This window comes from Fringilla coelebs (assembly GCF_963513975.1).
Source record: "Fringilla coelebs genome assembly, contig: SCAFFOLD_43, whole genome shotgun sequence".
Lineage (NCBI taxonomy): Eukaryota > Metazoa > Chordata > Aves > Passeriformes > Fringillidae > Fringilla > Fringilla coelebs.
Window position 1 is genome coordinate 197538 of NW_028167212.1, and position 283454 is coordinate 480991.

General features: G+C 52.8%; 4 protein-coding genes across 4 annotated transcripts; 2 read left to right on the forward strand and 2 right to left on the reverse strand.

The window, feature by feature from the left end:
* Positions 1-27824: 27824 nt before the first annotated feature.
* LOC311166146 (uncharacterized protein) lies at positions 27825-190067 on the reverse strand. Its single transcript, XM_084227621.1, has 3 exons — positions 189968-190067; positions 29018-29083; positions 27825-28864 (listed from the first exon to the last, which is right to left on the reverse strand). Exons 2-3 carry the CDS (start codon positions 29037-29039, stop codon positions 27858-27860), a joined length of 1029 nt encoding a protein of 342 aa, XP_084083747.1. The 5' UTR covers positions 29040-29083; positions 189968-190067; the 3' UTR covers positions 27825-27857.
* LOC311166144 (uncharacterized protein) lies at positions 116205-149035 on the reverse strand (the record flags this gene model as incomplete). Its single annotated transcript, XM_084227620.1, is given in 32 exon segments — positions 116205-116227; positions 116762-116901; positions 117398-117523; positions 119648-119739; positions 120607-120771; positions 121222-121357; positions 122596-122696; positions 123495-123727; positions 125356-125423; positions 127332-127555; positions 128681-128799; positions 129666-129790; positions 130441-130640; positions 132075-132209; positions 134012-134131; positions 136150-136269; positions 136699-136761; positions 137333-137448; positions 138763-139081; positions 140866-140912; positions 143688-143813; positions 145191-145236; positions 145238-145313; positions 146392-146548; positions 147085-147205; positions 147327-147456; positions 147552-147612; positions 148035-148113; positions 148117-148166; positions 148618-148707; positions 148710-148745; positions 148918-149035. Coding segments are annotated over 32 exon segments (3762 nt in total).
* LOC311166126 (hydrocephalus-inducing protein homolog) lies at positions 161532-180805 on the forward strand. The gene is made up of 15 exons (XM_084227606.1): positions 161532-161860; positions 163656-163790; positions 165214-165413; positions 166067-166191; positions 167072-167190; positions 168318-168541; positions 170472-170539; positions 172171-172403; positions 173203-173303; positions 174546-174681; positions 175129-175293; positions 176160-176251; positions 176755-176920; positions 178214-178440; positions 180283-180805. The coding sequence occupies exons 1-15, from the start codon at positions 161831-161833 to the stop codon at positions 180680-180682; spliced, it is 2421 nt and encodes an 806-aa protein (XP_084083732.1). The 5' UTR covers positions 161532-161830; the 3' UTR covers positions 180683-180805.
* A 76042-nt stretch (positions 190068-266109) lies between the features above and the next one.
* LOC311166129 (olfactory receptor 14J1-like) lies at positions 266110-267042 on the forward strand (the record flags this gene model as incomplete). The annotated part of the gene is made up of 1 exon (XM_084227608.1): positions 266110-267042. One exon carries the CDS (start codon positions 266110-266112, stop codon positions 267040-267042), a length of 933 nt encoding a protein of 310 aa, XP_084083734.1.
* Positions 267043-283454: the final 16412 nt, after the last annotated feature.

Genomic DNA, 283454 nt, shown 5'->3' on the forward strand with positions numbered 1-283454 from the left:
CAGGTAGAGAAATCAACAGGGAGAACCAAAACCTGGGCACTTTCCTGTGCACCTCCCTCTTGGTACAACTTTGTTTTCTTGCATCTCTTGGACTCAGCCAGCAGCGATATCTCCTTGCTGTGAGTTCTGAGTGTTGTGCAGGGATGGAGTTCAGGCAGTTCTGAGAGCTCCTCCCCATTCTCTGGAAAGGTCACTGCCTCAATCCAAGGGAACGTAAGAGGAAACAAATGCCCAAGGAGCAGAAATCCCCAACCATGTCACATCCAGTCAGGGAGAAGCCAATGGGACAGAGCCATGTGGCTGGAGTATGTGTATTGCACTCTGTATTATTAATTTACTGATGCTAAGGATTTCAGCAGGAACCTTCTAGGGCTCCCAGGACTGTCCTAGTGGCTGTGATCACAAGTTATTCACCAGTGCCACTTGTTCAAGAGAAGCCTTTCTGAACAAGCCCATCTCTGAGATAACAGCTGGTGTATTTTTGCCTTTCAGCTGCTTCCCTCCAAGTTCCAGAGGGAGAAGTTTCCCAGCAGGAAGAAGGAGGCCAGCCCTGGGGGGAGTATTCTGCCCAGAACTGGCCCATTTCTAGACAAGAGTGAGACTCGTCCCAAGGTAGCCTTTTCCTGCTCTTTTCCTTTTTGTTTATCATGAAGTTTGCAGAGGGTGTGTGCTTGTGACAGACTTGCCTCCATCAAAACACCTCAGTGTGCAGGTGCTGTTGTCATTGCAAACTGCTGGGAGTGGTGGACTGGGAGTGCTGATGTGCACTGAGCAACACAAATGAGCTCTGCTGAAGGTGCTGGGCTGTGCTGGAGTGTAGCTGCCATTGCTGACAGGGGGAAGGCTGGGGACACAAAGGCACAACATTGCCATTTGCCATTCTCCTGCTGAAATAGCCACCTCTTGCTTTGGTGTGCTCACCATCAAATGCTTGGGGTCACAGGATTCCCTCCAGAGTGGCAGCGCTGGCCTTTGAAAGCCAAGGATCTGCAGGAATTACTTCAGATTTAACAAAACAAATTGCATTCCTGCTCTGGGCTGGAAGGATGTGTTGGACCCTGACGGGGTGTTAGATTTTGCAGGCTGCCAGATGTCCAGGGGACTGTCCCTGGGCAGAGGGGAATGGATGTGCTTTATCTGGATCAGTGCCTGCTGAGAGGTGTGTTTAAAGCTGCTTTTCTGGCAGGACTAGCTCAGTAGAAAGCACAGTCCAAAGGGGTGGGTGACCGAGGTGGGCTGTTGAGCAGGAAATTGGCAGCAAGAGACATGGAACAAACTGGTTGAGGATTGCACTGGAGAGGGGCATTGGGAACACCTCAGGGAAGGGCACAACTAAGGGACAGTGTGCTGCAGCCACTCCCTTCAGCAGAATGTGTCTGCTGTGAAGTCCCACAGGAGACCTGCTTGTGTCTCTGCAGTGACAGCAGTGTGGCTGGAGAAGACAGACCCAGCAGGGGAGAGTTTTCTCAAAGCAATGTCTCTGCTCCAGTAGCCTTTGCTGTTGTGGTGTCATTTCAGACCTGCCTCTAGAATGTCACTAAATAAGATAGCAATAATGACAAGAAAGCAGCCATTTAAAGCTGATGGAAAAAGGAGATACCAACTCTACCTTTACCCAGGTTGCTGAGAAAATAACTGAACCATATCCTCATTCAGCATTCACCTCACTTGTCTTTTGATTTTCACCTCATTTGTCTTGTTTTTTTTGCCTTTCCCTTTGTGTGAAACACACTAACTTTTAAGTACAATGAAAGGGGAGAAAATCATCCAAGCAAAAGAAAACTGTTTATTAGTAAGGATTCAGCTGAGCCAGGCGTGTCTTCCTCCCCGAGAGCCAAGCACACACACACACACTCCGAGAAAATGGCAATCTTTCTGTGCCCTTTATACCCAGCTGGGGCAGTCCCTGTCCCCTTTCCCATTGATGGGTACTTAGGAGCTTCCATTCTCTACTGACCACCAACTTTTCTGTCCCCACCCCTCTTGTCCTCTTCCTTTTGATCAGATCTTCAAACCCGTCCCTCTCACTACGACACTCAACAAACCAACCTGAACAAATCCAAACCACAAACAACACATAGAACCAACAAATTCCACTCTTTTTCTTCATAACCTTTTGGCTTTAGCTAAATATCACCTCATCTCTCCCACCTCCTCTGGTCCTGTGCTCTTCTTACTGATGTATAAATTCTAGAGCAAAAAAGATATTTGCAGTTATGTGGGCCTAGGTTTCCCTGTCTCAGAATAAAGGATATCCCAAAATTGTTACCCATGGAGTCTCCATTAAATCCATGGGTTTTACTTACTCCATGAGTGCTCAGTCAGTGCCCCAGAGCTCTGTGACCACCTGGGCACAAGGCTGTGCTTAAGGGAAGTGCTGCCTGGCATTGTGAAAAAAGAAAGCTGGAGAAATACATGCCAAAAGAGCAGCTTGGCTTGAGGCTGCTCTGTGTGGCCCAGCAGCTGTGGATCAGCTCAGAGCAGAGGTGGGTGAGCCACTGTTTGCCCAGTGTGGGCTGGGCAGAGGTGCTCCCCCAGAGTCTGTACTTGCCTGGGGATCAGTGGAAGATTCTCCTGCATGAACCTTCCTCCCAGCAGCTGAAGCTCTCCCTGCTCTCTCTCCCCTCTCCAGCTGCCATCAGCTGCCCCGAAACAGAGCTGGTTTGGGGTTTCCCCACCAGAGCTGGTCTTTCAGAACTTCGTTGTTCGGGAGGTCTCTGAAATGGTGCTGTGTCTCATTAATAAGGGCAAGGTAAGTGCTGGCACCCGGGGCTTTAACACTGTGCTGGAAGAGGAGAGTGCTGTCATTTCCCCAGTGTACAGCAAAGCAAGTTATCTGCTGCAGCACATGCAGAAGAAAATGTCTCAGCACCTTGTTGTGCAAGATGCTGGGAATCTTCCTGTGCTGGGAATTGTCCCCTGATTTTGGCCATGCCTTGATGGTGTCTATCCCAAAGGAGTTTCCCCCTCTTGCAAGCTCAGGACTGATAGGAATGCTGAGGGCTGTACAGTTCTTACCTGCTCTCATGCTTTGCCTTGAGTCTATTGCACAGCCTGTGTCTCCTTGGTTAATCTTGGCTCCTGGTAGGAATCTGTGCCTCTCTCAGGCAGTTTGGCTCCCTTTGTGAAGCTCAGAGTCAACGCTCAGGGGCTGAGTCCTTTCCACTTTATGCTGGAATCACTTCTCATGAATGGCACTGGCAGTGCAGCAGCTGTGTTCTGAAAGAGCCCTGCAATCAGCCTGAGGGAGCAGAAGCAGTGAGAGGCCTTTAGGTGCCACTTGAGGCTCCTGCTCAGCTTCATCCAGCTCTGCTCAGCTTTTCCAAAAGCAACACGTTTCTCTGCTTTCCCTTTGGAGAACGACAGCACATCCAAAGCCATGTACTCCTGGAGGTTCCAACCTTCACTTGAAGAAATTTGGATTGTTTTGCAATTTCCCAAGGGAGCTGAGAGGGGAAAAAGTTGAAAAATGTCAGCAGTTGTGTTCCAATGTAAAGAGGAAAACTTGAGACCATTTGAATTTCAGTCAGGGAAACATTTTCTCAAGTGAGGCTTGTGCCAAGAGTGGTCTGGTGGCAGGAGACAGGAGGGAGTCCAAACCATCTGGTTGAGACTTTTGGAGAGCATTTTGGTGCTCAGGGGTTGATGCTGTCAGTGTGCTAGAAAATGCATGTTTGCTGTGTCTGTGAATGGCCGAGGGCAGAACGTGGCCTGCTGGCTGCAGGCAGGAATGCCCAGCAGCCCAGCTTGCCTGCACAGGCAGCAAGAAGGCCTGGAGAGTCAAGACTGGCTTTTCATCCTGGAAGCACAGTGTCAGTCAGTGCTGGTCATGTTTCTGCAGGCAGAAAATGCCTTTGAAGCCCACAGTCAATAGGCACAGCCTGTCTGTGTTTCTGTCACTTTTGGCAAGCTGATTGCTCTCATGGTTTTATGATTCTTCCTTGCTGCTTTACTGCCCATTGAAATTCTCTTTGCCCTCTCCTTGTTTTAGGGATTGTCTTGCTGTGTTCCTTCCTTCTTTTGCTTTTCAGGTTTGCTTTTATTCCCAGTAAGGCCACAGGTTTTGTTCTCCTCTCTTGCTGCTCTGCTTGTCCGACTCTATCCCCATAAGGTCCCTGCCCTAACCAGATCTGCTAGAAGGGAATTTCTTCCTTCCCTCAGGATAATGTGCTGGTTTGCTTTCAGGTAGCCCTTTCCCCTTCTGGAACATGACAACTGCATGGCTGTGTGCAGGCAGAAGCCAGCAGGTTTTTTGGCCTTGTTGAATATGCAGATGACTTGGTTCAGGTGCTTGGTCTCCATCCTGCTGGTGCTGACCTGCTCGGCCCTTCCTTGCCAGCAGGCACTGCCCCAGTGTCCCTGGCCAAAAATGCTGGAGGCAGACAGAAGGGATTCCAGTACAGCCTTGTGAATGATGTGCCTGTGGCTGCACAGCTGAAAGTGCTTTGGACAAGGGGCCAAGGAGGGATGTCAGCAGGGCAGGGACAGGTCTCCTTTGGTGCTGTTTGCACAAGTGTCAGAATGATCATTTGGTGTCTTTGCTGCAGATTCCTCGTCTGGTGCAGGTGTGCATGGAGAGCTGCCCTTATTTCCAGCTGGCGTGCCCCAGGGATGTGTACCATGTGGTGCCAGCAGGCGCCTCTGCCCCTGTGCGCATCCGCTTCAGCCCTGCCGAGAACAAGGTGAGACTGGAGGAGCCAAAGCACAGAGTGATCTGCACAGCCATTGTTTTCCCTGCACTCTGGCTCCAGCCCATTGCATGCTGTGAGCTTGGCTCCAGGCCGTGGGCAGGCAGCCTGCAGGCAGTCACACCTTGGCAGGGGCTGGCAGGCACTGCAGCCAGGCCTGCCAGGCTCTGCTTCCCCTCCCTGCCCATCCCTGAGCATTGCCAAGGGAAGATGCAGAGGGAAGAGGATGGAAATGGCAGAGGGCTGTTGATAGATGTTGGGCCATCTCTAGCAGTGGAAGGGGTTTCATTAGGATGGAAAACACCAGAGGAAGAAAGAGGTCAGAGAGCTTTCCTCCTCCCTGACTGGCAACAGCTTCCCTGCCTGCCCCTGGGCTGGAGCAAAGCCGGTGCTTTTTCAGCCCCTCTGCTCTCCAGCCTTGCAGCTGTGCTGTGCCAGAGCACAAGTGAGCATGGTGCAGCTGCAGGGCCAGGGCAGAGGATGTGCTGTACCCGTGAGCCCAGCCTGGCACAGGCACACTGGGCTCTGGGTGCCCTTGGTCAGCAGGAGGTTGCTGAGCTGCAGGGGACTGGGACAGCTGCCTGAAGGAGCTGGTGCAGGGCAGGTACAAGCTGCAGGCAGAGCTGTGAGCCCAGAGCCCGTGGCAGTGACACTGCTGGGGCTCTGTCTTCATGCCTGTCACTGTGCTTGCTCTGTCAGCTGGCAGCCATCCCGTGCCAAAGGTGCTTTTGTGTGCAGGTTTGAAGAGCAGTGCTGAGGCCCTGGCAAGTCTGATCTCAGTGCTGGGATCTGGAGGGTTCATGTTCTGATCTGGAGGCCTGTTCGTACACCAGGGTTTAGGACATGGCATGGAAGGGAGGAAGCCTTGCAGGGAAACAAAGAGAGGCCCTTTGCAACAGCATCCTGCTGCCTCTTGGCACTGTTCTTCTCCTGACTTGGTTGGAGAGGCAAAGTTTGAGGGGAATTCTGAGCCAGCTGATTTTACTGGACCAGGCCCGAAGTGCAGGATCTTTTTGGGTGCAGCTGTTTTCTCATCTTCTTATGCTGCTTAGAGTCAGTTGAACACTTTGTCCTGTTCTCAGACAGTGAGAATATAGAAACCTAAAGAGGAATGTCCTGTGTTCCCTAGCTCCATGCTCCTTTAGAAGGGACTTAAGAATTCTTTAACATCATTAAAATTTAGAGTCAAAATTATGGTGGCCTAGGGTATGGGTATGACCCAAGTGACACAAGAGCTGAATTCCACAGAGATAGGTTTTGCAAAGTGCACGGGTGCCTTTAAAATGTGACATATTAGTAGAACTGAGTGTTCATTTTAGGGTGCAATAGGTAAATTGATGCCCTTGGAGGGTTATAGAAATGGTTTTTCTTCTGCCATGGGGATGGCACTAAATGCCTTGTGCTGAGCCAGTTTCTTTTCCTGCAGGATTATTGCCACGAGCTCGTCTGCATGACTACCAGGGAAAGGATAGTTGTGCCAATTCGGGCCATTGGTGCCCGAGGTGTCCTGGACTTCCCTTCCCAGCTGGACATCTCCAAGGGTGCAGCCCAGTGCAGCACCCAGCAGGCTCTGCTGGTGCCCAGTGTGGGTACCCGGGCAGCTCGGTACCAGCTGAGCAGCCAGAGGTGAGGCAGCTCATCTGTCCTTGTGCAAAACACCTTTGGGGGATGAGAGCAGAGTTGGGAAAGAGCAGCAAAAGGAACCAGAGCACAACAGCTGCTGCCCTGAAACCTGGCTGTAAGGGAGCAGGATGGATGGCATCTGCTCTTGCTTTCAGTGGCCTTTGAGCTTTCTCTGTCCCAGATTTCCAGGAGGCTGCTGGAACATGTTGGGAGCTGGCTTGCACCCTCCTGAGCACAAGCAGCTTCTGAAAAGCTTCCTCAGCACTGTCAGCCAAATAGATTCATTCTCTGGGAGAAATTCCTGAAGGCTGTCCGTGACAGGTTGTGCATGCAGATAGCTCTGAAACCCTCTCTGTGCTCTCACAAAGCATTCTGTGATGGGATTGCTGGCAGTGGGACCCTTGAGGCTCATGGCAGAGAGCTGGATGCAGAGTATGGGGGAACTGATGTCATTTTCCCCAGAGGATCTGGTGAGGGCTGGATCTCCTCAGCAGTGGCTGCATGGCTGTTTCTGATGCTGTCTGTCCTGGCTGTCTTCTGCTGCCTGTGCTTGGTTTGCTCCCTGCTTGCCCAAGGCAGCTGCAGAGAGCTGCAGGTCAGAAGGAATCTCCTGGCCAGGTGTCCCCCCAGCCCTGCTCCCTGTGTCTGTGTTGCAGTCCTTTCTGCGTGGTGCCGGCCACAGGAGCTCTGGGCGCTGGTGACACCGTGCAGGGGACAGTGGGATGTCACCCGCGGGCCAGCGGTGACCCCTGCGGCTCCCTGGCAGTGTGCTGCAGCACAGGTGAGTGCTGGGCCCTGCAGGGGCACAGGACAGTTCTGCACCATGGCTCCCTGCTGTCCCATGCCCTGCATTCCCTCCAGAGGTACCTCCCTGCTCAGCTCTAGCCCAAAGCAAACTGAGAACTTCTTGGTGTTTAGGGCCTTGAGAAAGTGGATCCCCTCTCACGGGCAAAGAGTTTGGACTCCTGTTTTGCTGGGAGTTGGTGAGGGGAGGAAGGAGGATCCCTGATTCTCCACTACCATGTGGCTGTGCCTGGCTGAAGTTTTTTTTGATTCCTGGGCAGTGCTGTAGGGGAGGTCTCCATCAGCCCATCTCCAATGCAATGGATTTCTTGTACACCTCTGTCCCATCTGCTGCTTCTCCACTGGCTTGCCACAGAGGCTTTTTCTATGTGGCCCTTACACAGAGATGTAGTTTCTGCCTAACAACATTATCAGACCCTCAAGTTCCTTTTTTGTGACAAATCCAAACAAAATTTTCCCTGTCCCCAGTTCCCAGGCCGTTCATGCTGTTTCAAACCTCTCACATCTATCTCCAATTTAATTTCTAGACTGAGGAATCCCATTCAGTCTTCATATGGAACCTGTTCTGGGCTTACTAATCTTTCCTTTGTCCCTTTTTAATTTTATTTGCAATGCTCCAGCTAGGTTTTACAGATCAGAATCTGGATCACCTCCCAGTGAGCCCGAGGAATGGGTTAGAAATTAGAAGTCAGCCCCAAGGGATATCTCTTGAGGGAAGAGAAAGGTGCATATGTTCTCCTACAGCATCAGGAGCTGCTTGCATCCAGCTCAGAGTCAGGGACTAGCACTGAGGCAGCCTGGAAAATGCAGTGTAAGAGAGGGAATGATTGTACTGCAATGGACATCTCTCCCCAGGCCGTGAGAGCAGGCTGCCCCTGCAGCTCAGAGGGGAAGGCCAAGGACCCGTGGTTGAACTCAGCTCTCAGACTCTGGACCTTGGGGACATTTTTGTCAACACCCCCCATGTCTATGAGGTGAGCAGCAGGGCCTGGGATGGATCCTGATGGCTCCTGAGGCAGCAGCAAGCCTGGTGGGGCTGTGGAATTGCTGCCAGCCTGGGCAGTTGTGAGCAGGGAATATTGGATGTCCTGCTCAAATCTGGGGGGTCAGAAAGGTGTGTCTGTTGTTCCTGAAGCCCCAGTCCCTGCTTTTTGGGCACAACAGCCCCTTGGCACATGAAACCAGCACTGGCTCCAAAAGCTGCATGTTCAGAGGCTTTTGTGGCAGTGCCAGACACAAGGCACCTTTGGGCTGGGCTCTGCAGAAGCAGCTGCAACAAACTGGCTGCCTTTGAGCATCAGCCCACTGCAAACAGCCTCCAGCCAAGTGTCTCCTGCTTATTACTGCAAGTGACAGGAAAGCCTTGGGATTCTCTCCCTTGCTGACCAGTCCCTCACCACACTTCAGCCTTGGTGCATCTCTGGCTCTAGAAAGAGAAAAATGTTCCTGGGAATAAAGCAAAGGATTTTCCTACCTATTTGCCTCCCCCACAATAATGTCAAGTTTACAAAAACATCATGAGAGAGCAAGTGAAGAGGTAGAAAATGAGGCCCTGCATCATGGCAGACACTTTCAAAAGCTTGGCTGAGGAAGAGAAAGACACCCTGAGTTTTCTTACCAAAATATGGTGCTGTCTATACATTTTGATACTGATGCCTCATTCCCAGTGTATTGTTTTCATGGTATGGGAAAAGGTGAATGAGCAGATGGTGCTGTTGGAGCTGTGCTAAGTGGGGCAGTAGCAGCTCTGGGGTGATTGACTAGGCAGCTGCAGTCAGCCCACGTTGCTCTCAGGGCCAGCTCTCAGTGAGCTTGGTGATGCTGAGCAGAGGTGCACTGCTCTGTGTGCATGGGCTCACTGCAGTTCTGTGGAGTTCTCTCTGCTCTGCATGAAAACCTAAAGGCAGAACTTGTCCTGTTGTATCTTTTGCCTTCTGCCATTCAGCAGCCCAAAGCATCTTCTGCCTTTTCTGGGTGTTCATGGCATCATGAGACAATGACTCGCAAGAAGGGAATGTTCCACATGTATTTCCACTTGGCTTTCTTGCTGCTGCAGGTGAAACTGATGAACCAAGGAGCTCTGGCTGCTCCCTTCAGCTGTATCCCTTCAGCCACCAGCATGGGCTCCTGCTTCAAGTTTGCACCCTTGGAGGGCATCATTGCAGCAGGTGGGAGCCAGAGTGTGCAGATCTCTTTCAGTGCCACCGTGTTGGGGAGCTTTGAGGAAGAGTTCCAGTTCAGAGTGGCTGGATCTCCTACGCCTGCCATCCTGACCATCAAGTAAGGACCCTGGGAGCTGAGTGGGCACATCTGTAGCTGTGTCTGGGACATCCCCCACCTACCTCATGTTGGGCTGGAGCAGAGAAAAAAGGTGTTTTGTGAGGTCTGAATCTCTGCTCTGATGCTGGCATTGCTTTAGTGTGAGGATGGCTCCTGCCCTGGGTGGTAGCTGGGAGCTGGAATGACTCCTCCCTGCAGGGATCTCCCTGTGCCTTGGGCCATGGCAGGCAGTGAGATGGATCAGCTTTGGGCAGCAGCTGCTCTGGGATGTCCCACCTGAGCAGCCAGCAAGGCCCCAGGGCTCTGGAGATGGTCCAGCCTGGGTGATTGTGCAGCAGCAGCAGTGTTTGTAAAAACTTGTGTTAACAATCCATGGCAGATGGGCAGTAGCAGGCTCAGCTCACCTCTGCCAGCCCTGCTGTGGGGGACAAGCTGTGCTCCCAGCTGCTGTGCACAGAGGTCTCTGGTGCCTCCTTGGCACAGGCAGGAAAGGGCTGATGTGGGAGTCAGGGAAGTGTGCAGCAGGAAGTGTCCCAAGGACTTGGGCATCCTCGCGTGGGCTGGTGCCATAGCAAGGGATAATCCTGGCGCAGCCAAAGGGAGAAGGGCTGATCCCAGGGGAGGCAGAGCTCAGTGCTCAGGAGCACAGCAGCGTGAGGCCTTGTCCCTGCCAGCCTGAGCCATGTGCTGCTAGGATAATGTAGTGGGAGCAAGAGAGCTGATGCTGGCTGCTCTGCAGCTTTGGAGCTGGGCTGCTGCTGTGGGCAGGCGCTGGCTGAAGGCAGTAAAGAAATGAAAGCAATCTGCACTGGATTATACCAATGAGATAAGGGAGTTGGATAAAAAAGAACAAGGAAGTTATTACTTAGCAAGAGAAAAGTGGTGAGTAGGTGTGCCCATAGTGGAGAAAAAAGGATGCTGGCTTTGTTTTTGGAGGAAAAGTGCTGCTTTTGTATTTTGGAAATCAAGAGGGAACCTTTCACCATCAAATCATTGGTTCTCCTCTGTCCCTGCCCCAAAGTGGCCATGGGGTGTTTCTGCATAAGCAGCTTTCTCCTTGGGCAAGGGCAGGTGTCTCTTGTTGAGATGTGCAGAGCAGAGCCAGGGGCAGTGCTGTGAACACAACAGAAGGCCCAGGTCACTGCTCCTTGATTTGGAACCAAAAGGCAGAGTGGGCGTTGATTGGCATCCAGCATGAAATCAACTTGTGAGTGTTGTGCAGCTTCAAGTACTGATTTCAGTGGATGTTGGTGACTTCTGGAGTCTGTCTGCTGAGTTCAAGGAGAGCTGAGGTGCTGTGCTGGATTCAGGACAGCCTGGTTTGGTTGTTGAAGCTGTTGCTCTTGGCTGTGCCAGCTGGTGCACTGCTGACAAGGTGGTCCTTTCCTCTGGGATTCATCCATCCGCTGGCTAGAACTGTTGCTGCTCTTTGCAGAGGATGTTTGGGAATGCCCTGGATTCCTGTCTCAGAACTCTATTTGTAATGATTGTGTGGGTCAAACTCTCCGGAGAAAGCTCCTCCATGGGAACAGTGGTTCCAGCTAAGAAGGAGCAAAGCAGGGAGCCTGTGGCTGCAAGGGCTGCTTACAGAAATTTGTGGGGACACCTTTATGTCCATCCCATTGCAGATGGGGAAAGTGAGGCACAGAACCATGTCTGGGTGTGTGTTGAGGGTCCTTTATGGGAGCACCAGCAACCTGGGGCCTTCTCCTGCCTGCCCTGTGCCCAAAGCCCATCCGTGGCTGTTGGCTGCTGGCCACTTGGCTTTAGCTGCCTCCTGTGCACAGGGCCCTGTGCTGAGCACATGGTGCTGTGTTGGTTGGAAACCCAGGGTGCCCTGAGCCCAGGTTTTGTGCCCCCGAGCCACGACAGCCGGGCCTTTGCAATTCCTTTAACCGAGCCATTTCCTCCTCTGTCCTCGCCCTCCAGAGGCAGCGTCATTGCTCCGAGTTTGCACTTCGACCTCCCTGAGCTGGACTTCGGGGATATCTCCTTTGGTGAGTGTTCCCTGGGCTGGGACACAGCGTCAGGGATCTGTGTCTTCCAACAGAAAAGCATCCCTCACTCCTGGTGTGCCCCAGCAACCTCTCCAGGCTGTGAACTGCAGGGCTGCTGCTGCTGCCTCGGGTGGCATTTTGCCCTTGTGAGATGCAATAGAAGCAAGGAACAGAAAGTCAGTATTTTCTGGTGTCTCTGTGCTGCTTTAAAAGACAGATGTCTGCCAAGGAAGGTGGGAATCTTCCTGCAAAGGAAAGATGAGCCCCTCCCTCTAAATTATTAAACGTTGGAAATGACAGGGCTGCCAGGCAAAACGATGGGAAAAGGAATAACATTCACTGCCAAGCCCAAACCCAGAACAAAGAAGTTTGTGAGCTTTTGAAGGAAACTCATTGCCTTTGCTGAGCTGCTTCTTCCCCAGCCTGCATCAGCATGGGGGCACTTGTCAAGTTGCCTTTTGAGGAAATGAAACAAGAAAGGCAACAGATGGAAATATGGTTCTGTACCAGGAGATTGATCCTGCTCAATCTGATTTCATTCCTAAGGTCTCTTCAGCTGAAGGCAGCTGTTTTATCTTTGCTTCTTTGTAACTTTTGACTGTTGTGTGCATGTGCTGAGCTCAGTCTCATTTGAGGTTTTGACATCTGGGTTTGTCCTTTTGTGCCTCTCTTGCCTCCCTGCTGGAGTCACTGCTGTAGCTGGCAGTGGTCACTTGGATGGGCACAGAGCAGCTCTGGGCTGCAGCTGCAGTTGTTTTTTCTGCCCATCTGTGTTCCAGTGAGTCTTGGTGAGCAGGCCTGGGGAGAAGTCTCCTCCCCACAGAGCTGGCCAGCCCAGCCAGATGTGCACTGCAGAGCAGGTTGTGGCTGCTCTGCGGGCTCTGCAGGACATGCCCACCATCAGTGGCTGTATCTGTGGCTTTGCAGGATGGAAAGCAAATCCCAGAGCTAAAGTGGGCTCAACCCTTGAGGGCAGCAATCCCAGTGAGCAGCATGGGTGTGATGTCCCCATTTGTGGGGTGAGGTGGGACCTGGTTCCTCATTGCTAATCTCAAAGCAAGGCTCGGGTGTGCCCCCAGTTGAGTGGGCTCTGAGCTGTCACGTGCTCAGTCTGTTTGGCCCAAACCAAAAGATGCCTTAAGGATCCTGCAGAGAGAAGCTGCTTTAGGGTGCTTTGCCTCACGTTCTAGTTCCTGATTCCATCCTCACTTTCTTTTGCTGTAGCTTCTTCTCAATGACGACTCACTGTTTATATATCTCTGAAAACAATGGGAGTGCTGGCAGGCTTCCCAGGGAATTTTTCAGCTTGAATTCTCAGAGTAAATGCTGGGTCTGGGTGCACACTCATCACTGAGAGATAAGTGGTGCTGGTTTGGGGCAGGTGGGGGAGCTCCTCCCCATGCCAAAGAGAGAAGCTTGCAGTGTTGAGCAGGGCTAGGAGTGGGCATTTTCAGGGCTGCAGTCTGGAATCTGTGTCAGAGGGAACTAAGTGACAATTAATTCCTCACGCAGCTTCTCAGTGAGCTGTAGCTCTGATAATAAAGAGCTGAACTCCAATCCCACTTTCATCCTGGCAGGATATTCACCCCAGGATCATGCCATAGTGGGTGCCTGACTGGATATTTGTGTCCTTTGCCAGGCTTTCCCTACACCCAGCGCTGTCGCCTCATCAACAGCTCCCCGGTGCCCCTGAGGTTCCAGCTCCGCATGTCGGACGATGGCACACAGCCGGCTGTGGACAGCGTGGATCAGATCCGCAGGGACAGCGACCCAGCCTGGAGGAAGGGAATCCATTTCTATGTGGAGCCCAGGGAGTTCAGCATCAATCCCAGCCAAGGGACCATCATCCCCCAGGGACACCAGGACATCGAGGTACGGCAAGAGTCCAGCCACAGACGCTGTAGCAGCAGGGCTGAAGCTGCACTGGAGTGTGGGAGGGCTTCAGCTCTGGTGCCAGCTTTGAGCATGCTGGGAGTGAGAGATCTGCACTGCTGGGAGGCCTCTGCTAGCTGCCTTACTCGGGATGTTCCTCCAGGAGCACTGTTTGGTTTCCAACATCATCTGCTGAGGTCACATACCTTATGGTCAAGGCCTGAAGGCATTCTTGTGTTTTTGAGAGCAATTGATTTGATTGCAAGTGGGCAGAGCAAGGATGAGGGCAGAAGGTGGCTGTTAGAGAGATGTCATTGTATAAAGCAGTTAGCTTTTCTTCTTCGTGTCATTTCCCTTCTCCTGGGGAGCAGAATGATTTGTGTTCACTGCAGGAATCTCCAGGGGAGACAAAATACTCTGCAGCCATGAAGTGCCCAGCACCTCCTGGGCCACCCTTTGCCCTCAGATTCCTGCTGTGAAGCTAGAATCATTGTTTTCAAGTCAGATTTCCTCTGCATGAATATCATTGTAGTCAGATGAGAAATTGGCCCCTTAATTTGAATGCAGTGGTGCAGAGACCTTTAGTCTGATATTTTAATGTAGCTGACCTGTGTCCTGATAGCAAGGTGTGTTTAACAAGTCTGGTATTGGCAGAAGGCTTTTGTTTCTCTGAGACTGTGCTCTACACATGGAGCAGCAGAAGAATTGTGGCCAAATCCTCCCTCAAGAACTGGAGGATATCACACATGGGTAATGAGCTTTTGTAAGGAAGAATTTCCTGTTCTTCTCTTGCACCAGGTGACCCTGTGTTCCAACACGGTGATGGAGTTCTACCGGAGGATGCTGGTGGATCTGGAGGGTATTGGCAAGGGAGTGGCAAGACTGATCATCACAGCCAGGTACCAGCCCTTGCTGGCCTCCCCAGGCACTGCCTTGCACAGGCTTTGCTGGCTGCAGCTGCCCAGGAAAAGTGCTGCTCAGTGGCCTCATGTTGTGCCAGCTGGACATGAGAACAGCAGGGCTTGGGCAGCAGCCTGTGGTGAAAAGCAGCCCTGCTCACAGCCCAGCACAGCCCTCATCTAAAGGGAGCAGGAATTATATCATTGATGGGCTTGGGTTTTGGTGCTTGAGGTGGGACAAATTTCCCGAGGGCTTCCTCTCCTTCTTGCTGCAAGAGGTGGAGTTGTGCTGGTTGTGAGCAGCGTGCATTGGTTTGGGCCACAGCAAGCAGCCTGCTGAGCGTCAGGGTCTGCTTCTGTTGATGAGGGCACATGGCAGGGGGCAAGTGGCTCCCAGCAAGTGCTGAGGGCAAGGTCTTAGGAGGGGAAAGCAGCCCTGGATGTGGCAGGTCAGCTGCAGTTTTTCTCCTTCCCTCTGCTTCCCATTTGGAGCTTGAATGTTCTCAGAGTTGAGACCAAAAGGGGTTGTTGCTGCAGCAGAATTGCATCCTGCTGTGCTGCTGTGGGTGCCAGCTGAATGGCCAGAGGGCTGCAGCTCCCTGGTGCTGTTCCCTGTGCCAGGCAGAGCCATGCAGTCAGTGCCTGGGCTGCCATTGTGTACAGCAGGTGGAGCTGGGGCCAGTCAGTGCCTGGAGCTGGGCAGTGAAGGAGCGAAGGAGCTGCAGGGCCTGGGAGAGGGTGATCAGCCACTCTGGAGGGCAGCTGGTGTCTGTGCCCTGCAGGGCTGGGGCAAAGAGCTGAGTTCTCAGGCAGGGCAGCAGCACCATGGGAGAGAAGGGAGTCATTTTTACTGAGCCACTGGAGCTGTGTGTTCCTTGAGCCTTAGTGAGCCCTGATCCTTGTTGGGAAGGCTCCCCCAGAGCTCGTGGATCACTGGGACTGTGACAGGAGTCCTTGCAAGCCTCCTTGGGTGAAGGAGGGGCTGGGGCAGTTGTGGCACCAAGTGCTCTGCCTGGGGCACTTGGCAGCCTCTGGGTGCTGCCTCTCAGGGTTTGGCCCTCCTTGACAAGACCCACTGGAGTGGGAAGAGATAGATGGCAATTTATCCCTGTAGGGCTGTTAAATGTCCATTTGACAGTGGCCAATGTATTCTGCTCCATTTCCCAATCTTTGGGGGTAAATGTTCTCTATTCTCTCAGTGTCTCTGATTCCCCTGGGGTCATCTCTTTGCCCAGATGTCTTGTTCCTGAGCTCCAAGTGTCCACCCATGTGCTCCAGTTCGATGAGTGCCAGCTGAAGGTGCCCTATGAGAGGAAGATCCTCATTAAGAATCCCAGCCACCTTCCTGGCTGCTACGGGCTTATTCCCCAGGTTTGGCATCACATCCACCTCCTCCTGTCAAATATTATTGAGTAGATTATTAGGGGAAAAAAGGCTTTGGATAAGACCGTGTCAATTTCTGTTCAGTCTTAAAGATCTGCTGAGAACAGGATCCTACCAGAATGTAAACCTGAGGAGGCAGTTAAAGCTCCTGAGTAAACAGTTGATGTTCTGGTCTTCAGGGTGTTTTCTTGTGGGAGATCTTAGAGGGTTGTGAAAAGCTGCTGCATCCACAGACAGCAATGCCTGTGCTGGCAGCCTCCTCGCAGGATGCCCTGCGAGTGCTGAGCCTCCAATTCTTGCGTCTTGTTTGTGCCTTTTACCTTTGTCCTGGGCAGTTTTAAATGTGTGTGTTGGGGTGGATGTTAAGGAGTCTAAAGTTTCTTAAGAGGTGCCTCTGAAGCTGCATTTCATTCTCTCCCTTCCAGAAACGCCAGGAGGACTCTGCTGTGTTCTACTCCAGCCCCAAGCCCTGTGGGATTGTCCAGCCCCAGAGCACAGCAGAGATCCCCGTTGTGGTGGAAGTGCAGGCGCCGGGCGAGCATCGCACCAACGTTCTCATCGGCGTGTTCGGGGATGAGAGAAACCCACGGGTGAGGGCACGGGGAGCTGTGTGCCTGTGTGCAACTGCTCCTGGCAGGGGGCACCGGGCACAGGGATTCTGCCGGGGAAAACAGGCACAGGCTGCTGTGGGAAGGACAGGAGGGATGGGTGGCACAAACAGCTCATGCCTTAGAGGTGGGAATCTCAGTGTCTGACACAGAATGGAGTTGGGCACAGCTGGAATCCAGGGTCATTTTAGTTCATTATTCTTTAAAATGCTGTTAAATTTGGAGACATCTCTTTTAAAATGTCATCTCTCTGAGCACAAAAGAGGATGTCAGAAGACTTCTGGGAACCTTGAGCTTTCTGTAAAAGAAAGGAAAGCTGGCATTTGAAGAGTGGTTGCAAGGATTGAAACTTATATTAAGACATATGGAAATGATGATGCCAAATTCCCTGGTTGGCACCAAACATCTGAACCAGGGCCATTGTGGCACTGCCTGTAAATTAGTGAACAGGAAGAACAGGCAATGCAGGCTGTGCCAGGGAGCCTGAAGTTTGACAAAACAGTTGCTTTCAACTCTGAGGCTGCTTCTCTTAAAGAGGAGGGTTTCTCTCTACCAGAAGAACCAGTTGTTGAACTGTTAGCCTGGTCTTAACTAGAGATTTCTTGCAAAGCTTTTACCTTTGGGCCAGTAATTTGTAGTTTGAGAGGTTCTCTTACCTTAATCCTTTTCCATTTGGAGGTGAACATGTAATTTTCTTTTTCCCCAAAAGCCCAGCATTTCAGCTGGAGAGGGGTAGGTGTCCCTAAAGAAATGACTTGAGCAGGGTTGAGCTGTTGAAGGTTTTTTAGGTTTCCCTGTTGTGGTTTGTTTTGGTTTTTTTAACATCTTTCTTTCTTGCTTCCTGGCACAGAGAGCACAATTACGGAGCTCAGGATGGCCGGCAGAAACATCCCCAAGGCCAAGGGTGACGGAGCTTGGCAGGATCCCAGCACCACAACCTGAGTATGTGTGGATGGATGGATGGATGGATGGATGGATGGATGGATGGATGGATGGATGGATGGATGGATGGATGGGGAATGTGAGCTGAGTCAGCTGGGAGTTGGAAAATGTCAACCAACCCCCCAGCAGTGTGAGGGGAACATTGCTGATAAATGCCTGGTGGAGCTGCAGAGTTTCTGGCCTTGGGCCCTGACGGGGCTGTGCTGGCTGGGCACTGGCTGGGTCTGCCCCTGGGTGCCTCAGATGTCACCTTTTTGCTGCCTTCTCTGTCTTTTCCTCTCCCACTGTGCTTTTGGCATCCCCACAAGGTGTTCATGCCTGTCTTCTGTAGTTCCTCAGTGCAAGCAGTTGCAGCTGCTGCAGCACCTCAGTGCCATCCCTGGGCTGCCTTTAGAACAGAGCTGCTCCAGGCTGGACTGGGAAGGGCTGGATCAAACCATTTCTCAGTTCAACCTGCCCAGCACCCACCCAGGGGCTGCATCCTGGCCAGGAGCTGCTGGTGCAGGTGTCCCTCCCTCCCACTGCAGGTCCCTGTTCATAGTTATCTTATTTTCCAGAGATGAGCTTTACCAACCTAAATTTAAACCCCAACCACCAAAAGAAAAAAGGAGCAGTGCTTCCTCCTCAGGAACTCAATGGAGGCACTTCAGGATCAGCAAGGAGGAGGAGCCAGCCAGAGCCCTGAAAGAGGTGCAGGATTTTAGCCACTCTTCAGGAGCAGAGGTAGATTTTGTTGTACATCCAGTGCTTGTGTTGCCTGCCCAGCCTGCCAGCACCAAGTCATGCTCGTGCTGACCTCCCTTTTTGCTGCCCTGCTGTCCTGTGCCCTGGCAGTGGGCTGGGCAGCAGGGCCAGTGGCTGGACATGGGGTGAGTGGGAGGGAGAAATAGGAGAGTTTTCCTTGGAGAAGCTGACTCAGATCCTACAGGCCTGTGCTGAGTGTGGGATTTTTTGCCCTTGTTTCCTTCCCAATGTAAGATGAGGCTTTTATCTGCATCATGATGGTCAGACCTGCAGCTTCCTTCCCAGAGCCAGCTGGGATGAGTCCTGATCTCCATGGAGCCTCTTGCCAAGCCAGCCAGACTCCCTGTGTGCAGGGCTCTGCTTTCAGCCCAGAGCTGCCATTGCACTGCTGGCCCTGAAGCTCTCTTACAGACAGAGACTTTGCAGAGTGGCTGTCTCTTCCTCCCAGCACAGAAAATGGCTTGTTTTTCAGGTGCCAGCACAAACTCCTGCAAACCCTCACCTCCCACGAGGCTTGGAGGGGTTCAGGTGCTCCCTGGACGTTGTGCACACTCCCCTGGAAGTGGAGAAGGCAAGAGGGAATATGTCTCACTTGGCCATTGTCAGTGTGGCCAGCAGGGCTGGAGCTCCCAGTGCCACTGGGGGCCCTCAGCATTGGCCACAGAGGGGCCTCCCATCCCTCCAGGCCATCCCAAAGTGCTGCTGAAGCAGCTGCTTGTTGGAGAGGCCATGCAGGACATGTTGTGGGGCTGCCCAAGGACGCTGTGCAGCACCTGTGGAGGGCAGTGCTCCCCCTGGAACTCCTCAGGTGGTCCACAGGAAATTTTTGCAGGAGCTTTTGCTATAGCACCTTGAGAAAGCAGCATTTAAATCATAGTGTTAAGGGAAGAGCCTCAGGAGTCAGATGAGCTGGGCTGGAGTCCTTCCCTCAGCTCCAAGAGCGCTCACTCTGAGTCTCCTCCTTCTCTAAAAGCAGGAAGTTTTTAAACTTTTTAAGGGCAAGTTGTGCATCAGAGAGAATGTCTACTGCCAGGAGACATCCCAGTTCACTTTCATGCAATGTACTAATTAATGCATTGACCCGTGGGTATGGGAGAAGATTTTGGCCATGGTCCCTGCACTGGTCAGTGGCATGGATGCAGGATGAGGTGAGGGTGATTCTGGCAGTGTTTGGGGAATAGGCCCCTCCAGGTGCAGCTGCACTTTGCTCCAAGATGCTCTTCTGCATCCATTTCCATGCTCAACACCTCAATCTCTCCTGTCTTCCGTCCAGGCTTTCAGTATCCTGCCACTCTCAGGTGTGCTGCAGCCAGGACAGAGCCAGCAGGTCTCCTCCACCTTCTCTGGCCACCTCAGCAGCCCCTCCAATGTCAGGGAGCTGTGCCACGTGGAGGGAGGCCCCACCTCCGAGGTGCTGGTGAGCGGGGAGGCCTCAGGTGTCAGCTCCTCCCTGAGCCCCCAGGAGATCAACTGTGGCTCTCAGGCCCCTCTCAGAGAAAGGTGAGTGAGCTTTCCATGGGTTACTGCTCTGCCAGGGGTTATTGTCCCTGCAGGGCTTCCCTGCTCCAAGGACTCTGAGCCCAGAGGTGCTGCATAGCAAAGGCCAGAAGCAGCCCAGGGATGGCCACTCTGAGCTCCCTGGCCCCCAAGAGAGGAAGTACCTTCTTCTGTTGACACAGAACATCTTCTTCTCTATTGGAGTGCTGAGCCTTCCTGGCTTAGCTGCTGCCTGCAGGGAGCTGGGCTCTGGGCTGGCCTTGGCACTGCCTCTAGAGGTGTCTTGAAGTCCATGGTGTTGAGTGGCATCTTCTTCATCATCTCCCTTCTTCACCAAAGCAGTGAGATTGTGGTATGGGCAGGTGTGGGGCACAGACCAAACCTTGCTTTGGGTCCTGCTCCTGCCCCAGATGAAGTCTTTGCAGTGCTGATCTGCCAGGGTTCTCCTTGTGGTGGGACAGCACCCAGAAAAGCTCATGTCCTTTGGGCTCCCCTTCAGCTGCAGCAGTAGGCAAGCCCAGGAGGAGCTCAGCTCCAGCAGGGCAGCCCAGCTCAGGACACACAGGGAAAGTGTGGAGCTGGGAGTGGAGGCTGCTTAAAGCAAGCCTGTGCATCAGGACTTGTCCAGGCCAGGCTGGAGTTGGTTTCACAGGGAGGAGGGGGACGAGGCTGCTTCAAATGGTTTCCATGGCAGCCCTGGTTTGCTTGGTCCCAGCTGGGCTCCAGCAGGAAATCTGGCTGCCAAGAGCCTGTCTGGCAGGAGAGGAGTTGCTGCAGCCTTTGCTTTCTGACTGATAGGATTGTTCTCATTAAGGAGCAGGCTAGGAGTCATTAAACCCGAAGATGATGGGCAGAGACTCTCTAACTAATTAAAGTTAGACAGTGGTGTGTTTATTAACACCGGCGGGCGGCACCAGAGCGTCCCTAACAGGTGTGACCATGCTGCCCAAGGTTCTTTGCCCTCTCTTTATTTCCCAAGATCTTACATACAATACATCTGCACAGCCCCAGCACCTCCCATCCCTGCTCTGTATTCAAATGAGGTCATTGGTCCTTCACACCTGTGCAATTCTTCCCTTGAATTGGGTCAGTGGTCTCGAATTGGGTCCGTGGTCTCAAGGGATGAAGTCAGGAATGTCTTCATCAGGTCTCTGTGACCCTCTGGCAGGATCCAAGGTCCCCTGCTTAGTGACTGATTGACATCAAGCCCAGGTGCTAACCATTGTTCTCCTGGTTTCAATTTGTTCTTATACCAGTTCACTTCCTCCACTTCCTTCTAGAAAGAAGCTCCTAATGGTAAACAATAGAACAATCAGCTCCAGCTTCAGCATCTCATAATCATTAACCTATGGTCTGCCTATCTACCTTACATCCTGATCCATGTGAATTGCTTCTAACCCTCAGCTCAAATCTTAACTCTTTAAAATCATGCTTCAGCCATGCCCAGGGAGAAGGGGGCTGAATGAGCTGAGTAAGAATTGTAGGAGAGATGAGCAGATGTTGGCAATCTGTGCTCTGCTCTCACCTGGGAAGCCAAGAGACAAAGGGCGTTTTCAGCATCAGCACAGAGAGCTGGTGGATCAGCCTTTGGCACTGGGCTGGAGGGCTCTGGCTGTGCCTTGAGAGGGAGCTTGCACAGCCAAGAGCTTATGATGGCAAAGCTCAGGTTTGGCTGGTCCTGGAGGTCCCCTTCCAGCAATGCCCTCACTTGGGATGTTCCCAACCTCTGTGGGCTGAGGAGAATTCACAGGAATGGCCTCAGGGTCAAGGAATGAAGTGCAAGGCCAGCCAGGACTGGTGAGCCCAAGTTTCTGCTGGGGACTCTCAGCCATGTTTTCTATTTTGTCTGTAGAAGGGAGCTGAAGCAGCCAGCTCAAAAGATTCAGGAGGAGGGAAAAGCCTCAGAGGAGGAAGAGAGGCGGAAGAAGGAAAAGAAGGGAGTCTCTGTGGGGAAGAAACCTTCAAAACCAGACAAGGGGAAGAACAAACCACCAGAGAAGAAGGAAGCCAAAATCCCAAAAACGGAAACCAGAGCTCTTGAGAAGAAGGAAAAGAAAGCCACAGAGAAGAAGAACACCAAGGCCCCAGAGAAGAATGAGACCAAAGCATCAGAGAGGAAGGAAACCAAAATCCCAGGGAAGGAAAGGAAAGGACCAGAAAAGAAGAAAGCCAAAACCCCACAGAAGGGAGAAGCAAAAGCCCAAAAGAAGGGGGGGAACTGAAATCCCAGAGGACCCATCTGGGATGGAAAAGAACTCTTTATTCTTTATCCGCACAGTTCATTTAAATCAGTTTGACAGACCTCATATGGAAGTTTAGTTAGTTAAGAAATTTCTTAGCACTCACCCTATTATTGGTTAATGAAATAGATTTTACTAGTGAATCAAATCTCTGTATTGTATTGTTTACCTGTTCTCCTCACTGATTCTCATGGGACAAAATCCCTTGTTGTTGCAGGTGCATTTGTTTTTCACCCTCAGAGTAGATTGTTCACAAAGTCTCACTCTCAAAACAGCTTCACATGGGAACTTGTAACTGCTCAGCTGCACTCAGAGGAGATGACAGGCCAGCTATTAATAGAGCAGAGCAAGGCCTGATTTCATAAGGCCTTTCTTTTATCATTATTCTACCTGTCTATGGCATCTCCCCCTTTTTGTTCATTTAAAAAAGGCTCCTATGTTCTGATGTTGAAACTGCTCACTCTTGTGAGGGTATTATCTCATCAAGGTTCTCACTGGTTATCTATTAGATATGGGATAAGACAGATAAAAGAGCAATTACAATCAACAAAACTTAACAAATTCCATCAAGTCATTGATGCAGGGTTTTGCTGCATGAGAAAACAAAGGAATAATGCCCAATGTCTCTTAGGGAAATGGAAAGAAATGACCATTGTTTCCAATTAGTTGAGAACTGTGAGAAAGTCCATTAGCTGGAAATGTTGATCTTTGCCATCCCTGAATGTCCTCCTGGGAGCTGGAACAGGGAATAACTGAGGAAGGGCAGTAGGAGCACTGTCCCATGCGGATGCCCTGAGGCTTTTGTTGGCAAATTGCCTCTGTCAGTTTCCAGACATAGCCATGTCTTGGCAGTCCTCCTCCTGCTCCTGCTCTGGCCACAGAAGCTGCAAGGTGATGAGGTGATTTCTCTTTCCACTGGGCCTCATTTTTTCAGAGCTGATCAGTGTCTGATGGAATGAACAGGTGACTGCTTTGAACTGCTGATGAGAAAACACAGGGATTCTTTACCTGAAGGTAAAGAATCAACTGGGCTTCACTGTGCTGCACTCAGTTGGGATTTAGAGGTGATGATCTCTTTTCCAAATTTCTCATGTAAATATTTCATCATTCAGAATGATTAGTCATCCAAATTTCTCATGTCCATTTTGCATTATTTGAACGTTCTTAAGACGTTCATTCCTCTTCTTTTTTGTTTTTTAAGAATGAGATGCATGTCTTTTGTTATGAGTATGAGGCAACATCATAGTAAAATAAGACATGCAGTGGACAAGAACCTTACAGCAATTAGAAATAATTTGGATACAACAATCAGGAATATTTCAAATAGCAGACAAAGCTAACAACATAGGTGGAATTAGGTAAATAGCAATCTCTGAAATAATGTGCCATCATCCCAGAGTCTGCACACAGCTGACAAACCTCCATTCAGGGGGGACTTGGATAATTATTTCCAGATATCAATTCCCAAGCTCCCTTTAAAAATAGTCCAACTGTCATGTCTAGAGGGTCAGATTGCCCAGTCAAAGCAACTCAAATCTAGTTTTGGTGCAGAAAACATCTGGGTCTGTTGGCAAATTCCCGTCCAGGCAGAGCTGAGGCCTGGCCACCACCCAAGCTCTAAGTGGGAGAGAATTCCCTAAATGGAATTTAAAACAAGGCTCTTGAGAATGGCACTTAGGAGTGAAGGTCTGGGGGTGACAGACTAATGAACCAGACTAAGGAGCTGTCTCCTCCAAAATTCCCTCAGCACAGAGATGCTTTAAACCCAGCAAACTGTTGGAGTGGTTCTGTAATAATAATTGGGACTGCAGCTGATTCCTTGAGGAGATGGCACAACACCATCAGTTCAGAGGAGGCTTCCCCCAGAGCTGAGATATCATTTCTTGGAACTGTGAAAAATCCTTAGAAATGATGAGACAGCACTGGGCCACAGCATGGAGGATTTTGGTGGGATTTTGGGCAGATGGTTTGGTGTGTATCCAGAGTGACTTTGGGCAGATTTGGGGCCTGCTTGGGGCAGATTTGGGGCAGATCTGTTGCTGATGTTGGGGTTTTTCTCCCGTTTGCCCAGCTGTGGGCAAAGCCCCGAAGCACATCCTGTTCCTGCCCCAGCTCCTGAGGAGCCCCAGGAGCTGATGCTCTCCATGCTCTGCCCCCAGGGAGATCTGGGGCAATCCCGGCATCCCGGGGATTCCGGGCGGCCTTTGGGCATTGGGGGATTGTGGGTCTTGGGGGGTGAGAGCGGTGAGGGGGGCCTGGGGCTGGATTGTTTGGGGAAAGTGTCGGGATTTTGGGGGAAGTGTTGGGATTTTGACAGTGAATGTCTGGAGTTTTGAGGGTGAATTTCCAGGGTTTTAGGGGGAATTTTTGGCTTTTTGGTGGGAAATTTCTGGGTTTTTTAGGAGGTGAATTTCTGAATTGGGATGGAGACTTCTGGATTTTTAGGGGGGAGGTGTGTTCTGGATTTTTTTGAGGGGGAATTTTAAGATTTTTGGAAGAATGTTTCTGGATTTTGGGGTGTGAGGAATTACTGGATTTTTGGGAATGTTTCTGTAGTTTTTGGGAAAATTTCTGGATGGGAATGGGTTTGGTTTTGGATTTTTTGACAAGGAATATTTCTAGATTTTCTGGGGAAACTTCCTCATTTTTTTGGAATATTCCAGGATATTTTGGAGGAACATTTCTGGATTTTTGTAGGAATTTTCAGGATTTCTTTTTGAGAGCATTTCTGGAGGTTTTTTTGGGAACTGTTGCTCAACAGGTTACATTTCTTAATTTGGGGGGGAACATTCCTGGATTTTTGGGGGGGAGCATTCCTGTGAGTCTGGCGAGCATTCCCGGGTTACTGGGGAACATTCCCAGGTGTCTGTTGAACATTCCTGGGTGTCTGGGCATCGTTCCCGGGTGTCTGGGGCTCTCCTAGCCCCGTTCCCATCCCAGGTTCCCGGGGTTCCAGGAGATGCCCTGGTGCCGGGCGCCGCGAGATCGCCTGGGTGCGGTTGGACACCGAGGTGCAGGCGGGCGCCACCCGCGAGGCCCTGCAGGGCTCCAGGATCACCCAGAGCAGTGCCAGGAAGATCTCCTTCGCCAAAAAGGGACCCAGAACACCCCAAACCCCTCCAAAACACCCCCAACGCCCCCCCAAAAATGGCCTGAAATACCCCAAAATCAAAAAAAATCGAACTTTCCCCATCCTGAATCCCCCAATTCCCACACCAATCCCCCTTTTTTTCCCAGCATTGTACCCAGGGTCTCTCTGCATACCTTGCACCTGGAGCTGCCTCAAATAAACCCCAAATATCCCCAAATAACCCCAAACAAACCCTACTGAGGCCCCCAGGCATGGAGTAGGTTTGGGTGGATGGGGGATTGGTGGGCATCTCGATCCCAAACTTTGGGGACTGGTGGGGTTTGATCCTAAGATTTGGGGTTTGGGGGGGTTTCACCCCTCAGGGTTTGGGGGTTTTAGACCCCCAGACTTTAGGATCAGGGCAGCTGGAGACCCCAGATGTTTCAACCCCCAGGATTTGCAATCAGGGGCTTTTGACCCCAAAGTTTGAGATTTAGGGGGATTGATCCCAAGATTTGGGGGGGTGTAATTCAAAAGTAGGGGGATCAGGGGGATTTGACATCTCAGAGTTTGGGATCAGGGGAGCTTTGACCACAAACTTTGGGGATGAGGAGGATTGGGCACCCCACACATTTCAAACCCCAGGAGTTGGGAATTGGGGGTTTGAACCCAAAACTTTGGAGTCTGGGGGTGTTTGACACTTCAGGATTTGGGATTTGGGGGTGTTTGACCCCAGCGTTTAGGAATTGGGGGTGTTGGACACCCCAGATGTTTCAAACTCCAGGATTTGGGGTCAGGGGGATTTAACCCCAACGTTTGGGAATTGGGGAGTGTTTGACACCCCAGGATCTGGGGTTTGGGGGGGTTTGATCCTAAATTTTGAAGTTTAAAGGGTTTGGGGCAGGTGGGAGGGGAGGTGGAGATCCCAGAATTTGGCTTTGGGGGTGTTTCAACCTCCGCCTCCCCCCCGCCCCTGCCAGTGTTTCAACGCCCAGGATTTTGAATCAGGGGGAGTTGACCCCAGGATTTGGGGTCAGGCTTGGGATCAAACCCACTCCCTGGAAACAGCAATGGGATTGGGATTGGAAACAAGAATAGGAACGGGATTGGGATTGGGAAGGGGATCGGGGATGTGATTGAGGATCAACCCTGATGCATTCCCGGACCCAATGGCAGGGAGAGACCCCGCCCCAGTCCCGCAATGGACCCATCCCCACAATCCCAGACCTATCCCCACAATCCTGGACCCATCCCCATAATCCCGGACCCCTCCCCAGTCCCAGCCCCTCCCCAGCCGTTGATCAGACCCTCCCTCAATCCCAGCCCGCCCCAGTCCGGACCAGAGCCATCCCCAGAGCCTCCCCCATTCCCGGCCTGGACCCTTTCAATCCCTTTTTGGGGCAGCTCCTGCCACTTCCCGCCCATTCCTGAGGGTTCCAAAGGGCCCCGGGGACCCTCCCCATTTTGGGGGTGTTGGGGTGGACCCAGGGCCGCCCCAAGGGCCGAGGGGGGATTGAAAGCCCCAAACCTGAGGGGCTTCTGGGGGTGCCCAGATCCTCCTGTCCCCACCCCAAAACAGATCCTGGCCAATCAGAGTGTGCAACACTGATGACGATCCAATTGCCAGGCAGAGAGTCGGCTCTCTGGCCCCGCCCAGTGACCTTCAGAGAATCAGCGCCCGCCTCTGCTCTGACTCCTCAGCTGGCGGAAAGAACCCAGCCCCTCTCACAGCACTAGCCAATCAGAGACTGCAAGGGGCCATTTACAGCCAATCAGAGCGTTTGTCGCTGATGGCTCATCACTGTGCAGGAGCAGAATTTGGGGAGGAGGGAGGTGACCATGGGGATGGGGGTGGGGCGTGCGGGGGCAGCTGGGGCCGTACTGGTGGCACTGGGGGTGCTGGGAACCCCCCCGGCCGCGGGAGGAGCGGGGGGCGCGGTGAGAAGGGGGGTGGGGGCCCCAAATTCAACCAAAGGGGGGTTGGGAGGAGCCTGGAACCCCCAAAACCAAGCACAGGGGAGGGGACTGGGGATTGGGGGAATGATGGGGAAGGGGCGGGAGAGCAGGAAGGAGGGGGATATACTAAACACAAAGCCAAACGCCACTTTAATTTCTCATACATTTTATCCAAACAATTGAACTTTAATATCATCCTTCAGTACTCTAAAAATATTAAAATTATTTTAATTTAACTGTGCGTGAGTGGTCTTATTTGGATATTGGTTTTCGGATTGTTTGGGTTAGATTATTCAAAAAATGGGATTTTTAAGGAATTCGTTCAGATGAGAAGGCAGCACTCTGCAAACAGAACTGACTGAAAATGAACAGGACAGAAATCAGTAACTCTCAAAGTTTTATGTGCTATATAATACATCCCACCCAGCCAGCCCCACACAATCCCCATCCCACTGCTCCAAATTGGGATCCCACTTCTCCCAATCCCCTCCCAACCCCATCTCACCCTGGAAGCTGTGGAATGGAGTGAGTTTGGCCTGGGATTGAGAATTTTTGAGGAGGGAACAAGCAATTTGAGCTGCTATGGCACCTTGATGGGCTAAAATTCAGTTGTTTACAGTGGGATTTGAGTGGTTTTGAGGTGACAGATCCATCCCTCTTGGCTTTTGGAGTGCAAAATGATGGAGTGGATGGCCCAAAATCCTCCCAGAACCCACAAATCCTCCAGAATTGCTGCAGCTGAGTTCATGGTGTCCAGGGAGGCGGCAGCTGCCGGTGCCAAGGACAAACGAGACGGTGCTTGGTGTCAGAAAGCTCCAGAATCCATTTCTGACCCCCAAAAGACAGGGCAAAGGCAGGGCCGTGGGGTTTTTATAGGGTATCCCAGGGGTGGAGTTGGGGTTTGGGTCAGGGGAGGAGTTCTTAGAAACGCAAGAAGGGTGAGATCAAATTCCTGCCTCTTAGCAACAGGGGCACTCCACACAGAATGTGTTCCCAAATACTAAATTCCCCCTCAAACACCTGTGAAATGGTGGGATGTTAGACATTTTTGATCAAATTCCTTCATTTAACCCTGTTTTGGCAGATTTTAAGGGATGAAGATGAGGCACAAGAAAATTAAGGCCAAACCAAAAGGAGAAGCAGGCAGGTGTGTTCCCAACATGGATCACAGGGAATGTGGGGCCTCCAGTAGGGGATGGAGATGGAGCAGCGCATGAAGCTCTTCCCACACTCGGGGCACTCGCAGGGCTTCCCTCACCGGTGCCTCCGTTGGTGTCGGGTCAAGTGAGAGCGTCTGGAGAAGCTCTTCCCACACTCCTCACACTCGTAGGGCCTCTCCCCAGTGTGGATGCGCCGGTGGGTGACGAGGTTGGAGTTGTGCTTGAATCCCTTCCCACAGTCGGGGCAGCAGAAGGGCCTCTCCTCTGTATGAATCTGATAGTGCCTGAGGAGATCTGAGCTGGTCTTAAACCCCTTCCTGCATTTATCACACTCATAGGGCCTCTCCCTAGTGTGGATCCTTTGGTGCTTGATCAGGTTGGAATGCTGCCTGAAGCTCTTCCCACACTCCCCACATTCGTAGGGCCGTTCCCCAGTGTGGATCCTTTGGTGCTGGATCAGGTTGGAACGCTTCCTGAAGCTCTTCCCACACTCCCCACACTCGTAGGGCCGTTCCCCAGTGTGGGTCCTTTGGTGCTGGATCAGGGTGGAGCTGAGGCTGAAGCTCTTCCCACACTCCTCACACTCGTGGGGCCTCTCCCCAGTGTGAATGCGCCGGTGAGTGACAAGATTGGAGTTCTGCCTGAAGCCCTGCCCGCAGTCGGGGCAGCGGAAGGGCCTCTCCTCTGTGTGCGTGCGCTGGTGCTGCAGGAGATTGGAGCTGGTCTTAAACCTCTTCCTGCACTGATCACACTCGTAGGGCCGTTCCCCAGTGTGGGTCCTCTGGTGCTGGATCAGGTGGGAGCTCCATCTGAAGCTCTTCCCACACTCCATGCAAGAGTGGAGCTTCTCCCCATCACGGAGCTGCTCGTGGAGCACCAGCTCCAAATTCCGGCTTGATCTCCGGCCGCCTTCCTGGCCCAGGCTGGGTCTTTCCCCCTCAGATCCCCGTGATCTGCGTTTGCAGCCCCTCCTCGTGCGGGATCTCCGGGGATTTTCCTCCCTGTTGGGTTCCTGCGCTATGGAGCCGCTAAAAATGGCCTCTTCCACCAGGTTCTGCTGTGGGGATTTGTCCTCCCTGCTCTCCATGCTCAGCTCCTGCTCTGGGGGAGGAAGGACAAGGACAGGATGGGATTTGCCTCCGTGCCACAGGCAAGGGGAAGGAGATCCCCCAGGGCTGTCCTGCAGACAGGGGCTTTGCTGGGCTGGGAGATGGAGCAGCACAGGGGGGAAAGGGGCACTGATTTCCTCCTCACCTGTCTCAGTGTCCTGGGGCATCTTCCTCTTCCTCAGAGCCTCCCAGAGGTTGGGAATGGGAAATCCTGGTTTGGGGAAAACAAAGGATGAGTACATTAAGTTTGAAAGTCCCTCTGCCCAAGTCCATCTCTACAAGTCACTGGCCATATGGGCTACAAAAAAAACTCCCAAACACCAAGATTCCGCCCTGAAAAAGCCTCCCAGGAGTTCCCCATCCCTGGTCCCTCCCCTCTGTTGTTTGGGGGTTCCCCCCTGTCCCAGCTGCTGGGGGTCACCCTTGGATTGGGGGTCCCCCTTCTCCTCGGTGCCTGCCCTCCCCAGGCTGCTGGCAGTCCCAACAATCCCAAAAGCTCCCCCCTCTTCGCTCTCCCCATTTTGGCATGCCGGGGCTGTTTGGGCTCCCGAGGTCCCTTCTCCCCTCATTCTCTCCCTGGGCTGCAGGGACTCCAAGGAGTCCCCCCTGCCCCTCTCCAGGCTCTTGAGGGTCCCCCCAATGGCGGCGCTCCCCCCTCTCTGAGCTCCCCACTTTGGGCTCCTGGGGGACACAGGGCTCTGCTCCTCCAGGCTGCCTCTGCCGGCAGCCGCCACCAGCACCCCCAGTGTCCCCCCAAGGGGCCTTTTCCGCTCAGCCTTGGACTGCTCCATTCTGCAAACATCCCCCCAAAAACCCAACTGGGAGTGACTGGGAGGGACTGGGAACATGCTGGGGGTGACTGGAAACAACTGGGCTAATACTGGGATCAACTGGGATCATCCTGGCAGTGAGTGCCACTACACTGAGGCTGACTGGGAGTGTTTGGGAGCAAATGGGATCAGACTGGAAGGAACTGGGAGTGACTGGGAATATGCTGGAGGGAACTGGGCTACACTGGGAGATACTGGGAGGGACTGGAACAAAAGTGAGGGTGAAAGAGAGCAACTGGAACCATGTGGAGCACAACTTGTTCATACTGGCAGGGACTGGGAGCACACTGGGATCATCTTTGGATCATACTGGGAGGGACTGGACTAATACTGGGGGGATCTGAGAGTGACTGGGAACACACCCTGCACATCATCCCCCATACTGGGCCTGACTGGGAGCAACTGGGAGCACACTGGGAGCAAATGGCATCAGACTGGGACTGACTGGGTTGATCTAGGAAGCAACTGGAACCATGCTAGCATCAGTGGGAGAGATTGGAAGCAACTGGGATTATACTGGGACCACACCGGGAGGGCTGGCATGTGACTGGGATCATACTGGGGTTGAAACGGAGCGACTGGGATCCCACTTTGGGCTACTGGGAGCAACTGAGAGAACCTTGGACCATGCTGCAAGCAAACTGGAGGAACTGGGAAGGACTGGATGCACGCTGGAGACAACTGGGATATTCTGGGCATGACTGGGGGATCATACTGGGATAACTAACACCTTATTGGGCCACTGGCAGTGCCTGCAAGTGACTATAGACATGCTGGGGGAAACTGGGATATACTGGGAGTATCTATAACCATACTGGCGGGACTGGAACCACACTGGGGAGAACTGGGACCATGCTGGGGGCAACTGGGAGTGACTGGGACCATACTGGGAGGGACGGGGATCATCTGGGGAGTGACTGGGACTAGAGCAGGGGCAAAAGGGTTCAACTGGGACCATACTGGGAGTCTCTGTAACCTTAGGGAAGTGACTCAAGCACACTGGGAACAGCTGGGCCCATGCTGGGAGCAACTGGTATCACTCTGAGGGCACTGGCATAAGACTGGGAGTGTCTGGGAGCAACTGGGATTGAACTGCAAGTGACTGGGATCATACTGGGAGTGGCTACAATCATACTGGGATGAGAGTGGGTTTGAATGGAACCTGACTGGGCCTATGTTTGGAGGAAAATATGGACACATTGGGAGCAACTGGGATCAGCTGGAAGGTACTGGAACCGTGCTGAGAGGACTGAGACCACAACTGGGACCATACTGACAGTAACTGGGAAAGACTGGGATCATTCCGAGGTAACTAGAACCCTCCTGGGCCCACTGGGATGTACTGGGAGTGTCTCTAACCATCCTGGGGAGACTGGAACCACACTGGGAAAAACTGGGATCATGCAGGGGACAACTCAGACCATGCTTGGGGCAACTGGGCATGACTGGGACCCTGCTGAGAGGGACTGGGAGTATTCGAGTGGCAACTGGGATCATAATGGGAGGAACTAGGAACAACTGGAACTATGCTGGGGGAAGCTGGGATCACACTGGAAACAGCTGAATCCATGCTGGGTTAGAGTGGGATCACACTGACAGTGACTGGAATCATACTGGGATTGACTGCGATCAGCTGTGAGACACTGGATTTGTGCTGAAAGCAACTGGGAGAAAGTGGGAGTTACTGGGAGTACTATGGGTATGACTGGGATCAACTGGGAGAGACAGGGAGACACTGGGATCATACTGGAAGCTACTGGGGTCATGCTGGCATTGACAGGGAGCACCTGGGATCACACTGGGGGCTACTGGCATCAGACTGGGAGTGCCGAGGAAACAGGAAGCACATGGGGGGACCACCTGGGCTCATACTGGGAGCAGCTACTGCAGGCCCCAGGACCCCCCAACAAAACCTCCTGGGGACCCCGATGTCGCCCCGAGGGCCATCTGCAGCTCAGCTTTGGAGCCCTGCCAGCTGCAAACATCCCCCCAAAAAACCCCAAACCCAGGCACCCCCCGGCAGGTTTGGGCCCAGCTCCCCCTCCCCGGGCACCTGCGGGATGGGGGGCGATGCTCCCGGGGCTGCGGCCACTCCAGGGTTCCCTCTCCCCTGCTGCACCTGTTTCCTGCTGCCGCTCGGCCTCTTCCTCCCTCCCTCCTCCTCCTCCCCCATTCCCAAAGGCTGAACCCTGAGGGAAAAGGGGCGGGGCCGAGGGGACGCACGGTCCTAAAAGGGCCTGGTTTGGTTTAAAATAACCCAAAAGGGCCTCAAATGCAGCACAAATCCACCAGGTTTGGCTGAAAATCAGCCTAACAGCATTAAAATTATCCAAAGGGCTCTAAAATCCAACCAAGTGGGCCTAAAATTGCCCAAACTGGTTTACACCTCCTTAAAATTAGCCTAAAAGCATCCTTAAATCCCCAAAATGGGCATTACATCCACCCTGAAAGTACCTGCTTTGGCCTAAAAACTCCCAAAGGAGCCTAAAATCCAACTCGCTTTGCCAAAATCACCTCAATTGACCTAAAATCAGCCAAACATGCCTGAAAGCAACACAGGAGGACCTAAAATCATCCTAAATGACTTGGTTTTACCTAAAATTGCCCAAAGAAGCAAAAAACCTACTCAAATGGTCTCAAAATCACAAAAAAATGGACCTAAATTCATCCACACAGGATTAAGATTCACCCATATGGGCCTCATATCATCCCAAGGGATCCAAAATCCCCCCCCCAAACTCCACCACATTTGGCCCAAAATCAGCCAAAGGGGCCCAAAATCCGCCCGTAAAGCCTGGGAATCCCTGCCAGGGATCTGAGCCCACCCTCACCCTGCCCAGCGTGGCCCAAAATGCCCCTGAGGGGCCGAGCCTGAGGCCCAGCCCGGGATGGGCTCCGGGCTCGCTCCGCGCCCTCCGCGCTCGCTCCGGGGAGTTTTGGCTGCAGCCCCGGACGGGCCTGGGCGGGACCAGGGAGGGCTGGGGCATCTGGGGCTGCTTGGGCTGGGGGAGTCTGGTGGGAGTTTGGGGCAATTATTGGGGTTTCAGAGAGAATGACTGGGGTTGGGGGAGTTGGGGAATTCTGGGGAGTTTGTGGATTTTGGGGGTTTGGGTTTTGGGGTGTTTTATTTGCACTTTGGGGGGGTGTTTTTCTGGGTGTGTTTGGGGGTTTATTAAATTTTTTTGGATTTTCTTATAATTTTGTGGGGTTTACTGGGATTTTGTGGGAGTCTGAAAATTTTGGGGGATTTTATTGGAATTCTGGAACCATTTACTGGGATTCTTTTGATGTCTAAGTATTTTAAGAAAATTTTGGGGGTTGGTTGGGGATTTTTGAGGGTTTTGTGGGGTTTTTGGGTTTTGCCAGGATTTCTTTGTGTCTTGGGGGGGATTTTGTAGGGCTTCCTATGGTTTTGGGGACATTTTTGGGGGATTTGTGGGGCTGAATTGGGATTTTTTGGGGGGGCTTGTTAGGATTCCAAGCGGTTTTGTGGGCTTTTATTGGGATTCTAGGGTTTTCTAATGGGATTTTGTGAGATTCAGTTGGGATGTTGTGAGTTTTATTGGGACTTTTGGGGGTTTTAAGGAGATTTTGGTGCCTCTCAGCACTTCCCCACACCCAGGGACAACCCTAAAATCCCCTCACGCCACCCAAGGCCCCCCAAAATTCCACTAAAACCCCCTAAAATCCCAGGAAAAACTCAAATAAGATCCTCCAAAACCCCAGAAAACCCCAAAGAATCCCAGCGGAACCTCAAAAAATTAAAAAGTACTCCCAAAAATTTAAATAAATCCCTTCCCCCCCAAGAAAACTCCTATAAGACTCCAATAAATTCCCCTAAAATCCAAAACCACCCAAATCCACCACCCCCACCCAGAACTCAATAATTCTCCACAAAACCCTCAAAAATTCCCCCATAACAAATAAATCCCCCAAAGGCCAAAAAAGCCACCACCAAATCCCCAAAAAAGCCCCCAAAATTCCCCCCAAACGCCCCAGACTCACTGGGGCTGTCCTGGACCAGGGGGCACTGGCCGGTGGAACAGGAGCAAATTCAGGGGGCCCTCAGAGCTTTCTGGGGAGGGGGCACCATGGGAGACCCCCAAAAATGGGGGGGAAACCCCTGCTGTGCCTGAAACCCACTGAAACCGCCAGACCCCGGGTCAGGGTGCGCTTGGGACCCCCCGGGACCCCCAAATCTCCCCCAGGACCCCCAGAGACCCTCAAGGGTGGCTCAGGATCACTCCGGACCCCAAAACCCTCCACAACACCCTCAAAACCTCCCCAGGACCCTCACACGACCCCAGTTCTCCCCAAAATTCACCCCAAACCCACCTGGGAGTCCCCACAAATCCATCAGACTGCCCCAAATCCTCCGCAGTTCCCTCAATCCACCCCAAACCCTATGTAATCCCCTCAGACTGCCCCAAATTCCCCCAGATCCACCTCAGAACCCCCCAGATCCTCTCACAATCCCCCAAAATCCCCTCAGACTCGCCCAATTCCCCTCTGATCCCCCTAAACCCACCTGAGAACGCTCCAGACCCTCTCAAACTCCCCCCAAAGTTCCCGAAAGCTCCCTCAGACCCACCAAAGCCCCCTCACACCCTCTCATTCCCCCCCAAACTCACCGCACACCCCCCTATTTCCGGTCAGTGCCCCCCAAAATGCCCCGTTTCTCCTCAAACCCGCCTCAGACCCCCCCCCCCCCCCCCCAATTTCTCTCCGGTCCCACCTCAGCTCCGCTCCTCTGCCGCTCTCCCCTCACATTCTCCCGCGGCCGCCATTTGCGCGGGCTCCCAGCCAATAGCGGCGCGCATCGCCCCCATCAACCAATGATCGCGCTGCATTTTCCCAAACTAACCAGTCACTGCGCGGCTCTCCGCAGCAACGCCCGCCTCCCCGGCGCCGCTCCGGCCAATCAGAGGCGATCCGGAAGCGGCGCCCCCTTCCCCGCCGCCGCCGGGACCCGCCGGGCTCGGGACAGGAGCGGGAGGGGCCCGAGAGGGGATCGGGGGGGCGGGGGAGGGTCCGGGGGGTCTGGGGGGCTTTGGGGAGGGGTCCGGGGGTTTGGGGGGGTCTGGGGGGTCTGGGGAGGGTCCTGGGGCATTGCGAGGGGAGCTGGGGGTGCGGATGGGTCCTAAGAGGGGTCTTGGGGAGGAGGGGGCGTGGGAGGGTCCGGGGGGGTTTTGGGGAGGGGTCGTAGGAAGGTCTGGGGAGGGTCTGGGGGTGTTGGGATGGTCCTGGGGGAGTTTGGGGAGGGCTCTGGGGGGTCCTGAGGGTGTCCTTGGAGGGTTTTGGAGGTTTTGGGGAGGGGCTTTGGGGGTCTGGAAGGGTTTTGGGAGAGGGTCTGGGGGGAGTTTGGGGAGAGGTCCTGGGGGGATCTGGGGGGGGCTGGGGGAGCCTGAGTTGGGTTTGGGGAGGGGTCTGGAGGGTCCTGGCAGAGTCCTGGGTGGGGTCTTGGGAAGGGTCTGGGGGGGTCTCAGGGGACATCCTGGGCTGGACCCGATTGGGGTCTGGGGGTTCTCAAGGGGTCCTGGGCCAACCTTGGGGGGCTCTGGGTGTTTGGGGTTCCTGGGGGAGATCTGGGGGTCCCGGGGGGTCTCAGGCCACCTTGAACCGGGGTCTGGGGGTTTCGGGAGAAGGGGGCAGAGCAGGGGTTCCCCCCCCTCCCCCCCCATTTTTGGGGGTCTCCCATGGTGCCCCCTCCCCAAAAAGCTCCAAGGGCCCCCTGAAGTGGCTCCTGTTCCATCCTGATCCAGGACAGCCCCAGTGAGTCTGGGGTGTTTGGGGGGGGATTTTTGGGGGGATTTTGTGGGGCCTTTTGGGGGGCTTTTTTGGGGATTTGAGGGTGGCTTTTTTTGGCCTTTGGGGGATCTTGTTGTTTACCAGGGAATTATTGGTTTTTTGGAGAAGAATTACTGGGTTTTGTGGGGGTTGTGGATTATGGGGGTTTTCGATTTTGAGGAATTTTACTGGGGTTTTGGTTTTTTGGGGGGATATATTGAAATTTTTGGGTGTTTTTTAAATTTTTGGTGAGTTCTACTGGGATTTTGTGGGATTCTCTGTGGTTTTGGAGGATCTTATTGTAATTTTTAGGGGATTTTGGGGGTTTTTAGTGGAATTATGGGGGCCTTGGGTTGTCTGAGGGGGCTTTGGGGTTATCCCTGTGTGTGGGGAAGGGCTGAAAGGCACCAAAATCTCCTTTAAACCCCCAAAAATCCCAATAAAACTCACAGCATCCCAATTAAATCTCACAAAATCCACTTAGAACACCCTAGAATCCAAATAAAAGCCCACAAAATCTCTTGAAATCCCAACAGCCCCCCTCCAAAATCCCAATTAAGCCCCGCAAATCCCCCCAAAATGTCCCCATAACCATAAAAATTTACATAAAATCCCCCTCAAGACCTAAAGAAATCCTGGCAACACCCAAAAAAACCCACAAAACCCTCCCAAATCCTGCAAAAATCTCCAAGAAAACCCAAGATTCCTTAAAAAAACCCCAAAAAATCCAAAGAATGCCTGTGAATGCCTCCACAATTCCAATGAAACCACCCAAAATCCTGCAGAAATTCCAATAAAACCCCCAAAAATTCAAGAGAATCCTAAAAATCCCAGTAATTCCTCCCAAAATTATAATAAATACAAAAAAAATCCAGTAAACCTCCAAAAGCCTCCAGTAAAATACCTTTCCCCATGTCACAGCCGGTCCTTGCGGGCAGGTTTCGTGATGCTTCGTGGGGGATCTCAGGGTGCAAAAAGAACCGCCAAGGTACAAGGGGGTTTGCAGCAATAATCAAAACAAATGCGCTTTATTGAAATAAACACAGCAAAAATGCGTTGGGTAAGGGTTGTGAAAAGGGAAAGATGAGGAAAAAGGGAGGAAAAAGGAAAGGGTATATAGCTCCCAAACGTGGAACGGCGAAGGTCCTTCGGTGTCCAGCCGATGGAGTTCACCAGTTCACGTCTGGGGAGATCCCAGAGATGCAGTTCATCAGGATTCCAATTATACTCTTTTTTGATGGGGGAAGGGAATGATTTTGGAACGGAATCTATTGTATTTGGAAGAAGGGTACGCACAGTCCATATCTCCGTGGGCGAGAGCCATTGTTGGTTACTCGCACCTGCAACATTGCTTTGGTCAGCTCGCCTCCCCCCACGCACCTCCCCCGGGCCGGGGGCTTCAGTCCTTGGCAAGTGTGGGAGGGGCCTTTTCACATGGGGATTTCATGGATCTCAGTTTATCTGTCATGGTGGGCGTAAATGAACCGAAGGGGTCTTTGAGGGACCACAGTCCAGCCAGGCCAGGAATCGGGAGAGAAGAAATCTCAGAGCTACTGTTGCAAAAAAGGTCAGAATGTTCCTCTCCTGAAGCGCAGTGTAGCACTCAGCAAAATACACACACCTGTGGCCACAGTAGCTTAGCAATGCTCTCAGGTCATCACGCTCTCCTGGCTCACGAAGCCCAAGGCCTGTGGACAGGGGGATCTTCAGTGGTCTCTCAATGATGGTCGTGAGGCAGGTGAAGGATATTTCGGACAGACTCTCACAACACTGTGGACACGCCAGGCACAAGGACACCACGGACACAGCCCATGCTGGTCCAGGTCACCCTCACCAGCTCATGGTCACATCTCCATGATCCCATCCCCATGGCCACATCCTCATGGTTCTTGTCCCCTTCTGTCCCTGCATCCCAGTTCCCTTGTCCCTATTCCCAGAGCTACCTGAGCCCAAAGGTGCCAGTCCCCACATTCCTGCCCCCACATCCCCATCCCCCAATTCCTGCCCCCTGTTCCTGTCCCCAAAGCCACCCTACATCAGTCACAGTCACACCAAGGTCCACTGTGGGTAACATGGAGTGGCTCTGCTGGCACTGGGGACCTCAGGGGACCCTGCAGCCCCCCTGTGCCCCCCTCCCCTCGCCATCCCTGGGCTGTCAGGCCTGTGCCCAGGGCACTCACCCCACAGGAGCAGCGCCACCTTCCCAGACATCTCGGTGTCCCCAGCCATGTGGACTGGCTGTCACTCACTGCTGTGGCCACCGCTCCCCTGGCTGGCAGCTCTTGGGATGAAAGGGAAGGAAGCGAGGTCATGCCTGTCCCCACGTGGAGGTGGCCTTTGGTGGAGGCAAGGTGGCCACAAGCTGGGCACAGGATGGGGACAAGGCTGGGTAGGATAAGGTGGGACACAGAATTCCCAGGAGTGGAGGGCTCAGGGGGTTTGGGGAGCCAGGGATGAGTGTCAGGGGAAATGGGGGGATCCTAGGGATGGGGTGCCAGGCAAATGGGGGTGCTGAGGAGGGGGAGTCACTGAGAATGGGGGATGCCTTGGGAATGGGGGTCCCCAGAGCTGGGGGGGACTCAGGGTTTGGAGTCCCAGGGGAATGTGGGCTCCAGGGATTTGGGGTCAGGAGATGGGAGTCCTCAGGATGAGGGTGCCGGGGGAATGGGGAGTCCTGGGAGAATAAAGGCTCTGGAGAAAGGGAGATTTCTGGGGATGAAATGAACAGGAGAGTGTTCCTTGGGAATGGGGTGCTGAGCCATGGAGATCCTGGGGAATGGCAGTAATGGGATGGGGGTCCCAGGGATGGGGGGATATTAGGAATGGGGCTCCCATGGTTGGGTTCCCAGGGGAAGGGGTTTCCAGGGATGGGCAGTTGCTGGATGGACACAGGCATCTCATCTCCTTCCCTGGGTGCCTCTGATCTTGGGGTGACCCATGGAATAGCATTGCCCCCATGGGGTGCTGGTTTCCTGTGCAGGCATCACATGGGGTCCTCTGCTTCTGTGTCCTCCCCTGCCCTTGATTTCTCCTCTCTTTATTTCTCTTTTTTCCTTATTTTCCTCACTTTTGTGCCAGATCCCCTCACCACCGGTTCCTGGCTCAGAAATCCCAGGAAACACTTGAGCAGGGAAGGGGTTGGGGGGACCGAAGGGCGGGGGAAAATGGGGAGCATAAAGTGCAGGGAAGGGTGGGGAGGCTGTGGGAGATGGAGGTGTTGGGCTGTGCCCCCTCAACACAAGAAGGAAGAGGCTGTTTGTGCTCATTTTCAGATGGGAAAGGGAGGCAGTTCTGTCCTGGGGGCCCACATCCAGGGGGCTCCTGTCCTGGGAGGATCCTGTCCCAGGGGGTGACACATCCTGGCATGGGGGAACCTTTACCAGAGGGTGGCGGTTCCAGAAATGTCCCTACACATTCCTGGGGAATCCCATTACTGAACCCCGGCCCATGGAAACCGAGAGTCCAGCCCTGGTGGCCATGGCAACAGCCTTGGGAGTGGGTCCCTGGCTGGGGCTGTGGGAACCTCTTCACTCTGGTGCCCAGGGACAGGAGTGGAGGGAACGGCTGCAGCTGGGTCGGGGCAGGCTTAGGTTGGATCTCAGGAAAAGGTTTTTCCCCAGAGGCTGCTGGGGCCCTGCCCAGGCTCCCCAGGGAAGGGTCCCAGCTCCAGGGCTCTCTGAGCTCCAGCAGCGTTTGGACAGCGCTGCCAGGCCCAGGCTGGCATTGTTGGGGTGTCCTGTGCAGGGCCAGCAGTTGGACTGGAGGATCCTGATGGGTCCCTCCCAACTCAGCCAATTCTGTGGTTCTGGGATCCCATGAGCCTGGGGATGGGACTGTAAATTGTTGCCATGGCAACAAATTCAGGCTGCAGGCCTGAGCTGGTGTCCATGGCAACCACCCCTGGCATGGGGACCCCATGGAGTGGCTGAGGGACTCAACATAGCAACAGGGGACTGGTGATGGTTGCCATGGAAACTGACGATTGCAACCTGGTGATGGTTGCCATGGAAAATGACCATAGCAACAGGAGGCTGGTGATGGTTGCCATGGAAACTGACCAGTGCAACCAGGGGTTGATGATGATTGCCTGCTAAGGATGAGATTTGTCACAGGGCCTCAGGGGGGTTCCGTGGGGATTTTCCAAGAGGCTCCAGGCTGTTCAAGAGCTGGAATGTCACAGGCACAGTCAGGGCCTCCATGGAGACCTCCCAGGGCTTTCTGGGGATGGTAAAGAGCCGTGTGGTCAGAGGCAGTCACAGCCATTCCATGGTGACATCCCAGGGGACCTTGGGCTGCAAAGGCACCGATCTGTCACAGGCACTCACGGGGACTCCACAGTGACATCCCAGGAGTCCCCAGGCTGCCAAAGAGCTGGAATGTCCCAGACACTCACAGGGGTTTCTGTCATGGGCAGGAAGGAAGGGAGCCTGGGAGCTTCAGGCAAAATCTTTATTTCTTTATTGGAGAAACTGCTGCTGAGACATGAGGTGGTGAAATGACATCCAACAGCCACCATGGATCCTCAAATCCCTGCAGACTTCTAAAATTCCTTCTAAGAGAGGAGACTGGGAGTGGCTGGTTTCAATCCCAGCCCCAGAATTTCTCCAAGGTTTATGTATAAAAGATTGGACAGGTGGAATTGAACCTTAGCTCACAGGGGCTCACCCCTGGCAGGGGCTGTGAGATGTCCCAGAGGGGGCTGTGTCACAGCAGCACCTCTGTGGCTGTGTCAGAGAGGCACAGAGCAGCTGTGATGTCAGCAAGGGGCTGTGTGCCAGCACAGAGTGGGTTGTGTGAGGTCACAGATTAGGCTATGAAATCACAGAGTTTGTTGTGAGATGTCACTGAGCAGCTAGAGCATCACAGAGGAGATTCTGTGACACCACAGAGTAGGCTGTGACATCATGGAATGGTTGTGTAGCCTCATAGAGCAGGCTGTGATGTCAAAGTATGTGCTGTGACATACCAGAGTGGCAGTATGACATCAAAGAGAAGGTCTGGTGACATCACTGTGGGGTTGTGACATCACAGAGCTGTTTGTGACATCATAAAGTAGGGTGTGAGGTGATAAGGCAGATCCTGCCATCATAAAGGGTGGTTCTGTGACATCAGAGAGTGGGTTGTGACATCACTGAGGGGCACCATGGAAACATGGAGACCATTGAGACACTCAGGGGACTCATGGAATCATGAAGGCCATTGTGACACTGTGAGGGTCCATGGAATAAGCAAAGCATTGTGATGCTGTGAGGCCTCATGGAACCAGTGAGACCATTGTGACCCTGGGGGTCCCCACAGAACCAAGAGGATCATTGTGATATTGTGGGGCCTCATGAAACCAAGAGGCCTTTGTGACACTGCAGGGCTGCATGGAACCAAATCTCCAGAGTGACACAGAGTGGCCTCCAGTCATCAGTGGTCCATTGTGGCACTGTGGAGCCAAAGGAGACCATTGTGACACAGCAAACCCCCAGGGTCCAAAGGTCCATTGTGACATTGCAGGGCTCATGGGACAGAGGTGTCACATGACATTGTGGGGCCTGGGGAACCACGGAGACCATTGTGACACTGCAAGGCCCCATGGAAACACTGGGACTTTTGTGACACTGAGGGGCCTTATGACACCTGGGGGCCACTGTGACATTGTGGGACCTCATCAAACCTAGGGGCCAGTGTGACACTGCAGGTCTTCTTGTAATCAGGGGGCCATTGTGACACTGCTGGAACCCATGGAATCAAGTCACCTTTATGACATTGCAGGGCCCCGTGGATCCAAGGCACTATTGTGACACTCTGGAGCCCCATAAAACCAAGGGAACACAGAACAGGTCTGGCTGGTTTGGGTCCCATGGACTGCCTGACTGGTCCAGCTGACCCTGGCATGTTGAGGGTCTCTTCTCATCTGTTGCTGGAAGACTGAGGCTCTGTGCTTTCCTTCAGAATGGAAAAGAACTGTCCTTCTGCTCCAGGGACCCATGGCCAGAATTAGGATTTCACCTCCAAATTTCCTTATATCTAGGGATTGTTCCCATAGGAATATTGCCAGGACAAGTCTGGCTGGCAGTGCTTTCATGAGGGTCACCTCTCATCTGTCCCCAAAACACTGGGGAAGGCTCCATGCTCTCCTTCCTATGGAAAAGAACTGTCCTTCTCCTCCAGATGCCCATGGCCAGAATTGGGATTTCACCTCCAACACTCCCTTACTGTGAGAGACTGGAGAAGACTTAGCTAGAAACATTTTGTGTGTGGGGGGAGAGGAAGGGGCAGGTCCAGCCTTGCCCTGCCCTGGAACCCCAATCCCCCCAGAGCCTCTATCCCAGCCCAGCAGTGCCTGCCAGTCCCTTGTACAGCACAGGCAATGCTCCACAGCCACCTCTGGAGCCCCCAGCCCAGCTCCTGAGGGACCAAATGAGCCCAAGTCCCACCTGAGGCTCATTCATGCTTTGAGACACTCAAGGTGTTTAGGATACTTTAAGGATTTTCCTTTCCACACTGAGTGTCTGAGAGGTTTTTGTGCCATCCTGGCCACCAATTCTCTCCTCCAAGGAGTCCATGAGGAGCCTGTGTTGGAGAGAGACCTCAGTGGGACCCATGAATGCCTTGAGACACTTTGGGTGTTTCCTCTGACTCTGACTCCTGGAAAGGTTTGTGCAATCTCCTCCCAGGCCCTGAGGTTCAAGGGCTCAGCTCCAAATGCACAGTGAGGCTCATCAGGATCAAGCAAGTCCTGACAAACCATGGCTCTGCCTTGATTTCCCTCTGCTCTAGTGCAGTTCATCAGGAGGGTTTCCTTTGACAGTTATGGAGAATTAGTTCAAAGAGCTTCGAGGAAATATGGATTCCTATTTTAAAGAGTGTCTTTAATTGCTGTTCATATTACATAAGAGGTGATTGCAGCATTCAGTGACTGATATTGATGCAGGGACTCTCCTAAGGAGGTCTGGCCTGCTCAGAGCAGCTGTGCCTTGAGGTCTGAGCCAGTGTGGACAACCTTGCTCCACATTCCCCAAGCCCATTGTGTCTCTCCTCACTCACCTGGGACCTGCTTTGCTTGGAGAACTGGCTGCATGTGGAAGGATTTTGTGCAGGACTGGCTTGCAAGTAAGGGACATAGCAGAGAGGACTAGCTGGCAGAGAGCACGTATACAGGCCTGACAGTCATCAGTCAGTGTCCAATGGTAAAGCTAGGTCACAGTGCCCTTGCTGCAACATGAGGATGTAGGAGGATAGCACCTTGCCAGAATAGTGAGATCGGTTTCAATAGTTTACAATAAAAACCTAGAAGAATGTAAAAGTAGGTGTAACTAGATGATAAGTAAACTAACCAATCCTGAGCTCAGCTTTTGCAATATGTATGAAGCTTATTAAGAAATGTATTTAACCTGCTGTATTCGCCTAATAAATCGAGACAAAGATGATCAAATGATGTCCGGTCTCCCTTCGTCCCAACAAATGGTGACCCCGACGTCGCCCTCGTCGCTGAAAAGAAAACGGGGGAGGACGTGCCACGGTGGGGCGAAGTAGAGTTGGGTCCTGAAGCAGCCAGGACGGCACCGAAAGAAAAATGAGAAATGGGAGAGTGCCCCTGAATGCCACATAGGTGGGTCAGGCCATACGCGTCGCCAAAGCCTGGAGTTCTGCAACAGCGCTGACGTCTAATTATGGATAGGCAAGTGGCGTATGATTTATTTACAGCCTTTTTAGAAAAATGTAGTGTTAAAGGCGTTAATTTAAAAAAGGAATTGCTCTAGCAAAACTTCTAAGATTGCTTGCTTATAGGGTGCCGGTGCTAGATGATTGTAAAGCTGTAAAAAAGTTGTTTAAAATGTAGCGGATAGTTGCTAATGTCGTAAAACAACATCAGGCTGAGCAATAGGTTGCTCAGGCACTCTCTGCTGCAGCGGGGGATTGCATCCTCCCCCCGCTCCCTCCGCACCGGTACCTCTCCCCTCGCTCTCTCTGTGTCTCTGCTGCCGCGTCAGATACCTCTCCCGCTCCCGCTCCCTCCGCCCCGGCCAGTACCTCTCACTCTCACCCCGCTCTCTCTGCGTCTCTGCTGCTGCGTCGGATACCTCTCCCGCTCCCGCTCCCTCCGCGACCTTGCTTGCCGCGGGAGATTCCTCTCCCCCCCCTCCCTCCGTGCCACCGCTTGCAGAGGGAGGTAAGCTCTCCCCTTCGGTCGGTTCCTCTCCCCCCTGCTCCCTCCGTGCCGCTTGGCTTGCAGCGAGGGTAGGCACAAGCGTTAATCAGGCCCGAGAAGCTAAGGGAAGCTATGCAGTTAGCCCGGGTGGGGCTCGACAGGGTAAAATCTCCAGGGGGTATTCCCTCATAGGTGTGAATTCAACAAGGTAGAGAAGAGCCATTTAGGTTGTTTATTGACGGAGTGGCGAATGCTATTCAGATAGCAGAAGTCCCTGAATATATGCACCGAGCTCTGTTAAGTAGTTTAAAGAGACAGGTGTAGGCCATGCAGAATCAGGTGTCAGCTGCTCTTGCTACCTTGCAAGTGTCCATAAATCGGCCTCAGAGAAAAGACCATCACGACTCTGCTGTAGAATCGCTGGCTATAAGAACTGGTTGTAGTGCCGGCGCTACCAGTCCAACACACACAGAGTCACCCTGCCGTCGCGTCTCGGGAGACGGGAAGCCGAATGAGAGGGTCGCCCCACGTCGACACAGCTGGCTGCCCAGTACACGAGCGCCTTCCCAGCACAAGTGCCTCCTCCCTCCGCCCGCCAACCCACGGAAGCCTCGGCTTGGACTTGGCAACCTCAGTGGACTGTACCTTAAGAGACTGCAAACCTCAGCGTATTCCCACAGGGATTAAAGGTCCTGTTACAGCAAGTGGACAATCGGTGGAGGCTTTATAGATTAGATGCTCGTCTGCCAGCATGGTAGGATTTACTATTCTTGTTAAACTTATTGATGCTGATTATACAAGAGAAATACAAATAATGGCACAAACGTCATTTCTGCCATTGTTCATTCCGGCTGGATCACGAATTACTCCCTTGCCTCAGCTAACCGGAAGAAGTTTACCACTAGACAAGCAGCAACGTAGTGAGAGTAGTTTTGGCTACAGGAACAATGGCTTTGTTAACAGTGGACTTAAAGCATCGTCCTAGGGGACAATTGATGTTCAGTATTGGGGTCACACCATCACTCTGACTGCACTCTTGGACACCAGCGCAGACGTCAGCATCATAAGGACACAGGAGAGGCCACCTCAGTGGCCCACCCATGCAAGAAATGCTACAGTAGCAAGAGTAAGAAGACTCACTTGCACGGACATCCCCTCTGCTGAAAATTCTTATAGAGGAAAGACTGTCACCTGTGCAGTTTCTGCAACACCACTCCCTGAGGGTGTCCACGCCTTGCTAAGCTGTGACCTGTGAGCACAATTGAGACATCTTTATAAGGACTGCCATTGCATAGACTTTCCTGGTGGAGAACAGAGGACCGGGTGTGGGTTGAGCAATTGCCTTTGAAAGGGGGAACAAAACTATTATAACTTTGTACTGATAAATGATGCTTGTAGTTTCTGGTGATTTCTGGTATTTTAGTAGCTAGTCAAAATATTTGCAAATAGAGGTTTATATAATTTGTACTAACATCTAGTATTTTATAGATGACTATAGAAAACGTCTTTAGTAATTTTCAGATTAAAAAAAAAAAAAGGAGAGAGAAAGTGAAAAGACTACTAGACTACTTTGCATACTTTGCAGATGAATATTATAAGACCTATATGTGATATCTGTATCTGCATATGAGGCAACAGTTGCAGATAACTCAATAACAAGTGGAATTGCAACAAATGACTTTTTTACAAATGTACCTTTCCATCAAGAGTTTAAAAACAAACAAAAAACACTAAAGCAAGAATCACTGTCAGTCTGAGGCTTCTGAGCACACGTTTTTGCTTTACACCAAGTAGTTTGCTAAGTGAAGCCTACCATTAAATGTACTAATTTCATTTAAAAATATTTCTTTCTTTATGAAACAAATACCATAATGCAACTGTCTGGTGCAATTATGCTACAAAGGAAGTGTCAATTTCATCAAATGACCCTATGCAATTGCCAGCAGGTTACTTATTAATATGTAGAGACCGTGCCTGGCCTGGTATCCCATCTATGCTGCCATGGGGGCCATGTATAATTGGACAGCTGTCTCTGCTTACACCCAACACCTCCATGATATTGAATATGAGCCGCCGCCATTATAGAAGTAAAAGAATGGCTCACGCATTTACTGCTGACTGTAAAGATGATGTAAAATTCTGGTCCCCAGAGGCCATAATTGCAGCATCCTTTCTAGCTCCAGAGGTGTCAGCTGCAGGTGCCCATGCCACCTTAAATAGGTTAGGATGCTGGCTTGTGAAACAAACCAATGCTACTTCTATGGCGCTTTCTAGCCTTTTGCTTGATGTTGATCCTATTTGCCATGCAACGCTTCAAAATAGAGCTGCAATTGATTTTCTTTTGGTTGCACAGGGCCATGGTTGTGAAGAATTTGAAGGCATGTGTTGTATGAACCTTTCTGACCATTCTCAGTCCATCCACTCCCAGCTCTCTGAGTTGCGGAGGTTGACTGGAAACTTACAGGAAGAATCAGGCCTTGGTATTAATGGATGGCTCAAATCTTTAGGCCTGGGCTCCTGGCTACGTGCTATTGCTAAGGCTGGTATTATAATAGGCATTATAGCTTTGTTAGTAGTGTTAATTTTGCCTTGTTTTTGTATATGCTTTCAAAATATGGTGCAAAGGATGATATCTGCTGTATTTAATCAAACCTTGCTTGTGCAAAAAGAAAACAGGGGAATTGTAGAGGAATGGTCACAGGGTAGAGATCACTTTGACCTCCTCTCATTAGTGGACCCAAAACTGGGAAAGTACCAAACCCAGCTTATCTGAGTTCTTGCACCTGCAAAAACATTGTGTCCTTGAGCATAGCAGTAGTACGATAACAGTAATGAGGATGAGACGTGAGAAGTAGAAATCAAATTTCTCAAGAATGAGGAAGAGCTGATATTGTAGTATAACCAATAGATTGTTTAGCTTACAGAATATGCATGAGCTTATTACTTGTTGTGTATAAAAGTGTGGTGCTTATCAATAAAGTTGGAGCTTGCTGATTCTTACATTAAGAGTCCCAAAACTTCCCTCACCGCGACACTCTTGCACTTCTTGGGGGGTTAGAGGGACCCCCTGGAATCAGGTGTGGAACCCTGGTCCCAGCCTTTCAGGGCTGTGAGGCCAGGATTTGTGGGGCTGGGCGTGTGCCCTCCCTGTGCTCGAGACTGGAGCCTCCAGCCCCTCAGCCTTAGGCATGGAGCTCCACTGCCTGCTTGCAGAGTCTTGTTCCTGTTGCCATGGTGGAGGCTGAGCTCTGTGGCTTTAGGCAGGATTGAGCCAGAAGAGCAGCAGCTTTGAGCCCGGGGGGTGGGGCACAGAAAGGCCCTCTGGACAAAGGGCATTCCTGGCATTCCCAGGGCAGGGACACATGAGAGTGTGGCGGGCACCTTCAGGGTGCCATGCTGCCTTTGCACTGGCCCACCTCCCTGTGTACAGGGCTGGCTCTTTGCTTTGCTGTCCTCGGCCTTTTGCCATCGTGCTCCTTTGGCTGCCTGCAGAGAGGGGCAGCCCTACAAGGAGGGTGAAAGGCCCTGTCTCCAACATCTCAAGGGGAAATGGAGCTCTCCCGGCCCTCAGCCCACGCTGTAAGCAGAGCAGAGCCTTTTCCCCAGCCCTCATGGCTTTCTGCCTGCTGCTGGCCCCTGGCCACGATGACCCACTGCCCTCACTCTGAGTCACCTACAGGATGGCTGGTGCCTCTTGATTTGCTGAAGGGACGTGAGGGTCACTGAAGGAAAGGTGGGTGTCCTAATGCTGAGGGCACACGTGGGTCACTGAGCAGACTTGAGGCTTCCCCAGCAGGCTGCAGGTGCCTTATGTGTCACTGAAGGAAAGGCAGATGCCCCGTGTGTGGCTGAGGTGTCATGACTGTCTCTGAATGGCACGCAGATGCCCTGCATGCCACTGAGGGCAGGTGAGAGTCCCTGAGGGGAGGCCGGTGTCTGTCTGTCCCTCAGGGTCTGTCGTTGTCACTGAGGGAACGTGAGCGTCACTTGAGGGGGACACGGGCACACCGCGTGTCACTGAGCGCACATGCCGCTGGCTGAAGGGACGCCAGGGCCGCTGAGGGGCCGTGGGCTCGCCCTGAGGGACACGGCAGGGCCGGGCCGGGCCCCGCTGCGCCGCCGCCGCCCGCTCCCCGCCGCAGGGAGCGTTTCCCGCCCAGCGCGGGCGGCCCCGCCCCGCCGGTCCCCTCAGCCGCGGGCGGGAACTCCGACCCGCTGTGGCCGCCCCTCGGGGCCGGGCGCCGGGCGGCCTTCCAGAAGCCGTGGGGGAGCTGCCCTGGGGCTGCCCTGCGCTCATACACACCCAGGAGGATGGGGCAGTGTCGGCTCAGGACTAGGGAGTGTTTCTCTTTGCGAGGGGTAAAGCTGCAGTAGCTTAGAGCGAGAGAACACAGCGGGGGAATGCTGGAATTACCTGGTGTCACCTGTAGGGCACGGAATGAACATTTGGGCTTTAAAGTGCAGGTAATCACTGGAATGTGAGAATAATGACATCGGAGGTCATTTGTCGAGTATATGTAGTGGATATTTGCGCAGGAAGATGTGAGGTGATCTCTAGGGGACAAAATGACTTTTGAGGAAAAGTTTGAGTAATTTCTAGAGGACACATAGAGATCATTTTGTGACAAAACCTGAGGTAAATGTTAGGGTAAAGAAAGAACATTTGGGGGGTAAAATCTCAGGTTCTCTGCCTTCCCACTACCTCATCCCATGCCCCAGCAGGGGAGCTTTGCCCTCCCTGTCCCCAGCCAGCCCAGCCTGGGCACCTCAGGGCTGCCCCCACCCTCCTGCTGAGGCCCGGCCTCGAGGGCTTCTGCCGCAGGCCTGGGAGACGCTCTGGGGAAGCGCCCGAGCAGCCGGGGGCCAGGGACAAGGCGGCTGCCTGGGGGCTGCTTGTGGCCTCTGGCACCCAATTCCTCAGGGCTTCCCACTGCCCCGGCTCCTCAGGAGCCTCCTGTGGTTCTGCCAATTGACAGAGGCAATTTAAAGGACACACCACTGGAAATAATGTTCTTATTTTACTGTCAATAAGAAGGAACCACAGTGTAAGATGATACATTCAATAAAAATGTGCACTTGGTTTTAGTGACAAGCAAAAGCAAGCAAGGTAGTGCACCTAAATCAGTATTATGAGAGAGAAAGGAGAGCGATTTAGAAAGAATCATCACCAATTGCCTAAATTGTTTATCATCTTGCAGATCTGCACTTGCTGGGGAGCCATTTTGCACCAAGGATGTGGAGAACCATTCCCAGTAACTGGGAAAATCCTAGGCCATCCATTCACCATGAGATGAGATCTCCAAATTTGCCCCAAATGTGGATCCAGCTTTTATCGGCCAAAAAGAGCAAGTCAATGTGACTCGATTGTATTTTTAGCCCACAAACCCCTGCAGCTGATGGCACACTTCACAACCAGCAGGGACACAGCTAGGCCAAAGCCCAGACCTCTGCTGGGAGGGTTTCCCCTCAAATACCCTTCAAACAAACCTCTCTTCAAGTCAGCTGGGAAAATTTCTTAAAATGACACATTTCTGGCACCTAACTACACAGGGTTATGTGAAAGTTTCTGAAGCAGGTGGCTTGGAGTCAAAGAGCCAGCATTAAGAGTCCTTGTCATCTATTTGTAGCTAAATCACACTTCAGGGGACTTGAAGGAGTTTGGAATGAGTTAGAGACTGGACCTCTGAGTTTTTTAGATGTTGCCATTTCTTTTTCTTATCTTCTACATAGACAGGAATGGTGAGTTTGGCTCACATCTCCATTGCAAGGCTCAGAAGGTCACAAGACTCCTAGTTACAAGACCTTTTAAGGATTTATTGGCCAATAAAACACTGCCAACAAGGATATTTATCTTTGTCTGGGTTTGAAAAGACAGGTGTCGACTAAGGAAGGCAGGAGTCTCCCCTGAAATGGAAAATGTGAACCCCCTCCCTCCAAATTGTCATAAATTTGAAATTAAGGGGCTCTCAGGCAAACATATGGGAGCAGGAATAACAGTTCTTTGGTAGGGAAAGAAAAAAAAAAAACAAAAAACCAATGCAGTAATACAAAACAACACTGACAGAGTCAGAATATGGTCTGACTCCCTGTGTGTCAGGGTGTTGGTAGCAGTCCCATTAAATGGTGGCTGCAGTCCTCCTGGAGAGACAGGTATGGTTCTGTTGAAGCACTGATCCTATAGAAGGGTGGAGTTTTCCTCTGAAGATCCACTGGTGGTGTAGATTGGTATGGTCTTCCTCTGGGAATCCGTAAGGAAAGGGCAGCTCCTTTAGGAATCCAGTGGGAAAGGTGCCGTGGTCTTCCAACTGCCAGATTATATCCAGGCAGGAATGCTTGGCTTCTCCCCCTGGGCAGAGCTTCTCCCAATGGGATGATGTAATTTTATCAGTCATGCAGTGACACTCAATGGCCCATGAAAAGAAGATATTCCCTGAGCGAGGACTGGTTTGTGGGACAGATAAAGAAAACTGCCCTACTTCTGACAGATAAAATACAGACATGATCTTTCAATGCAGGACATTATCCATCCCTTATTCTATTTCCATCTACATCACAATGAAACCTTACACACACTTCTCAGTTAAAGCTGGCTTTCCCTGTGGTACACAACGGCTTTCTCCATCTTTCTGCATTACCCACCAAGTGTAACCGGGTCCTTGAGCAAAACCAATCCCACATATAGGTTTGTCTTTGCCTGAGGTGGGATTAATCCCTCTCATATGTACCACAGGGACTTTATCTCCATCCACTGTGTGCAGGGGTTCAGACTGGGCAGGACCAGCTCAATTGATGGACCCTTGGGTGTTGACCATCCAGGTTGCTTTTGCTAAGTTAATTTCCCAATTTCTAAAAGTTCCCCTGCCAATTGCCTTCAGGGTAGTCATAAGTAGTCTGTTACACCATTGAACTTTCCCTGCAGCTGGTGCATGATAGGGGATATGGTATATCCATTCAATACCATGTTCCCTGGCCCAGGTGTTGATAAGGCCATTCTTGAAATGAGTCCCGATGTTGGACTCAGTTCTCTCAGGGGTTCCATGTCTCCACAGGATTGGCTTTTCCAGGCCAAGGATGGTGTTCCGGGCAGTGGCGTGAGGCACAGGGTAGGTCTCCAACCATCCCGTGGTGGCCTCCACCATGGTCAGCACGTAGCGCTTGCCTTGGCGTGTCTGGGGCAGTGTGATGTAGTCGATCTGCCAGGCCTCCCCATACTTGTACTTGGACCACCGCCCACCATACCACAGGGGCTTCACTCGCTGGGCCTGTTTGATCTCAGCACACGTCTCACAGTCATGGATAACCTGCAAAACCCTGTCCATTCTTAAATCCACCCCTCGGTCTCGTGCCCACTCATAGGTGGCATCTCTGCCCTGATGACCTGAGGCATCATGGGCCCATTGAGCTGAGAAAAACTGCCCGTTATGTTGCCAATCTAAGTATATCTTTGACACCTCTGTCTTTGCTGCCTGATCTACCTGCTCGTTGTTTCGGTGTTCCTCATTGGCTCTACTCTTGGGGACATGGGCATCTACATGATGGATTTTCACAGACAGATTTTCTACCCAAGAGGCAATGATTTTTCCATTCATCAGCAGCCCAGACTCTTTACGCTGCTGGTTGGCCTTTTTCTACCTTTCCAGCCAACGCCACAGTGCATTGGCTACCATCCACAAATCAGTATAAAGGTAGAGCTTTGGCCACTTCTCTCTTTCAGCAATGTCCAGGGCCAGCTGAACGGCCTTGAGTTCAGCAAGTTGACTTGATCCACCTTTTCCTTCGGTAGCTTGAGCAGCCTGTCATGTGGGGCTCCATATGGCTGCTTTCCACTTCCAATTCATCCCTACAATGCGACAGGAACCATCAGTGAAAAGAGCGTAGCGTGCATCCTCTGCTGGTAATTGGTTTTATGGTGGAGCTTCTTCAGCCCTTGTCGCTTCTTGCTGATCCTCTTTGTCAGTGAGACTACAGTTTCCCCCTTCCGGCCAGTTTGTAATTATTTCCAGAATCCCAAGGCGATTAGGGTTTCCAATACAGGCACACTGTGTGATGAGGGCAATCCATTTGCTCCATGTGGTGTTGGTGGCATGGTGGGTAGAGGGAACCTTTCCTTTAAACATCTACCCTAGCACCCGAAGTCAGGCTGCCAGGAGGAGTGGTGCTTCTGTGCCAATCACCTCCGAGGCCCCTTGAACTCCTTTACAGGCAGCCAAGATTTCCTTCCCTGTGGGAGTGGAGTTGGCTTCGGACCCTCTGTAACTTTAGCTCCAGAATCCCAGTGCTCGGCCTCAGGTCTCCCCAGGCACATTCTGCTAAAGGCTTCAGGACAGACCATGGTTCCTGGCTGCAGATTAGAGCACATTCTTCCCCTCTGGTCCCCTTCTCACTGGGCCAAGGGCTAGTGCATGAGTGATCTCCTGCTTGATCTGGGCAAAGGCTTGTTGCTGCTCAGGGCCCCAGTGGAAATCATTCTTCTTGCGGGTGACCAGGTAAAGAGGGCTCACAATCTGACTGTACTCAGGAATGTGCATTCTCCAAAAATGTATGGAGCCTAGGAAAGCTTGTGTTTCCTTCTTGCTGGTCAGTAGAGACGCCTGTGATCTTACTGATGAGCTCAGTGGGAATCTGAGACCATCCATCTTGCCACTTTTCTCCCAGAAACTGGATCTCTCAGGCAGGTCCGGTGACTTTGCTCTTCTGGATGCCAAAGCCAGCTTCCAGCAGAATCTGGATGATTTTCTCTCCTTTCTCAAATACTTCCATTGTCGTGTTCCCCCACACAAAGATATCATTGATGTACTGCAGATGTTCTGGAGCTTCACCCTTTTCCAGTGCAGCCTGAATCAGTCCATGGCAGATGGTGGGGCTGTGCTTCCACCCCTGAGGCAGTCGGTTCCAGGTGCACTGCATGCCCCTCCAGGTGAAAGAAACCTGAGGCCTGCATTCTGCTGCCAGAGGAATGGAGAAAAATGCATTGGCAATGTCAATAGTGGCAAAGCACTTTGCTGCCTTGGACTCCAGCTCGTACTGGAGTTCCAGCATGCCTGGCACAGCAGATGCTGGTAATCGGCACTTGTTGCTCTTCCACCTTCTGGAATCCTACTGCAGATGGTTTTCTGATAGTCCAGGCAAGGTGTTCAATGGCTTCATGTTCTCAGCCTCTACAGCATCTATGCCAAAAGCTCACCCGAGTCCCATTGGGTCTTTGTAAGGCTGTTCCAGAGGAAGTCTATGCCCAGAATACACGGGGCCTCTGGGCCAGTCACAATAGGATGTTTCTGCTGCTCCTTCCCAGTCAGGCTCACCTGGGCTCCCAACAGGGTCAATTGCTGCCATCCCCCGTCACCCCAGCAATGGAAACAGGTTCTGCCCCGACATGTCCCAATGGCATTAGGGTACACTGCACACCATTATCAACTAAGAAATCGTATTTTTTTGGCTCTGATGTGCCAGGCCGTCGGATCCACACTGTCCAGAAGATCCGGTTTTCCCATGCCTCATCCTGGCTAGATTCAGTGCCCTCCTAGCCCTGGTTATTATTTCTTTCCTGGGCATACGCTGTAGAGGTTCCTTCAAAGGGATCTGACAGATCATACCCAGCAGCTCGGTCATGGGAGGTTGAGGCTACCTTCCCTTTAGGGGAACTCTCTCGGTTAGTGTTTCCCTCCTTGAGTTGACGCACCCATGCTGCCAGGACAGAAGTGGGTTTCCATCCCACCTTCCCATGTCTTCCCCATGGTCATGCAGGAAGAACCACAGGTCAGCCCTTGGGGTGTACCCTCTCTCTCTAGCTGGGGGACGGTGGGCTCTGACTTTGGGGCCTGTGACTGGCACAGGTGCTGCACTGATCTTCCTCTCCTCCTCCTTCATCTCCCTCATCTCTTCTTTGATCAGGTCTTTGATCACAGCAGAGACTTGAGCCTGCATTGGGCTATTGATCATACTCTCACAATTTCTAAGCTTGTTGGTGACAGAACCCACTGTCTCTCCGTAGTTATCAGCATTAATCATTGCAATGAAGGTGGTGTATTGGGATGGCCCCAGATTTGCCAGACTCCACAGCATTTGCCCTGTGAACCTGACCTTGTCAGGGTCACTATCATGCTGTCCATCCTTCCCAAAGTGTACCTCCAATACTGCCACTTCTCTCAGCTGTTGGATCTATTCCTTAAGGGTCTTCAACCACATTCTATGGTGGTGCTCCTGCATTCTCTCCCTGTGGACAAACCTCTCTCTGACACTCATGAAAAGCTGTTCCCAGAGGGAAAGGTACTCTGACTCCCTTACAAAAATCTGATTCATACTTGAGTCCTGGGTTAATGGTCCCAAATTCCTTGCCTCACCACCATCCAGTTGCACTCCTGTACCCATAAGGTCACAGACCCAGAGTAACCAGGTTGAATAAGCCTCACGTCCCCATCGTACAATGTCTTTGTGCAGTTCACCCACAGGGACTTTAATACATCAGGGACTCAGTGATGATCTCAACCACTGGGTCTCCTGTGGGATGTGAGGGCCCTCCATTCTTATCCTTACCTGGATGCTCTGATTTCATCTTAGGTCTCCGTGTTTCCACAGGGTTGACTGCTGCTGGCTGTGACTGCCTTTGCAGTTCAGCTGGAACCTGGATGGTTGTAACATCTGTGAGTTTCACTGCTGCACCATCAGACTCTCCCTCTTTAAGGCAGGGGAAGGGTTTCTCAACACATGGGGAAATGTACTCCTTCAGCATCTGGCCCATCTCCTTCACCAGAACCCCCACCCAATCTGGGTGGTTCATTTCTGAGGTGGACTGTGGGGCAGGGTCAGGCTCTGGGGCAGCAGCATCCCTTGTCTCTGGTAGGTGTCAACGTAGTTATCCAGGTAAATCTTCCTTTATGTCTGAATGCTAAATAGAACAGGCTTACCAGAAACACCAACCACTGTATGATATCATTAGCATTTTGAGTGGATCTGAACCCTTTGAAAACTGGTGGGGCAGACCCAAAGAGCTGGGTGAAGCGTTGGGAGAAAATTTCCCCCAGTGTAATTTCTTCACAGCAAGTATCATTATTAAAGTAACCCCAAAACCACACAGTTAGTGTGTGATAGCTCTGAATCCATGTGCCTGCCTTCCAGAGGAAGTTAAAGATCCCTGAATTCCCCCCTCATTAATCCAAAAGGCACTCTGGATAATAGCCACAGTAGCCTTAATTATGGTTAGCCTGTGTTCCCAGGGATGGCCGGGGTGCTCCTGATGGGGCAGAAGGAAGAGCTCCAGGCCCTCCGTGAGGGTGAGTGAGGGCAGTGGGCTGTCAGCGGGGGCTGGCTGGGGAGCTGCAATGCCTGGGCAGGGAGCTGCAATCCCTGCCCCGGCTGCGGTGGGCTTCACTCCTTGTGGGGATGAGAGGTGGCGTGGGCAGAGCACACAGAGATTTCAGGGATATAGGTGAGGGGATTCATGGCCAGCACCTTGCAGCTGATCCCCTTGGCCCCTCCTCTCTTGTGGGCATGGCAAGAGCTGGGTGGGATGGCCCTGGCAGGAAGGTGTCCTTGGATTCCTGCACATCCAGGTTCTGACTGTGGCTCTGCTCCTCTCTCTTTCAGCCCTTCAAGGCCTGAGTGAAGTCAACAGCCCCTCCCATAGAAGCACATTTCTACAGATGATGTTTGAGGGAAGAGCTGCAGAACTACTTTCATCTACTGGCTCAGAAGAACCAGCATCTCTTGAAGACCTCCAGATCCCTTGCAAGGTGAGACCACATGGAGAGCAGAGGAGACCAGCTGGACTTCCTGGCACAGCTGATGATTGACACAGCTGAGCCTGTGGGAAGCTCCCATAGCTCCTGCCTTCTCCCTCCCCGTTTACAGCTCCCTCCCTCCAGCCCTCAGACCCTGCCCATCCCCTTTCTTCCCTCCCAGCTCATCCCTTTGCTTCACCTTCCATTAATGAACAGTTTGGCTTCTTCGCTTTACCTGCATCTCTGTGGAGCTGGAGCGATGCAAATCCTGAGCCCTGGGACACACAGGCCCCTCCTGCCATTCTCTTCCACGCTGTGTTTTGTGCACAGACACAGAGGAACGAGGGCAGACCAGGCTGGAAAGGTCCCTGTGCTGGAGGTCCAGTTCCACAACACTGTGGAGTTACAGATCTTGCTGTGCACCCTGGAGCCCCTGGGCTTTGGAAGAGCCAACCTGAGGATGCTCTGAACCCAGCTGTGAGAGATTCCATGGCAAGCATCTATGGAGAATAAAGGAGCTTGGAATGCTGGAAGGTTTCAAGAACAGCTTCCTGAAAGCACAACACTGCTCCATCCCTGCAAAGGATCAGGAAGAGTGCAGAACCAGAGACCATCTGCAGTGGGAAAATAGCGGGATGCGGAGGTTCAGGGACATCACACCATAACCAGTATGATCCAGTCAAGCCAAATTTATTATCGCTAAAAAGATTATATTTTTAATTATTCTCTAGTGTCTACGCATCTCTAGCTAATACATGATTGGTTATCCTAACTGTTCATGTGTCTAAGATAGGATGCTGATTGGATCATCTAATTTCCCATGTGTCTGGCTGTGGTTTTCTGTCCCACCCAAGAACTGTCTTTTTCCTTACTTTCCCAAGCTCACTGACAAACTTGCTGAGTCTGGATGACTCTTCTTCTTGTATCTTTTCCAATGATATACCAACCCCATTTTCTGAATATGTCCATCATTGTTTGTGAACGTGTCCATTGTCCATTATCCCAAGCAGGCTGGATTGTGCACCAGCTGAATATGGCCATTGTCCTGCAAAAACTCCTTTATCTGCAAAAAATCCTCAACAACCATCCAGGCTTAACAGAGAGCTTTGGGTGTGCCTAAGAGCAAATGAAACAGCAGAACAGTGCCTGAGACTTGGACACGCCACCGTGCCAGTGCCTGGAGCGCTGTCAGGTAGTGCTGGGATCCTGGGTGTGGTTCTGGACCCACAGGTGAGGAACGGCAGCCCCAGGCTCAGACCCAGTCAGAAAGCCAACCAAGTGAGACCAGAGGGAGGGCAGCCTTCCAGTTTCTCATGGGCATGGCCACAAAACAACCCCTGCTGCTTCTTCCTCCGCCTGTGTTTGGGGTGTGCTGGTGGCAGAGCCAGCCAGGTTGTGCTCTGCGTTCCAGAGCCTGTTAGGAGCTGGCATGAAAAGCACTGTGTGCACAGCAGAGAGTCCTGGAAGGTGCTGGCAAGAGTGTCCTGTGGGGACAGCGCTCTGGGCTCTGGCTGGGAACAGCCTGGTTTTGCTGCGGTGACCACAAGGCAGGAGTTGAGGCAGGTGAAGAGGGAGCAGGCAGCTTGTGTTTGTAGAGGGCCTGGGGCTGCACCTCTGAACCTCCACCTGGTAACACACTTGGGGGAATACGAGCCAGAGCTGGAGTGCCTGTCCTGAAAGGACCTGGAGTCATTCAGCATTGCCAGCTTTTCTTAAGAGTGTGTTGGTGTTCCCCAGGAAAGCTCCACATTTGTGGAAATGCCCTTGGAGGAAAGGGGCTTGCTTCTCAAGGAAAGTGCTTCCCAGGGAGCTTCCAGTGAGGTGGGAAGGGTGATCCAGGAGCCTTAGACCTGGCAGCCTGAGCTTGCCACCAGGGAAGGCCTTGGAGCAGATCCTCCTAAATGCAATCCCATGGCACGTGCAGGGAAGCAGGGCATCTGTTGGAGGGTAGGAAAGCTCTGCGGAGGGACAGGGACAGCTGGGGGTCCTGGTGGGGTGTTGAGGGCTTCTAGGCAGGAGTTTGTGGGGGGGGTTGGTGTTGGTGGGGTGTTGGGGAAGGAGTTGTCTGGAAGGTGAGAGATCTAGGCTGGAATTTGAGTCAGTTTGAAGGCAGCATCTGTGGTTTGGCACAGCTTTGGTTACAGAGGGCAGAAAGAATCTCTGTGACTCTTCCTGTTCAAGGTCCTGATTCTCCTGCAGGGAACAAGAGGGGAGAGCTGTACTTTACTAGCCACTTGGATATCTGTACCAGGGGGAGGATTAGCCATTTTGCCATCTACTTGTTTGTTTGGGCTGCTTTTGTAACTCTGAGTGGACTTTCATTTCTTGAGAGCCTTTATTCTCTAAGAGAATTAAGATAATATCATCCCTGCATGGAAAACCACTTGCAAACCAAAGAATGGCCTTTTTTTTTGCCTCTGTGTAGTGTTATGTTCTGTAAAGTGACGCTCAGTGGATGATGTTAGGGCAGATGAGTTGCTGCTTTGAGATGGGAAGCAAAATTCCAACTCTTCACTTCTCAGGCCATCCCAATGAATTGCAACCTTTTGGAACTACTTGAATTGAGCAATGGGAAGTAAAGCTTTCCTGAAGTGAGGATTCTTAAATGCCAGATTCTTCTGTGCCTTCACCACTAAGGTGTTTTTGTGCTAAAGGAAATTACTTTAATGAGAAAATTTCAGCATGGAGTGAGACCTTCTGATGGAGATGAAGTGTTGTCAGCAGTTGCTCCAGGTGCTCCTGCCCACAGCCCCTGCAGGAAGGAGCACAGCCCCCAATGCATGTGAGCTTTGGCTCCCTCTGGCACAGAAGCCCCCTGGGGCACAGGTCTCTGGGGCAGGAGATGTGCACCAGCACTGCCAGGGCTCGGGGGGTGGCAGGTCTGCTTGGGTGGGGACTCTGCCACACCTGCTGATTTCAGGGCTCCCCGAGCCCCAGGGGTCAGAGCAGCATTCGTGCCCTGGCCCACACATTTCCTCTCTGTCACACCTGCAGGTTTAGGATGGCCACCAGCCAGGACATCTCCCATGGAGGCCGGTCCAGCTGCTGTGGAACGCCCTGTGCCCCTCCCAGCATGGCTGCTTTAGCAGCTCTGGGGCTCCTTCTGCTGCCCTGAGCCCACAGAGCAGGGCAGCATTTGCTGATGGTCTGAGCCATTCCTAAAGACCCTGTCGGGCTGTTAAAGATAGAATCTGAAAATGTTAGGCTTTGTGTTTTCCCAGATCAACTGCACCTGTGTAAGCAGTATGAGAAATGATATAATTGTTAGGTGTGATGATTATTTAGTAATTTAATATAATTATTATATAATCATAAGAAGAATCATGAGAAACTATGTCGGAAATTTAAGGGGGGCTTTGCTCAGCTGAAATCTATGTATACAGTAGAACAATATAAGTTTAATAATTAACATGAAAGTTATATAACGATAGAATATAAAAACATGTTCATCTTGACTGTATGTGCAGAGTCAGATTTGGGTTTCTACCCCTGACACCCAGAGCTCTTCAATAAAAGCACCTGCATATAATCATTCTCGTGATTATGTGTTTCCAAATGCTAACAAGGCTCGCTTAGACACTTGGGATGAGAGATTCCTTCCAGCCTGGGCCACTTTGGGTGGGCTGGGGGCAGCCTCAGGGCAGGAGGCAGTGTGTGCAGGGGCCCTTTGTGACATGGTGCAGCATGGTCACCGTGGCATAGAACGGGTGTCCAAGGGTCCTTTGTGACACGTGGTGACATAGGAGCTGGCAGTGACAAGACCACGCCACAGTGCTCGGAGCACGCAACGGGACAGGACGGGACAGAGCGGTGCCGTGAGGAGCCCCCGCACAGCGCGCTCGTTCGTGTCTGACCCAGAGCCTTTCCGAGGCGTTATTCCTGCAGCTGACCTCAAGGCCAGACCACAGGACTTGCTGACCCGTGCCCTTCCCGAGGCTTCTCTCTTGAAGGTGCCTTCCAGGCACAATTGTAGGACCTACTGACTCGGAGCTTTTCCCAGCCATCTCTCCTGCAAGACATGGAGCAGAGAGCCCCAAGAGTGCCAGAGCTGGCCTGGGGGGAAGAAGAGGATGAAGAGGAAGAAGGTCATGGAGCAGCCCCAGCACAGGATTCTGAAGAGGTGGTGCCATTCAAGCCACCACAGGAGGGTGAGTGGCAGAGCTGGGCCACAGGGTTGGTGCCTGCAGCAGCCAGCTTGGTGCCATCCCATCCCATCCCATCCCATCCCATCCCATCCCATCCCATCCCATCCCATCCCATCCCATCCCATCCCATCCCATCCCATCCCATCCCATCTCATCCCCTGGGCCATGCCCATGGACAGGATGGAAGAGGGGCTGGGCTGACACCCTGCAGTGGCCGTGCTCCATCCCCTGGGGCATCCTGGGGCTGTCTCTGCCTGGGGAGCGCAGGGCTGGGCTGTGTTCTCCGGCCTCTCCCGCAGCCCCTCAGCTTTCCCTGTGCTCGCTCTTTGCCAGGTGCAGCCGTGGAGCCCACACAAGAGCAGGACCCCACCCATGGCCTCTTCCACAGAACAGCACAGGTACCTGCAGCCACCCCCACCTGGGCTGGGCCTGCTGTCACCATGCTTGGAGCATTCTGTGCAACATCCCTGGCTTCCTGCCCTTCTCCTACAGCTGGTTTGCAAATTCATGAAGAGAATTCGGGAAGAAGAGACCAGCCCTGTTGGCACTGGGCTCAGAGCATATTCACACATCTTCAAAACCAAGACCAGTGCTGCCCTCCTGGATATGCTTGTAGAGGAGGGCTTTTCCAATCCAAAGCAAGTAAGCAGCCTGTGGCCAGGGTTTGATCCTCCCAGGAATTGCTTGGCCTCCCAAGCCACGCCTGTTGGTCACTGGAAACCTTTGAGGCCATGGCAGTGTGGTGGGAAGGGCAGCACTTCTCTGGGGAAGCTGGGGACATTCCTCCCTCTGGCAGCTTTCCAAGTCTCCCCATGCCTTCTCCAGGTGCCCGCCCTGGTCAGGTACATCCACCAGTGGCTCCTGGCCAATCAGTTTGCTGAGCACAGGCTGAACAGGACCCTGCTGGATCTCACCGAAGCACAGCCTGCTGATGTAGTCATGGCGCTCCTACGTGTGGCCCCATCCTGTGACAGGTATGGGGCCCACCTGTCCAGAGGGCTCAGGGCTCCCCAGCCCTATCAGCCTGGACAGCCTGGCCCAGCTGTCTGACCAACAGAGAGTTCCAGGGCCCTCTGGCTGCTCTCTTTGCCAGCCCTTGCATTCAGCTCTCAAGCCTGCTGCCATGCTCCCTCACTGCCCCTCAGGGGCCTGTGCCCACAGGGCTGGGCTGCCTGGGTGCTGCTGGCCAGGGCCAGTGGGCAGAGGCAGAGCTGGCAGCCAGCTCAGATCCCCACTGCTGCCCAGGCCACAGTGCTTTGTGTGAGACCCCCCTGAGACAGAGCTCTAACCCCACAGAGCTGCTTTGACCATGTGGAAGACCATCATTTGCTCACCTAGGACTGCAGAGCCGGCGCTGCTGATACTCCTGGATGTGCTGGGGAGCTGGCCAGAGCACAGCACATGCACCTCGGATGGGGACAAAACGGGTGTCTTTGTCCTGGCTGTGAGTTTCTGAAACTGGCCTTTGCTGGCTCCAAGGCCGCCTCTCCAGCAGCTTTCCATCTTCCTTCCCCCACTGCATCTCCCTCCCTCAGGAACTGGGCTGAATCCTGGCCTCGGAGCAGCTTCAGGGACACCCGGCCTGGTGCTCCCTCTGTGTCTCTCTGGGCCTCTCCCTGCTGTGCTTGGCCCTGCCACATGGACACCTCAGCACTGAGCACAGTCTTGGGGGGCTTTGTCCTTTGCAGGCAACTGTGGTGATCTGGAAGATCCTCCAGGCGCCCTGTGTCCCACATATGGTGACCGTGTATTTCCCCCGCCTATTTGTGCAACTGCTCTTCCAAGTGTTCTTCAGCACTCTGGATGTGCCAGAAGAGGTCGATACCTTCTGGAACAGATGCCAGGAAGAGCATGGCCTTGCCACCAGCCCCAAAAGGTGACCCATCCCACTCTTCTTATCCCTGTCACATGGCCTGCGAAGGAGCCAGTGCTCCCAGCGTGACCCGGGTTTTCCTCTGCACGCAGGTTTGCAGTGCAGACCCTCAAGTCCCTGCTCTGCCGAATGCAGCAGGAGGACGTAGTGGTGGCAATGGAACGTAATTGTGGCTGGGACATGCTGCTGTGTGCTTACACCCTCCACTATGCCGTGGGGATGCTAGCCAGGTGAGACCCCCTTCTCCCCACTGCCTCTGACATTTGTGCTCTGTGCCCAGGATGCCCCACACAGATCCTGTGGTCATGAACCAGAGGGCCTTGTCACCAAGGGATGGCCAAGAAGACTGGTAAAAAGGCCTGGAGAGGAGGGTGCCCACAGGGAGCTGCCTCCCAAATTGCCCAGGGTCCCTTGCAGGATGCTGGGGAAACACCAGAGTCAGTCCTGGCAGAGGTTTGTCCCCCTGGCCCACAGTCTTGGTTCCTTTTTCTCTTGCCAGGGAGATGTGCTGTGTCTCCATCCCCTTGTGTTCCCGCATCGCTCGCTACCTGCTCCGGCTGCTCAGCACACAGGAGCCACGCTGGGAGCTGCCTGCCCTGGCCTTCCTTGTGGAGGTGAGCCTGATGGCCAGCGCTGCCTCGCTCAGCTCCCTCCCAGCTCTCTGCACTCTCGGAGCCACAGCTCCCTGGGACGGTGCCCATGCCCTGTGCTGCTGCCTGGGCTCAGCCCTGTGAGGTTCCGGGATCCTGCCAGCCGGGTCTCCTGTCACTGCCCTGTGCCTTTCAGGTCCTCGCGTGCCTGGACTTGAGTGAACGTGGTGCTAACAGAGTCCTGCAAATCTTATCAAGGCAGCTGCAGAGTGAGTGCAGGGAGAGGCATCGCCTGGCACTCAGGGCCCTTCTCGATCTCATTGAGGAGCCCTCCATGGTGAGAAGGAGGCAGTGGCTGAGGCTGAGCTGGGGAATGAAGTCGCTTGGGCTTGGCTAGGCTTTGGGTGCCAGGGCAGCTGCTCCCAGCTCTCCTGCCTCCCAGTTCAGCTGCCCAAGTGCTTTCGGACAGACCTCTAGCCTCCAGGCCCTGCGGCAGCAGGATGGCGTTTCACAAACTTGTGTTCCGCACAGACTGAAAAAATGTGGAGCCTGACTGAAAGTCTTGTGGAGCTCCTGTGGGACGCAGATGGAGAGATAGTTAGCATGACAGTCATGCTACTCAGCTTTATCATCTTGGACAATGACATGCTGATACCCAGCCCCATCACACTGCAGCTGCTTGAGGCGCTCCTGCCACTCTTTGGCCATGTAAGGCTCGCTGCCCCCAACCACGGTCACTGGCTGCTGCCCAGACACTTTGTGTGCTGTGGATTGGCAGGCCTGTGCCAAGCTGAGCCCTGTGCACCCAATGCTGAGGTCTTTTTCTCTTCCTTTCATACAGAACAATAGCCAGGTGCAGCTGCTTTCCATACTGCTCTTCCGAACATTGGTGACTCTTCCACAGCAAAAGAATAAAAAGGCCCTGAAGACACCGTTGTGCCAGAGCCTGCTGCCACTCTTCTTCCACTGCCATGATGAGAATCAGCTTGTGGCACAGGTGAGGACTCGAGGACTGCTGCTGTCCCCCTGGCAGGGGGCTCGGCTGCCTCCTGCCCTGGCACCTGCCGGGCTGCAGCCTCCTCCAGGCCTTGGCACAGGGAGGCGGGTCCTGCGCCCTGGCCTGTGGGGCCATCTCTGCATCTCTGCTGCTCTCCAGGCTTCTCAGGAAACGCTGCTTTGTGTGGTTGAGTTCCTGAAGAGGAGGGATCTTGAAAGACTGGTGAAGAACCAGAAGCTGAGCAAGTTCATCGAGCGCTTGGTAAGGACGGCCCGGAAGCCCCAGCCTCAGCCTGGAGAAGCCCCCAGAGCGCGGTGCTCAGAGTGCGGGGCTGGCAGCTGTGCCCCTGCCCTCTGCTGCACCCAGAGGCCATGGGTACTGTTCTCCAGGCTCCTGTGTGCCCGAGCCGGGGGCCGATGCAGCCCCGGCCCGGTGGGGCTGTGGGGCAGGCCGGCACCGCGGCTCCCCAGACCACAGCCGGCCCTCTGCCCCCTCCAGAGCCCGGCGCCAGCGGCTGCTGGCCGCGCCTCAGGGCTGTGCGGGCAGGGGAGGCCGGGGCTGGGCGCAGGCAGCGCCCGCCCAAGGGGCTGAGCCCGCGCCAACCCTTCCCTCCTGCCGCTCTCTCCAGCTGGCAGAGGACAGCAGCAGAGCGGCCGAGCACCTGCAACGGGCCCTGCCCTATCTGCAGAACCCACAGGAGCCCCTGCGAGCGGCGGCCATCAGGTTCATGGGTGAGCCACGAGCCCGGGCTCCCTCCCCGGCCCGCCACAGCTCGGCCCCAGCCCCGCCTGCTGCCCCGGCAGCGCCAGCCGGGCCCGCCGCCATGGAGCCCCGCCCGGCCTCGGCGCCGCTGCCGCCCTCTGGCAGCCGTGCCCTGGGCCGGCAGCGTGCGGCAAGGGCCGGGCTGAGCGCTGCCGGGCCTGCAGGGCGTGTGGCCACAGCGCCGGCAGCACCGCTGGCAGGGAGCTGTGCCGCTGGCGCCATGACAGGCTCTGTGTTCCCAGGGATGGCCGGGCGGCACCTGAGGGGGAAGAAGGAAGAGCTCCGGTTCATCTGCAACGGTGAGTGAGGGCAGCGGGCTGGCAGCGGAGGCTGGCGGGGGGAGCTGCAAGCCCTTCCCCGGCTGCGGAGGGCTCTGCTCCCTGTGCGGCCGAGGGGCGGCGTGGGCAGAGCACACAGAGATTTCAGGGCCACGTGGGGGATTCATGGCCAGCAGCTTCGTGCTGGTCCCGTTGGCCCCTACTCCCTCCTGGCCATGGCTAGAGCCAGCTGGGATGGCCCTGGCAGGGGGCTCTCCACGGATCCCCTCAGATCCAGGATCTGACTATGGCTCTGCTCCTCTCTTTCAGCCCTTGAACAGCTGACAGAGGACACCAGCAGTGCTGTGTCAGACGTGGCACTTCAAACCTTGAATGTCCTCCAGTCCCTACAGAGTGAGCGATCTTCCGTCTTCCAGAGGCTGCAGGATCAGCTCCTCAGGGCATGGAGGACACGGCCTCATCTGTCAGGGCTCGGCTGGCTGCACTGCTGGAGCTCTGCAGAGAGCTGAGCCCAGAGGCTCTGTCTGCTGTGGCCACTTGAATCAGTGGGAATTTTCTCTTTCTTTGAGATTGTTATTTTCTTCTTTTTGTTTTTTCTTTAGTATATGAATACAGAGTGTGCTATAATACAGAGACTCCCAGGAGCCTTCTTTTGCTTCCCAGGGTCTGTAGGGCATAGGGGAAAAGGGGGAAAAGGATGCTTGGGCTCAGCAAGCTGTCCAGGCATGCAGTCTAGCAGGGAAAATGGCCAGAAGCCCCTTGGCCTTTGGTGGTTCTGCTGAAGCCTTTGTGCTGCCGAAAAGCAGGTGGTCAGGGGCCAGAGCTGTGGGGATCCCTGTGAGAGCAGTTCCTGGAGATGGCTACAAGCCCTGTGCCAGGCAGGAAGCGCCATCTGTGTCCTCCTGCCCATGTGGTGCTGGCTGGATTGCTGAGGGCTCCAAGGTGCCTCTGGATGGGGCTGCTCTGGAGCCGCTGTGGGGCTGCGGCGCTGCTGCCGGGCAGGTTGGCCGGGCTGGGAGAGACCCTTAGGGGACGGGGCCATGAAGGGACGAGGGGCTGAGGGAGCCCTGACAGGACACGGCAGTGGGAAGGCACGAGGGGGATGTGTGAGGGAGTGGGTGGCTGTAATGTGAGCTGGAGGGTGACTGGGTTGGAGACAAAGAGACCACTGACCCCAATGTTCATGTGGTGAATAAAGAGCGTTTATCGTCAAGCCCTTCCTTCTAAAGGGCCTTTGAAAAACCCAGTCTGGACAATTTCATTGCTCTGATCTCTATGCCTTTTCACATTCTGCCCAGTGAAATTCTGCAGCCTTGGGGGAGATGTGACAGGGCGAGGCTCCTGTCAGTCAAACCAGGGGCTGGTGCAGTCACACAGCACTAGCCAGCCTGCACTGTGACACACGGCAACAGAGTGCAAGGCACAGCTCCGGGTGCTCCCCAGGAACCTCAGCTCTGGGAGCACTGTCTGCCCCAAGCTCCAGGGGCTGCAGTGGGAGCCCCGCTGGGCTCTGCCCTGGGGCCATCCTGCAGGGACAGCTGGAAACAGGGAGCATTCCCTTGCCACAAAGAGCCAAGCCAGGGCTGCAGGGCAGCTGCTCCAGCCCAAACTGCACTTGTTGTGTGCTGTGCTCTGGGGCTGGGGCTCCCTGCACAGGGCACTGGACTGGTGTGCCAGAGGAGACAGAGAAGCTTCAGCTTCAGCCTAACTGAGGTGGGTGGGTGGGCTGGGAAGAGTGGGGAGGCTCAAGGGGATTCAGAGAGCTTATCCTGCTGCAAGGACAAGGAAAAGGGAAGTGGGAACTCAGCAGTGAGGAGAGCTGAGGGCAGGAGAGTGGCTCTCAATGACACTAAAATCCCATGGGACCTCTGAGACATTGCTGCTGCACAGCCAGTGACAGGAAGAGTCCCTAAGCCTGGGGCTCAGCCTTCCTCGTGGTGAGAGGCACCAAGGAAGGCAACAGTGTGATGGAAACTGTGATGGGCTGGGAACTCACTGGGGAAAAGAGGGAGCAGCTGGGAAGTAAAAGGAAGGTGGGGGAGAGAACTATTCAGAGAAGGGCTGAGCTACAGCTTGAGCAAGCTGAGAAATGTCAGTTGGGGGCATCCCAGATTGATTTCATTTCAGAAGTTATTGAACAAGTTTATTTTTTGGGGGGTGTGATGTTGTGAGTCGCTGTCCAAAGTTTCCCTCATGTGCCTCACGATTATCATGGAGGGGACAGAGACTTGGGACCACTGAAGAAAAAGACCCTTGTCTGAAATTCTGGCCCTGTTAGACAAACTTACTCTCCAAGGACACCAAGGCCTGAGCACATTGCTAAACTGTTGTTCAGAGGTGTGTATGCTGTAGGCTACGCTGAACCTGATAAAAAGAAGAAAGGGGCACTTTGCCCTTTTGCAACAATAGCTCTGGAAGTTGTCCCACCTCTCGGCTTGGCTGGACTTTTTCTGAGGTTTTAGGTGGTCCCCCACAGAAGACCCCTCCCCGTTTTTACAACCGCCATGACAGACAGACTGAGATGGAAGAAGCCTCTCTATCAAAGACCAGGACATGAAATCCCCATGTGAACAGCCCCCCCCCCACTCTTTCCAAGGACTGGGACTGAAACCCCTAACCAGGGGTCTGAGGGGGAGGCAGGCTAACCAAAGCAAGATGGATGTCGCAGATGCGAGCAGTGGACCAAGAAGACAGCGGTTGTCGCCCACTGCTGAGAACATGGACTGTGTGTATCCTTCTTCAAATGCCCATTTTTTCCCCAGAAAATACTACTTTTGATTTGATTTCAAGATTCACCCCCTTCCCCCATAAAAAAGAGTATAATAAGAGTTTGGATGAACTGCAACTTTTGAGATCCCCCTGGATGTGACCTTGTGAACTCCATTGGCTGCACATCGAAGGACTTCGCCGTTCTATGTTTGGTAGCTATATACCTTCCTTTCTCTTCCTCCCTCTTTTTCCTTATTTCTTCCTTTTCCCCCTAGTTCCTCCCCAAACCATTTTGCTGTGGTTATTCAATAAAAATGCCTATGTTTTGATTATCACTGCAACCTTCTGTGTCGTGTTGGTGTTTTGCACTCTTGAGATCAATCCAGGAACCATCAAGAAACCCGTTCGTAAGGACAGATCGTGACATATATTTTCCCTTGGAGGTGTACACTCTGCAAACTTGAGCTGTGTTGCCAAAATGCTCAAGCACGTCTGTGCTGCAGGTCACACCATTTCTTCTTTGGCAGATTCTGGCCCAGTGCTGAGCTCCAGCAGAGCCCTGGCAGAGCCCAGAGCAGCCTCAGCATCCGCAGAGCCCGGCTGCAAGGAGACAAAGCAGAAACCGCCCGTCAGCTGAAGGCTCCTGTGCCCTTGTCCCAGCCACCCGCGGTGCCCAGGCCATGCTGGCTGTGCTCAGAGCTGTGCCCAGAGCTGCCCATCACTGCTGCCTTTGGCAGCAGAGCAGGAGGGCAGGACATGTGCCCAGCCTGCAGCCAGCCAGGGCACATCAACCTCCTCAGCAGCCGCCCAGAGCAGGATGCTCCTGTGCTCGCTGCCATCTCCCAGAAGCTCTGATGCCACCATGCCAAGCAGACAGGGACCCACCTCACGCCATCCCCCGCTGGAAGAAAAGCTGGTCCCAAATGATGTCCTCAGCCTTCTCCAAGGGCACGGCCCATCCACGCCACAGCTGCTCCCAAGCACTTCCTGATCTACACTGAAGCCCACCTGGAACGCCTCCTCTAGAAAAACAAACAACAAATTATTGAAAATAAATAACAGACAAAAAGAGGAAAACAAGGTAAAAAATCTTCTCTCTGCCAGGGTCTTGAGAATGGCCCAACCCCTGCATGCCAAGGAAAAACGCACCCACAGGTGGGGGAAGCCCAGGCTTTCTCCCTTCCCCCCCTGCACTGTCCCCCACAATAACGGTGATCCCAAAGCAAACAAGGGCAGTGGAGCAGCCCAAGCCCTTCCTTGCCTGCACAGCAAAGCAGCCCCTGCACAGGTTCTGGAGTCCCACCTCTGCTCCTGCCATGGGGTTTGTTTGTGTCGGGCTGGCTGCCCCAGCCCCAGCCCGGGGCACGGTGGGTGCTGGGGGCTGTTGGCAGGGCCAGGAGCCCACTCCCATTTCATACCCAGCCCAGCCCATTTTCCCAGCCCTGCCAAAAGCAGCTGGGCAGCCGACTGAAGGATCAGCTGCATCTGCCCCAGCAAAGGGGGAACCTTTGGTTCCTGGCCAGGCTGTGCAATGCCCAAATCTGGGAGCATCCCCCTCCGTGTGGACTCATCTGCAATTTTGCTGTGGAGCCTGGCTTTGGAAAAGGTGCCAGAATTGAAGTCCATCATCTTCAGCTGGCCAGTGGCCAGGTCCAGGAAGAGGTTGCCATCCTTGATGTCGTCCTCGTTGTGTCCAGCAGCAGCAGCCCCACCTGGTACAGCTTCTGCAGGGCCTCCTTCTTCTTCCCTGGAGTGAGACCAGGCTCTCAGGGTTCTGCCCAGGGCCCCAGCTGTCAGGGAACAACCAGGACAAGCAAATCCAGATCGGATGGCGGCCACCAGTGCTGGGCAGAACAGCTCAGCTCCAGCACAAGGGCTGTGTGCTCCCATCTGATGAGCCCTGGGCAGTGACACAGGCAGGACAAAAAACTCTGGGTTCCTTTGCTTCTCATGGCCAAGGCATGTGTGGAGCTGGAACTTACCAGGGCCCTGCATCACAGTGTGCCTGTGGCTCTCTCCCTTCTTCTAGGGCAGATGAATATCCTGCATCCAAGGGTAACAGAGTCGCTCCTATAAGGAGGGCCTTTCCAAGTCCAGCATGGATAAACACCGCCTGATCAGATCTTGGCACTCTGGGCAGAGAAACCAGAAACCGCTGGTCACTTGGAGAAGGCTCCTGTTGGCTTTGCCCCACTGTTCCCGTGCCCAGGCCATGCTGGATGTGCTCAGAGCTGGGCCTAAACTTTCCCATCCATTCCCTGTTTTGGAGGAGAGCAGGACAGCAGGACATGTGCCACCTCCTCAGCAGCTGCCAGAGCGGGATGCTTACGAGCCTGCTGCTGTCTCCCAGCACTGGTATTCCCCCCATGCCCAGAGATGAGGATCTACCTTGAGAGAGCCTTTGTGGCAGTGAGAGCTGATGGTCCCAGCTGATCTTCTTTCCTGTCCTGAAGGGGGGCTCCACGCAGACCATCTGGTACAGCACGATGCCCAGAGACCAGATGGTAGCTGGCTTGCCATAGTACCAGCCAAAGTGGGTCCATTCTGGGGGGCTGTATGACCGTGTTCCTATGGAATACAGATGGAGTTCAGCAGGGGGATGCTGCTGCTCCCAGAGCCTGGCCCCACCCTCCCTGGGCCTGTGGGGGCTGCCCCAGTGACACACGGGGTGGCCCACGTCCCTCTCGCCACCACCTGGGACTTGTGTACAGACTTGGGGTTGGAAAGGAATCCACTGGTGTTGGAAGAGGGCAGCAGAAGCCTTGGCAAGGTCACCCCATGACAAGGAAAAACCCACTTAGTGCTGGGGAAAAACCATGCCTTCATCCTCCCTGCCTGCATTGCCCCAAGAAACACTATGAACCCCAGACAAACCAGGTGAGTTGAGCAGTCAAAAGCCCTTTCTCACCTGCACACAAAACTGGCTGGGGCACAGGTTCTGGCAACCCCTCTCTGCTATCCCCACCCACAGGTGTTTTTGTTGGGCTGGCTGCCCCAGCCCCAGCCCTAGTCCTGGGCAGAGTGGTGGGCAAAGGCTGCCAACAGGGCTGGAAGCTGGGTCCCCACCCAACCATGCTCAAAAGACACTGAGCTGAAGACTCAGCGCCATGAAGGGCAGCAAAAGGGAGAATCCCCGCTGCCACACCCAGCTTGGGCTGTGAGATGTTGTGCCATGAGTTTCCGGGACTGGGAGCACACCCCTGCATGGGCTCACCTGCAAAGTGAATGTAGGCTGTGTCTTGCAGGTAGGTGCCACAGCCAAAGTCAATCAATTTGGCCTGCCCGGTGGCCAGGTCAACCAGGATGTTCTCTGGTTTTATGTCCCTGTGCAGGACCCCGCAGCTGGTGCAGTGCTGCACGGCCTCCAGCACCTGGCGGAACAGCTCCCACGCCACCTCCTCGGGCAGGACCCCCCGTGCCCGAATGAAATGCTGCAGGTCCTGAGAGCGCTCCGGCCGCTCCATCACCATCAGGATGTCGTTGGGGAGCTCACGCCATTCCAGCAGCTGGACCACACCAGGGAAGCCAGTGGACACCTTGGCCAGCAGCACAATCTCCAGGGGTGTGCTGGTGCCGTCGGGCTGCGGGAGGCGCACGACGCTGTCAGTGGGACTGATGCTGTGCCAGGGCTCAGCAAGCCTCAGCCAGCCCGGGATGCTCTGCACCCTGCGCTGGCCCCACGCCGGCTCTCCCTCGAAGTGTCCTGGCGGCTCCCAGCCTGCCAGGCCTCGGCTCATACCCGGCCGGCACGGCCCGGCTTCTCCCGCTGGCCCTGCTCACTCACCAGCTCGCCCAAGTTCCGGACGCGGTTCCGTGGCACCCTTTTGATGGCCACCTGCAAGCCAAGGGGAGCAGCGGGTTCAGCTCGCCGTCCTCCCTGCCCAGCCCCATCCTCCGCCCTCCTCCTCGTCTCCCCCGTCTCCAGCGCCCGGCGGCCCTGCCGCTCACTGGGGCGCCGTCCGAGAGACGCGTGGCCGCGAAGACGCTGCCGAAACCGCCGCGCCCCAGCAGCGAGCCCACCCGGTACTGCTCCTTCGGGCCCTGCTGCGCCTTCCCTGCCGGCGGGACGCGGCTGGCAGCGCTCGGCCGGGGGCCGGCAACGGCCCCCGAGCGCCCCTCAAGGGCCCCGGGCCGGCCATCCCCGGGCGTTCGCTCCCTGCAACGGGACAGCGGCGGCTCGGGGCCGGCGGCCGCGCTGCCGAGCGGCGGAGCTCGGGCTGGGCAAGCCGCAGCGGAGGAGGCGGGAGCGGCCGCGCCGCCTGTGTCCTCCGCGGGCCCCGGGAGGAGCCGGGGTCGGGGCCGGGGTCGGGGCCGGGGCCGGGGCCGGGGCCGGGGCCGGGGCCGGGGCCGGGCTCGGGCTCGGGCTCGGGCCAGGCGGAGCCAAAGGGAGGCGATGCCGCCCCAGCCCCAGGCACTGATGCCCGCCCAGCAGCGCCACCGCCAGTACGGCCAGAGCCGGCCGGAGGCGAGACCGCGGAGGGACGCCCGGGGCCGGGGGCGGGCCGAGGGCATGGCCCGGCCGGGCATGGGGAGAGAGAGACTGGGAGAGGAGGGGCCCCCGGGGAAGGGAGACCGGGAGAGGAGAGGAGAGGACAAGCAAGAGGGAATCTAAAAATGTCGCTGCTTTCGCTGCTGCTGCTGCTGCTGCCGCCGCCGCCGCCGCCGCTGCTGCAACTGAAGCGCCGGGACCGTTTGTCCCCGTGTCCGTTTGTCCGTCGCGCTCACCCCCGCACCCAGCCCAACGCTCCCCGGGGGCAGCCCCTGAGCCTGTCCAAACTCGGGAACTTTGCCGTGTTCAGCCAAGACCCAGAGTCTGCACTCCTGCACAGCGGCACAGGAATCCCCTCGGTCGCTGCTGTGCATTGTCCCTGCTGAGGGTCAAACACTATCGGAACTCATTCCCTGAATGCAGAATTTGTACCTGACCCCAGACTGCACTTACCTCTCCAGCATTGCTCTCCAAGAAAACCAGGGGAAGGCAAAGTGTGTGTAGCTCATGGTATTTGACAGTGTCTAAAACCTGCCAAGTCATGAATCTTTTAGGTGAGATCCATTTAGAATTAATGGGATGGAGAAGTAGTGCAAGATGGAAAAGGGGAGCATAAAAATAAATAGAGTAAAATGTCTTGGATATTTTCTCTCCATTTTGATTTCATTTCTTAAAAGCTGTTTCAGTTTTCCCATCATCTTCTCCTGAGTCCTGTTTGCTCTTTCCAAGAACCTTTCCTGGAGAACGAGGTGCAGCTTCTGTCACAAGATGTGCCACCAACTGCAGCTTCTCTTGGCTTTCCATACCGTGCGTGCAGCACGACTCTTTCAGCAAAGAAAGACTAAGGTTTGAGAACTTGAAAACTTGTTCTTTCTTTTCCTTGTGGGCTGGGCTGTTGTGCCATTGGTCAGGTTTTCATTGTTATTGTTCTACCCTAAGAAACCATGATGGGCTCCCAGGAATTGTTAGGGAATGCAAGCCTGACTGAATGCTGAGAGAGAATCTCCAGAGCTTGCAGCCAGAAATGGAGAGCTGTGTGATAATCATTCCATCATCCCCATGGACACCTTGAAAGTGATCTAGAAGATGAAAATGGGCTGACAGAGGGAGTTTGTTTCTTCATTCAGTTCCGCTGCTTCTACATCTCATGCACTGATAAAAATCAGTTCATGGAAAGCAGAAGAACAAACTGAACCTCCAACAGGAGATGACTTGAAGAATCTGTAAAGGAGAAATGCAGGGAATGACCTGGTGAACTTTGTCTGTAACAATGGTCATTTTTCCTAAAAATTTCAAATGTGTTCCCTCTGCTATTTTCCTTCTTACAAGGCCATTTTCACCCCAGATTCCCCATGAAATGGGAACCCTGAGCTTGTGGAAGTGCCCAAAAGATGCCCTGTTCCTCTCAGGGAGCCTGAGGCTGAAGCAGGAGCCTGAGCCCTCCCTGGGGCAGCCTCCTCCGAGCTGGAATTTGTGCCCTGCTGGGAGAGGAGGAGGAGGGGGGGGAGAAGGCTGGCGCTGTGTGGCAGGAGCAGGAGGTTTGGGCCGCAGGACATTCCGTCTGCGCCGCTGCCCCGCAATGGGCGGCCGTGCCCGGGGCTCTGGGCCTGGCCCCGCGTGCGCTGAGCTCCCGACACTGCGGGAGCTGCCCGGGCTGGGCTCAGCTTCCCGCTGGGACTGGGCAGCAGGCTGGGCTCCAGCTGGGATCAGCAGCAGCCGGGAATACCTCTGGGCATCTCCATTTGCTTCTGCTGCTGCTGCTCGGAAGAAACAAGGAAGGGAGTCAAGAAGTTCTGCTTTTTCTTCCTCCTGGTGGATTTTTTCATTTGATTTGAGCCTTGAGAGGCAATTTCTGTGATGGCCTCTGTCAGTTGATTCTATTTCTGCAGCAGCAGCAACAGGGCTGTGTTTGTGCACTGCAAATGTGGCCTGTGAGGCTGCTTTTTTCTCCTTGACTTTGTGCTCAGGGATTTGTGAGTATTCAAGATCTGCTCATCATGGTGCCTGCAACAAAAAGCCCAAGTTCCCTGTCATGAAAGCACTCTGGGAAGCACTGATCGAAAAAGGCAGTTGCCCTTTTACAGATAAAATTCAAGTGGCAAGCAGAAGAGGGACAAGAGAAGCCAAGATCTCCAATTCCCAAGGCAAAGGTGCCAGCAGCCTCCTGCTGTCCCCTCAGGGTGAATAAAACAGTGCTGAAAACAGCACTGGAACCCGATCCTGATCCTTTCTTGCTCTGCAGGCTGGGTCAGGGCAGCTCTGGAAGTGTGGTGCAAAGTCTGATCCTGAATCTCCTGGCAAATGACAGAGCTGAGCTGATCTCAGCCTGGAATTTCTGTGGATTGGCAGCAAGGACTCCTACCAGATGTAACTCCTGTGTTTGCAACAAGCACAGCATCCACTGGCAGGGAATGATTTTCTCTTCATCCTTCCCACTCTCCAGGTATTTCTCTAGGAAAATCCCCTCTGTACTGGGGACAGGGCAGTAGAGATGGAAGGTTCTGTGTGCCTCAAAAAGCCATCAGCCTGTTCACCCCACAGCTCTGCCACTCACAGCCACCAGTTCTGCACAGAGCAGCAGCAAACTGGTGACTCCTGGCACTGCCTGTGCTCTGAACTGAGAAGTGTGGATCAAGCTTCAAGTGTTTTCTAGTGGGAAGTATTTGACACAGTTCCCTCCAGATTCTGGTTCTGGGTCAGTGCCACAGCAGCTCTGGGGAGTGTTTCTGTCTACAGGGTCTCCCCAGGCTGCAGCTGGAGCTCGGGGCCTCCTTCCAAACTACAGCACAGTAAAAGATATGTACTAAGGTCCCAATGAAAAATCCTCTGCTGAGCCTTCTTGAGTGTCTCTCAACTCCTAATTCTGATTGCAAAATGCTATTTAGGAAGATCAGACTGATCAAAATCAGGACATTTTTGTGGATTTTTGTAAAAGTGCTTTTTGAGTCTTTAGGATGGAGGGGTTTTCACTGAGGTCATTATTCCTCTTACAAGTTTTTCAGCATGCTGTTGTTTTGACTATCCACTCTTACCTCCTGCCAACTCTTACCTGCCCAGAGCCAATTGCTTAGCTGACAGCTGCCATGCCCAGGTGCCTCTTGCTGAGCATCACCTGCATGAGGCCTCAGGTGCTCACTAAGGAAAACTCCCTTCATCATATTCTTTGCAGAACCAGGCAAGATCTTGCTTGCTCAGTTGGGCAGTGGAAGAGTTTTCTATTCAAACCTACTCTGTTTGGCATCACTGATGTATTTTTGACTCAGACTGTTTATTTTCTGCTTTTAAATGAGGAGTGAGCAGCTCCATGAGCAGCAGCACAGCAGAGGAAACACAAACAGGCTGTTACTCAAACACCATCTCTGAAGGGATTGTGCTCTTCTTTTCAGATGAGATTAAGAGCTCAATTACAGTAGAGAAAGAGGCTTTCATTAAATCACACATAGAAAATAATAAGGACAAATTACAAAGCTCTTCAGAAGCAAATCTGTGTCAGACTGCTGGGTAAGGAGGCCCTTTAGGGGAGGCCTTCAAAAGTTTCTCCTGCCCTTCTGAAGAAATGAGTCCTACACACCTCATCTCACCATGTTTTTCAGGAAAGCACACAACCAGAATCCTATGGGGCATCTCATTCTTTGAATGCCTCTCTTCCAGGGGCAGAGATGAGCAGTATAAGCAGCTACCCCCTGATGTCTGTAATGAGTGGGGTGAAGCCTCAGGGTATGTGAAATACAAAGCTGTGTTTGGTGTCAGGTACAGACAGGCAATGTGTGTATTTGGGATTGCGATGTGTGTGCACACCGACCGTGGGACAGCTGCGACTTCTAATAATAACTGAGGAAAGTCAAGCATGGAAGAAGGCCTTTGAACCTGTCTTTTGTTTGTAATTAACCTTGATTGATTTAGGAGCATTTGAATTAAAGCATTAAGGATGTTGCTTTTTGCTTGTAGTCAGGCCTTAAAGAGTGCTGCAATAATAACCTTTTGAAGTATAATTTTAGAATATTGCTTGTATCCTTGAAACTATACCTTTGGAATATATATAAAGGAAATATGCTTATCTCACTCCTTAACAAAACCGAGAAAAACAGCTTGAGAAAGGAAGATGAACATCATCTCAAGGACTTATAATTGTGACCAAGGGAAGGTGGACATCACTGTTATGAGATTTATAGTCATTGTAATTAAAAAGGTGGGCCCACATCTGGGGAGCTGGACTTCACCAGATGGGATTCATCTTTATTCTTGCAGAAACTGGACCAACATCTCGGAAACTACCACCACCATCTGGGGATCCTCCATTTTCAGATGCATCGTGAAGAAACACTAAATCAAAATAGTGTATAGAATTGTGATGTAAAAATTAGAAATAGAAACTGCTGATGAGCAAAAAAAATTGGAATAGAAACTGCTGAGAAAGCTTCTGAGTACCCCTATAAATACCTGTAAGCCCCAAATATCAGCATGCAGTTGGAGGGAAACCTTCCCCCACTGTACCCAGCTCTGTTTTGCACATACTTTACCATATTAATTAATAAATTGATTGCTGCTTGAATATTGGCCTAGTCAAGCTTCTCATTTATAATGGCTCCGCAGGGCATGGAAGACACGGCATCATCTGCTGGGGCTCAGCTGGCTGCACTGCTGGAGCTCTGCAGAGAGCTGAGCCCACAGGCTCTGTCTGCTGGGGCCACCTGAGCCAGCAGGAATTTTTTATTTCTTTGAGATTGTTCCTTTTTTTTTTTTGTTTTTTCTTTAGTATATGAATATAGTTTTAGTATGAATATAGTTTTTTCTTTAGTATTTGAATATAGAATATGTTATAATACACAGACTCCCAGGAGCTTCTTTTGCTTCCCAGGGTCTGCAGGGCATAGAGGAAGAGAGGGAAAAGGGTGCTTGGGCTCAGCAAGCTGTCCAGGCGTGCAGTGTAGCAGGGAAAATGGCCAGAAGCCCCTTGGCCCTTGGTGGTTTTGCTGAAGCCTTTGTGCTGCCAACAGAGCGGGTGGTCAGGGGCCAGAGCTGTGAGGATCCCTGTGAGAGCAGTTCCTGGAGATGGCCACAAGCCCTGTGCCAGGCAGGAAGCGCCATCCGTGTCCTCCTGCCCATGTGGTGCTGGCTGGATTGCTGAGGGCTCCAAGGTGCCTCTGGATGGGGCTGCTCTGGAGCTGCTGTGGGGCTGTGGCGCTGCTGCCGGGCAGGTTGGCCGGGCTGGGGGAGACCCTGAGGGGACAAGGCCATGAAGGGATGAGGGGCTGTGGGAGCTTTGTGTCATGGTTTGGCCCTGGCACAATGCCAGTGCCCCCATGAAAATACTTTCTCCCTGATGTCTGCTGTGATCAGAAGTAGAGCAAAGCAGGCTTCAGCTTAGGAGCAAAAGGGGAAAAAAACTTTATTAACCTACGACTATATCTAAAGAGAAACACACAGAACTCTGAATTAAAACTTTCCAAAAGCATTCCTCCTCCCCCCACCTGATTTCCAATACATCCACCCCTCAGATCATCAACTCTCAGTCCATCACCAGCCTTTAGATAATCAATTCTCAGTTTATCAAGGAGAGAGGAGTCCCTCTTGTACCATAGGCTTCCCCAGGAAACACAGTTGAAACTTCTTGTGTTTCCATGTCCCACGTGGCACTGCCCAGAGAACATCCGCCATGGTGACATCTTCCTTCCATGCCCAGTGCTCTCACCACTGTGCGTGGACCAGAGCTGCTTCTGGGGTTCCCCCTTTAGGGATGCTCTGCCCAGTTCCAAAAAAGCACAGTCTCTCACTTTCAGGACACCTGTTCCCCCCTCAAGTCATCCCCTGGGGCCGAGGGGTCTTGAGAACAGAGATATTCTTCTTCTTCCCTGAAGACGGACCGCACCACCACCACCCTCCTCACCTGTCGTCTCTGTTCACGAGCCATTGCCTCCCCCCTAAACTCAGTCTCTGTGTCACAGGAAAAATGGTTCTGTCCATGGCTATACAAAAAAATTCCAGCCAAAGGCCACTCCATCACCTCCTCTCATCTAAGATTCTTCTCAACTTCTCTCATAGCTCATTTCCTCTTATCTCATCTCTATCCCTCTTATCACTCAAGTCCAGGATAATCAGCATTTGTAAAGTTTATTTGGGATTTGAGGTTTTTTATCTGTTTGATTGGTTTGCGTGGGTTTGTTTATTTGGGATTTTGTCTGTTTTGGTTTGAGATTTTTATTTGCTTTTTTATAAATGACTGGTTAAGTTGGCATAGCAAAACTCAAGAAAATGTAAACCAGGCTCAACTTTCCAGAAATTACTTTTGGCTGGGTTTAGCTGCATCCCCAGGCTCAGGAGCACCAGTATATTTGCAGGCTTTGCTCTGCATCATCAGCCTGTCCGGACTCTGCTCAGTGTTTCACAAATGGAGAAGACAGTGGACATTGTGCCAAGCTTCCTTTCAAACAGAAAAACCTGGATCAGCATGACAGAAAAGAAGAAAAAGAAAAAAATCCCCAGTTAGAACAGAGCCAGTGTCTCAGCATCATCCCCTCCACTGTTAATAATTTTGTACATTTAGGGGCAAACCTGGGCCTAAAGCTTCCATCTCTCAGTTCCTGATGCTCTTTGCTACCCTTCAGCCTTGACTGCCCCTGATATAACTGACTGCTGTCCAAGTGGGGCTGGGGATGCTCAGCCTGGAAAGAGGAGACACTGCGGGGGCCTCACTGTGGCTGTGCAGGACTGGAAAGGTCCCACAGGGAAGAAGGGGACAGAGTGTTCAACAGGGCCTGTGGGGACAGGACAAGGGGGATGGCTTTCAACTGCAGGAGGTTGATTGAAGCTGGATCTAAGGAAGCTGCTGTTTGACACTGAGGGTGGGGAGGCACTGGTCCAGGCTGTGCACAGAGGCTGTGGATGCCCCATCCTTGGGAACAGAGCTCCCCCAAGGTCTGGGGAAAGATTGCTCAGCCTGGAACAAGATGGTCTTCAGAGTCCCTTCCAAGCCCAATCATTCAGGGATCCCATCATTCTATGATCTCCATTGTCCACTTCAGGTTGGCCCTGGACTCCTGGGAACTGTGATGTCACCTCCCCCGTTCCAAATGGAACTGTCAGCACCCGGCAAAGAGCACAAGACAGCCGTTGGTCGTTGTGTCAGTGCACTCTTCACTCTGCTCCTGCCCACTGCTGTCACCCTCCTTGTCACCTGCCCCTGCCACCCCCATCAGTCCTGAAAGCTCACTAGTGCCTGGATTTTTACATCTATCCCTACAGGATGCTCCCATTTGTCCTGAGGAAGGTATGGTGCCATTGCATGGAGGTGGACATCCCCAACTGCCCGGGTGGGCTGGAGCTCTGTGGGCCTGGTGTGGGACAGGGACTCCACTCTGAGGTTCTGCCACCTCTGCAGGCTGTCACCGACGGAGAGGAGGAGATGAAGGTGGAAATGCAGACTTATACAGTGGAGGACGTTGAAATGGAGGAAGAAGAGACTGGGGAGGAGAAGATGGAAGTTGATGTGGATATGGATTTCGAAGAAGAGATGGAGGTCGATGTGGCTGTGGAAGAAGAGATGGAAGTGGAAATGGAAGACTACATAGAGGACATGGACATTGATGAAAAAGATGAGGAAGAAGCCATGATCTTGGGATAAACACCAATGCCAGCAGCAGGACAGGCATGTGGTCCCCACAGGCAGAGTGGGTCCCCTGCTGCCAGCCTGGGGCTGGGCTGGTCCCTGCTCAGGGATGTGGCACCCTGTGCACTGGATTCTGGAGGCCATCCCCAGCTGGTCCTGTGCTCGCTTTGGGCTGCACAAGCTCCATCCCAGACCCAGCCAGGCTCAGTTCTGGTAGCAGAGTCCTGCTGGGCCAGCGTGTGCCAGCCTGGGGACACATGGAAGAGCCCTCTGTGCCTGACTGCAGTGCCCATGGCACTTGCTTTTCTTCCAGGACCGATGGACATCCCGGATAGAGATGCCACCCATTTGTACATACGTTTTACAATTTTTTGTCGTCTTCAGGATATAGGATTTAGGGCTTTTTTTCAACTTCTGCAAATACATTGCATATATTTTTGCTAGGTATGTTCTTATGTATATAGGTTCTCTGGATTGTTGTTGTTTCGAAATGTATATATGTTCTGGATTGTTGTTGTTACAAATATTCTTACAATGTAAAAGTGTTCTGTATTCTTGTTGCTGTTCTTCTGAAAATAAACAAATTTTCTTTTTCACACCGCAGTTCTCTTTGCATTTTTGAGGAGGGGAAAGCATCCAATCCCTCATCTCCAGGTTCACACTTGTGCAGTCACCTGCAAACCCAGAGGCCAGTGGCTATTTCTGTCTGTGGGATTTGCACACTGGAGCTTTGATTTTGAAAGTTTGGGCAGCCTGGCTGCTCAGGGAGGGATCTCTCTGCCTTGAGGGTCTCTGAGCTCTCTCCTCTGTGTGAGGGGCTCGAATCTGTTCTTTCCTCACCTCCTTAACTGCAGGTTTCTTGGTGGAGGCTTTTGCAGACGGGAGAGCATGGCAGGAGTGCTGGAATGAAACAGTTATGTCTGGAGTCTGGCTTTAGGTACTTGATTCATCCCTTAGCTGCTGGGCCTTAAAATTCTTTAAACTCCACCTGTCATCTCCTCATACCAGTGTGGGACTGAGACAACACTGAGCTTCTGGGCTTTTCCTGTGTTAGCAGAACAAACTATTGCACTTCTAAACTGTGCACATCAGCACTAACTGTTATAAATGAGAAGCTTGACTAGGCCAATATTCAAGCAGCAACCAATTTATTAATTAATATGGTAAAGCATAAGCAAAACAGAGATGGGTACAGTTGGGGAAGTTTTCCCTCCAACTGCACGCTGATATTTGGGGCTTACAGGTATTTATAGGGGTACTCAGAAGCTTTCTCAGCAGTTTCTATTCCAATTTTTTTTGCTCATCAGCAATTTCTATTCCCATTTTTTACATCAAAATTCTATACACTATTGTGATTTAGTGTTTCTTCAGGATGCATCCCAAAAAGGAGGATCCCCAGATGGTGTTGGTAGTTTCTGAGATGTTGGTCCAGTTTCTGCAAGAATAAAGACAAATCCCATCTGGGGATCATGGCTGCTATTGTCCCTCTCCTGCTTGCCACTTGAATTTTATCTGTAAAAGGGCAACTGCCTTTTTCGATCAGTGCTTCCCAGAGTGCTTTCATGACAGGGAACTTGGGCTTTTTGTTGCAGGCACCAGGATTAGCAGATCTTGAATACTCACAAATCCCTGAGCACTAAGTCAAGGAGAATTAAAGCAGCCTCACAGGCCACATTTTGCAGTGCACAAACACAGCCCTGTTGCTGTTGCTGCTGCTGAAATAGAATCGACTGACAGAGGCCATCACAGAAATCGCCTCTCAAGTGTCAAATCAAATGAAAAAATCCACCAGGAGGAAGAAAAATCAGAACTTCTTGACTCCCTTCCTTGTTTCTTCCGAGCAGCAGCAGCAGAAGCAAATGGAGATGCCCAGAGGTATTCCCAGCTGCTGCTGATCCCAGCTGGAGCACAGCCTGCTGCCCAGTCCCAGCGGGAAGCTGAGCCCAGCCCGGGCAGCTCCCGCAGTGTCGGGAGCTCAGTGCACGCGGGGCCAGGCCCAGAGCCCCGGGCACGGCCGCCCATTGCGGGGCAGCGGCGCAGACGGAATGTCCTGCGGCCCAAACCTCCTGCTCCAGCCACACAGCGCCAGCCTTCTCCCCCTCCTCCTCCTCCTCTCCCAGCACGGCACAAATTCCAGCTCGGAGGAGGCTGCCCCAGGGAGGGCTCAGGCTCCTGCTTCAGCCTCAGGCTCCCTGCAGAGGAACAGGGCATCTTTCAGGCACTTCCACAAGCTCAGGGTTCCCATTTCATGGGGAATCTGGGGTGAAAATGGCCTTGTAAGAAGGAAAATAGCAGAGGGAATGGATTGGAAATTATTAGGAATAATGACCCTTCTTACAGACAAAGTTCACAAGGTCATTCCCTGCATTTCTCCTTTACAGATTCTTTCACTCATCTCCTGAGAGGTCCAGTTGTTCTTCTGCTTTCCATGAACTGATTTTTATCAGTGCATGAGATGTAGAAGCAGCGGAACTGAATGAAGAAACAAACTCCCTCTGTCAGCCCATTTTCATCTTCTAGATCACTTTCAAGGTGTCCATGGGGATGATGGAATGATTATCACACAGCTCTCCATTTCTGGCTGCAAGCTCTGGAGATTCTCTCTCGGCATTCAGTCAGGCTTGCATTCCCTAACAATTCCTGGGAGCCCGTCATGGTTTCTTAGGGTAGAACAATAACAATGAAAACCTGACCAATGGCACAACAGCCCAGCCCACAAGGAAAAGAAAGAACAAGTTGTCAAGTTCTCAAACCTTAGTCTTTCTTTGCTGAAAGAGTCGTGCTGCACACACGGTGTGGAAAGCCAAGAGAAGCTGCAGTTGGTGACACATCTTGTGACAGAAGCTGCACCTCGTTCTCCAGGAAAGGTTCTTGGAAAGAGCAAACAGGACTCAGGAGAAGATGATGGGAAAACTGAAACAGCTTGTAAGAAATGAAATTAAAATGGAGAGAACAAATCCAAGACATTTTACTCTATTTATTTTTATGCTCCCCTTTTCCATCTTGCACTACTTCTCCATCCCATTAATTCCAAATGGATCTCACCTAAAAGATCCATGACTTGGCAGGTTTCAGACACTGTCAAATACCATGAGCTACACACACTTTGCCTTCCCCTGGTTTTCTTGGAAAGCAATGCTGGAGAGGTAAGTGCAGTCTGGGGTCAGGTACAAATTCTGCATTCAGGGAATGAGTTCCGATAGTGTTTGACCCTCAGCAGGGACAATGCACAGCAGCAACCGAGGGGATTCCTGTGCCGCTGTGCAGGAGTGCAGACTCTGGGTCTGGGCTGAACACGGCAAAGTTCCCGAGTTTGGACAGGCTCAGGGGCTGCCCCCGGGGAGCGTTGGGCTGGGCGCGGAGGTGAGCGGGCAACGGACAAACGGACACGGGGACAAACGGCCCCGGCGCTTCAGTTGCAGCAGCAGCGGCGGCGGCGGCAGCAGCGGCAGCAGCAGCGAAAGCAGCGACATTTTTAGATTCCCTCTTGCTTGTCCTCTCCTCTCCTCTCCTCTCCTCTCCCGGTCTCCCTTCCCCGGGGGCCCCTCCTCTCCCAGTCTCTCTCTCCCCATGCCCGGCCGGGCCATGCCCCCGGCCCGCCCCCGGCCCCGGGCGTCCCTCCGCGGTCTCGCCTCCGGCCGGCTCTGGCCGTACTGGCGGTGGCGCTGCTGGGCGGGCATCAGTGCCTGGGGATGGGGCGGCATCGCCTCCCTTTGGCTCCGCCTGGCCCGAGCCCGAGCCCGAGCCCGGCCCCGGCCCCTGCCCCGGCCCCGGCCCCGGCCCGGCCCCGGCCCCGGCCCCGGCCCCGGCCCCGGCCCAGGCTCCTGCCGGAGCCCGCGGAGGACACAGGCGTCGCGGCCGCTCCCGCCGCCTCCTCTGCGGCTTGCCCGGCCCGAGCTCCGCCGCTCGGCAGCGCGGCCGCCGGCCCCGAGCCGCCGCTGTCCCGTTGCAGGGAGCGAATGCCCGGGGATGGCCGGCCCGGGGCCCTTGAGGGGCGCTCGGGGGCCGTTGCCGGCCCCGGGCCGAGCGCTGCCAGCCGCGTCCCGCCGGCAGGGAAGGCGCAGCAGGGCCTGAAGGAGCAGTACCGGGTGGGCTCGCTGCTGGGGCGCGGCGGCTTCGGCAGCGTCTTCGCGGCCACGCGTCTCTCGGACGGCGCCCCAGTGAGCAGCAGGGCCGGCGGCGGGCGCAGGAGAAGGGGGGAACGAGGAGGAGGAAGAGGGCGGAGGATGGGGCTGGGCAGGGAGGACGGCGAGCTGAACCCGCTGCTTCCCTTGGCTTGCAGGTGGCCATCAAAAGGGTGCCACGGAACTGGGTCCGGCATTGGGGCGAGCTGGTGAGTGAGCGGGGCCAGCGGGAGAAGCCGGGCCGTGCCGGGCGGGGATGAGGCGAGGCCCGGCAGGGTGGGAGCCGCCAGGACGCCTGGAGGGAGAGCGAGCGTTGGGCCAGCGCAGGGCACAGAGCATCCCGGGCTGGCTGAGGCTTGCTGAGCCCCGGCTCGGCATCAGCCCCACTGATGGCATCGTGCTCCTCCCGCAGCCCGACGGCACCAGCGCACCCCTGGAGATTGTGCTGCTGGCCAAGGTGTCCACTGGCTTCCCTGGTGTGGTCCAGCTGCTGGAATGGCGTGAGCTCCCCAACGACATCCTGATGGTGATGGAGCGGCCGGAGCGCTCTCAGGACCTGAAGAATTTCATTCGGGCACGGGGGGTCCTGCCCGAGGAGGTGGCGCGGGAGCTGTTCCGCCAGGTGCTGGAGGCCGTGCGGCACTGCACCAGCTGCGGGGTCCTGCACAGAGACATCAAACCAGAGAACATCCTGGTTGACCTGGCCACCGGGCAGGCCAAATTGATTGACTTTGGCTGCGGCACCTACCTGCAAGACACAGCCTACATTCACTTTGCAGGTGAGCCCATGCAGGGGTGTGCTCCCAGTCCCGGAAACTCATGGCACAACATCTCACAGCCCAAGCTGGGTGTGGCAGCAGGAATTCTCCCTTTTGCTGCCCTTCATAGCTCTGAGTCTTCGGCTGAGTTGCTCTTGAGCATGGCTGAGTGGGGAGCCAGCTTCCAGCCCTGTGTGCAGCCTTTGCCCACCACTCTGCCAAGGACTGGGCCTGGGGCTGAGGCAGCCGGCCCAACAAAAACACCCGTGGGTGGGGATAGCAGAGAGGGTTTGCCAGAACCTGTGCCCCAGCCAGTTTTGTGTGCAGGTGAGAAAGGGCTTTTGACTGCTCAACTCACCTGGTTTGTCTTGGGTTCATAATGTTTCTTGGGGCAATGCAGGCAGGGAGGATGAAGGCATGGTTTTTCCCCAGCATTAAATGGGTTTTTCTTTGTCATGGGGTGACCTTGCCAAGGCTTCTGCTGCCCTCTAACAACACCAGTGGATTCCTTTCGAACCTCAAGTCCGTACACAAGTCCCAGGTGCTGGCGAGAGGGACGTGGGTCACCCCGTGTGCCACTGGGGCAGCCCCCACAGGCCCAGGGATGCTGGGGCCAGGCTCTGGGAGCAGCAGCATCCCCCTGCTTAACTCCATCTGTATTCCATAGGAACACGGTCATACAGCCCCCCAGAATGGACCCACTTTGGCTGGTACTATGGCAAGCCAGCTACCATCTGGTCTCTGGGCATCCTGCTGCACCAGATGGTCTGCGGGGAGCACCCCTTCAGGACAGGAAAGAAGATCAGCTGGGACCATCAGCTCTCACTGCCACAAAGGCTCTCTCAAGGTAGATCCTCATCTCTGGGCATGGGGGGAATACCAGTGCTGGGAGACAGCAGCAGGCTCGTGAGCATCCCGCTCTGGCAGCTGCTGAGGAGGTGGCACATGTCCTGCTCTCCTGCTCTCCTCCAAAACAGGGAATGGATGGGAAAGTTTAGGCCCAGCTCTGAGCACATCCAGCATGGCCTGGGCACGGGAACAGTGGGGCAAAGCCAACAGGAGCCTTCTCCAAGTGACCAGCGGTTTCTGGTTTCTCTGCCCAGAGTGCCAAGATCTGATCAGGCGGTGTTTATCCATGCTGGACTTGGAAAGGCCCTCCTTAGAAGAGCTGCTCTGTTACCCTTGGATGCAGGATATTCATCTGCCCTAGAAGAAGGGAGAGAGCCACAGGCACACTGTGATGCAGGGCCCTGGTAAGTTCCAGCTCCACACATGCCTTGGCCATGAGAAGCAAAGGAACCCAGAGTTTTTTGTCCTGCCTGTGTCACTGCCCAGGGCTCATCAGATGGGAGCACACAGCCCTTGTGCTGGAGCTGAGCTGTTCTGCCCAGCCCCGGTGGCACAACAACTTGATTTGGTTGTCCTGGTTCCCTGACAGCTGGGGCCCTGGGCAGAACCCTGAGAGCCTGGTCTCACCCCAGGGAAGGAGAAGGAGCCCTTGGAGAAGCTGTACTAGGTGGGGCTGCTGCTGCTGGAGACAGCGAGAACGACATCAGGGATGGCAACCTCTTCCTGGACCTGGCCACTGGCCAGCTGAAGATGATGGACTTCAATTCTGGCACCTTTTCCAAAGCCAGGCTCCACAGCGAAATTGCAGATGAGTCCACACGGAGGGGGATGCTCCCAGATTTGGGCATTGCACAGCCTGGCCAGGAACCAAAGGTTCCCCCTTTGCTGGGGCAGATGCAGCTGATCCTTCAGTCGGCTGCCCAGCTGCTTTTGGCAGGGCTGGGAAAATGGGCTGGGCTGGGTATGAAATGGGAGTGGGCTCCTGGCCCTGCCAACAGCCCCCAGCACCCACCGTGCCCCAGGCTGGGGCTGGGTCAGCCAGCCCAACACAAACAAACCCCATGGCAGGAGCAGAGGTGGGACTCCAGAACCTGTGCAGGGGCTGCTTTGCTGTGCAGGCAAGGAAGGGCTTGGGCTGCTCCACTGCCCTTGTTTGCTTTGGGATCACCGTTATTGTGGGGGCAGTGCAGGGGGAAAGGGAGAAAGCCTGGGCTTCCCTCACCTGTGGGTGCGTTTTTCCTTGGCATGCAGGGGTTGGGCCATTCTCAAGCCCCTGGCAGAGAGAAGATTTTTTACCTTGTTTTCCCCTTTTTGTCTGTAATCTATTTTCAATAATTGGTTGTTTGTTTTTCTAGAGGAAGCGTTCCAGGTGGGCTCCAGTCTGGATCAGGAAGTGCTTGGGACCAGCTGTGGCGTAGATGGGCCGTGCCCTTGGAGAAGGCTGAGGACATCGTTTGGGACCAGCTTTTGTTCCAGCGGGGGATGGCATGAGGTGCGTCCCCATCTGCTTGGCAGGGTGGGATCAGAGCTTTTGGGAGATGGCAGCGAGGACAGGAGCATCCTGCTCTGGGCGGCTGCTGAGGAGGTTGATGTGCCCTGGCTGGCTGCAGGCTGGGCACATGTCCTGCCCTCCTGCTCTGCTGCCAAAGGCAGCAGTGATGGGCAGCTCTGGGCACCGCTCTGAGCACGGCCAGCATGGCCTGGGCACCGCGGGTGGCTGGGACAAGGGCACAGGAGCCTTCAGCTGACGGGCGGTTTCTGCTTTGTCTCCTTGCAGCCGGGCTCTGCGGATGCTGAGGCTGCTCTGGGCTCTGCCAGGGCTCTGCTGGAGCTCAGCACCTGGCCAGAATCTGCCAAAGAAGAAATGGTGTGACCTGCAGCACAGACTCACTTGAGCATTTTGGCAACACAGCTCAAGTTGGCAGTGTGTTCACCTCCAAGTGAAAACATGACACCCCCTGAAAACTAAACTTGTTCAATAACTTTTAGAATGGGATGACCCCAAATGACATTTCTCAGCTTGCTCAAGCTGTAGCTCAGCCCTTCTATGAACAGTTCACTCCCCCAGTAAAAGTTCTCTTTTACTTTCCAAATGCTCCCTCTTTTCCCACAGTGAGTTCCCAGCCCATTGCAGTCTCCATCACACTGTTGCCTTCCTTGATGTCCCTCACAACAGGGAAGAGGGAGCCCCAGGCTTAGGGGATTCTTCCTGTCACTGGCTGAGAAGCAGCAATGTCTCAGATGTCAATGGGATTTTAGTGTAATTCAGAGCCACTCTCCTGCCCTCAGCTCTGCTCACTGCTGAGTTCCCACTTCCCTTTTCCTCGTCCTTGCAGCAGGATAAGCTCTCTGAATCCCCTTGAGCCTCCCTACTCTTCCCAGCCCACGCACACCCCTCAGTGATGCCAAAGCTGAAGCTTCTCTGTCTCCTCTGGCACACCAGTCCAGAGCCCTGTGCAGGGAGCCCCAGCCCCAGAGCACAGCACACAACAGTGCAGTCTGGGCTGGAGCAGCTGCCCTGCAGCCCTGGCTTGGCTCTTTGTGGCAGGGGAATGCTCCCTGTTTCCAGCTGTCCCTGAAGGATGGCCCCAGGGCAGAGCCCAGCGGGGCTCCCACTGCAGCCCCTGGAGCTTGGGGCAGACAGTGCTCCCAGAGCTGAGGTTCCTGGGGAGCACCTGGAGCTGTGCCTTGCACTCTGTTGCCGTGTGTCACAGTGCAGGCTGGCTAGTGCTGTGTGACTGCACCAGCCCCTGGTTTGACTGACAGGGGCCTCGCCCTGTCACATCTCCCCCAAGGCTGCAGAATTTCACTGGCCAGAGTCTGACAAAACATAGAGATCAGAGCAATGAAATTGTCCAGACAGGGCTTTTCAAAGGCCCTTTGGAAGGAAGGGCTTGACGATAAACGCTCTCTGTTTGCCACATGAACATCGGGGTGAGTGGTCTCTGTCTCAAACTCACTCCCCCTCCAGCCAAGGTTACAGCCTCCCACTCCCTCACACATCCCCTTCGTGCCTCCCCACTGCTGTGTCTTGTCAGGGCTCCCTCAACCCCTCATCCCTTCATGGCCCCGTCCCCTCAAGGTCTCCCCCAGCCCGGCCAACCTGCCCGGCAGCAGCGCCGCAGCCCCACAGTGGCTCGAGAGCAGCCCCATCCAGAGGCACCTCAGAGCCCTCAGCAATCCAGCCAGCACCACATGGGCAGGAGGACACGGATGGCGCTTCCTGCCTGGCACAGGGCTTGTGGCCATCTCCAGGAACTGCTCTCACAGGGATCCTCACAGCTCTGGCCCCTGACCACCTGCTTGTTGGCAGCACAAAGGCTTCAGCAGAACCACCCAAGTCCTAGAGGCTTCTGGCCATTTTCCCTGCTACACTGCATGCCTGGACAGCTTGCCGAGCCCAAGCACCCTTTTTCCCCTCTTCCCCTATGCCCTGGAGACCCTGGGAAGCAAAAGAAAGATCCTGGGAGTCTGTGTATTACAACACACTATTTATATACTAAAGAAAAAAACAAAAAGAAGAACAGTCTCAAAGAAAGAGAAAATTCCCACTGATTCAAGTGGTCCCAGCAGACACAACCTCTGGGCTCAGCTCTCTGTAGAGCTCCAGCAGTGCAGCCAGCCGAGCCCTGACAGACGAGGCCGTGTCCTCCATGCCCTGTGGAGCTGATCCTGCAGCCTCTGGAAGACAGAAGATCGCTCACTCTGTAGTGACTGGAGAACATACAATGTTTTAAGTGCCACATCTGACACAGCACTGCTGGTGTCCTCTGTCAGCTGTTCAAGGGCTGAAAGAGAGGAGCAGAGCCATAGTCAGATCCCGGACCTGAGGGGACCCAAGTAGAGCCCCCTGCCAGGGCCATCCCAGCTGGCTCTAGCCATGGCCAGGAGGGAGTAGGGGCCAACGGGACCAGTCCGAAGCTGCTGGCCATGAATCCCCCACGTGGCCCTGAAATCTCTCTGTGCTCTGCCCACGCCGCCCCTCGGCCGCACAGGGAGCAGAGCCCTCCGCAGCCGGGGAAGGGCTTGCAGCTCCCCCCACCAGCCCCCGCTGCCAGCCCGCTGCCCTCACCCACTGTAGCAGATGAACCGGAGCTCTTCCTTCTTCCACCTCACGTGCTGCCCGGCCATCCCTGGGAACACAGAGCCTGTCACGGCCCCAGCGGCACACTCCCTGCCAGCGGCGCTGCCGGCGCTGTGGCCACACGCCCTGCAGGCCCGGCAGCGCTCAGCCCGGCCCTTGCCGCACGCTGCCGGCCCAGGGCACGGCTGCCAGAGGGCGGCAGCGGCGCCGAGGCCGGGCGGGGCTCCACGGCGGCGGGCCCGGCTGGCGCTGCCGGGGCAGCAGGCGGGGCTGGGGCCGAGCTGCGGCGGGCCGGGGAGGGAGCCCGGGCTCGTGGCTCACCCATGAACCTGATGGCCGCCGCTCGCAGGGGCTCCTGTGGGTTCTGCAGATAGGGCAGGGCCCGGCGCAGGTGCTCGGCCGCTCTGCTCCTGTCCTCTGCCAGCTGGAGAGAGCGGCAGGAGGGAAGGGTTGGCGCGGGCTCAGCCCCTCGGGCGGGCGCTGCCTGCGCCCAGCCCCGGCCTCCTCTGCCCGCACAGCCCTGAGGCGCGGCCAGCAGCCGCTGGCGCCGGGCTCTGGAGGGGGCAGAGGGCCGGCTGTGGTCTGGGGAGCCGCGGTGCCGGCCTGCCCCACAGCCCCGCCGGGCCGGGGCTGCATCGGCCCCCGGCTCGGGCCCACAGGAGCCTGGAGAAGAGCCCGCGCCCTCTGGGTGCAGCAGCGGGCAGGGGCACAGCTGTCAGCCCCGCACTCTGAGCACCGCGCTCTGGGGGCTTCTCCAGGCTGAGGCTGGGCCTTACAAGCTGTCCTTACCAGGCACTCAGTGAAATTCCACAGCTCCTGGTTCTTCACCAGTCTTTCAAGATCCCTCCTCTTCAGGAACTTGGCCACACAAAACAGCAGTTCCCGAGAAGTCTGGAGAGCAGCAGAGATGCGGAGATGGCCCCACAGCCCAGGGCACAGGACCCGCCTCCCTGTGCCAAGGCCTGGAGGAGGCTGCAGCCCGGCAGGCGCCAGGGTAGGAGGCAGCCGAGCCCCCTGCCAGGACCTGAGCCCTTGAGTCCTCACCTGTGCCACAAGCCGATTCTCATCATGGCAGTGGAAGAAGAGTGGCAGCAGACTCTGGCGCAATGGTGTCTTCAGGGCCTTTTTTCCTTTACCTGTGGAAGAGTCACCAATTTTTGGAAGAGCAGTATGGAGAGCAGCTGCACCTGGCTATTGTTCTTTATGAAAGGAAGAAAAAAAAAAAACTCAGCATTGGGTGCATGGGGCTCATCTTGGCACAGGCCTGCCAATCCACAGGGCACAAAGTGTCTGGGCAGCAGCCAGTGGCCGTGGCTGGGGGCAGCGAGCCTTATGTGGTCAAAGAGTGGCAGGAGCGCCTCAAGCAGCTGCAGTGTGATGGGGCTGGGTATCAGCATGTCATTGTTCAAGATGATAAAACTGAGTAGCATGACTGTCATGTTAACTATCTCTCCATCTGTGTCCCACAGGAGCTTCACAAGACTTTCAGTCAGGCTCCACATTTTTTCGGTCTGTGCGGAACACAAGTTTGTGAAACGCCATCCTGCTGCCGCAGGGCCTGGAGGCTAGAGGTCTGTCCGAAAGCACTTGGGCAGCTGAACTGGGAGGCAGGAGAGCTGGGAGCAGCTGCCCTGGCACCCAAAGCCCAGCCAAGCCCAAGTGACTGCATTCCCCAGCTCAGCCTCAGCCACTGCCTCCTTCTCACCATGGAGGGCTCCTCAATGAGATCGAGAAGGGCCCTGAGCGCCAGGGGACGCCTGTCCCTGCACTCACTCTGCAGCTGTCTTGACAAGATTTTCAGGAGTCTGTTAGCACCACGTTCACTCAAATCCAGGCACGTGAGGACCTGAAAGGCACAGGGCAGTGACAGGAGACCCGGCTGGCAGGATCCCGGAACCTCACAGGGCTGAGCCCAGGCAGCAGCACAGGGCATGGGCACCGTCCCAGGGAGCTGTGGCTCCGAGAGTGCAGAGAGCTGGGAGGGAGCTGAGCGAGGCAGCGCTGGCCATCAGGCTCACCTCCACAAGGAAGGCCAGGGCAGGCAGCTCCCAGTGTGGCTCCTGTGTGCTGAGCAGCCGGAGCAGGTAGCGAGCGATGCGGGAAGACAAGGGGATGGAGACACAGCACATCTCCCTGGCAGGAGAAGAAGGAACCAAGACTGTGGTCCAGGGGGACAAACGTTGGCCAGGACTGATTCACAGAGGTCTGGTCTTTCCCCAGCATCCTGCAAGGGGCCCTGGGCTATTTGGGAGGCAGCTCCTTGTAGGCACCCTCCTCTCCCAGCCTTTTCCAGTCTGCTTGGCCATCCCATGGTGACAAGGCCCTCTGGCCCATGACCACAGGGACTGTGAGAAGCACCCTGGGCACTGAGCACAAATGTCAGAGGCAGTGGGGAGAAGGGGGTCTCACCTGGCCAGCAGACCCACGGCACAGTGGTGGGTGTCAGCACACAGCAGCATGTCCCAGCCACAATTGCGTTCCATTGCCACCACCACATCCTCCTGCTGCATTTGGCAGAGCAGGGACTTCAGGGTCTGCACTGCAAACCTGTGTGCAGAGCAAAGCCCAGGTCACGCTGGGAGCACTGGCTCCTGCCCACGGACATGGCAGGGACAGGAGTGTGGGAACTCGGCGCACCTCTCCTGAGGGCCAGAGCTACCGAGAGAACCCTTGGGGAGCTCGGGAGCCTTGGGATGTTGCTAAAAGTACCTGGTGGCTCAACTTTGACCCTACAAGAGATGTACCACTTGTATGTGGGGATATAAGAATCACTGGTGTTTAAAGGATATAGAAATAGAACACTTACAGGTCGAAGTACAGATTTTAAGATTTTGGTACAGGGGGGTTGGAAAAACAAGATGGAGGGAGTTGGGGCCTGCCACATGGTTCTTCCTCCTTCTTCTTGTCTTCCATTTTCTGTGTGAGGTAGGTATTTTTGATAGGTTCATAGTAAAGGTACACTTAGTAATAAAAATGATAAGTATTGGGGACAAAAGATAAATATAGTTTACTTAGTCTTTGTTATAAAAAGATGCGACCGCCCTGTGGGCAGTCAGAGTGCCTTTGGCTGCCTTGCTAGTCGGACCCTGGCTGAGTGGAAAGAAAATTTTTGTAGATAAGAAATAATAAACAACCTTGAAGACCGAACCTGAGAGTCCAGCCTTGTCTTTTGGAGCCCGGGAAGTGAACCTGTCTCACCCTTGTCTGGGCAGAGACAAATAACAGCCAGAAGCCCGGACACAGGAGGAGTGGGATGGAGCACCTGCTGGGGCTGGTGGCAAGGCCATGTTGCTCCTGGCATCCCTTCCAGAAGGTACTGACGTCTTCTGGCATATCCAGAGTGCTGAAGAACACTTGAAAGACCAAATGCTCAAATAGGTGGGGGGTATGCATCGTCACCATATGTGGGACACAGGGCACCTGGAGGATCTTCCACATCACCACAGTTGCCTGCAGAGGACAAAGCCCCCCGAGACTGTGCTCAGTGCCGAGGTGTTGTGTGGCGGAGCCCGAGCAGGGGTGGGAGAGGCCCAGAGAGACAAAGGGGGAGCACCAGGCGTGTGCCCCTGAAGCTGCCCCGAGGCCAGGTTTCAGCCCATCACCTGAGGGAAGGAGATGCAGTGGGGGAAGGAAGATGGAGAGCTGCTGGAGAGGTGGCCTTGGGGCCAGGAAAGGCCAGTTTCAGAAACTCACAGCCAGGACAAAGACACCCGTTTTGTCCCCATCCGAGGTGCCCGTGCTGTGCTCTGGCCAGCTCCCCAGCACATCAAGGAGTATCAGCAGCGCCGGCTTCGCAGTCCTGAGCGAGCACATGATGGTCTTCCACATGGTCAAAGCAGCTCTGTGGGGTTAGAGCTCTGTCTCAGGGGGGTCTCACACAAAGCACTGTGGCCTGGGCAGCAGTGGGGATCTGAGCTGGCTGCCAGCTCTGCCTCTGCCCACTGGCCCTCACCAGCAGCACCCAGGCAGCCCAGCCCTGTGGGGACAGGCCCCTGAGGGGCAGCGAGGGAGCATGGCAGCAGGCTTGAGGGCTGAATGCAAGGGCTGGCAAAGAGAGCAGCCAGAGGGCCCTGGAACTCTGTTGGTCAGACACCTGGGCCAGGCTGTCCAGGCTGATGGGCTGGGGAGCCCTGAGCCCTCTGGGCAGGTGGGCCCACCCACCCCAGCACACCTGCAATCCCCCGAGCCCTGGAAGCGCTGGTGCCCATCTCCTGCCCCAGAGACCTGTGCCCCCAGGGCAAACTTCCCAAATTCATTGGGATGACCTGAGAAAGTGAAGAGTTGGAATTTTGCTTCCTATCTCAAAGCAGCAACTCATTTGCCCTAACATCTTCCACTGAGAGTCACTTTACACAGAGGCAAGAAAAAGGCCATTCTTTGGTTTACAAACGGTTTTCTATGAAGGGATGATAATATCCTAGTTCCCTTAAAGATTAAAAGCTCTCAAGAAATGAAGGTCCACTCAGAGTTACAAAAGTAGCCCAAACAAGCGAGGAAAAAGCAAAATGGCTAATCCTCCCCCTGGTACAGTTATCTAAGTGGCTAGTAAAGTACAGCTCTCCCCTCTTGTTCCCTTTAGGAAAATCAGGACCTTGAACAGGAAGAGTCACAGATATTCTCTCTGCCCTCTGTAACCAAAGCTGTGCCAAATCACAGATGCTGCCTTCAAACTGACTCAAATTCCAGCCTAGAACTCTCACTTTCCAGACCACTCCTTCCCCAACACCCCACCGACACCAACCCCCCCCCCAAACTCCTGCCCAGAGGCCCTCAACACCCCACCAGGACCCCCAGCTTTCCCTGTCGCTCCGCAGAGCTTTCCCAGCCTCCAGCAGACGCCCTGGTTCCCTGCACATGCTGTGGGATGGCACTCAGGAGGATCTGCTCCAAGGCCTTCCCTGGTGGCAAGCTCAGGCTGCCAGGCCTAGGGCTCCTGGATCACCCTTCCCACCTCACTGGAAGCTCCCTGGGAAGCACTTTCCCTGAGAAGCAAGCTCCTTTTCTCCAAGGGCATTTCCCCAAATGTGGAGCTTTCCTGGGGAACACCAACACACTCTTAAGAAAAGCTAGCAAGGCTGAATGACTCCAGGTCCTTTCAGGACATGCACTCCAGCTCTAGCTCGTATGTCCCCAGGTGTGTTTCCAGGTGGAGGTTCAGTGGTGCAGCCCCAGGCCCTCTACAAACACAAGCTGCCTGCTCCCTCTTCACCTGCCTCAACTCCTGCCTGCGGTCACAGCAGCAAAACCAGGCTGTTCCCAGCCAGAGCCCAGAGCGCTGTCCCCACAGGACACTCTTGCCAGCACCTTCCAGGACTCTCTGCTGTGCACACAGTGCTTTTCATGCCCGCTCCCAACAGGCTTTGGAACGCAGAGCACAACCTGGCTGGCTCTGCCACCAGCACACCCCAAACACAGGCGGAGGAAGAAGCAGCAGGGGTTGTTTTGTGGCCATGCCCAAGAGAAACTGGAAGGCTGCCCTCCCTCTGGTCTCACTTGGTTGGCTTTCTGACTGGGTCTGAGCCTGGGGCTGCCATTCCTTGGTTGTGGGGACCAGAACCACACCCGGGATCCCAGCACTGCCTGACAGCGCTCCGGGCACTGGCAAGGTGGCGCGTCTGAGTCTTGGGCACTGTGCTGCTGCTTCATTTGCTCTTAGGCACACCCAAAGCTCTCTGTTAAGCCTGGATGGTTGTTGAAGATTTTTTGCAGATTGAGGAGTTTTTGCAGGACCAAGGCCATATTCAGCTGATGCACAATCCAGCCTGCTTGGGATAATGGACAATGGACATGTTCACAAACAATGATGGACATATTCAGAAAATGGGGTTGGTATATCATTGAAAATGATACAAGAATAAGAGTCATCCGGACTCAGCAAGTTTGTCAGTGAGCTTGGGAAAGTAAGGAAAAAGACAGTTCTTGGATGGGACAGAAAACCACAACCAGACACATGGAAAATTAGATGATCCAATCAGCATCCTATCTTAGATGCATGAACAGTTAGGATAACCAATCCTGTTTAGCTAGAGACATGTGGACAGTAGAGAATTATTATAGTCTTTTTAGGGGTAACAAATTTGGCTTGACTGGATCATATTGGTTATGGTGTGATGTCCCTGAAGCTCTGCATCCCGCTATTTTCCCACTGCAGATGGTCGCTGGTTCTGCTGGTTCTGCCCTCTTCCTGATCCTGTGTAGGGATGGAGCACTGCTGTGCTTTCCGGAAGCTGTTCTTAAAACCTGCCAGCATTCCAAGCTCCTTTGCCCTCCGTGGATGCTTGCCATGGAATCCCTCACAGCATCCTTCAGAGCATAGTTCAGAGCATCCTCAGCTTAGCTCTTGCAAAGTCCAGGGGCTCCAGGGTGCTCAGCAAGATCTGTAACTCCGCAGTGTTGTGGAACTGGACCTCCAGAACAGGAACCTTTCCAGCCTGATCTGCCCTCGTTCCTCTGTGTCTGTGCACAAAACATGGTGTGGAAGAGAATGGCAGGAGGGGCCTGTGCATCCCAGGGCTCCGGATTTGCATCGCTCCAGCTCCACAGAGATGCAGGTACAGCAAAGAAGCCAAACTGTTTATTAATGGAAGGCAAAGCAAAGGGATGAGGTGGGAGGGAAGAAAGGGGATGGGCAGGGTCTGAGGGCTGGAGGCAGGAAGTTGTCAACAGGGAGGGAGAAGGCAGGAGCTATGGGAGCTTCCCACAGTCTCAGCTGTGCCAATCATCAGCTGTGCCTGGAGCTCCAGCTGGTCTCCTCTGGTCTCCCTGTGGTCTCACCTTCCAAGGGATCTGGAGGTCTTCAAGAGATACTAGTTCTTCTGAGCCAGTAGATGAAAATAGTTCTGCAGCTCTTCCTTCAAAAATCATATGTATAAATGTGCTTCTATGGGAGGGGCTGTTGTCTTCACTCAGGCCTTGAAGGGCTGCAAGAGAGAGGAGCAGAGCCACAGTCAGAACCTGGATGTGCAGGAATCCAAGGAGACCTTCCTGCCAGGGCCATCCCACCCAGCTCTTGCCATGGCCACAAGAGAGGAGTGGCCAAGGGGATCAGCTGCAAGGTGCTGGCCATGAATCCCCTCACCTATGTCCCTTATATCTCTGTGTGCTCTGCCCACGCCACTCCTCATCCCCACAAGGAGTGAAGCCCACCGCAGCCGGGGCAGGGATTGCAGCTCCCTGCCCGGGCATTGCAGCTCCCCAGCCAGCCCCTGCTGACAGCCCGCTGCCCTCACTCACCCTCACGGAGGGCCTGGAGCTCTTCCTTCTGCCTCATCAGGAGCACCCTGGCCATCCCTGGGAACACAGGCTAACCATAACTAGGGCTGCTGTGGCTATTATCCAGTTTGCCTTATGGCTTAAGAAGGTGAGGAATTCATGGATCTTTAACTTTTGCTGGAAGGCAGGCACATGGATTCAGAGCTATCACACACTAACTGTGTGGTTTTGGGGTTACTTTAATAATGGTACTTACTGTGAGGAAATGACACTGGGGGAAATTTTCTCCCAACGCTTCACCCAGCTCGTTGGGTCTGCTCCACCAGTTTTCAAAGGGTTCAGATCCACTCAAAATGCTAATGATATCATTCAGTGGTTGGTGTTGCTGATAGACCTGTTCTATTTAGCATTCAGAGATAAAGGAAGATTAACCTGGATAACCACACTGACACCTACCCCAGAGACAAGGGATGCTTCTGCCCCAGAGCCTGACGCTGCCCCACAGCCCACCTCAGAAATGAACCATCCAGATTGGGTGTAACTGGATGGTGGTGAGGCAAGGAATTTGGGACCCCTGACCCAGGACTCAGGTGTGATTCAGATTTATGTATCAGATCCAGTGTCCCTTTCCCTCTGAGTGAAGCTTTTCATGAGTGTCAGAGAGAGGCTTGTCCACAGGGAGAGAATGCAGGAGCACCACCATAAGAATGTGTTGCATGACCCTTAAGGAATGGATCCAACAGCTGAGAGAAGTGGCAGTATTGGAGGTATACTTTGGGAGGGATGGACAGCATGATAATGACCCCGACAAGGTCAGGTTCACAGGGCAAATGCTGTGGAGTCTGGCAAATCTGGGGCCATCCCAATACACCACCTTCATTGCAATGATTAATGCTGATAACTACAGAGAGACAGTGGGTTCTGTCACCAACAAGCTTAGAAATTGTGAGAGTATGATCAATGGCCCAATGCAGGCTCATGTCTCTGCTGTGATCAAGGACCTGATCAAAGAGGAGATGAGGGAGATGAAGGAGGAGGTGAGGAAGATCAGTGCAGCAACTGTGCCAGTCACAGGCCCCAAAGTCAGAGCCCAACGTCCCCCAGCTAGAGAGAGAGGGTACACCCCAAGGGCTGACCTGTGGTTCTTCCTGCGTGACCATGGGGAAGACATGGGAAGGTAGGATGGAAACCCACTTCTGTCCTGGCAGCACGGGTGCATCAACTCAAGGAGGGAAACACTAACCAAGGGAGTTCCACTAAAGGGAAGGCAGCCTCAACCTCCCATGACCGAGCTGCCGGGTATGATCTGTCAGATCCCCTTGAAGGAACCTCTACTGTGTATGCCCAGGAAAGAAATAATAACCAGGGCTAGGAGGCCACTGACTCTTGCCAGGAAGAGGCATGGGAAAACCGGATCTTCTGGACGGTGTGGATCTGATGGCCTGGCACATCAGAGCTACAAAAATACGATGCCTTAGTTGATACTGATGTGCTGTGTACCCTAATGCCATTGGGACATGTGGGGGCAGAACCTGTTACCATTGCTGGGGTGATGGGGGGATGGCAGCAATTTACCATGTTGGGAGCCCAGGTGAGCCTGACTGGGAAGGAGCAGCAGAAACATCCTATTGTGACTGGCCCAGAGGCCCCGTGTATTCTGGGCATAGACTTCCTGTGGAACAGCCTTACAAAGACCCAAAGGGACTTGGGTGGGCTTTTGGCATAGCTGCTGCAGAGGCTGAGAACATGAAGCCATTGAACACCTTGCCTGGACTATCAGAAAACCATCTGCAGTAGGACTCCTGAAGGTGGAAGAGCAACAAGTGCCAATTACCAGCATCTGATGTGCCAGACATGCTGGAACTCCAGTACGAGCGGGAGTCCAAGGCAGCAAAGTGCTTTGCCACTATTGACATTGCCAATGCATTTTTCTCCATTCCTCTGGCAGCAGAATGCAGGCCTCAGTTTGCTTTCACCTGGAGGGGCATGCAGTACACCTGGAACCGACTGCCCCAGGGGTGGAAGCACAGCCCCACCGTCTGCCATGGACTGATTCAGGCTGCACTGGAAAAGGGTGAAGCTCCAGAACATCTGCAGTACATTGATAATATCATTGTGTGGGGGAACACTACAATGGAAGTATTTGAGAAAGGAGAGAAAAACATCCAGAGTCTGCTGGAAGCTGGCTTTGGCATCCAGAAGAGCAAAGTCACCGGACCTGCCTGAGAGATCCAGTTTCTGGGAGAAAAGTGGCAAGATGGATGGTCTCAGATTCCCACTGAGCTCATCAGTAAGATCACAGGTGTCTCTACTGACCAGCAAGAAGGAAACACAAGCTTTCCTAGGCACCATAGGTTTTTGGAGAATGCACATTCCTGAGTACAGTCAGATTGTGAGCCCTCTTAACCTGGTCACCCGCAAGAAGAACGATTTCCACTGGGGCCCTGAGCAGCAACAAGCCTTTGCCCAGATCAAGCAGGAGATCACTCATGCACTAGCCCTTGGCCCAGTGAGAAGGGGACCAGAGGGGAAGAATGTGCTCTACTCTGCAGCCAGGAACCATGGTCTGTCCTGGAGCCTTTGGCAGAATGTGCCTGCCAGAATGAGACTCGAGGCCGAGCACTGGGATTCCGGAGCCGAAGTTACAGAGGGTCCAAAGCCAACTTCACTCCCACAGAGAAGGAAATCTTGGCTGCCCGTGAAGGAGTTCAAGGGGCCTCGGAGGTGATTGGCACGGAAGCAAAACTCCTCCTGGCAACCTGACTACTGGTGCTAGGGTAGATGTTTAAAGGAAAGTTTCCCTCTACCCACCACGCCACCAACACCTCATGGAGCAAATGGATTGCTCTCATCACACAGCGTGCCTTTATTGCAAACCTGAATCACCTTGGGATTCTGGAAATAATTACAAACTGGCCAGAAGGTGAGAACTGTAGTCTCACTGACAAAGAGGATCAGCAAGAAGCGACAAGGGCTGAAGAAGCTCCACCATAAAACCAATTACCAGCAGAGGATGCACGCTACACTCTTTTCACTGATGGTTCCTGTCGCATTGTAGGGATGAACTGGAAGTGGAAAGCAGCCGTATGGAGCCCCACACGACAGGCTGCTCAAGCTTCCGAAGGAAAAGGTGGATCAAGTCAACTTGCTGAACTCAAGGCCGTTCAGCTGGCCCTGGACATTGCTGAAAGAGAGAAGTGGCCAAAGCTCTACCTTTATACTGATTTGTGGATGGTTCCCAATGCACTGTGGCGTTGGCTGGAAAGGTAGAAAAAGGCCAACCAGCAGTGTAGAGGAAAGAGTCTGGGCTGCTGATGAATGGAAAAACATTTCCTCTTGGGTAGAAAATCTGTCTGTGAAAATCCATCATGTAGATGCCCATGTCCCCAAGAGTAGAGCCAATGAGGAACACCTAAACATTGAGCAGGTAGATCAGGCAGCAAAAATAGAGATTTCAAATATAGACTTAGATTGGCACACATACCAGGGAATTGTTCCCAGCTCGATGGGCCCATGATGCCTCAGGTCATCAGGGCAGAGATGCCACCTATGAGTGGGCACGAGACCAAGGGGTGGATTTAAGAATGGACAGGGTTTTGCAGGTTATCCATGACTGTGAGACGCGTGCTGAGATCAAACAGGCCCAGCGAGTGAAGCCCCTGTGGTACGGTGGGCAATGGTCCAAGTACAGATATGGGGAGGCCTGGCAGATTGACTACATCACACTGCCCCAGACACGCCAAGGCAAGCGCTACGTGCTGACCATGGTGGAAACCACCACGGAATGGTTGGAGACCTACCCTGTGCTTCCCACTACTGCCCGGAACACCATCCTGGGCCTGGAAAAGCCAATCCTGTGGAGACATGGAACCCCTGAGAGAACTAAATCAGACAATGGGACCCATTTCAAGAATAGCCTTACCAAGACCTGGGCCAGGGAACATGGTAATGAATGGATATACCATATCCCCTATCATGCACAGGCTGCCGGGAAAGTTTAACAGACTACTTATGTTTAACAGACTACTTATGACTACCCTGAAGACACTTGTCAGGGGAACTTTTAGAAATTGGGAAATTAACTTAGCAAAAGCAACCTGGATGGTCAACACCAGAGGGTCCATCAATTGAGCTGGTCCTGCCCAGTCTGAACCCCTGCACACAGTGGATGGAGATAAAGTCCCTGTGGTACATATGAAAGGTATTTTAGGAAAGACTGGATAAATCCCACCTCAGGCAAAGACAAACCTATATGTGGGATTGGTTTTGTTCAAGGACCCGGTTACACTTGATGGGTATTGCAGAGAGATGGAGAAAGCTGCTGTGCACCACAGGGAAACCCAGCCTTAAGTGAGAAGTGTGTGTAAGGTTTCATTGTGATGCAGATGGAAATAGAATAATGGGTGGATAATGTCCTGGATTGAAAGATAATGTGTGTATTCTATTTGCCATCTGTCAGAAGTGGGGCAGTTTTCGTTATCTGTTCCACAAAGCAGTCCTGCCTCAGGGAATATCTTCTGTTCATGGGCCACTGAGTATCACTGCATGACTGATAAAATTACATCATCCCATTGGGAGAAGCTTCGCCCAGGGGGAGGAGCCAAGCATTCCTTCCTGGATATAATCTGACAGTTGGAACACCACAGCACCTTTCCCACTGGATTCCTAAAGGAGCAGTCCTTTCCCACTGGATTCCCAGAGGAAGACCAGACCAATCCACACCACCACTGGATCTTCAGAGGAAAACTCCACCCTTCTACAGGATCAGTGCTTCAACAGAAGTATACCTGTCTCTCCAGGAGGACTGCAGCCATCATTTAATGGGACTGCTACCAACACCCTGATACAGAGGGCGTCAGGCCATATTCTGACTCTGTCAGTGCTGTTTTGTATTACTGCATTGTTTTCTTGGTTTTTTTTTTCTTTCCCTACTAAAGAACTGTTATTCCTGCTCCCATATCTTTGCCTGAGAGCCCCTTAATTTCAAACTTATAACAATTTGGAGGGAGGGGGTTCACATTTTCCATTTCAGGGGAGGCTCCTGCCTTCCTTAGCAGACACCTGTCTTTTCAAACCCAGACAAACATAAATATCCTTGTTGGCAGTGTTTTATTGGCCAATAAATCCTTAAAGGGTCTTGTAACTAGGAGTCTTGTGATCTTCTGGGTCTCGCGGTGGAGATGTGAGCCAAACTCACCCTTCCTGTCTATGTAGAAGATAAGAAAAAGAAATGTCAACATCTAAAAAACTCAGAGGTCTGGTCTCTTACTCGTTCCAAACTCCTTCAAGTCCCCTGAAGTGTGATTTAGCTACAAATAGATGACAAGGACTCATATTGCTTGCTCTTTGACTCCAAGCCAGCTGCTTCAGAAACTTTCACATAACCCTGTGTAGTTAGGTGCCAGAAATGTATCATTTTAAAAAACTTTCCCAACTGACTTGAATAGAGGTTTGTTTGAAGGGTATTTGAGGGGAAACCCTCCCAGCAGAGGTCTGGGCTTTGGCCTAGCTGTGTCCCTGCTGGTTGTGAAGTGTGCCATCAGCTGCAGGGGTTTCTGGGCTAAAAATACAATTGAGTCACATTGACTTGTTCTTTTTGGCCTATAAAAGCTGGATCCACTTTCGGGGCAAATTTGGAGATCTCATCTCATGGTGAATGGATGACCTAGGATTTTCCCAGTTACTGGGAATGGTTCTCCAGTCCTTGGTGCAAAATGCAGCTTCCCAGCAAGTGCAGATCTGCAAGATGATAAACAATTTAGGCAATTGGTGAGGATTCTTTCTAAATCGCTCTCCTTTCTCTCTCATAGTACTGATTTAGGTGCACTACCTTGCTTGTTTTTGCTTGTCACTAAAACCAAGTGCACATTTTTATTGAATGTATCATCTTACACTGTGGTTCCTTCTTATTGACAGTAAAATAAGAACATTATTTCCAGTAGTGTGTCCTTTAAATTGCCTCTCTCATTTGGCAGAACCACAGGAGGCTCCTGAGGAGCCGGGGCAGTGGGAAGCCCTGAGCAATTGGGTGCCAGAGGCCACAAGCAGCCCCCAGGCAGCCGCCTTGTCCCTGGCCCCCGGCTGCTCGGGCGCTTCCCCAGAGCGTCTCCCAGGCCTGCGGCAGAAGCCCTCGAGGCTGGGCCTCAGCAGGAGGGTGGGGGCAGCCCTGAGGTGCCCAGGCTGGGCTGGCTGGGGACAGGGAGGGCAAAGCTCCCCTGCTGGGGCATGGGATGAGGTAGTGGGAAGGCAGAGAACCTGAGATTTTACCCCCCGAATGTTCTTTCTTTGCCCTAACATTTACCTCAGGTTTTGTCACAAAATTATCTCTATGTGCCCTCTAGAAATTGCAGAGACTTTCCCTCAAAAGTAATTTTGTCCCCTAGAAATCACCTCAAATCTTCCTGCGCAAATATCCACTACATGTACTCGATCACCTCAGATTTCATTATTCTCACAGTCCAGTGATTATCTGCACTTTAAAGCCCAAATGTCCATTCTGTGCCCTACAGGTGACACCAGGTAATTCCAGCATTCCTGTGCTATGAAGTTCTCTTGCTCTAAGCTACTGCAGCTTTACCCCTCGCAAAGTGAAACACTCCCTGGTCCTGAGCCGACACTGCCCCATCCTCCTCGGTGTGTATGAGCGCAGGGCAGCCCCAGGGCAGCTCCCCCACGCCTTCTGGAAGGCCGCCCGGCGCCCGGCCCCGAGGGGCGGCCACAGCGGGTCGGAGTTCCCGCCCGCGGCTGAGGGGACCGGCGGGGCGGGGCCGCCCGCGCTGGGCGGGAAACGCTCCCTGCGGCGGGGAGCGGGCGGCGGCGGCGCAGCGGGGCCCGGCCCGGCCCTGCCGTGTCCCTCAGGGCGAGCCCACGGCCCCTCAGCGGCCCTGGCGTCCCTTCAGCGAGCGGCATGTGCGCTCGGCGACACGCGGCGTGCCCGTGTCCCCATCAAGTGACGCTCATGTTCCCTCAGTGACAACGACGGACCCTGAGGCACAGACAGACACCGGCCTACCCTCAGGGACTCTCACGTGCCCTCAGTGGCATGCAGGGCATCTGCGTGCCATTCAGAGACAGTCATGACACCTCAGCCACACACGGGGCATCTGCCTTCCCTTCAGTGACACATAAGGCACCTGCAACCTGCTGGGGAAGCCTCAAGTCTGCTCAGTGACCCATGTGTGCCCTCAGCATTGGGACACCCACCTTTCATTCAGTGATCTCCATGTCCCTTCAGCAAATCAAGAGGCACCAGCCATCCTGTAGGTGACTCAGAGCAAGTGCAGTGGGTCATGGTGGCCAGGGGCCAGCAGCAGGCAGAAAGCCATGAGGGCTGGGGAAAAGGCTCTGCTCTGCTTACAGCATGGGCTGAGGGCCGGGAGAGCTCCATTTCCCCCTTGAGATGTTGGAGACAGGGCCTTTCACCCTCCTTGTAGGGCTGCCCCTCTCTGCAGGCAGCAAAAGGAGCACGATGGCAAAAGGCTAAGGACAGCAAAGCAAAGAACCAGCCCTGCAGCTAGGGAGGTGGGCCAGTGCAAAGCCATCATAGCACCCTGAACGTGCCCACCACATTCTCATGTGTCCCTGCCCTGGGAATTCCAGGAATGCCCTTTGTCCAGAGGGCCTTTCTGTGCCCCCCCCCCCCCCCCCCCCCCCCCCCGAGCTCAAAGCTGCTGCTCTTCTGGCTCAATCCTGCCTAAAGCCACAGAGCTCAGCCTCCACCATGGCAACAGTAACAAGACTCAGCAAGCAGGCAGTGGAGCTCCATGCCTAAGGCTGAGGGGCTGGGGGCTCCAGTCTTGAGCACAGGGAGGGCACATGCCCAGCCCCACAACTCCTGGCCTCACAGCCCTGAAAGGCTGGGACCAGGGTTCCACACCTGATTCCAGGGGGTCCCTCTAACACCCCCCAGAAGTGCAAGAGTGTCGTGGTGAGGGAAGTCTTGGGACTCTTAATGTAAGAATCAGCAAGCTCCAACTTTATTGATAAGCACCAGACTTTTATACACAACAAGTAATAAGCTCATGCATATTCTGTAAACTAAACAATCTATTGGTTATACTACAATATCAGCTCTTCCTCATTCTTGAGAAATTTGATTTCTACTTCTCACGTCTCATCCTCATTACTGTTATCGTACTACTGCTATGCTCAAGGACACAATGTTTTTGCAGGTGCAAGAACTCAGATAAGCTGGGTTTGGTACTTTCCCAGTTTTGGGTCCGCTAATGAGAGGAGGTCAAAGTGATTTCTACCCTGTGACCATTCCTCTACAATTCCCGTTTTCTTTTTGCACAAGCAAGGTTTGATTAAATGCAGCAGATATCATCCTTTGCACCATATTTTGCAAGCATATACAAAAACAAGGCAAAATAACACTACTAACAAAGCTATAATGCCTATTATAATACCAGCCTTAGCAATAGCACGTAGCCAGGAGCCCAGGCCTAAAGATTTGAGCCATCCATTAATACCAAGGCCTGATTCTTCCTGTAAGTTTCCAGTCAACCTCCGCAACTCAGAGAGCTGGGAGTGGATGGACTGAGAATGGTCAGAAAGGTTCATACAACACATGCCTTCAAATTCTTCACAACCATGGCCTTGTGCAAGCAAAAGAAAATCAATTGCAGCTCTATTTTGAAGCGTTGCATGGCGAATGGAATCAACATCAAGCAAAAGGCTAGAAAGTGCCATAGAAGTAGCATTGGTTTGTTTCGCAAGCCAGCATCCCAACCTATTTAAGGTGGCATGGGCACCTGCAGCTGACACTCTTGGAGCTAGAAAGGATGCTGCAGTTATGGCCCCTGAGGACCAAAACTTTACATCATCTTTACAGTCAGCAGTAAATGCGTGGGCCATTCTTTTACTTCTATGATGGTGGCGGCTCATATTCAATATCATGGAAGTGTTTGGTGTAAGCAGAGACAGTTGTCTAATTGTACATGGCTCCTCTGGCAGCATAGATGGGATGCCAGGCTAGACACGGTCTCCACATATTAAGAAGTAACCTGCTGGCAATTGTGTCGGGTCATTTGATGAAATTGACACCTTCCTTGTAATATAACTGCACCAGACAGTTGCATTATGGTATTTGTTTCATAAAGAAAGAAATATTTTTAAATGAAATTAGTATATTTAATGGTAGGCTTCACTTAGCAAACTACTTGGTGTAAAGCAAAAATGTGTGCTCAGAAGCCTCAGACTGACAGTGATTCTTGCTTTAGTGTTTTTTGTTTGTTTTTAAACTCTTGATGGAAAGGTACATTTGTAAAAAAGTCATTTGTTGCAATTCCACTTGTTATTGAGTTATCTGCGACTGTTGCCTCATATGCAGATACAGATATCACATATAGGTCTTATAATATTCATCTGCAAAGTAGTCTAGTAGTCTTTTCACTTTCTCTCCCCCCCCCCCTTTTTTTTTTTTTTTAATCATCTGAAAATTACTAAAGATGTTTTCTATAGTCACTTATAAAATACTAGATGTTAGTACAAATTATATAAACTTCTATTTGCAAATATTTTGACTAGCTACTAAAACATCAGAAATCACTAGAAATCACAAGCATCATTTATTAGTACAAAGCTATAATAGTTTTGTTCCCCCTTTCAAAGGCAATTGCTCAACTCACACTTGGTCCTCTGTTCTCTACCAGGAAAGTCTATGCAATGGCAGTCCTTATAAAGATGTCTCAATTGTGCTCACAGGTCACAGCTTAGCAAGGCGTGGACACTCTCAGGGAGTGGTATTGCAGAAACTGCGCAGGTGACAATCTTTCTTCTATACGAATTTTCAGCAGAGGGGATGTCCGTGCAAGTGAGTCTTCTTACTCTTGCTACTGTAGCATTTCTTGCATGGGTGGGCTACTAAGGTGGCCACTCCTGTGTCCTTATGATGCTGACGTCTACGCTGGTGTCTAAGAGCGCAGTCAGAGTGATGGTGTGACCCCGATACTGAACGTCAATTGTCCTCTAGGACGATGCTTTAAGTCTACTGTTAACAAAGTCACTGTTCTTGTAGCTAAAACTACTCTCACCACGTTGCTGCTTGCCAAGTGGTAAACTTCTTCCGGTTAACTGAGGCAAGGGAGTAATTCGTGATCCAGCTGGAATGAACAACGGCAGAAATGACGTTTGTGCTATTATTTGTATTTCTCTTGTATAATCAGCATCAATAAGTCTAACAAGAATAGTAAGTCTCACCATGCTGGCAGACGAGCATCTAATCTATAAAGCCCCCACTGATTGTCCACTTGCTGTAACAGGACTTTTAATCTCTGTGGGAATACGTTGAGGTTTGCAGTCTCTTAAGGTACAGTCTACCGAGGTTGTCAAGTCTAAGCTGAGGCTTCTGCTGGTTGCAGGGCGGAGGGAGGAGGCACTTGTGCTGGGAAGGCGCTCGGGTTCTGGGCAGCCAGCTGTGTCGACGTGGGGTGACCCCTCTCACTCGGCTTCCCGTCTCCCGAGACGCGACGGCAGGGTGACTCTGTGTGTGTCGGACTGGCATGTGCCGGCACCAGACAGTTCGTATAGCCAGCGATTCTAAAGCAGACTCGTGATGGTCCCTCTCTCTGAGGTCGATTTACAGACACTTGCAAGGTAGCAAGAGCAGCTGACACCTGATTCTGCGTGGCCTACGTCCATCCCTTTAACTATTTAACAGCGCCCATGAACAGGCAGTGCCACTTGTGCCCTGAGGTGCCCAGCTGGGATTGGATCTCTCCGAGAGCACCTGAGGGAGAGCAGAGCACCTTGCAAGCTGCAGGTCCCTGACAGCCTGTCACGAGCCGTCCTCGTGGATGGGTTTAGTGATGGTTCGTGGGGGATCTCAGGGTGCAAAAAACTGACACGGTACAAGGGGGTTTGCCATAATAATCAAAACAAATGCACATTTATTAAAATAACCACAGCAAAAATGCATTGGGTAAGGATTGGGGAAAAGGGAAAGATAAGGAAAAAAAAAAAAGGGAGGAAAAGGAAAAGGGTATATAGCTACCAAACGTGGGAATGGCGAAGGTCCTTCGGTGTCCAGCCAGTGAGGTTCACCAGTTCACGTCCGGAGAGATCTCAAAGGTGCAGCTCATCAGGATTCCAATTATACACTTTTTTGAGGTGGGAAGGGAATGATTTTGAAACTGAATCTATTGTATTGGGAAAAAAATGATATTTGGAAGAAGGGTACACACAGTCCATATCTCAGTGGGTGAGAGCCATTGTTTTCGTGGTTGGGTGCTCGCACCTGCAACATCCATCTCACTTTGGTTGGCTCGTCTGCCCCCGCGCACCTCCCCTGGGCTGGGGGCTTCAGTCCCAGCCCTTGGAAAGTGTGGGAGGGGCCTTTTCATATGGGGATTTCATGTCTCAGCTTTTTCCCTGGTGAAGTGGCTTCCTACATCTCAGTTTGTCTGTCCCAGTGGGTGCAAACAGACAAGAGGGGTCTTCTTCGAGGGACCACTCCTAAAACTCAGGAAAAGTCCAGCCAGGCCAAGAATTGGGAGAGGAAAAATCCCAGAGCTATTGCTGCAAAAAGGTCAGAATGTCCTTTTTCCTTCTCCTGGAGCACAGTGTAGCATGCAGTAAAATACACACACCTGTGGCAATAGTAGCTTAGCTGTGCTCTCAGGTCATCAAGCTCTCCTGGCTTACAAAGCCAGGGGCCTGTGGACAGGGGGATCTTCAGTGGTCCCTCAATGACAGCTGTGAGGCAGATAAGGGATATTTCAGACAGACTCTCACGGGGTGGGGGGACAATGGGAAAGGGGTGGGAGAGGGAGCACAGGGGAGCTGGGACCCACTGAGGGTCCCCAGGTCACCCCAGGACCCCCAAGCCCCGTCCCAGCCCCCCCAGTTCCCTCCGCAGCCCCGGCTGAGGGGGGGCTCAGCCCAGGACCCGCTGACCTTCGGGGCTCCCCCGAGGGCAGCGAACGGGAGAGTTCCCAGCTCGGAGAGGCCCCAGCAGAGGAGGGGATCTTGTCCCTCCTCAAGGGACTTTAGGGGTCTTCAGGCCCCTTTGAACAGTTTTTTCCTTTTTAGGGTTTTCTGGGAATCCCACCACTCCAAGGGTGTTTTTCCCTCCCCATTTTGGGGTGTTTGTGGGCCCGCAGCCCCACAAGCCCCTTTTAAGGGGGAATCATGACGGCTTTTAGTGACATTTCCAGGGTTCCCCACTCCAAGCTCCTGTAGGAGATGTTTTGCTCCCCAGGATGGATTTTTGGGATTCTCTCTACCATCGGCGCTTTAAGGGCTCCCAGCATCGTTGGGTCCCACTGTAACTCCCGTTAAAAGGGCAACACCACTCCCGCTGATTCCGGCAGCGGAGCCCGGGGTGGGGCTGGGGGTCCCGGGAGGGTTTGGGGGTATCTGGGAGGGTTTGAGCGTCCCGGGAGGGTTTGGGGTACCTGGGAGGGTTTGAGCGTCCCGGGAGGGTTTGGGGTACCTCGGAGGGTCTGGGGGAATGTGGGTGAGGCTGATGATGGTGATGCAGACCCCGTGCTGGGTTTGAACATTCACGAGGGGTTCTCGGGAAGGTTTTGTGGATCCCGGGAGTATTTTGGGGTCACAGAGGCTTTTTGGGAGTTCCTGAGTGAAGTTTTCAAGGGTCCTGATGGGGGAACTTGGATGATCCCGGGGGTGAAAATGGGGGTCCCAAGGCTGTTTTGGGGTACCTGCCGGTGATAGAGCAGAGACCCTGTGCTGGATATGAACCTTCTCACTGTGCACGGGCAGCGTCAGCGTGTTCAGGGAGATCCTGGGGGGCCCGGGGGGGTCACCTCAAATCCCATGGGACACCAAATGCTACGGGACCCCCCAATCTCCCCTCAGCGCTGGATTTTCTGCAGGCAGGGGGACACCAGCACTCGGCCCCCACCCCCCACTCACAGGGGAGCTCTGGATGAAATCTGGGGGTGCACGGACAGGTCGGGGGGGGGACCCTCAAAGTCCTGGGAATGGGGGAATAAAGGGGAACTCCCAGGAGTCCCCAGTGGGGACTTAGGGGGGACCCAGGAGGAATTTGGTGGGGGGGGGGTTAACTGTGTCACTATAGTCAGGAAAGGGGACTCCAAGAGTCCCCGGTGTCCCCATTCCAAGGAAAATCTGGGAAAACCTGGGATGGCTGGGAATAGGGGTCCGAGGTCCTCGGTGTTGAGGAAAGAAGGGGCTAGGGACTGGGAAATGCAGGAAAAGAGGTCCAGGGGGGTCTCTGGGTGAAGGAGAAGGGGCTCTGGGGGCTGGGAGGGGCGGGATGGCCGGGAAGGGGGTGCGGGGGTTGTTTGTGCAGGATGAGGGGATGCAGGGTGGATCCCCTGCCCGGGAATGGGGGTGCGGGGGGATGGTGGCGCACAGGAATGGGGGTTCAGGGGCCCCCGGTGCTCCGGGATGGGCGATCAAAGAGTCCTGGTGCCGGGGGTACCCCCTCACCTCTCCCCGCCCCCCCCGGGGTCCCAGGAGCGCCCCCAGCCCCAGCACTGGAGCCATCGCGCTGCTCCTCCTCGCTCCCAGTGCGATCCCAGTATGATCCCAGTAGGACTCAGTGAGCCAGGAGCTGCTCCCAGTATGATCCCAGTACAGCCCAGTCACTCCCACTCCTGGCATCCCCCCCAGCCCTCTCTACCTTCCGACCTGTCCCGGCTCCATCCCCGCCCCTCCCGCGGGCTGCGAGGGCTCCGGCAGCAGGGGAGGAGGAGGAGGAGGGAGGGAGGAAGAGGCGGAGCGGCAGCAGGAAGCAGCGGGAGGAGAGGACGGGGAGCCATGTGGCTCCGGCGCTGCCTGAACTCGCAGCACCCCGGGAGCATCGCCCCCCATCCCGCAGGTGCCGGGGAGGGGGAGCTCGCCCCAAATATCCCGGGGGTGCCTGGGCTTGGGGTTTTTTGGGGGGGGATGTTTGGCGCTGGCAGGGCTGCAAAGCCAAGCCGCAGATGGCCCTCGGGGGGACATCGGGGGGTCCCCAGGAGGTGTTTTTGGGGGGTCCCGGTGTGGGTAGCGGCAGAGCCCCGTCGGGGGGCGGGGGGATGCAGGTCCCTCCGCGGTGGGGGTTGGGCTTCCCGGCCGGGCCCTCCGAGCTCTGCCGGAGCCCCGTGGGGACCGGGCAGGAGCGGCGGCACCGGCGGGGAGACACCGGGTTTGGGGAGCCCCGGGAGAGCCGCAGCTTCCCTGAGCAGGAGCCCAGAGAGAGGAGAGCCGCAGAAGGGCAAAGTGGGGACCCCGAGAGGGGGGGACCCTGGCAGTGGGGGGTGCTGGGGGCTGGAGGGGCGGGATGGCTGGGAAAGGGGCTTGGGGGTGCCAGTAGTGGCTGCTCCCAGTATGATGAGCCCAGGCAATCCCACTATGAGCCTGGTCACTTCCACTCAGTCCCTTCAGGATCCCTGTCACTCCCAGTCTCTCCCAGCAGGTCCCCAGTCATGTCCACAGCATGTTCCCAGTTCCCTGAACACATTCCCTGTTGCTCCCATTTTGGTCCCACTCACCACCTGTATCTTCTCAGACACTTCCAGAATATCCCAGTTCCCCTGATCATTCTGGCAGTCATTGCCAGGCACTCCCAGTTACCTCAGTATGGTTCACTTGCCCCCAGTTTTCTTCCAGTTGCTCCCAGTTCCTCTAATTATGACCCCAGTTGGTTCCCAGCCTGGGCCTGCTAGCTCCCAGTCGCCCACAGTCAGGGTCCAATCACACCCACTCTGATCCCAGTCTGATTGTAACCATTCCTGTCTAATCCCAGTAACTCCCAGTCTGATGCCAGGAGCCCCCAGTGTGATCCCAGTCGCTCCCTTTCAATCCCAGTATGATCCCAGTAAGCTCCAGTTTGATCCCAGTCACATGCCAGCCTCTCCCAGTGTGGTCCCAGTATAATCCCAGTTGCTTCCAGTCTCTCCCAGTATGGTCCCAGGTGCCTTCAGCATGGTTCCAATTGCTTCCTAGATCAACCCAGTCACTCCCAGTATGATGCAATTTGCTCCCAGCGTGCTCCCAGTTGCTCCCAGTCATGCCCAGTATGGGGGATGATGTGCAGGGTGTGTTCCCAGTCGCTCTCAGATTCCCCCAGTATTAGTCCAGTCCCTCCCAGTATGATCCAAAGATGAGCCCAGTGTGCTCCCAGTCCCTGCCAATATGAACCAGTTGTGCTCCACATGGTTCCAGTTGCTCTCTTTCACCTTCCCTTTTGTTCCATTCCATCCCAGTATCTCTGAGTGTAGCCCAGTTCCCTCCAGCATGTTCCCAGTCCCTCCCAGTTCCTTCCAGTCTGATCCCATTTGCTCCCAAGCACTCCCAGTCAGCCTCAGTGTAGTGGCACTCAGTGCCAGGCTAATCCCAGTCATTCCAGTATGATCCCAGTATTAGCCCAGTTGTTTCCAGTCACCCCCAGCATGTTCCCAGTCCCTCCCAGTCACTCCCAGTTGGGTTTTTTGGGGGGATGTTTGCAGAATGAAGCAGTCCAAGGCTGAGCGGAAAAGGCCCCTTGGGGGCACACTGGGGGTGCCGGTGGCGGCTGCTGGCAGAGGCAGCCTGGAGGAGCAGAGCCCTGTGTCCCCCAGGAGCCCAAAGTGGGGAGCCCAGAGAGGGGGGAGCGCCGCCATTGGCGGGACCCTCAAGAGCCTGGAGAGGGGCAGGGGGGACTCCTTGGAGCCCCAGCAGCCCAGGGCAGGGAATGAGGGGAGAAGGGACCCAGGAGACCAAACAGCCCCGGCATCCCAAAATGGGGAGAGCAAAGAGGGGGGAGCTTTTGGGATTGCTGGGACTGCCAGCAGCCTGGGGAAGGCAGGCACCGAGGAGAAGGGGGACCCCCAATCCAAGGGTGACCCCCAGCAGCTGGGACAGGGGAGAACCCCCAAACACCAGAGGGGAGGGACCAGGGATGGGGAACTACTAGGAGGCTTTCTCAGGGCGGAATCTTGGTGTTTGGGAGGTTTTTCTGGAGCTCAGATGGCCAGAGACTTGTAGAGATGGACTTTGGCAGAGGGACCTTCCAACTCAACATGCCCATCCCTTGTTTTCCCTAAACCAGGATTTCCCATTGCCAAATCCTGGGAGGCTGCGAGGAAGAGGAAGATGCCCTAGGACACTCAGGCAGGTGAGGAGGAAGTCAGTGCCCCTTTCCCCTCTGTGCTGCTCCATCCCCCAGCCCAGCACAGCCCCCATCTGCAGGACAGCCCTGGGGGGATCTCCTTCCCCTTGCCTGTGGCACGGAGGCAAATCCCATCCTGTCCTTGTCCTTCCTCCCCCAGAGCAGGAGCTGAGCATGGACAGCAGGGAGGACAAATCCCTGAGGCAGAACCTGGTGGAAGAGGCCGTTTTGAGCGGCTCCACAGCGCAGGAACCCAACGGGGAGGAAAAGCCCCGGAGATCCCGCACGAGGAGGGGCTGCAAACGCAGATTACGGGGATCTGAGGGGGAAAGACCCAGCCTGGGCCGGGAAGGCGGCCGGAGATCGAGCCAGAGCTCGGAGCTGGTGCTCCATGAGCAGCTCCGTGATGGGGAGAAGCCCCACACGTGCGTGGAGTGTGGGAAGAGCTTCAGGTGGAGCTCCCACCTGATCAGGCACCAGAGGACCCACACTGGGGAACGGCCCTACGAGTGTGATCAGTGCAGGAAGAAGTTTAAGACCAGCTCTGATCTCGTCAAGCACCAGCGCACGCACACAGAGGAGAGGCCCTTCCGCTGCCCCGACTGCAGGCAGGGCTTCAGGCAGAACTGCAGTCTTGTCATGCACCGGCATATTCACACTGGGAAGAGGCCCCACGAGTGTGGGGAGTGTGGGAAGAGCTTCAGCTGCAGCTCCCACCTGATCAGGCACCAAAGGACCCACACTGGGGAACGGCCCCACGAATGTGGGGAGTGTGAGAAGAGCTTCAGACATAGCTCCACCCTGATCGAGCACCAGAGGACCCACACTGGGGAAAGGCCCCACGAGTGTGGGCAGTGTGGGAAGACCTTCAGGCAGCGTTCTGCCCTGACCAAGCACCAAAAGATCCACACAGAGGAGAGGCCCTACGAGTGTGATAAATGCAGGAAGGGGTTTAAGACCCGCTCAGATCTCCTCCTGCACTATCGCATTCACACAGACGAGAGGCCCTTCCAATGCCCCGACTGTGGGAAGGGATTCAGGGACAACTCCACCCTCATCACCCACCGGCGCATCCACACTGGGGAGAGGCCCTACGAGTGTTCTGAGTGTGGGAAGAGCTTCTCCAGACGCTCTACCTTGACCCAACACCAACAGAGTCACCAGTAAGAGAAGCCCTGCGAGTGCCCCGAGTGCGGGAAGAGCTTCGTGCACTGCTCCAGCTCCATCCCCCACTGGAGGAGCCACTTTGGGCACAGCCCTGGTGCCCCACATTCCCTGTGATCCATGTTGGGAACACACCTGGCTGCTTCTCCTTTTGGTTTGGCTTTAATTTTCTTGTGCCTCATTTTCATCCCTTAAAATCTGCCAAAACAGGGTTAAATGAAGGAATTTGATCCAAAATGTCTAACGTCCTACCATTTCACAGGTGTTTGAGAGGAAATTTAGGGACACATTCTGTGTGGAGTGCTGTTACTAAGAGGCAGGAATTTGATCTCACCCTTCTTGCATTGCTAAGATTTCCTCCCCTGACCCAAACCCCAACTCCACCCCTGGGATACCCTATAAAAACCTCACAGCCCTGCCTTTGCCCTGTCTTTTGGGGATCAGAAATGGACTCTGGAGCTTTCTGACACCAAGCACCATCTCGTTTGTCCCAGGCACCGGCAGCTGCCACCTCCCTGGACACCATGAACTCAGCTGCAGCAATTCTGGAGGATTTGTGGGTTCTGGGAGGATTTTGGGCCATCCACTCATCTCTTTGCACTCTAAAAGCCAAGAGGGATAGATCTGTCACCTCAAAACCACTCAAATCCCACTGTAAAGAACTGAATTTTAGCCCATCAAGGTGCCATAGCAGCTCAAATTGCTTGTTCCGTCCTCAAAAATACTCAATCCCAGGCCAGACTCAGTCCATTCCACAGCTGCCAGGGTGAGATGGGGTTGGGAGGGGATTGGGAGAAGTGGGATCCCAATTTGGAGCAGTGGGATGGGGATTGTGTGGGGCTGGCTGGGTGGGATGTATTTGATAGCACATAAAACTTTGTTACTGATTTCTGTCCTGTTCATTTTCAGTCAGTTCTGTTTGCAGAGTGCTGTTTTCTCATCTGAATGAATTCCTTAAAAATCCCATTTTTTAAATAATCTAACCCAAACAATCCAAAAACCAATATCCAAATAAGACAACTCACGCACAGTTAAATTAAAATAATTTTAATATTTTTAGAGTACTTAAGGATATTTATTTAAGTGTAATTGTTTGGATAAAATGTATGAGAAATTAAAGTGGTGTTTGGCTTTGTGTTTAGTATATCCCCCTCCTTTGTGCTCTCCCGCCCCTTCCCCATCATTCCCCCATTCCCCAATCCCCTCCCCCGTGCTTGGTTTTGGGGGTTCCAGGCCCCTCCTGCTCCCTTTGGGGGTCCCGACCCCACTTTGGTTGAATTCGGGGCCCCCGCCCCTCTTCTCACTGCATCCTCCGCGGCCGGGGGGGGGCTCCCAGCACCCGCAGTGCCACCAGTGTGGCTCCAGCTGCCCCTGCACGGCCCATCCCCATCCCCAGGGTCACCTCCCCGCTCCCCAAATTCCGCTCCTGCACACTGATGAGTCATCAGCAACAAATGCTCTGATTGGCTGGAACCAGCCCCGTGCAGTCTCTGATTGGCTAGCTCTGTGAGAGGGGCTGGGTTCTCCCTGCCAGCTGAGGAGTCAGAGCAGAGCCGGGCGCTGATTTGCGGAAGGTCGCTGGGCAGGGTCAGAGAGCGCCGCACGCTCTGATTGGCCAGGATCTGTTTTGGGGTGGGGACGGGAGTGAGCAGTTTCAACATCAGAACATAGGAGCCTTTTTTAAATGAACAAAAAGGGGGAGATGCCATAGACAGGTAGAATAATGATAAAAGAAAGGCCTTATGAAATCAGGCCTTGCTCTGCTCTATTAATAGCTGGCCTGCCATCTCTTCTGAGAGCAGCTGAGCAGTTACAAGTTCCCATCTGAAGCTGTTTTGAGAGTGAGACTTTGTGAACAATCTGTTCTGAGGGTGAGAAACAAATGCACCTGCAACAACAAGGGATTTGTCCCATGAGAATCAGTGAAGAAAACAGGTAAATGATATATTAGAGATTTGATGCACAACTAAAATCTATTTCATTAACCAATAATAGAGTAAGTGCTAAGGAATTTCTTAACAAACTAAAGTTGCACATGAGGTCTGTCAAAGTGATTAAAATTAGCTGTGTGGATAAAGAATAATGAGCTCTTCTCCATCCCAGGTGGGTCCTCTGGGATTCAGTTCCTCCCCTTCTTTTGGGCTTTTCCTTCCCCCTTGTTTGGGGCTTTGGCTTCCTTCTTTTCTGGTGCTTTGGTTTTCTTCCCTGGGATTTTGGTTTCCTTCCTCTCTGATGCTTTGGTCTCAGTCTTCTCTGGGGCCTTGGTGTTCTTCTCTGTGGCTTTTTCCTTCTCAGGAGATCTGGCTTCCTTTTTTGGGATTTTGGTTTCATTCTTCTTTGGTGTTTTGTTCTTCCCCTTCTCTGGTTTTGAAGGTTTCTTCCCCTCAGAGACTCCCTTCTTTTCCTTTTTCCACCTCTCTTGCTCCTTCCGCCTCTCTTCCTCCTCTGAGGCTTTTGCCTCCTCCTGAATCTTTTGAGCTGGCTGCTTCAGCTCCCTTCTGCAGACAAAATAGAAAACATGGCTGAGAGTCCCCACCAGAAACTTGGGCTCACCAGTCCTGGCTGGCTCTGCACTTCATTCCTTGACCCTGAGGCCATTTCTGTGAATTCTCCTCAGCCCACAGAGGTTGGGAACATCCCAAGTGAGGGCATTGCTGGAAGGGGATCTCCAGGACCAGCCAAACCTGAGCTTTGCCATCATAAGCTCTTGGCTGTGCAAGCTCCCTCTCAAGGCACAGCCAGAGCCCTCCAGCCCAGTGCCAAAGGCTGATCCACCAGCTCTCTGTGCTGATGCTGAAAACGCCCTTTGTCTCTTGGCTTCCCAGGTGAGAGCAGAGCACAGATTGCCAACATCTGCTCATCTCTCCTACAATTCTTACTCAGCTCAATCAGCCCCCTTCTCCCTGGGCATGGCTGAAGCATGATTTTAAAGAGCTAAGATTTCAGTTGAGGGTTAGAAGCAATTCACATGGATCAGGATGTAAGGTAGATAGGCCGACCATAGGTTAATGATTATGAGATGCTGAAGCTGGAGCTGATTGTTCTATTGTTTACCATTAGGAGCGTCTTTCTAGAAGGAAGTGGAGGAAGTGAACTGTTATAAGAACAAATTGAAACCTGGAGAACAATGGTTAGCACCTAGATTTGATGTCAATCAATCACTGAGCAGGGTCCTTGGATCCTGCCAGAAGGTGACAGAGACCTGATGAAGACATTCCTGACTTCATCCCTTAAGACCACGGACCCAATTCGAGACCACGGACCCAATTTAAGGGAAGAACTGCACAGGTGTGAAGGACCAATGACCTCATTTGAATACAGAGCAGGGATGGGAGGTGCTGGGGCTGTGCAGATGTATTGTATGTAAGATCTTGGGAAATAAAGAGAGGGCAAAGAACCTTGGGCAGCGCGGTCACACCTGTTAGGGACGGCTCTGGTGCCGCCCGCCGGTGTTAATAAACACACCACTGTCTAACTTTAATTAGTTAGAGAGTCTCTGCCCGTCATCTTCGGGTTTAACGACTCACAGCCTGCTCCTTAATGAGAACAATCCTGTCAGTCAGAAAGCAAAGGCTGCAGGAACTCCTCTCCTGCCAGACAGGCTCTTGGCAGCCAGATTTCCTGCTGGAGCCCAGCTGGGACCAAGCAAACCAGGGCTGGCTGCCATGGAAACCATTTGAAGCAGCCTCGTCCCTCTCCTCCCTGTGAAACCAACTCCAGCCTGGCCTGGACAAGTCCTGATGCACAGGCTTGCTTTGAGCAGCCTCCACTCCCAGCTCCACACTTTGCCTGTGTGTCCTGAGCTGGGCTGCCCTGCTGGAGCTGAGCTTCTTCTGGGCTTGCCTACTGCTGCAGCTGAAGGGGAGTCCAAAGGACATGAGCTTTTCTGGGTGCTGTCCCAGCACAAGGAGAACCCTGGCAGATCAGCACTGCAAGGACTTCATCTGGGGCAAGAGCAGGACCCAAAGCAAGGTTTGGTCTGTGCCCCACGCCTGCCCACACCACAATCCCACTGCTTTGGTGAAGAAGGGAGATGATGAAGAAGATGCCACTCAACACCATGGACTTCAAGACACCTCTAGAGGCAGTGCCAAGGCCAGACCAGAGCCCAGCTCCCTGCAGGCAGCAGCTAAGCCAGGAGGGCTCAGCACTCCAATAGAGAAGAAGATGTTCTGTCTCAACAGAAGAAGGTCCTTCCTCTCTTGGGAGCCAGGGAGCTCAGAGTGGCCATCCCTGGGCTGCTTCTGGCCTTTGCTATGCAGCACCTCTGAGCTCAGAGTCCTTGGAGCAGGGCAGCCCTGCAGGGACAATAACCCCTGGCAGAGCAGTAACCCATGGAAGGCTCACTCACCTTTCTCTGAGAGGGGCCTGAGAGCCACAGTTGATCTCCTGGGGGCTCAGGGAGGAGCTGACACCTGAGGCCTCCCCGCTCACCAGCACCTCGGAGGTGGGGCCTCCCTCCACGTGGCACAGCTCCCTGACATTGGAGGTGCTGCTGAGGTGGCCAGAGAAGGTGGAGGAGACCTGCTGGCTCTGTCCTGGCTGCAGCACACCTGACAGTGGCAGGATACTGAAAGCCTGGATGGAAGACAGGAGAGATTGAGGTGTTGAGCATGGAAATGGATGCAGAAGAGCATCTTGGAGCAAAGTGCAGCTGTATCTGGAGGGGCCTATTCCCCAAACACTGCCAGAATCACCCTCACCTCATCCTGCATCCGTGCCACTGAGCAGTGCAGGGACCATAGCAAAAATCTTCCCCCATACTCACGGGTCAATGCATTAATTAGTACATTACATGAAAGGGAACTGGGATGTCTCCTGGCAGTAGACATTCTCTCTGATGCACAACTTGCCTTTAAAAAGTTAAAAAACTTCCTGCTTTTAGAGAAGGAGGAGACTCAGAGTGAGAGCTCTTGGAGCTGAGGGAAGGACTCCAGCCCAGCTCATCTGACTCCTGAGGCTGTTCCCCTCTCTCTCTGATTTAAAGGCTGCTTTCTCGAAGTGCTACAGCAAAAGCTCCTGCAAAAATTTCCTGTGGACCACCTGAGGAGTTCCAGGGGGACCAGTGCCCTCCACAGTGCCTGTCCTTGGGCAGCCCCACAACGTGTCCTGCACAGCCTCTCCAACAAGGAGCTGCTTCAGCAGCACTTTGGGATGGCCTGGAGGGATGGGAGGCCCCTCTGTGGCCAATGCTGAGGGCCCCCAGTGGCACTGGGAGCTCCAGCCCTGCTGGCCACACTGACAATGGACAAGTGATACAGATTCCCTCTGGCCTTCTCCGCTTCCAGGGGAGTGTGCACTACGTCCAGGGAGCACCTGAACCCCTCCAAGCCTCGTGGGAGGTGAGGGTTTTCAGCAGTTTGTGCTGCCACCTGAAAAACAAGCCATTTTCTGTGCTGGCAGGAAGAGACAGCCACTCTGCAAACTCTCTGTCTGTAAGAGAGCTTCAGGGCCAGCAGTGCAATGGCAGCTCTGGGCTGAAAGCAGAGCCCTGCACACAGGGAGTCTGGCTGGCTTGGCAAGAGGCTCCATGGAGATCAGGACTCATCCCAGCTGGCTCTGGGAAGGAAGCTGCCGGTCTGACCATGATGATGCAGATAAAAGCCTCATCTTACATTGGGAAGGAAAGAAGGCAAAAAAATCCCACACTCAGCACAGGCCTGTAGGATCTGAGTCAGCTTCTCCAAGGAAAACTCTCCTATTTCTCCCTCCCACTCACCCCATGTCCAGCCACTGGCCCTGCTGCCCAGCCCACTGCCCGGGCACAGGACAGCAGGGCAGCAAAAAGGGAGGTCAGCACGAGCATGACTTGGTGCTGGCAGGCTGGGCAGGCAACACAAGCACTGGACGTACAACAAAATCTACCTCTGCTCCTGAAGAGTTGCTAAAATCCTGCGCCTCTTTCAGGGCTCTGGCTGGCTCCTCCTCCTTTCTGATCTTGAAGTGCCTCCATTGAGTTGCCGGGGAAGCCAAATTGCTCCTCTTCTCCTTTGGTGGTTGGGGTTTGAATTTCAGAGGGTAAAGCTCATCTCTGAAAAATAAGATAACTATGAACAGGGACCTGCAGTGGGAGGGAGGGACACCTGCACCAGCAGCTCCTGGCCAGGATGCAGCCCCTGGCTGGGTGCTGGGCAGGTTGAACTGAGAAATGGTTTGATCCAGCCCTTCCCAATCCAGCCTGGAGCAGCTCTGTTCTAAAGGTAGCCCGGGGATGGCACTGAGGTGCTGCAGCAGCTGCAACTGCTTGCACTGAGCAACTACAGAGGACAGGCATGAACACCTTGTGGGGATGCCAAAAGCACAGTGGGAGAGGAAAAGACAGAGAAGGCAGCAAAAAGGTGAGATCTGAGGCACCCAGGGGCAGACCCAGCCAGTGCCCAGCCAGCACAGCCCCCCAGGGCCCAAGGCCAGAAACTCTGCAGCTCCACCAGGGATTTATCAGCAATGTTCCCCTCACACTGCTGGGGGGTTGGTTGACATTTTCCAACACTCCCAGCTGACTCAGCTAGCATTCCCCATCCATCCATCCATCCATCCATCCATCCATCCATCCATCCATCCATCCATCCATCCATCCATCCATCCATCCATCCACACATACTCAGTCTGTGGTGCTGGGATCCTGCCAAGCTCTGTCACCCTTGGGCTTGGGGAGGTTTCTGCCGGCCGTCCTGAGCTCCGTAATTGTGCTCTCTGTGCCAGGAAGCAAGCAAGAAAGATTTAAAAAAACCAAAACAAACCACAACAGGGAAACCTAAAATATCTTCAACAGCTCAACCCTGCTCAAGTTATTTCTTTAGGGACACCTACCACTCTCCAGCTGAAATGCTGGGCTTTTGGGGAAAAAGAAAATGACATGTTCACCTCCAAATCGAAAAGGATTAAGGTAAGAGAACCTTCCAAACTACAAATTATTGGCCCAAAGGTAAAAGCTTTGCAAGAAATCTCTAGTTAAGACCAGGCTGACAGTTCAACAACTGGTTCTTCTGGTGGGGAGAAACCCTCCTCGTTAAGGGAAGCAGCCTCAGAGTTGAAAGCAACTCTTTTGTCAGACTTCAGGCTGCCTGGCACAGCCTGCACTGCCTGTTCTTCCTGTTCACTGATTTATAGGCAGTGACACAATAGCCCTGGTTCAGATGTTTGGTGCCATCCAGGGAATTTGGCATTGCTATTTCCATATGTCTTAATATAAGTTTCAATCCTTGCAACCACTCTTCAAATCACAGCTTTCCTTTCTTTTACAGAAAGCTCAAGGCTCCCAGAAGTCTTCTGACATCCTCTTTTGTGCTCACAGAGATGACATTTTAATCCGGATGTCTCCAAAGTTAACAGCATTTTAAAGAATAATGAACTAAAATTACCCTGGATTCCAGCTGTGCCCAACTCCATTCTGTGTCAGACACTGAGATTCCCACCTCTAAGGCACGAGCTGTTTGTGCCACCCATCCCTCCTGTCCTTCCCACAGCAGCCTGTGCCTGTTTTCTCCGGCAGAATCCCCGTGCCCTGTGCCCCCTGCCAGGAGCAGTTGCACTCAGGCACACAGCTCCCCGTGCCCTCACCCGTGGGTTTCTCTCATCCCCGAACACGCCGATGAGAACATTGGTGCGATGCTCGCCCGGCGCCTGCACTTCCACCACAACGGGGATCTCTGCTGTGCTCTGGGGCTGGACAATGCCACAGGGCTTGGGGCTGGAGTAGAACACAGCAGAGTCCTCCTTGCGTTTCTGGAAGGGACAGAATGAAATGCAGCTTCAGTTTCTTCAGACCTCTGAAGAAACTTTAGACTCCTTAACATCCACCACAACAGCAACTTAAACACACGTTTAAAACTGCCCAGGACAAAGGTAAAAGGCACAAACAAGATGCAAGAATTGGAGGCTCAGCACTCCCAGGGGATCCTGCAAGGAGGCTGCCAGCACAGGCATTGCTGTCTGTGGATGCAGCAGCTTTTGACAACCCTCTAAGATCTCCCACAAGAAAACACCCTGAAGACTAGAACATCAACTGTTTCCTCAGGAGCTTCAACTGCCTCCTCAAGTTTACATTTGGGTAGGATCCTTTCTCAGCAGATCTTTAAGACTGAATAGAAATTAACAACGTCTTATCCAAAGCCTTTTTTCCCTAATAATCTCCTCAATAATATTTGACAGGAGGAGGTGGATGTGATGCCAAACCTGGGGAATAAGCCCGTAGCAGCCAGGAAGGTGGCTGGGATTCCTAATGAGGATCTTCCTCTCATAGGGCACCTTCAGCTGGCACTCATCGTACTGGAGCACATGGGTGGACCCTTGGAGCTCAGGAACGAGACATCTGGATAAAGAGATGACCCCAGGGCAATCAGAGGTACTGAGAGAATAGAGAACATTTAGCCCCAAAATTCGGAAATGGAGCAGAACACATTGGTCACTGTCAAATGGACATTTAGCAGCCCTACAGAGATAAATTGACTTCTACCTCTTCCCACTCCAACGGGTCTTGTCAAGGAGGGCCAAACCCTGAGGCGCAGCACCCAGAGGCTGCCAAGTGCCCCAGGCAGAGCACTTTGTGCCACAGCTGCCTCAGTCCCTCCTTCACCCAAGGAGGCTTGCAAGGACTCCTGTCACAGTCCCAGTGATCCACGAGCTCTGGGGGAGGCTTCCCAACAAGATCAGGGCTCACTCAGGCTCAAGGAACACACAGCTCCAGTGTCTCAGTAAAAATGACTCCCTTCTCTCCCATGGTGCTGTTGCCCTGCCTGAGAACTCAGCTCTTTGCCCCAGCCCTGCAGGGCACAGACACCAGCTGCCCTCCAGAGTGGCTGATCACCCCCTCCCAGGCCCTGCAGCTCCCTCGCTCCTTCACTGCCCAGCTCCAGGCACTGACTGGCCCCAGCTCCACCTGCTGTACACAATGGCAGCCCAGGCACTGACTGCATGGCTCTGCCTGGGACAGGCAACAGCACCAGGGAGCTGCAGCCCTCTGGCCATTCAGCTGGCACCCACAGCAGCACAGCAGGATGCAATTCTGCTGCAGCAACAACCCCTTTTGGTCTCAACTCTGAGAACATTCAAGCTCCAAATGGGAAGCAGAGGGAAGGAGAAAAACTGCAGCTGACCTGCCACATCCAGGGCTGCTTTCCCCTCCTAAGACCTTGCCCTCAGCACTTGCTGGGATCCACTTGGCCCTGCCATGTGCCCTCATGAACAGAAGCAGACCCTGACTCTCAGCAGGCTGCTTGCTGTGGCCCAAACCAATGCACGCTGCTCACAACCAGCACAACTCCACCTCTTGCAGCAAGAAGGAGAGGAGGCCCTCGGGAAATTTGTCCCACCTCAAGCACCAAAACCCAGGCCCATAAATGAGATCATTCCTGCTCCCTTTAGATAAGGGCCAGGGCCATGCTGGGCTGTGAGCAGGGCTGCTTTTCACCACAGGCTGCTGTCCAAGCCCTGCTGTTCTCATGTCCAGCTGGCACAACATGAGGCCATTAAGCAGCACTTCTCCTGGGCAGCTGCAGCCAGCAAAGCCTGTGCAAGGCAGTGCCTGGGGAGGCCAGCAAGGGCTGGTACCTGGCTGTGATGATCAGTCTTGCCACTCCCTTGCCAATACCCTCCAGATCCACCAGCATCCTCCTGTAGAACTCCATCACCGTGTTGGAGCACAGGGTCACCTGGTGCAAGAGCAGAACAGGAAATTCTCCCTTACAAAAGCTCATTACCCATCTGTGATATCCTCCAGTTTTTGAGGGAGGATTTGGCCATAATTCTTCTGCTGCTCCATGTGTAGAGCACAGTCTCAGAGGAACAAAAGCCTTCTGCCAATACCAGACTTGTTAAACACACCTTGCTATCAGAACACATGTCAGCTACATTAAAACATCAGACTAAAGCTCTCTGCACCACTGAATTCAAATTAAGGGGCCAGTTTCTCATCTGACCACAATGACATCCATGCAGAGGAAATCTGACTTGAACACAATGAGTTCAGCTTCACAGCAGGAAGCTGAGGGAAAAGGATGGACCAGCAAGTGCTGGGCAGTTCATGGCTGCAGAGTATTTTGTCCCCCCTGGAGATTCCTGCAGTGAACACAAATCATTCTGCTCCCCAGAAGAGGGGAAATGACACCAAGAAGAAAAGCTGACTGCTTTATACAATGACATCTCTCTAACAGCCACCTTCTGCCCTCATCCTTGCTCTGCCCACTTGCAATCAAATCATTTGCTCTCAAAAACACAAGAATGGCTTCAGGCCTTGACCATAAGGTATGGGACCTCAGCAGATGATTTTGGAAACCAAACAGTGCTCCTGGAGGAACATCCCGAGTAAGGCAGCTAGCAGAGGCCTCCCAGCACTGCAGATCTCTCACTCCCAGCATGCTCAAAGCTGGCACCAGAGCTGAAGCCCTCCCACACTCCAGTGCAGCTTCAGCCCTGCTGCTGCAGCGTCTGTGGCTGCACTGTTGCCGTACCTCGATGTCCTGGTGTCCCTGGGGGAGGATGGTCCCTTGGCTGGGATTGATGCTGAACTCCCTGGGCTCCACATAGAAATGGATTCCCTTCCTCCAGGCTGGGTCGCTGTCCCTGCGGATCTGATCCACGCTGTCCACAGCCGGCTGCGTGCCATCGTCCGACATGCGGAGCTGGAACGTCAGGGGCACCGGGGAGCTGTTGGTCAGGCGACAGCGCTGGGTGTAGGGAAAGCCTGGCAAAGGACACAAATATCCAGTCAGGCACACACTATGGCATGATCCTGGGGTGAATATCCTGCCAGGATGAAAGTGGGATTGGAGTTCAGCTCTGTATTATCTGAACTAAAGCTTCCCGAGAAGCTGCATGAGGAATTAATCGTCACTTAGTTCCCTCTGACACAGATTCCAGACTGCAGCCCTGAAAATGCCCACTCCTAGCCCTGCTCAACACTGCAAGCTTCTCTCTTTGGGATGGGGAGCAGCTCCCTCACCTGCCCCAAACCAGCACCACTTATCTCTCAGTGATGAGTGTGCACCCAGACCCAGCATTTACTCTCAGAATTCAAGCTGGAAAATTCCCTGCGAAGCCTGCCAACACTCCCACTGTTTGCAGAGATATATAAACAGTGAGTCGTCATTGAGAAGTAGCTACAGCAAAAGAAAGTGAGGATGGAATCAGGAACTAGAACGTGAGGCAAAGCACCCTAAAGCAGCTTCTCTCTGCAGGATCTTTAAGGCATCTCTTGGTTTGGGCCAAACAGACTGAGCACGTGACAGCTCAGAGCCCACTCAACTGGGGGCACACCCGAGCCTTGCTTTGAGATTAGCAATGAGGAACCAGGTCCCACCTCACCCAACAAACGGGGACATCACACCCATGCTGCTCACTGGGATTGCTGACTGCAAGGGTTGACCCCACTTTAGCTCTGGATTTGCTTTCCATCCTGCAAAGCCACAGATACAGCCACTGATGGTGGGCATGTCCTGCAGAGCCCACAGAGCAGCCACAACCTGCTCTGCAGTGCACATCTGGCTGGGCTGGCCAGCTCTGTGGGGAGGAGACTTCTCCCCAGGCCTGCTCACCAAGACTCACTGGAACACAGATGGGCAGAAAAAACAACTGCAGCTGCAGCCCAGAGCTGCTCTGTGCCCATCCAAGTGACCACTGCCAGCTCCAGCAGCGACTCCAGCAGGGAGGCAAGAGAGGCACAAAAGGACAAACCCAGGTGTCAAAACCTCAAATCAGACTGAGCTCAGCACACAACAGTCAACAGTCACAAAGAAGCAAAGATACAACAGCTGCCTTCAGCTGGAGAAACCTTAGGAATGAAATGAGATTCAGCAGGATCAATCTCCTGGTTCAGAACCATATTTCCATCTGTTGCCTTTCTTGTTTCATTTCCTTAGAAGGCAACTTGACAAGTGCCCCCGTGCTGATGCAGGCTGGGGAAGAAGCAGCTAAGCAAAAGCAATGAGTTTCCTTCAAAAGCTCATGAACTGCTTTGTTCTTGGTTTGGGCTTGGCAGTGAATGTTATTCCTTTTCCCATTGTTTTGCCTGGCAGCCCTGTCATTTCAAAGGTATAAGAATTTGCAGGGAGGGGCTCATCTTTCCATTGCAGGAAGATTCCCACCTTCCTTGGCAGACATCTGTCTTTTAAAGCAGCACAGACACACCAGAAAATACTGACTTTCTATTCCTTGCTTCTATTGGATCTCACAAGGGCAAAATGCCACCCGAGGCAGCAGCAGCCCTGCAGTTCACAGCCTGGAGATGCTGCTGGGCAGACTGTGAGTGAGGGATGCTTTTCTGTGGGAAGACACAGATCCCTGACACTGTGTCCCAGCCCAGGGAACACTCACCAAAGGAGATGTCCCCGAAGTCGAGCTCAGGGAGGTCAAAGTGCAAACTCGGAGCAATGACGCTGCCTCTGGAGGGCAAGGACAGAGGAGGAAATGGCTCGGTTAAAGGCCCGGCTGTTGTGGTTCGGGGGCACAAAACCTGGGCTCAGGGCACCCTGGGTTTCCAACCAACACAGCACCATGTGCTCAGCACAGGGCCCTGTGCACAGGAGGCAGCTAAAGACAAGTGGCCAGCAGCCAACAGCCACAGATGGGCTTTGGGCACAGGGCAGGCAGGAGAAGGCCCTGGGCTGCTGGTGCTCCCATGAAGGACCCTGAACACACACCCAGACATGGCTCCGTGCCTCACTTTCCCCATCTGCAATGGGAGGGACATAAAGGTGTCCCCACAAACTTCTGTCAGCAGCCCTTGCAGCCACAGGTTCCCTGCTTTGCTCCTTCTTAGCTGGGACTGCTGTTCCCATGGAGGAGCTTTCTCAGGAGAGTTTGACCCACACAATCATTACAGACAGAGTTCTGAGACAGGAATCCAGGGCATTCCCAAACATCCTCTGCAAAGAGCAGCAACAGGGGACAGATGAATCCTAGAGGAAAGGACCAGCTTGTCAGCAGTGCACCAGCTGGCACAGCCAAGAGCAACAGCTTCAACAACCAAACCAGGCTGTCCTGAATCCAGCACAGCACCTCAGCTCTCCTTCAACTCAGCAGACAGACTCCAAAAGTCACCAACATCCACTGAAATCAGCACTTGAAGCTGCACAACACTCACAAGTTGATTTCATACTTGATGCCAATCAATGCCCACTCTGCCTTTTGGTTCCAAATCAAGGAGCAGTGACCTGGGCCTTCTCTTGTGTTCACAGCACTGCCCCTGGCTCTGCTCTGCACATCTCAACCAGAGACACCTGCCCTTGCCCAAGGAGAAAGCTGTTTATGCAGAAACACCCCATGGCCACTTTGGGGCAGGGACAGAGGAGAATCAATCATTTGATGGTGAAAGGTTCCCTCTTGATTTCCAAAATACAAAAGCAGTACTTTTCCTCCAAAAACAAAACCAGCATCATTATTTCTCCACTATGGGCATACCTACTCACCACTTTTCTCTTGCTAAGTAATAACTTCCTTGTTCTTTTTTATCCAACTCCCTTATCTCATTGGTATACTCCAGTGCAGATTGCTTTCATTTCTTTACTGCCTTAAGCCAGTGCCTGCCCACAGCAGCAGCCCAGCTCCAAAGCTGCAGAGCAGCCAGCATCAGCTCTCCTGCTCCCACTACATTATCCTAGCAGCACATGGCTCAGGCTGGCAGGGACAAGGCCTCACGCTGCTCTGCTCCTGAGCAATGAGCTCTGCCTCCCCTGGGATCAGCCCTTCTCCCTTTGCCTGGGCCAGGATTATCTCTTGCCATGGCACCAGCCCACGCGAGGATGCCCAAGTCCTTGCGACACTTCCTGCTGCACATTTCCCTGACTCCCACATCAGCCCTTTCCTGCCTGTGCCAAGGAGGAACCAGAGCACTCTGTGCACAGCAGCTGGGAGCACAGCTTGTCCCCCACAGCAGGGCTGCCAGAGGTGAGCTGAGCCTGCTGCTGCCCATCTGCCATGGATTGTTAACACAAGTTTTTACAAACACTGCTGCTGCTGCACAATCACCCAAGCTGGACCATCTCCAGAGCCCTGGGGCCTTGCTGGCTGCTCAGGTGGGACATCCCAGAGCAGCTGCTGCCCAAAGCTGATCCATCCCACTGCCTGCCATGGCCCAAGGCACAGGGAGATCCCTGCAGGGAGGAGTCATTCCAGCTCCCAGCTACCACCCAGGGCAGGAGCCATCCTCACACTAAAGCAATGCCAGCATCACAGCAGAGATTCAGACCTCAGGAAACACCTTTTTTCTCTGCTCCAGCCCAACATGAGGTAGGTGGGGGATGTCCCAGACACAGCTACAGATGTGCCCACTCAGCTCCCAGGGTCCTTACTTGATGGTCAGGATGGCAGGCGTAGGAGATCCAGCCACTCGGAACTGGAACTCTTCCTCAAAGCTCCCCAACACGGTGGCACTGAAGGACATCTGCACACTCTGGCTCCCACCTGCTACAATGATGCCCTCCAAGGGTGCAAACTTGAAGCAGGAGCCCATGCTGGTGGCTGAAGGGATACAGCTGAAGGGAGCATCCACAGCTCCTTGGTTCATCAGTTTCACCTGCAGCAGCAAGAAAGCCAAGTGGAAATACACGTGGAACCTTCCCTACTTATGAGTTTATTTCTCATGATGCCATGAACACCCAGAAAAGGCAGAAGATGCTTTGTGCTGCTGAGTGGCAGAAGGCAAAAGATACAACAGGACAAGTTCTGCCTTTGGGTTTTCATGCAGAGCAGAGAGAACTCCACAGAACTGCAGTCACCCTGGGCTGAGCCCATGCACACAGAGCAGTGCACCTCTGCTCAGCATCATCAAGCTCACTGAGAGCTGGCCCTGAGAGCAACGTGGGCTGATTGCAGCTGTGTAGTCAATCACCCCAGAGCTGCTGCTGCCCCACTTAGCACAGCTCCAACAGCACCATCTGCTCATTCACCTTTTCCCATACCATGAAAACAATACACTGGGAATGAGGCATCAGCATCAAAATGTATAGACAGCACCATCTTTTGGTAAGAAAACTCAGGGTGTCTTTCTCTTCCCCAGCCAAGCTTTTGAAAGTGTCTGCCATGATGCAGGGCCTCATTTTCTACCTCTTCACTTGCTCTCTCATGATCTTTTTGTAAACTTGACACTATTGTGGGGGAAGCAAATAGGTAGGAAATTCCTTTACTTTATTCCCAGGAACATTTTCTCTTTCTAGAGCCAGAGATGCACCAAGGCTGAAGTGTGGTGAGGGACTGGTCAGCAAGGGAGAGAATCCCAAAGCTTTCCTGTCACTTGCAGCAATAAGCAGGAGACACTTGGCTGGAGGCTCCTTGCAGTGGGCTGAAGCTCAAAGGCAGCCAGTTTGTTGCAGCTGCTTCTGCAGAGCCCAGCCCAAAGGTGCCTTGTGTCTGGCACTGCCACAAAAGCCTCTGAAAATGCAGCTTTTGGAGCCAGTGCTGGTTTCATGTGCCAAGGGGTTGTTGTGCAGGGAGCCTCCCAGCTGAGCCCTAAGGAAGGCTGCCCAAAAGCAGGGACTGGGGCTTCAGGAAAAACAGACACACCTTTCTGAACCCCCAGATTTGAGCAGGACATCAAATATTCACTGCTCACAACTGCCCAGGCTGGCAGCAATCCACAGCTCCACCAGGCTTGCTGCTGCCTCAGGAGCCATCAGGATCCATCCCAAGCCCTGCTGCTCACCTCATAGACATGGGGGGTGTTGACAAAAATGTTCCCAAGGTCCAGAGTCTGAGAGCTGAGTTCAACCAAGGGTCCTTGGCCTTCCCCTCTGAGCTGCAGGGGCAGCCTGCTCTCACGGCCTGGGGAGAGATGTCCATTGCACTACAATCATTCTCTCTCTTACACTGGATTTTCCAGGCTGCCTCAGTGCCACTCCCTGACTCTGAGCTGGATGCAACCAGCTCTTGATGCTGCAGGAGAACATATGGACCCTTCTCTTCCCTCAAGAGATATCCCTTGGGGCTGACTTCTAATTTCTAACCCATTCCTTGGGCTCACTGGGAGGTGATCCAGGTTCTGCTCTGAAAAACCTAGCTGGAGCATTGCAAATCCAATTAAAAAGGGACAAAGGAAAGATTAGTAAGTACAGAGCAGCTTCTATATGAAGACTGAATGGGATTCCTCAGTCTAGAAATGAAAGTGGAGAGGTTTGAAACAGCATGAATGGCCTGGGAACTGGGGACAGGGAAAATTTTGTTTGGATTTGTCACAAAAAAGGAACTTGAGGGTCTGAAAATGTTGTTAGGCAGAAACTGCATCTCTGTGTAAGGGCCACATAGAAAAAGGGTCTGTGGCAAGCCAGTGGAGAAGCAGCAGATGGGACAGAGGTGTGCAAGAAATCCATTGCATTGGAGAGAGGCTGATGGAGACCTCCCCACAGCACTGCCCAGGAATCAAAGAAAACTTCAGCCAGGCACAGCCACATGGTAGTGGAGAATCAGGGATCCTCCTTCCTGCCCTCACCAACTCCCAGCAAAATAGGAGTCCAAACTCTTTGCCTGGGAGAGGGGATCCACTTTCTCAAGGCCCTAAACACCAAGGAGTTCTCAGTTTGCTTTGGGGTAGAGCTGAGCAGGGAGGTACCTCTGGAGGGAATGCAGGGCAGGGGACAGCAGGGAGCCATGGTGCAGAACTGTCCTGTGCCCCTGCAGGGCCCAGCACTCACCTGTGCTGCAGCACACTGCCAGGGAGCCGCAGGGGTCACCGCTGGCCCAAGGGTGACATCCCACTGTCCCCTGCACGGTGTCACCAGTGCCCAGAGCTCCTGTGGCCGGCACCACCGAGAAAGGACTGCAACACAGACAGAGGGAGCAGGGCTGGGGGCACACCTGGCCAGGAGATTCCTTCTGCACTGCAGCTCCGTGCAGCTGCCTTTGGCAAGCAGGGAGCAAACCAAGCACAGGCAGCAGAAGACAGCCAGGACAGACAGCATCAGAAACAGCCACGCAGCCACTGCTGAGGAGATCCAGCCCTCACCAGATCCTCTTGGGAAAATGACCTCAGCTCCCCCATACTCTGCATCCAGCTCTCTGCCATGAGCCTCAAGGGTCCCACTGCCAGCAATCCCATCACAGAATGCTTTGTGAAGAGCACAGAGAGGGTTCAGAGCTATCTGCATGCACAACCTGACACTGACTGCCTCAGGAATTTCTCCCAGAGAATGGCTCTATTTGGCTGACAGTGCTGAGGAAGCTTTTCAGAAACTGCTTGTGCTCAGGAGGGTGCAAGCCAGCTCCAAACATGTTCCAGCAGCCTCCAGGAAATGTGGGACAGACAAAGCTCAAAGGCCACTGAAAGCAAGAGCAGATGCCATCCATCCTGCTCCCTTCCAGCCAGGCTGCAGGGCAGCAGCTGCTGTGCTCTGGTTCCTTTTGCTGCTCTCCCAACTCTGCTATCATCCCCCAAAGCTGTTTTGCACAAGGACAGATGAACTGCCTCACCTCTGGCTGCTCAGCTGGTACCGAGCTGCCCGGGTACCCACACTGGGCACCAGCAGAGCCTGCTGGGTGCTGCACTGGGCTGCACCCTTGGAGATGTCCAGCTGGGCAGGGGAGTCCAGGACAGCTCGTGCACCAATGGCTCGAATTGGCACAACTATCCTTTCCCTGGTAGTCATGCAGACGAGCTCGTGGCAATAATCCTGCAGGAAAAGAAACTGGCTCAGCACAGGGCATTTAGTGCCATCCCCATGGCAGAAGAAAAACCATTTCTATAACCCTCCAAGGGCATCAATTTACCTATTGCACCCTAAAATGAACACTAAGTTCTACTAATATGTCACATTTTAAAGGCACCCATGCACTTTGCAAAACCTTCCTCTGTGGCATTCACCTCTTGTGTCACTTGGGTCATACCCATACCCGACGCCACCATAATTTTGACTCTAAATTTTAATGATGTTAAAGAATTCCTAAGTCCCTTCTAAAGGAGCATGGAGCTAGGGAACACGGACATTCCTCTTTAGCTTTCTATATTCTCACTGTCTGACAATAGGACAAAGTGTTCAACTGACTCTAAGCAGCAAAAGAAAATGAGAAAACAGCTGCACCCAAAGAGATCCTGCACCTCTGGCCTGGTGTAGAAACATCAGTTGGCTCAGAACTCCCCACAAACATTGCCTCTCCAACCAAGACAGGAGAAGAACAATGCCAAGAGGCAGCAGAATGCTGTTGGAAAGGGCCTCTGTTTGTTTCCCTGCAAGGCTTCCTCCCTTCCATGCCATAACCTAAACCCTTGCATATGAACACGCCTCTAAATCAGAACATGAACCCTCCAGATCCCAGCACTGAGATCAGACTTGCCAGGGCCTCAGCACTGCTCTTCAAACCTGCACACAAAAGCACCTTTGGCACGGGATGGGTGCCAGCTGACAGAGCAAGCACAGTGACAGGCATGAACACAGAGCCCCAGCAGTGTCACTGCCACGGGCTCTGGGCTCACAGCTCTGCCTGCAGCTTGTACCTGCCCTGCACCAGCTCCTTCAGGCAGCTGTCCCAGTCCCCTGCAGCTCAGCAACCTCCTGCTGACCAAGGGCACCCAGAGCCCAGTCTGCCTGTGCCAAGCCGGGCTCACGGGCACAGCACATCCTCTGCCCTGGCCCTGCAGCTGCACCATGCTCACTTGTGCTCTGGGACAGCACAGCTGCAAGGCTGGAGAGCAGAGGGGCTGAAAAAGCACCGTCTTTGCTCCAGCCCAGGGGCAGGCAGGGAAGCTGTTGCCAGTCAGGGAGGAGGAAAGCTCTCTGACCTCTTTCTTCCTCTGGTGTTTTCCATCATAATGAAACCCCTTCCACTGGACCTAGAGATGGCCCAACATCTATCAACAGCCCTCTGTCATTTCCATCCTCTTCCCTCTGCATCTTCCCTTGGCAATGCTCAGGGATAGGCAGGGAGGGGAAGCAGAGCCTGGCAGGCCTGGCTGCAGTGCCTGCCAGCCCGTGCCAAGGTGTGACTGCCTGCAGGCTGCCTGCCCACGGCCTGCAGCCAAGCTCACAGCATGCAATGGGCTGGAGCCAGAGTGCAGGGAAAACAATGGCTGTGCAGATCACTCTGTGCTTTGGCTCCTCCAGTCTCACCTTGTTCTCGGCGGGGCTGAAGCGGATGCGCACAGGGGCAGAGGCGCCTGCTGGCACCACATGGTACACATCCCTGGGGCATGCCAGCTGGAAATAAGGGCAGCTCTCCATGCACACCTTCACCAGACGAGGAATCTGCAGCAAACACACCAAATGATCATTCTGACACTTGTGCAAACAGCACCAGAGGAGACCTGTCCCTGCCCTGCTGACATCCCTCCTTGGCCCCTTCTCCAAAGCACTTTCAGCTGGGCAGGCACAGGCACATCATTCACAAGGCTGAACTGGAATCCCTTCTGTCTGCCTCCAGCATTTTGGCCAGGGACAGTGGGGCAGTGCCTGCTGGCAAGGAAGGGCCAAGCAGGTCAGCACCAGCAGGATGGAGACAGAGCACCTGAACCAAGTCATCTGCATATTCAACAAGGCCAAAAAACCTGCTGGCTTCTGCCTGCACACAGCCATGCAGTTGTCATGTTCCAGAGGGGGAAAGTGCTGCCTGAAAGCGAACCAGCACATTATCCTGGGGGAAAGAAGAAATTCCCTTCTAGCAGAGCAGGTTTGGGCAGGGACCTTGTGGGGATAAGAGTCAGGCAAGCAGAACAGCAAGAGAGGAAAGCAAACTCTGTGGCCTTACTGGGAATAAAAGCAAACATGAAAAGCAAAAGAAGGAAGGAACACAGCAAGACAATCCCTAAAACAAGGAGAGGGCAAAGAGAATTTCAATGGGCAGTAAAGCAGCAAGGGAGAATCATAAAACCATGAGAGCAATCAGCTTGCCAAAAGTGACAGAAACACAGACAGGCTGTGCCTATTGACTGTGGGCTTCAAAGGCATTTTCTGCCTGGAGAAACATGACCAGCACTGACTGACACTGTGCTTCCAGGATCAAAAGCCAGTCTTGGCTCTCCAGGCCTTCTTGCTGCCTCTGCAGGCAAGCTGGGCTGCTGGGCTTTCCTGCCTGCAGCCAGCAGGCCACGTTCTGCCCTCTGCCATTCACAGACACAGCAAACATGCATTTTCTAGCACACTGACAGCATCAACCCCTGAGCACCAAAATGCTCTCCAAAAGTCTCAACCAGATGCTTTGGACTCCCTCCTGTCTCCTCCCACCAGCCTAATGCTGGCACAAGCCTCACTTGAGAAAATGTTTCCCTGACTGAAATTCTAATGGTCTCAAGTTTTCCTCTTTACACTGGAACACAACTGCTGACATTTTTTAAACTTTTTCCCCTCTCAGCTCCCTTGGGAAACTGCAAAACAATCCCAATTTTTTTCAAGTGAAGGTGGGAACCTCCAGGAGCACGTGGCTTTGCATGTGCTGTGGCTCTCTAAAGGGAAAGCAGAGCACCGTGTTTCTTTTGGAAAAGCTGAGCAGAGCTGGATGAAGCTGAGCAGGAGCCTGAAGTGGCACCTAAAGGCCTCTTACTGCTTCTGCTCCATCAGGCTGATTGCAGGGCTCTTTCAGAACACAGCTCCTGCACTGCCCATTAATGCCATTCATGAGAAGTGATTCCAGCATAAAGTGGAAAGGACTCAGCCCCCTGAGCTTTGACTGTGAGCTGCACAAAGGGAGCCAAACTGACTGGGAGAGGCAGAGATTCCTACCAGGAGCCAAGATTAACCAAGGAGACACAGGCTGTGCAATAGACTCAAGGCAAAGCACGAGAGCAGGTAAGAACTGTACAGCCCTCAGCATTCCTATCAGTCCTGAGCTTGCAAGAGAGGCAAACTCCTTTGGGATAGACACCATCAATGCATGGCCAAAATCAGGGGATGATTCCCAGCACAGGAACATTTCCAGCATCTTGCAGACCAAAATGCTGAGACATTTTCTTCTGCATGTGCTGCAGTAGATAACTTGCTTTGCTGCACACTGGGGCAATGACAGCACTCTCCTCTTCCAGCACAGTGTTAAAGCCCTGGCTGCCAGCACTTACCTTGCCCTTATTAATGAGACACAGCACCATTTCAGAGACCTCCCGAGCAACGAAGTTCTGAAAGACCACTTCTGGTGGGGAAACCCCAAACCAGCTCTGTTTCGGGGCAGCTGATGGCAGCTGGAGAGGAGAGAGAGAGCAGGGAGAGCTTCAGCTGCTGGGAGGAAGGTTCATGCAGGAGAATCTTCCACTGATCCCCAGGGAAGTACAGACTCTGGGGGAGCACGTCTGCCCAGCCCACACTGGGCAAACAGTGGCTCACCCACCTCTGCTCTGAGCTGATCCACAGCTGCTGGGCCACACAGAGCAGCCTCAAGCCAAGCTGCTCTTTTGGCATGTATTTCTCCAGGTTGCTTTCTCCACAATGCCAGGCAGCACTTCCCTTAAGCTCAGCCTGGTGCCAGGTGGTCACAGAGCTCTGGGGCACTGACTGAGCACTCATGGAGTAAGTAAAATCCATGGATTTACAGGAGACACCATGGGAAACAATTTTGGGATGTCCTTTACTCTGAGACAGGGAAACTCAGGCCCACACAACTGCAAATATCTTTTTTGCTCTAGAAATTACACATCAGTTAGAAGAGCACGGGACCAGAGCATGTGTGAGAGATGAGGTGATATTTGGCTGAAGCCAAAAGGTTATGAAGAAAAAGAATGGAATTTGTTGGTTGTATGTGTTGTTTGTGGTTTGGATTTGTTCAGGTTGGTTTGTTGAGTGTGGCAGTGAGAGGGATGGGGTTGAAGATCTGACCAAAAGGAAGGAGGACAAGAGGGGAGGGGACAGAAAAGTTGGTGGTCAGTAGAGCATGGAAGCTCCTGAGTACCCATCAATGGGAAAGGGGACAGGGACTGCCCCAGACGGGTATAAAGGGCACAGAAAGATTGCCATTTTCTTGGAGAGTGTGTGTGTGCTTGGCTCTCGGGGAGGGAGACACGCCTGGCTCAGCTGAATCCTTACTAATAAACAGTTTTCTTTTGCTTGGATGATTTTGTCCCCTTTCATTCTACTTAAAAGTTAGTGTGTTTCACACAAAGGGAAAGGCAAAAATAACAAGACAAATGAGGTGAAAATCAAAAGACAAGTGAGGTGAATGCTGAATGAGGATATGGTTCAGTTATTTTCTCAGCAACTTGGGTAAAAGTAGAGTTGGTATCTCCTTTTTCCATCAGCTTTAAATGGCTGCTTTCTTGTCATTATTGCTGTCTTATTTAGTGACATTCTAGAGGCACATATGGAATGACACCAGAACAGCAAATGCTTCTGGAGCAGAGACATTGTTTTGAGAAAACTCTCCCCTGCTGTGTCTGCCTTCTCCAGCCACACTGCTGTCACTGCAGAGACACAAGCAGGTCTCCTCTGGGACTTCACAGCAGACACATTCTGCTGAAGGGAGTGGCTGCAGCACATTGTCCCTTAGTTGTGCCCTTCCCTGAGGTGTTCCCAACGCCCCTCTCCAGGGCAATCCTCAACCTGTTTGTTCCATGTCTCTTGCTGCAAATTTCCTGCTCAACAGCCCACCTCGGTCACCTACCCCTTTGGACTGTGCTTTCTACTGAGCCAGTCCTGCCAGAAAAGCAGCTTTAAACACACCTCTCAGTAGGCACTGATCCAGATAAAGCACATCCATTCCCCTCTGCCCAGGGACAGTCCCCTGGACATCTGGCAGCCTGCAAAATCTAACAGCCCGTCAGGGTCCAACACATTGTTCCAGCCCAAAGCAGGAATGCAATTTGTTTTGTTAAATCTCAAGTAATTCCTGCAGATCCTTGGCCTTCAAAGGCCAATGCTGCCACTCTGGAGGGAATCCTGTGACCCCAAGCATTTGATGGTGAGCAGACCAAAGCAAGAGGTGGCTATTTCAGCAGGAGAATGGCAAATGGCAATGTTGTGCCTTTGTGTCCCCAGCCTTCCCCCTGTCAGCAATGGCAGCTACACTCCAGCACAGCCCAGCACCTTCAGCAGAGCTCATTTGTGTTGCTTAGTGCACATCAGCACTCCCAGTCCACCACTCCCAGCAGTTTGCAATGACAGCAGACCCTGCACACTGAGGTGTTTTGCTGGAGGCAAGCCTGTCACAAGCACACACCCTCTGCAAACTTCATGATAAATAGAAAGGAAAAGAGCAGGAAAAGGCTACCTTGGGATGAGTCTCATTCTTGTCTAGAAATGGGCCAGTTCTGGGCAGAATACTCCCCCCAGTGCTGGCCTCCTTCTTCCTGCTGGGAAACTTCTCCCTCTGGAACTTAGAGGGAAGCAGCTGAAAGGCAAAATACACCAGCTAAAGCCTCAGAGATGGGCTTGTTCAGAAAGGCTTCTCTTGAACAAGTGGCACTGGTGAATAACTTGTGATCACAGCCACTGGGACAGTCCTGGGAGCACTGGAAGTTTCCTGCTGAAATCCTTAGCATCAGTAAATTAATAATACAGAGTGCAATACACATACTCCAGCCACATGGCTCTGTCCCATTGGCTTCTCCCCGACTGGATGGGACATGGTTGGGGATTTCTGCTCTTTGGGCATTTGTTTCCTCTTACGTTTCCTTGGATTTAGGCAGTGATCTTTCCAGAGAATGGGGAGGAGCTCTCAGAACTGCCTGAACTCCATCCCTGCACAACACTCAGAACTCACAGCAAGGAGATATCGCTGCTGGCTGAGTCCAAGAGATTCAAGAAAACAAAGCTGTACCAAGAGGGAGGTGCACAGGAATGTGTCCAGGTTTTGGTGCTCCCTCTTAATTGTTTTCTCTACCTGAAGAAAACAGAGGGATCTCCTTGACAGAGCCTCAGCACTGGGGCACCTTCAGCCAAGGGAGCTCCAGACAGCAAGGGACCTTTGTGGCCCTGGCTCCAGTGCTGCCTGCAGGGCTGGCTCTGTGCCCACACAGGAGCTGGGAGAGAACAGCTGCTCTGGAAGCTCTTCCAGATGGGATACCCCGTGGCTCTCAAGGCTTTGGGCAGAGTTTGAGCTTTCCCCTCCCACATGCCCGGGTCCCCAAGGGCAGGATGGTCAGAGCAGCACAGGTGAGTGCCCAGCCTGACAGAAGGAATTCCTGGAGCAAAGGGAAAGGGACAGAACACATGCTCAGGCCTTCAGCTGTACATTGGTTTCACTTGGCTTTGCTGGCACAGCAAGGCAAGGCACAACTGTAGCATCCCACAGTGTTCCCTACTGCACCAGGACAGCCCCCAGCAAGAGGAGCACGGCACAAAGGGCTGGGGAGGGGCTCTGCAGCTTCACAGCGCTGCTGGACAGCAGGGCCAGGGAGAGCAGGGACACCAGGGCACTTGCCAGCCTTAGAACAGCCCCAGGGGCTACTCACAGTATTTGGCTTCAGCCTTTCCCTCAGCAAAAGACGAGGTGTTGGTGTCTTCTTCTGGAATCCAGACGCCATTTCCAGGGATGATGTCACAGATGGGCGACAATTCCTCAACACAACTGGAAGGAGCAACAATGGAACTCTGAAAATCCACAACTCAATTCATGGCACATTCGAGGCATACGCTGGGGCTAAAATATTTGATAATGATTTGAAAGTAGCTAAGTGCTTGTTTTGGCATAAGTAGGTGGTATTGTCAGGCCTCCAGTTGGACTTTATTTAAACTCTATGGCTGCCTTGTGCAATTCAAAGATGGATCGTACTGAAACCTGGAGCTCAAAAGCTGAACATTAATAAGAGTTGGAACAGACAAAGCTGTAGCTTCAATATTACTTAAAAATAGCTGGAGTGGTCCTCCTCTTCTTTAGGCTAAACCACCCCTGCTCTCTCAGCTGCTCCTCACAGGACTTAGGAGAGTGACAAGAATGTTATGGCTAATGGCTTAAATCTTGTTAGGAAGGAATTTTTGCCCATTCTGACAAAACTGAATAAAGAAGCTGCGACCACTGAAGCCCTGCCCTGCCTGAAAATGCCTCCTGACTGGGAATTGGGACTGGGCGTTAAGCTACCTAAGGGAACTTGAGACAAGATCAAGGTGACACCATTGTCCTTTTAGCTCAGGTCTGGGGAGAAGTGAACAAGGCTCATTGAGAAAAATGTATCCACAACAAAGCCAAACCCAGCAGCTCTCCTGAAAATCAGCTCTGTCTGCCTTCAGGCTGGGCAAGGCATAGCCACAGACTCATCTGCTGAGGCCAGGTTTGCACACAAACCTCCCATCAATAGAGGGGGAAGGAGGAAATTTTGTGGATGTGGCACAACCTCTGGTAAGGGGCAGTGGACACCCATCCTCCCTCAGACAAACGGGCTCAGCTCTAAAACCCCCCAGCCCCAGAAGGCCACAGCCAGGGCACATTCCCATGAGGGCCAGCTGAGGGGGTGTCATAACCCATCCAAGACATCCAAAGTGCCCCCAGACCCATTCCTGAGGCCTTGCACCAGACAACTGCATGGCATGCAAAGGAACACAACACATCTGAAAATCCACAACCCAATTCATGGCAGGCTCAAAAGGGTATACTGGTGCTAAAGATTTCATATTATTTGAAAGTAGCAAGAGACAGAGTCCAACTTGCCCCACCCCAAGGAGGTGCCTGTACATGCAACTGAACTGCTGCATGAGAAGAGTGGCATGATCACATCCTTTCTTTCCCTTTGGAATTCCCATTCAGAGCACAGATGTGACAAAACCAAAAAGTACAACTTGAGTCCATCTTTACCTTCAAACGCAGTTCAGGACTCCTCGCTGGCAGAGACCAATGCCCTGCGAGTTCAGGGCTGGCTGGCAGAGACAATCTCTGTGCACAAGTCACCTGGGGAATCGCTGGCTGCGGCCGTGGCAGAGCCCAGGCTGCCAACACCCAGCCCGGAGCGCTCTGCGCCAACGGAGGCGGCGGCGCCGTCACAGCCGCTGTGGCCGCGCTGGCGGTTCCCCGGCAACCGCGGCACCCGATTGTCGGGGCCGGGCCGGGCCGGGCACGCCGGGCGGGCCTCGGTCCCCGTTCCTTCCAGCCCTGCTGCCCCCTCGGGCCCCGGGCGCAGGGCGAGGAATCCGCTCCGGGGCCCGCACCGTGACGGCCACAGCGGCAGCGCTCGATATCGCCGGGGCTCGGCCCCAGCCCCGGGCTGCTCCTGCACAAGGAAGGCGGCGCCGGGGGAACCCAGGCTCGGACACTTTGTGTTCAGCGCACACAACAAGTGGGAATCAGCCACTGCAGGCAGGAACAGGCACCTTCTCCTTCTTCCTAGGGACACACAAGGAGCAGAAGGCATTTCCTGCTGCAATGGTTTATCACCTCATCAGCAGCCAGTAATTAGTGCTCCAGAAGACTGATCACATCCTGGTTTTCTTTTTGGCATTCTCTTTCAGAAAACAGATGTGCTAAAAGGAAAAAAACACAACAATATTGATCAACCTCTATCTTCAAATGAAATGCAAATCTGATTTTCAGTTGTATTCCCAGCATTGTAATAAAAACACATACTAGAATCAGAATTGTTGCAAGTTTCCTGCTGGCAGTAAACTCCAGATTTTAATATTCTTGCAGTAAACTTGAGATTTTAATACTTTTTCTGAGTTGATCTGGAATATACAGGTTTATATATTCTAAAGAACTTAGAGGTTTTTAATTACTGCATACAGCTTCATGCTGCTGATCAATAGCACAGATTGATTGTGTCTTCAGCAGAACTGGTTTCTCTTAGTAGAAATACTTAGAAATTAAAACTTTCCAAGTTAACCAGTATTAAGAAAGTACTTTTGAAAAGGAGGGAAAAAAAGACCAACCCCATTAGTTTATCATGTTTCTAAGTCTACTGCTCTGTGCAGCCTAAGGAAGCTGTCATGGAATAGAGATCTCACAGCCATGTTATCCAAAAGTGTGTGGAAAACCTTCACACAGAGTGCCTGCATGGCCGCTTTACAGACTTGGTGACAGAAGAGCAACACAGGATTGAACTAAGACAGACAAACATCCAATTCCAGTCAAATGACAAGTTATTTTCTTGTCAGATGGGGCCGCAGATTGTACACTGCTCACCATCCTGGGGGTTCAGGATGTCCTGCAGCATGGCTGAGCCATGAGACTTGTGGAGTAGAATTATGAAAAGGTGAAGCACAAACATTTCTTATGCACCTTTATTGCGTTACCAACTCAGTTTAAATCTCTGAAGTAGTCATTAGTGTCAAGAGCATATTCAACCACAAATTTATCTGGAATTTGAAAGCCTGCATCTGTAAGAAAATGCAGTTCTTTTTATACTTCAGTGGTGTAAGTAGCTCTGAAATGCACAGTTGGTTTTCAACACATACTTGAGCTTCGATAAATAGGCATCACCTCCTTCAGGGTGCTTTCTTAAGAATCTGAGCTGTACATTGATGACAGAGGCTACAATCTAAACCATTCTTTTCAGTCAGTAATATAATTAAGGTGTTAAGAGAATGATTTTTATGAAAAAAAATACTTGTTTCTAACCTAGTTATGAGGTAGTCCTCGGAGAGGAGACAAGAAGTGAGATTTTACTTGAGTGAAAGTAGATGAACTGTTATTCAGTAGGACTTTTCAGTTTGGAAACAAGTCAAGTTTAATAATGAATGTGGAGTCAAAACAAATGCCCTCCAGGGTCAAAGCAAAGCAAACACAGTTAAGGTTTGAGCTGTTTCCGCTATCTAAAGAGTTGAATTTGTATATCAAACAGCTAAACCTGCACTCAGGCCAACCAGGGGAAAAAAACAATGTGGTCATGAAGTCTCAGGATAGCCTAGCTGGTCACTGGCTTTTTGTGTAGCTTCTCCTCATTGCTCTCTGCCTTCATGAAACTTATGTGCCAGCTGTCAGATGTGCTGCTTGAAGAGAAACTGCAGGACTGTTTTAGAAAGGACAGAAAAAAAAAGGCCAGAAAAAGACGATACTTACAGTCTGCTCTGTTTCCTGGACTCTGATGTGTCCTTGTAAGGAGCAGGCTGTAAGGCAGAGCAGAGAAGGTTGGTTTTTAAAATGCCTTGGCCTAAGCTCTAGACTTCCATACTGCCACACCTTCCCATAAGTGTCAGAGGGGAAGGGATGGGAAGGGATGGGAAGGGATGGGAAGGGATGGGAAGGGATGGGAAGGGATGGGAAGGGATGGGAAGGGATGGGAAGGGATGGGAAGGGATGGGAAGGGATGGGAAGGGATGGGAAGGGATGGGAAGGGATGGGAAGGGATGGGAAGGGATGGGAAGGGATGGGAAGGGATGGGAAGGGATGGGAAGGGATGGGAAGGGATGGGAAGGGATGGGAAGGGATGGGAAGGGATGGGAAGGGAAGGGAAGGGAAGGGAAGGGAAGGGAAGGGAAGGGAAGGGAAGGGAAGGGAAGGGAAGGGAAGGGAAGGGAAGGGAAGGGAAGGGAAGGGAAGGGAAGGGAAGGGAAGGGAAGGGAAGGGAAGGGAAGGGAAGGGAAGGGAAGGGAAGGGAAGGGAAGGGAAGGGAAGGGAAGGGAAGGGAAGGGAAGGGAGAAGCAAATTGCAGCAAATTAGGCAAGAAAAACACACTAAAACCCTCAGTTAAAGGAATTTGCACTGATTTTCAAAGGAGATTGTTGCTTGAACTGCTGACTTGACTTTAGTGGTTTCTGAAGAGTCTTTCTGTAAGTATTTATGAAAGCTTAAAAGATGGTGATAAAGGCACCTATGTCAGGTCTATCCATTGCTCTATGTATGGCACCAGTATTCTAGAGCCACACTGAACGAGTCAGTTTAGTATGGTTCATTTCTGGGCACTCTGGGATAAAATGGGGAATAGGATCTTTGGCAGCAGTCATCACTGATCACTCCAAATTTCCACTAAGCTGGGTGGGAATTATTCACTGTTTCAAAGCCCAGCAATTTAAATCAGTGTTAAGTGGCTGGAAGTATGCAGCATCAAAATCTTAATAAAGAGGGATTTCCTGGAAAATACACAAGAACAGTTGCTTCCCTTTAACAGCTGAGGATGCTAATTCATACCTTCCCATTTAGTGCAGACAGTTCCTCTCCAAAAAAAATTTTTTTTTTTTTTTTGCAGGAGTATCATTCTAGAAGGAGAAAAGAGAGATGGAAGTCATATAAAGCATGCCCCAAAGGGTTATCCTGTATTTATTTGAAAGGTGTGCTGCTCTTGCTTTTTGCAAGAGGAGGGAGTTGGAGCTCTGCCCCTGGCTTTGGCATGTTGAGTGTTCTGCTGGATGTTTATTCCAGTGAATGTATAATTTCCACCCTTTGGGGTAGATCAGTAAATCAGCTCCTACAGCTGTACAACCCTGAGCATTTCATGCATCCAAATATTAAAATTACAGGTTTGAATGTCCAGCAATTAAAAATTTATTCAACTTCTTTTTCTACCTCATAGAAAATCTGGGTTTACAACAAACTAGAATACTTCCTACAATACAGATGCCTCCATTCTCTGCACATCTGTAACTCTGGCTGATCTACAATACTGATAAAAATTGCAGGTTGTAGTTTCACACAAATTCAACGTTTTTTCCTGGGTTTTCTGCTCACATTGAACTTATCTTAAGGATTTACTTTTGCTTTCTCCATAAGCTCTGGAAAGATGTGATTAGTTTTATCCTATTTTGGTAAGTAGGCCAACCTCATCGTGCTGTTTTTCAATTGAGTTTATTCTGTATAAAATTACTTTTGCTTTCTTCTAGACGTCTTTTTGTGACTTGCACATCCAATTCTTCTGCATTGTTCACATTTAATGAGTTATCATATAATTTCACAGACAACTGTTCAGATTTATAAAATATAAAACAACATTAATATTTAAAATTTTATCAACTAAATACAACATTTAAAAGGTATTTACTATATTTTAGTATGCTGAGGGACAGCCCCAATAATTTAATACAAAATAACAATTTTTATAAAACTTAGATTTATATATAAATGCAAACACACTTGAAATATAAGCTGCAGTTACAAGAGGTGAACTTGCAATTATAGTTCCTAGAAACAGTTTTCACAATGATGATGTGGAAAAAGAAAAGCTTTTTCATTGAATTAACTCTGGGCTCTTCACCAGTACCAGTCTCTGCTTTTTTAAAAAAACAATTCCATATTAATGGACACTACAAATCTCCACACCTCCTCAGCCTTACACAAACATCTCAGTTGTGCTTGCAGCACAGAAATGGAGGTACACGTTTGTTTTTTCCTAATTAGCAACTGCACACCCTCCACGCTCTTGGGATTAGAGGACAAGGTCTCTCTGTTTCATGGGAGGGATTTTACAGATAATTAATAAAAAAACTGAAATGGGGCCTAAAAATACATCTTACTTCAGAAAAAACAAGATCAAGATTTCCTAAGATTGGAAATTAATGCAGACACAGTGATTTCAGGCTTGCTGATCTCCTGGTTTATTCTCTCCCTCTAGTGGTACATCCCCAGGACTAAAGTATCCCCTGGGTGTTAAATGACAGTATTGATATTTTTCACACAATTTAGAGATGGGAAAGCTTTTAAGAACTGGCCCTACATGGAGAGGTTTCACAAATGCATTTTTGCAACACGGTTGGAATTTTTACTTCTCGTTTTTAGCCTAAGTCAGTTCTTGATGACAAATAGGCAACTTTCTGTGCAGAAAACAAACATCTTTTGAACTATACAGAATTACAAAAAAAGCTGCCACAGTTAAAATCACTTGGGGAATCAGCAGAACACTGAGATCGAAACAATCCCTCTCCTTTTTAAAGCAGTAACAGCAAGCTTACTCATTTGTTTGCAGTTCTGCAGCACAAAAGGAGCAGCTTTGATGAGTTCCTCGTCCTGAGATTCTGTCAATACCTGAATCATGAGTGCCAGACCATTGCTCTGAAGCAGCTCACACTGGTTCTCTTCTAGAACAGGACGTGGTAAGGAAACTTTGGTTTCAGCCCCACACACCTTCACCTTACAGTCATTTTAGGGGCTGCAAGTTTCTGTAGAAAGAGAGATTTTCATTCCAGACCCAAGCCTGCTGCAGTGACAGCAGGAGAGCTTTACATCCCACAGGATGATTTGACCGGAACTCAGATTGCTGTAAGAAAACTGAAGGATTGAGATCACTTATTCGATGGAGTTCCAAGCTCATTTAATTCTGGCCTGAAACATTTGAATAATGAATCCTGTATTTCTTCTCTTCCATCACCTGCTCTTGGAGTAGATATGCAACATTTCTGTGAGGCCTGGGATGCAGAAATATCAAACTCTCAAGGCTTATAATTAGCAAAATAAAATTAGTAGTTTAAGCCTGGTCTAGCCAATCTGTTCCTCCTCATTTCTTATGTCATTAGCTGAATTTTTATTGTGCTCTCATTCACATATGGAATCATAGAACTGGTAACTTGCTAAACATAGCTCTTTCTTCTTTAAACTTAATTAAAAAAGGAAATAAAAAAATTAACATTTTTATTTTGACAGTGTTGACATTTTAAGAGAAACTTTTTTTCTTTTGAAATAATTTTTCAATAATTTTTAATGTTTTTTCTTTTCAAAAGACATTTTCCATTAAGTCTTGTTTCACTAATTCTTCATGAAAAAATGTCTGTTAAAATAAATTTATGACCTATTGAGCTAATTATTGAACATGTTATTGGCACTCAGAGGATGAAAATCAACCAGGATTTTTGAACATAAGGCCTTTTTCTTGTTTCTCTAAACATACATGAAAAAAACCAGAAGTACAAATAAATTTCCCTTTCTCTTTTCTTGTGCTACCACAAAATACCAACTGAAGTGCTGTATTTGTACCAGATATGCTTGGGCAAGTCCTGAGGAACATGACAAAAACATTTCAGGGCTACCAACTGCTTCTGTGTCTTGAAAGCAATGCTCTTACATGGCTTTTACAAATATTCCTGGCCTTGTAAGCAGTGGATAGAAGCTGTATGTGCCCAGGACCATGAAATGGGTGCTCAAGGCAACCCATCTGCTAGGTCTGGATTGTAGTAGCTTTTAGGTCTGGATTAATTATTCCCTGGGACACCTAAGCCCAGCTCTGAATTCTTGCATATTTAGTCTAGGTTTCAAAGCTCCTAAAGACACTTCCTGCTAACAAGCTTTAAAATTTAAAGATGGAACATACTAGAAAACTTTTTGTCCAAATACTGACATTGTATTATTTAATAGAACTCTCTCTCATGTTCCAGTCTAGATGAAATGACACCACGGGAGGAGTCAGTGGATGAGAATTTAGGAGAAGCTGACAGACAGCAAAGAGAAAAAGTAAATCTTACCACAAACTTCAGTACAGTGTGCAATTGTTAGAATAATACTGATTTTTTTCTCCTGTGCTCAGTGTCTCATTGGACAGCAGCTTCAGCAGCTCTGACACAGGGGGATACTCTGCCAAGACAACACTCATGGCAGCAGTTTGTTAAAATAATTGGAAGGAAAAGAAAGTCAATCATGAGTGTACAGGAATTATCCAAGGATCAAATGCTGGGTTTGGAGGGAACTGTACAGAGCCCTCAGAGCCTTGGGCCAGCTCAGCTCTGCCCTGCTCCACCTTGAACAGTTCAGATTACCCCACCCCTCCTGTGCTGCTCCCAAATCCAGCCCTGCCCATCCTCCCAGCCTGTGCTCCATGGAGAGGAGGCAGAAGATCTGATAAATGAGGAGGCCTTTGCACTATGCCACTTCTGGAGATCCCTGCTGAGTTTCTCCATGTCCTTGATCAGCTCCAGCATGGAGCCAGAGACAGCTGAATAAGCTCTGACACGCAGAGTATCTGCCATGAAAAGAGCAGGGGGCAAGCCCTTCCTGGCACTGGCAACACCACTGCTGGACCATCCACGCTGAGGCCCAGTCCTGTCACACCCAGCTGATCTGAACTACCCTCACAACTAGTGCAGGCTGATGCTTTTCAACCTTTGGGAACTTCCATTTGAAGCTCTTATGGCAGAAGTGTGAGATACAGCAACCATGGCCACAGCACAGGCTCGTCAGGATCACAGGCTTCTGCAAACCTTCTGTGGAAAACACAAAACCTCACCAGGAGAGCAGTGCCCAGCCAGCAAACCACAGCAGAGTGTGCTGTGCAGAAACAACACATTCGTTCAGCTCCACCTCTATATGACTAAAGGTTCCTAAAGCTACACAATTTATTATTCAGCCACAGGATCCAAACTGACTGGTCAAATGCAGGCCCAGAGCTCAGCTTTACTTACCCAGCAGGGGCTGGAGCATCTCACTTCTAATGTTCAGTGGGGTTTAAATTTCACTGCATTTATTTGAGCAACAATGGGACAGTAATCCACCTCAGATGAACTGAATCACTCCCCACTTACACCTCTGAATTTTAAAAAGCACTGCTACATCCACTGGGATGTGTAGAACTTGACTGCCTTTAAGCATTCATTTCTGCAACTTTTCCACCAGCACAAGACTTTAAAAATTGCATTTTAAAATTACCACAGATCAAAAATGTCTTTCCACTCGCAGTTAGTAGCAATACAGGCATCCGGAGTCTTTGTTACTACCACTTCAAGTTTCATGCTGGAGTGACACAAACAAGAATCATGCATAAACTCATGGAGAACTTTGGCTAATGTATCCAATCCTCCAATAGAAAAAAAATATTCCTGCACATCTGCTTAGTGGAAAAAAAAAAGAAAAAATGTTATTTAAGAGACAGAGTTTGCAAATTATTTTAGCATTTCACTAAGTAAGTCCATCAGAGTTTTTCTGTGCATGTGTTAGTCATTACATTTCTTATACAACACAAGCTGGATATACATTGATCTCAAGAAATGCAGTAACTGCATATAAAATAGTTACAGGAAAACATGACCCTGATATGTGCACACAAATGGTAAACATCATGCCTGAGTTCTACCTAAGTCATTGTTTTCAGTCACATCATGAGGACTTTAATTTAGACACACTTTTAATCAGAACAGCTCTGAACAGTTTTACTGACCCTATGAAATGTAAGCAGACTGTGGCTATTTGTGGACTTGAGCACAGCGTAGTGTAAGTAAAGATGGTGGAATACAGTGGTCACAGTAAAAGTGGGAAGAACAGCAAATGACTTTGTAGGGATGGACAAGAAAGAAAAACCCATTGAGCTCTTGGATTAAGCTTCCTTTTATCAAATGCAAAGCTGTGTAAAGCTTGAGCTGCACTTACAGTTGTTTGCAATAGTGAGACCAAGAAATGAACAGATGGGACGAACTATCTCAGGCTCTGAGCAACTCTTGAGCCACTCTTTGGCATAGGGAAAACCACAACTGCAAATGTTTTGATTCTCTTCTGGAAAAGGAAAAACAAATTACCCCAAATCAAAATGCAATGAAATCAACTTCAGCTGAACGGTAAAAATGAAACCAAAGTGTTACCGATTTGGAGAATATCTTTGAACTTCTTCCACAATTTTCAGAGCAACACGTCCTGTTCTGGAGGTTGTTGTCACAGGCACAGAGAGTGCTGCACACTGAGGACCAGAGCTGATAGCAGGGATCAGTGTTTACAGCTGACAGATTCTTCTCAGAGAGAGTTGTTCTGTTAGGGAAAATGCAAACAAGTCCCAAATAGTCAAGGAAACATAGCTGCTAACCAGCCTATTATTTGTCTGTTTGAACTGCAACCCTGTTCACCTGAACAACTGCAGCAGCAGGCTGATGCAGCCTGTGTCTCTGACATAGCTTTGCCCAGTTCCTAAAAGAGAACACACACAAGACTCCAGAGACAAATGCAACTGCAGACAAAACCTTAACAGCAAGCTGAATTTACATACATACATTCCCTTTCCTAAGCACATATCCTCCCCAGAAGGAAATACAAAATCACATCAACATATTGGTAAATAACCTTTCTATGTCTCTCTCTTTCTAGACACTCAGAAACGATGGGTTTGCATTTGCAAACTATCTTTTTAGAACTAAAGCCCGTTCTGCTGTTTAAGGAAATCCCAGTGAGCAATGACCTACCTTGACAATTCAGGTTCAGTTCCATGCAAACATTCATCTTCATAAATTCACTTCACCAAAACACTGCTTAATGAATGTTCCAAATTTTGGACTGCAAATTGGCAAATAGAAAAGGAGTGTTGTTGTAACACGGAAAAAAACTCAACCTACCATTATTTAACACCAGTACTAAGATGACAGAAACAGACATTCTTTTCAAATTCACACCAGAATTCTTTATAATTAAAAATCAATTGAGGTCTTCAAACAATGCAGAAGTACACAAAGTCTGTTGACAAGACACTGAAAACAAAAAGTGACAACCATTAAGTCCTAAAGTAAGCTACTCATCATCCTAAATTATTAATTCTCACTTGTGGCCAGTATGTGGGGAGCAGAGACAGGACAGGACTATGAAGTGCCTGAGGCCTTCCCCTGCAGTGAGTTCTACACCAAGCAGGACCCTGGCAAGCTTTGGAACAACCCAGGAGTCATTGAACACTTGCTGCTGAGGGAGAGGGGGAGTGCAGGTGTCTGGTAACTTAAAGACACGCTGTGTGCACAAGTCAGCAAGGCACTGATCAAATCTGGGCATGGACAGGGCAACTGGGGCACCCTCACTGCCCTTGCTCCAACTGACAATCTTGTCATCTCATTTTGGGAGACCAAAAGCAAATGGAGACAAAGCAGAAGCACAAGTAATGGCAGGAGGCCATAGCGCACTCAGAAATACAAACAATGTTATTTTTATTACCATTACTCTCTAGAATAATCCCCAATGTAAATAAAGCTGCTTCCTTTACCATGCAATGAGCACTCGACTTGGCAAGGTCATTTATAAACACAAACCACCAATTTCTCCAAAGTATTCGCTCGCTTCACCTACAAGAGGAAAAAAGAACAGAAACTTTTGCTTCTGTTTCTCTGCAAAATGAAAGGCTTCTAAGATTTCCACCATCTCAAGCCTTATGTCCTTTAGACATTTTTACAGTGCCCACCAGTGTCTTGGCATATATGGTGAACAGAAATGACTGCATTGTTTCTAAGGAAAAGCCTTTCTTTCTGTTTTGTTGGCAAATGGAATGGATAGTGACCAAAGCCTCCTGCTCAGACCGAGCGCAGTCCATCTGAGATTTAAGGCATTCAAGCAGTAAGTTCAGATCTCTTTTCATATCTAGGAGCAAACACAAAAATCTTCATTAAAATTGTTATCTTTTCAATCTATTCATCTGGTCAGTAGTAGAATAAACCTGTCAAAATGTAGTATGTATGTGTATTTTTAAAAAGGAGGGGAAGTGAGCCAAAATGGAGCAACATCACTTCTATTCAGCCACAAACAACAAACCTAGAAATATTTCTGTCCAGAGTTTGTTCTTTGAGCATGATTTCATTTACAGACTAACAGCTTCCTTTTAAAATTTCTGGCCTTTAATTACTAGCAATTCTTAGGAAGTCTGATGTAAACTACTAAATAAATTCACAGTTGCAAGGTGCATTAAGTATAAATAATACACAGCCACTAAAGTATTCAGAGTGCAAATAAAATTTGGAGTGCAGCTGAAAATCTGTGGAGAAGTAAGGAAAGAGTCCAAGAGCACAAGGCTGCTCCGTGGTACTGAGGTACAGGAGACATAAACCATGCAGCACAGCAGCAGAGCCCTCAGTCAGGTGGTTGGAGATGTAACACAGAATATTCTCTGGGCACCTACAAACAACCCTAGGTGGTAAACAGACTTGGAAAATCTGCTTCTTAGTCTTTGGGCTATCATTAAAATACTTAGTTGATAATTATTTCTAACAGAAATAATTATCAACTGACAGAAGGTATTGTTTACTGCAAACCCTTACAAGCTTTGAGGGGTCTTAAAGAAGTTAAATACAATAAAAATGTGGATAAATATTAGCAATTTAAAAAATAAAACAGTGACTTTGTGGTGGTGTGTTTTAGTATGTATGCAGGTTTGGCATTGGATTTACCCTTTGTATATCCAAGACAGTATCCAAAATTTGGCAACTAGGAAAAAGCATGTTTTCCCAACTGCTCATGGCCCCACAACAGGCCTATCACAGTGGTCTACTAAAACTTTGTAAAATTGATGCAGATTATAATGACAAATTATATTAGATATTTTACCACACTGATTTATCTGCACCTTTTGAGTCTTCATTTTTGTTTTATCTCTGTTCTTGTTCTACAACAGCAAGGAAAAAGTTCTTTCAGTTCTGTTCAGATTAGCGGTGTTTATAATATATGCAGTATAAATGACATCATTTTTCTAAAATGCACTTTTCCCAGTTTTCTGCTTTTACTTTGTCACCTCACACACATAGTTTAATGTATTCTTGTATGGCAAAGTTTTCCTTTGAAAATACAGCTTTTTTTAATAGCCCTGCATTTGTAACTACCAGGTGATCATCTTTTGAGAGTGGACATTCTGCAGAAATCAGGTTGTTCCGTGTTACCCCTGTGGGGCACTATCAGTAAAGAATACCCCCTGCTCCGTGTCACTGATCACAACAAAGCTGATCCAACTTTCCCTACAAGAGTGGCCAACTTTGCCATCAGGCAACAACTGGCACTAAGACCAAGTCATGTTACTTAGGGGGTGAACACTCTAAAACACTCGGCCTCCTGCTGCTCAAGGAGCCACTAAAGCATCAGCATTGTTCTGGCAGCACTGATCAAACCAAGGGCAGTGAGCACAGAGACATGTTCCTTACAGTGAGAACTCACTGAAATTCACCAAAGACATTGCCACATTCCAGGGACCATGGAACCCACAAAACCCCACAGCACTGCTTCTTCACAAACCCCACGGGGCAGCCTCTGAGAGCAGAGCAGCAGAGTGACATTCAGCTTTGGAGAAGAAAGATGCTCCCTCAAACATGCCTCAAGTCCCAAACAGAGAAGGTTGATGCAAGCATCACAGCAACCTCTTACAATCTCTCCAAAAATTACTTTGCTCCAGGTAGAAACTTTAAATCAGTGGCAAATGCAGCTAAAGAATGGATTCCTTCTCCTTCTCCAAGTGGAGCAAAGGCTCAAAGCAGAATCATTGTCATCTTAATGAAGACAGCCAGCCCTGCTTTCTCTAGGGAGTTACTGATTTCTCCCATTCCTTTGCTGCTTCTCTTAGAGAGCGAGAATTGAGAGTTCATCTCCCTGCAGCCTTTCAGAAGTGATAACAAACATGCATTTCATTTTCCTGCAAATCCAACCCTGCCACAACAAGGAAAAGCTTGCCAGCCTTCCTCACCTCTTTTTGTCCTACTGCCACCACCCCACCGGACTAAGAAAAAACACAACTCATCCAAACAAAAGGAAGGCTGTAAAAATGACTTTGCTCTAAAGCTAATTGCTTTTCAGAAGAGTTTCATTTCATACATGTTTATACAATTATGCAACATAGGAAGCACAAGGGGTTTAAAACTGGATGTATACAAGGACACATCTTGACCTTTACCTGCATCTTTTTGACTTTCACAACCTACAGGAAGTACACAAAATAGTATTTATAAGCCAGCCTACATTAATTAGATGCAAATAGCTCACCTCGGTTGTTGCATCACAGAGCAAGGTGGAAAGGCAAACAACTAGATTTGCTTCAACAAACAGCTGGCAAATGTTGCATATCAAACTCTTCTCCATCAGTTATGGAAAATAACCCAGTAACATTGCTTCAAACCATTCCTGGAGAAGTGCTGATCTGCCAACGTGTGTGCTCAGCAGCACTAGAGCACATGGCTGGCACGGTCAGTAGACCAGCCAGCCTGGGCAGGATTTACCCTTCAAAACCCAGGGAGCAAAGCCCAGAGGGAGAAGTGTGGGTTGTTGGCGTCCTGTGCAAACCAAACCCCACAGCAGCAGCTGAGGCCGTGAGGACGCTGAGCTGTGGAACAGGACTCGGGGCTGTCCTGGCCTATTCCAGCTGCCTCGCACCCTCCTCCCTCAGATGGGCCGTGTGTGATTTACAGCTCATTATCAGAGCTCCACTCTGAAGTCTTAGCAAGCACCCCAGATCAGCCCAAATAGAAAAGGGAAAGAACATATCAAAATTTAAAACAAAGGAGGGGGAGGGGGGGCTTGGAAGGCAACAGTCTAAAGATGAAACAGCAGCTGCATTCTTCTGTGGGAAGGCTGGGGAGTCCTGAGGGGGAAATGGGGCACGGCTCGGGTACCTGTGATCCAGCGGCGCGGGTGGCTCCGGGCAGACCCCGAGGCGAGGCGGGTGCCCGCTGCCGAGCGCTGTCGGCTGAGAGACGGGATCTGCGGGCTGAGGGGTGGGATCTGCGGGCTGAGGGATGGGATCTGCGGGCTGAGGGATGGGAACTGCGGGCTGAGGGGTGGGATCTGCTGGCTGAGAGATGGGATCTGAGGGATGAGGGGTGGGATCTGCGGGCTGAGGGGTGGGGTCTGCGGGCTGAGGGGTGGGGTCTGCGGGCTGAGGGGTGGGGTCTGCGGGCTGAAGGACAGAGGAAGCCCCGCCGGACTGAGGGCTGGGATCTCCCGGAGCTGAGGGCAGAGCCCGGCCCGGCCCCTCAGGAGACGCCGCAGCCGCAGCGCCGCCCGAGCGCCTCAGGGCGCGGCCGCCCTCGGAGTCGGGACAGCGCTGAGCCTTCCCCTCGGCCAGGCGGGAAGCATTTGGAATTGCAGAACGGCCAGGGGTGAAAGAGATCTTGAAGACCATCAGTTTAATATCAACCCAGCACTGACACTGCAAACCCTAAACCACGAAACCATTTTCCAGTGTCAGATCCAGAGGCCTCTTTAACACCTCCAGGGATGGCAACTGCACCGCCTCTCTGGCCAACCTATTCCCAGGCCTGAACTCCTGAACAGTGAAATTTTTTTTCTAAAGTCTAACCTGAATTTCCTCTCAACGTGAGGCCACTTCCTCTGGCTCTCAGTGCAGGCCCAGCAAAGAGAGCAGCCCCCCCTCAGTGCTCGCTCCTGTCAGGGAGTTGGAGAGAGCGGTGAGGTCCCTGAGCTACTCCTCATGGGTCATGTTTTCTAGAGCCTTTGTGAGCCTTGCTGCCCTTCTCTGGACACACTCAGCCCCTCAATGTCCTCTTTCTGAGGGGCCCAGAGCTGACACAACACTCGAGCTGTGGCCTCAGCAGTGCCCAGCGCAGAGGGGCAGGCGCTGCCCTGGTCCCGCTGCCCACACTGCTGCTGATCCAGGCCAGGTGCCATTGGCCTCTTGCCCCCTTGGGCTCACCTGGGCTCACACTGGGGCGGCTGGTGACCTGCAGCATGTGGCACTTGGCCTTGTGGAGCCTCACGCCCTTGTCCTTGGCCCATTGATTGAGTCTGTCCAAGTCTCACTGCAGAGCCTTCCCGTCCTCCAGCAGATCCACACTCCCACCCAACTGGACATCTGCAAATTTACTGAGGGTGCTCTCAATCCCCACCTCCAGATCATCAATAAAGATGTTAAACCAGGACCAGCCCCAAAACTGGGCCCTGGAGAACACATTTCAGTGCAGCTCAGTTTGCATATTCTGCAGTTGGAGGCTGTACTGTCCCCACAACAGAAAGAGTTGCCATCCCTTGGCACTGGCCACACACACAGGTGCAGGAAAAAAAACCTTTTACTCGGTGAATCTGGCTGACAGAACTGAGCTTTCAGGCACACACTCCCTTTCCCTAATGACCCTGAACTCGAGAAAAGGCATTTCACCGTCCAGCTCTTTGCACTATTGGATCCTCAGGCCATCAGAGCTCCACCGGCCTCTCTCATCCTTTTGCGCCTTCTCCCCACTCAAGCTGAGGAGCAGCTTTGATAAGAAAAAATGCAGTTCTGCTGCCAACGAGGTGAGACAATTTGCAAATACAACTTACCCTGCCAAAAACAGCTACTGCCTTTTTCTTTCAGAGGTGAATCATCAGAAGTAATGAAAATGTGCTGCATTTTAAACCAAAGAGGAAAAGAAACAAAAGCACTCAGAGAGGATTTGGCAAAGCCAAGAGATGCCAATGTGGCTTATCCTGTTGGCCTGCTCAGTTATTGCAGCCCTTTGCTACTTTACCATTTGTCTTGTTTAGAGATTGTGCTCAGATAATTCAGTGATGGGTACAAGAGAAATTTTAAAAATCATAGTTGATCGCAAAATAATACAGCTTAGGAAAATTTAAATAGATTGTGACGTATTTACATCAGGATGATGACAGTTACCACATAGAGAGCAAAATAAGCCCTTTTAACCAAACTTCATTGATATCCTTGTTCCTCAAGCCCTACTATCCATTTGTTTGGCTGATGTAGTATAATGTAAAAATACTGTTCAATAGCTTGTATTGTTTATACTTTCCAACACTTCTGTTGTGTTTTCTAAAAGCTCTAAGTATTTTTAGTTTGAAAAAATATCTATTATTTTGGTAGTAACATTGCAGTTCTGTGTTTCCTTTTGGTACTCAGCTGAAGAAATGAAGGGAAAAAAAGAGCAGAAGAAATAGCAGAGGTGGATAGTAGATCACAAGGAGCAGAGTTACAGGAGATGAGTACATTACTACTGCCACTGCTTAAGAGCATCTCTCACAAAAAGCAGACTGGCTACACTGTCCCAACTCCATCATTTCAACTCTCCATGACTTGTTTCTTGCTTTGCAAAGCTGAGCTGAGCCATTTTTACCTAATATGAATAACAACTAGTAATACACACTTACAGTTCTCTTGTATCACTGCAACAGCACGAGGTACCCTTAGAATTTTTTAGGGCAATTACAATGCCGTCCCTGAATTTAAACAGGTTCAAGGTATTACTTGTAGTTTATTCTTGTAGGTAATTTGTAGCAAAAAGTCAAAAAATGATTGCAGAAGGTCAGTAACTGGACTGTTATGTATATGGGATGCACAGGATGATTTAAGTACTGCTCCATTCTGTGTGACTCCAGGCTTTGAGAAAGAGTAATCCCACCTGGCATTTGGACTCCATTTGGTCTCAGTAATTATGGATCCAGAGTAACTTGTTAGAAGCTTGTGAAAAAATGTCTCTGAAGTTTACAGCAGAGCTGAAGTGTACAGAAGGATGAGAATTCAATGAATAATTCAATGAATTACCAAGCTGTTTTGCCTTTTTGAGGCTCTTGGGGTTTTTTGTGTTAAGTATTTACATGTATAATACAGGTGGCTCCTGTGTCTTGGTTTGGAAAGACAGGTGTTTGCTAAGGAAGGCAGGAGCCTTTCTTGAAATGGAAAAATGTAAACCTCTTCCTTCTGAATTGTTAAAAATTTGAAATTAAAGGGGGCTCTCAGTAAAAATATGGGAGCAGGAATAAAAGTTCTTTATTAGGGAAGTGTCAGCGATGGAGAGAGACGGGGAGACTGACTCGGTGACCAGAATCTGCTTTTATTGTGGGATACAAGGACCTATGTACTATTTTATGGAGACTAGTAATGTGCACTACAATGATTAGGTTAAAATCACATATGCAAACATGCATATAAAAACATCCCTTGCTTGCAGATTTTAATGGGATTATATTTTTCCAGTAAACCTGTCTGATTTAATATTCTTGCAATCTAGGTCTAATTTTCAAAGTTCCGTTTGTTTTTGCCAAAGGATCCTGTTATCAAATGTCTTATGTTAACAAGGTCCAAAGTCCATCATCTGTCTTCTGTCCTCCAATATTCCAACATCCTAACACCTGAATTATATTCCTGACATATGGGAATGGTTTAGATTGTAGCCTCTGTCATCAATGTACAGCTCAGATTCTTAAGAAAGCACCCTGAAGGAGATGATGCCTATTTATCAAAGCTCAAATATGTGTTGAAAACCAACTGTGCCTTTCAGAGCTATTTACACCACTGAAGTATAAAAAGAACTGCATTTTTTTACAGATACAGGCTGTGACATTCAGATAAACTTGTGGTTGGAAATGCTCTTGAAACTAACCACTACTTCAGAGATTTAAACTTAGTTGGTAACGCAATAAAGGTGCAAAAGAAATGTTTGTGCTTCACCTTTTCATAATTCTACTCCACAAGTCTCATGGCTCAGCCATGCTGCAGGACATCCTGAACCCCCAGGATGGTGAGCAGTGTACAGTCTGCGGCCCCATCTGACAAGAAAATAACTTGTCATTTGGCTTGAATTGGATATTTGTCTGTCTTAGTTCAATCCTGTGTTGCTCTTCTGTCTCCAAGTCTGTAAAGCGGCCGTGCAGGCACTCTGTGTGAAGGTTTTCCACACCCTTATGGATAACATGGCTGTAAGATCTCTCTTCCCTTATTCCATGACAGCTTCCTTAGGCTGCACAGAGCAGTAGACTTAGAAACATCATAAACTAATGGGGTTGGTCTTTTTTTCCCTTCTTTTCAAAAGTACTTTCTTAATTCTGGTTAATTCAAAAAATTTTTCATTTCTAAGTCTTTCCACTAAGAAAAACCAGTTCTGCTGAAGACACACTCAATCTGTGCTATTGCTCAGCAGCATGAAGCTGTATGCAGTAATTAAAAATCCCTAAGTTCTTTACAATATATAAACCTATATATTCCAGATCAGTTCAGAAAAAGTATTAAAATCTCGAGTTTACTGCAAGCAGGAAATTGCAACAATTCTGATTCTAGTGTGTGTTTTTATTACAATGCTGGGACTACAACTGAAAATCAGTCTTGCATTTCATTTGAAGATAGAGGTTGATCAATATTGTTGTTTTTTTTCCTTTTAGCACATCTGTGTTCTGAAAGAGAATGCCAAAGAGAAATCCAGGATGTGATCATGTCAGTCTTCTGGAGCCCTAATTGCTGGCTGCTGATGAGGTGATAAACCATTGCAGCAGGAAATGCCTTCTGCTCCTTGTGTGTCCCTAGGAAGAAGGAGAAGGTGCCTGTTCCTGCCTGCAGTGGCTGATTCCCACTTGTTGTGTGCGCTGAACACAAAGTGTCCGAGCCTGGGTTCCCCCGGCGCCGCCTTCCTTGTGCAGGAGCAGCCCGGGGCTGGGGCCGAGCCCCGGCGATATCGAGCGCTGCCGCTGTGGCCGTCACGGTGCGGGCCCCGGAGCGGATTCCTCGCCCTGCGCCCGGGGCCCGAGGGGGCAGCAGGGCTGGAAGGAGCGGGGACCGAGGCCCGCCCGGCGTGCCCGGCCCGGCCCGGCCCCGACAATCGGGTGCCGCGGTTGCCGGGGAACCGCGAGCGCGGCCACAGCGGCTGTGACGGCGCCGCCGCCTCCGTTGGCGCAGAGCGCTCCGGGCTGGGTGTTGGCAGCCTGGGCTCTGCCACGGCCGCACCCAGCGATTCCCCAGGTGACTTGTGCACAGAGATTGTCTCTGCCAGCCAGCCCTGAACTCGCAGGGCATTGGTCTCTGCCAGCGAGGAGTCCTGAATTTCATTTGGAGGTAAAGATGGGCTCCAGTTGTACTTTCTGGTTTTGTCACATCTATGCTCTGAAAGAGAATTCCAAAGGGAAAGAGAGGATGTGATCATGCCACTCTCCTCATGCAGCAGTTCAGTTGCATGTACAGGCACCTCCTTGGGGTGGGGCAAGTTGGACTCTGTCTCTTGCTACTTTCAAATAATATAAAATCTTTAGCACCAGTTTATCCTTTTGAGCCTGCCATGAATTGGGTTGTGGATTTTCAGATCTGTTGTGTTCCTTTGCATGCCATGCAGTTGTCTGGTGCAAGGCCTCAGGAATGGGTCTGGGGGCACTTTGGATGTCTTGGATGGGTTATGACACCCCCTCAGCTGGCCCTCATGGGAATGTGCCCTGGCTGTGGCCTTCTGGGGCTGGGGGGTTTTAGAGCTGAGCCCGTTTGTCTGAGGGAGGATGGGTGTCCACTGCCCCTTACCAGAGGTTGTGCTAAACCCCCAAAATTTCCCCCTCCCCCCTCGGTTGATGGGAGGTTTGTGTGCAAACCTGGCCTCAGCAGACGAGTCTGTGGCTATGCCTTGCCCAGCTTGAAGGCAGACAGAGCTGATTTTCAGGAGAGCTGCTGGGTTTGGCTTTGTTGTGGATACATTTTTCTCAATGAGCCTTGTTCACTTCTCCCCAGACCTGAATTAAAAGGACAATGGTGTCACCTTGATCTTGTCTCAAGTTCCCTTAGGTGGCTTAACTCCCAGTCCCAAGTTCCAGTCAGGAGGCATTTTCAGAGAGGGCTGGGCTTCAGTGGTCACAGCTTCTTTATTCCGTTTTGTCAGAGTAGGCAAAAATTCCTTCATAATGAGATTTCAGCCATTAGCCATAACATTCCAGTCTCGCTCCCGAGTCCTGTGAGGAGCAGCTGAGAGAGCAGGGGTGGTTTAGCCTAAAGAAGAGGAGGCCCACTCTAGCTATTTTTAAGTAATATTGAAGCTACAGCTTTGTCTGTGTCAACTCTTATTAATGTTCAGCTTTTGAGCTTCAGGTTTCAGTACGATCCATCTTTGAATTGCACAAGGCAACCATAGAGTTCAAATAAAGTCCAACTAGAGGCCTAACAATACCAGCTACTTATGCCAAACAAGCACTTGGCTACTTTCAAATCATATCAAATTTTTTAGCCCCAGTATATGCCTTGCATGTGCCATGAATTGGGTTGTGGATTTTCAGAGTTCCATTGTTGCTCCTTCCAGTTGTGTTGAGGAATTGTCGCCCATCTGTGACATCATCCCTTGGAAATGGCATCTGGATTCCAGAAGAAGACACCAACACCTCGTCTTTTGCTGAGGGAAAGGCTGAAGCCAAATACTGTGAGTAGCCCCTGGGGCTGTGCTAAGGCTGGCAAGTGCCCTGGTGTCCCTGCTCTCCCTGGCCCTGCTGTCCAGCAGCGCTGTGAAGCTGCAGAGCCCCTCCCCAGCCCTTTGTGCCGTGCTCCTGTTGCTGGGGGCTGTCCTGGTGCAGTAGGGAACACTGTGGGATGCTTCAGTTGTGCCTTGCCTGGCTGTGCCAGCGGAGCCAAGTGAAACCAATGTACAGCTGAAGCCCTGAGCATGTGTTCTGTCTCTTTCCCTTTGCCCCAGGAATTCCTTCTGTCAGGCTGGGCACTCACCTGTGCTGCTCTGACCATCCTGCCCTTGGGGACCCGGGCATGTGGGAGGGGAAAGCTCAAACTCTGCCCAAAGCCTTGAGAGCCACGGGGTGTCCCAGCTGGAAGAGCTTCCAGAGCAGCTGTTCTCTCCCAGCTCCTGTGTGGGCACAGAGCCAGCCCTGCGGGCAGGACTGGAGCCAGGGCCACAAAGGTCCCTTGCTGTCTGGAGCTCCCTTGGCTGAAGGTGCCCCAGTGCTGAGGCTCTGTCAAGGAGATCCCTCTGTTTTCTTCAGGTAGAGAAATCAACAGGGAGAACCAAAACCTGGACACTTTCCTGTGCACCTCCCTCTTGGTACAACTTTGTTTTCTTGCATCTCTTGGACTCAGCCAGCAGCGATATCTCCTTGCTGTGAGTTCTGAGTGTTGTGCAGGGATGGAGTTCAGGCAGTTCTGAGAGCTCCTCCCCATTCTCTGGAAAGGTCACTGCCTCAATCCAAGGGAACGTAAGAGGAAACAAATGCCCAAGGAGCAGAAATCCCCAACCATGTCACATCCAGTCAGGGAGAAGCCAATGGGACAGAGCCATGTGGCTGGAGTATGTGTATTGCACTCTGTATTATTAATTTACTGATGCTAAGGATTTCAGCAGGAACCTTCTAGGGCTCCCAGGACTGTCCTAGTGGCTGTGATCACAAGTTATTCACCAGTGCCACTTGTTCAAGAGAAGCCTTTCTGAACAAGCCCATCTCTGAGATAACAGCTGGTGTATTTTTGCCTTTCAGCTGCTTCCCTCCAAGTTCCAGAGGGAGAAGTTTCCCAGCAGGAAGAAGGAGGCCAGCCCTGGGGGGAGTATTCTGCCCAGAACTGGCCCATTTCTAGACAAGAGTGAGACTCGTCCCAAGGTAGCCTTTTCCTGCTCTTTTCCTTTTTGTTTATCATGAAGTTTGCAGAGGGTGTGTGCTTGTGACAGACTTGCCTCCATCAAAACACCTCAGTGTGCAGGTGCTGTTGTCATTGCAAACTGCTGGGAGTGGTGGACTGGGAGTGCTGATGTGCACTGAGCAACACAAATGAGCTCTGCTGAAGGTGCTGGGCTGTGCTGGAGTGTAGCTGCCATTGCTGACAGGGGGAAGGCTGGGGACACAAAGGCACAACATTGCCATTTGCCATTCTCCTGCTGAAATAGCCACCTCTTGCTTTGGTGTGCTCACCATCAAATGCTTGGGGTCACAGGATTCCCTCCAGAGTGGCAGCGCTGGCCTTTGAAAGCCAAGGATCTGCAGGAATTACTTCAGATTTAACAAAACAAATTGCATTCCTGCTCTGGGCTGGAAGGATGTGTTGGACCCTGACGGGGTGTTAGATTTTGCAGGCTGCCAGATGTCCAGGGGACTGTCCCTGGGCAGAGGGGAATGGATGTGCTTTATCTGGATCAGTGCCTGCTGAGAGGTGTGTTTAAAGCTGCTTTTCTGGCAGGACTAGCTCAGTAGAAAGCACAGTCCAAAGGGGTGGGTGACCGAGGTGGGCTGTTGAGCAGGAAATTGGCAGCAAGAGACATGGAACAAACTGGTTGAGGATTGCACTGGAGAGGGGCATTGGGAACACCTCAGGGAAGGGCACAACTAAGGGACAGTGTGCTGCAGCCACTCCCTTCAGCAGAATGTGTCTGCTGTGAAGTCCCACAGGAGACCTGCTTGTGTCTCTGCAGTGACAGCAGTGTGGCTGGAGAAGACAGACCCAGCAGGGGAGAGTTTTCTCAAAGCAATGTCTCTGCTCCAGTAGCCTTTGCTGTTGTGGTGTCATTTCAGACCTGCCTCTAGAATGTCACTAAATAAGATAGCAATAATGACAAGAAAGCAGCCATTTAAAGCTGATGGAAAAAGGAGATACCAACTCTACCTTTACCCAGGTTGCTGAGAAAATAACTGAACCATATCCTCATTCAGCATTCACCTCACTTGTCTTTTGATTTTCACCTCATTTGTCTTGTTTTTTTTGCCTTTCCCTTTGTGTGAAACACACTAACTTTTAAGTAGAATGAAAGGGGAGAAAATCATCCAAGCAAAAGAAAACTGTTTATTAGTAAGGATTCAGCTGAGCCAGGCGTGTCTTCCTCCCCGAGAGCCAAGCACACACACACACACTCCGAGAAAATGGCAATCTTTCTGTGCCCTTTATACCCAGCTGGGGCAGTCCCTGTCCCCTTTCCCATTGATGGGTACTTAGGAGCTTCCATTCTCTACTGACCACCAACTTTTCTGTCCCCACCCCTCTTGTCCTCTTCCTTTTGATCAGATCTTCAAACCCGTCCCTCTCACTACGACACTCAACAAACCAACCTGAACAAATCCAAACCACAAACAACACATAGAACCAACAAATTCCACTCTTTTTCTTCATAACCTTTTGGCTTTAGCTAAATATCACCTCATCTCTCCCACCTCCTCTGGTCCTGTGCTCTTCTTACTGATGTATAAATTCTAGAGCAAAAAAGATATTTGCAGTTATGTGGGCCTAGGTTTCCCTGTCTCAGAATAAAGGATATCCCAAAATTGTTACCCATGGAGTCTCCATTAAATCCATGGGTTTTACTTACTCCATGAGTGCTCAGTCAGTGCCCCAGAGCTCTGTGACCACCTGGGCACAAGGCTGTGCTTAAGGGAAGTGCTGCCTGGCATTGTGAAAAAAGAAAGCTGGAGAAATACATGCCAAAAGAGCAGCTTGGCTTGAGGCTGCTCTGTGTGGCCCAGCAGCTGTGGATCAGCTCAGAGCAGAGGTGGGTGAGCCACTGTTTGCCCAGTGTGGGCTGGGCAGAGGTGCTCCCCCAGAGTCTGTACTTGCCTGGGGATCAGTGGAAGATTCTCCTGCATGAACCTTCCTCCCAGCAGCTGAAGCTCTCCCTGCTCTCTCTCCCCTCTCCAGCTGCCATCAGCTGCCCCGAAACAGAGCTGGTTTGGGGTTTCCCCACCAGAGCTGGTCTTTCAGAACTTCGTTGTTCGGGAGGTCTCTGAAATGGTGCTGTGTCTCATTAATAAGGGCAAGGTAAGTGCTGGCACCCGGGGCTTTAACACTGTGCTGGAAGAGGAGAGTGCTGTCATTTCCCCAGTGTACAGCAAAGCAAGTTATCTGCTGCAGCACATGCAGAAGAAAATGTCTCAGCACCTTGTTGTGCAAGATGCTGGGAATCTTCCTGTGCTGGGAATTGTCCCCTGATTTTGGCCATGCCTTGATGGTGTCTATCCCAAAGGAGTTTCCCCCTCTTGCAAGCTCAGGACTGATAGGAATGCTGAGGGCTGTACAGTTCTTACCTGCTCTCATGCTTTGCCTTGAGTCTATTGCACAGCCTGTGTCTCCTTGGTTAATCTTGGCTCCTGGTAGGAATCTGTGCCTCTCTCAGGCAGTTTGGCTCCCTTTGTGAAGCTCAGAGTCAACGCTCAGGGGCTGAGTCCTTTCCACTTTATGCTGGAATCCCTTCTCATGAATGGCATAGGCAGTGCAGGAGCTGTGTTCTGAAAGAGCCCTGCAATCAGCCTGAGGGAGCAGAAGCAGTGAGAGGCCTTTAGGTGCCACTTCAGGCTCCTGCTCAGCTTCATCCAGCTCTGCTCAGCTTTTCCAAAAGCAACACGTTTCTCTGCTTTCCCTTTGGAGAACGACAGCACATCCAAAGCCATGTACTCCTGGAGGTTCCAACCTTCACTTGAAGAAATTTGGATTGTTTTGCTGTTTCCCAAGGGAGCTGAGAGGGGAAAAAGTTGAAAAATGTCAGCAGTTGTGTTCCAATGTAAAGAGGAAAACTTGAGACCATTTGAATTTCAGTCAGGGAAACATTTTCTCAAGTGAGGCTTGTGCCAAGAGTGGTCTGGTGGCAGGAGACAGGAGGGAGTCCAAACCATCTGGTTGAGACTTTTGGAGAGCATTTTGGTGCTCAGGGGTTGATGCTGTCAGTGTGCTAGAAAATGCATGTTTGCTGTGTCTGTGAATGGCCGAGGGCAGAACGTGGCCTGCTGGCTGCAGGCAGGAATGCCCAGCAGCCCAGCTTGCCTGCACAGGCAGCAAGAAGGCCTGGAGAGTCAAGACTGGCTTTTCATCCTGGAAGCACAGTGTCAGTCAGTGCTGGTCATGTTTCTGCAGGCAGAAAATGCCTTTGAAGCCCACAGTCAATAGGCACAGCCTGTCTGTGTTTCTGTCACTTTTGGCAAGCTGATTGCTCTCATGGTTTTATGATTCTTCCTTGCTGCTTTACTGCCCATTGAAATTCTCTTTGCCCTCTCCTTGTTTTAGGGATTGTCTTGCTGTGTTCCTTCCTTCTTTTGCTTTTCAGGTTTGCTTTTATTCCCAGTAAGGCCACAGGTTTTGTTCTCCTCTCTTGCTGCTCTGCTTGTCCGACTCTATCCCCACAAGGTCCCTGCCCTAACCTGATCTGCTAGAAGGGAATTTCTTCCTTCCCTCAGGATAATGTGCTGGTTTGCTTTCAGGTAGCCCTTTCCCCTTCTGGAACATGACAACTGCATGGCTGTGTGCAGGCAGAAGCCAGCAGGTTTTTTGGCCTTGTTGAATATGCAGATGACTTGGTTCAGGTGCTTGGTCTCCATCCTGCTGATGCTGACCTGCTCGGCCCTTCCTTGCCAGCAGGCACTGCCCCACTGTCCCTGGCCAAAAATGCTGGAGGCAGACAGAAGGGATTCCAGTACAGCCTTGTGAATGATGTGCCTGTGGCTGCAGAGCTGAAAGTGCTTTGGAGAAGGGGCCAAGGAGGGATGTCAGCAGGGCAGGGACAGGTCTCCTTTGGTGCTGTTTGCACAAGTGTCAGAATGATCATTTGGTGTGTTTGCTGCAGATTCCTCGTCTGGTGCAGGTGTGCATGGAGAGCTGCCCTTATTTCCAGCTGGCGTGCCCCAGGGATGTGTACCATGTGGTGCCAGCAGGCGCCTCTGCCCCTGTGCGCATCCGCTTCAGCCCCGCCGAGAACAAGGTGAGACTGGAGGAGCCAAAGCACAGAGTGATCTGCACAGCCATTGTTTTCCCTGCACTCTGGCTCCAGCCCATTGCATGCTGTGAGCTTGGCTCCAGGCCGTGGGCAGGCAGCCTGCAGGCAGTCACACCTTGGCAGGGGCTGGCAGGCACTGCAGCCAGGCATGCAAGGCTCTGCTTCCCCTCCCTGCCCATCCCTGAGCATTGCCAAGGGAAGATGCAGAGGGAAGAGGATGGAAATGGCAGAGGGCTGTTGATAGATGTTGGGCCATCTCTAGCAGTGGAAGGGGTTTCATTAGGATGGAAAACACCAGAGGAAGAAAGAGGTCAGAGAGCTTTCCTCCTCCCTGACTGGCAACAGCTTCCCTGCCTGCCCCTGGGCTGGAGCAAAGACGGTGCTTTTTCAGCCCCTCTGCTCTCCAGCCTTGCAGCTGTGCTGTGCCAGAGCACAAGTGAGCATGGTGCAGCTGCAGGGCCAGGGCAGAGGATGTGCTGTACCCGTGAGCCCAGCCTGGCACAGGCACACTGGGCTCTGGGTGCCCTTGGTCAGCAGGAGGTTGCTGAGCTGCAGGGGACTGGGACAGCTGCCTGAAGGAGCTGGTGCAGGGCAGGTACAAGCTGCAGGCAGAGCTGTGAGCCCAGAGCCCGTGGCAGTGACACTGCTGGGGCTCTGTCTTCATGCCTGTCACTGTGCTTGCTCTGTCAGCTGGCACCCATCCCGTGCCAAAGGTGCTTTTGTGTGCAGGTTTGAAGAGCAGTGCTGAGGCCCTGGCAAGTCTGATCTCATCTGGAGGGTTCATGTTCTGATCTGGAGGCCTGTTCATACTCCAGGGTTTAGGACATGGCATGGAAGGGAGGAAGCCTTGCAGGGAAACAAAGAGAGGCCCTTTGCAACAGCATCCTGCTGCCTCTTGGCACTGTTCTTCTCCTGACTTGGTTGGAGAGGCAAAGTTTGAGGGGAATTCTGAGCCAGCTGATTTTACTGGACCAGGCCCGAAGTGCAGGATCTTTTTGGGTGCAGCTGTTTTCTCATCTTCTTATGCTGCTTAGAGTCAGTTGAACACTTTGTCCTGTTCTCAGACAGTGAGAATATAGAAACCTAAAGAGGAATGTCCTGTGTTCCCTAGCTCCATGCTCCTTTAGAAGGGACTTAAGAATTCTTTAACATCATTAAAATTTAGAGTCAAAATTATGGTGGCCTAGGGTATGGGTATGACCCAAGTGACACAAGAGCTGAATTCCACAGAGATAGGTTTTGCAAAGTACACGGGTGCCTTTAAAATGTGACATATTAGTAGAACTGAGTGTTCATTTTAGGGTGCAATAGGTAAATTGATGCCCTTGGAGGGTTATAGAAATGGTTTTTCTTCTGCCATGGGGATGGCACTAAATGCCTTGTGCTGAGCCAGTTTCTTTTCCTGCAGGATTATTGCCACGAGCTCGTCTGCATGACTACCAGGGAAAGGATAGTTGTGCCAATTCGGGCCATTGGTGCCCGAGGTGTCCTGGACTTCCCTTCCCAGCTGGACATCTCCAAGGGTGCAGCCCAGTGCAGCACCCAGCAGGCTCTGCTGGTGCCCAGTGTGGGTACCCGGGCAGCTCGGTACCAGCTGAGCAGCCAGAGGTGAGGCAGCTCATCTGTCCTTGTGCAAAACACCTTTGGGGGATGAGAGCAGAGTTGGGAAAGAGCAGCAAAAGGAACCAGAGCACAACAGCTGCTGCCCTGAAACCTGGCTGTAAGGGAGCAGAATGGATGGCATCTGCTCTTGCTTTCAGTGGCCTTTGAGCTTTCTCTGTCCCAGATTTCCAGGAGGCTGCTGGAACATGTTGGGAGCTGGCTTGCACCCTCCTGAGCACAAGCAGCTTCTGAAAAGCTTCCTCAGCACTGTCAGCCAAATAGATTCATTCTCTGGGAGAAATTCCTGAAGGCTGTCCGTGACAGGTTGTGCATGCAGATAGCTCTGAAACCCTCTCTGTGCTCTCACAAAGCATTCTGTGATGGGATTGCTGGCAGTGGGACCCTTGAGGCTCATGGCAGAGAGCTGGATGCAGAGTATGGGGGAACTGATGTCATTTTCCCCAGAGGATCTGGTGAGGGCTGGATCTCCTCAGCAGTGGCTGCATGGCTGTTTCTGATGCTGTCTGTCCTGGCTGTCTTCTGCTGCCTGTGCTTGGTTTGCTCCCTGCTTGCCCAAGGCAGCTGCAGAGAGCTGCAGGTCAGAAGGAATCTCCTGGCCAGGTGTCCCCCCAGCCCTGCTCCCTGTGTCTGTGTTGCAGTCCTTTCTGCGTGGTGCCGGCCACAGGAGCTCTGGGCGCTGGTGACACCGTGCAGGGGACAGTGGGATGTCACCCGCGGGCCAGCGGTGACCCCTGCGGCTCCCTGGCAGTGTGCTGCAGCACAGGTGAGTGCTGGGCCCTGCAGGGGCGCAGGACAGTTCTGCACCAGGGCTCCCTGCTGTCCCCTGCCCTGCATTCCCTCCAGAGGTACCTCCCTGCTCAGCTCTACCCCAGAGCAAACTGAGAACTCCTTGGTGTTTAGGGCCTTGAGAAAGTGGATCCCCTCTCACAGGCAAAGAGTTTGGACTCCTGTTTGTCTGGGAGTTGGTGAGGGGAGGAAGGAGGATCCCTCATTCTCCACTACCATGTGGCTGTGCCTGGCTGAAGTTTTCTTTGATTCTTGGGCAGTGCTGTAGGGGAGGTCTCCATCAGCCTCTCTCCAATGCAATGGATTTCTTGGCCACCTCTGTCCCATCTGCTGCTTCTCCACTGGCTTGCCACAGACCCTTTTTCTAAGTGGCCCTTACACAGAGATGTAGTTTCTGCCTAACAACATTTTCAGACCCTCAAGTTCCTTTTTGGGACAAACGCAAACAAATTTTTCCCTGTCCCCAGTTCCCAGGCCGTTCATGCTATTGCAAAGCTCTCACATCTATCTCCCATTTCATTTCTAGAGTGAGGAGGAATCCCATTCAGTCTTCATATAGAAGCTGCTCTGTACTTACTAATCTTTCCTTTGTCCCTTTTTAATTTGATTGGCAATGCTCCAGCTAGGTTTTTCAGATCAGAACCTGGATCACCTCCCAGTGAGCCCGAGGAATGGGTTAGAAATTAGAAGTCAGCCCCAAGGGATATCTCCTGAGGGAAGAGAAGTGTCCATATGTTCTCCTGCAGCATCAGGAGCTGCTTGCATCCAGCTCAGAGTCAGGGACGGGCACTGAGGCAGCCTGGAAAATCCAGTGTAACAGAGGGAATGATTGTACTGCAATTGACATCTCTCCCCAGGCCGTGAGAGCAGGCTGCCCCTGCAGCTCAGAGGGGAAGGCCAAGGACCCTTGGTTGAACTCAGCTCTCAGACTCTGGACCTTGGGAACATCTTTGTCAACACCCCCCATGTCTCTGAGGTGAGCAGCAGGGCTTGGGAGGGATCCTGATGGCTCCTGAGGCAGCAGCAAGCCTGGTGGAGCTGTGGAATTGCTGCCAGCCTGGGCAGTTGTGAGCAGGGAATATTTGATGTCCTGCTCAAATCTGGGGGGTCAGAAAGGTGTGTCTGTTGTTCCTGAAGCCCCAGTCCCTTCTTTTGGGCAGCCTTCCTTAGGGCTCAGCTGGGAGGCTCCCTGCACAACAACCCCTTGGGATATGAAACCAGCACTGGCTCCAAAAGCTGCATGTTCAGAGGCTTTTGTGGCAGTGCCAGACACAAGGCACCTTTGGGCTGGGCTCTGCAGAAGCAGCTGCAACAAACTGGCTGCCTTTGAGCTTCAGCCCACTGCAAACAGCCTCCAGCCAAGTGTCTCCTGCTTATTGCTGCAAGTGACAGGAAAGCCTTGGGATTCTCTCCCTTGCTGACCAGTCCCTCACCACACTTCAGCCTTGGTGCATCTCTGGCTCTAGAAAGAGAAAAGTGTTCCTGGGAAAAAAGCAAAGGATTTTCCTACCTATTTGCCTCCCCCACAATAGTGTCAAGTTTACAAAATCATCATGAGGGAGCAAGTGAAGAGGTAGAAAATGAGGCCCTGCATCATGGCAGACACTTTCAAAAGCTTGGCTGGGGAAGAGAAAGACACCCTGAGTTTTCTTACCAAAAGATGGTGCTGTCTATACATTTTGATGGTGATGCCTCATTCCCAGTGTATTGTTTTCATGGTATGGGAAAAGGTGAATGAGCAGACGGTGCTGTTGGAGCTGTGCTAAGTGGGGCAGCAGCAGCTCTGGGGTGATTGACTAGGCAGCTGCAATCAGCCCACGTTGCTCTCAGGGCCAGCTCTCAGTGAGCTTGGTGATGCTGAGCAGAGGTGCACTGCTCTGTGTGCATGGGCTCAGCCCAGGGTGACTGCAGTTCTGTGGAGTTCTCTCTGCTCTGCATGAAAACCCAAAGGCAGAACTTGTCCTGTTGTATCTTTTGCCTTCTGCCACTCAGCAGCACAAAGCATCTTCTGCCTTTTCTGGGTGTTCATGGCATCATGAGACAATAACTCCCAAGAAGGGAAGGTTGCACATGTATTTCCACTTGGCTTTCTTGCTGCTGCAGGTGAAACTGATGAACCAAGGAGCTCTGGCTGCTCCCTTCAGCTGTATCCCTTCAGCCACCAGCATGGGCTCCTGCTTCAAGTTTGCACCCTTGGAGGGCATCATTGCAGCAGGTGGGAGCCAGAGTGTGCAGATCTCCTTCAGTGCCACCGTGTTGGGGAGCTTTGAGGAAGAGTTCCAGTTCCAAGTGGCTGGATCTGCTACGCCTGCCATCCTGACCATCAAGTAAGGACCCTGGGAGCTGGGTGGGCACATCTGTAGCTGTATCTGGGACATGCCCCACCTACCTCATGTTGGGCTGGAGCAGAGAAAAAAGGTGTTTCCTGGGGTCTGAATCTCTGCTCTGATGCTGGCATTGCTTTAGTGTGAGGATGGCTCCTGCCCTGGGTGGTACCTGGGAGCTGGAATGACTCCTCCCTGCAGGGATCTCCCTGTGCCTTGGGCCATGGCAGGCAGTGGGATGGATCAGCTTTGGGCAGCAGCTGCTCTGGGATGTCCCACCTGAGCAGCCAGCAAGGCCCCCAGGGCTCTGGAGATGGTCCAGCCTGGGTGATTGTGCAGCAGCAGCAGTGTTTGTAAAAACTTGTGTTAACAATCCATGGCAGATGGGCAGCAGCAGGCTCAGCTCACCTCTGCCAGCCCTGCTGTGGGGGACAAGCTGTGCTCCCAGCTGCTGTGCACAGAGTGCTCTGGTGCCTCCTTGGCCCAGCCAGGAAAGGGCTGATGTGGGAGTCAGGGAAGTGTGCAGCAGGAAGTGTGCCAAGGACTTGGGCATCCTTGCGTGGGCTGGTGCCATGGCAAGAGATAATCCTGGCCCAGGCAAAGGGAGAAGGGCTGATCCCAGGGGAGGCAGAGCTCAGTGCTCAGGAGCACAGCAGCGTGAGGCCTTGTCCCTGCCAGCCTGAGCCATGTGCTGCTAGGATAATGTAGTGGCAGCCGGAGAGCTGATGCTGGCTGCTCTGCAGCTTTGGGGCTGGGCTGCTGCTGTGGGCAGGCACTGGCTCAAGGCAGTAAAGAAATGAAAGCAATCTGCACTGGATTATACCAATGAGATAAGGGAGTTGGATAAAAAAGAACAAGGAAGTTATTAGTTAGCAAGAGAAAAGTGGTGAGTAGGTGTGCCCATAGTGGAGAAACAATGATGCTGGCTTTGTTTTTGGAGGAAAAGTGCTGCTTTTGTATTTTGGAAATCAAGAGGGAGCCTTTCACCATCAAATCATTGATTCTCCTCTGTCCCTGCCCCAAAGTGGCCATGGGGTGTTTCTGCATAAGCAGCTTTCTCCTTGGGCAAGGGCAGGTGTCTCATGTTGAGATGTGCAGAGCAGAACCAGGGGCAGTCCTGTGAACACAACAGGAGGCCCAGGTCACTGCTCCTTGATTTGGAACCAAAAGGCAGAGTGGGCATTGATTGGTATCCAGCATGAAATCAACTTGTGAGTGTTGTGCAGCTTCAGGTGCTGATTTCAGTGGATGTTGGTGACTTTTGGAGTCTGTCTGCTGAGTTCAAGGAGAGCTGAGGTGCTGTGCTGGATTCAGGACACCCTGGTTTGGTTGTTGAAGCTGTTGCTCTTGGCTGTGCCAGCTGGTGCACTGCTGACAAGCTGGTCCTTTCCTCTGGGATTCATCCATCCCCTGGCTAGAACTGTTGCTGCTCTTTGCAGAGGATGTTTGGGAATGCCCTGGATTCCTGTCTCAGAACTCTATTTGTAATGATTGTGTGGGTCAAACGCTGCTGAGAAAGCTCCTCCATGGGAACAGTTGTTCCAGCTAAGAAGGAGCAAAGCAGGGAGCCTGTGGCTGCAAGGGCTGCTTACAGAAATTTGTGGGGACACCTTTATGTCCCTCCAATTGCAGATGGGGAAAGTGAGGCACAGAACCATGTCTGGGTGTGTGTTCAGGGTCCTTCATGGGAGCACCAGCATCCTGGGGCCTTCTCCTGCCTGCCCTGTGCCCAAAGCCCATCAGGGGCTGTTGGCTGCTGGCCACTTGGCTTTAGCTGCCTCCTGTGCACAGGGCCCTGTGCTGAGCACATGGTGCTGTGTTGGTTGGAAACCCAGGGTGCCCTGAGCCCAGGTTTTGTGCCCCCGAGCCACGACAGCCGGGCCTTTGCAATTCCTTTAACCGAGCCATTTCCTCCTCTGTCCTCGCCCTCCAGAGGCAGCGTCATTGCTCCGAGTTTGCACTTCGACCTCCCTGAGCTCGACTTCGGGGACATCTCCTTTGGTGAGTGTTCCCTGGGCTGGGACACAGCGTCAGGGATCTGTGCCTTCCAACAGAATAGCATCCCTCACTCCTGGTCTGTCCCAGCAGCCTCTCCAGGCTGTGAACTGCAGGGCTGCTGCTGCTGCCTCAGGTGGCATTTTGCCCTTGGGAGATGCAATAGAAGCAAGGAATAGAAAGTCAGTATTTTCTGGTGTCTCTGTGCTGCTTTAAAAGGCAGATGTCTGCCAAGGAAGGTGGGAGTCTTCCTGCAATGGAAAGATGAGCCCCTCCCTCTAAATTATTAAACCTTGGAAATGACAGGGCTGCCAGGCAAAACGATGGGAAAAGGAATAACATTCATTGCCAAGCCCAAACCCAGAACAAAGAAGTTCGTGAGCTTTTGAAGGAAACTCATTGCCTTTGCTGAGCTGCTTCTTCCCCAGCCTGCATCAGCACGGGGGCACTTGTCAAGTTGCCTTTTGAGGAAATGAAACAAGAAAGGCAACAGATGGAAATATGGTTCTGAACCAGGAGATTGATCATGTTGAATCTGATTTCATTCTTAAGGTCTCTCCAGCTGAAGGCAGCTGTTGTATCTTTGCTTCTTTGTAACTTTTGACTATTGTGTGCATGCGCTGAGCTCAATCTCGTTTTAGGTTTTGACATCTGGGTTTTTTCTTTTTGTGCCTCTCTTGCCTCCCTGCTGGAGTCGCTGCTGGAGCTGGCAGTGGTCACTTGGATGGGCACAGAGCAGCTCTGGGCTGCAGCTGCAGTTGTTTTTTCTGCCCATCTGTGTTCCAGTGAGTCTTGGTGAGCAGGCCTGGGGAGAAGTCTCCTGCCCACAGAGCTGGCCAGCCCAGCCAGATGTGCACTGCAGAGCAGGTTGTGGCTGCTCTGCAGGCTCTGCAGGACATGCCCACCATCAGTGGCTGTATCTCTGGCTTTGCAGGATGGAAAGCAAATCCCAGAGCTAAAGTGGGCTCTACCCTTGCAGGCAGCAATCCCAGTGAGCAGCATGGGTGTGATGTCCCCATTTGTTGGGTGAGGTGGGACCTGGTTCCTCATTGCTAATCTCAAAGCAAGGCTCGGGTGTGCCCCCAGTTGAGTGGGCTCTGAGCTGTCACGTGCTCAGTCTGTTTGGCCCAAACCAAGAGATGCCTTAAGGATCCTGCAGAGAGAGGCTGCTTTAGGGTGCTTTGCCTCATGTTCTAGTTCCTGATTCCATCCTCACTTTCTTTTGCTCTAGCTTCTTCTCAATGACAACTCACTGTTTATATATCTTGAAAAGTGTTGGCAGGCTTGGCAGGGAATTTTCCAGCTTGAATTCTGAGAGTAAATGCTGTGTCTGGGTGCACACTCATCACTGAGAGATAAGTGGTGCTCGTTTGGGGCAGGGGAGGGAGCTCCTCCCCATGCCAAAGAGAGAAGCTTGCAGTGTTGAGCAGGGCTAGGAGTGGGCATTTTCAGGGCTGCAGTCTGGAATCTGTGTCAGAGGGAACTAAGTGATGATTAATTCCTCATGCAGCTTCTCGGTGATCTGTAGTTCAGATAATAAAGAGCCGAACTCCAATCCCACTTTCATCCTGGCAGGATATTCACCCCAGGATCATGCCATAGTGGGTGCCTGACTGGATATTTGTGTCCTTTGCCAGGCTTTCCCTACACCCAGCGCTGTCGCCTCACCAACAGCTCCCCAGTGCCCCTGAGGTTCCAGCTCCGCATGTCGGACGATGGCACGCAGCCGGCTGTGGACAGCGTGGATCAGATCTGCAGGGACAGCGACCCAGCCTGGAGGAAGGGAATCCATTTCTATGTGGAGCCCAGGGAGTTCAGCATCAATCCCAGCCAAGGGACCATCCTCCCCCAGGGACACCAGGACATCGAGGTACGGCAAGAGTGCAGCCACAGACGCTGCAGCAGCAGGGCTGAAGCTGCACTGGAGTGTGGGAGGGCTTCAGCTCTGGTGCCAGCTTTGAGCATGCTGGGAGTGAGAGATCTGCACTGCTGGGAGGCCTCTGCTAGCTGCCTTACTCGGGATGTTCCTCCAGGAGCACTGTTTGGTTTCCAAAATCATCTGCTGAGGTCACATACCTTATGGTCAAGGCCTGAAGCCATTCTTGTGGTTTTTGAGAGCAATTGATTTGATTGCAAGTGGGCAGAGCAAGGATGAGGGCAGAAGGTGGCTGTTAGAGAGATGTCATTGTATAAAGCAGTCAGCTTTTCTTCTTGGTGTCATTTCCCCTCTCCTGGGGAGCAGAATGATTTGTGTTCACTGCAGGAATCTCCAGGGGGGACAAAATACTCTGCAGCCATGAAGTGCTCAGCACTTGCTGGTCCACCCTTTTCCCTCAGCTTCCTGCTGTGAAGCTGAACTCATTGTGTTCAAGTCAGATTTCCTCTGCATGGATGTCATTGTGGTCAGATGAGAAACTGGCCCCTTAATTTGAATGCAGTGGTGCAGAGAGCTTTAGTCTGATGTTTTAATGTAGCTGACGTGTGTTCTGATAGCAAGTTGTGTTTAACAAGTCTGGTATTGGCAGAAGGCTTTTGTTCCTCTGAGACTGTGCTCTACACATGGAGCAGCAGAAGAATTATGGCCAAATCCTCCCTCAAGAACTTGAGGATATCACACATGGGTAATGAGCTTTTGTAAGGGAGAATTTCCTGTTCTTCTCTTGCACCAGGTGACCCTGTGCTCCAACACGGTGATGGAATTCTATCGGAGGATGCTGGTGGATCTGGAGGGTATTGGCAAGGGAGTGGCAAGACTGATCATCACAGCCAGGTACCAGCCCTTGCTGGCCTCCCCAGGCACTGCCTTGCACAGGCTTTGCTGGCTGCAGCTGCCCAGGAGAAGTGCTGCTCAATGGCCTCATGTTGTGCCAGCTGGACATGAGAACAGCAGGGCTTGGACAGCAGCCTGTGGTGAAAAGCAGCCCTGCTCACAGCCCAGCACGGCCCTGGCCCTTATCTAAAGGGAGCAGGAATGATATCATTGATGGGCCTGGGTTTTGGTGCTTGAGGTGGGACAAATTTCCCGAGGGCTTCCTCTCCTTCTTGCTGCAAGAGGTGGAGTTGTGCTGGTTGTGAGCAGTGTGCATTGGTTTGGGCCACAGCAAGCAGCCTGCTGAGAGTCAGGGTCTGCTTCTGTTGATGAGGGCACATGGCAGGGGGCAAGTGGCTCCCAGCAAGTGCTGAGGGCAAGGTCTTAGGAGGGGAAAGCAGCCCTGGATGTGGCAGGTCAGCTGCAGTTTTTCTCCTTCCCTCTGCTTCCCATTTGGAGCTTGAATGTTCTCAGAGTTGAGACCAAAAGTGGTTGTTGCTGCAGCAGAATTGCATCCTGCTGTGCTGCTGTGGGTGCCAGCTGAATGGCCAGAGGGCTGCAGCTCCCTGGTGCTGTTCCCTGTGCCAGGCAGAGCCATGCAGTCAGTGCCTGGGCTGCCATTGTGTACAGCAGGTGGAGCTGGGGCCAGTCAGTGCCTGGAGCTGGGCAGTGAAGGAGCAAGGGAGCTGCAGGGCCTGGGAGGGGGTGATCAGCCACTCTGGAGGGCAGCTGGTGTCTCGTGGCCTCCAGGGCTGGGGCAAAGAGCTGAGTTCTCAGGCAGGGCAGCAGCACCATGGGAGAGAAGGGAGTCATTTTTACTGAGCCACTGGAGCTGTGTGTTCCTTGAGCCTTAGTGAGCCCTGATCCTTGTTGGGAAGGCTCCCCCAGAGCTCGTGGATCACTGGGACTGTGACAGGAGTCCTTGCAAGCCTCCTTGGGTGAAGGAGGGGCTGGGGCAGTTGTGGCACCAAGTGCTCTGTGTGGGGCACTTGGCAGCCTCTGGGTGCTGCCTGTCAGGGTTTGGCCCTCCTTGACAAGACCCATTGGAGTGGGAATAGGTAGAAGGCAATTTATCCCTGTAGGGCTGTTAAATGTCCATTTGACAGTGACCAATGTTTTCTGCTCCATTTCCCAATCTTTGGGGGTAAATGTTCTCTATTCTCTCAGTGTCTCTGATTCCCCTGGGGTCATCTCTTTGCCCAGATGTCTCGTTCCTGAGCTCCAAGTGTCCACCCATGTGCTGCAGTACGATGAGTGCCAGCTGAAGGTGCCGTATGAGAGGAAGATCCTCATTAGGAATCCCAGCCACCTTCCTGGCTGCTACGGGCTTATTCCCCAGGTTTGGCATCACATCCACCTCCTCCTGTCAAATATTATTGAGGAGATTATTAGGGGAAAAAAGGCTTTGGATAAGAGCTTGTTAATTTCTATCCAGTCTTAAAGATCTGCTGAGAACAGGATCCTACCCAAATGTCAACCTGAGGAGGCAGTTGGAGCTCCTGAGGAAACAGTTGATGTTCTAGTCTTCAGTGTGTTTTCTTACGGGAGATCTTAGAGGGTTGTGAAAAGCTGCTGCATCCACAGACAGCAATGCCTGTGCTGGCAGCCTCCTTGCAAGATCCCCTGGGAATGCTAAGCCTCCAATTCTTGCATCTTGTTTGTGTCTTTTACCTTTGTCCTGGGCAGTTTTAAACATGTGTGTAAGTTGCTGTTGGGGTGGATGTTAAGGAGTCTAAAGTTTCTTCCGAGGTGCCTCTGAAGCTGCATTTCATTCTCTCCCTTCCAGAAACGCAAGGAGGACTCTGCTGTGTTCTACTCCAGCCCCAAGCCCTGTGGGATTGTCCAGCCCCAGAGCACAGCAGAGATCCCCGTTGTGGTGGAAGTGCAGGCGCTGGGCGAGCATCGCACCAGTGTTCTCATCGGCGTGTTCGGGGATGAGAGAAACCCACGGGTGAGGGCACGGGGAGCTGTGTGCCTGTGTGCAACTGCTCCTGGCAGGGGGCACAGGGCACAGGGATTCTGCTGGGGAAAACAGGCACAGGCTGCTGTGGGAAGGACAGGAGGGATGGGTGGCACAAACAGCTCATGCCTTAGAGGTGGGAATCTCAGTGTCTGACACAGAATGGGGTTGGGCACAGCTGGAATCCAGGGTCATTTTAGTTCATTATTCTTTAAAATGCTGTTAAATTTGGAAACATCTGTTTTAAAATGTCATCTCTCTGAGCACAAAAGAGGATGTCAGAAGACTTCTGGGAGCCTTGAGCTTTCCATAAAAGAAAGGAAAGCTGGCATTTGAAGAGTGGTTGCAAGGATTGAAACTTATATCAAGACATATGGAAATGACGATGCCAGATTCCCTGGATGGCACCAAACATCTGAACCTGGGCCATTGTGGCACTGTTGTAAATCAGTGAACAGGAAGAACAGGCAGTACAGGCTGTGCCAGGGAGCCTGAAGTCTGACAAAACAGTTGCTTTCAACTCTGAGGCTGCTTCCCTTAAAGAGGAGGGTTTCTCCCCACCAGAAGAACCAGTTGTTGAACTGTCAGCCTGGTCTAACTAGAGATTTCTTGCAAAGTTTTTACCTTTGCGCCAGTAATTTGTAGTTTGAAAGGTTCTCTTACCTTAATCTTTTTCGATTTGGAGGTGAACATGTAATTTTCCTTTTCCCCAAAAGCCCAGCATTTCAGCTGGAGAGTGGTAGGTGTCCCTAAAGAAATAACTTGAGCAGGGTTGAGCTGTTGAAGGTATTTTAGGTTTCCCTGTTGTGGTTTGTTTTGGTTTTTTTAACATCTTTCTTGCTTGCTTCCTGGCACAGAGAGCACAATTACGGAGCTCAGGACGGCCGGCAGAAACCTCCCCAAGGCCAAGGATGACAGAGCTTGGCAGGATCCCAGCACCACAGCCTGAGTATGTATGGATGGATGGGGAATGTGAGCTGAGTCACCTGGGAGTGTTGGGAAATGTCAACCAACCCCCCAGCAGTGTCAGGGGAACATTGCTGATAAATCCCTGGTGGAGCTGCAGAGTTTCTGGCCTTGGGCCCTGGGGGGGCTGTGCTGGCTGGGCACTGGCTGGGTCTGCCCCTGGGTGCCTCAGATCTCACCTTTTTGCTGCCTTCTCTGTCTTTTCCTCTCCCCCTGTGCTTTTGGCATCCCCACAAGGTGTTCATGCCTGTCCTCTGTAGTTGCTCAGTGCAAGCAGTTGCAGCTGCTGCAGCAGCTCAGTGCCATCCCTGGGCTGCCTTTAGAACAGAGCTGCTCCAGCCTGGATTGGGAAGGGCTGGATCAAACCATTTCTCAGTTCAACCTGCCCAGCACCCAGCCAGGGGCTGCATCCTGGCCAGGAGCTGCTGGTGCAGGTGTCCCTCCCTCCCAGTGCAGGTCCCTGTTCATAGTTATCTTATTTTCCAGAGATGAGCTTTACCAACCTAAATTCAAACCTGAACCACCAAAAGAAAAAAGGAGCAGTGCTTCCTCCTCAGGAACGCGATGGAGGCACTTCAGGGTTAGAAAGGAGGAGGAGCCAGCCAGAGCCCTGAAGGAAGTGCAGGATTTTAGCCACTCTTCAGGAGCAGAGGTAGATTTTGTTGTACATCCAGTGCTTGTGTTGCCTGCCCAGCCTGCCAGCACCAAGTCATGCTCGTGCTGACCTCCCTTTTTGCTGCCCTGCTGTGCTGTGCCCGGGCAGTGGGCTGGGCAGCAGGGCCAGTGGCTGGACATGGGGTGAGTGGGAGGGAGAAATAGGAGAGTTTTCCTTGGAGAAGCTGACTCAGATCCTACAGGCCTGTGCTGAGTGTGGGATTTTTTGCCTTCTTCCCTTCCCAATGTAAGATGAGGCTTTTATCTGCATCATCATGGTCAGACCTGCAGCTTCCTTCCCAGAGCAAGCTGGGATGAGTCCTGATCTCCATGGAGCCTCTTGCCAAGCCAGCCAGACTCGCTGTGTGCAGGGCTCTGCTTTCAGCCCAGAGCTGCCATTGCACTGCTGGCCCTGAAGCTCTCTTACAGACAGAGGCTTTGCAGAGTGGCTGTCTCTTCCTGCCAGCACAGAAAATGGCTTGTTTTTCAGGTGCCAGCACAAACTGCTGAAAACCCTCACCTCCCACGAGGCTTGGAGGGGTTCAGGTGCTCCCTGGACGTAGTGCACACTCCCCTGGAAGCGGAGAAGGAAAGAGGGAATGTGTCTCACTTGCCCATTGTCAGTGTGGCCAGCAGGGCTGGAGCTCCCAGTGCCACTGGGGGCCCTCAGCATTGGCCACAGAGGGGCCTCCCATCCCTGCAGGCCATCCCAAAGTGCTGCTGAAGCAGCTGCTTGTTGGAGAGGCCATGCAGGACACGTTGTGGGGCTGCCCAAGGACGCTGTGCAGCACCTGTGGAGGGCACTGCTCCCCCTGGAACTCCTCAGGTGGTCCACAGGAAATTTTTGCAGGAGCTTTTGCTGTAGCACCTTGGGAAAGCAGCATTTAAATCAGAGAGAGAGGGGAAGAGCCTCAGGAGTCAGATGAGCTGGGCTGGAGTCCTTCCTTCAGCTCCAAGAGCTCTCACTCTGAGTCTTCTCCTTCTCTAAAAGCAGGAAGTTTTTCAACTTTTTAAAGGCAAGTTGTGCATCAGAGAGAATGTCTACTGCCAGGAGACATCCCAGTTCACTTCCATGCAATGTACTAATTAATGCATTGACCCGTGGGTATGGGAGGAGATTTTCGCCATGGTCCCTGCACTGGTCAGTGGCATGGATGCAGGATGAGGTGAGGGTGATTCTGGCAGTGTTTGGGGAATAGGCCCCTCCAGGTACAGCTGCACTTTGCTCCAAGATGCTCTTCTGCATCCATTTCCATGCTCAACACCTCAATCTCTCCTGTCTTCCATCCAGGCTTTCAGTATCCTGCCACTGTCAGGTGTGCTGCAGCCAGGACAGAGCCAGCAGGTCTCCTCCACCTTCTCTGGCCACCTCAGCAGCCCCTCCAATGTCAGGGAGCTGTGCCACGTGGAGGGAGGCCCCACCTCTGAGGTGCTGGTGAGCGGGGAGGCCTCACGTGTCAGCTCCTCCCTGAGCCCCCAGGAGATCAACTGTGGCTCTCAGGCACCTCTCAGAGAAAGGTGAGTGAGCCTTCCATGGGTTACTGCTCTGCCAGGGGTTATTGTCCCTGCAGGGCTGCCCTGCTCCAAGGACTCTGAGCTCAGAGGTGCTGCTGAGCAAAGGCCAGAAGCAGCCCAGGGATGGCCACTCTGAGCTCCCTGGCTCCCAAGAGAGGAAGGACCTTCTTCTGTTGACACAGAACATCTTCTTCTCTATTGGAGTGCTGAGCCCTCCTGGTTTAGCTGCTGCCTGCGGGGAGCTGGGCTCTGGGCTGGCCTTGGCACTGCCTCTAGAGGTGTCTTGAATTCCATGGTGTTGAGTGGCATCTTCTTCATCATCTCCCTTCTTCACCAAAGCAGTGGGATTGTGGTGTGGGCAGGCGTGGGGCACAGATCAAACCTTGCTTTGGGTCCTGCTCCTGCCCCAGATGAAGTCCTTGCAGTGCTGATCTGCCAGGGTACTCCTTGTGCTGGGACAGCACCCAGAAAAGCTCATGTCCTTTGGGCTCCCCTTCAGCTGCAGCAGTAGGCAAGCCCAGGAGAAGCTCAGCTCCAGCAGGGCAGCCCAGCTCAGGACACACAGGCAAAGTGTGGAGCTGGGAGTGGAGGCTGCTTAAAGCAAGCCTGTGCATCAGGACTTGTCCAGGACAGGCTGGAGTTGGTTTCACAGGGAGGAGAGGGACGAGGCTGCTTCAAATGGTTTCCATGGCAGGCAGCCCTGGTTTGCTTGGTCCCAGCTGGGCTCCAGCAGGAAATCTGGCTGCCAAGAGCCTGTCTGGCAGGAGAGGAGTTCCTCCAGCCTTTGCTTTCTGACTGACAGGATTGTTCTCATTAAGGAGCAGGCTGTGAATTGTTAAACCCGAAGATGACGGGCAGAGACTCTCTAACTAATTAAAGTTAGACAGTGGTGTGTTTATTAACACCGGCGGGCGGCACCAGAGCCGTCCCTAACAGGCGTGACCGCGCTGCCCAAGGTTCTGTGCCCTCTCTTTATTTCCCAGGATCTTAGATACAATACATCTGCACAGCCCCAGCACCTCCCATCCCTGCTCTGTATTCACATGAGGTCATTGGTCCTTCACACCTGTGCAATTCTTCCCTTGAATTGGGTCAGTGGTCTCAAATTGGGTCCGTGGTCTTAAGGGATGAAGTCAGGAATGTCTTCATCAGGTCTCTGTGACCCTCTGGCAGGATCCAAGGTCCCCTGCTTAGTGATTGATTGACATCAAGCCCAGGTGCTAACCATTGTTCTCCAGGTTTCAATTTGTTCTTATACCAGTTCACTTACTCCACTTCCTTCTAGAAAGAAGCTCCTAATGGCAAACAACAGAACAATCAGCTCCAGCTTCAGCATCTCATAATCATTAACCTATGGTCTGCCTACCTACCTTACATCCTGATCCATGTGAATTGCTTCTAACCCTCAGCTGAAATCTTAACTCTTTAAAATCATGCTTCAGCCATGCCCACGGAGAAGGGGGCTGAAGGAGCTGAGTAAGAATTGTAGGAGAGATGAGCAGATGTTGGCAATCTGTGCTCTGCTCTCACCTGGGAAGCCAAGAGACAAAGGGCGTTTTCAGCATCAGCACTGAGATCAGCCTTTGGCACTGGGCTGGAGGGCTCTGGCTGTGCCTTGAGAGGGAGCTTGCAGAGCCAAGAGCTTATGATGGCAAAGCTCAGGTTTGGCTGGTCCTGGAGGTCCCCTTCCAGCAATGCCCTCACTTGGGATGTTCTCCTCTGTGGGCTGAGAAGAATTCACAGAAATGGCCTCAGGGTCAAGGAATGAAGTGCAGGGCCAGCCAGGACTGGTGAGCCCAAGTTTCTGCTGGGGACTCTCAGCCATGTTTTCTATTTTGTCTGCAGAAGGGAGCTGAAGCAGCCAGCTCAAAAGGAGGAGGCAAAAGCCTCAGAGGAGGAAGAGAGGCGAAAGGAGGAAGATAGGTGGAAGAAGGAAAAGAAGGGAGTCTCTGTGGGGAAGAAACTTTCAAAACCAGAGAAGGGGAAAAGCAAAGCACCAGAGAAGAACGAAACCAAAATCCCAAAAAAGGAAACCAGATTTCCTGAGAAGGAAAAAAAAGCCACAGAGAAGAAGAACACCAAGGCCCCAAAGAATGAGACCAAAGCATCAGAGAGGAAGGAAACCAAAATCCCAGGGAAGGAAAAGGAAGCCACAGCGAAGAAAGAAACAAAAGCACCAGAAAAGAAGGAAACCAAAACCCCAAAGAAGGGGGAAGCAAAAGCCCAAAAGAAGGGGGGAAACTGAAATCCCAGAAGACCCACCTGGAGAAGACCTGGGATGGAGAAGAACTCTTAATTTTTTATTCACACAGCTCATTTTAGTCAGTTTGATAGACCTCATGTGTAACTTTAGTTAGTTAAGAAATTTCTTAGCACTTACTCTTTTATTGGTTAATGAAATAGATTTTAGTTGTGCATCAAATCTCTCTGTTGTATTGTTTACCTGTTCTCTTCACTGATTCTCATGGGACAAATCCCTTGTTGTTGCAGGTGCATTTGTTTTTCACCCTCAGAACAGATTGTTCACAAAGTCTCACTCTCAAAATAGCTTCACATGGGAACTTGTAACTGCTCAGCTGCACTCAGAGGAGACGACAGGCCAGCTATTAATAGAGCAGAGCAAGGCCTGATTTCATAAGGCCTTTCTTTTATCATTGTTCTACCTGTCTATGGCATCTCCCCCTTTTTGTTCATTTAAAAAAGGCTCCTATGTTCTGATGTTGAAACTGCTCACTCTTGTGAGGGTATTATCTCATCAAGGTTCTCACTGGTTATCTATTAGATATGGGATAAGATAGATAAAAGAGCAATTACAATCAACAAAACTTAACAAATTCCATCAAGTCATTGACACAGGGTTTTGCAGCATGAGAAAACAGAAGAATAATGTCCAATGTCTCTTGGGGAAATGGAAAGAAATGACCATTGTTTCCAATTAGCTGAGAAGTGTGAGAAAGTCTATTAGCTGGAAATGTTGATCTTTGCCATCCCTGAATGTCCTCCTGGGAGCTGGAACAGGGAATAACTGAGGAAGGGCAGTAGGAGCACTGTACCATGAGGATGCCCTGAGGCTTTTGTTGGCAAATTGCCTCGGTCAGTTTCCAGACACAGCCATGTCTTGGCAGTCCTCCTCCTGCTCCTGCTCTGGCCACAGAGGCTGCAAGGTGATGAGGTTATTTCTCTTTCCACTGGACCTCGTTTTTTCAGAGCTGATCAGTGTCTGATGGAATGAAGAGGTGACTGCTTTGAGCTGCTGATGATAAAACACAGGCACATCTTCTCCTGAAGGTAAAGAATCATTTGGGCTTCACTGTGGTACACTCAGTTGGGATTTAGAGGTGATGATCTTTTTTCCAAATTTCTCATGTAAATATTGCATCATTCAGAATGATTAGTCATCCAAATTTCTCATGTACATTTTGCATTTTGTGAACGTTCTTAAGGCATTCATTCCTCTTCTTTTTTGTTTTTTAAGAATGAGATGCATGTCTTTTGTTAGGAGTATGAAGCAACATCATAGTAAAACAATACATGCAGTGGATAAGAACCTTACAGCAATTAGGAATAATTTGGATACAACAATCAGGAATATTTCAAATAGCAGACAAAGCTAACAACATAGGTGGAATTAGGTAAATAGCAATCTCTGAAATAATGTACCATCATCCCAGAGTCTGCACACAGCTGACAAACCTCCATTCAGGGGGGACTTGGATAATTATTTCCAGATCATAATTCTCAAGGTCGCTTTTAAAATAGTCCAACTGTCATGTCTAGAGGGTCAGATTGCCAAGTCAAAGCAACTCAGATCTAGTTTTGATGCAGAAAATATCTGAGTCTGTTGGCAAATTCCAGTCCAGGCAGAGCTGAGGCCTGGCCACCACCCAAGCTCTAAGTGGGATAGAATTCCCTAAATGGAATTTAAAACAAGGCTCTTGAGAATGGCACTTAGGAGTGAAGGTCTGGGGGTGACAGACTAATGAACCATCCAAGAGCTGTCTCCTCCAAAATTCCCTCAGCACAGAGATGCTTTAAACCCAGCAAACTGTTGGAGTGGTTCTGTAATAATAATTGGGACTGCAGCTGATTCCTTGAGGAGATGGCACAACACCATCAGGTTAGAGGAGGCTTCCCCCAGAGCTGAGATATCATTTCTTGGAACTGTGAAAAATCCTTACAAATGATGAGGCAGCACTGGGTCACAGCATGGAGGATTTTGGTGGGATTTTGGGCAGATGGTTTGGTGTGTATCCAGAGTGACTTTGGGCAGATTTGGGGCCTGCTTGGGGCAGATTTGGGGCAGATCTGTTGCTGATGTTGGGGTTTTTCTCCCGTTTGCCCAGCTGTGGGCAAAGCCCCGAAGCACATCCTGTTCCTGCCCCAGCTCCTGAGGAGCCCCAGGAGCTGATGCTCTCCATGCTCTGCCCCCAGGGAGATCTGAGGCAATCCTGGCATCCCGGGGATACTGGGGATTCCGGGCGGCCTTTGGGCATTGGGGGATTGTGGGGCTTGGGGGGTGAGAGGGGTGAGGGGGGCTTGAGGCTGGATTGTTTGGGGAAAGTATCGGGATTTCGGGGGGAATGTCTGGAGTTTTGAGGGTGAATTTTCAGGGTTTGAGAGGGAATTTCTTGATTTTTGGCAGGAAATTTCTGGATTTTTGGGAGGATGAATTTCTGGATTTTCTAGAGGGGAATTTCTGAATTGGGGTGGAGAGTTCTGGATTTTTGGCGAAATTCTGGGGTTTTTTTTGAGGGGGAATGTTGGGATTTTTGGAGCAATGTTTTATGCTTTTTTTGGTGGGGAGGGTAAATATCTTGCTTTTTGGGAACATTTCTATAGTTTTGTGGAATGTTTCTGGATGGGGAACTAGGTTGGTTTTAGATTTTTTGAGAAGGAATATTTCTAGATTTTCTGGGGAAAGTTCCTAATTTTTTGGGAATGTTCCAGAATTTTTTGCAGGAACATTTCTGGATTTTTGGAGGAATGTTTCAGGATTTCTTTTACAGAACATTTCTGGACTTTTTTATGGGAACTGTTACTCAACAAGGAGCATTTTGGAATTTGGGGGGGAACATTCCCAGGTGTCTGGGGAACATTCCCGGGTGTCTGGGGATCGTTCCTGGGTGTCTGGGGCTCTCCTGGCCCCGTTCCCATCCCAGGTTCCCGGGGTTCCAGGAGCTGCCTTGGTGCCGGGCGCTGCGACATCGCCTGGGTGCGGTTGGACACCGAGGTGCAGGCGGGCGCCGCCCGCGAGGCCCTGCAGGGCTCCAGGATCACCCAGAGCAGCACCAGGAAGATCTCCTTCACCAAAAAGGGACCCACAACACCCCAAACCCCTCCAAAACACCCCCAAACCCCACCAAAAAAAGCCTAAAATACCCTAAAATCCAAAAAAATCGAACTTTCCCCATCCTGAATCCCCCAATTCCCACACCAATCCCCCTTTTTTTCCCCAGCACTGTACCCAGGGTCTCTCTGCACCTGGAGCTGCCTCAAATAAACCCCAAATATCCCCAAATAACCCCAAACAAGCCCCACTGTGTCCCCCAGGCCTGGAGTGGGTTTGGGAGGGGTGGGGGATTGGGGGAGTCTCGATCCCAAACTTTAGGGTCTGGGGGTGTTTGACACCTTAGGATTTGGGACTGGGGGGGTGTTTCACCCCAGACTTCAGGAACTGGGGGTGTTAAGCACACCAAATATTTCAAACTCCAGGATTTGGGGTCAGGGGGATTTAATGCACATTTTTTGAAATTGGGGAGTGTTTGACACCCCAGGATCTGGGATTTGTGGGGTTTGATCAAACAATTTGGAGTTTGAGGGTTTGGGGCAGGTGGGAGGGGAGGTGGAGATCCCAGAGTTTGGGTTTGGGGGTGTTTCAACCTCCCACCCCCCACCCCCCTGCCAGTGTTTCAACCCCAAGGATTTGGAATCAGGGGGAGTTGACCCCAGGATTTGGGGTGTTTGACCCCAGGATTTGGGGTTAGGCTTGGGATCGGAGCCGTTCCCTGGAAACAGTGGCGGGATCAGGATTGAAAACAGGAATAGGAATGGGATTGGGATTGGGAACGGGATCGGGAATGGGATCAAGGAGAGACCCTGATGCAGTCCTGGACCCAATCGCAGGGAGAGACCCCGCCCCAGTCCTGCAGTGGACCCATCCCCACAATCCCGGACCCATCCCCATAATCCTGGACCCATCTCCAGTCCCAGCCCCTCCCCAGCCGCTGATCAGACCCTCCCTCAATCCCAGCCCGCACCAGTCCGGACTGGAGCCATCCCCAGAGCCTCCCCCATTCCCAGGCCGGACCCTTCAATCCCTTTTTGGGGTGGCTTCTGCCGCTTCCCGCCCTTTCCTGGGGGTTCCAAAGGGCCCTGAGGACCCTCCCCATTTTGGGGGTGTTCGGGTGGCCCCAGGGCTACCCCGAGGGCCGAGGGGGGATTGAAAGCCCCAAACCTGAGGGGCTCCTGGGGGACCCCAGTTTCTCCCGTCCCCACCCCAAAAAAGATCCTAGCCAATCAGAGCGTGTCGCGCTGATGACGATCCAATTGCCTTGGTGCTCTGGCCCTGCCGGGCAATTTTCAGCGAATCAGCGCCTGGCTCTGCTCTGACTCATCAGTTGGCGGGGAGAACCCAGCCCCTCTCACAGCACTAGCCAATCAGAGACTGCGTAGGGCCATTTCCAGCCAATCAGAGCGTTTGTCGCTGATGACTAATCAGTGTGCAGGAGCGGAATTTGGGGAGGGGGGAGGTGACCCTGGGGAAGGGGATGGGGCGTGCGGGGGCAGCTGGGGCCGCACTGGTGGCACTGGGGGTGCTGGGAGCCCCCCCGGCCGCGGGTGGAGCGGGGGGTGCGGTGAGAAGGGGGCGGGGTCCCCAAATTCAACCAAAGGGGGGTCGGGACCCCCAAAGGGAGCAGGAGGGGCTGGGAACCCCCAAACCAAGCACAGGGGAGGGGATTGGGGATTAGGGGAACGATGGGGAAGGGGCAGGAGAGCAGGAAGGAGGGGGATGTACTAAACACAAAGCCAAACACCACTATAATTTCTCATACATTTTATCCAAACAATTAAACTTTAATAATATCCTTAGGTACTCGAAAAATATTAAAATTATTTTAATTTAACTGTGCGTGAGTGGTCTTATTTGGATATTGGTTTTCGGATTGTTTGGGGTAGATTATTCAAAAAATGGGAGTTTTAAGGAATTCATTCAGATGAGAAGGCAGCACTCTGCAAACAGAACTGACTGAAAATAAAAAGAACAGAAATCAGTAACTCTCAAAGTTTTATGTGCTATCAAATACACCCACCCAGCCCCAAACAATCCCCATCCCACCGCTCCAAATTGGGATCCCACTTCTCCCAATCCCTTCCCAACCCCTTCTCACTGGCAGCTGTGGAATGGAGTGAGTTTGGCCTGGGATTGAGAATTTTTGAGGAGGGAACAAGCAATTTGAGCTGCTATGGCACCTTGATGGGCAAAAATTCAGTTTTCTACAGTGGGATTGGAGTGGTTTTGAGGTGACAGATCCATCCCTCTTGGCTTTTGGAGTGCAAAGAGATCGAATGGATGGCCCAAAATCCTTCCAGAACACACAAATCCTCCAAAATTGCTGCAGCTGAGTTCATGGTGTCCAGGGAGGCGGCAGCTGCTGGTGCCAGGGACAAATGAGACGGTGCTTGGTGTCAGAAAGCTCCAGAATCCATTTCTGACCCCCAAAAGACAGGGCAAAGGCAGGGCCGTGGGGTTTTTATAGGGTATCCCAGGGGTGGGGTTGGGGTTTGGGTCAGGGGAGGAGTTCTTAGAAACGCAAGAAGGGTGAGATCAAATTCCTGCCTCTTAGCAACAGGGACAGTCCACACAGAATGTGTTCCCAAATCCTAAATTCCCCCTCAAACACCGGTGAAATGGTGGGATGTTAGACATTTTGGATCAAATTCCTTCATTTAACCCTGTTTTGGCAGATTTTAAGGGATGAAGAGGAGGCACAAGAAAATTAAGGCCAAACCAAAAGGAGAAGCAGGCAGGTGTGTTCCCAACATGGATCACAGGGAATGTGGGGCACCAGGGCTGTGGCCAAAGTGGCTCCTTCAGTGGGGGATGGAGCTGGAGCAGCGCACGAAGCTCTTCCCACACTCAGGGCACTCGCAGCGCTTCCCTCACCGGTGCCTCCGTTGGTGTCGGGTCAAGTAAGAGCTGCAGGAGAAGCTCTTCCCACACTCGTCACACTCGTAGGGCCTCTCCCCAGTGTGGATGCGCCGGTGCCTGACGAGGCTGGAGTTCTCCCTGAATCCCTTCCCACAGTTGGGGCATTGGAAGGGCCTCTCCTCTGTGTGAATGCGATAGTGCTTGAAGAGATCTGAGCGGGTCTGAAACCTCTTCCTGCATTTATCACACTCATAGGGCCTCTCCCCAGTGTGGATCTTTTGGTGGCAGATCAGGTTGGAACGCTTCCTGAAGCTCTTCCCACATTCTCCACACTTGTGGGGCCGTTCCCCAGTGTGGGTCCTTTGGTGCCTGATCAGGTGGGAGCTCCGGCTGAAGCTCATCCCACACTCCCCACACTCGTGGGGCCTCTCCCGAGTGTGAATGCGCCGGTGCCTGACAAGATGGGACTTCTGCCTGAAGCCCTGCCCGCAGTCGGGGCAGCGGAAGGGCCTCTCCTCTGTGTGCGTGCGCTGGTGCTGCAGGAGACTGGAGCTGCTCGAAAACCTCTTCCTGCACTGATCACACTCATAGGGCCGTTCCCCAGTGTGGGTCCTCTGGTGCACAATCAGCTGGGAGCTCCACCTGAAGCTCTTCCCACACTCCACGCATGTGTGGGGCTTCTCCCCATCACAGAGCTGCTCATGGAGCACCAGCTCCGAGCTCTGGCTCGATCTCCGGCTGCCTTCCCGGCCCAGGTGGGTCTTTCCCCCTCAGATCCCCGTGATCTGCGTTTGCAGCCCCTCCTCGTGCGGGATCTCCGGGGCTTTTCCTCCCTGTTGGGTTCCTGCGCTGTGGAGCCACTCAAAATGGCCCCTTCCACCAGGTTCTGCTGTGGGGATTTGTCCTCCCTGCTCTCCATGCTCAGCTCCTGCTCTGGGGGAGGAAGGACAAGGACAGGATGGGATTTGCCTCAGTGCCACAGGCAAGGGGAAGGAGATCCCCCAGGGCTGTCCTGCAGCCGGGGCTGTGCTGGGCTGGGAGATGGAGCAGCACAGAGGGGAACGGGGCACTGACTTCCTCCTCACCTGTCTCAGTGTCCCGGGGCATCTTCCTCTTCCTCACAGCCTCCCAGAGTTTGGGAATGGGAAATCCTAGTTTGGGGAAAACAAGGGATGAGCACATTAAGTTTGAAAGTCCCTCTACCCAAGTCCATCTCTACAAGTCACTGGCCATATGGGCTACAGAAAAACCTCCCAAACACCAAGATTCCACCCTGAAAAAGTGTCCCAGGAGTTCCCCATCCCTGGTCCCTCCCCTCTGTTGTTTGGGGGATCTCCCCCTGTCCCAGCTGCTGGGGGTCACCCTCGGATTGGGGGTCTCCCTTCTCCTCAGTGCCTGCCCTTCCCAGGCTGCTGGCAGTCCCAGCAATCCCAAAAGCTCCCCCCTCTGCGCTCTCCCCATTTCGGGATGCTGGGGCTGTTTGGTCTCCCGGGTCCCTTCTCCCCTCATTCTCTGCACTGGGCTGCAGGGGCTCCAAGGAGTCCCCCCTGCCCCTCTCCAGGCTCTTGAGGGTCCCGCCCATGGCGGCGCTCCCCCCTCTCTGGGCTCCCCACTTTGGGCTCCTGGGGGACACAGGGCTCTGCTCCTCCAGGCTGCCTCTGCCGGCAGCCACCACCGGCACCCCCAGTGTCCCCCCAAGGGGCCTTTTCAGCTCAGCCTTGGACTGCTTCATTTTGCAAACATCTCCCCAAAAACCCAACTGGGAGTGACTGGGAGGGACTGGGAACATGCTGGGGGTGACTGGAAACAACTGGGCTTATACTGGGATCAACTGGGATCATACTGGAATGACTGGGATCATCCTGGCACTGAGTGCCACTACACTGAGGCTGACTGGGAGTGCTTGGGAGCAAATGGGATCAGACTGGAAGGAACTGGGAGGGACTGGGAACATGCTGGAGGGAACTGGGCTACACTGGGAGATACTGGGAGGGACTGGAACAAAAGGGAGGGTGAAAGGGAGCAACTGGAACCATGTGGAGCACAACTGGTTCATACTGGCAGGGACTGGGAGCTCACTGGGCTCATCTTTGGATCATACTGGGAGGGACTGGACTAATACTGGGGGGATCTGAGAGCGACTGGGAACACACCCTGCACATCATCCCCCATACTGGGCATGACTGGGAGCAACTGGGAGCACGCTGGGAGCAAATTGCATCATACTGGGAGTGACTGGGTTGATCTAGGAAGCAATTGGAACCATGCTGAAGGCAGCTGGGACCATACTGGGAGAGACTGGAAGCAACTGGGATTATACTGGGACCACACTGGGAGAGGCTGACATGTGACTGGGATCAAACTGGAGCTTACTGGGATCATACTGGGATTGAAAGGGAGCGACTGGGATCACACTGGGGGCTACTAGCATCAGACTGGGAGTTACTGGGATTAGACTGGGAGTGGATACAATCAGACTGGGATCAAAGTGGGTGTGATTGCACCCTGACTGGGAATTACTGGGAGCTACCAGGCCCATGCTGGGAACCAACTGGGGTCATAATTAGAGGAACTGGGAGCAACTGGGAGAAAACTGGGGGCAAGTGAACCACCCTGAGGTAACTGGGAGTGCCTGGCAATGACTACCAGAATGATCAGGGGAACTGGGATATCCTGGAAGTGTCTGAGACCATATGGGTGGTGAGTAGGACCAAAATGGGAGCAACAGGGAATGTGTTCAGGAAACTGGGAACAGGCTGGGGACAAGTGGGAGTGACTGGGGACCTGCTGGGAGAGACTGGGAGCGACAGGGATCCTGCAGAGAGTGAGTGGAAGTGACCAGGCTCATACTGGGAGTGACTGGGCTCATACTGGGAGCAGCCACTGCTGGCACTGGCACCCCTGAGCCCCTTTCCCGGCCATCCCACCCCTCCAGCCCCCAGAACCCCCCACTGCCGGGGTCCCAGCAATCCCAGGGGTCCCCCCCTCTCGGGGTCCCCACTTTGCCCTTCTGGGGCTCTCCTCTCTCTGGGCTTCTGCTCAGGGAAGCTGCGGCTCTCCCGGGGCTCCCAAAACCCGGTGTCCCCCTGCCGGTGCCACCGCTCCTGCCCGGTCCCCCCAGGGCCCCGGCAGAGCTCGGAGGGCCCGGCCGGGAAGCCCAACCCCCACCGCGGGGGGACCCGCATCCCCCCGCCCCCTGCTGGGGCTCTGCTGCCACCCACACCGGGACCCCCAAAAACACCTCCCGGGGACCCCCTGATGTCCCCCCGAGGGCCATCTGAGGCTCGGCTTTGCAGCCCTGCCAGCTCCAAACATCCCCCCAAAAAACCCCAAGCCCAGGCACCCCCGGGATATTTGGGGCGAGCTCCCCCTCCCCGGCACCTGCGGGATGGGGGGCGATGCTCCCGGGGTGCTGCGAGTTCAGGCAGCGCCGGAGCCACGTGGTTCCCCGTCCCGTCCTCCCGCTGCTTCCTGCTGCCGCTCCGCCTCTTCCTCCCCCCTCCTCCTCCTCCTCCTCCTCCCCCGCTGCCGGAGCCCTCGCAGCCCGCGGGAGGGGCGGGGATGGAGCCGGGACAGGTCGGAAGGCAGAGAGGGCTAGGGGGGATGCCAGGAGTGGGAGTGACTGGGCTGTACTGGGATCATACTGGGAGCAGCTCCTGGCTGACTGAGTCCTACTGGGATCATACTGGGATCGCACTGGGAGCGAGGAGGAGCAGCGCGATGGCTCCAGTGCTGGGGCTCTGGGCGCTCCTGGGGCCCTGAGGGGGGCGGCGAGAGGTGAGGGGGGAGCCCCGGCACCGGGACTCTTTGATCACCCATCCCGGAGCACCGGGGGGCCCCTGAACCCCCATTCCTGGGCGCCACCATCCCCCCGCACCCCCATTCCCGGGCAGGGGATCCACCCTGCACCCCCTCATCCTGCACAAACAACCCCTGCACCCCCTTCCCGGCCATCCCGCCCCTCCCAGCCCCCAGAGCCCCTTTTCCTTCACCCAGAGACCCCCTGGACCTCTATTCCTGCCTTTCCCAGCCCCTAGCCCCTCCTTTCCTCAACACCGAGGACACCCGGACCCCTATTCCCAGCCATCCCAGGTTTTCCCAGCTTTTCCTGGGAATGGGGACACCGGGGACTCTTGGAGTCCCCTTTCCTGACTATAGTGACACAGTTAAGCCCACCCCCCCCCCCCCCCAAACTCTTTCTGGGTCCCCCCTAAGCCCCCACTGGGGGCTCCTGGGAGTTCCCTTTTGTTCCCACATTCCCAGGACTTTGGGGGCCCCCTCAACCTGTCTGTGCACCCCCAGATTTCCTCCACAGCCCCCCTATGATGGTGAGGGGTGGGGGCTGAGTGCTGGTGCCCCCCTGCCTGCAGCAAATTCAGCACAGAGGGGAGATTGGGGGGGTCCCTTAGCATTTGGGGTCCCATGGGATTTGGGGTGACCCCCCGGGCCCCCCAGAATCTCCCTGAACACACTGACACTGCTCGTGCACAGTGAGAAGGTTCATACCCAGCACAGGGTCCCATCTTGGTCACCGGCAGGTATCCCAAAACAGCCTTGGGACCCCCATTTCCACCCCCGGGATTATCCAAATTCCCCCATCGGGACCCCTGAAAACTTCCCTCAGGAACTCCCAAAAAGCCTCTGTGACCCCAAAAAACTCCCAGGATTCACAAAACCTTCCCGAGAACCCCTCATGAATGTTCATACCCAGCACAGAGTCTCCATCACCATCATCAGCCTCCCCCACTTACCCCCACCCAGGTCCCCCAAACCCTCCCGGGACCCCCAGCCCCCCCCCCGGGCTCCGCTGCTGGAATCGGTGGGAGTGGTGTTGCCCTTTTAAGGAGAGTTAGAGTGGGACCCGACCATGCTGGGAGGCCTTAAAGCGGCAATGGTAGACAGAGCCCCAAAAATCCACCCTGGGGGGGCAAAACATCCCCTACAGGAGCTCGGAGTAGGGGACCCCTAAAAATGTCACTAAAAGCCGTCATGATCCCCCCTTAAAAGGGGCTTGTGGGGCTGAGGGCGCACAAACACCCAAAAATGGGGAGGAAAAAACATCCTTGGAGTGGTGGGATCCCCAAAAAACCCTAAAAAGGGAAAACTGTTCAAAGAGGCCTGAAGACCCCTAAAGTCCCTTGAGGAGGGACAAGATCCTCTCCTCTGCTGGGGCCTCTCCGAACCAGGAACTCTCCCGTTCACTGCCCTTGGGGGAGCCCCGAAGGCCGGCAGGTCCTGGGCTGAGCCCCCCCTCAGCTGGGGCTGTGGAGGGAACTGGGGGGGCTGGGACAGGGCTTGGGGGTCCTGGGGTGACCTGGGGGACCCTCAGTGGGTCCCAGCTCCCCTGTGCTCCCTGTCCCACCCCTTTCCCATTGTCCCCCCACCCCGTGAGAGTCTGTCTGAAATATCCCTCATCTGCCTCACAGCTGTCATTGAGGGACCACTGAAGATCCCCCTGTCCACAGGCCTCTGGCTTTGTAAGCCAAGAGAGCTTGATGACCTGAGAGCCTTGTTAAGCTACTATTGCCACAGGTGTGTGTATTTTACTGCATGCTACACTGTGCTCCAGGAGAAGGAAAAAGGACATTCCGACCTTTTTGCAGCAATAGCTCTGGGATTTTTCCTCTCCCAATTCTTGGCCTGGCTGGAGTTTTCCTGAGTTTTAGGAGTGGTCCCTCGAAGAAGACTCCTCTTGTCCGTTTGCACCCACTGTGACAGACAAACTGAGATGTAGGAAGCCACTTCACCAGAGAAAAAGCCAAGACATGAAATCCCCATGTGAAAAGGCCTCTTCCACACTTTCCAAGGACTGGGACTGAAGCCCCCAGCACGGGAAAGGTGCACGGGGGGAGGTGAGCTGACCAAAGCAAGATGGATGTTGCAGGTGCAAGCAACCAACCACGAAAACAATGGCTCTCACCCACTGAGATATGGACTGTGTGTATCCTTCTTCCAAATATCATTTTTTTCCCAATACAAAAGATTCAGTTTCAAAATCATTCCCTTCCCCCATCAAAAAAGTGTATAATTAGAGTCCAGATAAGCTGCATCTCTAAGATCTCTCTGGATGTGAACTGGTGAACCTCATGGGCTGGACACCAAAGGACCTTTGCCATTCCTGCATTTGGTAGCTATATACCCTTTTCCTTTTCCTCCCTTTTTTTTCCCTTATCTTTCCCTTTTCCCCAATCCTTACCCAACGCATTTTTGCTGTGGATATTTCAATAAAAGTGCATTTGTTTTGATTATTACTGCAAATCCCCTTGTACCCTGTCTGTTCTTTGCACCCTGAGATGCCCCATGAACCATCACAAAATCCGTTCGCAAGGACGGATCGTGACATCAGTTGGCGTCACGGACAGGATTCTGGTAGACGGAGGGATTTGGTGGTGGTGTGCAGTCTGTATCATGAGAGAGGATGTCTCACTCTGCAAGGGGTGTGATTGGAATTTCCTGCAAACTGCACACGCCTAAGAAAAGGGCAATTCCCATACTCAAATTGAGGGTTCTGTCTCCGGAATTTCACAAAAGATCTCTCGGTGCAAAAGGGGGAAAACTGTTTCTGTTGTATTTGTGTGTACCTGGACTGTCTGGGAAGGAAGGGGCAACTTGACGTAACCAAACAGGGCCTCCCAGGCAGAACTGTCCCTTCACCTACCCAGGGAAGTGAGGGAAGCACAGCAAGGGCTGTGTGGTTGTTTCCCTGTCATAGTTCTGGTTTCCCTCACAAAGAAATTGTTCTGTGTGTGTGTGTGTGAGTGTACACTGTCTAGGAAGGAAGAGACACTCCTGAAGTAACCAAATAGGGCCTCCTAGACAGATTTTGTCTCTTCAACTACCCAGGGAAGTGAAGGGGAACGCAGGAAAGGCTGTGTGATTGTATAACTTGACCTTGCAATTAATTCCCTGTTGTAGTCTTGGTCCCTTCACAAAATGACTGGAAATCTCAGTGCAAAAGGTAAAGCTGAATTTTATGCTCTGCTTGCTAAATACAATGCCACACCTTCTCCAGGAGGAGAAGAAGAATGGGCAAACTGCAATTGGTTTAATTTAGAAAATGTTATTGATAGAATATGTTCTCTGCAACATGAATCAAAACTCAAACTGGGCAAAAAGAAGACTATCCTCTGCTCAGTTTTGGGAGCTTGCCTCACAGCAGCCATAGAAACTCGCTTTAAGCGAACAAGTGAGGAAAAGGCTATCATAGACTCCCTCCAAAACCTAGTTGAAATCTTGCAAAAACAATTAGATGAAGAAAGAAATGAAAATAAGTTATTATGGGCTGCCTTGAGAGAGGAACATGTTAAAAAATCACATAATGCTGATTCCTCAAAAGAGGCAGAGGAGAAGGAAACTCCTTACATTAATCAAAATTGCCCTCAAACAGAATTAGCTCTGATGAAAAATTGTGGGAAACACTGTTGTTACAATAGCATAAAACCTCTAATTAAAACAGAATGCAACTATATCAATAATGAAGATCTTGACCCACACATAACCACTAAAGAAATCCCGTACGCTGCTACTGAATTAAAACTTGCAAAGCAGTACAGGCTTCTCCCCCACAAATCCGAAACAGAATACGTATGTCAAGTGTCTCTCACCGGGGGAGATCAGATTCTTTTGTCAGAACAAGAAGCCGGTAGGTGCTGGGGACATGGGGTGTTCTTGACAATGGGAGACAGACGCATCCCATGGTCCCTAAATCAGCACACAGCTTATTGGGTAAAGAGGCTGAACCCCTTGGAAAGGGGAGACCCTTTGGTTGGTACCCCCAGCCAACTCCGGGAAAACATTCACAAAGCTGGCTGCCTGCAAATGATCCATGAAAATAAATTAATTCCTTGTTTTGAGTCACCAATACAGTCACCTGTAAAGCATGAAATTATGACCTCTTTAATTCAAGGGTTTTCAGGAACACTTAAACCTGCAGAAATTTTTCCTCAAAAGACCATAGTAGCTATGTCTCCTATAGAAAGACCAGATAAACTTCTTAGTAACCAGAATGACCCATTTGTTCCCCTTCATGACTTGCTGGGAAAAGAGATAAAATGGGATTGGACTCCTTCCCAGAAGGAAGTATTGCAATTGTTGATTTTTGAAGTAACAGCTCACCAAGCACTGGACCCTATACATGCTACAGATCCCTTTCAGGTGGAGTGGAAGTTTGCCTCCTCACAGCTATCTGTTCATATATGGCAGCGGGGTCCTGAGGGTCTGACAAAGCCTGTTGGTTTTTATTCCCGTGGTTTAAAAGATACTGAGAAAAGGTACACTACCTGGGAAGGGGGGTTCTTTGTGGTTGGCTTGGTTCTCAGGGAGGTGGAGGAAAACCTGGTGATCCAAGAAACTGAGAGCTTGGTGAGCAGCCAAAATAAGCCTGCCTCTGTGATTAAAGCAACCCCTCCTCTCTCCCCCACTTCTGCTAACAGAGAGGGAGAAGACAGTGCTCAGGTTGAGGAACTGTTAACTGTCTGGAGTATTTTCCAACATGAGGAACAGAATTATTTTCTTGTTTGCATTAACACTGAGTCCTATGCTATGTTTATATTTGAGTTGGTCCGGGCTGATGGATTTAAAAGAGCTACCAGAGATAATACTGTTAAAGCAATGCAGGGATGGTTTGAAATTTTCCTAAAACCACAGGAAATTCAATCTGATAATGTTTCTGAATTTACTGTCAAAGGTGTGCAGGATTGGGCAAAAAGTGAAAGGATTAAATGGACTTCTCACACCTCTTACTATAGATGGGAGGTAAATGGGTGTTCCAAAATCACTGCTCTTTGCCCAACAGCTCCAAGCACAATCCCTTCACTACAGGGACCAGATGATTTCAAGAACCCAGCACATTACCCTGGATAACCTGGTTTTGGTGGACTCCCCCCTGCTGTAGGGGAAGTACCACTGGTGTTCAAAACCTCTCTGACAATTCCATCATTCTAACTTTTTATTTGCCTCTTTGTGGCAGAGTCTGTTGTGTTTACTTTTACAGAAGAACTCCGAGGGACATGAAGACCTGATAAACCATGATAACACCAGCTCTGGACAACAAAAATAATGTTTTCCCTTCCCTTTATGGTAACACCAGGTGATGATATTACACGTAACATGTAAATTAATTGAACTTAAATAAATTGGCTGTCACAACTAGAGATTTGACCAAATTACAGCAACCACTGCAGTCGCTTTTATTGGCTTTAGGAATCAGTGGTTGCTATCCAACATTTTGCCAAATTAGGAGAAAGTAAATGTAAACGATCACAAATTGGTAATTGACGCACTAAATGCTACACAGAGCAATATCTCTTTGGCCCTCAGCTGCATCCAAGCTCAATTATGGATGAAGTCAGTTTCTGCCGCAATTATAAGAGAAGGTGAAGAAGGTACTTTTCCCACTGAAACTCGAAAAAATAATCTGGGACAGTGCCACTGACTTTGAAAGAGAATTCCAATCCTGGTGGAACCTGGTGAATTTTAGCTATGACCCCATTTCAAACACAGCCACAGCTCTTGTGTTAGCCATACGCAATGCCTCTGGACATTTGATTTTTCCTGTTATTAAATTAGGGCTGAACCACGGCGGAACTATTCTCTATCCTTCTGAGCATAGAGAATGGACCCGCTGCATTGGGGAAAAATGGCAAACTGTGAATTTGGAATCTTGTATTGTTTGGGAACAACAAAGGTTCATCTGTGAAAGCAATGCAATCATAGCTCAAGACATTTGTTTAGACACAGAGCAAAATATCTGTCACTTTGAAATTCATCCTAATGACGCTTCTGAAACAGTCCTGATATACATAGGCAATAGATATGCATGAATTAGAACTGCTTGTGATTTTGTATTTGTAGAAGATGTAATAGTAAATGCTAAAAATCATTCCAATTTTTGTGCTTGTAACTTTACTAAGATCATAAGATGTGATTTCTCTTATGAAGCTCCAGTTACCTCTCATTACCTATTGCAATCTAACTACACATTGATTCACAAGCTGATGCCTACTCCCATTGGGATGAACCTCACTTTGGTGAGACAACTGCTGCTCCATCAAGACCTGGAGAAGATTAAGAGAAATGGACAAAAATCCCTGGTGACTGTTCATCACAACATGACACAGATACACTGTGTCATGGAAAGATTGAAGAAAGATGCCGAGCACAGCAGTTCTATTTGTAATGAATTGGAGGATGATGAGACGGTTAACTAGGCTGACATCTATAATCAATGCACACAACTTGGCTGATGTCCTTTATAATGTAGACATCCCAAGACTGTTGACACAAAAAAGATATAAATTAGGACATGTGTTTTGGAATAATCATTAGTTTTTCTTGTATGATTTTGTGACAATTATTTTGATTGTTAGTGAATTATCTTGAAAAAATTATTATTTTGAAAGATTATTTTAAAATTGATACTTGTTTATGATTTTGTTTATTGCTTTTGCTTTAATTGTTTATTATTTGTTTTGATTATTTGAGAAATAATATTGTTTGAATCAATACTAATTACATTTGCGACAATGTTGTTTGAATCAATACTAATTATATTTGTGACAATGTTGTTTGAATCAATACTAATTATATTTGTACAATTGTTTTCCTTCTTTTTCTCTCTCTCTCTTTATTTTTTCCTTTTTCGCCTTTTCCTTTCTCTTTCTCCCCCCCTGTTATACTACCTCCATTTTCCAAGGCATGCTACCTATGTGTGAGGCCTGAAAACAAACTACAGAGAATTTCCAGAAACCTGAATGAAGAAAACCATGAGCCACTGGGTCGTGTGATAGTCTGTCCAAAATTTCTCTCATTTGTCTCATGATTTTCATCTTGAAAAAAACCAGAAACTGAGATCACTGAAAGATCCTGTTTGATTTCCGGGTTTGATGAAAGTCTGCCAAGCTTACAAGGCTGAGACATAACTCCCAGCCTGCCCAGTAATTGTGCAAAGGAGCACCTTGACCCGTTTTGCAACAACAAGCCTTGGAATTTCCCTACCTCTCAGCTTGGATGGACTATTTTCTGGAATAACCTTTAGGTGGTCCCCACAGAAGACCCTTCATCTGTTCTGCAACCACTGTGACTGACCGACTGACTGAGATGGGAGAAGCCTCTTCTCCAAGGACTGAGACATGAAACCCTCACATACAGAAAACTCCTTTTCTTCCCAAGGATTGAGACTGAAACCTGGGGGAAAATGGTGGGGGGAGCAGAACAGACTGTGATGTTTGCTTGCGGGTAGTGATTATTGGGACTATTGGACCAAGAAGACAATGGCTTCTGCCCACAGCTGATTTGAAACTATTGCATTATTTCCCCCCCCTCTTTCACAATTCTCCAGAGGATAAAAACCCCCAGGTTAGCTAGCCCAATTCAAAGATGTTCCCTGTGCTTGGAACAACTCCTCGACTGATGGAACTTCGGCTGGACCCCGAAGGACCCCGTCGCTTCCACGGGCGGTAGCTATAGCCTCCTCTTTCTCTTTACCCCCCTACTTTTACATATGCTTTCCCTGCTTTCCCTCTTTTCCCTCACACATATTTTTGCTGTAATCATTCAATAAAATACACTGTTTTGTTAGTTACTGCAAACCCCCTTTTCCATGTTGGTATTTTGTACTGAGAAATCCTATAGAAACGAATCGTCACGAAATCCGTCAATAAGGACGGTTCGTGACAGGGCTGCTGATGGCCTCTGACACCCAATTCCTCAGGGCCTCCCACCAGCCTGTGTTCCTAGCCACTCCTGTCCCCTTGGTGCCTCCTGCCCCCCACTCTCTCCCACAGGGCCCTCGTGCCTTCCCCCTGCCTTGTCCCATCAGGGCCTGCACAGCACCTCATCCCTTCACGGCCTCCCGCCGCCCCTCAGGCTCCCCTCAGGGTCTCCCCCAGCCCGACCAACCTGCCCGGCAGCGGCACAGCCCCGAGGGAGCTCCAGAGGGAGAGGCCTGGGCAGGAGGGCTTGTGGCCATCTCCAGGCACTGCTCTGGCAGGGATCCCCACAGCTCCGGCCCCTGCCCAGCTGCTTTGTTGCCAGCACAAAGGCTTCAGCAGAACCATCAAAGGCCAAGGGCCTTCTGGCCATTTCCCCTTCCCCACTGCATGCCTTGGAGCTTCCTGCCCCCCACTCTCTCCCACAGGGCAGCTTGCTTGGCACAAGGACCCATTTTCCCTTTCTTTCCCGCTGCCCTGCCGACACTGGGCACCAAAGAAAGCTCCTGGGAGTCAGGGTATTAGAACACATTCTATATTTGTTGCCTAAATTACTACTAAAAAGAAGGAAAAAAAAACAATCTGAAAGAAAAGAAAAATCTCCCCTGGCTCAGATGGCCATAGCAGACAGAGAGCCTCTCAAATCAGTGTTCCTCAGAGCTCCAGCAGCACAGCCAGTGGTGGCCCCAGAGACAAGGCCGTTTTTTGCGTGCCCTGAGAAAGCGATCTTGCAGCTTCTGCAGGATGGAGCCTTGAGCTCTCTCCACAGCCCGGAGGACAAAGGCTGTTTCGAGAGCCAGGCTTCTGGTGAAAGGGCTGGTGTCCTCTGCCTTGTCTTCAAGGACTGCAAGAGAGGGGAACAGAGCCACAGTCAGATCGCGGATCTGTGGGAACCCGAGGAGACACCCCCCATGCCAGGGCCATGCCGGCCGGCTCTGGCCATGGCCAGGAGGGAGCAGGGAGCAAGGGGATCAGCCCAAAGCTGCCGGACACTATTGCCCCACGTGGGCCCGAAATCGGCACGTGTGTTCCAGCCACGCCAGCCCTGCTCCACACAGGGACCAGAGCCCTCGGCAGCAGCGGGGCAGGGATTGCAGCTCCCCCCGGCAGCGGGGGCCGGCAGCCCTGTGCCCTCACTCACCCTGACAGATGTGCCGGAGCTCTCGCTTGTGGCCCCTGAGGTGCCGCCCGGCCATCCCTGAGAACACAGAGCCTGTCACGGCGCCAGCGGCACAGCTCCCTGCCAGCGGCGCTGCCAGCCCTGGGGCCACAGACCCTCCTGGCCCCGGCTGGGCTCAGGCCGGGCCCTTGCCGCACGCTGCCGCCCCAGGGCACGGCTGTCAGAGGGCGGCAGCAGCGCCGAGGGCAGGCGGGGCTCCCCAGGGCAGGGCACGGATGGCGCCGCTGGGGCGGCGGCTGGGGCTGGGGCCGAGCTGTAGCAGGCCAAGGCAGGGCAGGGCAGGGCAGGGCAGGGCAGGGCAGGGCAGGGCAGGGCAGGGCAGGGCAGGGCAGGGAAGGGAAGGGAAGGGAAGGGAAGGGAAGGGAAGGGAAGGGAAGGGAAGGGAAGGGAAGGGAAGGGAAGGGAAGGGAAGGGAAGGGAAGGGAAGGGAAGGGAAGGGAAGGGAAGGGAAGGGAAGGGAAGGGAAGGGAAGGGAAGGGAAGGGAAGGGAAGGGAAGGGAAGGGAAGGGAAGGGAAGGGAAGGGAAGGTCAGCCCAGGCTGGTGGCTCACCGATGAACCTGATGGCCGCCTGTCGCAGGGACTCCTGTGGGCTCTCCAGGTACTGCAGGGCGTGGCGCACATGCTCGGCCGCTCTGCTCCTGTCCTCTGCCAGCTGCAGAGAGCGTCAGGAGGGTGCACTTGGTGCAGGCTCAGCCCCTTGGCCGGGCGCTCCGTGCGGCCAGCACTGGTCTCCCCTGCCCACAGAGCTCTGTCCGGCGGCCAACAGCCGCTGGCATCGGGCTCTGGAGGGGGCAGCAGGCTGGCTGCTACCCGGGGAGCCGCCCTGCAGCCCAGCTGGGCCAGGCTCCATCGGTGCTGCAGGAGCCTGGAGCAGAGCCCACACGACCCAGGGAAGGCAGCGGCGTGTGGGGCACTGGGCTGGGGGCCCTGGCTGCAGCCCTGAGCAGGGGCGCAGCTGCCAGCTGCACACACTGAGCAGCGCACTCAGGGGGCTTCTCCAGCCTGAGGCTGGGGCTTGCGGGCCATCCTTACCAGGCCCTCGCCGAACATCCAGGTCTGATCCAACCGCAGCATGTGTTGGAGATCCTTCCTGTGCAGGAATGTGGCTGAACAATGCAGCATTTCCCGGGAGGCCTGGAGAGCAGCAGAGACACGGAGATGGCACCACAGCTCAGGGCACAGCACCCGCACAGGTCCCTGTACCAAGGCCAGGAGGAGGCTGCAGCCCGCCAGGCGCCAGAGCAGGAAGCAGCCCAGCCCCCTGACAGGGGGCCAGCAGCAGCCGCTGAGTCCTCACCTCTGCCACACGCTGGTTCTCGTCGTGGCAGTGGAAGGAGAGAGGGAGCAGGCTCTGGTGCACGTGTGACTTCAGGGCCTTTCTTTCTCCTTCTGGTAAAAGCTGCAGCATCTCTCGGAAGACGAACATGGAGCACAACTGCACCTGGCTATCATCCTGTATGAAGGGAAGGAAGAAAGACCTCAGCATCGGCTGCTTCACGCCCACCTGGGCACAGGCCTGAAAATGCACAGGGCACAAAGTGTGCGGGCAGCAGCAGGTGGCCGTGGCTGGAGGCACAGAGCCTTACGTTGTCAAAGAGCGGCAGGAGCGCCTCAGCCAGCTGCAGGGCCAGGGGGCTCGCTATCAGGGCGCCACTGCACAGGAACAAACCGCTGAGGAGGACCATGGTCATCCTGAGCATGTCGCTGTCATTTTCCTGCAGGAGCTCCACGAGCCTTTCATGCAGGCTCCACATTCTTATGGCCTACGTGGAAGACAAGTGTGTGAAATGCCACCCTGCTGCCACAGGGCCCAGAGGCCAAAGGCCTGTGCCAGAGCACTCGGGCAGCTGGAGCTTGGGGCAAGAATGCTGGGAGCAGCTGCCTCAGCGCCCAAAGGCCAGCCAAGCCCAAGCCACTGCCTTCCCCAGCCCCACGCTGGCAGCATGGCTCCAGCCGCTTCCCTCTTCTCACCGAGACACTGGTGCCGAGCACCAGGAGGCCTCTGAGTGCCAAGCGACGCATCTCCCTGCCCTCGCTCTGCAGGTGCTTGGACATGAGCTCCAGGACGCTGTCACGGCATTCACTCAAGTCCAGGCACGCCAGGATCTGAAAGGCACAAGGCCGGTGACAGGGGACCCGGCCGGCAGGAGCCCGGAAACGCGCAGGGCCGGGCCCAGGCAGCAGCACAGGGCGTGGGCACCGTCCTGGGCAGCTGCAGCCACAAGAGGGCCGAGAGCCGGGAGGCAGCTCAGAGAGGCAGCGCCGGCCTTCAGGCTCACCTCCACAAGGAACGCCATGGCAGCCAAATCTCGGGATGGAGTGTCTTTGCTGAGCAGCCCGAGCAGGTAGAATGCAATCGTGGAACACAAGGCTTCGGATGCACGGTGCATTTCTCTGGCAGGGGCAAATTGCAAGCAAAACCCTGAGCCAACCTCTCCCAGGACTGACTCACAGAGGTCGGGCCTTTCTCTACCACCCGGCAAGGGGGAGCCGGGCCCTCTGGGAAGTGGCTGCTCTTGGGCACGCTCCTCTCCCAGCCTTTTGCAGTCTCCTTGGCCGTCCCTTGGTGACAAAGCCCTCTGGCCCACAACCACGGGGACTGTGTGGGGCACCCCAGGCACAGGGCACAGATGCCGGGGCAGTCGTGGAGCAGGGGGTCTCACCTGGCCAGCATGCCCACAGCACAGTGGTGGGTGTCAGCACAGAGCAGCGTGTCCCAGCCACGCTTGACTTCCATTGCTACCACCACATCCTCATAGTGCAGTCGGCAGAGCAGGGCCTTCAGGGTCTGCTCTGCAAAGCTGTGTGCAGAGGAAAGCCCAGGTCACACTGGGAGCACTGGCTCCTGCCCTGGGCACATGGCAGGGACAAGAGGACTGGCATGGAGCACCTGTTGGGGTCAGTGGCAAGGCCGTGTTGCTGCTGGCATCCCGTCCAGAAGGTATCGACCGCCTCTGGCATATCCAACGCGCTGAAGAGCACTTGGAACAGCAGATGCACAAAGAGGCGGGGGAAATACACGGTCACTACATGTGGGACACAGGGCATCTGGAGGATCTTCCATATCACCACAGTTGCCTGCAAAGGACAGAGCAGCCCAAGCTCAGTGCCGAGGTGTCCGTGTGGCAGGGCCCGAATGTGGGAGGGCGAGGCCAGCAGAGACGCAGGGGGAGCACTGGGCCTGGTGGCTCTGAAGCTGCCCCTAGGCCAGGTTTCAGCCCAGTGCCTGAGGCAGGGAGATGCCACGGGGAAGGGAGGATGGAGACTTGACGGAGAGATGAGCTTGGGGTGAGCAAAGGCCGGTTGCAAAAACTCACAGCCAGGGCAAGGGCAGGCGTGTGGTCCCCATCGGAGGTGCACGTGCTGTGCTCTGGCCAGCTGCTGAGCACATCAAGAAGCACGAGCATGGCTGGCTCTGCAGTCCTGCACGAGCACATGATGTTCTTCCACATGGTGGTAGCAGCTCTATGGGGTCAGAGCTCTGTCTCAGGGGGGTCTGGGACACAGCACCGTGGCCTGGGCGGCAGCAGGGGGCTGAGCTGACTGCCAGCCCTGCCTCTGCCCACTGCCCCTCAGCACACAGGCAGCCCAGCCCAGTGGGGACTGGCCCCTGAGGAGCAGGGAGGGAGCATGGCAGCACTCTGGGGGCTGACATGCCAGGGGTGGCAAAGGAAGAGCCAGAGGGGCCTGGAATTCTCTGTCTGTCAGACACATGAGACAGGCTGTACAGGGTGATGGGCTGCCCTTGTGGGCACGTGGGCCCTGTACCTGTCACATGATGGGGCCACACGCAGGAGAGCCATCACCACATCAGCGGGCTGTGCCTCTGCCAGATCCAGAAGGGGCCTGTACAGGTTGTACTCGGGAAACTCATTGACCGCGAGCCACTGGTGGATGTACCTCACCATGGCGGGCACCTGGGGAAGGCAGGGGAGACTTGGAAAGCTGTCAGAGGGAGTCATGTGCCCAGCTGCCCCAGAAAAGTACTTCCCTTGCCACCACTGCCATGGCCACAAGGCTTACAGTGAGCAGCAGGTGAGGCCTGGGAGGCCAAGCAATTGCTGGGAGGATGGAAGCCAGGCCACAGGCTGCTTACTTGTTTTGGACTGGAGGGACCCTCCTCCACAAGCATATCCAGCAGGGCAGCACTGGTCTTGGTTTTGAAGATGGGAGGGTACGCTCTGACCACCGTGCCCATGACGCTGGTCTCTTCCTCCCGCAGCCTCTTCAGGAATTTGCCAACCATCTGTAACAGAAGGGCAAGAAGCAAGGGATGTTGCATGGAGTGCTCCAAGCACGGTGCTGGGCTGAGCAGTGACAACAGGCCCAGCCCGGCTGGGCATGGCTGCAGGTACCTGCGCTGTTCTGCGGAAGAGGCCGCGGGTGCGTTCCTGCTCTGGCATGCGCTCCACGGCTGGCCCTGGCAAAGAGCGAGCGCAGCCCGAGCTGAGGGGCTGGGGAGAGGCTGGAGAATACAAGGCCAGCCCTGCGCTCCCCAGGCAGGGAGAGCCCCGGGATGCCTCAGGGCATGGAGCACGGCTGCGGGGTGTCTGCCCTGGCCCCTGTTCTGTCCTGTCCATGGGCGTGTCCCCAGGGGATGGGATGGGATGGGATGGGATGGGATGGGATGGGATGGGATGGGATGGGATGGGATGGGATGGGATGGGATGGGATGGGATGGGATGGGGCCAAGCTGGCTGCAGGCACCAGCCCTGCGGCCCAGCTCTGCCACTCACCCTTCTGGAGTAGCTGGAACTGCTCCACCTTTTCAGGCTGCTGTGCTGGAACAGTTCCAGGGCCTTCTTTCTCCTCCTTCCCCCAGGCCAGCTTGGGCACGCTGGCAGGTCTCTGCTCTATGTCACTGCCTGGATTCATGGCTACTTGCAGGAGACGATGTCTTGGAAAAAAGTCTGAATCAGCCAGTGCTGCAGTTGTGCCTTGAAGGCACCTGCAAGAGTGAAGTCTGGGCAATGTTGCAGGACAGCAAGTCCTACACTGTGGTCTTGAGGGCTCCAGCCACAAGCACCAGAGACTCCTCGTCAAGGACCGTGGTCAGTGAATGCCACGCTCTGCCCTCAAGGGCACCTGCAGAAGAGAAGCCTCGGGAAGGCCAGAGGTCACCAAGTCCTGTGGACTGGCCACGAGGTCACCTGCAGGAGTAACGCCTCGGGAAAGCTCCGGGTCAGCAAGGAACAAGTGCGCTGCGCTCTGTCCCGTCCTGTCCCGTCGCCTGCACCGAGCACTGTGGTGTGGCCACGTCACTGCCAACACCTATGTCACTGCATGTCACAAAGGGCCCTTTGACACGTAGTCCCATTCCATGCCACGGTGACCATGCTGCACCGTGTCACAAAGGGCCCTTGGAAACTCTGCAACCTGCCCTGGGGCCACCCCCAGCCCCTCCAAAGTGGCCCAGGTTGGAAGGAATGCCTTGCCCCAAATGTCTCAGACAGCCTGACAGGATCTTTAGGAACAGCTCAAACCATGGGCAAACACTGCCCTGCTGTGCAGGCTCAGTCTCCCCCGTGGCTGCCAACGCAGCCGCAGCGGGAAGGGCACGGGGCCTTCCACAGAGGCTGGCACGGCCTCCTCGGGACATGTCCTGCTCGGTAGCCACATTCAGCGCGGCCGTGTGACAGAGATGGGGAACGTGTGGGCCAGGGCACCAATGCTGCTTTGGGCCCTGGGGCCTGTGGAGCACTGACATCAGCCCGTGTGGCAGAGTCCCTGCAGAAGCAGAGTCTCCCCAAGCCCTTGTGCAGCACAGGTGCCCATCTCCTGCCCCAAAGACCTGTGCCTCCAGAGGGCTTCTCTGCCAGGGGGCTTCTCTGCCAGACGGCAGCCAAAGCCAACCTGCACTGGGGGCTGTGCTGCATCCTACAGGGGCTCTTGCTGGGAGCACCTGGAGCACCTGGAGGCAACATTTGGTATGTGCCAGATGATGTTGCTCCTTCCTGGAATGATTTTTTCAAGGAAAGGATTAGCAGTAGCACAGAAACACCAACAGCTACTGAATTGCACATGACAAAGAGACTCCACCAAAATGCTGTCATGTTTCCTTGTGCTTTTCTGTCCTTCTTGCACTCTGCAAGAAAAAGAATTGGCCCAGGCTCTGCTATTCAACTGTCCATTTACTGTGTGTCTTCCTGTGGCAGCTCACGTGCAAACACAACTGGCTGCCTGCTAAGCACGGCTATGGATGGTCACAAACAGGGAAGTGCCTGGTGAACATAAGGGCAGACACCTGGGGAAGTGCAGAGGATAGGGATAACTCTGGCAGGAGAAGCTGTTGTGTGTCTCTGATGATGGTGCCAGCCCCCTGTAGGAGGAGCTAAGACAAGTGCTGGAAGCAGCCATGTCCTGCTCTTTTCTGCTCCCAGATGCACATAGGACAGACTTGTTACCCACAGGTTCACCAGACTTGATCCAGGAACCACGGAAGCCCATGCATTGGTAGGGAATGGGCTCCAGCAAGAGCAAAACAGATCTTCTAGCGGCAAAGCCTGAGCTTGTGAAGCCAGCCATGTCCTCAGCAGATACCAAAGCGCTTCCCTACAAGCCTGAATGTTGGCCTCAAGTGCCTGCCTTTCTTCAGCGCATGCTGCTGCTTCTTCCTTTGTTCCAAGCCAGTCCATGATTTAGGTTGGAAGCTCATGCATGTGTTTTTAAGGTGCCTGCACGGAGGAGAGGGACAGCAGCTGCAGCACAGGGCTCATGCTGCCTGTCACAATGGCACCAATGCTGTTGCCTGGGGATGCCAACCAGTGGAAGACCAGCCATTGAAGTCAGTCAGGGGCACAGGCTGCAGCTGCAGCTGCCAAGCATTGCTGTGAGGCTGGCAAGCCAAGAGAAAGCCATTGTGGCCAAGTGTGCTGAAACCTTTTGCTAAATCACATGCAACGGTGCCCACAGTATCGCCCCCTTTTGAATGGCGGCTGGTGCAGACGCCTCCTGGAGCAGGGTTCGGGGTGCTGCTGTTCCTGTGCGTGCTCTGGTGCTGTTTCTGTGGTGTCGGGAGCCAATTTGGCAGCAGCGACTCAGCAGCTCTGGTCGAGGAGAAATCGCCGCCCTCGCCACAGAGGCAGAAGCTCTGTGGGCCCAGAGCTCTGTGTCAGCAGGGCCTCATCCTCAGCACCGTGCCCTGGGCAGCTGCAGGGGCCCGGGCTGGCCACCAGCCCTGCTCTGCCCACTGCCCTGGCAGCACCCAGGGACCGTGCCCCAGCGGGGTCCCCTTCCCCTCCTTGTCCCCAGCCAGCCCAGCTTGGCCACCTCGGGGCTGTCCCCACCCTCCTGCTGAGGCCCGGCCTCCAGGGCTTCTGCCCCAGACCTGGGAGCCTCTCTGGGGAAGCGCTAGAGCAGCCGGCAGTCAGGGACAAGGTGGCAGCCTGGGGGCTCCTGATGGCCTCTGACACCCAATTCCTCAGGGCTTCCCACCAGCCTGTGTTCCTAGCCACTCCTGTCCCCTTGGTGCCTCCTGCCCCCCACTCTCTCCCACAGGGCCCTCGTGCCTTCCCACCGCCTTGTCCCGTCAGCGCCTGCGCAGCACCTCATCCCTTCACGGCCTCCCGCTGCCCCTCAGGCTCCCCTCAGGGTCTCCCCCAGCCCGACCAACCTGCCCGGCAGCAGCGCAGCCCCGAGGGAGCTCCAGAGGAGCCGGATCAAGAGGCGGCACCTCAGAGCCCTCAGCAATGCAGCCAGCAACACACAGGCAGGAGGGCACAGATGGCCCTTCCGGCCTGGGCAGGGGGGCTTGTGGCCATCTCCAGGCACCACTCTGGCAGGGATCCCCACAGCTCCGGCCCCTGCCCAGCCGCTCTGTCGCCAGCACAAAGGCTTCAGCAGAACCATCAAAGGCCAAGGGCCTTCTGGCCATTTCCCCTTCCCCACTGCATGTCTGGGCAACTTGCTTGGCACAAGGACCCGTTTTCCCTTTCTTTCCCACTGCCCTGCCGACAGTGGGCACCAAAGAAAGCTCCTGGGAGTCACGGTATTAGAACACATTCTATATTTATAGCCAAAGTACAACTAAAAAGAACAAAAAACCCCAATCTTAAAGCAAAGAAAAATCTCCCCTGGCTCAGATGGCCATAGCAGACAGAGAGCCTCTCAAATCAGTGTTCCTCAGAGCTCCAGCAGCACAGCCAGTGGTGTCCCCAGAGACAAGGCCGTTTTTTGCGTGCCCTGAGAAAGCGATCTTGCAGCTTCTGCAGGATGGAGCCTTGAGCTCTCTCCACAGCCCGGAGGACAAAGGCTGTTTCGAGAGCCAGGCTTCTGGTGAAAGGGCTGGTGTCCTCTGCCTTGTCTTCAAGGACTGCAAGAGAGGGGAACAGAGCCACGGTCAGATACCAGATCTGCGGGGACCCGAGGAGACACCCCCCATGCCAGGGCCATGCCGGCCGGCTCTGGCCATGGCCAGGAGGGAGCAGGGAGCAAGGGGATCAGCCCAAAGCTGCCGGACACTATTGCCCCACGTGGGCCTGAAATCGGCACGTGTGCTCCAGCCCTGCTCCGCACAGGGACCAGAGCCCTCGGCAGCAGCGGGGCAGGGATTGCAGCTCCCCCCGGCAGTGGGGGCCAGCAGCCCTGTGCCCTCACTCACCCTGACACATGTGCCGGAGCTCTCGCTTGTGGCCCCTGAGGTGCCGCCCGGCCATTCCTGAGAACACAGAGCCTGTCACGGCCCCAGCGGCACAGCTCCCTGCCAGCGGCGCTGCCAGCCCTGGGGCCACACGCCCTCCTGGCCCCGGCAGGGCTCGGGCCGGGCCCTTGCCGCACGCTGCCACCCAAGGGCACGGCTGCCAGAGGGCGGCAGCAGCCCCGAGGGCAGGCGGGGCTCGCCGGGGCTGGGCACGGATGGCACCGCCGGGGCAGTGGCCGCGGCTGGAACCGAGCTGCGGCGGGCCAAGGTTGGGAAGGGAAGGTCAGCCCTGGCTGGTGGCTCACCGATGAACCTGATGGCCGCCTGTCGCAGGGACTCCTGTGGGCTCTCCAGGTACTGCAGGGCGTGGTGCACATGCTCGGCCGCTCCGCTCCTGTCCTCTGCCAGCTGCGGAGAGCGCCAGGAGGGTGCACTTGGTGCAGGCTCAGCCCCTTGGCCGGGCGCTCCGTGCGGCCAGCACTGGTCTCCCTTGCCCGCAGAGCTCTGTCCAGCAGCCAGCAGCCGCTGGCGCCGGGCTCTGGAGGGGGCAGCGGGCCGGCTGCTGCCCGAGGAGCCGCCCTGCAGCCCAGCCGGGCCTTGCTCCATCGGCACCCGGCTCAGGGCCGCAGGAGCCTGGAGCAGAGCCCGCGCGGCCCAGGGAAGGCAGCGGCATGTGGGGCGCAGGCTGGCGGCCCTGGCTGCAGCCCTGGGCGGGAGTGCAGCTGCCAGCAGCATGCCCTGAGCAGCATGCTCAGGGAGCTTCTCCAGCCTGAGCCTGGGGGCTTGCAGGCCGTCCTTTCCAGGCCCTTGCTGAACATCCAGGTCTGATCCAGCCACAGCATGTGTTGGAGATCCTTCCTGCGCAGGAATGTGGCTGAACAATGCACCGTTTCCCAGAAGACCTGGAGAGCAGCAGAGACCCAGAGATGGCACCACAGCCCAGGGCACAGGACCCGCACAGGTCCCTGTACCAAGGCTAGGAGGAGGCTGCAGCCTGCCAGGCGCCAGAGCAGGAGGCAGCCCAGCCCCCTGCCAGGGGTGCAGCAATTTTCTGGCAAAGACAGCCAAAACCTGGCAGCTTCCTGGTGCTGCCACCAGCATCACCGAGATCTGGTGTTTGCTGCCACTGCCTGTGCTCAGATACGGACATCTCGTGGTTCCAGCACAGCCCAAGTGCAGGAATTTATTGGAAAAGAGAGACAAAACCCAGCAATTTCCTCGTGCCAGGACTGTCACTGCCCAGATCTGGGGTTTCCTAGAACTGCCAGTGCCCAGATGCAGAAATTTCCTGGTGCTTGCAGAGCCCAAGTGTTGAAATTTGCTGCCACAAAAATCCAAAATCCAGCAAATACCTGGTGCCAGCACCACTCAGATCTGGTGTTTGCCAGCACTGCCAGTGCCCAGATCCGGCAATTTCCTGGTGCTGGCACAGTCCAAGTGCAGCAATTTGCTGGCAAACAAAGCCAAAACCAGGCAAATACCTGGTACCTACAGGAACCCGATGTCGTGTTTGCTGCCACTGCCTCTGCCCAGATCTGGAAGTTTCCCTATTCTGGCACAGCCCAAGTGCAGCAATTTGCTGGCACAGAAATCCCACACTCGGCAGCTTCCTGCTACTGGGTCTGGCACCTCCCACATCTTGTGTTTGCTGCGCCAGTGCCCAGATTTGGAAATTTCCCGATGCCAGCAGAGCCCAAATCTGGTAGATTTCTGTCGCTGGAAACGACACGACCCAGATCTGGTGTTTGCTGGCAGCGCCAGTGCCCAGATCTGAAAACTTCCTGGTACCAGTACAGCCCAAGTCCAGTGATTTGCTGGCACAGAAAGCCAAAACTTGGAAATTTCCAAGTTCTGGCTCCACCAGCACCATCCCAATCTGGTGTTTGCTGGGACTGCAAGTGCCCAGATTTGGAAATTTCCCAGTGCCTCCACAGCCCAGGTCTAGAAAATTCTTTTTTAGCTAGTTTAGGCAGAGAAGTTCCTTGGACTGTGACTTTCCTTTTCCTTGGAACTGTTTAAACCTGCTCTGCACTGGAAACCCAGAAAAACACCAGCAGCTCACACCTGTGGCCCACCGAGGTCTGGGACGCTGCATTGCAGCAACAGAGGGACTTAGAAGAGACCGAGTGAGCCAACTACAGCCCACAAAAAGGATTTTCTGAATTTGCCATCTCTTCAGAGCTGTGAGAGGTTGTATTTAATATTATTCATTTCTCATGCTTGTGAATACTTTACTTGTCAAATAAACTGGTTTTTCCACTTTTCTCCAGGCAAGTCTTTTTCTGAATTAGTAGGGGGAGGGGCCGCTTGAACTTGCTTTCTAGACTGACCCTTTTTGGAAGTTTCCTCCCAAAATTTCCCCTAAACCAGCAAAAACAGTCACAATGAAAACTTCACCAGTGGCACAACTCCCCAGCCAGCCAGGAAAAGAAAGGACATGTGAAGTCCTGCAAACATTTGTCCTGCTTTGCTGCAAAAGTCCTGCTGCACACACAGTGCAGTGTGGAAGGCCAAGAGAAGCTGCAGCTGATGGCAAATCTTGTGACAGAAGCTCGACCGTGCTCTCCACAAGAGGTTCTTGAGAAGAGCAGACAGGAGAAGATTCCTGGAAAACTGAAACAGCTTTCCAGAAGTGAAATGAGAACGAAGAAAGAATCCAAGATGTTTTCCTCTATTTATTTCTATGTTCCCCTTTTCCATGTTGCACTACTTCTCAATCCCATTAATTCAAGATGCACCTCACCTCTAAGATCAGTGACTTAGCGAGTTTTAGACACCCTAAAATACCATGAGCCACACACCGTTTTCCTTCCCCTGTTTTTACTGGAAAGCAACACTGGAGATGTAAGTGCAGTGCTGGGGTCAGGCAGGAATCCTTACACCAAGGGAAGGTGCCCTGACAGTGTTTGACCCTCAGCAGGGACAATGCACGGCAGCAAGCGAGGGGATTGCTCTGCCAGCCTGCAGGAGTCAGGGCTCTGCATCTGGGCTCAACGCTGCAAAGTTCCCGTGTTTGGACAGACTCAGGGGCTGTCCCCGGGGCGCGCGGGGCTCGGCCGTGGGGCTCGTGGGGCGAGCGGGGAACGGACACGGGGACGAACGGCCCCGGTGCTTCAGTTGCAGCAGCGGCAGCGGCGGCGGCAGCAGCAGCAGTAGCAGCAGCGGCAGAGGCGGCGGCAGCAGCGGCGGCAGCGGCAGCAAAAAAGAGCTTATCTTCTTTCTCTTTCTCTTTCTTTCTCTTTCCCTTTCCCTTTCTCTTGCACTCCCTTTCCCACTGTCGGGTGCCCTTCTCTCGGGGTCCGTTCCTGTCCTCCCTCTCTTCTCCCTGCCTCCCTCTCCCCTTGCCGGGCCGGGCCATGCCCCCGGCCCGCCCCCGGCCCCGGGCGGGGCTGCCCCGTGCCCGGCCCCGGGCGTCCCGCCGCGGTCTCGCCTCCGCCCGGCTCTGGCCGTACTGGCGGTGGCGCTGCTGGGCGGGCATCAGTGCCTGGGGCTGGGGCGGCATCGCCTCCCTTTACCTCCGCCTGGCCCGAGCCCGGCCCCGGCCCCGACCCCGACCCCGACCCCGACGACCCCAACCCCGGTCCCGGTCCTGGTCCCGGTCCCGGTCCCGGTCCCGGTCCCGGTCCCGGTCCCGGTCCCGGTCCCGGTCCCGGCCCCGGCCCCGGCCCCGGCCCCGGCTCCTCCCAGGGCCCGCGGAGGACTCAGGCGGCGCGGCCGCTCCCGCCGCCTCCCCTGCGGCTTCCCCGGCCCGAGCTCCGCCGCTCGGCAGCGCGGCCGCCGGCCCCGAGCCTCCCGTGCCGCGTTCCACAGAGCGAACGCCTGGGCATGGCCGGCCCGGGGCGGGTGAGGGGCGCTCGGGGGCCGTTGCTGGCCCCTGGCCGAGCGCTGACAGCCGCGTCCCGCCCGCAGGGAAGGCGCAGGCGGCCCTGAAGGAGCGATACCGGCTGGGTTCGCTGCTGGGGCGCGGCGGCTTCGGCAGCGTCTTCGCGGCCATGCGGCTCTCGGACGGCGTCCCGGTGAGCGGCGGGGCCGGCGGCGGGCGGAGGAGGAGGAGGATGGGGCTGGGGCTGTGCAGGGTGGACGGCGAGCTCATCCCGCTGCTCCCCTTGGCTTGCAGGTGGCCATCAAAAGGGTGCCACGAAACCGCGTCCGGCACTGGGGCGAGCTGGTGAGTGAGCGGGGCCAGCGGCAGAAGCCGGGGCTGCCGGGCGGGGATGAGCCGAGGCCCGGCAGGGTGGAAGCTGGCAGGACGGCTGGAGGGGGAGCGGGCGTGGGGCCAGCGCAGGGCGCAGAGCATCCCGGGTTGGGTGAGGGCTTCCCCAGGCCTGGCACGGCATCGGCCCCCACTGATGGCATCGTGCTCCTCCCGCAGCCCGACGGCACCAGCGCACCGCTGGAGGTGGTGCTGCTGGACAAGGTGTCCACCGGCTTCCCTGGTGTGGTGCAGCTGCTGGAGTGGCTGGAGCTCCCCAGCTATATCGTGATGGTGCTGGAGCGGCCAGAGCGGTGTCAGGACCTTTGGCGTTTCATTCGGGCACGGGGGTTCCTGCCCGAGGAGAAGGTGCGGCAGCTATTCCGCCAGGTGCTGGAGGCCGTGCGGCACTGCACCAGCTGCGGGGTCCTGCACCGCGACATCAAACCAGGGAACATCCTGGTTGACTTGGCCACCGGGCAGGCCAAATTGATCGACTTTGGCTGTGGCACCTACCTGCAAGACACAGTCTACACACACTTTGCAGGTGAGCCTACAGGGGTGTGCTCCCTGTGCTGGCATCTCATGGCCCAATATCTCCCAGCCCAAGCTGGCTGTGGCAGTGGGGATTCTCCCTTTTGCTGCCAGTAAGGGGCCAGAGTCTTCAGCTGAGTTGCTTTAGAGCGGGGCTGGGTGGGGAACCATCTTCCAGCCCTGCTGGCAGCCTTTGCCAGCCCCTCTGCCCAGGACTGGGGCTGGGCTGGGGCAGCCAGTCAAACAAAACCACCGTGGGTGGGGGTAACAGAGAGGGGGGCCGGAACCTGTGCCCCAGCCAGTTTAGTGTGCAGGTGAGATGAAGGGCTTGGAGTGCTTCACTCGCTCTGTTTGCCTTGGCTTCATGGTATTTTTGGGGCAATGCAGGCAGGGAGGATAAGGGCATGTTTTTTCCCCAGCACAGAGTGGGTTTTTCCTTTGCATGTCATGGTCAGGCCTAGCCAGGGCTGCCCTCAGTGGCTTCTTTTCCAAGCCTAAGTTTGTGCGCAAGTCCCAGGTGCTGGCAAGAGGGCAGTGGTCACCCTGTGTGCCAATGAGGCAGCCCCCCGCCCGCCCAGGGATGCTGGGGCCAAGCTGTGGGAGCAGCAGCATCCCCCTGCTGAACTCTATCTCTATTCCATAGGAACACCATCATACAGCCCCCCAGAATGGAACAACTTTGGCTGGTACCACGGCGAGCCAGCAACAATCTGGTCCCTGGGCATCCTGCTGCACCAGATGGTCTGCGGGGAGCACCCTTTCAGGAGGGGCTGGAACATCTGCTGGGGCCAGCTCTCGCTGCCACAGAGGCTCTCTCAAGGTGGATCCTCTTCTCTGGGCATGGGGGAATACCAGTGCTGGGAGCCAGCAGCGGCCTCGTGAGCATCCCACTCTGGCAGCTGCTGAGGAGGTGGCACATGTCCTGCTCTCCTCCAGAACAGGGAATGGATGGGAAAGTTCAGGCCCAGCTCTGAGTGCATCCAGAATGGCCTGGGCATGGGAATAGTGGGGCAAAGCACACAGGAGCCTTCTCTAGCTGACGGCAGTTTCTGCTTTCTCTCCGCAGAGTGCAAAGATCTGATCAGGTGGTGTTTATCCGTGCACTTCTTGGACAGACCCACATTAGAAGACCTGTTCTGTGATCCTTGGGTGCAGGATATTCCTCTGCCATAGCAGAGGGGAGAGAGCCCCAGGCACACTTTGATCCAGGGCCCTGGTAAGTTCCAGCTCCACACATGCCTGGGCAATCAGAAGCAAAGGAACCCAGACCTTTTTGTCCTGCCTGTGTCACTGCCCCAGGCTCATGGGATGGGAACACGCAGCCCTTGTGCTGGAGCTGAGCTGCTCTGCCCAGCACTGGTGGCCGCCATCCAAGCTGGTTTTGCTTGTCCTGGTTCCCTGAAAGCTGGGGCCCTTGGCAGAGCCCTGAGAGCCTGGTCTTACCAGGCTCTGGGGAGATTGGCTGGGGTGGGTAGGAAATGGGAGTGGGCTCCTGGCCCTGCCAACAGCCTTCAGCACCCACTGTGGCCTGGGCTGGGGCTGGGGCTGGGGCAGCCAGCCCGACACAAAGAAAGGCCCATGGTGGGAGCAGAGGTGGGACTCCAGAAGCTGTGCACAGCTGCTTTGCTTTGCAGGCAAGGAAGGGCTTGAGCTGCTCCACTGCCCTTGTTTGCTTTGGGATCACCATGATTTTTGGGGGCAGAGATGGGGGCAAGAGAGAAAGTGTGGGCTTCCCTCCCCCATGGCTGGGTTTTTCCCTAGCGTGTCGGGGTTGGCCCTTCCTCAAGGCCCTGACAGAGATAAGAGTTTTTACCTTGTTTCTTGTTTACCCTTTTTGTCTCTAATCTCTTTTCAATAATGTGTTGTTTGTTTTTCCAGAGGAAGCATTCTAGGTGGTCCAGCATGGATGGGGAAGTGTTGGGAGCAGCTGTGGCGTGGATGGGCCGTGCCCTAGGAGAAGGCTGAGGCCATGGTTTGGGAGCAGCTTTTCTTCCAGCCGTGGATGGCGTGAGGTGGGTCCCTGTGTGCTTGGCAGGGTGGGATCAGAGCTTTTGGGAGATGGCAGCGAGCACAGGAGCATCCGGCTCTGGGCAGCTGCTGAGGGCTGGATGTGCCGTGGCTGGCTGCAGGCTGGGCACATGTCCTGCCCTCCTGCTCTGCTGCCAAAGGCAGCAGGGATGGGCAGCTCTGGGCACAGCTCTGGGCACAGCCAGCACGGCCTGGGCACCGCAGGCCTTGGCACAAGGGGACAGGAGCCCTCAGCTGACGGGCAGTTTCTGCTTTCTCTCCTTGCAGCCGAGCTCTGCGGGTGCTGAGGCTGCTCTGGGCTCTGCCAGGACTCTGCTGGGCTCAGCCCTGGGCCCAGCTGGGCTGGCTCTGCCCTCACATTGCTCTGACAGCTTTGCATCAGACGAGACCCTTCCAAGCACAGCGCCTGAGCTTTCTGCTTTGGCAGGTGAGTGAGACTCTGCTGCAGGCCCAGAGATTGCAGCTGGGGACACACATCCAATTGGCAAGGACCCAGACTCTCCACAGTCCCATCTGAATGCCTGGATCTGCACAGGGTGTTTTGTCTGTCCCATTCTTCTTTCTTTATTGGCTGGAATTGTGCAGTTGCACTTTCTTCCTCCTCCAGAAGTGCCACAAGTGGGCCAAAGCTGGCGAGTGGGCCGTGTTCCTGAGGCAGTGCAGGCTGGAGCTGATGGATGGAGAATTGCCCTTCTGCACTTCCCAACCAGAGCAAAAAGCCGTAAGTGGGACTTGGTGACTTTAAGAAATCCATCACAGTTTCCAAGGGAATGTGCAGCTCATTACCAGGCAGAGAAGGAAGGGACTCTTCTCATGGATTTGGGGTTTGACAGAGTTTCCATTCCAAGTCCTGCTTGGAGCTGGAAGGGCACAAAGCAATTTCCTCTTGCTTCGATCACAATTTCAAATACCAATGTTCGAAACAAAGCCCAAAATTTTTTAAAAAGCTACTGAGGTCAGTAAGATGGATCCATACCATCAGCACATTTACAATGTAAATAACTAAATTGTGTTTTTAAAAAGATCATTTACCTCTTATTGCAAAGTGACAGAAGTTTTTTCACTAACACTTGGGTTTTGTTTTTATCTTTCACATTTTATATAGCTTTTTTTCCTTTTCCCATTTTTTTTCTTTTCAATAGAAATCAGGTCCTAGAAAAGGAATGTCCTTTGCTCCTGGTTCCTGTGTGGAGCAGCTCCCTTCCTGCTGGCTGAGCTGCTCAGGCAGAGCCCGGCAGCTCCTGGCCCTGCAGGGCTGAGGCTTTTCCCTGTTGCTGGGCACAGACTGATGGAGCAGCACTGCTGAACACGGGCACACCCAGAGGGACCAGCAGCAGCTGCCTTTGACCACCTGAGGCTCCAAGGCCCAAACTCTGAGCAGACAGGGCTGGAAGAGACTGGCAGGCTCCCTGTTGGCTGTGCTGCCCCACTTGTGCCCGGCCCAGCTTTGCTTGGGGCAGAGGGAGAACAAGGGGCAGCTCCCTGCCAGCCCCAGCCCAGGGACCCCTCCAGCCCTGGGGCTTGGGGCACTGTCAGCACCTGCTGCTCCAGCCAGGGCTTCTGCTGGCCCTGACAGCAACACCCAAAGTGGGGCTGATCCCGAGGGAGCAGCAGCAGGGCCTGCCTGGATCTGATCCCTGCCTCTGGGCCAGGGCTGCACAAATGACCCCACAGCAGCAGCAGCAGCAGCAGCAGATGGAGCTGACTTTGAGCACAGCCCCTGCCCCTCTTCCCTGCCGTGTGCAGCGGTGTCACAGCAGCCTGAGGCACCTGGGAGCCCCCAGTGCCAGCAGGGACTTGAGATGGCAGCCCTGGGCTCCTGGAGGTTGTGCAGGGAATGGAGCTGGGGACTCCCTGTCCATGTAAAGCTTCCAGATGGAAAAGGCTGCTGTGCCCAGGCAGCTCCAAGGGCACAGAAAGGAGGGTCTGGAGCACTGGATCTGTGCCAGTCCCACAGTTCTGGGCAGCAGGCAGCGAGCCCTGGAGGAACAGAGGGCACAGCAAGAGGGACAGAAGCAGGCAAGGTCAGAGTCTGGGAAGAGCCAGGCCCGGGAGCAGGAACAGCTGCTCCATTGCACTCTTGGAGAAAGCTCTTGGCTGGTTCAAAGCGCTGAAAGGCGTGAGGGGCAGAGAGGAGGCCACAGCAAACAATGCTCCTGTTTGCACAGCCTCCCCTCTCCGTGTCCCAGCAGGAATTGGATGGACTGTATTCGTCTCTGTGAGTCGTCTCGTTCAGCATGAGCAGCTCAGCACCAGGAGCTGAAGGAGCTGAAGCCTCAGGCCACAGGAGCTGGGCAAGAGGGAACTTTGTGAGCAAAGTCATGCTGCTAAAACAGACCCAGCTGAATGCAGTGGATATAATCATGGAATCACAGAATCCTTTCAGTTGGAAAAGACCTCTGAGCTCACCCAGTGCAGCCGGTCAGCCAGCAGTGCCAAGGCCAGCACTAAACCACGTCCCTGAAGTGCCAAGGCCTGGACAAGAGCCCTGAGTGAGGCCTGGACAGCAGCCCTGAGCCAAAGGTGCCTCTGGATGAACCTTCCAGCCAAAGGTTATCTTTGTATCTGCTCCCTAATGGAATGTGCATGGTCATTAGCACTGTGATAGATGTAGGCACTCCTCAGTGAAACATGTATTGACCTTGTGTGTTTAGAAGGCAGACAAGGCCATGGAATCTGACATCTGGCCTTGTTTGGGGCTGAAGGATCAAAGTCAGCTGCCTTGGCTCCTCCTGGAGCCCTGGCCAGGCTTTGGGAGGGAGCCAAGAGGAGGATGAACCCAGATGTTCCCGCCCTGGAAGTGCTGTCAGTTTGTTCATTCAGCACTGTCAGAGCTGGGCCCTCTCCCAGCGGGGTTGGAGCCTCACCTGTGGCTGGAGGCACCTGCAGGAATTCCCAGTGCCCAGGAGTGGCTCTGCAGCCCTGGGCTGTGACAGCTTCCCCCAGCTGCTGGGTGGATCTGGGGGATGGGAAGGGCTGAGGGGAAATGCTGCTGGATCTGTGTTAATCACTGCAGGCAATATTTGGTGGGCATGATTGGGTGCATTGCTGAGCTGCTCCTTTTGTGATTCTTTGCTGCTCTGAGCTGCAGTAAATGACACTGATTCCTTCAGCTGGAGTCTGTGTCTTTGGTGCTGACCCTGCCCACTGGTAAAACAAAACTGGCCCAGTCTGGCCAGATGACAACAAAATGTCACTTGTTCAGTGTAAATGTGAGGAATCAGTCCCATCAGGAATTCCCAGATGGGAAGGCTTTCCCTGGAGTTCCCTGGCTCTGCAGTGGGCTGAGGTTGGAGCACCGTGTCAGCAGTGGGGCAGTCAGTTAAAAGGATCTGAACCCCTGGATGTCTTCAAATGCATCCAAAAATTGCATGTGGAAAAGGGAAAGAACTTGTGGGTTTGGGCAGACAAAGATGAATTTGTTAAGAGTCGATTGGCAACAGCACCTTCAGAAGGAACAATCATTGTTGGAATGCTCCCACATGGAGCAACAGAAGAAGGTCTTAATCTTGAGCTCAGAGGCATTTCTGCAAGTGAAATAATAATATAACAAATAATCATATATGTATTTATACTATAATAGGACCTTAGAATATCCCTTTCTACATGTATATTTCTATTTTATTTATTTATTTATTTATTTATTTATTTATGTATCTATATCTATCTATATCCATTTTTCTATATCACTGTCTACATATAATCAAAATGTGAAATAGTGCTGACATTACTAATTTGAAGGTTTGGCTGATCAGGGATGTAACACTAAATGCCCTACAGAACACGATTGGCCAGGACCCTAATGTCAGTGCTCAACTCTGCGAAATTGTATACAATGAGAAAAGGAGGAAGGGATGAAATTGTTTTTTTTTTACAGGATTTGCTGATACTGTGATGCAGAGTGCTTTGTCTGTTCCTGTGAAAAATACAGTGATTAAGCCTGCAGGGTTTTTCATGTCCCAGACTATCCACAAGCTGCAGGATTGGTTGAACGGGTGAAGGGGTTGTTAAAAGAGCAGTTGAAAGAATGAGGAGATGGGAACCTGTGCCCATGGAGAACCCATCTCCCAGCTGTGCTCCATGCCCTTAACAATGGCCCAGTGGGGAAATGGAAACCCCCTGGCTGTGCACGGCTGCACCCAATTTGCAAATCCAGCCATGGGCAGTGAGACTTGGACTGCCTGGGAAATTGTTGTGGCTGTGATGGCCCCTGGCAGGGCCAGCCCAGAGGCTGCAGGGCTGGCCCTTCATGCACTGGAATGGATTAGGATAAATTCAAAGCAAATGAGAGCTGTCAATACTGAAATCGGAATTCTGATTCCTCCAGGACACTTTGCTTTGGTAACTGCTCATTTGGAGCTTGGCCTTGCAAAGTGTCCATGTCATGGCAGGAGGAATTGATGCAGAATATCAAGGAGAAATGACAGTAATTCTGTTAAACAATAGTGAACAAGATTGGATTACTCAACCCCATGACAGGTTAGCACAATTATTGATATTGCAATTTTAAGAACCATTGTGAAAAAAAGGAGCTCCACCTCCAATCCCCACTGTTTGTGGAGATAAAGGGTTTGGATCCAGCATTCCTAATAATGGAGCCAGAGTGTGGGTCCGGAGGCCAAAAGGCTCTCCCGAGGCAGCTGAAGGAACAGCTCCTAGGAAAGACAACTCTGAGTGCTGAAACCTGGGCAGGAACAATGGGAATGTGTCCCTGCAGCCAAGTGTTCTGTGTGAGAACAAGTAGATCTGACAGGATATTGTTTTACACATCCTGCCAGACCAAATCTCCCTGTTTGCCCCAAGGGCCCCTTTGGAAAATGCTCTGATCCACAGGGCTCCATGTGAAGGCTGCTGTGACCCTGAGGGACTTGCACAGGAATTCCATCCAGGAGCCTGGGTGCCCCTCAGGGACTGGGACCCGGCCCCCTTCCAGCCAGAGGGGAAAGGGCCCCCCAAGCCTTGTAAGGCACAGACAACATGGTAAAGCTGAACAGCAAAGGGCCTGGGGGCATTATTCTGGAATTAAAAAGGCACCAGCTCCATGGACAACAGAATTATTGTTCCTAACTCGAATGAGATTGAGAAAAAAGAATGAAGAACGGTGTCACTAAAGTACTGCTGATGTCTGTAAGTTGTACCTTGCTGGTCAGCCAGAATCTTTGTCTGCCACAAACACCTCTAGTGTTTGACCAAGGGGTTAGTGATCAAAATGGAATGATTAGTCATGAAAATGTAAAGAATACAGTGATCAGTTTGACAGGATTCCCTAAGATTTCCTTTCAGGAGAAACCAAACCTTGTTCTAGTTCTGGAGGCCACAGTGTGAGAGGATTTCTGTGCTTTCCCATCCCTGCCAGTGTCAGTAGAACTTGGGGTGCTGGAGCTGGTCAGTGTCAGTGTCACACCACTCTTGGCTGCAGGGCCACCATTTCGGGTCCTTCAGCCACAGCCACAAGGAAGAGTTGGGGCCCAGAGAACATTTTCCCCCCAAGGAGTGCCTTGGCTTTCAGAAAGCAAAAGATTCTGGTTCCTCCTGTGCCCCATGTGTGCTGCCCCGTCCTGTGGAGTTTCCATGAATCAGCTGAATGGATTATTATCAGAAGCAGCAAATGATGCTGTTAAAATGTGCAATAGCACATCCTGTGAGCTCCAACAAACACAAATGGGGACTCCACAGAACCGCATGGCCTTGGATTATCTGCTTGCTGGTCAGGGAGGAGCCTGGGCTGGCACGGGACAGGAATGTTGCACTGCTCTCAGGAATGGGTTTGAAGGCCAACAGTCAGGAATCACCTTGACACAAAGAGCAGCAGAAGAGTGGCAGAAAGAAGAAAATTCATCTTGGTGGGATTGGCTTCATGGCTGCCAAACTGGAGGCTGCTGTGAAATGCATTTGTGGCAGTGCCTGTCATCATTGCAGCGTGTGCACTTGGTATGCACTCTGACATTCCATGTTAGAGTTGTTGTGATGCTTTGTGCTAGGCAGTGGAGTATTGAGACTTGTCTGAAAAGAGACAGTCTCAAGAAAAGAGAGGCATTTGATAAAGAGCAGAGAATAACAGCAGCTATTTAGGCACATTTTAAAAGGAAGGTGAATAGCTCAGAGTAATCAAATTAAACAGCACTTATTTGAAGCACAAGACGAGATGCCTTTATGCCTAAAATGTAAATCTAAACTGTGTTATTGAAAGAATTATTGTGAAGGTTGTAGTTCATTGTAGGTCTGAGGACCAATCAAAGTACCAAGGCCTGAACAGGCCCTGAGGCAAAGTTCACCTCTATATGAATCTTCCAACCAAATGTTATATTTGTATCCACTCCTTAAGGAAGTATTGTTAACAACGTTATCAGTGTATGTGTTCCTTGATAAAACCTGGATTTATCTTTCTATATTTAGAAACCAGACCAGGCCCCATCTGGCCTTGGTTGGGTCTGAAGGATCAAAGTCACCTCCCTTGGTTCCTCCTTGAGCCCTGGCCAGGCTTTGAGAGAAAGCAATGAGGAGAATGAAACCAGATGTTCCCACAGTAGCAGTGATGTCAGCTTGTTTGTTTAGCAGTGTAAAAGCTGTGTCCTCTCCCAGTGGGCTTGGAGCCTCCTTGCCTGCAAAGGGGGAGGCACCTGCAGGAATTCCCAGTGTCTGGGAGTGGCTCTGCAGTCCTTGGCTTCCCCAGCTGATGTGTGGGTCTGGGTGATGGTGAAGCCTGAGGGGAACTGCTGATGGATCTTTCTTTAATCACTGCAGGCAATCTTTGGTAGTAAAGACTGAATGGATTGCTGCTTCTTTTGTAATTCTTTGCTAAGGATTATGTGCTTTGCTGTGCTTATCCTTCTGTAATTCTTTGCATCTGTGCAATGATATAAATGACACAATTCCTTAAGTTGGTGTCTGTGTCTTTGGTAGTGACCCTGCCCACTGGTGAAACAGGGCCCCCTCTTGCCTAAGTGTTACTGGGGAAGGCAAAATCCCTCCCTCCAAAATTCCCCCTTCCTCCTTGTTCCCCCCCTTCATACAGTGACCATGATGTCCTATGGTCTGGGGAATCCCCGGGCTCAGCTGGGGTCACCTGTCCTGGCTGTGTCCCCTGCCAAGCTGCCCCGCAGCCCCAGCCCCTCCCCAGCGTGGCTGGACGAGGGGCAGGACAGGCCTTGGCTCTGCTGCAGCTCAGCAAGAACAAAACCATCTCTGCGTGCTCAGCCCTGTGCTCAGCACCGGCCCAGCAGTGTCTCAGTGCCAGTGTCTGTGCCCTCAGTGCCTGCCAGGGGTTTCCATGGCAACTGCCAGCACAGGTGACCCAGGTGTCACCCCCAGTGCCGGTTGCCATGGAAACAGTGCCCAGCACTGCCCCTTTCTGTCTGGCTGACCTGGCCTTTGGCCCTGGCGGTGGCGTTGGCTGCTGGTTCCTGGTGCCTGCCCGGCCAGCGCGGCACAGGGCAGGTGGTCATGGCACGAGCCCCCAGCAAGGGATCCCCTCTGGCTCTGGGCACTGACACCAGCCCTGAGCAAGGGGCCCAGGGCAGGTTTCCATGGCCACCAACCACCACAGCGGGTCCGGGCATTGGTTGCCATGGCACCAAACCAAGGAACGGGTCCCCGTGGCCGTTGCCATGGCACCTGGTGGCACCAAGGAGTGTCACTGCAATTGTACCTGGAACAGCCCTGGCACCGCTTTGTCCTGAGGGTTGCCATGGCAGCCCAGGGCAGCAACAGCTCTGCAGGCAAGTGGCCATGGAACCTGGCTGCAGAAATGGCTCCTTGGGCTGGTTTCCAAGGAAACCTGAACTGATGGGGGTTGCCATGGCACCCAAACCCAGCAGTGGGGTCACTGCAGTGTCCATGGCAACAGTCCCTTGCAATGGCCCACTGCAGGTTGGGATGATGATCCACCCTCACAGCTGGTCCAGGGCAGGTCTGGAGTGCTCTTGGTGGCACCTTGGGCTTGACACACACTTGGGGAGGATGTCTGTTTGCAATGGGGAAACTCAGGAGTTTTAGATTGCTGCGAAAATAAAAGAAGGAAAATTCCTGTTTGGCTGTGTGCAGCCAGTTCTCCAAGCAAAGCAGGTCCCAGGTGAGTGAGGAGAGACACGATGGGCTTGGGGAATGTGGAGCAAGGTTGTCCACACTGGCTCAGACCTCAAGGCACAGCTGCTCTGAGCAGGCCAGACCTCCTTAGGAGAGTCCCTGCATCAATATCAGTCACTGAAAGCTGCAATCACCTCTTGTGTAATAGGAGCAGCAATAAAAGACACTCTTTAAAATAGGATTCCATATTTCCTAGAAGCTCTTTGAACTTTTTCTTCAAAACTGTAAAAGGAAAGCCTCCTAATGAACTGCACTAGAGCAAAAGGAAATCAAGGCAGAGCCATGGTTTGTCAGGACTTGCTTGATCCTAATGAGCCTCACTGTGCATTTGGAGCTGAGTCCTTGAACCTCAGGGCCTGGGAGGAGATTGCACAAACCTTTCCAGGAATCAGAGTCAGAGGAAACACCCAAATTGTCTCAAGGCATTCATGGGTCCCACTGAGGTCCCTCTCCAACACAGGCTCCTCATGGACTCCTTGGAGGAGAGAATTGGTGGCCAGGATGGCACAAAAACCTCTCAGACACTCAGTGTGGAAAGGAAAATCCTTAAAATATCCTAAACACCTTGAGTGTCTCAAAGCATTAATGAGCCTCAGGTGGGACTTGGGCTCATTTGGTCCCTCAGGAGCTGGGCTGGGGGCTCCAGAGGTGGCTGTGGAGCATTGCCTGTGCTGTGCCAGGGACTGGCAGGCACTGCTGGGCTGGGATAGAGGCTCTGGGGGGATTGGGGTTCCAGGACAGGGCAGTGCTGGACCTGCCCCTTCCTCTCCCCCACACACAAAATATTTCTAGCTAAGTCTCCTCCAGTCTCTCACAGTAAGGCAGTGTTGGAGGTGAAATCCCAATCCTGGCCATGGGCATCTGGAGGAGAAGGACAGTTCTTTTCCATAGGAAGGAAAGCACAGACCCCAGTGTTTGGAAGGCAGGTGAGTGTCTCACTAGTCCAAGGCCAGCCAGACTTGTCAACAAAGGAAGACTGTGTTTGGGAGCAGCCTTTGGATTTAGGAAATTTCGGAGTTGAACCCAGTTTTGGCCATGGGCACCTGGAGAAGCAGGACAGTTCTTTCCCTAGAAAGGAGAGCATGGAGCCTTCCCCAGGGTTTTGGGGACAGATGAGAGGTGACCCTCATGAAACCATTGCAAGCCAGACTTGTCCTGGCAATATTCCTATGGGAACAATCCCTGGATATAAGGAAATTTGGAGGTGAAATCCCAATTCTGGCCGTGGGTGCCTGGAGCAGTAGGACAGTTCTTTTCCATTAGGAATGAAAGCACAGAGCCCCAGTGATTCAGCAGCAGATGAGAAGTGACCCTCAACATGCCAAGGTCAGCTGGACCAGTCAGGCAGTCCCTGGGAGGACAAACCAGCCAGGCCTGTTCTGTGTTCCCTTGGTTTTATGGGGCTCCAGAGTGTCACAATGGTGGCTTGGATCCACAGGGCCCCTCAGTGTCATAAGGGTGACTTGATTCCATGGGTTCCAGCAGTGTCACAATGGCCCCTTGATTACAGGAAGACCTGCAGTGTCACACTGGCCCCTAGGTTTGATGAGGTCCCACAATGTCACAGAGGCCCCCAGGTGTCATAAGGACCCTCAGTGTCACAATGACCCCCAGGATTCCATGAGGCCTTGCAGTGTCACAATGGTCTCCGTGGTTCCCCAAGCCCCACAATGTCACATGACTCCTCTGTTCCATGCGGTCTGCAATGTCCCAATGGAGCTTTGGACCCTGGGGGTTTGCTGTGTCACAATGGTCTCCTTTGGCTCTACAGTGTCACAATGGACCATTGATGACAGGAGGACACTCTGTGTCACCCCGAAGATTTGGTTCCATGCAGCCCTGCAGTGTCACAATGGCCTCTTGGTTTCACCAGGCCCCACAATATCCCAATGGTCCTCTTGGTTCTGTAGGGACCCCCAGGGTCTCAATGGTCTCACTGGTTCCATGAGGCCTCACAGTGTCACAATGCTTTTCTTATTCCATGGATCCCCTCAGTGTCACAATGGTCTCCACGATTCCACGAGTGCCCTCCATGTCATAATGGTTTTCTTGGTTCCATGAGGCTGTGAAGTGTCCTACTGGTCTCTCCATGGTTCCATGAGGCCTTGCAATGTCACAATGGACCTTTGGTTCCATGGAGTCACACAGTGTCACAATGGCCCCTTCGTTCCATGGCACCCCAAAGTGTCACAATGGTCTCCATGGTTCCATGAGTCCCTGCGGTGTCACAATGGACCCTTGGTTTGATGGGACCTCTCAGTGTCACAATGATCCCTACATTCCATGGAGCCACACAGCGTCAGTACAATCTGATGGCAGAATCTATTCTATGGCCTCACACCCTACTCTATGATGTCACAGACAGCTCTGTGATGTCACAACCCCCTAAGTGATGTCACCAAACCCTCTCTGTGATGTCATACTGCCACTCTGTTATATCACAGCACACACTTTGACATCACAGCCTGCTCTATGATGCCACACAGACATGCCATGATGTCACAGCCTGCTCTGTGATGTCACAGAATCTCCTCTATGATGCTCTAGCTGCTCAGTGACATCTCACAACTAACTCTGTGATGCCTTAGACCAATCTGTGACCTCACACAACCCACTCTGTGCTGTCACACAGCCCCTTGCTGACATCACAGCTGCTCTGTGCCTCTCTGACACAGCCACAGAGATGCTGCTGTGACACAGCCCCCTCTGGGACATCCCACAGCTCCTGCCAGTGCTGAGCCCCTGTGAGCTAAAGTTCAATTCCACCTGTCCAATCTTTTAAATTTAAACCTTTGAGAAATTCTGGGGCTGGGATTGAAATCAGCCACTCCCAGTCTCCTCTCTTAGAAGGAATTTTAGAAGTCAAGGGGCCCTGCAGGGGTTTGAAGATCCATGGTGACTGTTGAATGTCATTTCTCCACTTCATGTCTCAGCAGTATCTTCTCCAATACAGAAATAAAGCCTTTGTCTGAATCTCCCACTGTGACCATGACAGGAACCCCTGTGCGTGTCTGAGACATCCTGGCTCTTTGGCAGCCTGGGGACTCCTGGGATGTCACCGTGGAGCTCCCGTGAGTGCCTGTGACAGATCGGTGCCTTTGCAACCCAAGGTCCTTTGGGATGTCACCATGGAATGGCTGTGACTGCCTCTGACCACAGGGCTCTTTACCATCCCCAGAAAGCCCTGGGAGGTCTCCATGGAGTTCCTGACTCTGCCTGTGACATTCCAGCTCCTGAACAGTCTGGAGACTCTTGGAAAGTCCCCATGGAACCCCTCTGAGGGCCTGTTAGAAATCGGATCCTTAGCAGGAAACCATCAGAAGCCCCCTGTTGTTATGCTCAGTTCCCAGGGCGACCATCACCAGGTTGCCAGGATCCATTTCCATGGCAACCATTACCAGACCCTTGTTGCTATGTTCTGTTTCCATGGCAACCATCACCCCCCCCACCTCCCACCATCCCCCCCACCCCCTGTTGCTATGCTCAGTCCCTTGGCAGCTCCATGGAGACCCCATGCCGGGGTGGTTGCCATGGACACCAACTCAGGCCTGCAGCCAGAGCACGTTGCCATGGCAACCATTGGCAGTTCCCATCCCCAGGGTCACAGGATCCCAGAACCACTGAATTGGCTGAGCTGGGAGGGACCCATCAGGATCCTCAAGTCCAACTGCTGGCCCTGCACAGGACACCCCAACAATGCCAGCCTGGGCCTGGCAGCGCTGTCCAAATGATGCTGGAGCTCAGAGATCCCTGGAGCTGGGACCCTTCCCTGGGGAGCCTGGGCAGGGCCCCAGCAGCCTCTGGGGAAAAACCTTTTCCTGAGATCCAACCTAAGCCTGCCCCAACTCAGCTGCAGCCATTCCCTCCAGTCCTGTCCCTGGGCACCAGAGTGAAGAGGTTCCCACAGCCCCAGACAGGGCCCCGCTCCCAAGGCTGTTGCCATGGCCACCAGGACTGGGACCAGCTGGGATGCTCAGTTTCCACAGGCCGGGGTTCAGTAATGGGATTCCCCAATTTCCTGCTCCCGCTAAAACTGCACTGCCCCTGCTGTCCTCCCGCCTCCCATGGAAAGAACAAAAGGCAAAGATCCTGGGCTGGGATAAGAACAATTTATTTGGAACAGAAATGAAATAAGCAACAAACAGGAACAGAAACAATATTGATAACAGAAGGGTAAGTAAAACTATTTACAGGAAAAAAACAACAGCTGGCTCTTCCTGCCAACGCATTTCCCCTGCCCAGAAAGGGCACCCTTCTCCTCAGGGAGAGAGAGAGGTTGAGTCCCTTTTCTGTCCCTGGAAATGACCTGAGGTGGCAGTGAATGTAATGTCTCAGCCATGGCCAGACCCTCATGTTCTTCAATCCCATACCATGTCATTGGCAGGGGCAACAAAAGGCACAGGTGTTTTCCAAGCATGGATATCAGGCAACATGGATCATCAGGGCTCTTCCCAACGTGGGACCTCCAATGGAGGATGAAGCTGGAGCAGGGCACGAAGCTCTTCCTGCAGTTGGGGCAGTGACAGGGTTTCCCTTACCGGTGCCTCCGTTGGTGTTTGGTCAAGTGAGAGCTCTGGGTGAAGTGCTTCCCACACTGGGGACACTCGTAGGGCCTTTCCCCAGTGTGGATGCGCCGGTGGGTGACGAGGTTGGAGTTGTGGTTGAAGCCCTTCCCACACTCAGGGCAGCGGAAGGGCCTCTCCTCTGTGTGAATCTGCTCATGCAGGAGGAGATTGGAGCTGGTCTGAAACCTCTTCCCACACTGGGGACACTCATAAGGCCTCTCCCCAGTGTGGATGCGCTGGTGCCTGATGAGGTTGGAGTTTTGCTTGAAGCCCTTCCCGCAATCAGGACAGCGGAAGGGCCTCTCCTCTGAGTGAATTTGCTGGTGCTGGAGAAGATGGGAGCTTGTCTGAAACCTCTTCTTACACTCAGTACACTCGTAAGGCCTCTCCCCCGTGTGGATGCGTTGGTGGATCACAAGGGTGGATCTGTAGACAAAGGCCTTCCCACACTCCCCACACTCGTAGGGCCATTCCCCAGTGTGGATCATCTGGTGGCTGAGCAGGTGGTTGCTCTTGCTGAAGCTCTTCCCACACTCCAAACATTTGTAGGGCTTCTCCACACCAGGGAGCTGCTCATGGACCATCAGCTTTGAGCTCCGGCTGAAGCACTGTCCACCTTCCTGGCCCAGGGTGGGTCTTTCCTCCTCAGAGCACCCAGGGCTTGCTTTGGACCCCCTCCTCCTGCAGGATCTCTGGGGATTTTCCTCCCCGTTGGATTCCTGTCCCATGGAGTCACTCAAAACTTCTTCCACGAGGTTCAGCTGTGGGGATTTGTTCTCCCTGATCACCATCCTCAGCTCCTTGTCTGGGGGAGGAAGGACAAGGAGAGGATGGGATTTTCCTCCATGCCAGAGGGAAGGGGAAGGAGATCCCCCTAGTGCATCCCTGACAGGACAACATTGGCACCGGGGTTGTCCTGCAGCCGAGGGCCATGCTGGTCTGGAAGATGGAGCAGGAGAGAAGGGGAGAGGGGAACTGATTTTTTCCTCACTTGCTTGGGTGTCCTGGGGCATCTTCCTCTTCCTTGCAGCCTCCTCCTCCATCTGGCGAAGGTTTGGGTATGGGCTATCCTGCTTTGGGAAGAAAACAAGAGATGAGTACATTGAGTTTTATACTGGATTGAAGGCAAACCAGGGGGAAAACCTAAACCAGAACCACAATTCAATAAGAAAATTAAGATCAAGGCAATGATACAGAAACACTGCCTTAAGCTGACAGAGTTAGGATATAACCTGTCAGGTCCCATGAAATGGTGGCTGCAGTCCTGTTGGAGTGATGAATGTGATTCTGTCAAAGCAGTGATCCTGTAGAAGGGTCTGGTCTTCTTCTGAAGGTCCAGCGGCTGTTATGGAGCTCTTGTCCTCTGAGAATCCAGTCGGGAAGGTGCTCCTGGTGTTGCAGCCTCAGCTTATATCCAGGTAGGAATGCCTGGATCCTCCCCATGGGCGGAGCATCCCACAATGGGAGGATGTAATTTTATCAGTCCTGCAGTGACACTCAATGGCCCATTCACAGAAGATAGCCCCTGGAGGGCGTTATCAGGGGTGAGTCATGGAAGAGATAAAGAAAACTGCCTGGCCTGTTTATAGCAGTTTTTGAAGATGGTGATGGAAAACATGCTTTTGGTTACATATTACATTGCAACCTGAAACAGTGCAGTAATTCCTGCTCAGGGGGGTGAACACCACCCCCCTTTACCCAGACTGGCTCAGGTGTAAAACCCCTACCCCAGGAAGGTCACACACACAGGGGACAATGTCACACTTGCCCTGCCCCAGAGGAGGTCTCTGTCCCTTTCACTGCCTTGCTCTCCCCTCTTTTCTTTTCTTTCCATATCTCTCTCTACCTCAGATTTACTGTTCAATAAAATCCACATTGGATTTGGTCTCATTAATACCTTAATTTGGGCAGAGCAATTTTCTTAACCAGATTGCAACATTATTTTGCCACAGTGAGTTTAGGCACTGTTCTCTGACCCCAAGTGCCTTGGACAACAGCATGGTTCCCTCCTCTGAAGAGGTTGTGGTTCTTTTTGGAGGAACTCTTGGAAACTTGGACACAGCTTCCTCTGAGCAACTTATGGGAGAACTGATGAGGAAAATGACTGTTGTGGGTGGCCAGTGTAAAGAAAATATTTTGTTGTCCTTCCTTAAAAAGTTTGTTAAAATCACTGAAGGTAAGGGAGCAAATGTTAGCAGCAAGACTGACAAGGTTCATTCAGCCCGAGGTGAGAAACACAAGACTGCTAAAAGTCCCATAAGAAGCCCAGCTCAAGTAGCTAAATTCTTGAGTGAGTCCCGAATTCACAGGCTTGAGGGCTTTGCTAAATGTGAGAATAATTATTCTCCTTGTCCCTGACACCTTTGTGACAGCTACACAGAACTTCCCCTTTTAACAATCTGTATTGGGACAAATTTCCAGTTTTCTTTTATTGGAACCCTCCAGCAGCTGAGCTGGAGCTGTGCAAGAACTGACTGAACTTGGAATTGCCACAGAATTTCTTCTATTGTTAGTTTATTCATATTTGGGATTTGTTTGCATCTTCATCACATATGACTTGTAAGAAAATCAAATATTCATCAAAGTATTTTATGTAGGGTTAAGTGTGATTTCTGCCAAGTTTATTTTGTCCAGTGCCCAGGGGATGCTCGAGGGGTCTCTGTGCATCATGGTCTGGCGAATGCCTGGGAGGGGCTTGGAGGGGGTTTCCCTGTCACTGCAGGGCATTTCCCAGCGTGTGTCCCTGCCCCTCTCACTCCAGGCCATTCCCCAGGGGTTCTCCATTGTTATCACCAAAGGGAATGCCTGGGGGGTCTTCCTCCCTCTCACCCCTGTGCCAGGGGGTGCTCAGGGCAGTCTCTGTCCCTCTCAGCCCAGGGGATGCCCGGGGGTCTCTGTCCCCTCACCCTGGGGGATGCTCAGGGGGGTCTCCATCCCTCTGGCCTCAGGGAGTGCCTGTGCAGGGCTGGGGACCAGGGGCTCTGTGTCCCTCTCACTGCTGAGGGTGCTCGGGGCTGGGGGGGCTCTCCGACCTTCTCACACCTGGGGAGGCCGGGTTGGTCTCTGTCCCTCTCAGCCCTGGTGTGACCCCACCCAAAGATCATCGGGGTCAGAGGGACAGAGACACCCCCAAATTCCTGGAAGGGCTGAACCTGGGATTTGGTTAGGGGCTGAGGATCTAGGAAGGGGCTGGAACTGTGGCTGGGGTTGGAGTTGGGGCTGAGATTTGAATTTGAGCTGGGATTGGGGTTAAGGCTTTAGGGCTGGGGTTGGGATTGGGTCTGGAGCTAGACAAGTCTGGCACTGGGATGGGATTAAATACAGAACTATGAGTGTGTCTAAACATGGAGGGAGATTGAGACCAGGATCAGGGTAAGCCTTGGGACTGGGCTCACCCAGAGCAGGACAGAGGGGATGTCACTGCAGGTTGTCCCTGGCATCGTCCCTGCCCTCCTCAGGCACCTCCAAACACGGGGGGCAGCTGGGTGCTCCAAGATCCAGGTGCTCCCACCCTGTCCCTCAGTACCAGGGGAGCATTCCCTGAGGGCAGCCCTGACTGTGACCCTTGGGGCTCTGGGATCAGCCCTCACATCCCTGCAGAGAGGACGAGAAATTCCCCCTCCCTCATTCCTGTGGAAGGATGAAGCCCAGGTGACCTTTTCTTCTCATGCCTTCTCCTCTCCTCAGCTGAGGGTGTCAAACTCCCCAGGAGCAAGAAAATTCCCATTCCCAGTTTCCTTATGGCTGCAGCCTGGAACATCCACTCAGAACAAAAATCTTTCTGACAGTCCTGCTGAATGACACCGGGAGGAGGTTTGTGAGAAAGGGAGGAAATTGTGTTTTGATAGAAAATAAAGTCACAAAATTCTTTCTTTCAGTCAGTTCTAGTTCTATTTTCAGAGTGCCACCTTCTCAGCGGATTGTGTTTGTGTCCTCCTTTCTCTCCTGCATTTCTCTGCCTGCTCTGTTCCTCTTTCAGGGTCTCCCCTGACCCAGGGCAGTACCCACCAATGACCCTGCACTGATTTAATTCCCAATCTAGGAGCTACAACAACGATGGGTGAAGCTATGAAGGCTGGCAGTGAAATGTCACTGTAAGATCTTGCTCCACTTGGCTTTTGGGTCTTTCTTGAGAGCTTTGCCTTCGAGGGCAGGAACATCTTTTCCTGGCTGGGAACTGGAATTCCAGCCCCTGGGAGTGTGTGCCATGGATGCCAGAGGGGCATTCCTGAGGCTCTCAGGGTGCTGCTCCTGCCGTGCCTCCCAAGGAGCTGTGCAGGGCCAGGGGACAAGGTCCAGCAGCTCTGTGGGCTCCCAGAGCACATAGCAAAGGTAACTTTGCTTGACATTTTCCAGCACATTTCTGGCTGAAAACAGAGGGAGGGAGAAAATGGAAGTGAGTCCCCGACAGAATCCTGGAACGATTGGGGTGGGAAGGGACCCTGCCCATGGGTTACAATCTCACGAGGGAGAGATGCCTCTGCTCCAGTGAAAGTGCAAATGAGACCCTGGGATCGCAACCTACGGATCTGCTCGAACTTGGCTTGAACTGAACTAGAAATGGGGAAGATCAAGGGAGAGAAATAAATTGGGAAGAGGTCTCAGAGGGACAAAAAGAAATAGGAAGGAGGTCACGGGGGGGAGAAAGAAATGGGAAAAAGATCTCAGATGGAGGGAAAGAAATCAGAAAAAGTTCTCAGAGGCAGAGAAAGAAATTGTAAAAAGTTCTCAGAGGAAGAGAGAGAAAGAAAGAGGAAAAGTCTCTGGTCTGGACACTGCGGCTCCCAGGGACACCCGCAGGGTGCAGCGCATTTCACAATTCCAGCCAATCAGAGAACCCGCTGAACAATTTCCACCCAACCAGAGCTTTTCTCGACAATGACTCACCCCTTGCCAGGCAGACCCGCGGAGCCCAGTGGCCCCTGGAGCGGAATTTGGGGCTCGGGCCGTGGGGACAGATCCGCACTGGGGGGGTCCCCAAGCCCCCTGCCCACCCCTGGGGCCGATCGGGGGCTCCCCCCAGCCAGCAGCCGGTGCTGCGGCGGCCGTGGGGCAGAGGGGTGGGAAAGGGGGGTCCGGGCTGGGAGTGGAGGAAATGCAGGGGCCAGTGCTGAGCACAGGGCTGAGAATGCAGAGATGGTTTTGTTCTTGCTGAGCTCGCACTGAGCCAAGGCCTGTCCTGCCCCTCGTCCGGCCACACTGTGGAGGGGCTGGGGCTGTCAAGGAGCTTGTGAGGGGACACAGCCAGGACAGGTGACCCCAACTGAGCCCAGGGATACCCCAGACCATAGGACATCGTGATCAGTGTATAATGTGGGAAGAACAAAGAGGAAGGAGGGACATTTGGAGTGAGGGTTTTTGTCTTCCCAGGTAACACTTAGGCAGGAGGGGGCCCTGTTTCGCCAGCGGGAAGGGTCAGCACCAAAGACACAGACACCAACTTAACTTAAGGAACAGTGTAACTTAGGTAATGCAAATTTGTCAAAAATTACAAAAGTATTAGATAGGCAAAGCAAGAAATCATTAGAAAATAATTCCAAAAGAGAATATGTTGAAATTATTATCACTCAATTCCCCATTTCTGGCCGCATGCTCTGGAGATTCCATCTCTGCCTTCAGTCAGGACTGCAATCCCTAACAAGTCCTGGTACCAAATCCTGCTTTCCACAGCTGCAACAGTGTCTCAGGTTTAGCTGGGTGTGTGTACAATTACCATCTGGTAAAGGTGGGACAGTTATCTGTTAATTGAGCAGTTTACTTTATCTCTTCCACAGTGAATCCTCCCTCTGGGGAGATATCTTCTGTGAATGGGCCATTGAGTGTCACTACAGGACTGATAAAAATTCCATCATCCCATTGTGAGGTGCTCCTCCCAGAGGGAGGAGCCGAGCATTCCTAACTGGATATAAGCTGAGAATGTGAACAGCAGAGACAGCCTTCTCCCACACGATTCCCAGAAGAGCAGCTTTCAGCTCCACTGGATCCCAGAGGAAGACCAGGCCCATTGATACCACCACTGGACCTTCAGAGGAAAACTCCACACCTCTACAGCATCACTGCTCCAACAAATCCACATCTGTCACTGCAGGAGGACGGGAGCCACCATTTAACGGGAGTGCTACCAACACCCTGAGCCAAAGCGTGTCAGGTTGTATTCTGACTCTGTAAGTAGTTTTGTAGTATTATTGCATTTCTATTTTTAATTTTCCTACTAAAGAACTGTGATTCCTATTCCCATAGCTTTTGCTTAACAGCCCCTTCTTTTGAAAATTATAATTCCAAGGGAGACGGTTAACGTTTTCCATTTCAGAGGAGGCTCCTGCCGTCTTTAGCAGACACCTGTCTTTTCAAACTGACACAATGCCCCCGGACACCCAGGGAGGTGAGGAAGAAGTAACGGCCCTTTTCCCCATCTCTCCTGCTCCATCTCCCAGACCAGCACGGCCCCCAGCTGCAGGACAGCCATGCTGCCAACACCATCCTGCTGGGGATGCACTGGGGGGATCTCCTTCCCCTTCCCACTGGCATGGAGGCAAATCCCATCCTCTCCTTGTCCTTCCTCCACCAGGGAAAGAGCTGAGGATGGAGACCAGGGAGGACAAATCCCCACAGAAGAACCTCATGGAAGAAAAGCCCTACAAGTGTTTGGAGTGTGGGACGAGCTTCAGGCAGAGCTCTGACCTGATCAGCCACCAGATGATCCACACTGGGGAATGGGCCTATGAGTCTGGGGAGTGTGGGAAGGGCTTCAGCTGCAGCTCAGATCTCATCAAGCACAAACGCATCCACACTGGGGAGAGGCCCTACGAGTGTCCTGAGTTGCAGAAGAGATTTCAGAGCAGATCCAATCTCCTCAAGCACCAGTGGATTCACACGGATGAGAGGCCCTTTTGCTGCCCTGAGTGTGGGAAGGGCTTCAAGCAAAACTCTGACCTCATCAGGCAATAGCGCATCCACACTGGGGAGAGGCCCTATGAGTGCACCCAGTGTGGGAAGAGGTTTCAGACCAGCTCCAATCTCCTCCTGCATGAGCGGATCCACACGGATGAGAGGCCTTTTCGCTGCCCTGACTGCGGGAAGGGCTTCAACCGCGACTCCACCCTTGTCACCCACCGGCGCATCCACACTGGGGAGAGGCCTTATGAGTGTCCCCAGTGTGGGAAGTGCTTCACCAGGAGCTCTCACTTGAGCAGACACCAACAGAGACAACGGTGAGGGAAACCCTGCCTCTGCCCCAACTGCAAGAAGAGCTTCATGCCCTGCTCCAGCTTCATCCCCCATTGGAGGTCCCACGTTGGGAAGAGCCTTGATGATCCACGGTGCCTGTTATCCATGCTGGAAACACACCTGTGCCTTTTGTTGCCCCTGCCAATGACATGGTGTGGGATTGAAGAACACGAGGGTCTGGCCATGGCCGTGACATTACATTCACTCCCACCTGAGGTCATTGCAAGGGACAGGAAAGGGACTCTCTCTCTCTCTCTCTCCCCCTAAGGAGAAGGGTGTCCTTTCCAGGCAGGGGAAATGTGTGGCCAGAAAGAGCCAGTTGTTGATGTTGTAGTTTCTGTTTCTGTTTGTTGCTTATTTCATTTCGGCTCCCAGTAAATTGTTCTTATCCCAGCCCGGGATCTTTGCCTTTTGTGCTTTCCATGGCAGGTGGGAGGGCAGTGAGGGCAGCGCCGTTTTAGCGGGGGCAGGAAATTGGGGAATCCCATTCCTCAACTCTGGCCCAATGAAACCGAGCATCCCAGCTGGGCCCAGCCCTGGTGGCCATGGCAACAGCCTTGGCAGTGGGTCCCTGGCTGGGGCTGTGGGAACCTCTTCCCTCTGGTGCCCAGGGAAAGGAGTGGAGGGAACGGCTGCAGCTGAGTCGGGGCAGACTTAGGTTGGATCTCAAGAAAAGGAATTTCCCCAGAGGCTGCTGGGGCCCTGCCCAGGCTCCCCAGGGAAGGGTCCCAGCTCCAGGGCTCTCTGAGCTCCAGCAGCGTTTGGACAGTGCTGCCAGGCCCAGGTGGGCATTGTTGGGGTGTCCTGTGCAGGGCCAGCAGTTGGACCCGAGGATCCTGATGGGTCCATCCCAGCTTAGCCAATTCTGTGGTTCTGGGATCCCATGATCCTGGGGACAGGCCGGCCAATGGTTGCCATGGCAAAGGGCTCTGGCTGCAGGCCTGAGCTGGTGTCCATGGCAACCATCCCTGGAATGGGGTCTCCATGGAGCTGCTGAGGGACTGAGCATAGCAACAGGGGACTGGTGATGGTTGCCATGGAAACTGACCATAGTAACAGGGAGCTGGTGATGGTTGCCTACTAAGGATCAGATTTGTCACAGGCCCTCAGAGAAAAGTCCCTGGGGACTTTCCAAGAGGCTCCAGGCTGTTCAAGAGCTGGAATGTCACAGGCAGAGACAGGGGCTCCATGGAGACCTCCCAGGGCTTTCTAGGCATGATAAAGAGCTGTGTGGTCACAGCCATTCTGTGATTACATCCCAGGAGACCTTGGGTTGCAAAGGCATCGATCTTTCACAGGCACTCACGGGGGCTCCACAGTGACATCCCAGGATTCCCCAGGCTGGCCAAGAGCTGGGATGTCCCAGACACTCACAGGGGTTCCTGTCATGGGCAGAGTGGGAGATTCAGGCAAAGGCTTTATTTCTTTATTGGAGAAACTCCTGCTGAGACATGAGGTGTGGAAATGACACCCAACAGCCACCATGGATCTTTAAAACCCTGCAGGGCCCCTAGACTTCTAAAATTCCTTCTAAGAAAGGAGACTGGGAGTGGCTAATTTCAATCCCAGCCCCAGAATTTCTCAAAGGTTTATGTCTAAAAGTTTGGACAGGTGGAATTGAACCTTACCTCACAGGGGCTCAGCACTGGCAGGGGCTGTGGGATGCCCCAGAGGGGGCTGTGTCAGAGCAGCATCTCTGTGGCTGTGTCATAGAGGCACAGAGCAGCTGTGATGTCAGCAAGGGGCTGTGTGACAGCACAGAGAGGGTGGTGTGAGGTCACAGATTGGGCGATGACATCACAGAGTTTGTTGTGAGATGTCACTGAGCAGCTACAGCATCACAGAGGAGATTCTGTGACATCACAGAGCAGGCTGTGACATCATGGCATGGCTGAATGGCATCACAGAGCAGGATCAGGCTGTGACACCAAACTATGTGCTGTGACATTACAGAGTGGCAGTATGATATCATAGAGAGTGTTTGGTGACATCACTGAGGGGGTTGTGACATCACACAGCTGTCTGTGACATCATAGAATAGGGTGTGAGGCTGTAGAACAGATGCGGCCATCATAAAGGGTGGCTCTGTGACATCACAGAGTGGGTTGTGACATCACTGGGTAGCTGTGTAAGATCATAGAGCAGGCTGTGACTTCACAGAACCGAGAGTGATATCACAGGGTGACTTTGTGACATCACAGAGGGTTGTATGACATTCCCGGGTGACATACCAGAGTTGGCTCCATGACATCAGAAGGGTGCTGTGCGACATCCCAGAGTGGGCTGTGACATCACAGGAGGGCTGTGTGACATCACAGGGGCTGTGTGAGGTCACTGGGGAGGTCACTCTGCCCTGTCCCCCCTCACAGTTCCCCCCAGAGCAGTCCAACCCTGCTCGTGCACAGCAGGGTCCCCTGTCCTCCCGGGTCCCCCCGCCCCTGGTGCCGCAGCCTCCCCCAGAGGATGTTCCACGAGATCGACCCCAGAGCCTGACACGGGGACGGGAGGCCGGGGCCCTGGGGGTGGGACAGGGGGACAGGGACCCCCCGGCAGCATCCCTGTGTCCCCCAGGCCCAGAGCCTGGGCCAGGGCTCCTTCACCCTGTTATGAATGAGGGCTTCAGAGCGCTGAAAAAATCCATGGCAAGGGATCAGCAAAAAACGGATTTAATATTAAGGGACAGCAGCACAAAGTTCCTTGGCAAGGGTCTCTCTGCTCCTGACTGGACACTTCAGGCACACCAAGGAAACAAAGCAACAACGAAACCAAACAGAATCCAGGCAATCAAACCAGAAAAGAACCAAGAACTGCCCCTGTGTGTGTGTGTGTGTGTGAGACAAAACGACAGTGAGGGCAAGGATAAAAGGAATACAGGCCAAAAGCTGAACAGGCCTATAACTTTACAGGACTTAACTTATAACTATCCCATGATTGATACATTAAACATCAAAGTTTAGCAAAACAACAGCACTTAACAGTATTTAACCTAACTTATAACCTATGACTTTGCAATTTAACAGAGGAATAATGCTTAAGAGTATTTAACTTAGCTTATAACTTATATTAAAGGTAACAACTTAGCAATTAAAACAATTTTTAGCAGTATTTAACTTCATTTAGACCTTGTAATTTAACCTTACCTACAGGCCTGACTGACTCAGCTATCCAAGGCACTCCAACCCCACAGAGAGCAGCATTTCTGCCACATTTCCCCAGCACAGGCACTCCTCTGTGCACACAGGCACAAAGAGTCACTGCAAGGCACCTGGGAGAAATTCCCCTGAGGGCAGGGAATGCTCACTGCTGATGATGTGGGGGGATCGGCCCAGGCTCTGTGGTTGTTTGGGATCCCCGAGTGCAGCAAACGGGAGAGTTCCCAGCTGGGAGAGGCCCCACTCAGAGGGAGTCGCTGGCCCAGGAGAGCTCCAAGGGCTCCTTTTGGAGCGCTGTTTGCAGGGCCCCACGAGAGGGGCTTCAGTCCCAGCAATGGTTCATCCTGGCCACACTTGGCATCAGCAGCTTTCTTTGGCAGTGTGAGAACAGGGATGTTGTGCCACTGAGGGAACAGAAACAGCTCCCAGGGCTGCTCCTAAAAGAGCCAGGAGCTGTTTGGGCAACAGCAGTGCCTGGAGCAGACAGTGTTTGTGATGAGCTGCAGAGGAGCTGAGCCCAGGGGCTGTTGGCCAAGGCCGAGGCCCAAGGAGCATTTCTCAGCTGGCAGGGCGGCCTGAGAAGGGGAGAGGGGAATGCAGCAGCACACGGCCATGGAACCAAGGGAGCCTTGTGACAGTGTGGGGTCCTGTGAGACCAAGGGAGCCTTGTGACACTGTGGGGCCTCATGGAATCATGGAGAGCACTATGACATTGCTGGGCCTCATGGGACCAAGGGGACTGTACTGATGCTGTGTGGCTCCATGGAATGGAGGGATCATTGTGACACTTAGAGGCCCCATCAAACCAAGGGTCCATTGTGACACCGTGGGGCTTCATGGAACCATGGAGACCATTGTGACATTTTGGGGTGTGGTGGAACCAAGGGGCCATTGTGACACTGTGAGACTCCATGGAGCCAAAGGTCCATTGTGACATTGCAGGGCCTCATGGAACGATGGAGAGACCATTAGGACACTTTACAGCCTCATGAAACCAGTGAGACCATTGTGACATTTGGGGGCAACATGGAACCATGGAGACCATTGTGACACTATGAGGCCTCATGGAACCAGTGAGACCATTGTGACACTATGAGGCCCCATGGAATAAGCAAAGCATTGTGACACTGTGGGGCCTCATGGAACCAGTGAGACCATTGTGACCCTGGGGGTGCCCACAGAACCAAGAGGACCATTGTGATATTGTAGGGCCTGGTGAAACCAAGAGGCCTTTGTGACACTGCAGGGCTGCATGGAACCAAAGCTCCATTGTGACACTGTGGGGGCCTCATGTCATCAGTGGTCCATTGTGACACTGGGGAACCAAAGGAGACCATTGTGACACAGCAAACCCCCAGGATCCAAAGGTCCATTGTGACATTGCAGGGCTCATGGTATAGAGGAGTCAGGTGACATTGTGGGGCTTGGGGAACCATGGAGACCATTGTGACACTGCAAGGCCTCATGGAATCATTTGGACCATTGTGACACTGCAAGGTCTTATGACACCCGGGGGCCACTGGGACATTGTGGGACCCCATCAAACCTAGGGGCGAGTGTGACACTGCAGGTCTTCCTGTAATCAAGGGGCCATTGTGACACTGCTGGAGCCCATGGAATCAAGTCACCTTTATGACACTGCGGGGCCCTGTGGATCCAAGGCACCATTGTGACACTCTGGAGCCCCATAAAACCAAGGGAACACAAAACAGGCCTGGCTGGTTTGGCCTCCCAGGGGCCACCAGAATGGTCAAGTTGACCTTGGCATGTTGAGGGTCTCTTCTCATCTGCTGCTGAAACACTGGGGCTCCATGCTTTCATTTCTATGGAAAAGAACTGTCCTTCTGCTCCAGGCCACCATGGCCAGAATCGGGATTTCACCTCCAGATTTCCTTATATCTAGGGATTGTTCCCATAGGAATACTGCAAGGACAAGTCTGGCTGGCAATGGTTTCAAGCAGGTCAGGTCTCATCCATCCCCAAAACACTGGAGAAAGCTCCACGCTTTCCTTCCTATGGGAAAGAATTGTTCTTCTTGTCCAGGTGCCCATGGCCAAAATTGGGATTTCACCTCCAGCATTCCCTGTTGTGACAGAATGTAGGAGATTGTTGGCTGGAAGCATTTCATGTGTGAAGGGAGGAAGGGGAAGGTCCAGTCTTGCCCTGCCTTGGAACCCCAGCCCTGCCCTGCTCTGGAACCCCAATCCCCCCAGAGCCTCTATCCCAGCCCAGCAGTGCCTGCCTGTCCCTGGCACAGCACAGGCAATGCTCCACAGCCACCTCTGGAGCCCCCAGCCCAGCTCCTGGGCGACCAAATGACCCCAAGTCCCACCTGAGGCTCATTAATGCTATGAGACACTCAAGGTGTTTAGGATACTTTAAGGATTTTCCTTTCCACACTGAGTGTCTGAGAGGTTTTTGTGCCATCCTGGCAACCAATTCTCTCCTCCAAAAAGTCCATGAGGAGCCTGTGTTGGAGAGGGACCTCAAAAATGCCTGGAGACACTTTGGGTGTTTCCTCTGACTTTGACTCCTGGAAAGGTTTGTGCAATCTCCTCTCAGACCCTGAGGTTCAATGGCTCAGCTCCAAATGCACAGTGAAGGCTCATTAGGATCAAGCAAGTCCTGACAAACCACGGCTCTGCCTTGATTTCCCTCTGCTCTAGTGGAGTTCTTTAGGAGGGTTTCCTTTGACAGTTATGGAGAAATTATTCAAAGAGCTTCTAGGAAATATGGAATCCTATTTTAAAGGGTGTCTTTTATTGCTGCTCTTATTACAGAAGAGGTGATTGCAGCATTCAGTGACTGATATTGATACAGGGACTCTCCTAAGAGGTCTGACCTGCTTGAGCCAGTGTGGACAACCTTGCTCCACATTCCCCAAGCCCATTGTGTCTCTCCTCACTCACCTGGGACCTGCTTTGCTTGCAGAACTGGCTGCACACAGCCAATGAGAAATTTTCCTTCTTTTGTTTTTGATACAATCTAAAACTCCTTAGTTTCCCCATTGCAAACAGACATCCCCCTCAAGTGTGTGCCAAGCCCAAGGTGCCACCAAGAGCACTCCAGACCTGCCCTGGGCCAGCTTTGAGGGTGGATCATCATCCCAACCTGCAGTTGGCCATTGCAAGGGACTGTTGCCATGGACACTGCAGTGACCCCACTGCTGGATTTGGGTGCCATGGAAACCCCCATCAGTTCAGGTTTCCTTGGAAACCAGCCCAAGGAGCCATTGCTGCAGCCAGGTTCCATGGCCACTTGCCTGCAGAGCTGTTGCTGCCCTGGGCTGCCATGGCAACCCTCAGGACAAAGCGGTGCCAGGGCTGTTCCAGGTACAATTGCAGTGACACTCCTTGGTGCCACCAGGTGCCATGGCAACGGTCACGGGGACCCGTTCCTTGGTTTGGTGCCATGGCAGACACTGGCACTGAGACACTGCTGGGCCAGTGCTGAGCACAGGGCTGAGCACGCAGAGATGGTTTTGTTCTTGCTGAGCTGCAGCAGAGCCAAGGCCTGTCCTGCCCCTCATCCAGCCACGCTGGGGAGGGGCTGGGGCTGCGGGGCAGCTTGGCAGGGGACACAGCCAGGACAGGTGACCCCAGCTGAGCCCGGGGATACCCCAGACCATGGGACATCATGCTCAGTGTATGAAGGGGGGGGAACAAGGAGGAAGGGGGAATTTTGGAGGGAGGGATTTTGCCTTCCCAGGTAACACTCAGGCAAGAGGGGGCCCTGTTTCACCAGTGGGCAGGGTCACTACCAAAGACACAGACACCAACTTAAGGAATTGTGTCATTTATATCATTGCACAGATGCAAAGAATTACAGAAGGATAAGCTCAGCAAAGCACATCATCATTAACAAAGTATTACAGAAGCAGCTCAGCAATCCATCCAGTCATTACTACCAAAGATTGCCTGCAGTGATTAAAGAAAGATCCATCAGCAGTTCCCCTCAGACTTTACCATCACCCAGACCCACACATCAGCTGGGGAAGCCAAGGACTGCAGAGCCACTCCCAGACACTGGGAATTCCTGCAGGTGCCTCCACCTTTGCAGGCAAGGAGGCTCCAAGCCCGCTGGGAGAGGACACAGCTTTTACACTGCTAAACAAACAAGCTGACATCACTGCTACTGTGGGAACATCTGGTTTCATTCTCCTCATTGCTTTCTCCCAAAGCCTGGCCAGGGCTCAAGGAGGAACCAAGGGAGGTGACTTTGATCCTTCAGCCCCAAACAAGGCCAGATGGGGCCTGGTCTGTTTCTAAATTCAAAAAGATAAATCCATGTTTTATCAAGGAACACATACACTGATCATGTTGTTAATAATGCTTCCTTAAGAAGTGGATACAAATATAACATTTGGTTGGAAGGTTCATCTAGAGGTGAACTTTGCCTCAGGGCCTGTTCAGGCCTTGGGACTTTGATCGGTCCTCAGACCCACAATGAACTACAACCATCATAATAAGTCTTTCAATAAGACAATTTAGATTTACATTTTAGGCATAAAGGCATCTCTTCTTGTGCATCAATTAAGTGCTGGTTAATTTGATTACTCTGAGCTATTCACCTTCCTTTTAAAACGTGCCTAAATAGCTGCTGTTATTCTCTGCTCTTTATCAAATGCCTCTCTTTTCTTGAGACTGTCTCTTTTCAGACAAGTCTCAGTACTCCACTGCCCAGCACAAAGTGTCACAACAACTCTAACGTGGAATGTCAGAGTGCACACCAAGTGCACACACTGCAATGATGACAGGCACTGCCACAAATGCATTTCACAGCAGCCTCCAATTTGGCAGCCATGAAGCCAATCCCACCAAGAAGAATTTTCTTCTTTCTGCCACTCTTCTGCTGCTCTTTGTGTCAAGGTGATTCCTGACTGTTGGCGTTCAAACCCATCCCTGAGAGCAGTGCAACATTCCTGTCCTATGACAGCCCAGGCTCCTCCTTGGCCAGCAAGCAGATCATCCAAGGCCATGCGGTTCTGTGGAGTCCCCATTTGTGTTTGTTGGAGCTCACAGGATGTGCTATTGCACATTTTAACAGCATCATTTGCTGCTTCTGATAATAATCCATTCAGCTGATTCATGTAAACTCCACACAACGGGGCAGCACACATGGGGCACAGGAGGAACCAGAATCTTTTGCTTGCTGAAAGCCAAGGCACTCCTTGGGGGGAAAATGTTCTCTGGGTCCCAACTCTTCCTTGTGGTTGTGGCTGAAGGACCCGAAATGGTGGCCCTGCCGCCAAGAGTGGTGTGACACTGACACCGACCAGCTCCAGCACCCCAAGTTCTACTGACACTGGCAGGGATGGGAAAGCACAGAAATCCTCTCACACTGTGGCCTCTAGAACTAGAACAGGGTTTGGTTTCTCCTGAAGGGAAATCTAAGGGAATCCTGTCACATTGATCACTGTATTCCTGTGTTTTCTTTAACTGTCCCTTCACTGACAGTGACGAGTCAGAGCCCATGGACAGAGTTCTGGCCACCCCACAGGGTGGGCCCTCCAAGGGAACCCCATTCCTCCCAACTTCAGCTGAGAACACACCCAGCAATTGCTGACATGCTGTACTTTGGCTACCCTGAGCTTTACATTTTCATAACTAATCATTCCATTTTGGTCACTAACCCCTTGGTCAAATACTAGAGGTGTTTGTGGCAGACAAAGATTCTGGCTGACCATCAAGGTACAACTTACAGACATCAGCAGTACTTTAGTGACACCGTTCTTCATTCTTTTTTCTCAATCTCATTGGAGTTAGGAACAATAATTCTGTTGTCCATGGAGCTGGCACCTTTTTAATTCCAGAATAATGCCCCCAGGCCCTTTGCTGTTCAGCTTTACCATGTTGTCTGTGCCTAACAAGGCTTGGGGGGCCCTTTCCCCTCTGGCTGGAAGGGGGCCGGGTCCCAGTCCCTGAGGGGCACCCAGGCTCCTGGATGGAATTCCTGTGCAAGTCCCTCAGGGTCACAGCAGCCTTCACATGGAGCCCCGTGGATCAGAGCATTTTCCTAAGGGGCCCTTGGGGCAAAGAGGGAGATTTGGTCTGGCAGGATGTGTAAAACAATAGCCTGTCATAGCTACTTGTTCTCACACAGAACACTTGGCTGCAGGGACACATTCCCATTGTTCCTGCCCAGCTTTCAGGACTCAGAGTTGTTTTCCCTAGGAGCTGTTCCTTCAGTTGCCTCGGGAGGGCCTTTTGGCCTCCTGACCCACACTCTGGCTCCATTATTAGGACTGCTGGATCCAAACCCTTTATCTCCACAAACGGTGGGGATTGGAGGTGGAGCTCCTTTTTTCACCGTTGTTCTTAAAATTGCAATATCAATAATTTTGCTACCCTGTCACGGGGTTGAGTAATCCAGTCTTGTTCACTATTATTTAACAGAATTGTTGAAATTTCTCCTTGACATTCTGCATCAATTCCTCCTGCCATGACATGAACACTTTGCAAGGCCAAGCTCCAAGCCAGCAGTTACCAAAGCAAAGTGTCCCGGAGGAATCTGAATTCCTGTTTCAGTATTGACAGCTCTCATTTGCTTTGAATTTATCCTAATCCATTCCAATGCATGAAGGCCCAGCCCTGCAGCCTCTGGGCTGGCCCTGCCAGGGGCCATCACAGCCACAACAATTTCCCAGGCAGTCCAAGTCTCACTGCCCATGGCTGGATTTGCAAAGTGGGTGCAGCCGTGCACAGCCAGGGGGTTTCCATTTCCCCAGTGGGCCATTGCTAAGGGCATGGAGCACATCTGGGAGATGGGTTCTCCATGGGCACAGGTTCCCATCTCCTCATTCATTCAGCTCCTCTTTTAACAACCCCTTCACCCGTTCAACCAATCCTGCAGCTTGTGGATAGTCTGGGACATGAAAAACCCTGCAGGCTTCATCACTGTATTTTTCACAGGAAAAGACAAAGAACTCTGCAGCACAGTATCAGCAAACCCTGTAAAAACAGCCAATTTCATGCCTTCTTCCTTTTCTCATTGTATACAATCTCACAAAGCTGGCCACTGAAATTAGGGTCCTGGCCAATCCTGCTCTGTAGGGTATTGAGTGTTACATCCCTGAGCAAACAAAGCTTCAAATTAGTAATGTCAGCACTTTTTCACATTATTATTATTTTATATGTAGATATTTATATAGAAATACAGATATAGATAAAGACATATATTCTAAAAATCTATAAATATATATATTAAGGTCTTATTATCCTACAAATATGTATATAGTTATTTGTTATATTAATATTTCACTTGCACAAATGCATCTGAGCTCAAGATTAAAATCTCCTTCTATTGCTCCATGTGGGAACATTTCAACAATAATTGCTCCTTCTGAAGGTGCTGTTTCTAATGTACTCTTAACAAATTCTTCTTTGTCTGCCAAAACCCACAAGTTCTTTTCCATTTCCAGATCCAATTTTTGGATGCATTTGAGGACATCCAGGGGTGCAGTCTCTTTTAACCAACTGCCCCACTGCTCACACGGTGCTCCCACCTCAGCCCACTCCAGAGCCAGGGAACACCAGGGAAGGAGTCACACACTGGTTCAAAGCGCTGAAAGGCGTGAGGGGCAGAGAGGAGGCCACAGCAAACACTGCTCCTGTTTGCACAGCCTCCCCTCTCCGTGTCCCAGCAGGAATTGGATGGACTGTATTGGTCTCTGCGAGTCGTCTCGTTCAGCATGAGCAGCTCAGCACCAGGAGCTGAAGGAGCTGAAGCCTCAGGCCACAGGAGCTGGGCAAGAGGGAACTTTGTGAACAAAGTCATGCTGCTAAAACAGACCCAGCTGAATGCAGTGGATATAATCATGGAATCACAGAATCCTTTCAGTTGGAAAAGACCTCTGAGCTCCCCCAGTGCAGCCGGTCAGCCAGCAGTGCCAAGGCCAGCACTAAACCACGTCCCTGAAGTGCCAAGGCCTGGACAAGAGCCCTGAGTGAGGCCTGGACAGCAGCCCTGAGCCAAAGGTGCCTCTGGATGAACCTTCCAGCCAAAGGTTATCTTTGTATCTGCTCCCTAATGGAATGTGCATGGTCATTAGCACTGTGATAGATGTATGCACTCCTTAGTGAAACATGTCTTGACCTTTCTGTATTTAGAAGGCAGACAAGGCCATGGAATCTGACATCTGGCCTTGTTTGGGGCTGAAGGATCAAAGTCAGCTGCCTTGGCTCCTCCTGGAGCCCTGGCCAGGCTTTGGGAGGGAGCCAAGAGGAGGATGAACCCAGATGTTCCCGCCCTGGAAGTGCTGTCAGTTTGTTCATTCAGCACTGTCAGAGCTGGGCCCTCTCCCAGCGGGGTTGGAGCCTCACCTGTGGCTGGAGGCACCTGCAGGAATTCCCAGTGCCTAGGAGTGGCTCTGCAGCCCTGGGCTGTGACAGCTTCCCCCAGCTGCTGGGTGGATCTGGGGGATGGGAAAGGCTGAGAGGAAATGCTGCTGGATCTGTGTGAATCACTGCAGGCAATATTTGGTGGGCATGATTGGGTGCATTGCTGAGCTGCTCCTTTTGTGATTCTTTGCTGCTTTGAGCTGCAGTAAATGACACTGATTCCTTCAGCTGGAGTCTGTGTCTTTGGTGCTGACCCTGCCCACTGGTAAAACCAAACTGGCACAGTCTGGCCAGATGACAACAAAATGTCACTTGTTCAGTGTAAATGTGAGAATCAGTCCCATCAGGAATTCCCAGATGGGAAGCCCTTCCCTGGAGTTCCCTGGCTCTGGAGTGGGCTGAGGTTGGAGCACCATGTGAGCAGTGGGGCAGTTGGTTAAAAGGATCTGAACCCCTGGATGTCTTCAAATGCATCCAAAAAGTGCATATGGAAAAGGGAAAGAACTTGTGGGTTTGGGCAGACACAGATGAATTTGTTAAGAGTACATTGGAAACAGCACCTTCAAAAGGAACAATTATTGTTGGAATGCTCCCACATGGAGCAACAGAAGAAGGTCTTAATCTTGAGCTCAGAGACATTTCTGCAAGTGAAATATTATTATAACAAATGATCATATATGTATTTTTTCTATAATAAAACCTTAGAAGATCTATTTCTATATGTATATTTATACATTATTTTATATATAGATATTTATATATATCTATGTCTATATTTCTATATCACTGTCTGCATATAAAATAATAACAATGTGAAATAGTTCTGACATTACTAATTTTGAACTTTGGCTGCTCAGGGATGTAACGCTAAATACCCTACAGAACAGGATTGGCCAGGACCCTCATGTCAGTGGTCAGCTTTGGGAGATTGTATACAATGAAAAAAGGAGGAAGGGATGAAATTGGCTGTTTTTACAGGGTTTGCTGATACTGTGCTGCAGAGTTCTTTGTCTTTTCCTGTGAAAAATACAGTGATGGAGCCTGCAGGGTTTTTCATGTCCCAGACTATCCACAAGCTGCAGGATTGGTTGAACGGGTGAAGGGGTTGTTAAAAGAGCAGTTGAAAGAATGAGGAGATGGGAACCTGTGCCCATGGAGAACCCATCTCCCAGATGTGCTCCATGCCCTTAACAATGGCCCACTGGGGAAATAGAAGCCCCCTGGCTGTGCACGGCTGCACCCAATTTACATAAACAAGCTAAATTGATTATCAGAAGAAATAAGAAGTGATGCTGTTAAAAATGCAATAGCACATCCCAGGAGCTCCAACAAACACAAATGCGACTCTGCAGAACTGCACAGCCTTGGATGATCTGCTTCTTGGCCAGGGAGGAACCAGGACAGAAATATTGCAGGAATATCTGTCAGTGCTGGGCTTGAGGTCCAAAAATCAGGACTCACCTCGACAGAAAGATGAGGAAAAGAGAGGCAGAAAGAAGAAGAATCTTCATGGTGGGATTTGCTCTCAAATTGGAGGCTGCTGTGAAATGCATTCATGCAGTCACTGTAATCATTGCAGTGTGAGCACTTGGTGTGTTATGATTCCATGTTCGAGTTGCTGTGACACCTTGTGCTGGAAATGGAGTACTGAGACTTGTCTAAAATGAGACACAATCTCAAGAAAAAAAGGGGCATTTGATAAAGAACAGAAAATAGCAACTAATTAGAGCTGTTTTAAAAGGAATGTAGATTATAGCTCTGAGTAATGAACTTGAACAGCACTTAATTGAAGAACAAGAGGTGATGCCTTTGTGCCTAATACCTAAACCTAAACTCTGTTATCCAAAGAATTGTTGATAAGGTTGCAGTTCATCTGTAGGTCAAAGCACTGATTGAAGTACTGAGGCCTCACCAGGCCCTGACTGAGGCCTGAACAGCAGGACCTGAGGCAAAGCTGAGCTCCAGATGGAACTTCCACCAAAGGTTATATTTGTATCTGCTCATTAATGAATCATTATCAGCAATATGATCTCTGTATGTGTTCATTGGTGAAATATGGATTTACCTTCCTGTGTCTGGAAACCAGACCAGGCCCCATCTGGCTTTGTTTGGGGCTGTAGGATCAAAGTCACCTCCCTTGGTTCCTCCTTGAGCCCTGGCCAGGCTTTGGGAGAAGCCAATCAGGAGAATGACACCAGGTGTTCCCACAGTAGCAGTGATGTCAGCTTGTTTGTTTAACAGTGTAAAAGCTGGGCCCTCTCACAGCGAGGTTGGAGCCTCATTGTCTGCAAAGGTGGGTGCACCTGCAGGAATTCCCAGTGTCCAGGAGTGGCTCTGCAGTCCTTGGCTGTGAAAGGGTTAAAAGAACTGTGCCTAGGCATACCTGGGCAAGAATAAGAGACACTGTACCCGATATGGAAGCTTGCAAAAATTCAGCCACAAGCTCAGAACACAGGATGAAACTTGGCAAGAGCTAGGGAACAAAACTGGCAGAAATGAAGGGCAGAGCTTGCTAAAGCCAGTGAGGAAATTGCTGAAACAGCCAACAAGAGACTGCCCATGCCTAGAGGAGAAAGGTGAAAAGGGCACAGCGATGAAGACATCCAGCCTTCATCAGGAGACCCCCGAGGAAGACGCGGAGCCTTCCTCAGTGCCAGCACCAGTGTGCACTGCGCCTGCGCCTTGCGTATGCTAATGAGAGTAATGAGTACTGAGAGGTCATTTGCATAACTACATCTTTTCTAAGGCAAACCATGAATATGCATAGAGTATAACCATCCATTGTAATCTGCTGTGTGCCCCTGTGCGCTGTTAGGAGGAGATATCCCCGCGCACCCAGCGCTGAATAAAGCAAATCCCCCTCCCTGGGCTTTGTCTCGGAAGTGTCTCTGGGCCCGTTTGGGGCCATTCACGTCCAGGGGGTTCTGTCAAGTCACAGTGGAACCTTGGTGCCACCTTGTTCCACAGCCTCACAATGCTCTCCTGCTGCCATGAGGTCCCTCCCTGTGTGACACACTGCAGCCCTGGCTCCGTGAGGGTCTCTGGGGTGCCATGGTGCACGCCTTTTTCCCATCTGAGCCTTGCTTCCATGGGTTCCATGGACTGACAGTGGCCCTCTGCATTCCATGGGCCCAGCTAGATGACAGCAGAGCCTGGCTTTCATCAGGTTCTGATACCTGTTCTGCCAGCTGACAGGGGAGATTTAAAGAGCACAGAAACCAATGGGAAGAATGGTCTTGTTTTACTGTGAGTGTTAAGGCAACACAAAAGTAAAATTCTACATTCAATACAACTACATGCTTGGCTTTAGCAACAAGGAAAAAAAAGCAAGGTAATGCACCTAATCATTATTATGGGAGAGAAAGAATAGGGATTGAGAAAGACACATCCCCAATTGCCTAAATACTTTACCATCATCCAGAGTCTGCAGTCACTGGGGAGCGCCATTTCACAGCGAGGACCTGGAGAACTCTTCCAAGCCCTTGGGAAAATCCCACGTACTGCATCCACCTGTAGGTAAGGTCTCCAAATTTGCTCCAAAAGTGGGTTCAGCTTTTATAGGCCCAAATCAGCAAAGTAAAGCAGCTTCATTATATTTTTAGCATATAAACTCCTGGATATCATGCCACTTTTCTGACCAGGAGGGCTCAGGGCTTGGCCAGAGCCCAGTCCTTGGCTTGGAGGCTGTTCCCTAAAACATCCTCCAAAACTCTATTCATGTCAGTTGGGAAAATTTCTTAGAATGATACATTTCTTGCAGGAAACTACACAAGAGTATGTGAAAGTCTCCAAAGCAACTGGTTTGGTGTTGAACAGCTGGCAGAAGCACCTTGGCCATCTATTTCTAGCTAACTAAAACTGATGGTGTCAGTCACATAATGCCCAGGGTTTGTCCTGTAAGCCAGATCTGGCTGAGGGCTGCCACTCAGGCCTGAGCACATCAAAGCTGAAGTGACCACGACTGGGAATGGCCAAAACTCCCCCCGGGACTGGCCCAGAGGCCCTGGGACTCCCTGGCATGGATCACCTCAGGAGGCAGTATTTCAGGGAGCCCAAAGGACTTTTGGGAGAGCTGCTGTAGAGAATGAGGGAATTGCACAGCTGGATCCCTTGCCTGGGCTCCCAGAGGACCCTTCTGCTGTGGGGCTGCTGAGGGTGGAGAAACAGCAGGTACCCATGGCCACCCCAAAACAGGGCCCCGTTGGCAACACGGCCCCGACCGGGACTGCGGGACCCCATCCCTGGGATGGGTCAGGAGCTGCAGAGCTGGGAGTGCTCAGCCAGACCCGCTGAGCCTTCAGCAGCCCCACACGGCCAGATCGTGAGCCCAGTGGGGAGTGGCCACTGACAGGGACTGTGGGGCCTGAACCAAGTCCCAGCCCCACTGAGAGCGGCTGTGCCGGACATGCTGCAACTCCAGGAGCAGCGGAGCCCCAGGCAGCCAAGTGGGGCCACCATGGATGTTCCTTTCTTCCCCCTCAGAAAGGACACTGGGAAGCTGGGGAAGTGTCAAGGAAAGGAGTAGGGATGGTGGGAGCTGTGGAACAGCGCTAACACGAGAAACCCAAACTCTTCTGAGAAAGGAGGGCAGAAATCCCTGGTGTCCAGCATCCTGCCAGAAAAACCCATTCCCAGAATTACCAACATAAAACTATTCTCCAATTCTCTGGATTGTGCTGCTCCTGACCCACTAACACCTTCCCCCCAGAGTGAAGCTCTGCAGTGGGATTGATGGAGGAAAGCTGAGCCCTGAGCCATGCCAGGGTCAGTGCCAGGAACATCCCCTGGCGCTGTTTAACAGCAGCTCTGCAGGACCTGGGGATGCAAACAGGACAAACCTGAGCATCTCCCACCATCAGATACCTCAGAGCTTACACAGCAACACAGCCATGGCTCTCCCAAACTGGATTTAGGAATGGCACACCTACTGCAGCCATTGGATCCAGATCTGCCCAGACCCCTTTGGGACTCTTGCTTTTGGTGTCTCTGCCTCTTCTCCCTGCCCCAAGGAGGCTCCTCTCTCCCCTCTCCCTGCCCTGACAAGAGAGTCACACAAATAAAGACATGGGATTGCCGGGTGCTGAGGAGTCGTAGAAGCCTTCTCCAGGTCTGGCCTGTTTCCAAAACCCACACAGTCTCCTGCAGCCAGGAACCTCCTTATTCACCCACTCCAAGGGTGTAAAGCTCAGGAAGGGATTCCTGACACCCTGTCCAGCCAGGAGAGCTCCTGTGTCTCCATATCAGGGGATGAAACCGAACACAGGAACCCTGGGGGGACTGAGATTGTGGCATGGGGACATCTGCATTTATTTCTCAGTGACAAACAAAAATGTGGAATGGTGCCAGAGCTTGTTTTGATCTACATCAACCTTTGATAAACGTCCCTCGTCCTGACAGCGACTCCTCTGCAGCTGCTCTGGGAGATCTCCTGGGCCGAGCCCAGTAAGAGGAGATTGCAGTGGTGCTGAGGTGCTCGAGGGGGCCCATTCCAATACTCTGCTGAAGTCCAAGGACATTGTGTTTCCCCAAGGAGCAACATTCCTTTCTGGCACTCACTGCCCTTGAAGGACATTATTCAGTTGCTGCCCTTGGGTGAGTTCCAGCCACAAGGAGAGGGAGGAGGAGATGATCCCACCCATGGCTGCTGCTGGGCCCGGACATTTGGTGAGATAAAGCTCAGACAGAGCTTCAGCATCTCTCCCAAAATCACAGAATGGCTTGGCTTGGAAGTTACCCCAAAATTCATCTCGTTCCACCCCCTGCTATGGGCAGGGACACCTTGCACTATCCCAGGCTGCTCCAAGCCCCATCCAACCTGGCCTTGGACACAGCCAGTGATCCAGCAGCAGCCACAGCTTCTCTGGGCAAGCTCTGATCTCTGCCCAGGTGAGCAGGGACAGGACCCAAGGGAACAGCTGGAGCTGGGCCAGGGAAGGACTGGGCTGGGGATCAGCAAAAGCTTCTTCCCCCAGAGGGGGCTCAGGCACTGCCCAGGCTCCCCAGGGAATGGGCACAGCCCCGAGGCTGCCAGAGCTCCAGAGCCCTTTGGACACCGCTCCCAGGGCTGCACAGGCTGCGATTGTTGGGGGATCTGTGCAGGGCCAGGGGCTGGACTGGCTGATCCCAATGGGCCCCTGCCAGCCCAGCCCCTTCTGCAATTCTCACCCTTTGGCTCAGCCTTTGTGTCCCCTCGAGGCACTGGCAGAGCTGATGGGGACAGGGCAGGAGCAGTGACAGCCCCAGCATTCCCCTGTGTGTGACACCCCAGCAGTGACAGCCCCAGAGTTCCCCTGTCTGTGACACCCCAGCAGTGACAGCCCCAGCGTTCCCCTCTGTGTGACACCCCAGCAGTGACAGCCCCAGCGTTCCCTCCCTGCAGTCGCTCCAAGGGAAGCGTCCAGAGCCGTGTCCAGTCCATGGAACTGACCAGCCACTGCCCACCCCGGCCTGGGCTGATGTGGATTCCTCTGCACGCAGCTCAGGGAAGGTCCCCCTGGCCACCTGCACAGTGCCACAGACAAGTGTCAGACACAGTGACAGAGCTCTGCCCAGAGCTGACAGGGGGAGTTATTTCAAAAAGAAAAAAAAAAAAAAAAAGAAAACTAAGAAAACCCAAACAAAAGCATGCAAAAAAAAAAACCCCCAAAAAACCATAACCAACTAAGAAAAAAAACCCAAACCAAAAGCAGAAAACAAGAACTCCCCCCAGCAGAGCTGTTCCATCCTTCACATGTCACACTGGCACTCACACCACACCTGGGGCTGCAAAAAATGAGGATTCATTGGGCACATTTGCAGGAAGAGCAGGTTTAGGACAGGCTCTCAGCAGAACTGTTCTCAGCTGAGCCAAAAAGGCCTCTTTGGCAGCTGCAGGGCCATTGGAAATGCAGAGCCTCAGACCACAGGACAGAAAAGGGCTGAGTTCCGTTCCCCTGACACTAAACCCTGTTCCCAGGCTGCTTCACACTCAGGATTCTTCTGGAGGACTGCGCAAAGCTGAGAGTGGGCTCTGGCTTCTCCCTGTTGCATGTCCTAAAAGGTGCCTGGGAGAAAGAATTTCGGGTCAGCTCCACTGGCACAATCCCTCCTGGCACAGGGCACAGTGCTGGGATGGGCTTTGCGTGCCGAGGCTTTGCTGCAGGCAAGGAAAGCTCCTGGCTCAGGGTCACCTTTGCTGCTCAGCCAGAGCCCCGAGTGCCCCAGCAGCAGCAGCAGAGAATGGCAGCATTGCCACGGGCTGGCACAGGAGGGGAGATTTCCCCCTGGAGAGAGGCTCCTGTTCCAGTTGCTGCATTCAGGCAGCTGCAGATCCCTCAGCTTTGGCTGCACAGCAGCTGGAAATGCAAGTCCAGGAGCTCTGTCCATGGCCAGCCCCAGCAGGTGACAGCAAGGACAGGGCCCTGACAGCGGGACATTTGCAGGGAGCGCCTTCAGCAAGCGCTGGGGGCTGGGACTGTGCAGAAAACGCCCTGGGGGTCTCTGCAGCCAGGCAAAAGGAACAAAGTTTCAGTTTCAGAGCCTCCCTGCTCCAGAGCCGCAGCTGCGAGAGCGGGGCAGCTGCCGGGATCGGAGTGCCCGGGACGGGCCGCAGGTGGGGGTTCCAAGGGGCTCGGCCGGAGCAGCTTTTTGTCCCGGGGCACTGGGGCATTGCCGCGGGGTTGGGGTGCCTGGGAAGGCGCAGCAGGACAGGGTGGCGGTGGTTGGTTTGTGGATTTGTTGTTGGATGTTTTGTTGGCGGCCCCGGGCGGGCTGTGGGAGCCGGGAGCGGCCGGGCGGGCCCGGAGCCGCCCCTCGGGCCGGGAGCCCCCGGGCAGAGCTCTGTGCTCGGGGCCGAGGCCCGGGCGGCCCGGGCAGCGCTCGGCGGCCCGTGGGCCCCCGGCGCAGGCGGGTCCGTGTGGCCGGGCCGGCCCAGCCGTGTCCGCAGCGGGCTCCGAGGGGAGCGGCCCGGCCCGGCCGTGGCCGTGCGGGGCCTGCCGGGGCTCGGGGGGCCGGGCAAAGGCTGAGCGAGAGCGGGGGAAGCGCTGGCACAGAGGCCCCGGGCTCGCCGTGCCCACCTGGCCACGCAGCCGGGCTCGGGGGCCGCCTCGCTCGGAGCCAGCCCCGGCTGCGGGGGTCCCCGGGGCTCCCTGGGCAGGGGGCGGCGGGGGCTGCCGGAGCTCTGTGCCCGGGGCTGGGCGCGGCTGCCGAGGCAGCGGAGGATGCAGGGTCCCCCCGTGCTGGGGCTGGCTATGCCCGGCCCCGGGGCTGCACTGTCAGCCCAGAGCCACGTGGGCATCGCCCGGCACCGGCAGGGCTGGCAGGGAAACCGGCAATGGGGGGAGCAGAAACGGGCAATACGAGAGCTGGGGGTGCTCCAGAAGCCTGGACGTGGTTGCAGCATGGACAGGGGGACCCATGGATACCCCAGGACCCTGAAACAGGGACCCCGGACAGGGCTGACCCCTGGGATGGCTTTGATGCCAAAGTGGTGAGCCCAGAGAAGGGGAACCTGTGGGATTGCCAGGAGCCCCAGCAACCCGGAGAGGGGAACAGCAATACAAACTTGACCCGTAGCAACCAAGACAGGGTTGCTGTCTGGGTTGCTCCGCCCCTGTTACCTCATTGGTTCCCCAGTTGGCTGCCCCTCCTCTGCACCACTTGTGCTCAGTTCCCACTGGCCCTGGACCCTCAGCTCCGCCGCTTTCCCCCCTTTAAAACCCTGTGTCCTCAGCCCCATTTTGTCTCTGTCCCTGGCTTTTCTTCATTGCACTAAACTGAGTTTGGAGCTCTGCACAAAGATCCATCTCTCGACTTGTCTGTCAACAGGTTAAGCAAGTGTGCTCTGGGCTCTGGGTGTGTGGGTTGCTCACAGAGTCTCGTTGTGGATGTGCTGCAACACTAGACATGGACTTGGGCAGGAGGAACCACCTAACGCAATGTGCTCATCCATTGTATTTTTCCCCAAACCAGGATTTCCCATTCCCAAACCCTGGCTGGATGGAGGGGGAGGCTGCGAGGAAGAGGAAGATGCCCTGGGACACCCAGGCAGGTGAGGAGGAAGTCAGTGCCCCTTTCCCCCTCTCTCCTGCTCCATCTCCCAGCCCAGCACAGCCCCCGACTGCAGGACAATTTTGCTGCCAACACCATCCTGCTGGGGACACTGGGGTGATTTCCTTCCCCTTCCTTCTTACATGGAGGCAAATCCCATCCTCTCTTTGTCCTTCCTCCCCCAGACAAGGAGCTGAGGATGGAGACCAGGGAGGACAAATCCCCACAGAAGAACCTTGTGGAAGAGAAGCCCTTCAAGTGCGCGGAGTGTGGGAAGAGCTTCAGGCACAGCTCCCACCTGATCCGCCACCAGATGATCCACACTGGGGAATGGGCCTGTGAGTGTGGGGAGTGTGGGAAGGGCTTCAGCTGCAGCTCCCACCTCCTCTCCCACCAACGCATCCACACTGGGGAGAGGCCTTACGAGTGTCCTGAGGTTCAGAAGAGGTTTCAGTCCAGCTCCCATCTCCTCTGCCATCAGCGGATTCACTCATAGGAGAGGCCCTTCAGCTGCCCTGACTGCGGGAAGGGCTTCAAGTGCAACTCCCACCTCGTCATCCACCGGCGCATCCACACTGGGGAGAGGCCCTACCAGTGTCCCCAGTGTGGGAAAAGATTCACTTAAATCTCTTCCTTGACCAGACACCAACAGAGGCACCGATAAAGGAAACCCTGCAAATGCCCCCACTGCAGTGCACTACATACAGTGCTCCAGCTTCATCCCCCATATGAGGACCCACGTTAGGAAAAGCCATGGTTATCCATGTTCCCCGTGATCCGTGCTGGGAAGACACCTGCCCCTTTTCCTGCCCCTGACAGTGACATGATGTGGAATTGAAGAACATGAGGGTCTGGCCATGACCGTGACATTGCATTCACTCCCACCTCAGGTCATTGCCAGGGACAGGAAAGGGACTCTCTCTCTCTCTCTCACTCCCCCGCTACAGAGAAGGGTGTCCTTTCCAGGCAGGGGAAATGCATTGCCAGGAAGAGCCAGTTGTTGTTGTTGTAGTTTTCCCTGTAAATAGTTTTACTTATCCTTCTGTTACCAATACTGTTTTTGTTTCTGTTTGTTCCTAATGTTGTTTCTGTTGCCAATAAATTGTTCTTATCCCAGCCCGGGATCTTTGCCTTTTGTGCTTTCCATGGGAGGCGGGAGGGCAGTGAGAGCAGCGCAGTTTTACTGTGAGCAGGAAATTGGGGAATCCCATTCCTGAACCCCAGCCCATAGAAACCGAGCATCCCAGCTGGTCCCAGTCCTGGTGGCCATGGCAACAGCCTTGGGAGCAGGTCCCTGGCTGGGGCTGTGGGAACCTCTTCACTCTGGTGCCCAGGGACAGGAGTGGAGGGAATGGCTGCAGCTGAGTCAGGGTAGGCTGAGGTTGGATGTCAGGAAAAGGCTTTTCCCCAGAGGCTGCTGGGGCCCTGCCCAGGCTCCCCAGGGAAGGGTCCCAGCTCCAGGGCTCTCTGAGCTCCAGCAGCGTTTGGACAGCGCTGCCAGGCCCAGGCTGGCATTGTTGGGGTGTCCTGTGCAGGGCCAGCCCCTCCCAGCTCAGCCAGTTCTGTGGTTCTGGGATCCCATGAGCCTGGGGATGGGACTGGTTGCCATGGCACCAGGCTCTGGCTACAGGCCTGAGCTGGTGTCCGTGGCAACCATCCCTGGAATGGGGTCTCCATGGAGCTGCCAAGGGACTGAGCATAGCAACAGGGGGACTGTGGATGGTTGCCATGGAAACTGACCATAACAACAGGGCAGTGGTGATGGTTGCCTGCTAAGGATCAGATTTGTTACAGGCCCTCAGAGGAGTTCCATGGGGATTTTCCAAGAGTCTCCAGGCTGTTCAAGAGCTGCAATGTCACAGGCAGAGTCAGGGGCTCCATGGAGACCTCCCAGGGCTTTCTGGGGATGGTAAAGAGCCGTGTGGTCAGAGGCATTTACAGCCATTCCGTGGTGACATCCCAGGGGACCTTGGGCTGCAAAGGCACTGCTCTTTCACAGGCACTCACAGGGGCTCCACAGTGACATCCCAGGAGTCCCCAGGCTGCCAAGGAGCTGGGATGTCCCTGACACTCACAGGGGTTCCTCTCATGGGCACAGTGGGAGCTTTAGGCAAAGTTTATTAGAGAAGCTCCTGTTGGGTCACAAGGGGCAGAAAGGATCCCCATGAGTCCCCACAGATTCCCCAAATGTCACCGTTCAATCAGAGATGACACAGACTCAGATCAGAAGGCTAAGGGCTAAAAGCCACCCATTTATCCAGTCCTCTTCTTTTATATCTTGGTTTGCTTCAGCTGGACCTCACTGGTCATTTAATCAAGACATGATTGCCCAATTAAGACAACACTGTTCAGTAAACAACTTTATGGAAAAAAGCCAACTTACTACAAACATTTTTGGGACATCAGTTATTGATGTTTGTTTTATGCTGGGCCCTTCTGGGGGCTCCCTGGAAGGGGCAAACCTTCCTGTAGCAGGACATCGATCTCATCCAGCCTCTGACAGCGACCACGGTGACACTATGGAACCTCATGGAACCATGGGTCACTGTGACAATGCGGGTCCAACGCCACCACGGTGACGCTGCAGAACTGCATGGAACCCATGGTGACACTGTGGAGCCCCACGGAACTGAGGAGTCCATTGTGGCTGATAGGCAAAATGTCCTTACAGACAATTTGATGGGTGAATGTAAAGGTGTTAATATCCTTGAATTGGGTCTTAATGTCTCTACTAACTTCCAGCAGCAGGTTTATTACAGAGCCCTGACAGCTTGGCTTCTGAAACAGTGGGGTTTCTGAAAAAGTCTGAAACAAGTGGGTCTGCATGAGCTTGAGTTTATGAACTTTGGGTTAAAATGACAGGTTCAAGAGGGGAATATGGGGTTGGGGGTTCAGGATGGCTGTACCTTCCTTGTACCTCAGCCAGTGGGGAAATGAAGAGGGTAACATGTGACCGGGAGCTTAGGATAAAAGGAGGCTTTGCCCTCTGAAACCTCATAGAGAAAACCCCATGGGGTTGAGCCCTGATGGATTGTCTCCCTTTATTCCAATAAAGTTGAAGGACTCCTGTGTCTCCATTATGGACACTGGCTTTTCATAGTGTGATTTTCCGTACAGGACACTCTGGAACATCACGGAACCAAGGAGCTGTTGTGACACATCAAGGCCCCATTGGAACAAAGAAACCATTGCTGACAGTACAGAACTCATGGAACCAAGGGGCTATTGGGACAATGCAGATCCAAGGACACCATGGTGACACTACAGAACCTCATGGAAGCAGAGAGACCATTGTGACACTTTGGTGCCTCACGGAATCAAGGAGACCATTGTGAAGCTCATGATCCCTATGGAACCAAAGGTCAGGGATGAAGCTGTGTGGCCCATGGAACCAAGGAGCCATTGTGGCACAGCAGGGGTGCATGGAAGCAAGGGGCCATGGTGACATTGCAAGGCCTCAGGGAAGCACAGGACTGTTGTGACACTGCAGAAGCAAGGGGAAGATTGTGACACTCCAGATCCTTATGGAACGAAGGAGACCATTGTGACACTGGGGGTTCCATAAACCAAGGGAACATGGAACAGGTCTGGCTGGCTGGGCCTCCTGGGACCGCCTGACAGGTCCAACTGACCTTGGCATGTTGAGGGCTTCTTCTCATCTGCCCCTGAAGCATTGGGGCTCTGGGCTTTCCTTCCTATGGGTGAGAACTGTCCTTCTCCCCCAGGGGCCCATGGCCAAAACTGGGATTCCTCCTCCAAATTTCCTTATATGCAAAGATTGTTCTCAGATGAAATCTGCCAGGAGAGACAGATCTGGCTGCCTTGGTCATCCAGGGGCCACCTCTCATCTGCCTTTGAAACACTGGGACCATGTGCTTTTCTTTCTTATGGGGGAAAAACATCCATCTCAACCAGGAACCCATGGCTAAAATTTGGCATCTGCCTCCAGAATTCCCTATATTCAAGGATAGCTCCCAGAAAAAAGCTGCTAGGACTGACAAGTCTGGCTGGCCTTGCCTTCCTGAGGGCTGGCACTCATCTTCCTTTGAAACACCGGGGCTCTGTGCTTTCCTTCTTCATGAGAGAACTCTTCTTCCTGTCCAGGCACCCATGGCCAAAACTGAGATTCCGCCTCCAAAATGCCCTATGTCCAAGGACAGCCCCTAGATGAAAGGTGCCAGGAGAGACAGGTCTGGCTGGCTTGGCCTAAGGGTGGCCACCTCTCATCTTCTTCCAAAACACTTAGACTTCACACTATTTTTTCCTGTAGGAAAAACCAACTATCTTGACCAGGTGTCCATGGACAAAACTGGGATTCTACCTCCAAAACTCCATACATCCAAGGATTGTTCCTAAGTGAAAGCTGCCGGGATAGACAGGTCTGGCTGCCCTTGGCCTCTTGGGGGTTGCCTCTCACCTGCTTTCCAAACACTGGGACTCGGTGCTTTTCCTTCTAATGCAAAAGAACCTTCTTTCTTCTCAAGGTGTCTATGGTCAAAACTGAGATTCCTCCTCCCAGATAACATATATCCAAGGATTTCTCCAAGACAAAAGTTTCCAGAACAAACAGGTCTGGCTGGCTTTGCCTCCCAGGAGCCACCACTCTCCTCGTCTGCGTTTGAAACACTTGAGCTCTGTGCTGTGCTTTCGTTCCTATGGAAAAGAACTGTCCTTCTTATCTACAGAGAAATAGCTGAAACTGGGATTCCACCTCCCAAATTCCCTATATCCAAGGGTTGCTTTCAGACAAAAGCTACCAAGACAGAGAGGTCTGGCTGGCCTCAGCCTCTGATGGCCACCTTTCCTCTGCCCCTCAAACACCAGTGTTCCTTGCTTCCCTTCTTATGGAAAAGAACTGTCCTCCTCCAGGTGTCCATGTCTGAAATTGAGATTCCACCTCTAAAATTCTGTATACGCAAGGGTTGCTCCCAGGCAAAATCTGCCAGTACCATCAAGTCTGGCTGGCTTTGGCCTCTGGTGGCTGCCCCTGCAACACTGGGGCTGGGTTCTTTCCTTCCCATGGAGATCACTGGGACACTGTGGGGACCTCATAGAACCAAGGGAATAGTTGTGGCACCACTGGAGTCCATGGAACCAAGGGGCCATGGTGACACAGCGGGGCTTCATGGAACCCAGAGACCATTATGGCTCTGTGAGGCCAGATGGAACCATGGAGACCACTGTGACCCTTCAGGGCCTGGTGTCACCAAGGGGGCATTATGGCACCTCAGGGCCTCCTGGAAGCAAGGGACCATTGGGACGCTGTGGGGCCTCATGGAACCCAGGGAACATGGAACAGGTCTGGCTGGCTTGGCCTGCCAGAGGCCACCTGACAGGTCTGGCTGATGTTGGGATGTCAAGGGCTGCCTCTCATCCGGGAGCACTGGGGCTCCATGCTTTCCTTGCTATGGAAGACAATTGTCCCTCTTTTCAGATGCCGATTGCAAAACTTGGTACTCTCCCTAAAACATTTCCTACATGCAAGGGTATTTTTCAGAAAAAAACCTGCTTGCTCTGGCCGGCCTTGGCCCCTGGTGGTCACCTCTCATCTGTCCCCTGAAATACTGGAGCTCTATTCCTTCTTTCCTATGGAAATGAACCAGATTTCATGTCCAAGGGCTATGGCTAAAATTAGAATTTGGCCTCCCAAATTCCATATATCCAAGGATTGCTCCCAGACAAATGAAGCCAGGACAGACAGGTCAGGCTGGCCCTGTCCTCTGCTGATTTTCTTAGACTCTGAGCTGAATGTTTTCATTTGAAAACACCTTGGGGAGGGCCCAGAGATCTCCCAAGGAGGGGTTTTGAGGTCTTGGGCACATGACCACTACATATAGACAAAGGAGCTCTGTGCTCTGTGCTGTTGTGGTGGTTTTGCACCATGGAAGTGATGTCCTAAGAGAAGCTGCTAGCAGTTACTGTGAATGATAGTGGAACCCTGGAAAATGTTAAAGATAGAATCTGAAAATGTTAGGCTTTGTCAACTGCACCTGCGTAAGCAGTATGATAAATGATATAATTGTTAGATGTGGTGATTGTTTAGTAATTAAATATAATTATTATATAACCATAAGAAGAATCATGAGAAACTATGCTGGAAATTTAAGGGGGGCTTTGCTTAGCTGAAATCTATGTATACAATAGAACAATATAAGTTTAATAATTAACATGAAAGTTATATAACAATAGAATATAAAAACATGTTCATCTTGACTTTATAGTCGGAGTCAGATTTGGGTTTGTACCCCTGACACCCAGAGCTCTTCAATAAAAGCACCTGCATATAATCATTCTTGTGATTATGTGTTCCTGAATGCTAACACCATGACTGACAAAAAACCACTCGGTAATTAACTTTGAGAATTGACAGTCTGTTAAACCACTCAAGAACCTGTACACACCTCTGTGAAGACATATATTAAAGACGAGAAGGCCTGGGAGGGTCTCTCTCCCTTCTGGCTGGCAAAGAGGTAACAAGGCTGACCCAGCCCCCATCTCAGCCGGGGCGGGCCAGGCAGCTCCTGCCATGGGGCTGGGCCCCTTCCCAGGGACCCCGCCAGGCCCCATCGGCTGCCAGGCAGGGCAGGGGAGGCCACAGGGCCAAGGCCAGGCTGGACCATGGCTGCAGGTGCCAACATCCGGGCATTGCTAAACCCTGCCATGCCACCAGGCCAGGCTGAGCCAGGATCCACTGGGCCCCAGGAGCAGCCCCGAGCTGGCCGGCTTTACCAAAATTCTGCCGCCATTGGGGTTCGCCTGCAACCCCCGGACAGGGGGAGGAGAAGCCATCGGCCCCCGGCTGTGCTGCTGCTGTGTTCTGGCCTGGCTGCTGAGATCCTGGCCCTCCCCCAGCGCGGCCTATCCTGACACAGCCCCAGCACAGCCACTGCAGAAACCTCCATCGTAAAACAGCTCTGGCCACAAGCACCGAGCCAGGCCGGGGTCATGGAACCATCTGTAGGCCCCGGGTGAGATATGCACTCTTTCAGTGCTTCCATCCTCCCTTGAGTGAGAGAAAAGGACAAAGTGCAGGCACATAGAGGAGCAACATGATGACATGAAGGTCAGGGAAGAGGAAATTGAGTCCCATATGGGAGGGATGAAGAAATGCCTTGATCTTGGGGCTGAAATCCTCTTGTAAAGCTATGGAGAAGGATGTAATTGATACAGTAGACTCTCTTTTTCCGTATAACACATTGAAAAGTATGGAGAGATGACTTGTTCAGCAAAGGCCTCCATGCTAAAGTAAGCAAATGTTGAAGTAGCTATTATCCGATGTGAAGTTTGAACAGAGAAAGAGAGTAGAATGATGGGACTCTGCACCCTCAGGGAGAGAAGAAGATCTCTCTTCTCAGGATGAAGATGATTTCAGAAATAGATGAAGAGAATCTTTGCTCTTAAACAGCTCCTCTTTAAACTAATACCCCATGAGTTGGCATGGCCCATAAACACAGCTGTGGGAAAAGCTGTGAAAAAATTGGAGGGACTTCATGATTGCAGATTTTCTTGGTGGCTGCTATTTGTGGGAATTGAGAGCCATGAGAGAACTGTTTGCTTCTGGAAAAGTCTCCATAGCATGAAAAAGAGACTCCTCTCTCTAAGTGAACTGAAGAAAGACTATTTTGGAGATGATAAACTGACTGAAAATTTTAGGTTTTGTCTCTTTATATTGCCAGTAAGAAAGAAAAGGTTGTAGGGAGAGGAGAAGTGTTCTGAAAGTTTTGTTCTGATACTTATCACTCTTAATATATATTACTATTAACTTTTTAATATACCCTTTAAAATTTCTGTGCCTACATTTCCTTTGTCCTAATCCCACCACACAGTAGGACATGAGTCAGTATATTCTAGTGAGTGCACTGGTAATTAGCCAATATTGAAACCACCAAACTAATTGATGCCTTCTCCAAGAAATCTCAAATTGGGAAACCAAAACCACTACAGAAACATTCCTGATGAACTGCATTAGAGCAGAGGGAAATCAAGGCAGAGCCGTGGTTTGTCGGGACTTGCTTGATCCTAATGAGCCTCACTGTGCATTTGGAGCTCAGCCCTTGAACCTCAGGGTCTGAGAGGAGATTGCACAAACCTTTCCAGGACTCAAAGTCAGAAAAAAAAATCAAAGTGTCTCTAAGCATGAATGGGTCCTACTGAGGTCCATGCCCAACACAGGCTCCTCATGAACTCCTTGGAGGAGAGAATTGGAGGCCAGGATGGCACAAAAACCTCTCGGAAGCCTCCGTGAGGAAAGGAAATTCCAAAGTACCTTAAAAACTTTGAGTATCTCAAAACATTAATGAGCCCCACTGAGTGTCAGTACAAAGCTCTCAAGGGACTCATTAAAGCAGATAATTGGGGCCATGATTGCACAAACCTCTCACAGAGTCTGTATCAAAAGGGAAACACCAAGTACCTTAAAAGAACTGAAGTACCCTGAAGCATTAATGAGCCCCACTGAGTGTTGTTACTGACAAAGCCTCTCCAGGGACTAATTACAGCAGATCATTGGAGGCCATGATTGCACAAACCTCTCAAAGACTCCAAGGCAAAAGACAAAGCCAAAGTCCTTTGAAAATCCTGCAGTCCCTGGGAGCATTGAGGAGCCCCCAGGGCCATTCCTGAGCAAGGCTCCCCAGGGACTCCTTCCAGCAGATCCTTGAGGCCACTGGGATGTGGGCTAAGGGAGGATGCAGAGGGCAGGACAAGGGGCTGACAGTGGCCAGCCTGGCTGGGGCTGTGGCAGGAGGCCCCAGTGCCTCAGGACAAGGTATCTCCTCACAGCCCTTGGTGGCACAGACCCTGCTGTGGCCCAGGGCACCAAGACTTGGCTTCTCTTTGTCCCCACCTTCCATCAGTGCCTCCAGTTCTCTGCTCTGCCTGAGGCCTGGGGACACTTTCTCTGTTGAGTCCCTCAGTGGGACCCATTAAAAGTCCAAGAAACTTTGGAGTTGGATTCTGACTTGGAGCTCTGGAGAGGTTTCTTCACTTCCCTCTCAGAGACTGATGTTCAGGGCCTGAGCACAAAGCTCCAGAGGCTCATTAAAGTCCCTGTGCTGTGTCTGTGCTGCCGAGCTGGGCTGGGCTCCTGGCAGCGAGGCAGCTCCTGGTAACCAAGAAAAGCTTCAAAAGCACATTTCTCTTAATGAGCAGCTTTTCTCCAAGCCCAGCAGGGCTGGAGCACTGCCTGCAGCCACCCCAGGCACAGCACAGAGGCACAGAGAGCTTCAATCAGTCAGGGCTGGGAAGGTGCTAAGAAGTGCCTTAGGCAGAATCACTGCCAGCCCTGAACACAGGAACCTCTGGCTGCAGGACAGTGCAGCTGCAGCTCCTGCAGTGATCTCCTGAAGCTGGAACACCCCAATGCCTGCAGACTCTGTAAGTACAACTCTGGGTATTTCTGGTGCAGGGGAGGTGAAATGCTCATGAAGCTCTTACATGCTGAGGGCTTCTGATCAGTCATAGAATATTTCCAAGTCAAGGACTTAGTTACAATGAGGAAATTTCCTAAGACTTTGTATTCAGATTCCTACTCTTGGAGAATGGCAGGGAGAGGGGGACAAATATTAAAGGTATCATGAATTTTGACAAGTGCCTGAGACAACCAGACTGTTCTTTTTAGTGACCAGCAGGTTCATAGGAGATTACTAATGTGCTGTCAGCTACTCTGCCCATGGTCAGCAGCAGCATCACCTTTGCTGGACCCATCAGGCTCAGTCTGAGCTGTCCTTTCTCCAAGCTGCAAAGAGAAGCTGCCCTCAGCCAGTGCCCTGCAAGTAGGCAGGGTTGTGTATGGCCAAGGAGAGTGCCCAGAGATTTGTGGTCTGTGAGTGCTGACACAGAGAGATCAGGCACAGGGAAACATCTGCAGGAGGAAAATTTCCAGGAAGCCAAGACAAGATCAGGGAATGAGAGAAAAAAACCCCCAAACCAACAAATGCTGGTGGCAGGAAGAGTTTAAAGATGTCCACAGGATCCCCTGCAGTGCAGCCCCTCCCTCTGAACAAGCCCACTCTCTCCTGTGCCCCCAGCCAAGCCTCTGCCCTCAGGGCTGAGGCTGCAAGGTCTCGTCCCTCCTGTGCAGGCAGAGCTGCAGCAGAGCAGTGGGGCAGCTCTGCAGCCCCAGGCCCAGTTCCCTCTGCAGAGCACAGGACTGGGAGCAGCTGCCTGGCCCTGGGGACTCTGGCAGGGGGCACAGCTGGCTCAGGGTGACGCTGTCCCCAGTGCCTGGCTGTGGGAAATGCTGTGAGTGCAGCCAGGGAAGGAGCTGCATCTCCCTTAATCCAATAGCAGCATAAGCACAACTGGAAGTCTCCCTGAGATTTCAGTCCAATCTGGGAGCTTCAATCCAGGATGCCAACCTGTCCTAGAGCATCTCTGAGTTGTAAGATTGATGGGGAAAGGCAGAGGTGTTCTGACACTGAAAATGCTGCTGGATTGGTGAAATGAGAAACATGAGTCCTTGGTTACCAATGTGGAGCTGGGTTGTGGTGGATCCATCTGCACTCAGCAGTGCCTGGTGACATTTAGGGGAAGCATGGGAAGGTGATACCCCTCCACCTGAGAGAGGTTAAAGCTCAGAGAGGCTGTGAACAGTTGAGAATGACAGACCATCTCTCTTCCCTCTCTTCTCATCATTTTGCCTGACTGAACTTACTGTGTTCTCCCTGGGGACAGAGATAAAGGGAAACATACAAAAAACCTCCTGGAACTCAAAAACATAGAAGCGAGTCAATGAGCATGACCGAGAAGGGTGTATGGGAAATCGCTTTGATTTTGGTTTCAGGTATCGCCTCTAAGTCTTCACTGTCTTTTCTCCATGAACAGGTCCCCATGGCCAGCCACAGCAAATGTCTAACAGCAGCTCCATCAGCCACTTCCTCCTGCTGGCATGGGCAGACAAGCAGCAGCTGCAGCTCCTGCATTTCTGCCTCTTGCTGGGCATCTCCCTGGCTGCCCTCCTGGGCAACGGCCTCATCATCAGCACTGTAGCCTGCAGCCACCACCTGTACATGCCCATGTACTTCTTCCTGCTCAACTTGGCCCTCACTGACCTGGGTTTCATCTGCACCACTGTCCCCAAAGCCATGCACAATTCCCTCTTGGACACCAGGAACATCTCCTACTCAGGATGTGCTGCTCAGCTCTTTTTCTTTCTGTTCTTCATCTCAGCAGAGTTTTATCTCCTGACCATCATGTGCTATGACCGCTACGTGTCCATCTGCAAACCCCTGCACTACGGGACCCTCCTGGGCAGCAGAGCTTGTGCCCACATGGCTGTGGCCGCCTGGGTCAGTGCCTTTCTCAGTGCTCTCATGCACACAGCCAATACATTTTCCCTGCCTCTGTGCCATGGCAATGCCTTGGGCCAGTTCTTTTGTGAAATCCCACAGATCCTCAAGCTCTCCTGCTCAGACTCCAACCTCAGGGAACTTGGGCTCATTGCTGTCACTGTCTGTTTATCATTTGGGTGTTTTGTGTTCATTGTTTTCTCCTATGTGCAGATCTTCAGGGTTGTGCTGAGGATCCCCTCTGAGCAGGGACGGACGAAAGCCTTTTCTACCTGCCTCCCTCACCTGGCTGTTCTCTCCCTGTTCATCAGCACTGCAGCATTTGCCTACCTGAAGCCCCCCTCCATGTCCTCCCCATCCCTGGATCTGGCCTTGTCAGTTCTGTACTCAGTGGTGCCTCCAACCATGAACCCCCTCATCTACAGCCTGAGGAACCAGGAGCTCAAGGCTGCAATGTGGACACTGATGACTGGATGCTATCAGAAATATTAAACTGCTGGACAACTTCTGCAAATCGCATGTAATAAAACTCATCTTTGATACTTCTTGTTAGTTTCGTTTTGGAGGTTCTTTTTCTTTGTTTTAATTTTTTCATATTGTCCACAAAGAAATGTCAATGCTTGTGCCATTTCTCATTTTGTTTCTCTCCACCTTCCCTGTAGCCACAGGTTGTGTCAAGGAGGGGCTGGGTTCTCACTGGGTTAAAAGGAACTAAAGGATCTCCCAGCAAAGGTTTTCTGCAGAGATACCCTTTTGTTTCCTTCTCTGGAGCTACAGCAGCAATGTCTGTGTGCAGAGCTGGGGCAGATCAGTGCTGGCACAGCAGCTGTGGCCAGGAGCAGCAGCACTTGGTGTTGCCAGTGCTGCTCCTGTGGCCCTGCCCCGCTGCCCTGGTGGCCCTGGTGTTTCTGGAGGGCCTGAGTGCTCTCATGGCTTGGCACAGTCCTGGGGGTGGCAGTGCCAAGGCTGCAGCAGGGACAGGCCATGGGCACTGCTGGGGCAGCGCTGACGCCTCAGGCCAGGCCCTAGGGGATCCAGGCTCCTTGCCCAGGCTCTCTCAAGAACATGCCCAGACCAATGCTCAGCAGAGAAAAGAAAACCCCCGTGAGCAGCCCCAGGGTGGCTGTGGACAGGCTGGGGGCAAACAGCATGGCTGGTGCTCTGCAAGGGCCCTGGGGGAGATGGGAAGGAGCAGCAGAGCAGGGGCTGATCCATCCACAGTGCCCTCGACAGCCCAGGGCAGTGTCCCAGAATGTCCTCATGGGGCTACCAACAAAATCCCCCCTCTGCAGCCCTGGCGTCTCCCCCAGATCACACAGGCGCTCCATCCTTGCAGGCACAGACACGGCAGCACTGGCTCAGGAGCCCCTGTTTGCATTGCACAGAGCAGGCAGGAACACCCCCATGCTGTTTGTGTGGGGACATGAACCTGAGGGAGCACAAATGCCATCAGCCCCTGGGGTTAGCAAGGGCTGGGGGACACCAGGGAAACCACTCAGCTTTGTCATGGCCTCTGCAGTCAGCCAGAAAGTTTGTTCCCATGAGCTGGAAGTTTCCTGTCCCACTGCAGACACTGTTGCTCAGAGCCAGGGCTGCCTGGCAGCTACCCCCAAACTGCCCTTAGCATTTCCTTGGCTTCACCTTTGATTTCTTTCCTCTTCCTGCTACAAATTTATTCCTTTTCGCCAGCCCTGTTCACTCCCCTGGCAACAGCCCATCCCTGTTTGCCCTTTCCTCTCTGACCCCACTCCCCATTGCAGTTCCTGACTTGGCACCATGGGAACGTCCCTTGGGCAGCAGGATCATCCTACAAGTGCTGCAGGAATTGTCTGCAGGCTCCTGCAGTGCCTCCTGCTGCTCCCATGCCAGAGGCACCACAGGCCAGGGGGACACATCTGGGCTGCTGTGTCTGCCTCTGGGGCTCCCTGTTCTGGGCAATGAGGAGGAGCTGCAGAGGCTCTGCGGGACTGACAGGATGGGCTTTGGGCCTGGCAGGAGAAGCTGAGGGACCTGGGCTGCTGGAGCTTCTCAAGAGGAGGCCCAGGACTCATCATGCAACTGCTCCAAATGTGGCTTCAGAGAACCTCAGAATCAGCAAGGGTGGAAAAGTCCTTGGAGATCATCAAGTCCAACCTGTGCCCTGACACCACCGTGTCTCCCCTGCGCCTCCTCTTCTCCAGGATAAACAACCCCAGCTCCCTCAGCTGCTCCTCACAAGACTTGTGTTCCAGACCCCTAACCAGCCTTGTTTCTTTTCTCTTTACATGCTCCAGCCCCTCCCTGTCCTTCCTGAATTGGGAGCCCAGAACTGGACACAGCACTTGAGGTGCTGCCCAAGCATGCCCATCACAGGGGAAGAATCACTGCCAGGCTCCTGCTGGCCACACCATTCCTGAGCCAGACCAGGAGCCTTTGGCCTTCTTAGCCACCTAGGCACACTGCTGGCTCATGTCCAGCCTGCTGTCCATCAGTCCCTGCAGGTCCCTTTCTGCCTGGCTGCTGTCCAGCCACTCTGTCCCCAGCCTCTAGTACTGCAGGGGTTGTTGTGGCCAATGCGCAGGACCCGAGACTTGGACTTGTTAAACCTTGTTGGATTTAGTCCCTGGATCCAGCCTGTCCAGGTCCCTGTGCAGAGCCCCCCTACCTTCCAGCAGATCCACACTTGCACCCAGCATGGTGTCACCATGGTTCCATGATGCCCCCCAGTGTCCCAATGGTCTCCATTATTCCATGAGGCCTCCCAGTGTGACAATGTCCCTTTGGTTCCATGGGACCCCTTTGGTGACACAAAGTCCCTTGGATCCTTGGGCCCTACATTATTGTCACAATGGAGCCATGGTCCTCTTAATGCCACCAGGCCCCACAGTGTCACAATGGCCCCTGGCTTCCCCAGGGCCCTGAAGTGTCACAATCCAGGCTGCAAAAGACCTTGGAGAGCATCAAGCCCAACCTGGGACCCAACACCACCTTGTCACCCAGGTGACAAGTGCCACATCCAGTCTTTCCTTAAACACTTCCAGGGATGGTGACTCACCCACCTCCCTGGGCTGCCAGTTCTTGTGACCTAACACTGTGCTGCCCAACCAGAGCTGAGCACAGGGGAAGAATCACTGCCCCGCTCCTGCTGGCCACAGCATTCCTGATCCATAGGAGGGCCAGGGGTTGGATGAGGGAAATGGTGGGGAGGGTGTGATAACAAAATGTTACTGATTTTCAGCTATGAAGGGTCTTGATCTTCATATCTATTCAAACTGCATTAGAAGGTGCTGGGGGTCAATATCAATAGGTCATTGCTGATACCAATCTTTAAATAGGAATAGAAAACAGGAAATAACAGTTCACTTTGCATTGTTTCTAATAAAATGCCTTCACTTTGAATTAACTTCTGAAGTCTGTCTAATTAACCACAGAAGAATTGAAAACTTAAATTATTCCCAGGGGCTTTTCTTGTTCAGGTGTTTTGAAAAAATGTTTTGTGCTTTTCCAACTGAATTCCTGAACTGAAGACCTCAAGAAAGAAGAGGCATCTGTGGGATTAAAATTCATCAGCAGCCTCCAAGTGGCTGAGGATCCATCCCCACCAGAGCAGCAAGAAACAGAAATGGGCACAGCTTTGTGACTGTCCCAGCTTTGGCATGGGCCCTGGGTCTGGAGCAGGAGCAGCTCTGCAGGGCCCTAAGGCCGGGGCTGGTGCCCTGGGCAGATGGGATGGCAGCAGGGGCTGCAGAGCTCTCAGCACCTCAGCCAGAGGGGAGCAGGGCACCCAGGGAGCTCTTTTGGCCTTGGCCAAGCCCCTTCCCCATGGCTGGGCCTGAGTCGTATGGGAGCTGCAGCTGCTGCTGGGCCCTTGCCAGGGGCTGAGGCCGTGGGGCCAGTGCCCAGAGCAGCCTGGCCTGAGCAGAGCTGTGGGGCCAGAGGTGCCTGGGCTGGGCTGGCCAGAGGCCCTTGGTGCTGCCCAGAGCTCAGGGCAGCTGGCAGAGCTTGCAGGGAGCTGGGCTGGGCTCAGAGAGCCTGGCCCAGAAACCATCAGTGTCCATCTCAGCCTGGCTGAGCGTGCAGGGGCAGGACTCAGGCCAGGCCTTGTGGGGCAGGGCCAGTGCCTGACCAGGGCTGAGTGTGCCAAAGGCAGAGCTGTGCTGCCCTTGGGGGCTGCAGGAACAGTCCAGAGCCCAAAGAGCCTCCATGGCTGTGCTGCAGACCAAGGCTGGAGCAGGCAAATGCAGGGCTGCTGCAGGATGGGGAGGGCATTGAATTCCAGCATACACCTCAGCTCTCTGATGATCCCGGCACCATGTTGGGCCCTGTTCCAGACTGGAGCAGAGGAGATGTTGATGGGACAGGAGCCCTGCAGGGATGTATGGGACCTGCAGCTTGCAAGGTGCTCTGCTCTCCCTCACAGAGATATCCAATCCCAGCCTGGCACCTTTAGGGCACAAGTGGCACTGCCTGTTCATGGGCACACAACTGATGTCTGCCTGTAAAGGGGCACAGGTGTTAATACATGTACACTTCATAATATGCAAGTAAATCTTTTTTATCTGGGTCATTTGAGTACTTTTGAGAAACAGCAATGGTATCCCACCAGAAACTGGAATCACCTGGATCTACTGGATTCTTCTAATGATGGCAGGAGAAGAAATACTGATCTTCCCTTCTACATTTGCCAGCAATATTCTGTATAATATTTCATGACTCTCTGCCTTCAGGTGTTTCCCGCTCTCCTGTTCCAGCTCTCCTGTTTAAATGGCCGTGTCTAAGGACATCACTTCATTTAGAGCAGCTGGATCTAGGTCTTTCCCGTTGCTCCCAGATTTCCTCCTGCAGCTTTCTCTGATCATACCAATGAGTGTCCCTTGACTGGCTTCATGCTTTGAGCTTCAGGGAGTTGCCCAATCTTTCAGAAGTTTAAATAATTGCCTAGTCATCATCACAGTTATATTTTTATCTTTTATATCACCTCTTGTTTTGTCTTTGTCTAAAATCCTTTCTGTATGGCAATCCCTTGTGAGCGGTGGATATGTCACAAGGAGCTGAGGGAAGTGTTTTAATGTTTCTTAAATTTTATCATGTTCACATTTTTTATGTTGGCCATGACAGAAACCTTTCCATGCCTCTGAGTCCCACCAGTTCCTGGTCCCTCAAAGGACACAAACCTGATGAGTTGTGGTTCCCACTCCAGTGGCTGCACTTGGACCTCCCTCCATAGCCAGAGCAGAGGTCCCTTGTCCCAGAAAGTCCCTGGAAATGCAGGGATGAAGGAAACAGGACAGGCTGTGGGGATCAGAGGCAAGGCAGAGCCAGGGAGAAGAATGACTTTTGCATTTGATGGAGCTGTGCCTTCCCTTGATTCTGTTGGCTGACAATAAATGAACATGCCTCTGTGTCTCAGGCAGATCCTTCTCCAAGGAAAGCAGGTGGGAGTTGGAGCCAAGGAGCTGAAAGCTGCAGGTGCAGCCTAGGCTGGAGGGAGCTCAGTTTTGCACAAGGCTGCTCTGAGTGCCAGGGCTTGGATGGGGGAAATGGTGGGCTGGGGGTAGGGACAGAGTCTGATTGATTGTCAGCCAGGAAGGGTCTTGATTTTTATATCTGCTCAAACTGTATAAGGAGGTACTTGGATTCAGTGTCAATTGGAGATTGTACATAGCAATGAATTAACAGAAAAAAAAAAACAATCAAGACCTAAAAAATGGCTTTTTACAGTCTTTGTAAAAATAATTTATTTACTTAAATCTGTCGAACTAACCACAACAGATTTGGAAACTTAAATCAAATTATTCCCAAAGGCTTGGCTTATTAAGGTGTTCTGAATGTTAATGAGCCCTGGGACACTGAATTCCTGAACTGAAGAACTGAAGGCTGAACAAGCCTCTGCAGCAGTAAAATTCAGCAGCAGCCTCCAAGTTGCTGAGGATGTCAGCAGCCCCCACTGAGGCCATCCCTGCCCAGAGCCCATGTGGGAATGGTCAGACAAGGAGAGCATCCCTGGGGCTGGGGATGCACAGCTCAGAGGCACCAGTGGCTCCAGCTGGGAAATGGAGTGTGGAATGTGGCTGGGAAAGCCCTGCCTGGGCTCTGCCAAGCAGGACAAACAAGCCCTGACTCCCATCCACTAAAAAACTCTCTCAAGGAGATATTCAAAAGGAATCACAATTTTTGGTGTCCTCTTAGTTGGATGTACTGGAGAAATACTGACAAGAGATTTTCAGGAGCTCAAAACAATCAAACCGCCTTTACTGGCAACATGAGAAAATTAAAGGATCTTGGCAAATGGTTTAATAAAATATCCAATCAAAAGAAAACACTTCTCAAAGCATTAACTTGGCCCATTCAACTTCACAAACTTGTAGCCTGTTCACTTTTAAGTTAACCAAAATTTGAAAGAGGAGGGAATCAGAAGAAGACACAGAAAGAGAGAAAGACAAAAAAAAATTAAAGAAGCACACACACAGTTACCAACTCCTGGATTTCAGTGGTGTTCAGATGGAAATTCCAAGAGGAGGTAGGGTCAAGATGTGTGCTTGCCTCATGGTCAGCCTTCAATACCCCTTGGTCTTCCTGGGCCCTTCCCTCAGGTTGGACTTGGGCTCATTTGGTCCCTCAGGAGCTGGGCTGGGGGCTCCAGAGGTGGCTGTGGAGCATTGCCTGTGCTGTGCCAAGGACTGGTAGACACTGCTGGGCTGGGAGAGAGGCTCTGGGGAGACTGGGGTTCCAGGGCAGGGCAGTGCTGGGGTCACAGGACAGGGCAAGGCTGGACCTGCCCCTTCCTCCCCCACACATGAAATGTTTAGAGCCAACAATCTCCTCCAGTCTGTCACAATAGGCAGTGTTGAGGTGAAATCCCAATTCTGTCCATGGGTGCCTGGAGGAGAAGGACTGTTCTCTTCCATAGGAAGGAATGCACGGAGCTCCAATGTTTCAGCAGCAGATGAGAAGAGACCCTCAACATGCCAAGGGCAGTCAGACCAGTCAGGTGGCTCCTGGGAAGCCAAACCAGCCAAATCCGGTCTGTGTTCCCTTGGTTTTATGGGGCTCCAAAGTGTCACAATGGTGCCTTGGATCCACAGGGCCCCGCAGTGTCAAAATTGTGACTTGATTCCATGGGTTCCAGCAGTGTCACAATGGCCCCCTGATTACAAGAAGACCTGCAGTGTCACACTGGCCCCTAGGTTCAATGGGGTCCCACAGTGCCACAGTGGCCCCCAGGTGTCATAAGGCCCCTCAGTGTCACAATGGTCCCAAGGATTCCATGAGGCCTTGCAGTGTCACAATGGTCTCCGTGGTTCCCCAGGCCCCACAATATCACGTGACTCCTCTGTTCAATGAAGTCTGCAATGTCACAATGGACCTTTGGACCCTGGGGGTTTGGTCTGTCACAATGGTCTCCTTTGGTTGCCCAGTGTCACAATAGACCATTGATTACAGGAGGCCACTCTGTGTCGCCCTGGAGATTTGGTTCCATGCAGCCCTGCGGTGTCACAAAGGCCATTTGGTTTCACTGGGCCCCACAATATCACAACGGTCCTCTTGGTTCTGTGGGGACCCCCAGGGTCACAATGGTCTCACTGGTTCCATGAGGCCTCACAGTGTCACAATGCTTTGCTTATTCCATGGGGCCTCATAGTGTCACAATGGTCTCCATGATCCCATGAGTCCGCACAGGGTCACAATGCTCTCCGTGGTTCCATGAGGCTGTGAAGTCTCTTAATGGTCTCTCCATGGTTCTCCGAGGCCTTGCAATGTCACAATAGGCCTTTGGCTCCATGGAGTCTCACAGCGTCACAATGGCCCCCTAGTCCCATGATACCCCAAAGTGTCACAATGATCTCCACGGCTCCATGAGGCCCCGCGGTGTCACAATGGACATTCCATGGAGCCACACAGCACCAGTAAGGTCCCCTTGGTTCCATGAGCCCAGCAATGTCACAGTGCTCTCCATGATTCCATGAGGCCCCACAGTGTCACAAGGGTCCCTTGGTCTCACAGGGCCCCACAGTGTCACAAGGCTCCCTTGGTTCCATGGCCCTGTGCTGCTGCATTCCCCCCTCCCCTTCTCAGCCCGCCCTGCCAGCTGAGAAATGCTCCTTGGGCCTCGGCCTTGGCCAACAGCACCTGGGCTCAGCTCCTCTGCAGCTCATCACAAACACTCTGCTCCAGGCACTGCTGCTGCCCAAACAGCTCCTGGTTCCTGCAGGAGCAGCCCTGGGAATGGTTTTGTTCCCTCAGTGGCCCAACATCCCTGTTCTCACACTGCCAAAGAAAGCTGCTGATGCCAAGTGTGGCCAGGATGAACCATTGCTGGGACTGAAGCCCCTCTCGTGGGGCCCTGCAAACAGCGCTCCAAAAGGAGCCCTTGGAGCTCTCCTGGGCCAGCGACTCCCTCTTAGTGGGGCCTCTCCCAGCCGGGAACTCTCCCGTTTGCTGCACTCGGGGATCCCAAACAACCACAGAGCCTGGGCCGATCCCCCCACTCCTCCAGGCTCAGCCCTTCACCTGCTGGGGAGATGCCAAAGCATCAGCAGTGAGTATTCCCTGCCCTCAGGGGAATTTCTCACAGGTGCCTTGCAGTGACTCTTTGTGTCTGTGTGCACACAGGAGTGCCTGTGCTGGGGAAATGTGGCAGAAATGCTGCTCTCTGAGGGGTTTGAGTGCCTTGGATAGCTGAGTCAGTCAGGCCTCTAAGTGAGGTTAAATCACAAGGTCTAAGTGAAGTTAAATGCTATTAAGAGCTGTTTTAAATTCTAAGTTGTTACCTTTAATATAAGTTATAATCTAAGTTAAATAATCTTAATTGTTATTCCTCTGTTAAATTGCAAAGTCATAGGTTATAAGTTAGGGTAAATGCTGTTATGCTATGCTGTTTACTAAATTGTGAAGTTGAAGGTATCAGTTAAGGCAAACGTACAATTTAAGTCCTATTTAGCTTTAGCTCCGTTAAGCTTTTAGGCTGTATTCCTTTTATCCTTGCTCTCACTGCCCTTGGGTCACACACGTGCCCAGGCACAGTTCTCAGTTCATTTCTGGTTTGATATCCTGGATTTGGTTTGGTTTTGTTGGTGCTTTGTTTCCCTGGTGTGCCTGAAGTGTCCAGTCAGGAGCAGAGTGACTCTTGCCAAGGAAATTTGTGCTGCTGTCCCTTCATATGAAATCTGCTTTTTGCTGCTCCCTTGCTGGGGATTTTTTCAGTGCTCTCAAGCCCTTGTTCGTAACAGGGTGAAGGAGCCCTGGCCCAGGCTCTGGCCCTGGGGGACACGGGGACGCTGTCAGGGAGTCCCTGTCCCCCTGTCCCACCCCCATGGCCCCTGCCCCCCGTCCCCGTGTCAGGCTCTGGGGTCGATCTCATGGAACATCCTCTGGGGGAGGCTGCGGCGCCGGGGGCGGGGGGACCCAGGGGGACAGGGGACCCTGCTGTGCACGAGCAGGGTTGGACTGCTCTGGGGGAAACTGTGAGGGGGGACAGGGCAGAGTGACCTCCCCAGTGACCTGACACAGCCCCTGTGATGTCACACAGCCCCCTGTGAGTTCACACAGCCATCTCTGTGACCTCACACAGCCACCTGTGAGGTCACACTGCCCCTGTGATGTCACACTGCCCCCTATGATGCCATATAGTCACCCTGTGAGGTCTTACCGCCTCCTGTGATTTCACAGCCCTTGTTATGATGTCACAATTAATGTTGTGATGTAACACAGCCATTATATGATGTCACAACCTGGTCTGTGATGTCAAAGCCCCTCTGTGATGTCACAGAGATAGCCTGTGATGACAGAATCCATTCTATGATGTCCTGCCTATGATGTCACAGAGCCTACTCTGTGATATCACAGGAGACTCCATGATCACACACAGCTGCTCTGTGATGTCACAGCCTGCTCAGTGATGTCACAAAGCTCCTTCATGATATCACAGGATCTGTGCTGGGATATAACTCTGTGATGTCCTACAACTGGTCTGTGGTGCCACAGAAGACTCTGGGATGTCACAAAGTCACCCTGTGACATCACAGTCTGTTCTGTGATTTCATAGCCTGCTCTATGATGTTACACCGCCACCCACTGATGTCACAACCCACTCTCTGATGTCACAGAGCCACCCTCTATGATGGCAGAGCCTGCTCTATGGCTCTACTGTATTTTGTCACAGTCAGCTGTGTGATGTCACAACCCCCTCAGTGATGTCACAAAGCTCTCTCTGTGTTGTCATACTCCCACTCTGAAATGGCACAGCACACACTTTCATCTCACAGCCTGCTCTATGATGTAATGCAGCCATGCCATGATGTCACAGCCTGCACTGTGATGTCACAGAATCCCATCTATGATTGTGTAGCTGCTCCATGACCTGTCACAACAACCTCTGTGATGTCATAGCCCAATCTGTGACCTCACACAACCCACTCTGTGCTGCCCTTGGCCTCCTGGGGGCCACCTCTCATCTGCTTTCAAAACACTGGGGGCCTCTGCTTTTCTTCTCATGGAAGAAATCATGTTTCAAGTTCAGGCACTCATGGCCAAAATTGAGAATCCGCCTCTGAAAATCCTTATATCCAAGGATAGCTCCCAGACAAAAGCTGCCAGGACTGTCCAGGTTCCCTTGGCTTCCTCAGGGCCAGCTCTCATCTGCCTTTGAAACTCTGGGAATGCGTACTTTCCTTCCTGTGGAAAAGAACTGTCCTTCTTGTCCAGATGCTCATAGACAAAAGTGGGGTTTGGCCTCCCAAATTCTGTTTATCCAAAAATTCCTCCCTGACTACAGGTCTGGCTGGCCTTTGCCTCCGTGGGGCTGCCTCTAATCAGCCTTGGAAACACTGGGGCTCCACCCTTTCCTTCCTATGGAGAACCCCCAAAACTCTCCATTTATCCAAAGGTTGCTTGCAGACAAAAGCTGCAAGGACAGACAGATCTGGCTTGCCTTGGCCTCTGGTGACTGCCTCTCATCTGCCTTTAAACCCTGGGGTTCTGTGGTTTCCTTCCTGTAGAAAAGAACTGTCCCTCTTGTCTTAGTCTCAAGCACTTGACCACTCCATAGGGACACAGAAGCTCTGGGCTCAGTGGGGTGGAGGCTGAGGACAGCAGAGGAGAGCCCTGGGAGGGATTGAAGGGTGGTTTCAGAGATGGTGGATCCCTTGGATGTAGTAGAGAACAGCCAGACAAAGGAAAAATTAATGCCAAAGGCACCTGGGGAGGCCCAGTCTGGACACCAGGAGAAAGGAATTTCCCTGCCAGGGCAGGACTGTGGTGCAGCACATCTCCCCAGCAGGAGCCTGGAGCAGCCCAAGGCTTTGTGTGGGCAGGCAGAGGCAGGCAGGAGGCAGAGCTGTCAGCAAAGGAAGGGGCCAGCCAGGTGGGGCAGCCAGGGGATGACGACAGCCTGCAGGGACAGAGGCGCAGGGCAGGGACACCGTAGGACAGCCTGGGCTGCACAGGGCACAGGGATGGGCAGCAGCTGCAAGGCCCTGACAGAGCCGACTTGTGCAGCACTTGGGCCATGGCTGCTGGCCCTGGGGCCACGAGGGGACAGGTGACCTTTGCAGGCCTGGGGCCTCATTGCCTCCTTGTCCCTGCTCAGCAGCCTGGCAGGGGCCACCCCACAGTCCTACCCTTGCCATTGCACATCCTCACATCCCAGTGCCCATCCTGGGAAGAGCCCTGAGCAATGAGGCAGGGACAGGATCTGCCTTGCCAGGGGCTGGGGCTCTGTTCTTGGCCTTTTGCATTCCTGAAACACATCCAGCTTTGCTCAGCACCAGAGACACCTTTGCCTTGCTTGTCCCCACCTGTCATCACTGCCTCCAGTGTTCTGCTCTAGCTGGAACCTGGGGACACTTTCTCAGTCCTGTCCCTCTGAAGGATCTATTTTATGTATGAGAAACTTCAGTGTTTCAATCTCTTTGAATTCTTGAGAAGTTCTTCAAGCTCTCTCTGAGGGACTGAATCTGATGCAAAGAGCACCAAAGCCCCAGAGGGTCATTCAAGTCCTTTTGCTGTGTCTGTGCTGCTGAGCTGAGCTGGGCTCCTGGCCCAGAGGCAGCTCCTGGCAAGGGCAGCGCTGCAGAGAGACAGCTCTGGCCAGGAGCAGCTCCTGTGCACAGCCCAGCAGGGCTGGGGCAGTGCCAGGGCACCTCAGGGACACCAGCAGGGCACAGACAGAGCTCACAGGGGCTCAGCACTGGCAGGGGCTGTGGCATGTCCCAGAGGGGGCTGTGTCATAGAGGCACAGAGCAGCTGTGATGTCAGCAAGGGGCTGTGTGACAGCACAGAGTGGGCTGTGTGAGGTCACAGGTTGGGCTGTGACATCCCAGAGTTTGTTGTGTGAGGTCACTGAGCAGCTACAGCATCATAGAAGAGATTCTGTGACATCACAGAGCAGGCTGTGACATCATGGCATGGTTGTATGACATCAGAGAGTAGGCTATGAGGTCAAAGTGCATGCTGTGACATTACAGAATGGAAGTATGACATCACAGAGAGCAGTTTGTAACATCATTGAGGAGGTTGTGACATCACAGGTCTGTCTGTGACATCATAGAGTAGGATGTGAGGCCATAGAGCAGATCCTGCTACGATAGAGGGTGCCTCTGTGACATAAGAGAGTGGGTTGTGACATTACTGGGTGACTCTGTAACATCATAGAGCAGGCTGTGACATCACAGAACAGACAGTGACATCAGAGGGTGACTTTTTGACATCATAGAGCAGCTGTATTACAATGCAGGGTGACATCACAGAGTTGGCTCTGTGACATCACAAGTGTGCTGTGTGACATCCCACAGTGGGCTATAACATCACAAGGGTGTGCTGTGACATTACAGGGGGCTGTGTGACATCACAGGGTCAGTGTGACATCACAGTGGCTGTGTGACATCACAGGGGCTGTGTCAGGTCACTGGGGAGGTCACTCTGCCCTGTCACCCCTCACAGTTCCCCCCAGAGCAGTCCAACCCTTCTCGTGCACAGCGGGGTCCCCTGTCCCCCTGGGTCCCCCCGCCCCCGGCGCCGCAGCCTCCCCCAGAGGATGTTCCACGAGATCGACCCCAGAGCCTGACACGGGGATGGGGGGACGGGGCCCTGGGGGTGGGACAGGGGGACAGGGACCCCCCGGCAGTGTCCCCGTGTCCCCCAGGGCCAGAGCCTGGGTCAAGGCTCCTTCACCCTGTTCTGAACGAGGGCTTGAGAGCGCTGAAAAAATCCCTGGCAAGGGATCAGCAAAACCCAGATTTAATATTAAGTGACATCAGCACAAAGTTCCTTGGCAAGAGTCACTCTGCTCCTGACTGGACACTTCAGGCACACCAGGGAAACAAAGCAACAACGAAACCAAACAAAATCTACGTAATCAAAGCAGAAATGAGCCAAGAACTGTCCCTATGTGTGTGTGACCCAAGGACAGTGAGGGCAAGGATAAAAGGAATATGACAAAAAACTTAACAGAGCTCAAACTTACCAGGACTGAACTTACACCTTAACTTTAACGGATACCTTCAACTTCACAATTTAGCAAAAGAACAGCATTTAACTCTATTTAATCTAACTTGCAACCTATGACTTAATGATTTAACAGTGGAATAACGCATAACAATATTTAACTTGGCTTATAACTTATAGTAAACATAACAGCTTAGCAAAGGAAAAACTCTTAAGAGATTTAAATTAGCTTAGACCTTGTGACTTTATGTTACTTACTGATATCTGGATATCTGACTGACTCAGCTATCCAAGGCACTCAAGCCCCTCAGAGAGCAGCATTTCTGCCACATTTCCCCAGCACAGGCACTCCTGTGTGCACACAGACACAAAGAGTCAGTGCAAGGCACCTGGGAGAAATTCCCCTGAGGGCAGGGAATGCTCACTGCTGATGCTTTGGCATCTCCCCAGCGGGTGAAGGGTTGAGCCTGGAGGAGTGGGGGGATCGGCCCAGGCTCTGTGGTTGTTTGGGATCCCCGAGTGCAGCAAACGGGAGAGTTCCCGGCTGGGAGAGGCCCCACTCAGAGGGAGTCGCTGGCCCAGGAGAGCTCCAAGGGCTCCTTTTGGAGCGCTGTTTGCAGGGCCCCACGAGAGGGGCTTCAGTCCCAGCAATGGTTCATCCTGGCCACACTTGGCATCAGCAGCTTTCTTTGGCAGGGTGAGAACAGGGATGTTGTGCCACGAAGGGAACAGAAACAGCTCCCAGGGCTGCTCCTAAAGGAAGCAGGAGCTGTTTGGGCAGCAGCAGTGCCTGGAGCAGACAGTGTTTGTGATGAGCTGCAGAGGAGCTGAGCCCAGGGGCTGTTGGCCAAGGCCGAGGCCCAAGGAGCATTTCTCAGCTGGCAGGGCGGCCTGAGAAGGGGAGGGGGGAATGCAGCAGCACAGGGCCATGGAACCAAGGGAGCCTTGTGACACTGTGGGGCCTGTGAGACCAAAAGACCATTGTGACACTGTGGGGCCTCAGGGAATCATGGAGAGCACTGTGACACTGCTGGGCCTCATGGAAGCAAGGGGACTGTACTGACGCTGTGTGACTCCATGGAATGTAGGGATCATTGTGACACTGAGGGGCCCCATAAAAACCAAGGGTCCAGTGTGACACTTTGGGGCCTCATGGAACCATGGAGACCATTGTGACACTTTGGGGTGTCATGGAACCAAGGGGCCATTGCAACACTGTGGGACTCCATGGAGCCAAAGGTCCATTGTGACATTGCAAGGCCTTGTGGAACCATGGAGAGATCATTAGGACACTTTACAGCCTCATGGAACCAAGTAAACCATTGTGACATGGAGGGCACTCTGGAATCGTGGAGACCATTGTGACACTATGAGGCCTCATGGAACCAGTGAGACCATTGTGACCCTGGGAGTCCCCACAGAACCAAGAGGACCATTGTGATATTGTGGGGCCTGGTGAAACCAAGAGGCCTTTGTGACACTGCAGGGCTGCATGGAACCAAAGCTCCAGGGTGACACAGAGTGGCCTCCTGTCATCCATGGTCCATTGTGACACTGTGGAGCCAAAGGAGACCATTGTGACACAGCAAACCCCCAGGGTCCAAAGGTCCATTGTGACATTGCAGGGGTCATCGAACTGAGGAGTCAGGTGACATTGTGAGGCCTGGGAAACCATGGAGACCATTGTGACACTGCAAGCCCACATGGAATAATTGGGACCATTTGTGACACTGTGGGGCCCCATGGAATCAAGGAATCATTGTGACACTCTGGAGCCCCATAAAACCAAGGGAACACAGAACAGGTCTGGCTGGTTTGGCCTCCCATGGACTGCCAGACTGGTCAAACTGAAGTTTGCATGTTGAGGGTCTCTTCTTATCTGCTGCTGAAACACTGGGGCTCTGTCTTTCCTTCCTATGGAAAAGAACTGTCCTTCTGCTGCAGGCACCCATGGCCAGAATTGGGGTTTCACCTCCAAATTTTCTTATATCTAGAGATCATTCCCATAGGAATATTGCCAGGACAAGTCTGGCTTGCAATGGTTTCATGAGGGTCACCTCTCATCTGTCCCCAAAACACTGGGGAAGGCTCCATGCTCTCTTTCCTATTGGAAAGAACTGTCCTGCTTCTCCCGGTGCCCCATGGCCAAAACTGGGTTCAGCTCCGAAATTTCCTAAATCCAAAGGCTGCTCCTGCACACAACCTTCCTTTGCTGACAAGTCTGGCTGGCCTTGGACTAGTGAGACACTCACCTGCCTTCCAAACACTGGGGTCTGTGCTTTCCTACCTATGGAAAAGAACTGTCCTTCTCCTCCAGATTCCCATGGCCAGAACTGGGATTTCACCTCCAACACTGCCTTACTGTGAGAGACTGGAGGAGACTTAGCTACAAACATTTTGTGTGTGGGGGAGAGGAAGGGGCAGGTCCAGCCCTACCCTGCCCTGGAACCCCAGCCCTGCCCTGCCCTGGAACCCCAATCCCCCCAGAGCCTCTATCCCAGCCCAGCAGTGCCTGCCAGTCCCTGGCACAGCACAGGCAATGCTCCACAGCCACCTCTGGAGCCCCCAGCCCAGCTCCTGAGGGACCAAATGAGCCCAAGTCCCACCTGAGGCTCATTAATGCTTTGAGACACTCAAGGTGTTTAGGATACTCTAAGGATTTTCCTTTCCACACTGAGTGTCTGAGAGGTTTTTGTGCCATCCTGGCCACCAATTCTCTCCTCCAAGGAGTCCATGAGGAGCCTGTGTTGGAGAGGGACCTCAGTGGGACCCATTAATGCCTTGAGACACTTTGGGTGTTTCCTCTGACTCTGACTCCTGGAAAGGTTTGTGCAATCTCCTCCCAGGCCCTGAGGTTCCAGGGCTCAGCTTCAAATGCACAGTGAGGCTCATGAGGATCAAGCAAGTCCTGACAAACCACGGCTCTGCCTTGATTTCCCTCTGCTCTAGTGCAGTTCATTAGGAGGGTTTCCTTTGGAGTTATGGACAAATAGTTCAAAGAGCTTCTAGGAAATATGGAATCCTATTTTAAAGAGTATCTTTTATTGCTGCTCTAATTACACAAGAGGTGATTGCAGCATTCAGCGACTGATACTGATGCAGGGACTCTCCTAAGGAGGTCTGGCCTGCTCAGAGCAGCTGTGCCTTGAGGTCTGAGCCAGTGTGGACAACCTTGCTCCACATTCCCCAAGCCCATCGTGTCTCTCCTCACTCACCTGGGACCTGCTTTGCTTGGAGAACTGGCTGCACACAGCCAAAGAGGAATTTTCCTTCTTTTATTTTTGAAGCAATCTAAAACTCCTGAGTTTCCCCATTGCAAACAGACATCCTCCTCAAGAGTGTGTCAAGCCCAAGGTGCCACCAAGAGCACTCCAGACCTGCCCTGGGCCAGCTCTGAGGGTGGATCATCATCCCAACCTGCAGTGGGCCATTGCAAGGGACTGTTGCCATGGACACTGCAGTGACCCCACTGCTGGGTTTGG

Coding starts and splice junctions, on each gene's coding strand:
- LOC311166146 (XM_084227621.1), bottom strand. CDS start 29,039: ATGCCCCAGGACACTGAGACAG. Junction 28,865..29,017: donor GCCCCAGGACACTGAGACAG/GTGAGGAGGAAA, acceptor TTCCTCCCCCAG/AGCAGGAGCTGAGCATGGAG.
- LOC311166126 (XM_084227606.1), top strand. CDS start 161,831: ATGGTGCTGTGTCTCATTAATAAGGGCAAG. Junction 168,542..170,471: donor CCTGCCATCCTGACCATCAA/GTAAGGACCCTG, acceptor CTCGCCCTCCAG/AGGCAGCGTCATTGCTCCGA. Junction 176,252..176,754: donor ATCCCAGCACCACAGCCTGA/GTATGTATGGAT, acceptor CTTATTTTCCAG/AGATGAGCTTTACCAACCTA.